Source organism: Rhinopithecus roxellana, chromosome 11 (genome assembly GCF_007565055.1).
Source record: "Rhinopithecus roxellana isolate Shanxi Qingling chromosome 11, ASM756505v1, whole genome shotgun sequence".
NCBI lineage: Eukaryota > Metazoa > Chordata > Mammalia > Primates > Cercopithecidae > Rhinopithecus > Rhinopithecus roxellana.
In genome coordinates this window covers 136,210,858-136,494,747 of record NC_044559.1, presented here as the reverse complement: position 1 = coordinate 136,494,747, position 283,890 = coordinate 136,210,858, and the positions used below count along the sequence as shown (strand labels likewise).

The 283,890-nt window shown below is 48.4% G+C and overlaps 4 protein-coding genes, 1 long non-coding RNA gene and 2 pseudogenes across 9 annotated transcripts in view; 4 read left to right on the top strand and 3 right to left on the bottom strand.

Annotated features, from left to right (window-relative positions):
• HKDC1 (hexokinase domain containing 1) overlaps positions 1 to 26,990 on the top strand; it is a 48,770-nt gene extending 21,780 nt beyond the window's left edge. For both annotated transcript variants that reach the window (XM_010362818.2, XM_030940769.1), the window contains 12 exons: positions 1,107 to 1,290; positions 3,967 to 4,122; positions 5,563 to 5,796; positions 7,003 to 7,307; positions 9,183 to 9,328; positions 9,426 to 9,545; positions 15,260 to 15,355; positions 15,559 to 15,658; positions 16,999 to 17,182; positions 19,363 to 19,518; positions 24,682 to 24,915; positions 26,051 to 26,990. In XM_010362818.2, the coding sequence (XP_010361120.1) occupies positions 1,107 to 1,290; positions 3,967 to 4,122; positions 5,563 to 5,796; positions 7,003 to 7,307; positions 9,183 to 9,328; positions 9,426 to 9,545; positions 15,260 to 15,355; positions 15,559 to 15,658; positions 16,999 to 17,182; positions 19,363 to 19,518; positions 24,682 to 24,915; positions 26,051 to 26,198 (2,063 nt within the window). In that variant the 3' untranslated portion in view covers positions 26,199 to 26,990. The remainder of the gene's footprint in view (positions 1 to 1,106; positions 1,291 to 3,966; positions 4,123 to 5,562; positions 5,797 to 7,002; positions 7,308 to 9,182; positions 9,329 to 9,425; positions 9,546 to 15,259; positions 15,356 to 15,558; positions 15,659 to 16,998; positions 17,183 to 19,362; positions 19,519 to 24,681; positions 24,916 to 26,050) is intronic.
• A 2,466-nt stretch (positions 26,991 to 29,456) lies between these two features.
• LOC104661962 lies at positions 29,457 to 58,113 on the top strand. Its single transcript, XR_747912.1, has 4 exons — positions 29,457 to 29,581; positions 45,163 to 45,338; positions 51,430 to 51,529; positions 58,066 to 58,113. It is a non-coding gene; the product is annotated as an uncharacterized LOC104661962 (long non-coding RNA).
• Positions 58,114 to 63,467: 5,354 nt separating this feature from the next.
• Positions 63,468 to 71,683, bottom strand: LOC104661992 (annotated as a pseudogene).
• A 5,552-nt stretch (positions 71,684 to 77,235) lies between these two features.
• HK1 (hexokinase 1) lies at positions 77,236 to 167,690 on the top strand. Of its 3 annotated transcripts, none has more exons than XM_030940407.1 (18): positions 77,236 to 77,465; positions 107,180 to 107,342; positions 123,042 to 123,190; positions 127,840 to 127,959; positions 132,260 to 132,355; positions 132,961 to 133,060; positions 133,168 to 133,351; positions 141,061 to 141,216; positions 143,752 to 143,985; positions 147,291 to 147,595; positions 149,139 to 149,287; positions 149,598 to 149,717; positions 151,161 to 151,256; positions 154,610 to 154,709; positions 157,268 to 157,451; positions 159,777 to 159,932; positions 164,406 to 164,639; positions 166,800 to 167,690. In XM_030940407.1, exons 1-18 carry the CDS (start codon positions 77,394 to 77,396, stop codon positions 166,942 to 166,944), a joined length of 2,763 nt encoding a protein of 920 aa, XP_030796267.1. In that variant the 5' UTR covers positions 77,236 to 77,393; the 3' UTR covers positions 166,945 to 167,690. The 3 variants fall into 3 exon arrangements, with proteins under 3 accessions (XP_030796267.1, XP_010361121.2, XP_030796268.1); XM_010362819.2 differs by lacking the exon at positions 77,236 to 77,465 and adding an exon at positions 80,623 to 80,792; XM_030940408.1 differs by lacking the exons at positions 77,236 to 77,465; positions 123,042 to 123,190 and adding an exon at positions 80,628 to 80,792.
• Positions 167,691 to 170,308: 2,618 nt separating this feature from the next.
• TACR2 (tachykinin receptor 2) lies at positions 170,309 to 182,420 on the bottom strand. Of its 2 annotated transcripts, none has more exons than XM_010362820.2 (5): positions 181,435 to 182,420; positions 180,465 to 180,659; positions 174,502 to 174,655; positions 172,923 to 173,119; positions 170,309 to 170,910 (listed from the first exon to the last, which is right to left on the bottom strand). In XM_010362820.2, the coding sequence occupies exons 1-5, from the start codon at positions 181,824 to 181,826 to the stop codon at positions 170,652 to 170,654; spliced, it is 1,197 nt and encodes a 398-aa protein (XP_010361122.1). In that variant the 5' UTR covers positions 181,827 to 182,420; the 3' UTR covers positions 170,309 to 170,651. The 2 variants fall into 2 exon arrangements, with proteins under 2 accessions (XP_010361122.1, XP_010361123.1); XM_010362821.2 differs by having other exon boundaries at positions 170,497 to 170,910; positions 181,531 to 182,314.
• A 15,598-nt stretch (positions 182,421 to 198,018) lies between these two features.
• Positions 198,019 to 198,620, bottom strand: LOC104661993 (annotated as a pseudogene).
• A 17,877-nt stretch (positions 198,621 to 216,497) lies between these two features.
• On the top strand, positions 216,498 to 271,805 carry TSPAN15 (tetraspanin 15). Its single transcript, XM_010362822.2, has 8 exons — positions 216,498 to 216,723; positions 249,246 to 249,431; positions 250,696 to 250,770; positions 259,846 to 259,941; positions 262,495 to 262,611; positions 268,541 to 268,588; positions 270,241 to 270,357; positions 270,960 to 271,805. Exons 1-8 carry the CDS (start codon positions 216,628 to 216,630, stop codon positions 271,107 to 271,109), a joined length of 885 nt encoding a protein of 294 aa, XP_010361124.1. The 5' UTR covers positions 216,498 to 216,627; the 3' UTR covers positions 271,110 to 271,805.
• The last annotated feature ends 12,085 nt before the right edge of the window (positions 271,806 to 283,890 follow it).

The window sequence follows — 283,890 nt, the reverse complement described above, 5'->3', positions numbered from 1 at the left end:
CCATTCCTTTATCCCTCCTGGGGAAAGTTCTTCTGAATTGCTTTTTCTTAATGTCCCTCAAGACCCTCTTCAGCCTGGCTTTCCCAAAGGGCAGATCTTTAAAGCTGAGGGGCTCCATCTGCCCTTCTGTTTCCAGGAGCCTTGGGATGATGGATCAGGCCTTTGCCAGTCATGGCACCCGTCTGTCATTGTGGCTGCGTCTGGTAACCACAGATTGGGGGGCCACGCCTAAACAGTGTCTGTGCATTTCTGAGAAAAGCTTTTTCCAAACATTACATTCTGTTTTTCTACATTTCTCATTTTCCATGTTGGCATTTAAAATACTCACACCAGAGTATCAGCCAAGGAAAGATACTAAAAAAAAGAGAAAAAACCCAAAAATTCAAATAGCTTTATTGAGGCATAAAAGTCCTCCGATTTTAGGTGTACGATTCAATGATTTGTAGTAAACATACAGTTTTGTAACCATCACCACAATCTGATTTTAGAACATTTCCATCCTCCCAAAAGAGTCCAAAAAGATGGTGCCCACTTGCAGTCATTCCCCAGTGCTCAAGTGTTTGAAGCATTTCCTTGGAGCGATTTTGTGTTTTGCATAACGGAGTGTTGCTTTCTTAGGTGGTAGCTAATCACTGTCTAAGATAAGCATGCAGCTTCTGCTAGAAACAATTTGTGGCAGGCCATAAGTAAAGAATATTTTTAGTACCAAATAGAGAGGAAGCTAAGTAGCTCAGGGAAAGAATTTTCAAAATTACCCTGGGTTGGTGATTTTCTGAAAAAAATATTTACAAGATTAGCTTCATATATCATCCTCTTGTAAGAGCACTTCGTCAGCTCTCATCCATATTCATCCGGGGACCTCTTCACAATTGACTCCATTCAGAACCACAAACCCTGAGCACCCTGAGAAGTGCAGACTTGACATGTCAGCTGTTTTCCCCATGTGCTTGGGGCTTGCCCAAGCTGCTTCCCTCAGCGAGAGCCGGCCCCCAGGGAATGAAAAGCACTTTGTGGTACATTGAGGAGGACTCCCCAGCCGTCAAGAGTTCTCTGTCTGTGCCCAGCTGGGAGCCCTCTCTCTGCATATTCTCTGATCCCTGGTTCAGGAACTGGCACAAATGCGTGTTATATGGAGGACATGAGCAACATTGACCTGGTGGAGGGCGACGAGGGCAGGATGTGCATCAACACAGAGTGGGGGGCCTTTGGGGACGACGGGGCCCTGGAGGACATTCGCACCGAGTTCGACAGGGAGCTGGACCTCGGCTCTCTCAACCCGGGAAAGCAAATGTGAGTTCCATTCTGCTGTTTTCCGGGCATCGGCACCAGGCAGGGCCCAATCACTCAGGTCCCCTGGCTGCCTGGGAGTCTCTCCAGTTGTGACTAGCTATCCATCACAACTTTCTTTCTTTTTTTTTTTTTGAGACAGGGTCTCACTCTCTAGCCCAGGCTAGAGTGCGGTGGCCCGATCTTGGCTCACTGCAACCTCCACCTTCCAGGCTCAAGCAATCCTCCCACCTCAGTGTCCAGAGGAGTTGGGACTACAGGCATGCGCCACCATGCCTGGCTAATTTTTGTATTTTTTGTGGAGTCAGGGTTTTGCCATGTTGGCTAGGCTGGTTTTGCACTCCTGCGCTCAGGCAATCCTCCTGCCTCAGACTCCCAAAGTGCTAGGATTACAGGCGTGAGCCACCATGCCCGGCCCCATTATAAAAAATTTCTAAGGCGTTGCTTGTATTTCAGTTTCATTTGACAAATGAGGAAAGAGAAGCCAAAGACATTGAAAGATTTCCCTAAGTCATAACCCTAATAACCCTAATTCTAATTCAGTCAGTACTTCTGGGTTACGTATGTGCATGAAAGGCACTGAAGATAAGAGCACTCGGACGTGTGGCTGCAGAACACACCTGGGCAGCGAGGAGAAGGCAGGCGCAGCCAAACTCCTCGCGTTCGCATGTCTGCCGGCCGCCTTGCTTTCTCGGAGGCCTCATCCCTCAGCAGGTGGGGGCTCTGGCAGGACCTTCCCTCCATGTTTATTGTGATGCTCAAATTGTTTCAGATTTGGGCAAAGGAAGGCCCTGAAGCTGCTCCTGTGTCCTTTCGACATGCTCCATCACTCTTTAAGTACTTCCTTATTTCCTGGCACTGTAAGATGTTCCCAGCTCATGTCACACTTTCCTGGCCCCAGCCCTGGAATCAGTCATTTTGTCAAGACATGCGGGTGATTTCAAGCCCCTTCTAGGAGTGCTTCAAACGCTAGAACTGCACACGCAGGAAGCACATTCCTCTTCGGTGGCACCTACTCCAGGCACATACCCATGCTCTAGTGACCCAGAGCAGTCATGTGCCAAGGACTGTGGTGTCCATTTTTTGAATGTTATCATCTTCACCCATTTCCATTTTACCTAAAGTAAATTCTGTTCTCTCCAGGCCTGGTGGCTCATGCCTGTAATCCCAGCACTTCGGGAGGCTGAGGTGGGAGGACTGCTTTAGTCCTGGAGTTTGAGACCAGCTTGGGCAACATAGTGAGACCAGTCTCTACAAAAATAAAAATTAAAAAAAAAATTAATCAGGTGCGATGTCAGATGTCTGTAGCTCCAACCACTCAGGAGACTGAGTGGGAGGATCACTTGAGTCTGGGAGGTCCAGGGTGCAGTGAGCCGCGATTGTACCATTGCACTTCAGCCTGGGCAACAGAGCAAGACCCTGTCTCAAAAAATATGTATATATATTATATTCTTTAACATCCACCCTAAATTTCTTTTGATTGTCTTCTGTTTTTTTAATGTTCAAATACTTTTTTTTTTTTTTTTTTTTTGAGATGGAGTCTCACTCTGTTGCCCAGGCTAGAGTACTATCGTGCAATCTTGGCTTATGCTACCTCTGCCTTCTGGGTTCAAGCAATTCTCCTGCCTCAACCTCCTGAGTAGCTGGGATTACAGGCATGCGCCACCACGCCTGGCTAATTTTTTTGTATTTTTAGTAGAGACGGGGTTTCACCATATTGGCCAGGCTCGTCTTGAACTCTTGACCTTGTGATCCATCCGCCTCAGCCTCCCAAAGGGCTGGGGTTACAGGCATGAGCCACTGCACCTGGCCTGTTCTAAGACTTTCTATAGTGAACTATATAAAGTAGATTATGACATAGATTGTTCTTGATTTTGGGTCTTATTGTGTTTGGAAAATAAGCATTATATTTAGGCCTGGTGCGGTGGCTCTCATCTGTAATTCCAGGGATTCGGGAGGCCACAGCAGGAGAAACACTTGAGGCCAGGAGTTTAGGATGAGCCTGGGCAACATAATGAGACCCTGCCTCTACAAAAATAAAAAAATTAGCCAGGTGTGGTGGTGCACACCTGTGGGAGGCTGAGGCAGGAGGATCACTTGAGGCCAGGAGTTGGAGGCTGTCATGAGCTATCATTGCACCACTGCACTTTAGCCTGGGTGACAGAACGAGACCCTGTCTCTGATGATGATAATAATAATAATATAATAATAATATTTAATAGTCTGCCTGGGAAATTAGAAATTGTTGCTGTGCAGACTTGGAGTAAAGCTGTAGGTAGCCATGGAGATCTTAAATCCACATTGTTGTAGAGCCTCTCTGGGGCTGTCCAAGCCCGTCTCACAGGCACAGAATCTTTCTCTCTTGGACAGAAGCTTGATGTAGGAGTGGGAAGCATCTGAGTGTGAAATTTGACTTGTCGCATCATGTTTGAGTGATTTTGGGAAAATACCCAAAGTCTATGAAATTGAGAGTCCCTATGCTCGATGTGAGAATGGTACCCATGGCCAGGGTGATTTGAGACAAAAATTCTTGCCATCCAGCACTTTGTGAGAGGGAGGGAATCTTAGATCAGCCCTCTCCCATCTGCTCCTGCCTGCGGGCAGTGGCTCCTGGTGTTCGGGAAATGATGCAGCTTAATCAAACGGGCTGCGTCCACTGATCTATTCACCAACATGCAGGTTTGAGAAGATGATCAGTGGCCTGTACCTGGGGGAGCTTGTCAGGCTTATCTTGCTGAAGATGGCCAAGGCTGGCCTCCTGTTCGGCGGTGAGAAATCTTCTGCTCTCCACACTAAGGGCAAGATTGAAACATGGCACGTGGCTGCCATGGAGAAGTAAGCAAGTCCCTCTGCCCCTCTGCCTTGGCTCTGTGGAGAGCTGGGATGGGAGGCCCAGGTGTGGGGTGCTCCGTGTGGTAGGACAGCAGGAAGGACTAGATCCTCCTCCTTCACCAGGAGGATTTCAGATCTGGTCATGGCTTCAGATGGGTTAGCAATTTCTGCCGTGACCCAGGTGAGAGGTTCTTATTGATTTCATCAGTAAGGGACTCTGCTGTCAGAGGGCCACCCTCTTCCCATGTTCTGTTGCCTTCTTCTTAAAGTGGTAACTTGTAACCTTTTTAGGATCACAGATCCTTTTGAGAACTAGACCCTTAGCCCCGAAAATGTACGTTCACAAAGTTTGCTTACAATATCAGGGCATCCTTGGACACTAAGCCCATGTGTGGAATCCAAGTCCAGAACTGCTGTGATAGCAGAGCCTTCTTGACCTGCTCCCATCAGGAACGGGCTTTGAATGTGGTGATTTGAGGCCTTACACACAGGTCTCTCACATGGGGAGCTGGCTGGTGAAGGCTGCAGGTGAAGGCGACTGGCCCCTGCGTGACTGCATTGCCGTCCAGCACATCTGAGGGTCCTGCTTCTCAGGCTTAGTAAACCTGGTATTGCCTTGACTTTGTGATCAGTTTAGATTCTGAGCTCAGCCGTGTGGCGCTGACCCGCAGCATCTATGTCTATGCAGAACTTGGCAGGGACAGAATTTCTGTGAAAGTGATTCATAAATCACTTTCAGGGTGATTAAAAGTGTGGGTGCGGCCAGGCGCGGTGGCTCAAGCCTGTAATCCCAGCACTTTGGGAGGCCGAGACGGGCGGATCATGAGGTCAGGAGATCGAGACCATCCTGGCTAATACGGTGAAACCCCGTCTCTACTAAAAAATACAAAAAACTAGCCGGGCGACGAGGCGGGCGCCTGTAGTCCCAGCTACTCGGGAGGCTGAGACAGGAGAATGGCCTGAACCCGGGAGGCGGAGCTTGCAGTGAGCTGAGAGCCGGCCACTGCACTCCAGCCTGGACGGCAGAGCAAGACTCCGTCTCAAAAAAAAAAAAAAAAAAAAGTGTGGGTGCTAGAATTTAACTGCTGGGTTCAAATCTTGGCTGTAGCCCTTACTAGCTGTGCAGCTATGGGCAAGTTACTCACCCTTTCTGCACTCACATCTCTCATCTGAACGATAGGGTAATGATGGTGCCTCCCGCAGGATTTTTGTGAGCATTGAAGGAGTTAATACGTGTAAAATCCTTAGAAAAGTACCTGGCTCATGGTGACTGCTCAGTTAGTGGCAGCTGCTACTATCAATGTTGATATTGTTACTTTTATGTTATTACTATGGGCCTGCCTATTAATTTTCACAATCCTGAGAGGCAGGGAAGCTTGTTCGCCCGGGAGGATACCAATGGGATGGAGAAGTGTGGTCTGCTCATTCCTGTTGCCTGGCCAGGTATAAAGAAGGCCTTGCCAATACAAGAGAGATCCTGGTGGACCTGGGCCTGGAGCCATCTGAGGCTGACTGCATTGCCGTCCAGCATGTCTGTACCATCGTCTCCTTCCGCTCGGCCAACCTCTGCGCAGCAGCCCTGGCGGCCATCCTGACACGCCTCCGGGAGAACAAGAAGGTGGAACGGCTCCGGACCACGGTGGGCGTGGACGGCACCCTCTACAAGATACACCCTCAGTGAGTGCCGCCTGCCAGCCACGCCCCCACAAACGAGTCTCCCTGGGGCAGGGCCCCAGTGTCTTCTGGACTATACTGCTTATCTGGGGTCTGGAACCATCAACCCCTCTTGCTGGTTCTGAGATTACAAGGGAAAGGGTGAATCCAGGGCCCACATTCATCCAGCTGGCTGGGTTGCTTTTGGGGATTACTCTTAAAGAAATATTCTAGGCCGGGCGCGGTGGCTCAAGCCTGTAATCCCAGCACTTTGGGAGGCCGAGACGGGCGGATCACAAGGTCAGGAGATCGAGACCATCCTGGCGTACACAGTGAAACCCCGTCTCTACTAAAAATACAAAAAACTAGCCGGGCGAGGTGGCGGGCGCCTGTAGTCCCAGCTACTCGGGAGGCTGAGGCAGGAGAATGGCGGGAACCCGGGAGGTGGAGCTTGCAGTGAGCTGAGATCCGGCCACCGCACTCCAGCCTGGGCGACAGAGCAAGACTCCGCCTCAAAACAAAACAAAACCAAACAAAACAAAAAAGAAATATTCTACTAAAGCCAGTTGCCTAATTAGGAATGTTGTCCATCCATGTATCTATGTCCTTCCATCCATCACCTGCCCATTCATCTCTCCATTCATTCTTCCATCTAGCCATTATTTACTGAACACCTACTATGTGGTTAAGCCTGGGAAGTAAGATACACCTAGTCATAGACAGGGAAAAATAGAGATGGCACAGGTTGCCAAGTTTATAGGAAGGGTCCTGGTAGGAAAAAACAGGGAAATGGGAATTTTCCAAAAGGAAGGAGAATGAAAGCCCCTTTGGCTACCAAGGGTGGACTTGGAAGTCAGGTGGTTACACCCTGGAAAGAGCCAAGAAAGAAAATCCTTCCCTTTGGACAGAAATGACTCTGTCCAAAGAATCATTTCTTTGAATGAATCATTTCTTCTGAATCAGAAATGATCCAGCCAATACATTCTGCACAGACTGGTTGAAATGTTCATTGACAGAATAGGCACTTCCCTGAGCCTCCCAAGTGCCTTTCACTGCCCCAGCTTCTTAGTCCCTCCCTCCTGTCACCCCCTCCCCTCCCTACCATCAGCAAATAAAGGGCTGAGCCCCCACCCCGCAGGGCCCTCTGGGACCAGTTCACTGCTGCCCCTGGGTCTTGCCTGAGCCTGGCCTTTATGATTGCTTAATGTTTTGCCATCATCCCTGCTTCAGGTACCCAAAACGCCTGCACAAGGTGGTGAGGAAACTGGTCCCGAGCTGTGATGTCCGCTTCCTCCTGTCAGAGAGTGGCAGCACCAAGGGGGCTGCCATGGTGACTGCAGTGGCCTCCCGCGTGCAGGCCCAGCGGAAGCAGATCGACAAGGTGCTGGCTTTGTTCCGGCTGACCCAAGAGCAGCTCGTGGACGTGCAGGCCAAGATGCGGGCTGAGCTGGAGTACGGGCTGAAGAAGAAGAGCCACGGGCTGGCCACGGTCAGAATGCTGCCCACCTACGTCTGCGGGCTGCCGGACGGCACAGGTGGGCCAGCACAGCCTCCCTCTCTGAACAACCATCCAGGGCTCCTGTCAAAACTCCTCAAAGCCAGTGAGGTTCTTGGTTTTTAGAGACTTAGGTTCACGTCTCTAATGGAGGGCAGGAGTAGGTAGAAGGCTAGTATTCTTTCTACATCTCTTGGCCTTGGTTAACCCAAGGCATTTGCAGTAAAAAACAAAACAAACAAACAAACAGAAAACACAAAAAACCTACATTAGGTTATGTGTGCGCACTTATGTGGGTGTAGATGAGAACATGAGTGCACCCCGATCCCCAGATCCTGACCCCAGGGACTTTGTTTTTGATGCCTGGGATTGCCTGGGCTTATCTTCCTGCTGCTTCTCTGGCTCTGTTCTCTTCTGTGGCTTGGCTGGCTTCCCTTTCCCTCTCATCACTTCTGCCCCCAACTTCTCCAACCCTTGATCCTTCTGGTCCTCGGTGCTCAGCCAAAAGAAGCCACTAAGTAGTGAAGTCAGTTCTTCAGACAAATTATTTTACCTCTTTGAATCTCACGAGACTCTTCCAGAAATAATGACCTTAGTAAAATGCTTTACATCTTATAATTTGCTTTTGAACTTTTTATTTCATTTCATCCCTACAACCACTTGGAATGTTGCCAAAGAGGGAATGGTTCCCATTTTATGGATGCCATAACTGACACTTGCAGAGGCTAGATGAGCTACTTAAGGTCCAACAGCTGTACTTGGGATCTCTTAACTGAGAGCAGTAAAAGACACTATATTTTTATTTTTATTTATTTATTTTTATTTTTATTTTTTTTTGAGACGGAGTCTTGCTCTGTCGCCCGGGCTGGAGTGCAGTGGCCGGATCTCAGCTCACTGCAAGCTCCGCCTCCCGGGTTTATGCCATTCTCCTGCCTCAGCCTCCTGAGTAGCTGGGACTACAGGTGTCCACCACCTCGCCTGGCTAGTTTTTTGTATTTTTTAGTAGAGACGGGGTTTCACCATGTTAGCCAGGATGGTCTTGATCTCCTGACCTCGTGATCCGCCCGTCTCGGCCTCCCAAAGTGCTGGGATTACAGGCTTGAGCCACTGCGCCCGGCCTTTATTTTTATTTTTATTTTTATTTTTGAGAAGGAGTCTCACTCTGTCGCCCAGGCTGGAGTGCAGTGGCGCAATCTTGGCTCACTGCAAGCTTCGCCTTCTGGGTTCACACCATTCTCCTGCCTCAGCCTCCCGAGTAGCTGAGACTACAGGTGCCTGCCACCACGCCCGGCTAATTTTTTGTATTTTTAGTAGAGATGGGGTTTCACTGTGTTAGCCAGGATGGTCTTGGTCTCCTGACCTCATGATCCACCTGCCTCGGACTTCCAAAATGCTGGGATTATAGGCGTGAGCCACTGCGCCCGGCCAGAGGCTCCTTGGGTATATGAATCATGCACGTCCTTGACTGGATGCCCTGCACCGTTCCTTGTGGCTCCAGAGAAGGATGTCAGTCAGTGAAGCTGAAAGAGCCTTCAGAGGTTCAGTCTCATTTTGCAGATGTGGAAGGAAAGGACCTTGACTCTCTTGCTCAAGAAAAAAAGCCATTTCTCAGAAGCCCCAGGTCCCTTGACTCCAGGCCAGGCCTCTTTTCATGGCACTGCACTGGTGATACTGTAGGTGGTGCCTGAGCATTTACCACAGAAGTGGAGGCCAAGGAAAGCAGCCTGGCCTCACTCAGGCTCAAGATGTCTGCCCAGGGCCCGGGCACTGTGCACGGTGGCCTGCACGACCCTCTGGTCTGTGAGGCCCAGAAGTGCAGGCCCTAGGTCTGCTCTGCTCCAGCATCTCCTCTTCCTCCCAATGCCCCGACACAAGTCCCGGTCATGGAATGCAGCTGCTGCTTTCTCCATCACAGAGAAAGGAAAGTTTCTCGCCCTGGATCTTGGGGGAACCAACTTCCGGGTCCTCCTGGTGAAGATCAGAAGTGGACGGAGGTCAGTGCGAATGTACAACAAGATCTTCGCCATCCCCCTGGAGATCATGCAGGGCACTGGTGAGGAGGTAAGTGCCAGGCAAGCCCTTTGGGCTCTGAGGTGCCAGCCTGCCACCCTGCATCGATGTCCACCCGGTGTGAATGCCGCTGTCTCTCTCTCTGCAGCTCTTTGACCACATTGTGCAGTGCATCGCCGACTTCCTGGACTACATGGGCCTCAAGGGAGTCTCCCTACCTTTGGGCTTCACGTTCTCATTTCCCTGCAGGCAGACAAGCATTGACAAGGTAAGACAGCCCCACCAGATTCACGGCCAGCCCAGTGGGCTTCCTTCCTCTACTGGGGCTATCTCCAGGTAACTCCCAGTCAGCCTTCATTTTTACAGGGATCTTGGGTTCGGGGCAGCCGGGAACACATGATAGAGAATTTCAACAATTTAATTTTTAATCAATTTATCACGATTTTTTAGATTGACCATTCACAAGAGAATTTAGAGTAGTATACAGTAAAGGGACACATACATAATATTCCTACTAAAGGAGAGGTCGAATCATACTATGGAGAGAGAGAGGAAGAGGTAATGACCAATGAAGGCTGTTTATAACAATTGGGCAATAATACGATCCATGTCTTTCTGGACAGTCATGTAAACACAGAATTACAATGGGTTTTTATCATCCGATGAAAGAAAGCTTGCCAGCACATCACAAGAATGCATTTCTTTCTTTCTTTTTTTCTTTTTTTTGAGACAGAGTTGCGCTCTTGTCACCCAGGCTGGAGTGCAATGGCGTGATCTCGGCTCACTGCAACCTCTGCCTCCTGGGTTCAAGCGATTCTCCTGCCTCAACCTTCCAAGGTAGCTGGGATTACAGGCACCTGCCACTACCACCAGCTAACTTTTGTATTTTTAGTAGAGACAGGGTTTCGCCATATTGGCCAGGCTGGTCTTGAACTCCTGACCTCAAGTAATTCACCCACCTCAGTCTCTCAAAGTGCTGGGATTACAGGTTTGAGTCACCGTGTCTGGCAATAAATGCATTTATTTTCTAATATTAGTATCTCAGAAGCAATTGATCACATGGCCACTTTAGCCGACACTGAAGAACATCATAGTTTATCATTTTAATAGATAATTCATAAATATGGAGACATTTATCACAAAGTCTTTCTTGTAATTCTAGGGTAAAAACACCCAGGGTTGTCCAGGTGTGGTGGCTCATCTCTGTAATCCTAGCACTTTGGGAGGTCGACATGGAAGGATTGCTTAAGGCCGGGAGTTCAAGACCAGTCCGGGCAACGTAGTGAGACCCCATGTCTCAAAAAACAAACAAACAGACCAGGAGCGGTGTCTCACGCCTATAATCCCAGCACTTTGGGAGGCCGAGGCAGGTGGATCACGAGGTCAGGAGATGGAGACCATATTGGCTAACACGGTGAAACCCCGTCTCTACTAAAAATACAAAAAAATTAGCAGGGTGTGGTAGTGGGTGCCTGTAGTCCCAGCTACCTGGGAGGCTGAGGCAGGAGAATGGCGTGAACCAGGGAGGCGGAGCTTGCAGTGAGCCAAGATCGCGCCATTGCACTCCATCCAGCCTGGGTGACAGAGCGAGACTCCGTCTCAAAAACAAAACAAAACAAAACAAAACAAAACAAAACAAAACAAACCGTAGCCAGGCATGGTGGCACGTGCCTGTGGTCCCAGCTACTCGAGAGGATGAGGTGGGAGGATCACTTGAGCCTAGGAGATTGAGGTTCCAGTGAGCTATGATCACACCACTGCACTCCAGTTTGGGCAGCAGAGACTCCATCTCTATCAAAAACAAAAACAAAAACATACACAACAAGCAGGCCAAGTACAGTGGCTCATGTCTGTAATCCTAGCACCGTGGGACGCCAAGGTGGGAGGATCACTTGAGTCCAGGAGTTTGAGACCAGCCTAGGCGATATAGTAAGACCCCACCTCTAAATGTGTGTGTGTGTGTGTGTGTGTGTGTGTGTGGTGTGTGTCTGTGTGTAAAAACAAAAAATCACCCAGGCTTAACTTTATGTGTAATGAATAAGGATTTTTTAACTGGGAAGCTAAGACTCAGGTAGGTCAGCAATATGTGTTTTTTGCATGGTTTTTCTGGTAAACTAGCTTGACCAAGAGGTAGAGCTTAGAAGTGGGGACTAGACACTGGGCTGAGCTCTTAGACTCCGCAGAGCTCCAGTGGGTCATGGGGCCTCGGCCTGGTGCTGACGGTGGGCGAGTAAGGCTGGGCCTTTGCGTGAGGCTGGGGCATAGCTGTCTGTTCTGCAGATGGAGAGAGACAGTTTGCAGCCTCTGCCAGTGCCCACACAGAAAACCTCCAGGCAAGGACATGTCCTTCTCCAGGGGCTTGGGAGCAGGCCCAGATGTGGCTACACAGAGAGGCCCAGTGTCCTTCCTAAGGTCAGGAAACACAGTGGTCAACAGCACAGACTCTGGGGTCGTGGGCTCCTGTTTTGCAACCCTGTCTCTACTGTTTCCCATCTGAATAACCTTGAGCAGATTATTTAACTTCTCTGAGGCATGGTTTCCCCGTTGGTGAAAATGGAGGAATACAGTGAGGACTAAATGAGCTGGTGTGTGTAAAATGCATAGCATGGTGTCCGGCACCTAGCAGGCACTCAAATCCTAGTATCATCCTTCACTCTCGAGGCAGCAAAGGATTGAGATTCAGCCTGGAAAAGGTCGAGAGGAATCCGATGCTGGTAATGGTGGTGAGGAAGGGTGCGCTGTCGCCAGGGCCTGACATCATGGCGGTGAATTCTCTGCAAACCCTGGCCTCCGCTTCACAGACAGACTCACCAGCTTGTGGAGAGAAGCTCTGTCTTTCTGACAGACTGTCATCAGCCCAGCTTCCAAGACTGGCATAAAGCAGCATACAGCTTCCTAAATGTATGGGAGAACCCTGATCAGCTCAGTAGGTCAACCAGAGAGCTCAGGACAATAATAAGGGTAGCATCAAAGACGTACTAAGATTTTGTCCAGGGCCAGGAGCAGTGGCTCACTCCTGTAATCCCAGCACTTTGGGAGGCTGAGGCAGGCAGATCACTTGAGGTCAGGAGTTCGAGACTAGCCTGGCCAACATGGTGAAACCCCATCTCTACTAAAAATACAAAAATTAGCTGGGTGTGGTGGCGGGAGCCTGTAATCTCAGCTATTTGGGTGGCCGAGGCAGGAGAATCGCTAGCACTCAGGAGGTGGAGGTTGCAGTGAGCCAAGATTACACCACTACACTCCAGCCTGGGTGACAGAGAAGACTCAGTCTCAAAAAAAGAAAAAAAAGTTTTTTATTTTTGTACCATTTTCTTATTGTGATAAAATATACATAACATAAATCTCCCACTGTAACTATTTTTTTAAATACACACTTCTATGGCATGAAGTACATTCACATTTTTGTGCAGCCATCACCACTATCCATCTCTTAAACTTCTTCTTTTCCATCTGAATTTCTGTACCCGTTAAGCACTGATTCCCTCGTCCCCCTTCCCCTACCCTTGACTTCTCTGCTTATTGGCTGTGTGACCTTGGGCAAGTTATTTAATCTCCCTGTTCCTTGGTTTCCTCATCGGAAAATGATCACAAAAGTAGATCTCGTTTTATCGGTGTGTTTTGTGGTTTTATTTTCGTGCAATTATATTCAAGGAATATTTTGCTCAGTGAAGGAATGTGGCAGATCCATATAAATGGCCTAGAAGGGTCTGGAAGATACGTTCTTGAAGTAGAAAAAAAAATTGCAGTAGTTCACACACAGTGTGAATTTATTTACTTAAAAATATGTGTAATTTCACCCCTGAAAGAAGAAATGGAGGGAAAAAGAAAAAAAATACTAATAAGTGGAAAGGAAAAGCTATGGAAAGATTAATATCCAACTAATGGCAGAGGTTACCTCTCAGATTGGGAGGATGGGAGTTGAAGGGAACTCTATGCTTGTCAGTAACATTTTAATTTTTTACACTACTAATGCATTCCTGCATTGCTGCTGCCATTAAAAATTAATACACCATCTGGGAGGGTGCCGTGTGCAGCTGTCTGCGGTCCTGACTGGGCGCCAGGACACAGCTACTGCTCCTGACTCAGGACACTGGGCCTTTGGGCCTGTCTCCCAGCAGCTCTGAAGGTGTCGTGAAGACATAGTGAAGAGGGAGGGGAGACCCGTGGGCAGCTAGAAGCAAAGACACCCATGGCTGGGGAGAAAAAAAGAGAGACATCAAAAAATAGATTAGTTTTGTGTAACTGCAGTTAATAAGAGAGGTTTCCCAGTTGGGAGTGTCTCTCTAATGTTGTACACATACCAACCGGAAAGGAGCCAGCCAGGGGCCCAGTTTCCCAAGAACTATGGAGGGAAGGAGGGAGACTGGGGCTTGTGGGCTAACGGCCTCAGGGTGAGGTGGCATCCAGTCATGGGGCTGACCGTGCTGCCATCGGATTTTCTGACTGCCTTTCCTGTCCCAGGGCTTCTCCCGGTCTAGACACCCCAGCTCTGCCTGCCTTCACCCCACCCTGGCTTTCTAGGTGATGGAGTCCGGGGCTAGACTAACTCCTACCTCAGGCTAACAGTGTAACTTTGGGCTTCCTTTTGAGAATTAAAATTACTACTTTCAGGCCAGGCGCATTGGCTCACCCCTGTAATCCTAGCACTTTGGGAGGCTGAAGCGGGCGGATCACTTGAGGTCAGGAGTTCGAGACCAACCTGGCCAACATGGTGAAACCTCATCTTTACTAAGAATACAAAAATTAGCCGGGCGTGGTGGCACATGCCTATAATCCCAGCTACTACGGAGGCTGAGGCAGGAGAATTGGCTTGAACCTGGGAGGCAGAGGTTGCGGTGAGCCGAGATCGTGCCATTGCACTCCAGCCTGGGCAACAAGAGTGAAACTCCGTCTCAAAAAAAAAAAAAAATCATATATGTTACTTTAAGAAAAATTAGAAAATATAGTCAAACAAAAAGGAGAGAGGAAAAGTGAGGCATAATTTTGCAAACAGAGAGAACCACTGTTAACCCTTTTGGTGTATATATTATTCCAGTCCTTTCTTCAGGTGTGAGTGTATGTGTGTATGAGTGTAATTTTACAAATAAAAATAGAATAATTCACTATCTGTATTTGTTTGATATGCTTTCACTTAACAGTGTGTGGACAACATCTTTCTCTCACATCCAATGTTCTCTTACAGTGTGATTCTTTATGGGTGTATACCATGTCCCATATTGACGTACAGGACGATAGATCCATACTGTTGGAGTTGTAGGATGCCTCTAGTTTTTCACTGTGAAACATACTTTGATAAACATTTGGTAGCTTTGCCTTTGATCACATCGTAATCTATTCTTTACTAAGTTAGAAGTAGGATCACAGCCAGACATGGTGGCTCATGCCTGTAATTTCAGCACTTTGGGAGGCCAAGGCGGGTGGACTGCTTGAGGTCAGGAGTTCGAGACCAGCCTGGCCAACATGGTGAAACCCCATCTCTACTAAAAAATACAAAAATCAGCTGGGCGTGGTGGTGCATGCCTGTAATCCCAGCTACTCGGGAGGCTGAGGCAGGAGAATCGCTTGAACCCGGGAGGTGGATGTTGTAGTGAGCCGAGATCACGCCATTGCACTCCAGCCTGGGCAACAAGAGTGAAACTCCGTCTCCAGAAAAAAAAAAAAAAAAGGAAAACAAAAAAAGAAGTAGGATCACTGTGATCCTGGGCTTTTATTCTGTGTAATCATGGCCAGGGAACATGATTTGACCCTTGATGAGTATGAATTGCTGCAGTGATTCCACTCAGTGGTAGGCCTTGCCTGAGTGTGGTGCTCTGTGATGCTGCTGTGTCCAGGGTTAGGGCTGTGGAGGTGGAGGCAGAGGCAAAAGCACATGTACTTGACAAGCAGCCAACTATAGTGCCTTGCATCTGTTGGATGTTGAGGTTGTGCAGTGGTCCTAGCAAACTATTGCTCAAATGAATTTCCCCTCCTTTCTTTCAGGGAACACTCATAGGGTGGACCAAAGGTTTCAAGGCCACTGACTGTGAAGGGGAGGACGTGGTGGACATGCTCAGGGAAGCCATCAAGAGAAGAAACGTAGGATGTGGTGTTGAGGCTTATGCCTGCTCTTGCCGCCTTCCCCAGGCCCCTCTGCTCTGCCATCCTCTGCCCAGTTCCTGTGACTCTGGTCTCTGCCTGCCTTGGGATGACACGCCCCTCCTAAGCATGTTTGGTTTGCACATTCAACTCAGAGTAGAGCTGGGTTTTTGTTTGTTTGTTTGTTTGTTTTGTTTTTTTAGGAGTTTGACCTGGACATCGTTGCAGTTGTGAATGATACAGTGGGGACCATGATGACCTGTGGCTATGAAGATCCTAATTGTGAGATTGGCTTGATTGCAGGTAAGTGGTCAGGCATGGCCCATTGGCCTAATCCCACTGGATCCGTTGATGGTTCCCTTTTAACAATGTGAGAGGGTGGGCACTGTCCCGTTGTACAGAGGCTCTGCCCAAGGCAGAGATGAAGTTACAATTGCGATTCCAGGTCACCAAGTTCTTTATCCATTAAGAGTCCTAAGCCAAGGTCATCCTTTCTATTGAGGAAGGATAATGACACAGGAAGAAGAGATTTTTAAATTAGGGCCTTGGGGCCGATTGTGATGGGGGGAAGGAGACTACAGTTGGATACTCTTGACCTGGGGCTGAGGGAGCTATTGTAGATTTTCACTCTGGCTCCAATGTGCACCTCTTCTGTTCTCTGAATTCTTCTGCTTCTCAGGATGCACAGGAAGGAGAGGAGCTGGAAAGAAACTTAGAAGAGGGGAAAGGAGTGGCCTGACACAGGGATTTTAGGGGTCTTTGGGAGAAGTCTGGCAGTGAGTAAGGCCGAGGGTAGATTCTAGGGGGATGCTGTCTCTAACAGGGGTAGAATGGGTAGGATTGGAACAGGTGGAGATGGGGATGAAAGGCATTCCAGGTGACAGGCACAGGCTAAGTAATGATAGAACCTAGAAAAGTTATTCCATTTGATCATCTGGGCTTTCTGGATATAAGCAGCAGGTGGGACAAGGAGGTGGGGATGTACTGAGCTATCTCCCATGCCAGGTGAGAGGTTTCCTCTCACTCTAACTCTTACCAGCTTTGTGAGCTTGGGCAAGTGGCTTATTCTGTCTGACTTGAGTTTCTTCATCTGTGGGAGGGATTGGGCTAGATATAGGAGGGCAAAGAGGTGAGGCCTATTGATTGACTAAAATACTTGCCTGGACTGCTGTGCTGAGAATAGTTCTGAGGCCAAGTCATGGGCAAGGAAGAAGAGGGTGGCTAACAGATGCCAAGCATTTGTTTATCCAAGACTAGATGATTCCTCATGGTCCCTTCCAGCTCTGACTGCTAATTTTATGACTGCTTGGAAGCTTTGTGTGCCTATGGCTTAACAGTAATGATGATGATGATGATGAAGTTGGCAGCTACCATTTATTGAATGCTTACCATGGAAGGAAACTTAAAAGTATCACTTCATAACAAACCCATAAGGCGGGTATTATTTCCTTCTCAGAAATGAAGAAACTGAGCCTGTGAAAGATGAGATGCTTGCCCAAGGTTAGCCAGCTATGACTGTAAAGCTGGAATCACATCCAGTCATATCTGACTCCAAGCCTAAATTCTTATTTGCTGCACTCTGCTGCCTTTCTAAAATCTGGTGGTGTCTTTGAAGACTAATGTTCCTTCACAATTCCTTCTAGGAACAGGCAGCAACATGTGCTACATGGAGGACATGAGGAACATCGAGATGGTGGAGGGGGATGAAGGGAAGATGTGCATCAACACAGAGTGGGGAGGATTTGGAGACAATGGCTGCATAGATGACATCCGGACCCGATACGACACGGAGGTGGACGAGGGGTCCTTGAATCCTGGCAAGCAGAGGTGAAGAGGGTGGATGTGTGCATTTATGTGGGTTGTGTAGTCAGCAACACTGTGAGACCTAAGGGGGTACCATAGACACCATAGCTTTGTGTGCTTATTACAGCTGTCGAATGTCAGTGAAATACCTATTGGAACAAAAGAAAAATATTATGACAAGTTTGCAACAGGTAAAAGGGAAAAGTCCCTTTTTCTAATTACCATAAGGCCCTATAAGGTCTAGTGGTGGTTCTGGAAGTGAGGCAGAGGCTGCCAGCATGTTCATTCGCCAAGGGCATGGTGACTCAGTGACCCCTCTTGAGATGGGCTTTTAGTAAGTCTCTTTCAGAGGCCAACATCTTCAGGCCTTCAAGAGCTGGCTACTAGGTTGGTGACCTTCTCTGGGAGTGGGGAAGTGGCCACCTGTGATGGATGAGAGTGCTGGTTCTTGACCATGATGTCATGTCCTACCATGGGTCACAATCACTGGTGAGGTGTATTCCAATGACTAACCACACGAAAAATACTGAAAATAATGAATGGCTTAAAAAATAAATTAAAGTAGATTTCACTTGCATTCTGTTATTATGAGAGAAAGGGATAGCAGAGATAGAGCTGGCATGTGATATTAGTCCATTCTCCCGTTGCTATAAAGAACTACCTAAGACTGGGTAATTTATGAAGAAAAGAGGTTTAATTGGCTCACAATTCCACAGGCTGTACAGGAAGCATGGCTGGGGAGGCCTCAGGAAACTTACTATAATGGCAGAACGTGAAGGGGAAGCAGGCACATCTTACATGGCTGGAGAAGGAGGAAGAAAGAGTGAAGGGGGAGGTGTTACACACTATTAAAACAACCAGATCTTGTGAGAACCCACTCACTATCACCAGAACAATAGAGGGGCAATCCGCCCCCATGATCCAGTCACCTCCCAGCAGGCCCCTCCTCCAATACTGGGGATTGCAATTCAACATGAGATTTTGGTGGGGACATAAATCCAAACCATATCACATGCTAAAACTTGATTATTAACCCAGGCCCATCCCCTAGAAGAGGAGTTGGCACACTTACTCTGTAAAAGAACAAATAGTAAATGTTTTAGGTTTTGCAGGCCATATGATCTTTATCAAAACTAAGCTCAGTGTCTTAATATAGAAAATAATGGGAAACATAGATTTATTGTTAGGGGTGCTATCAAAGTTGAGAGCTTGAGCCTATGGGAAATGTGAGGGGATGCCTAGGCCATGGACACCTTGGAAACTGTTGAACTGAGAACGTTGTCTAGGAAGAGGCTCAGAAAAGACCGAGACTGGCCCTGGTGGTTTCTCTCCCCTTCGGCACCAATCTTGTAACTGGAAGGCAGGTGAGTTGTGGTAAGCCCAGCTGAAGCAGGGATTGCTCCGAAAAGAAGGGACCTTCCCTCTGAATCCTGAGTTGGGGCATCCGAGTATCATGGCTCTTCCCAAGGGGCAGTTCATTCTAATTAGTGGTGTGTCTGCAGCCACTGAAGGCTCACATTTTTGGACTGAGGTTTTAAGGGGGCAGCACCTTTGAACTTGTCTTGAAACCACCATTGTTTGTTTGTTCTGGTGTTAATCCCTTAGACTGATGAGGTCTTGAGCAGTGAAGAGAACCCAAGCCCAGCACATAAATGCTTTCCATTTGACTCTGCAAGCAGTGGCAGTCTGGCTCTGTGTCACTGTTGTTAATGATGATGTGTGTCACCGTTACACATCCTGTGCAGAGTGCCTGGTCAGTACGAGGCCCCTTTTCTCTCTTGCTCTCTTGGCCCTCATGGAGCTCACAGCCCAGTAGAAAGTAGGAAGGGAATTAATGCTTTTGAGCACCCCTGGTGCATGCAGACAGTTTCAATGTGTTAACTCACAGAGCAGAATCTCCAGTGGAACAGATTTGTAACACAAAGCCAATGAGCATTGGCTTTGGGGCCAAGACCAGGGACTAACTTTTGCTTAGTGCCCACTGTGCCCAGATGCTTGCCTCCTAACAGTCTTGTGGGGGCACTTCTCATCTCCCTGTTTTGTAGATGATAGCTTGCAGTGCTTGCTCACATCAAGCAGCTAGTATGTGGCAGAGCTGGGATCTGGATCTTGCTCCATGCATGGTTCCAAAGCCTGGCCTTCTCACATCATGTGGTCTTCTGCATTGCATGTCTGCCCCAACCTTATCCCTCTTCACCAAACAGATATGAGAAAATGACCAGTGGGATGTACTTGGGGGAGATTGTGCGGCAGATCCTGATCGACCTGACCAAGCAGGGTCTTCTCTTCCGAGGGCAGATTTCAGAGCGTCTCCGGACCAGGGGCATCTTCGAAACCAAGTTCCTGTCCCAGATTGAAAGGTGACCTGTGATCAAGTTCATCATGAGGCTCTGACTGGTGTATACTGCCACTGTGCTGGGGTTGGGCCAATTTGAGGTTTAAAAATAAAAACAGAAAGGCCCTGGCTGGACAAGGGATTGCCTCCTGGGGCTGCTCTTCTTTTTCCAACTGGTTCAGGATCACAGCCTCGAGGAGCATGTGTATAGCACTCTGGGGCCTGCAGCCCGCCTGGGCCTCAGAGTGTTTAGAAGAAATGACTAAGTCCTCCACCAAGCTTCCTAAATAGTTACACAGGAGTTAGGTTAAGGCTAAAAAATAATCCTCTTTCGTTCCTGAAAAAATCAACCACATACTCAACTACAGCTATTTTGATTTTTGCATATTATATTTCCTTTTTAAGTTTTTTTTTCTTTTTTTCTTTTTTTTGGTGACAGGGCTCACTCTGTCACTCAGGCTGGAGTGCGGTGGTGCGATTGCAGCTCATTACAGCCTCTATCTCCAGGGCTCAGGTGATCCTCCCACCTCAGCCTCCTGAGTAGCTGGGACCACAGGTGCACAACACAATGCCCAGCTAATATTTGTATTTTTTGTAGAGATGGGGTTTCCCCATGTTGCCCAGGCTGGTCTCGAACTCCTGACCTCAAGCAATCTGCTCACCTCAGCCTCCCAAAGTGCTAGGATTACAGGTGTGAGCCACTGCGCCCAGCTCCTTTTAAGTTCTTGAATGCATGCAAACATTTTTCATAATCATAATAATTACATTTGTCACTTTGTGTATTATGTTTTCAGTGTTTGTTCATGAAAATTTTCATTTAAAATTCTGGTTTTTGTTTTTAATTAATTAATTAATTTTATTTATTTATTTTAAGACGAAGTTTCACTCTTGTTACCCAGGCTGGAGTGCAATGGCGTGATCTCGGCTCACTGCAACCTCTGCCTCCTGGGTTCAAGCGATTCTCCTGCCTCAGCCTCAGCTGGGATGACAGGCATGTGCCACCCGGCCCAGATAATTTTTTGTATTATTTTAGTAGAGATTGAGTTTCACCATGTTGGTCAGGCTGGTCTTGAACTCCTGACCTCAGATGATCCACCTGCCTCGGCCTCCCAAAGTGTTGGGATTACAGGTGTGAGCCACCGTGCCCAGCTATTTTGTTTTTTATTATACAAAGTCTTAAGCATATACAAAAGTGGAAACAGAGGTAAAGTGAACTCAATATTTCCATCACCACTTTCAACAATAATAAACTCATGGTCAAACTGGGCTCATCTATACAGTCCTGCTGTCCCCATCCCCAGGCTGGGTTAATTTGAAACAAACCCCACATCTTACATCAGTTCATCTGTAAATATTTCATAATGTATTCTGAAATATAAGGGTTCTTAATAAAACATAACTATAGTACCATTATCACACTTAAAAATCTAATGATAAACCTCAGTCTCACAAAATGTCCTGTTAGTGTTCTTATTTCCTGAATTGCCAAAAATTAATGGTTTTTACAGTTCTTTTGTTTGCATCAGTATCCAGACAGAGTTTATACACTGCATTTGGTTGATATGTTTAAATAATCTCTTTTAATCTATGGGTTTCCTCTCCCTGTCTTGCTTTCCCTTGCCATGTATTTGCTGAAAAAACTGTTGTCTTATCCTATGAGTTTCCTGTATTCTAGATTTTGTGGATTGCAGCATTTAGCATTTTCCTCTGTCTTCTTGTATTTCCCAAAAACTTTTAGTTAGACCCAGGTGCTTAGTTAGATTCAGTAGTGAATTCTGGACAAGAATATTTCTTAGGTGGCATTGAGTTGTCTGTCTGTCTCTCTTTCTTTTAGGATGTTATCAGTCATTGATGCATATTGCCTGGATCTATTATTTCACTAGACATCGTAAATGGTGATGATTCCTGCAGTTATTAGCTGGAATACTTCTAGAAAGAGGAACTTTCCCCTATCAACTCTTTGGTGTAATTATCATTTTGAATGGCTGCATATTATACTATGTTACTGTACTATAATTTACTAAACTTTCCCTTTAGTATAGGATGTCTAGTTAATAATTTATAAATTCCTGTTATTCTGAGTAACCATAGTTGTTCCTTTAGTACACATAGTCATTGGAATATTGTAAATCATTTCGTTAGCAATAGAAACATTTGGTTAAAAGAGTATTTTGCTGCAGGCACAGTATTTTTTTTTTAAAAAGTAGTTTCAATTTCCATCACCACCAGTTATATACAAATATGTCAGTTTCACTGCTTTTTGTGCTAGCACTGGATGTTGTCTGATGCTGTGTTTTTGGATTTTATCTCCATTTGGGTTCATTCATTTAATTCTCCTGGTCTTTATGGTCAGATGCCCACAAGTGAAAAATCACTTTCCAGCGGGGAAAAAAAGAAAACACATTATACATGAAAGTGGTGTACGTAATGAGGTAAATCAGATGGGCTGTTTAAGGGGAGTTCTTATTGTTTAAGGAGAGGATGGTGGAATCGATAACAGCAGCAGCTATTATGTATTTTTGGGGTGTTAATTAGCAAGTGTTCAGCATCCTTCTCCTGTCTAGTCTTCACCCCATCCAATCTGAACAGATGGGTTAAAAATCATCATGTCTGGTGACCAAAGGGATCCTATTTTGCTGTGTAAAACAGCTTCTCCCTCATGAGCAATAGATAAGCAAGTTTACTTGTCTTTGCCTTGCTTTTTTTTTCCGTAATAAAAGGAAAGTTGTTCCTAGACAAGCGCAAGGGGGTAACACTCTTATACCCCCAGAATTATTTGTTTCTGCTGCACAAGAAGTGTCTGTTTTGAATGTTTTGATTTCTACAGGTTGTTGTTTTGTTTCTTTGTTTTCTGAGACAGGGCCTCACTCTGTTGCCTGGGCTGGAGGGCAGTGGTGCAATCACAGCTCAGTGCATCCTCAACCTCCTGAGTTCAAGTGATCGCCACTGCTTCTCTCCCCTGCTCCCACCCACTGTCAAGTAGCTGGGACTACAGGCACACACCGCCACACCTAGCTAATTTTTGTATTTTTTGTAGAGATGGGGTTTCACCATGTTGCCCAGGTTGGTCTTGAATTCCTGGGCTCAAGCCATCCACCTGCCTAGACCTCCCAAAGTGGTAGGATTACACGCATGAGCCACCACGCCCGGCCAGGTTTTGTTTTTTAAAACCTTCCTGGAATAAAAAGAAAATTATCTACCTAGTGCCAATGGGAATTGGTAGGTGCCGTGCTAACTGCAGCCCATTTCAAAGCAGTTTGTCAAATGGATGGGACAGCGTTCTCAGGGGGAAGGTCCCTGAATTTACAGTCTTAGAGCTTGAGTTTTAAGATTTATCTCCACTACTTAACCTGTTTATGCTGCATGAGCTGAGGCAGGTTGTTTCACCTCTTTGAATTCCAGTTTCCTGCTTCGTAACAGAAATAATTGCCCTGTTGCTTAACTCCCAGGATTGCTCTGAGGATCAGGAAGGGAATGTACTTGAACTAAGCTGTGAAAGGCTGGGCCCAGGAAGGAATTGCAGGCTTTCTCTTTAGACACACTAGTTGAAAAAACTTTTTTTCTTACTATACAAATGTTATTCATTCATTTTAAAGAATCTAAAAATTACAGATAAGCAAAAGAAGAAAAATAAGGATTAAGCTAGGTGTGGTGGCTCACACCTGTAATCCCAGCACTTTGGGAGGCCAAGGCAGGCAGATCACCTGAGGTCAGGAGTTCAAGACCAGGCTGGCCAACATGGTGAAACTCTGTCTATACTAAAAATACAAATATTAGCTGGGCATGGTGGTGGGGCTATAATCCCAGCTACTTGGGAAGCTGAGGCAGGAGAATCACTTGAACCCAGGAGGTGTAGGTTGCAGTGAGCCGAGATCATTGCACTCCAGGCTGGGCAACAAGAGTGAAATTCAGTCTCCAAAAAAAAAGGAATTACCTCTAATCCTCCCAATGTCTGAATAGATTTTCTTATGTGTGTGTGTGTGTGTGTGTGTATGTGTGTGTGTGTGTGTCTTTTTTTATCTTGGCAAGGGCAAACATTAAAATAAAATCCAACATTATACCGTGCATAGTATTTTATAATCCATTTTTTCACTATGTCATTATGTCATGAAGATTTTCCATGGCATCATCTTTTTTTTGTTTGTTTTAGAGATGGGGTCTTGGGGTCTTATTATGTAGCCCAGACTGGTCTCAAATTCCTGGCTTAAAGTGATTCTCCTGCCTCAGCCTCCCAAAGTGCTGGGATTTCAGGTGTAAGCCACTGTGTTGGCTACAAACTCATCTTTAAGATCTACGAAGAATTCTATTGTTTGGCTACACCACCGTTTACCTGCTGAATCCCCTGTATGGTCATACAGGTTGTTTCTCAGTTGTCTTTCTTGATAACACTCTTCTTCTCTAAATATTACCTGAGACAGTCAAGGATACAATTTCACATTGCTTGGCGTGGGAGTCAGGGCTCCGTTTAAGTACCATTAGTTCACTGTGAGATGACCAGGGTCTAGACTTGAAGCCAGCCTGCCCCATGATGGGTGTTTCACTGCATGTGTTTACAGTCCTACCTGGCTCCGATTCTCTAAAGTTCTGATTGTATTTTGTATATTCATGTATTCACTTGCTCATTGAATGTACCCTGCTGGCTACTACTGAAAATACAGTCTTACTGTCAAAGAGCAGAGAAATCAGAAAAAGGGAAGAAAATGCAGAGAATCAGAAAAAGTTAAATAGAAGGAAAGTTGGCCTCCAATTGAAGGGGGCCAGCATATGAGAGTTGGCACAATTTGTGGCAAAGCACGTGGTGGTGTGAAAAGGGTTGAATTTGAGCCCCTGCTCTCTAACGAGAGGGCACAGCTCTAGCAGGCTGAGCCACAGCCTCCCCTTCTGAAAAACGGGTACCTGGTGTGTTGGTTGCTGCAGCTCATGTGGCTTCTAGTGAGATCATAGATATGAACATGCTGAACACCAGAGGCATTCACACTTTATTTTTTAAAGTTAATGGAACTTCCAGGGGTGGTGGACCTTCTTGAGTCTCGACTCCTAAGCCTTTCTGCTCCAGCCTAGCCATTGCCTGGGTCAATTTCTCCCCACTCCTGCAAGGGCATCTAAGAATGGGGAGGCTGTGGGTTGCATTGAGCACATCCCAGGGTGCTGGGAAGCAGGTCCTGACTCCCTGCTCTATTGCCTGCAGCGATCGGCTGGCCCTCCTCCAGGTCAGGACGATTCTGCAGCAGCTGGGCCTGGACAGCACATGTGAGGACAGCATCGTGGTGAAGGAGGTGTGCGGAGCTGTGTCCCGGAGGGCGGCCCAGCTCTGTGGTGCTGGCCTGGCCGCTATAGTGGAAAAAAGGAGAGAAGACCAGGGGCTGGAGCACCTGAGGATCACTGTGGGTGTGGACGGCACCCTGTACAAGCTTCACCCTCAGTGAGTGCTCACGAGAGGTGTGGCGGGTGGGGCAGCAGAGGTGCTGGTGGCCAAGTGTGGACGTGGCATAGCCTCCTCAGCCATGGCATGGGAAGATGCATCCCCGTCCTTTTATGGGAAAGGAATGCTGTGTGGTCAAGCCACCTATTCAATCTGACAGACAAGGTGTGAGCCCTGGTGCCTCTGCTACCTGATAATACGGTGTGGGAATGTTAGCTGGTCTCTTTAAACCCCAGGTTCCTGATCCACAAAAGGCTGGCACTAATAATCCCTACCACATAGGGCTAAATGTGTGAGGTTGGAATGAGTTAGCACATGTAAAGTGCTTCACACAGAGCTCAAGAAATGTAAGTTGGCTGAGTGCAGTGGCTCATGCCTGTAATGGCAGAGACAGGAGAATCCCTTGAGCCCAGGAGTTTGAGACCAGCCTGGGCAACACAGGGAGACTCCATCTCCACAAACATAAATAAATAAAATACAGGCCGGGTGCGGTGGCTCAAGCCTGTAATCCCAGCACTTTGGGAGGCCGAGACGGGCGGATCACGAGGTCAGGAGATCAAGACCATCCTGGCTAACATGGTGAAACCCCGTCTCTAATAAAAAATACAAAAAAAAAAAAAACTAGCTGGGTGAGGTGGCGGGCGCCTGTAGTCCCAGCTACTCGGGAGGCTGAGGCAGGAGAATGGCGTAAACCCAGGAGGCGGAGCTTGCAGTGAGCTGAGATCCGGCCACTGCACTCCAGCCTGGGCGACAGAGCGAGACTCCGTCTCAAAAAAAATAAATAAATAAAAATAAATAAATAAAAAAATAAAATAAAATACAAAATGAACAAAAATTACAAATATTAGCTGGGCATGATGGTGCATACCTGTAGTCCCAGCTACATGGGAGGCTGAACTGGGGGGCTTGAGCCTGGGAACTCGAGACTACAGTGGGCTGTGATGGCACAACTGCACTCTACACCCTGGACAACAGAGTGAGACCATGTCTTAAAAAAAAAATTAGAAGAAGAAGCTGTTTAGAGCCTTGAAAAGCAAACCAAAGTGAAGAAGCTAAAGAAATTAGATTGTGATCATTTATAAATGTGCTGATTCTACACAGAAGGGCTGATGATGTTTCTTTCTCTTTTTCATAGCTTTTCTAGAATATTGCAGGAAACTGTGAAGGAACTAGCCCCTCGATGTGATGTGACATTCATGCTGTCAGAAGATGGCAGTGGAAAAGGGGCAGCACTGATCACTGCTGTGGCCAAGAGGTTACAGCAGGCACAGAAGGATAACTAGGAACCCCTGGGATTGGATCTGATGCATCTTGGATACCGACCAGCTTTTCCTCTGGCAGATCAGTTGGTCAGAGACCAATGGGCACCCTCCTGGCTGACCTCACCTTCTGGATGGCCGAAAGAGAACCCCAGGTTCTCGGGTACTCTTAGTATCTTGTTACTGGATTTGCAGTGATGTTACATGACATTTCTATTTGGTATATTTGGGCCAAAATGGGCCAACTTGTGAAACCAAAATGTCTATCCTGAGAGATCCCCTTTCAACTCATTTTTCAGTTGAGGATTGAGCTGTCAGTTCTCTGTGGTTTTCAGTCCTGTGGCTGCTGGACTTGGAAATATATAGAATCTGCCCATGTGACTGGCAGGCTGTTTCCCCATTGCGATGCTTAAGTCATCTCTTATAGGGGATGGGGCCGTATACTTGTGGATGAACACTGGAGAGCAAGAGGAACTCATGTTATGAACTAGGGGGATCTCATCTAACTTGTCCTTAACTTGCCATGTTGACTTCAAACCTGATGACAGAACAAAGACTTTGAAGTATCCAGCCCCGGGGTGCAGAGAGGTTGATTGCCAGGGAGCCCTGCAGGAATCTTTGCATGCTTAAAGCAAGTTATGTCAGCATCCTGATTTTGTTCCTTATTAAGTGTGTGCCATGAGGTGGGGAGCTGTCTGGGGCATCTGTTTTTCATTTTGCATGTGGTTTGTGTTGCAGCTGTTGATAATTGTTTCAAGGATTGTTAGGTATATGAAATCCAGTAAATTAATAAAAAATTTTTGATTTTCCAATAAACTTTGCATGAGGTGCTGATATTTCTTCTGGGAGGCTTACTTGGTAACACCATGCTTTGTTGATGGAATAAGGGATGCAGAGTCAGAAGCAGCTCAAGCATTTTTCTCGAGTCCAAACTTCCTACCAATAAGGGGAAATATATGGAATATCTTCTAAAATATCCTTAACAGATTATCCAGATTTCTTTGGAATACTTCCAGTAACTGAGCATTTCCCACACGATCTACAGCTCTTGCTTTTGAACAGCTGGAGTTGACTGGAAGTCCTTCTGACTTCTGAGCTTGGTTCCTCCCATACACCCCACCGATCTCCATTCTACCCTGCAGAACTATGTGGAATTGGCCTATCCCTGACCATTTCTCCAGTGGACTTCCTCTCTCTCTCCTCTCTTCCCCACTTTACCTGAACTGCCTGTGCCTTTCTGTTTTGCACATAGTTATCTGTATGAGTTTTACATCTGGCCAGATAGATTGTAAACTCTTTGTCAAACACATGCTTGTATTGCTCTAGTGAACCTAGCACTGTGCCATTCCTATCAAATACTTACTTGTGGGAGGCATGATTGAAAAAATAGAACTTTTCAAGAAATTTTCTTCAGAAAAAGTGTAGACTGGGTATGGTGGCTCACACCTGTAATCTCAGCTCTTTGGGAGGCCAAGTCAGGAAGATTGCTTGAGGCCAGGAGTTCAAGATCAGCTTGGGCAACATATCAAGACCCCCATCTGTTCAAAAATATTTTTGTTTTAATTAGTTGAATGTGGTGGTGCACACCTGCAGTCTCAGTCACTCAGGAGGCTGAGGTGGGGGGTATCTCTCGAGTCTAGGTTCCAGGTTACAATGAGCTATGACTGCACCACTGCACTCCAGCCTGGGCAACAGAATGAGACCCTGCTTCTTTAAGAAAAAAAAAAAAGAGAGAGAGAGAAAGAAAGGAAAGAAAGAAAGAGAAAGAAAGAGAGAAAGAAAAGAAAGGAAGGAAGGATAGAAATTGTCAACTATTGTTATTGTCATGGGAAACAAGCTGAAAAGAATAATCCAGAGTGATTTTATTTTTATTTATTTGCTTAGTTACATACTTAATTATGACAACTCCACAGAGTGTTCTTGCTGTCTCTTCAAAAGATTATGGCTTTGGCCAGGCGTGGTGGCTCATGCCTGTAATTCCAGCATTTTGGGTGGCCAAGGCAGGCAGATCACCTGAGTTCAGGAGTTCGAGACCAGCCTGGCCAGCATGGTGAAATGCCGTCTCTACTAAAAATACAAAATATTGTAAAAATACAAAAAAAGAGAAAAAAAAAATAGCCGAGGATAGTGGTGCATGCTTGTGATCCCAGCTACTTGGGAGGCTGAGTCAGGAGAATCACTTGAACCTGGGAGGTGGAGGCTGCAGTAAACTGAGATAGAGCTACTGCACTCCAATCTGGGTGACAGAATGAGACTCCATCTCAAAAAAAAAAAAGGTTTTGGATTCCAGCTGTAAGTGTCACCATTTGCTGAAGCAGGATGTCCAGATGGAGTGAAGGGGAATGAGTTTAAAGACCGAGAGAGAGAGGCCAGCTAGGGCTGGGGGTAATGAGGGAGTTGAGGGTTCCTTGGCATATATTTTTTATACTTTCTTTTTTGTTGTTTTTTGAGACAAGGTCTCACTCTGTCACCCAGGTTGGAGCATGGTGGTGCAATCACAAATCACTGCAACCTTGACCTCCTGGGCTCAAGGCATTCTCACATCTCAGCTTCCCAAGCAGCTGGGACTGCAGGCACATGCCACCATGCCAGCTAATTTTTAAATTTTTTGTAGAGACAGGAGTCTCACTATGTTGCCCTGACTTGTCTCAAACTCCTGGCCTCAAGTGATCCTCCCGCTTTGGCCTTCCAAAATGCTGAGCTATATAGTCATGAGTCACCAGTGTCTGGTCCATACTTTCAATACAAATGTGTGGTGGTACTGCTGTGAACAGGTCCTAGATTTATCAAAATTATCTCTTTTTTATTTTAAGGTTATATCTCTTTAGATAAATGTCATATGAATTTTTTAAATGTATCTTTTTATATTTTGAAGTTATGCCTCTTTAGAGAAATGTTTCACCTTATCAGGTTTCATCTTAATCAATTGAAAACCTTGCTGTCCTTATTCTCTTTCCCCAGTTCTCCCATTTTATGGTAAGACATTCTCAGCTTCCAGTCCCTCTTTCCCCTGGTTCTGCTAGGGATCTTTCTCTTTGCTGTCTTTCCTGGACAGGTGATCTGACTGGTAGATTCAGGTTGTTGTGCCACTAAGTTCTCCCATGACCTCGTTTCTCAGCACATGTTTGGCAGGTTAGGGGAGGTCACCCAGTCCCTTCTCACCCAGCCCTGGTCTCTTACAAGAAAAAGGAGCCCCAAGGTATCTAGGCAACCTTGCACATTCTGACTAATTGATCGCATCATAGAATCCTTGAACAAGCACCAGAACTCCAGAGAGGGCAGACATCTATCTTGCTGTGTTTGGACAGGCCAAACTGAACAAACATGTTCAGTCCCTGAAACATCTTGGGCAATCGAGGGTTAACTTCTCAAAGTTAAATAGGCAAGACCAGCAACCATGCAGCAAGGTAAACTGTCCTCATGAGAACTCCAAAGACTTTATTTTTCTCTCTCTTTTTTCAAGGCAGGGTCTCGCTGTGTTATTCAGGCTGCTCTCAAACTCTTGGGCTCAAGCAATCCCCCCATCTTAACCTCCCCAGCAGCTGGGACTACAGGCACACTCCACAGCACCCAGCTGACTTTTCCTTCTAAGCATCTTTGGCTGGGCATGGTGGCTCATGCCTGTAAACCCTGCACTTTGGGAGGCCGAGGTGGGTAGATCACTGGAGGTCAGGAATTCAAGACCAGCCTGGCCAACATGCTGAAACCTCATCTCTACTAAAAATACAAAAACTTAGCCAGGCATGGTGGCAGGTGCCTGTAATCCCAGCTACTTGGGAGGCTGAAGCAGGAGAATCACTTGAACCCAGGAGGTGGAGGTTGCAGTGAGCCAACATTGTGACACTGCACTCCAGCCTGGGTGCGGAGCAAGTCTGTCTAAAAAAAAAAAGGAAGAGAGAGCATCTTTATCTTCATTTTCTAGCCTCAAGTGTTACTTTCTCCCAGTAACATTTTGCCCAGAAAGAGTTGATGAATGTAGATTTAAGAATAAGATTTTCCCGCCGGGCGCGGTGGCTCAAGCCTGTAATCCCAGCATTTTGGGAGGCCGAGACGGGCGGATCACGAGGTCAGGAGATCGAGACCATCCTGGCTAACACGGTGAAACCCCGTCTCTACTAAAAACTACAAAAAAGGCCAGGTGCGGTGGCTCAAGCCTGTAATCCCAGCACTTTGGGAGGCCGAGACGGGCGGATCACGAGGTCAGGAGATCGAGACCATCCTGGCTAACACGGTGAAACCCCGTCTCTACTAAAAACTACAAAAAAGGCCAGGCGCGGTGGCTCAAGCCTGTAATCCCAGCACTTTGGGAGGCCGAGACGGGCGGATCACAAGGTCAGGAGATCGAGACCATCCTGGCTAATACGGTGAAACCCCGTCTCTACTAAAGAATACAAAAAACTAGCCGGGCGACGAGGCGGGCGCCTGTAGTCCCAGCTACTTGGGAGGCGGAGGCAGGAGAATGGCGTAAACCTGGAAGGCGGAGCTTGCAGTGAGCCGAGATCCAGCCACCTCACTCCAGCCTGGGCGACAGAGCCAGACTCCGTCTCAAAAAAAAAAAAAAAAAAACCAACTACAAAAAACTAGCCGGGCGAGGTGGCGGCGCCTGTAGTCCCAGCTACCCGGGAGGCTGAGGCAGGAGAATGGCGTGAACCCGGGAGGCGGAGCTTGCAGTGAGCTGAGATCTGGCCACAGCACTCCAGCCTGGGTGACAGAGCGAGACTCCATCTCAAAAAAAAAAAAAAAAGAATAAGATTTTCCCCATGATGCTGCCTTTCCCGAACAAGTGAGTTCATTCTCATTTGTCTTTCTTCAGAAATCTTTTATCTATCTTTCTCCCATTAGCTGGAATGGGTGCTCCATGAGAATAAAGACTTAGGTTTCATTTTTCCTATTGTCCCCAGAGCCTACCATACTGGCTGGCATTGAGAAACAATTGAACAGTTTTCTGAATGAATGACTGAATGCTCAAATAAGCACATGAATTAATTATCACTTTCCTTTGAATCTCTCCATTCTCCTTCCTCACCCAATGGGGCTCAATTCTTATATACCGAAGATATTCTATAAATGATGATTCAATGAACACTAAGCCTTGTTCTATGCACTGAAGACCAAAAGAAATAAAAGACGTCATTCTTGCTCTGTAAGAATTCAAAGGCTAGTAAGGAAAGAAAGATACATAAATATCTGTAACACAACATGGTAAACAGGAACAAGGTGATGACAGTTCCTGACCATTTCCTACATCTTTTAGATCAGGAACGCTCAACCTTTGTGCACGAGTATGTGTGTGTGTGCACGTACCATGTACCCCTTGGACAATCATGTGAAACCTTGTATTCTTGCTCAGAATAACATTTTTAAATGCATAAAATACATAGCATTACAAGGGAAATTAATAGTGTGAATTACATAAAATGTAGGCCGGGCGCGGTGGCTCAAGCCTGTAATCCCAGCACTTTGGGAGGCCGAGATGTGCGGATCACGAGGTCAGGAGATCGAGACCATCCTGGCTAACATGGTGAAACCCCGTCTCTACTAAAAAATACAAAAAACTAGCCGGGCGAGGTGGCAGGCGCTTGTAGTCCCAGCTACTTGGGAGGCTGAGGCAGGAGAATGGCGTGAACCCGGGAGGCGGAGCTTGCAGTGAGCTGAGATCCGGCCACTGCACTCCAGCCCAGGCGATAGAGTGAGACTCCGTCTCAAAAAAAAAAAAAAAAAAAAGTTAAAGTGGCACTATGGTAATACATGTGTGTATTTATTAATGCATTATGTAACAAGATCCAGCAGGAACCTAATAACAACGACAATTTTGAAGTTTTTGTTTTTGTTTTTTGTTTTTTTTTTTGAGATGGAGTCTCTCTCTGTTGCCTAGGCAGGAGTGCAGTGGCAGGATCTTGGCTCACTGCAAGCTCCGCCTCCTGGGTTCACACCATTCTCCTGCCTCAAACCTCCCAAGTAGCTGGGAGTACAGGCGCCTGCCACCACGCCTGGCTAATTTTTTGTATTTTTAGTAGAGACGGGGTTTCACCATGTTAGCCAGGATGGTCTTGATCTCCTGACCTCATGAGCCACCTGCCTCGGCCTCCCAAAGTGCTGGGATTATAGGCATGAGCCATCACACCCAGCCTGACAATTCTCAAGTCCTGATAAGTATAAACACTACTTTGAGACATTTGCAACAACAGCATAGATATGAATATATCTGTGATTTCTGTTTTTTTTTTTTCTTTTTTTTTTTTTTTTGAGATGGAGTCTTGCTCTGTTGCCCAGGCTAGAGTGCAGTGGCGTAATCTCAGCTCACTGAAACCTCCACCCCCTGGGTTCAAGTGATTCTCCTGCCTTAGCCTCCCAAGTAGCTGGGATTACAGGCACCTGCCACCACGCCCAGCTAACTTTTGTATTTTTGGTAGAGACAGGGTTTTACCATGTTGGCCAAGCTGGTCTGAAACTCCTGGCTTCACGTGATCCGCCTGCCTTGGCCTCCAAAAGTGCTGGGATTACAGGCGTAAACCACTGCGCCTGACCCAATATATTTGTGATTTCCACTGGAGACGAAGTCACAGGTGCTGCTAGCACTAGTGGGTTTGTTGCCTACATTCATAATTAAAGGAAATGTTAAATTTCAGTTAGAGACTATCAGATATTAATTTGTATTTTTTTCCCACAGAAGCTTATGGATATCACCTTCTACCTTAAGGGTCTCTGGTGCCCAGGTTATTAATTTCTGATCAAAATGTTCTAATGGAGCTGGCACTTATTTAGAGACAGATCTTAGGTGGCAGATCTAAGCAGTTCTAGCGTTTCTTGTAGTACAGCACTGATGGTAGTAAATTCACTCAACTTTTGTTTGTATGAAAATGTCTTTTTACTCCTCCTTTTTATTTTTATTTTATTTATTTATTTATTTATTTATTTATTTACTTATTTATTTTTTGGAGACGGAGTCTTGCTCTGTCGCCCGGGCTGGAGTGCAGTGGCCGGATCTCAGCTCACTGCAAGTTCCGCCTCCCGGGTTTACGCCATTCTCCTGCCTCAGCCTCCCGGGTAGCTGGGACTACAGGTGCCCGCCACCTCGCCCGGCTAGTTTTTTGTATTTTTTTAGTAGAGACGGGGTTTCACCGTGTTCGCCAGGATGGTCTCGATCTCCTGACCTCGTGATCCGCCCGTCTCGGCCTCCCAAAGTGCTGGGATTACAGGCTTGAGCCACCGCGCCCGGCTACTCCTCCTTTTTAAAGAATACACAATACGCAGTCGTAAGTTTGGTAGTTTTTCCCTCCAGTATTTTAAGAATGTCATTTCATTTTCTTCTGGCTTCCATAATTTATTTTGGGAAGTCAGTTGTAATTCTCATTACTGTTTTTCCGAAAGTCTTTTTTTTTTTCTTTCCCTTTCTGGCTGTTTGCAAGGGTTTCTCTTTCTCTTTAGTTTTCAACAGTTGTTTAACTATAATGTGCTTGGATGTGTTTTTGTTTTAGTGTGTGTGTGTCTTTTTTTTTTTTTTTTTTTTTAATTTATCCTGCTTGGGCTTTGCTAAGATCTTCTTGAATCTGTGGGTTAATATCTTTCACTGTTTTTTTTGAAAATTCTTATTTTACGACTCATTATTTCTCCTCTTTCCTTCTGAAATTCCAATGTGCAAACATTAGAGCATTTTATCCTGTCTTACATCTCTCTCAAGTTCTGTTCCAGTTTTTTTGCTATATTTTTTTCTCTGTGCTTCAGTTTGCATAATTTGTTTTCTTTCTTTTTTACTTTTTTTTTTTTTTTGAGATGGAGTCTCACTCTGTCAGCCAGGCTGGAGTGCATTGGTGCAATCTCAACTCACTGAAATCTCTGCCTCTTGGGTTCAAGCAATTCTCCTGCCTCAGCCTCCCAAGTAGCTGGGTTATAGGTGCCCGCCACCATGCTCAGCTAACTTCTGTATTTTTATTTTTATTTATTTATTTATTTGTTTTGAGATGGAGTCTCACTCTGCAACACAGGCTGGAGTGCAGTGGTGTGATCTTGGCTCACTGCAAGCTCCACATCTGGGGTTCACACCATTCTCCTGCCTCAGACTCCTGAGTAGCTGGGACTACAGGCACCCGCCAGCAGGCCTGGCTAATATTTTTGTATTTTTAGTAGAGACAGGGTTTCACCATGTCAGCCAGGATGGTCTCGATTTCCTGACCTCATGATCCACCCACCTGGGCCTCCCAAAGTGCTTGGATTACAGGTGTGAGACACCGCGTCCAGCCTAACTTTTGTATTTTTAGTAGAGATAGGGTTTCACCATGTTGGCCAGGCTGGTCTCGAACTCCTGACCTCAGGTGATCCCCCTGCCTTGGCCTCCCAAAGTGCTGGGATTACAAAAATGAGCCACTGTGCCCAGACTGTTTGCATAATCTCTAATAACTAGTCTTCAAGTTCAGTGATAGATATTTTTTCTGCCGTGGCCAACCTGCTCTTAAGCCTAGCCAATGAATTCTTAATTTAACACATCATATTTTTCAATTGTAGAATAACCATGTTCTTTTTTTTTTTTTTTTTTTTGAGACGGAGTCTCACTCTGTTGCCCAGGCTGGAGTGCAGTGCAGTGTCGCAATCTCGGCTCACTGCAAGCTCCGCCTCCTGGGTTCACGCCATTCTCCTGCCTCAGCCTCCTGAGTAGCTGGGACTACAGGCGCCAGCCACCAAGCCCGGCTAATTTTTTTGTATTTTTAGTAGAGATGGGGTTTCACCGTGTCAGCCAGGATGGTCTCGATCTCCTGACCTCATGATCCACCCACCTCAGCCTCCCAAAGTGCCGGGATTACAGGTGTGAGCCACCGTGCCTGGCCCCATGTTCTTTTTTAGAGATTTAATTTCTCTATTGATATTCTTTATCTTTTCATCCATTTTGTCTAACTTTTATTTTTCTTTAACATAATTACAAAAAAGCATCTTAAAGTCCTTGTATGCTAATTCCAACATCTGGGTTACCTGTAGGACTGTTTCTGTTGTCTATTTTTTCTCTTGCTTACAGGTCACATTTTTCTACTTGTTTGGATATATTATATATATATGTGTGTGTGTATATATATATATATTTTTTTGAGACGGAGTCCAGTCTGATATTGAGCTGGATCAGTTCACTTTTTGTTTCAAATATCAGCTGAGCATGGTGGCTCATACCTGTCATCCTAGTACTTTGGTAGGCTGAGGCAGGATTATCACTTGAGCTCAGGAGTTCAAGACCAGCCTGGGCAACATAGTGAGACCTCATCTGTATTTTTTTTTTTTTTTTTTTTTTTTTGAGACGGAGTCTCGCTCTGTCGCCCAGGCTGGAGTGCAGTGGCCGGATCTCAGCTCACTGCAAGCTCCGCCTCCCGGGTTTACGCCATTCTCCTGCCTCAGCCTCTAGAGTAGCTGGGACTACAGGCGCCCGCCACCTTGCCCGGCTAGTTTTTTAGTATTTTTTAGTAGAGACGGGGTTTCACCGTGTTAGCCAGGATGGTCTCGATCTCCTGACCTCGTGATCCACCCGTCTCGGCCTCCCAAAGTGCTGGGATTACAGGCTTGAGACACCACGCCCGGCCTGTATTTTTTTAGTTTTTCAAATTTTAATGTAAAAAATGGTTTTGGCCAGGTGCAGTGGCTCACGTTTGTAATCCCAGCACTTTGGGAGGTCAAAGCAGGCAGATCACCTGAGGTCAGGAGTTTGAGACCAGCCTGGCCAACATGGTGAAACCCCATCTCTACTAAAAATACAAAAAGTACCTGGGCATGGTGGCACACACCTGTAATCCCAGCTACTTGGGAGGCTTAGGCAGGAGAATTGCTTGAACTCAGGAGGCAGAGGTTGCTGTGAGCTGAGATGGCACCACTGCACTCCAGCCTGGGCGACAGCAAAACTCTGTCTCAAAAAAAAAAAATAGTTTCAAATATCTTAGAGTCATGCCTGTCTTGTGTTTATTACAGGCCTTTTTTTCAAGCAGCCTTCTCTTTCTCAAATACAACAATATTATAGGATATCTTTCTCTGAATTTTAATCTAGCCTTCTCTACTGCCCAGAACTTAGCAAAAATCCTGTAGGGAGAACTGGCAGGTGAGGAAAACCAGCTATGTATTTGAAGCTTCTCCAGATTCTACTCTGTCTAGCCAGCTCACATGACCAGAAAAGCTGGCTGCTTTCTCATTCTCTCTGAGTAAGCTTGCCTCTATTCTGGCAAGTCTAATCTCCCCAAGCCCATGCCAAGACTCAACAAATGCCCTCATAGAGGAAAGCAGTCACGAATCTCCACTCACTTTGCAAGGGTCCCTTCTGCTCTGGAATTTAGTTCCATTAGATTTCCAGCCTTCCAGTGTCTCTAAAAAGAAATATATATGTTTTTTAGTTTATCCATATATATTTTTTCTAATTGCCATAGTGGACACAATGGTCTACTGTTCCCCTCTTACATCCTACATCCTAACCACCAATTCTAAATATTTTAAATTCCCATTAAAATGTCTTATTTTACTCATGAGTTGTTTAAAAAAAAAAACAAAAACTTTTAAGGCCGGACGCAGTGGCTCACGCCTGTAATCCCAGCATGTTGGGAGGCCGAGGCAGGAGGATAGCTTGAGGCCAGGAATTTGAGACCAGCCAGGGCAACACGGCAAGACCCCGTCTCTACTAGATTTAAAATAAATAAATAAATAAAAATTTTAAAAGGAAAAAAAAAAGCTTAAGTTTATACATTTATAATTTCCAAGTATATTGTTTTAACTTTGATCACTTTGTTAATTTTAACTTAATTGTGTGTTGATCTATGGCCTATATCAGGGATTGACTAATTATTTCTGTAAAGGGCCAGGCAGTCACTATTGTAGGCTCTGTGGGCCATATGATCTGTGCTGTTATAACAAAAAATGAGCCATAGACAACATGTAGGCCGGGCGCGGTGGCTCAAGCCTGTAATCCCAGCACTTTGGGAGGCCGAGACGGGCGGATCACGAGGTCAGGAGATCGAGACCATCCTGGCTAACACGGTGAAACCCCGTCTCTACTAAAAAATACAAAAAAAAACTAGCCGGGCGAGATGGCGGGCGCCTGTAGACCCAGCTACTCGGGAGGCTGAGGCAGGAGAATGGCGTAAAACCCGGGAGGCGGAGCTTGCAGTGAGCTGAGATCCGGCCACTGCACTCCAGCCTGGGCGACAGAGCGAGACTCCGTCTCAAAAAAAAAAAAAAAAAAAAAAAAGACAACATGTAAATGAACGGGTATGGCTTGGTTCTAACAAAACTTTATTTTCGGCCGGGCGCGGTGGCTCAAGCCTGTAATCCCAGCACTTTGGGAGGCCGAGACGGGCGGATCACGAGGTCAGGAGATCAAGACCATCCTGGCTAACATGGTGAAACCCCGTCTCTACTAAAAATACAAAAATCTAGCCGGGCGACCTGGCGGGCGCCTGTAGTCCCAGCTACTCAGGAGGCTGAGGCAGGAGAATGGCGTGAACCCAGGAGGCGGAGCTTGCAGTGAGCTGAGATCCGGCCACTGCACTCCAGCCTGGGCGACAGAGCGAGACTCCGTCTCAAAAAAAAAAAAAAAAAAAAAAAAAAAAAACTTTATTTTCAAAAGTAAATGGCAGGCTGGATTTGTCCTGCAATTCAGTTTGTCAATCCCTGGTCTAAATTATCTTAATTATTTACAAATTTATTACGACTTGCTTTAGAAATATATTTACTTTGAAATTTGAGTGCTTTTCATTCTGTATTAGCTGGGCACAGTGGCTCATGCCTGTAATCCCAGCACTTTGGGAGGCTGAGGCAGGTGGATCGCCTGAGGTCAGGAGTTGAGACCAGCCTGGCCAACATAGTGAAATCCTGTCTCTACTAAAAATATTAAAAAATTAGCTGGGCGTGGTGCTGGGCACCTGTAACCCCAGCTACTCAGGAAGCTGAGGCAGGAGAATTGCTTGAACCCAGGAGGCAGAGGTTGCAGTGAGCCAAGATTGCATCATTGCACTCCAGCCTGGGCAACAAGAGTGAAACTCCTCAAAAAGAAAAAGAAAAAGAAAAAGAAAAAAATATATGTATATATATACTGTATTAAATAAATAATTCTATATATTTATTAGATTAAACTTGTTTTGTTCAAATCTTTTATAACTTTGTTGATTTCATTTGTTTACTTGCTTGACCTAATGGCAGAGAAAAAGACATTTAAATTTATTCTTATAATGTGGATTTGTCAGAATATTTCCGTAGGTCTAACAATTCTTGCTTTAATATTTAGTGGTTAATTTATTAGAATTTTAACATCCGGCCAGGCACAGTGGTTCATGCCTGTAATCCCAGCACTTTGGGAGGCCAAGGTGGTTGGATCACCTGAGGTTGTGAGTTTGAGACCAGCCTGGTTAACACGATGAAATCCTGTCTCTACTAAAAATACAAAAATTAGCCAGGTGTGGGAGTGCACGCCTGTAATCCCAGCTACTCAGGAGGCTGAGCCATGAGAATTGCTCCAACCCAGGAGGTGGAGGTTGCAGTGAACTGAGATCATGCCACTGCCTTCCAACCTGGGCGACATGGTAAGACTCTGTCTTTAAAAAAAATTAATATCGGCCGGGCGTGGTGGCTCACCCCTGTAATCCAAGCACTTTGGGAGGCCAAGACGGGTGGACCACGAGGTCAGGAGATCAAGACCATTGTGGCTAACATGGTGAAACCCTGTCTCTACTAAAAAATACAAAAAACTAGCCAGGCGTGGCGGCGGGCGCCCGTAGTCCCAGCTGAGGGAGGGAGGCTGAGGCAGGAGAATAGCGTGAACCCGGGAGGCAGAGCTTGCAGTGAGCCGAGATCCGGCCACTGCACTTCAGCCTGGGTGACAGAGCGACACTCCACCTCAAAAAAAAAAAAAAAATTAATATCTTAATTTTAAGATATTGATTTTAAATGATTAAAATTATTTATTAATTAGCATAATTAAACATCAAATCATTCAATCATTTAATTAATAATAATTATTTGTAATTATAGCTATTATGTTTATCTATAATTACATATAATGGGATATTGTATATATCTACATATATCCTACATATATATAGGATGGAAGCGAAGGATTGTTAGATATATCTTCTCCCAAAGAAGACACGTATTTCAGCATGCTTTTATGTATTTTTGTTTCTCCTACCCCTATAGCCCATCATACTGAAATGGTCTAGAATTTTAGTTCTGTTATTATTCAGAAACCTTCACTTATTTGGCTTCCTCTAAGTGTTTTGACGGAGAGATATTATGCGGCAAGCTGAGGGTTTAAATGACTGAAAATATTTTTATTATGCCATCATATTTGAATGCTAATTTGGCTGGATATAAAATTCTAGATTCAAAGATCCCTTTCTTCTGTTCTTTAAATCTATTACCTTATTCTTTTCTTGCATCATTGTTGCAAGTCTAATGGCAATTTGGTTCTTGTTCCTTTTTGAGTAATCTGTTTTGTGTCTCTGAAAGCATTTAAAATTTTCTTTTTGGCTGGGTGCAGTGTCTCATGCCTATAATCTTGGCACTTTGGGAGGCTGAGGCAGGAGGATTGCTTGAGGCCAGGAGCTGAAGACCAGCCTGGGTAACATGTTGAAACCTTGCCTCTACTAAAAATACAAAAATTAGCCAGGCATGGTGGTGCTTACCTGTTGTCCCAGCTACTCAGGAGGCTGAGGCAGGAGGATCACCTGAGCCTTGGGAGATCGAGGCTGCAGTGAGTCATGATCATGCTGCTGTACTCCAGCCTGGGTGACAGAGTAAGACCCTGTGTCTAAATAAATAAATAGGATTATACTTTAGAAAGTTTATCTAGTTTTTATTTCATTTATTATTATATATTGCAAAAAGGCTTTCCCACTCCCCATCTTTTGTATTTTTATAGCTCCTTATAAGCCTGAATAAAATACTATTTACCACACAACTGAGTGCTGATAAAAGTGTTTGTTTTAGGCCAGGCACAGGGCTCACACTTGTAATCCCAGCACTTTGGGAAGCTGACACGGGCGGATTACCTGAGGTCAGGAGTTCGAGACCAGCCTGGCCAACATGACGAAACCCTGTCTCTACTAAAAATACAAAAATCAGCTGGGCATGGTGGTGGGCAACACCATCCTAGCTACTTAGTAATCCCAGCTACTTAGGAGGCTGAGGCAGGAGAATTGCTTGAACCCGGGAGGCACAGGTTGCAGTGCCACTGCACTCCAGCCTGGGCAACAACAGGGAGACTCCATCTCAAAAAAAAAAAAAAGGCCGGGCGCGGTGGCTCAAGCCTGTAATCCCAGCACTTTGGGAGGCCGAGACGGGCGGATCACGAGGTCAGGAGATCGAGACCACCTGGCTAATACGGTGAAACCCCGTCTCTACTAAAAAATACAAAAAACTAGCCGGGCGACAAGGCGGGCGCCTGTAGTCCCAGCTACTCGGGAGGCTGAGACAGGAGAATGGCGTGAACCCGGGAGGCGGAGCTTGCAGTGAGCTGAGAGCCGGCCACTGCACTCCAGCCTGGGCGGCAGAGCAAGACTCCGTCTCAAAAAAAAAAAAAAAAGATTTGTTGTATAGTGAACTGTGGAGGGATAAGGGGCAAAGTGGGCACAAAAATAAATCTGATGGTAGGGTTAGGACTGAGAGGGCAGAGGAAATGAGACTGACATTTCCTAGGAAAACTGACAGGTTAGCCAATGTTCCTATTCCAATCCATCTTCTTGGAACCTCCCTGCTATTTCCTCTGACATCTGAAGCACTTGCTGTAAAGCACTCACTGCTCATACTATGGCTGCCTGGCTGGCTTTCCTTGAGAATATGTATGTTTAATCTGTATTTTGTCTATGAACCTTTTCGAGGGCTTTGTAGTTCTACTCCACACACTGCACACTCACCCATCCTCTTTTCCTCCGGTGGCTGGCACATGGAAAGTACTATGGATCAAATTGGAAATCCATCTCTCCTCTCAAAGGCAGCTAAAGCTACGTGGTCAGGCTCTGGGCCCCAGATTCTAGTCCTGATTTCTGAGTCTGCTTTCCAGGTCAGGAAATGCACTGGGGCTGACGACAAGGCTGGAACGTCCCGGGATTGAAGCTTGGATCCAAACTGTTGGACAGCGTCTGGAGTTTTGCACAAAAGAGAATTGAATTGTAGATCAGCTGGGAAGTTACTGCGATAGTCCTGGTGCCCTGCGGCCTCCAGCAACTGGAACCCTGTGGGAGCACATAGCTGGCATTTTTTGCTAGAGATTAGGAAGTCTTTTGCTTCCTCTATGAAAAGGCTTGAATTCAATGGACTGTTGTGGTAAGATGAAGTTTTTTTTCCCCTTATTGGTAAAAATAAAACAGAGATTTGGCTTGAGTTATTGCGCAGTGGTGGGCCCATGAGCTCGCTCTCCGGTGTTTGGCGGGAAGCCAGTTGAAGAGCATGTGGTCACATTTTTGTCCGGCGTCATCAAGAGTGTAGAGAAGCTGTGATCCTAGCCTCAGAGGAGGGAGTTTTCATTGCAGTGTGACCCTTCAAAGACCATCTTTATGCAAGAAATGTCAGAGGCCCATTTCATAGTAAGTTCTTTTGAAGTTTTGTTTTGGTTGAAGTTATATTATCACTCATGGGCTGATGTCATCTCCTTATGATGGTGTCCCTAAGAGCCTTCACAGGCCTAGGAGGCACTGATTGGTGGTGGGAGGCCCAGGCTGAGAGGCAGGTCTCTTTGTTGTATTTCTTCCTGGGCTTTAGTCTGGCTCTTTCTAAAATGGGCTAGTCCTCTCTCTACCCTCTTTCTCATGTGGTGAAGGGTGTTGGGACAACATGCAAATATGGTTCAAAAGAGAATTGAAGCTGCTCTTTTCTACTCTGTCACATTTGCTTGCTCTGAATTCAGTCTTTTGTTAGCATATTCTTTGAAGTAGAACTTGTCCATGGTTAACTTTGGTGTCTTGATTTGGAGAAGAAATTGAGTAGTGCCCAATTGCAGGTAGACCAAGGAGGCTGAACTGGGTTTTCATGGGGTTTGTAGGATGTGCAGAATGGTTAAATGAATGTATGAATGAACATATGTAAGTCGAATGTGTGATGGAGAACCTCAGAATGACCCAAGAAACATATTTCTCCAGAAACTAAGTAGATCTTGGGCTGTCAAGTATTTAGTACCCATAACACACAATGATAGTTTAAATATGTGGTCCAAAAATTTATTCCTCATCAACCAAGTCATAAATGCAGGACTTAAGGAAATCACATGTGAGAGGTGTCTGTGACCTAGGACATTGGAGGCCTAGGTCAGAGTTAGGAATCAGGACCTTGCAAAATTTACTTAACATTCTCCAGAATGTGGCCCAATCTACAAAGCCATTCTCATGTCAGCAGCTCAGCTGGAGAGCATATGTGCTTGAAGTTTCTTTCACCTTCACTCTTGCTTTAATAAAAGCATTTGTAAGTCCAGGAGCTTATTTTATACTTTGATTGATCAGCAATTGTGTCTTCACTAAGAACCACCCATATTGTCATCCTTGGGCAGACACAAGGAAGGATGAAAGGATTTACCTGCAAGAATCTAGAGAACTAAGGCCAAGGGAAGCAGGTCAGACGGAGGTAGATTGCATCTCAGATTTAACCAGCCAATGATGGAAAAGATTTTTTTTGAGACAGCATCTCGCACTGTCACCCAGGCTGGAGAGATCTCGGCTCACTGCAAGCTCTGCCTCCCAGTTCACACCATTCTCCTGCCTTAGCCTCCCTAGTAGCTGGGACTACAGGATGCCCAGCTAATTAATTTTTTTGTATTTGTAGTAGAGACGGGGTTTCACCGTGTTAGCCAGGGTGGTCTCCATCTCCTGACCTTGTGATCTGCCCACCTCAGCCTCCCAAAGTGCTGGGATTACAGGTGTGAGCCACCGCGCCCAGCCTGGAAAAGATTTTTTAAAGAGTGAGGTAGCACCTGTCTGGATCTTGTCTTGGGTGTGTGCTATGGTCTGGATGTTTATGGCCCTCCAAATTCATAAATTGAAACCTAATCTCCGATGTGATAATATTAGAAGGTGGGGTCTTTGGAGGTTATTAGGTCATGAGGGTGGAGCCCTCATGAATGTGATTCATCCCCTTATAAAGGAGACCCTAGAGAGCTTGTCAGTCCCTTCTACCAGTGAGGACTGAGTAAGAAGCCTGTCTTTGAGAAATGAGCCCTCACCAGGTAGGCACCAAATCTGCTGGTGACTTAATCTTGGATTTCCCAGCCTCCAGAACTGTGAAATATACATTTCCATTATTTGTAAGTTACCTAGCCTATGGTAATTTGCTGTAGCAGCCTGAACGGACTAAGACAGTGAGGATGGGAGTGGAATATGATGTGCTAGGTTCTTTCCAGTTTTCAAATAATATGCTTTTACCTCCTGAAGTTTCATCCCCTGTGCCACTAATCTCTGAATTGCTAAAATATTTGCATTTTTGTCTCCTACTCTCTACTTTATCAAACAACCTGTCCTATTTCTCTCTATAACTGCAGACCCCTATCAGACCTCTCAAAATATCATTTATGACTTCCTCTTCCATGTGGAGAACATGAGAGAGTGAGAGAGAACTGGGATCTTCTATACTTTTAATGAGTGAATCCACATGACTGTAGGCATCTAGAACAGGGCTCTCAAACGTCAGCAGGTCACAGAATCACCGGAGGGCTTGTTAAAACACAGATTCTTGGTTCCACCCCAAAGTTTTCCATTCAGTAGGTCTGGGGAAGAGCCCAAGAATGTGCATTTCTAACAGGTTCCCACCTAATGCTATTGTTACTGGTGCAGGGACCACACTTTGAGAACCACCACCCTAGAGGACGGGGATCAAGTCAGCCCACTCTCAGTAAAATCCCAAATGCAGAGGGGACAAATTAATAAGTACCAGGGTGTGCTGTCCTCTTCCTCCTCTTTCTCTTCCTCATCTTCCACTTTTTTCATGGCTTACCTGATCCCTGCCTCAGGGGCCTCCAAAGAAAACTCTGACTTAGACCAATGTGTTCCAGATTCAATATCACTTTCTATAGGAAGCAGTCCATGAACTCCAGGATTAGATGTTGTGGCTTCCTATACTTCTCCTTCTTGATGGCTATCATGATTCACAATTTGCAACTGAGATTTGTGTGATTTCTTAATCTCTGTTTCCTCCAGAGACTGTAAGCTCCATGAAGACAGGATACTAGAATAGTAGGAAAAAGGAAGGGTTTGGGTGGAGAATGGTGGTGAGTCACCCTTAGGATTGTGCACAATAAAAGAGAGTGAAACAACAGAAGATTTTGTCCCCAAAGAATAAAGGAAGGGAAGGGAGGAGGAAGGAAAAAGGTGACCTGGAACATCCATTAGAACTTTGGCTGCCAAGTCTAGCCCAGCTCTCTCTAGTGCGAACCAGAGGTTTGCCCGCTCTATTTTGGCCACAGAGTGGGCATTTCATCTCTCCACACATTTTAAAACCTGAGTTGTTTTTTTTAGTTCTGAGCTACTTACCCGCTCTAAGCCTCAGCTAGAGCACCCATAAAACAAAGAATTAAGGCTCCAGGGCTGAAGAGACCTAAGTACAACCCCCAGCTGTGCCACTGTTGCATTTTCATGAGTGCCTGAATTAACTCCTCTAAGCTTCCGCTTCCCTCCTGCAAAGAGTTTCTACTCCTAACGTTGGGACGCTTCCAGGAATCAGCACGTGAAGTCCTTAGCACAATCCCTGGCTCAATGCACACAAGTGGCCATTGTCATCACCATCTTCAATGTCATCGTCCTCCTCACCATTGTCACCATTCCTGTCCCCACACCCAAGGTTTCTGAGGTCTCAATGGGATAAAGAACTTCATAACCATGGAGCACTGTCTGAATGTCAGGGGCATCCAAGTGCCCCATCCCCTGCCTACAAGTCCTGCAGTAACATCCAAGGATGTCTTCCTTCCCCAGGGCTCTCACGCAGGCTCTACCCCTTGCAAGCCTTTGGTGACTCTTGATTTTACGACAAATGCATCTTTTGTCTCTTCTGTTTTCAGGACTTCAACTAACCAACTAAAGAACTGTTCCCCAAAGCATTGTTCCTGAGGAGGAAAAGAGCCCAAACACCCATCCACACCTGCTTTGTGCCAAGAATCCACAGTTGGGTTGCAAGGACAGTATATGTTGTCCTTTTGGAAAAATGAGAGTGAGCCCAAATGAAGAGCAAACAAAGGTGTCTCAAATCATCCCAAGGCAAGTGGGGAGTAGCCTGGGCTGTAACAGCCTCACTCCTGCATGAGACTCTGTCTCTGGCTTTTCGCATTAAGTAGTTTCCTGTCCTGCGTAAAACAAAATGAATGGGCTGGGTGCGGTGGCTCACGCCTGTAATCCCAGCACTTTGGGACGTCAAGGCGGGTGGATCACCTGAGGTCAGGAGTTTGAGACTAGCCTGGCCAACATGATGAAATCCCGTCTCTACTAAAAATACATTAGCCAGGTGTAGTTGTGGGCACCTGTCGTCCCAGCTACTCATGATGAGAATCGCTTGAACACAGGAGGCAGAGGTTGCAACAAGAGGTTGCAATGAGCCAAGTTTGCACCCCTGCACTGCACTACAGCCTGGGTGACAGAGTGAGACTCTGTTAAAAGAAAGAAAGAAAGAAAGAAAGAAAGAAAGAAAGAAAGAAAGAAAGAAAGAAAGAAAGAAAGAAAGAAAGAAAGAAAGAAAGAAAGAAAGGCAGGAAGGAAGGAAGGAAAGAAAGGAAGAAAGAAAGAAAGGAGAGGGAAGGAAGGAAGGAAGGAAGGAAAGAAGGAAAAGAAAAGAAAAAGAAAGGCCGGGCGCGGTGGCTCAAGCCTGTAATCCCAGCACTTTGGGAGGCTGAGGCGGGCGGATCACAAGGTCAGGAGATCGAGACCATCCTGGCTAACTACGGTGAAACCCCGTCTCCACTAAAAAATACAAAAAACTAGCCGGGCGAGGTGGTGGGCGCCTGTAGTCCCAGCTACTTGGGAGGCTGAGGCAGGAGAATGGCGTGAACCCGGGAGGCGGAGCTTGCAGTGAGCTGAGATCTGGCCACTGCACTCCAGCTTGGGCGACAGAGTGAGACTCCGTCTCAAAAGAAAAAAAAAAAAAGAAAAGAAAAGAAAAAGAAAATAAAAACTTATCCAAGTCTTAGGATCTTAAAAGGTAGATCCTGGGTTTTAAGCCCACTTATTTTACAGATGAGGCCCAGAGAGAGGCAAACACTTTCCCAGGAATACACAGTAATTTGTAACTGGGCCAGAGCTCACTATAGTTAAGTCTTTTTGTTTGAGGTGACTGAGATAACGCCATCTATTTTTTTTTTTTTTTTAAGGGAAATGCTGTGCTGATATTTCTCACAGTTTGAAACTTGTAAAATGCCATCTATGTTTTTTTTTTTTTTAAGGGAAATGCTGTGCTGATATTTCTCACAGTTTGAAACTTGTAAAATGCCTCTCTTCCCTGAGTACCCATCTGTCCTCTACTATCCTCAGGGTTTGGGACTGATGCTCTGTGGTTGAGGGAGAGTGGTTAAGAATGGAGGAGCCTGATTTCAAATCTCAGTTTGGTTAACTTACAGCCATATGACCTTGGGAAACTACTTTACTGCTGTGAGCCTCAGTTTCCTCATGTGTAAAACTGGGAAAATAGAACTCATGAGGAGTTCTTGTGACCTAATGTCTGTGAGGTATTATATTTATAGCAGTGCCTCACAAACAGGAAGTATTCAATAAATTTGCATTTATTGAATTTAATGACCTCCAAGAGAGTTGCTTAAGGGCAAAGTGGAAGTCAATTGAACAGTGGGTACATTCTCTCTGAAAGCAAGGCTAAAGCTATGTTAAAAAAAAAAAAAAAGCATTACTGGAAAGGAACAAGGAATTCAGCTGCTAAGCCAAGTGGAGTGGCTCACTCTGTAATCCCAGCACTTCGGGAAGCTGAGGGAGGGAGATCACTGGAGCCCAGCAGTTCGAGCCTGGGCAACATAGTGAGATCCTATTTCCCCTTTTCTGAGAGGGAATCTTGCTCTGTCGCCCAGGCTAGAGTGCAGTGGCACAATCTCCGCTTACTGCAACCTCTGTCCCCAGGGTTCAAGTGATTCTCCTCTCTCAGCCTCCAGAGTAGCTGGGATTACAGGCACTCACTGCCACGCTCAGTAATTTTTTTAGTTTTTCTTTTTTTTTTTTTTTGTAACAGAGTCTCGCTCTGTCGCCCAGGCTGGAGTGCAGTGGCACGATCTTGGCTCACTGCAAGCTCCGCCTCCCGGGCTCAGGCCATTCTCCTGCCTCAGCCTCCAGAGTAGCTGGGACTACAGGCGCCGGCTACCACGCCCAGTTAATTTTTTTGTATTTTTAGTAGAGACAGGGTTTCACCATGTTGGCCATGCTGATCTCAAACTCTTGACCTCAGGTGATCCGCCCACCTCGGCCTACCCAAATGCTGGGATTACAGGGATGTGCCACCACACCCAGCCGTGAGATCCTAGTCCTTAAAAATCAAACAAACAAGCAGGGCGCGGTGGCTCACGCCTGTAATCCCAGCACTTTGGGAGGCCGAGGCGGGTGGGTCACAAGGTCAGGAGATTGAGACCATCCTGGCTAACACGGTGAAACCCCGCCTCTACTAAAAATACAAAAAATTAGCCGGGCGAGGTAGCGGACACCTGTAGTCCCAGCTACTCCGGAGGTTGAGGCAGAAGAATGGTGTGAACCAGAGAGGTGGAGCTTGCAGTGAGCTGAGATTGCGCCACTGCACTCCAGCCTGGGTGACAGCGAGACTCGTCTCAAAACAACAGCAGCAACAAAACAAACAAAAAACAGGAAGGAATCCAGCTATTAGCAAAATTCAAATGAATTGTGGATTTTTCTGTTATTAAAATGTAAAGATATCAGGATCCTTAAACTCAAGTAAACGACACAACAAACGAAGCATATCGAATTTGAAGCTGTGTTATGATGATGCCTGTGCCAGTTTGGGGGAAGGGCAATACTTGGCTTACACAGATGCTCTAGATCTTGACGAGGGAGAGGGGGGCACAGTTCTACAGAGACCTGTGCCAGTACAAGAGAGAGGGCCAGTTGCTTCCGGGGTGGAGAGTACATGGAGAATGGAACCACTAGCTATAAACCAGACTGCATGGTGGGCTGGTGGAAACACCAGTTTCTACATGACCTCTGGACCAAACACTCTCTGGACAAAAAGCAACTCTGCTTTGAATGACCTTCAAAGTGAATGCCCTGGGCCAGTCCCAAGGGTTCCTTCCCCTCCTCCTACTCCGTCTCCTGGGTAACAACATTGTAAGCCTGGGAAGAAAGGGGGTGATAGCATAATATTCTCTGTCATGTTACAGACCCAGGGAGCTTTTAAGAAATAAATACCAATGGGAAAGAGGTAACATGCATTCTCTGTAAGTGCTTTGGTAATTCAAAGCAGTGTTTTAACTAGACTCGGGAAGTTGCCTGGGGATCAGAAAGCAAGGCAAAAATGTGTATGGAATTTGTCAAAATTCGTTAAGCCCATCTAGCATAATAAGGAGAACATCTTTTTATAAAAACAAAGTTAAATCATAAATTATGGCCGAGTGCGGCGGCTGACTCCTGTAATCCCAGCACTTCGGGAGGCTGAGGTACGAGAATCGCTTGAGTCCAGGGGTTCAAGACCAGCCTGGGTAACATAGTGAAACCCCGTCTCGACAAAAAATTAAAAAGTTAGCCAGCTGTGGTAGTTGGAGCCTGTAGTCCCAGCTGCAGAGCTTGAGGTAGGAGGATCACTTGAGCTCTGAAGGTGGAGGCTGCAGTTAGTGTGACGGCACTACTGCACTCCAGCCCGGGTGGCAGAGTCGGGCTCTCTCTAAAACAAGCAAACAAATAATTGCAAGGCATATATTTTATTTTTAGATCATGCTTTACTTTTTTTTTTTTTTGAGATGGAGTTTCGCCCTTGTCCTGGCTGGAGCCCAAGGGCGCAATCTCAGCTCACTGCAACCTCCGCCTCCCAGGTTCAAGGGATTCGCCTGGCTCAGCCTCCCAAGTAGCTGGGATTACAGGCATGTGCTAACATACTCGGCTAATTTTTTGTATTTGGTAGAGAAGGGGTTTCACCTTGTTGGTCAGGCTGGTCTCGAACTCCTGAACTCAGGTGATCCACCCGCCTTGGCCTCCCAACGTGCTGGAATTACAGGCATGGGCCACCTCCTGAGGCGCCTAGCCTCATGCTTTGCTTTGAACTAGGGGGACCATCAGTGCCTCTGTAGAGGAAGCTCATGGAGAAGCCAGGGACAAATCCTAGAAGGCTTTACACTTTCAGCCAGGGCTCTCCAGACCATTTTGGTTATGCACTCCATCAGTAAAATGTTTTTGTAGACACATTGTATTAGTCTGTTTTCACACTGCTATAAAGAAATGCCCCTCAATTATGTCATAATAATATCATACAAGTATTTGAGGTGAAAAAAAGAAAAAGAAATGCCCGAGACTGGGTAATTTAAAAAGGAAAGAGGTTTAATTGACTTACAGTTCAGCATGGCTAGAGAGGCCTCAGGAAACTTATAATCATGGCAGGAAGGCAAAGGGGAAGCAAGGGACCTTCTTCATGAGGCTGCAGGAAGGAGAAGTGCAGGGTGAAGGCGGGGGGAGCCACTTATAAAACCATCAGATCTCGTGAGAACCTGCTCACTATCACAAGAACAGCATGGGGGAAACCGCCCCCATGATCCAATTACTTCCACCTGGTCTCTCCCTTGACATGTGGGGATTAGGGGGATTATGGGGATTATAATTCAAAATGAGATTTGGGTGGGGACACAAAGCCTAACCATATCACACATTCCTCAGTACATGTATTTTTAATTATTTTGAGATTATATATCTTTATGAGTCCACTTATGTGAAATGGCTAGAAGGCAAATTTACAGACACAGAAAGTAGATTAGTGGTTGCCAGGGGCTGGGGGAAGGATCGAATGAGAATGGCTGGTGATGGGTATGGGTTTCCTTTTTTTTTTTTGAGACGGAGTCTCGCTCTGTCACCCAGGCTGGAGTGCAGTGGCCGGATCTCAGCTCACTGCAAGCTCTGCCTCCCGGGTTTACGCCATTCTCCTGCCTCAGTCTCCCGAGTAGCTGGGACTACAGGCGCCCGCTACCTCGCCTGGCTAATTTTTGTTATTTTTTAGTGGAGACGGGGTTTCACCGTGTTAGCCGGGATGGTCTCGATCTCCTGACCTCGTGATCCGCCCGTCTCGGCCTCCCAAAGTGCTGGGATTACAGGCTTGAGCCACTGCGCCCGGCCGGGTATGGGTTTCCTTATAGGGTGATGAAAATTTTCTGGAATTAGTGACAATGGTTGCACAACCTTGTGAATATACAGAAAACCACTGAATTATACATTTAAAGGGTGAACCTTTTGGTATGTGAGTTATAGCTCATTTAAAAAAAATCACATGTAAATAATGTGTACGTTATAAAGAATAGCCTTAAAAAGTTTTAAAAGTCAAGTAGACTGAATGCAGTGGCTTACACCTGTAATCCCAGCACTTTGGGAGGCTGAGGCAGGGGAATCACTTGAAACCAGGGGTTCAAGACCAGCTTGGGCAACATAGCAAGACCCTGTCGCTACAAAAAAAAATTAAAACTTAGGCTGGCATGGAGGCGCATGCCTGTGATTGCAGCTACTCAGCAGGCTGAGACAGGAGGATTGCTTGTGTCCAGGAGTTCGAGTTTGAGGCTGCAGTGTGCTATGATGGTACCACCGCACTCCAACCTGGTCAACAGAGTGAGACTCTGACTTGGCCTTTTGGAGATATCTTTGCTAATTTCCACTTCTGTTGGATTTCCTCTCCAAAACATGACTCTTTTCTTTGGAAGTAGTCATAAGCAGAGAAGGTTGTAGTCAGTGATGAGGTACCACTTCCAGACCAGGCTCCAGGGAATTTCTTCTAGAATGACAGGCTGCCAGAAACCTTGACTGGGTGCAGTAGCTCAGGCCTGTAACCCAGCACTTTAGGAGGCTGAAGTGGGAGGTTCGCTTGAGCCCAGGAATTCGAAACCAGCCTGAGCAACAGAGGCTGCAGTGAGCTATGATGGCGCCACTGCACTCTAGTCTGGGCAACAGAGCAATACTCTGCCTCAAACAAACAAAAGGAGAAACTTTATGACATTTTACCTGGGTTTACAAATCATCTAGAAACGTGTCTGCACTATGTTTTGGTTCTCAGTATTAGGGTGTTTAGCTTCCTGATTGGTGAGGACAAAAATGAGACCAACAATCCCCTGACCCTGCCTTCTTTGAACTTGGCCTTTCTCCAGGCGTTCGAGACCCAGCTGTTGAGAGTAGAAAAGCAGAAGAAAGGACCTGAGGCCAGCAAGTGCCCTCCCCACTATGGGGCAGATCTGCCAGCGAGAATCGGTAAGCTCTGGTCTTCCTTTCTTTCTTTCTTTTTTTTTTTTGAGACATTTTTGTTCTGTCGCCCAGGCTGGAGTGCAGTGGTGTGATCTCGGCTCACCGCAACCTCTGCCTCCCGGGTTCAAGCGATTCTCCTGCCTCAGCCTCCCAAGTAGCTGGGATTACAGGCATGGGCCACCACACCCGGCTAATTTTGTATGTTTAGCAGAGATGGGGTTTCTCCATGTTGGTCAGGCTGGTCTCGAACTCATGATCTCAGGTGATCCGCCTGCCTTGGCCTCCCAAAGTGCTGGGATTACAGGCTGCTCTGGTGTTTCTTTAGCTTCTCAGAGGGGTCACATGTACCATAGCCTGCTCAACCTACTCTCCCTGGCAGAGGGGTGTGTTGGGGTCCATCTTAGAGGAGGGAAAACTCTGACCAGGAGCACAGCAGGAAAGCATCATGAGGCAAGGCAGGAGCCCCCCAAACCCAGCATCTAAGTCTTGCTGCAGGTTCATGTGCTGCAGGTTCATGTGTTCTGACCAAGGGAAGCCCAGAGGATCGTTCTGTATCCCCCTGGTTAATTGCTTTTTAGACAGTTATGCTGTGAAGTCATCAATGTGTGCTGGAAATAGGGGTTCGGCTTTTTCGCCCTCTCTGGTTGAATTTTATGCTTCCATGTAAAAATGAGCTTCTGTCCATCAATTTTTTTTTCTTTTTTTTGAGACAGATTCTCACTCTGTTGCCCAGGCTGGAGTGCAATGGTATGATCTCGGCTCACTGTAACCTCTGCCTCCTGGATTCTTGTGCCTCAGCCTCCCTAGTAGCTGAAATTACAGGCATGCGCCACCATGCCCAGCTAATTTTGTAATTTTTTATAGAGATGGGGTTTTGTCATGTTGCCCAGGCTGGTCTCGAACCCCTGGCTTCATATGATCCGCCCATCTCAGTCTCCCAAAGTGCTGGGATTATAGGCGTGAGCTACTGCACCCGGCCAATTTTTTTTTTTTTTTTTTTTTTTTTTTCATTTTAACAGAGACAAGGTCTTACTATGCTTTCCAGGCTGGTGTTGAACTGGCTTCAAGTGATCCTCCCACGTCATCCTCCCAAAGTGCTGGGATTACAGTGTGAGCCACCGTGCCCAGCCCAGAAGCCCGTTCTTACATCTTAAAGAGCTTTGATTCTTCCCCTGGATATTGAAATAAACCCTGGAAAATGTTTATAGGACAAATTATGTTCTTCTGAGTAGCTGGCTCATTTTAAATTAATCTGTGCTGCAGATGGGTCCCTCTGGAGCAAGGACTACAGCTGTTCCACCCCACCCCCCACCAACAGAACAATTTGGGAAATGGAGACACAGTGGCGTTGATCGCAATGACAAACACAGTGCTCAGACTAACTGAGTGCCCTGAGCCCAGAACACTCTCAGAGCCCCATTTAAATCACTGCAGTGGCCTGGCCTGTTTGCTTTATGAAGACTTCCCCTGGCCAGCCCTTGGGTGGCAAATTAATTCCTGATTAGTATCTGAAAGTGGACAATACAAGCTCAAGGAGTTGCTTCCACCTCAAGGCAAGAGGTGAGGGGCTTGGGCATGCCTGGGGTGGTCATCTTTCCCTCAGTCCTACAAGAGTAGCTTACAATGCCCTCTTCAGCATCTTTGAGAAGGGGTTTGCAAAGTCCAGCTCAGGTGCATCCTTCCTGCCTCCCAGGGTTGTTTGTTTGTTTGTTGTTGTTGTATGTTGTTGTTGTTGAAACAGAGTTTCACTCTTGTTGCCCAGTCTGGACTGCAGTGGCGCAATCTTGGCTCACTGCAACCTCCGCCTCCCAGGTTCAAGCGATTTTCCTGCCTCAGCCTCACCAGTAGCTGGGATTACAAGCTCCCGCCACGGCGCTCGGTTAATTTTTTGTATTTTTAGTAGAGATGGGGTTTCACCAAGTTGGCCAGGCTGTTCTCGAACTCCTGACCTCAGGTGATCCACCCGCCTCAGCCTCCCAAAGTGCTGTGATTACAGGCGTGAACCTCCGTGCCCACCCAGTCCCTCTCAGGCTTTTGAGAGGATTGAATTCTGTCCTGTTCCTAATGCCCAACTGGAAGCTCCCGGCCTCATTCTCCTTTGTGGAATCCAAGGCTCCTGCATGGTTGTCAGTGGGGAGTGGAGGCCACTAAATACAGAAATCCAAAATTCCTCTTAGCCATTGGGCCTCTTAGGCCTCTTTGTTTTCTCTTCCTTCACCCCCAACCAGAGTGAGAAAAGTTTTGCCTGCTTTGGGAATGAAGGAGCCCTTCTAAACCTGGAAGTGTGTTTGGGATGTCATTGCCACCTCTCATGGCCCCCTTCCTGTGCCCTTGCCTGGCTTTGCCAGTCCTAGGCAGAATGCCACCAGGAATTTAAAGCAGGCCAGGCCAGCCTTGGAGAGGTGGCACAATGCAGCCAGTGTCACAGGCGCCATGTGGCAGTCAGCAGGTTTGGACTCCAGCACCCAGAGTTCAGTGTCAATCTGACGACAGACCCTCAGGTCCTCTGTGGTGTGTGGAGGTTCAGGGAGAGGAGCACAGGCTCCGGGATCTCAGACACAGAAGGAAATCCAACAGCTGGACATTGATTTGGTCCCATCAATTAGCCCAGCAAGTTGTAGTTCTCATTGCCTGGAGCCTCTGTCAATCCATGATCTTTATTGTAGCTGCTTTATTTACCAAGCAAGTCCTCTGTGCCCACCACTCCCAAAGGCCCAGTGAAGAAGGTGTCATTCCCATTTCACAGATGGGGAAACAGGCTTAGAGAGGTTAAATTCCTTTCCCAAGCTTGTACAGTTTGTCCTGGCAGATCCAGGACATAAACTCAGGTCTCTCTCACTCCAGGACTGTGCTCTTTCTACCATCAAGCTCAAGGCTGAAGGTGAGGTGTGTGACTCCAACCCTAATTTCCTAAGGATAGATATATTTTGAGTTGTTCCAAGCTTAGAAACTTGTGCTTGGGATATTGAAATTTCCAGTTAGTCTAAGGAAGGGCCAAACATTGCATGGTCCATTTGGTTTCTTTCTCATAGGTTTCCTGACAATTCCAAGCCCCAGACAGTGTTTTTCACTGTTGCCTTACTACTAATTCTCATGTAGACTTGGAAGTATCTGCAAGGCTTCATCAGAGCCATTTCAGCAGGGAGTTGGCTATCCTGGGGGTGTCAGTGTAAGGCTTAGACAGTTTTGGCTTTGGGCATGTGGAAAACTTGCCTGGATTGTTCTGGAAGCTCAGACTGCCTATGGGATGCTATTTTTTGCTTCCCTAGTTTTCCTAGGACCATAATTTTTTTAAAGTTTATTTTGTATAGATGGAATCTTGCCCTGTCACCCAGGTTGGAGTTCAGTGCACAATGATGGCTCACTGCAGCCTTGAACTCTTGAGCTCAACTGATCCTCTTGCCTCAGCCTCCCAAGTAGCTGGGACTAGAGGTGAGTGCCCCCACACCCAGCTAATTTTTAATTTTTTTTATAGAGACATGGTCTTGCTATGTTGCCCAGGCTGTTCTTAAACCCCTGGCCTCAAGTGATCCTCCTGCCTCAGCCTCCCAAAGGGCTGGGATTACAGGTATGAGCCACGCACCCAGCCTAGGACCTTGATTATGTGAGGTAGGACAAGAAGTGCTGAAAAGATCATCCGTGCCCTGCAGGGAAGATACATACATGGGTTACACCTGATTCTTACAGGGACTACCTGCATGTCCATGGGCTGCTATGCAAGCTTCCAGGAACTTCAGTCTCCTTCCTTAGAGAGTGGGGTTGCCCCTTGTGCTCTGTCACTCTGGGTTCCATCCCTTCTCACCCACTAATAGTGGGGAGGAAGAAGAAGAACTAATATTTATGCTGTGCTTTCTGGTTCTGGGCACTAAGATAGGAGGCACTTTACAGGTTATTATTACAGATAAAGGGCTGAGGAGGGCCTCAGTTTTGGTATTCATATTTTTCCCCCAGTTTTCCCCCAACCCCCGATGCTGCAGAGATACCTGCAGGGGTGAGTGGAGATTGACAATCAGAATCCTCTGAGATCTCCAAGTTAAGAGCAGAGTCCTTTGAAGTCCCTAGTCATCACCAATACACTTGAGTTTGGGCTACATCTGTTCTGACTTGAGGCTCCCCAGAAAGTTTGTCTCTAGCAGCCCCGGGATTGACTGGGACCAGGACCCACCCTATCCCCTGCTAGTGGTAGGTGGAAAGGTGGGCCAGGCTCAAATCCATCTAATTCATCTCCCCTTTCACTGGACAAGACTGATTTGGCCTCCACTGGCTCCAGAGCAGGCATGCTGGCTACACTCCAAATACTCATTTCTGGAGGTATGACTTGAGCCCATTACCAAGCATTTTTATTCATCCCTCTGCTGCCTATCTGGCATCTTCTGTATGTGGGGACGTTTATCAACTCTGTGCTCCTTGGGTAGCCTTCTTCTGTGCCCAGTGACATGGGACAGCTCAGTCCCCAGCCTCAGTCAGCTGCCCTAGGCATGTTAGGCAGGTGGGCTGGTACTCACCTGTGCCTGAGGTTCCAGCCTCAGTTCACCTCCAGTAGGTCTAGGTTTCCTTTTCCATGAAGTATTCCAGCAACCAGAAAGTCAAGCATCTAAACAGGGCAGCTTGCACATGATTTTTGGAGGTACTGGAGGAGGAAGGAAGATATCTCCAAGATATGTATACATTGTCATTTCTGCCTCCAACCTTGAAATCTTTTTCTGTATCAGTTGGCTTTTGCTGTGTGTGTGGTGTAATAAATCACCTTAATACTTAGTGGCTTAAAACAATAATCTCTTATTCACCTGCAATCCTGTAAGTTGGTAATTTGGACTGAGCTCAGCTGGAACGGCTCTTCTCTGTCCCATTTACTGTCAGCCTGGCTCCCTCAGAGGTCCGCAGGCAGCTTGAGATCTGCGGCTTCTCTTCCACATCTGAAAGTTGACTGGCTATAGGCAAGAGTGGTAACTGGGCCATGTGCCAACATGTTCAGCAGACTAACTGGGGCTCATTCACATAGTGGTGGTTGCAAGGGTTCCAAGAGCAGCATGAGAGGTCAAACCCCAAAGCACAAGCATATTTCGAGTGTCTGTTTGCATGGCATTGCTATTGTCCTATGAGCCCAAGCAAGTCACATGGCCAATCCTGGAGTCACTGTGGGTGGAGACTATGTAAAAGCATGGGTACAGGGAGGAGAATTAGTGTGGCTGTTTTTTTGCAAACAATTTACTACACCCTCCCTATCCATTCAGCTATCATCATGAAAAATTCATATGAGCTTTTCTCTTGAATGGCAGCAGCTTCCAAAATTTGTGAGGCAAGGGAAGTTATAAAAAACCAGAATCTGCCAGGTGCAGTGGCTCACGCCTGTGATCCCAGCACTTTGGGAAGCTGAGGCGGTGGATCACTTGAGCTCAGGAGTTTGAGACCAGCCTGGTCAATATAGAGAGACTCTATCTGTACAAAAAATAAAAAATTTGGCCAGGCGTGGTGCCTCACGCTTGTAATCTCAGCACTTGGGAAGCTGAGGCAGGCAGATCTCTCGAGGTCAGGAGTTCAAGACCATCTGGGCCAACATAGAGAAATCCCGTCTCTACTAAAAATAAATTAAAAAAAAACATTAGCTGGGTGTGGTTGCAGGTGCCTGTAATCCCAACTACTTGGAAGGCTGAGGCAGGAGAATTGCTTGAACCCGGGAGGCGGAGGTTGCAGTGAGCAGAGATCGCATCACTGCACTCCAACCTGGGCGACAGAGCCAGACTCCATCTCAATAAATAAATAAACAAATAGATAAGCCAGGTGTGGTGTTGCACACCTGTAGTCCCAGCTACTTGGGAGGGTGAGGAGGGAGGATCGCTTGAGCCCAGGAGGTCGAGGCTACAGTGAGCCATAATCACGCCACTGCATTCCAAGCCTGGGCAACAGAGAGAGAGAGGGAGAGGGACAAAGAGAGAGAGAGAGAGATCCTGTCTCAAAAAAAAAAAAAAAAAAAAAAATAGCGAGGGGAGGGCAGAATGCTAACTCATCTCTCGCAGACCCTGCCAAGAGCTGGTCACTGCTTGATGACCATGTCACCTCCTTGCTCATCAGGGAAGCATTGCATCCTGCAGTGTAGGAGACACAGTGGGGCCAGTGGTTCAACAGGGATTAGATGCCAGTGCTCCCACAGCTCCTCTCCAGACCTCTGTGGCAGCTCTGGTGCTGCTGCGCTTCCATTACTGATTGGCACATCTGTCTTTCTTAGTGGATTGTGGGCTCCTTGAGGGCTGAACCATGGTTGTTTTTCATCTTGGAATCTCCAGCTCCCAACACAGTGCCAGGTACATTTGTAAGAACCTAGAGTTTGTGTGAATAAATTCATGAATTGCCCATGACTGAGCTCTGCTGCATTTCATCCAGAGACTTGGTAATCATGATAGAATTTGCTTAGACATTCCAAGGTTACTTGTAATTACTTTTGCTTTCTGAGTGTGATTGATTAGTTATAAGCATCAATATGTTGTGAATGCAAGTTGCTAAAATGCATTTGTAACACTTTACTTGTCCTGTCTTTCTCTAAGGCTACAGCAGCTAAAACACCAAAATCTCCTCCACTTGCTGAAAGTGAGGTAAGAAAGCTATTTTTTTTTTCATTTCCTTCTGTAACATTTTCTGTAAAAAATAGTGCATGACAATCCCCTTTGGGAATTCTGATAATGATTTTAAGCCAGCCATGCAGCAGTGCAGTGGCTTCTCCAGGGTGTGGAGCAGTACTGACCTCCAACTTGCTCCCGGCTGGACTCAGCCCACCTGAACAGGGAAGGTGCTTTCCAAGGGAGCCTAACAGAGGCCCCCTTCTTAGCCCTTTCTTGGAAGCAGAATGCTAATTGTCAGAGCCAAACACAAGGCCCTCCTGCCTTGGGGATGCGAGGCGTCCTGACTGTGAGAGACCCTGGGAAGGGAAATGGAATGGTCTCTCCCCTCCTGTCTTTTCCATTTTACAGTCAGGCATGCCAGAAACTTGGCACGCATCTGCTCTGCACTTCAATATGGACAAGTTTCAGATCTTTCCTATCAACATATCCCATTTAGCCCCAAATCAGAGAGTTTCCTGTGCTGTTTGTGATGACCTACCTCTTCCCTCCCATTCCCCAAGCGCACACCTTACTGTCTCTTTAAAGTGGCAACAGAGTGGATCTGAGATGGGTTGCTTCATGCGAAGGTGGTGAGGTGTAGAATTTATGAATCAGCTTGGGAGCAAAGCACAGAAACTCTCGATTTCCCCTGTGTCTGGGGCCATTACCTAGTCTCAGGTGAGGCCCAAAGCTGGGTATGGATTCACCTGGAGCCCCGGAGCTCTGCCCTGCTTCTCATTCCACTGATTGAATGTAGCTATATTCTTGTTCTTTTGAAAATAAATAAGACTCGGTCTGCAGCCTCAAAAGACTTAATGACTGAGAAGTGAAGCTCAATATGTTTTAAAAAGAGAAAGTTACAACATAGGTGACACGTGCTTTAAGAACCAAGTGAGGGAGTGGTCAACCACGTCTTCAGTTCAGATAACAATGGCTGGATAGAGTGATGAGATTTGCAGAGAGTCTTGAAGAAGAGGAAAGCACATGCCAGGCGAGGAAGGGCATTTCAAGCAGAGAGAGCAGCATGTGCCAAAACAGAGCCTGCAAAGAACGGGAAAAAGCTGGGGAGACTGAGAAGGTTGCATGGGGCTGGGATTGGTTGTCCAGTTGAGAAACTCTGACAATGCGGTCTGAAGGATCCTCTAGGCTGAGGAGTCATGTGATTACATTGTTTTCTGTCTGGCAGTACCAAGGAGCTTGAGCTGGAGGAAGCCTTGGGCACCCAGGAAACCAGAGAGAGGGTAGGGGGCATAAGTGTAGTGAGACCTCCAGGGTGTGTGCTGTGCAAGATAATCTGCTTCCCAGTGGGAAGAAAGTACAGTTGACCCTGAAGCAATGAGGGGGTTATGAACACTGACCGCCCCCACACCATGCAACACCATGCAATAGAAAATCCGTATACAACTTTTGACTCCCCCAAAACTAAACTACTAAAACTACTGTTGACCAAAAGCCTTATCGATAACATAAAGTCAATGAACAAATATCGTATACTTTTTTTTTTTTTTTTTTTTTTTGAGATGGAGTCTTGCTCTGCCACCCAGGCTGGAGTGCAGTGGCTGGCTCACAGCTCACTGCAAGCTCCGCCTCCCGGGTTCATGCCATTCTCCTGTCTCAGCCTCCCGAGTAGCTGGGACTACAGGCGCCCGCCTCGTCGCCCGGCTAGTTTTTTGTATTTGTTAGTAGAGACGGGGTTTCACCGTATTAGCCAGGATGGTCTCGATCTCCTGACCTCATGATCCACCCGTCTCGGCCTCCCAAAGTGCTGGGATTACAGGCTTGAGCCACCGCGCCCGGCTATAGTATACATTTTATATACTATATTCTGTATTCTTACAATAAAGAAAGCTAGAGAAAAGAAAATGTTATTAAGAAAATCATAAGGAAGAGAAATAGATTTACTATTCATTAAGTGGGAGTGGATCACCATGAAGGTCTTCATCCTTGTAGTCTTCACTTTGAGCAGGCTGAGGAGGAGGTAGAGGAGGGGTTGGTCTTGCTGTCGCAGGGGTGGCAGAGGTGGAAGAAGATGCAGGTGGAAGCAAACTCATGCAGTGCAAACCCTTGGTGTTCGAGGGTCAACTGGATTACAATTCCATTGTTACCAACTTTTTAAAGACAAATCAATGTTGGTGGCCTTACAGGTACCCAGGCCTCTCATAATGAGGAGGGGTTGATAGTGGCCCCCTCCTTTATTTCCTGGACCATCTTTGGCATATTCTCAAGCATGGCAGCTTTAGAATTGGTCGGTTGAGGCCGGGTGCAGAGGCTCATTCCTGTAATTCCAGCACTTTGGGAGGCCAGGGTGGGCGTGTCACCTGAGGTCGGGTGTTTGAGACCAGCCTGGACAACACGGTAAAGCCCCATCTCTACTAAACATACAAAAAATTAGCCAGACGTGGTGGTGTGCACCTGTAATCCCAACTACTTGTGAGGCTGAGGCACGAGAATCGCTTGAACCTGGGAGGTGGAGGTTGCAGTGAGCTGAGATCGTGCCACCGCACTCTAGCTTGGGTCACAGAGTGAGACTCTGTCTCAAAAAAAAAAAAAAAAAAAAAGAATTTCTTGGTTGGGTCAGGCATGGTGGCTCACACCTGTAATCCCAGCACTTTGGGAGGCCGAGGTGGGTGGATCACCTGTGGTCAGGAGTTCCAGACCAGCCTGGCCAACACGGTGAAACTCCGTCTCTACTAAAAATACAAAAATTACCCTGGTGTGGTGGCGGGCACCTGTAATCCCAGTTACTCAGGAGGCTGAGGCAGGAGAAATGCTTGAACCCAGGAGGTGGAGGTTACAGTGAGCTGAGATCACACCATTGCACTCCAGCCTGGGCAAGAAGAGAGAAACTCCATCTCAAGGAAAAAAAAAAAAAAAGAATTGCTTGGTTGAAGTAGTCTTAATGTATCATGTTATTTGGCTTTAATTAGACTGATCCTCACAAAATAGGCAAGTGGTTTTAAAAGACTTCTGCATAAAAAATGTGGGTTGAGACAGGTGTGGTGACTCACACCTGTAATACCAGTGCTTTAGAAGACCGAGTAGAGAGGATGACTTGAGGCTAGGGGCTTGAGAACATCCTCGGCAACACAGCAAGACCTCACCTCCAAACAAATTTTAGGCCAGGTGCGGTGGCTCATGTCTGTAATCCCAGCACTTTAGGAGGCCGAGACGGGCGGATCACGAGGTCAGGAGATCGAGACCATCCTGGCTAATACGGTGAAACCCCATCTCTACTAAAAAATACAAAAAAATTAGCCGGGTGTGGTACGGGTGCCTGTAGTCCCAGTTACTCAGGAGGCTGAGGCAGGAGAATGGCATGAACCCGGGAGGCGGAGCTTGCAGTGAGCTGAGATTGCGCCACTGCGCTCCAGCCTGGGCGACAGAGTGAGACTCTGTCTCATTAAAAAAAAACAAAAAAACAAAAATTTAAAAATTTAGGTGAGCATGCTGATGTATGCCTGCAATCCCAGCTACCTGAGAGGCTGAGGCAGGAGAATTGCTTGAGCCCAAGAGTTTGAGGCTGCAATGAGCTATGATTGCGCCCCTGCACTCCAGCCTGGGTGACAGAGTAAGACCCTGTCTCTTAAAAAGAAAAAAAAAAGTAAAAGAAACTGAGTTGAAGCTAACACAAATGAACAATGAGAAAATAAGACCGCTGATAATTTTCCTGCCCCTGGTACAGACTATTCAGCTACATCACGGGGTTGAAAGAAGACAAAGGTCTTCTTAGATATAATGACAAATCAGTCAAAACATTAAACATTAGCAAGGCTATGTAAATTCTGGTTTCACATATGATTTTGTTAATGATGAGCTAATCACTATGTGTACAGAGTGCCTTGAGAGAGCTGGCTAATGACACTACTAGGCCACCACATTTAAAAATAGTTCATCTTTCTCTCTTTATTTATTTGTGTATTATCATATTTTGGAAACAGAGTCTCACCCTGTTGCCCAGGCTGGAGTGCAGTGACGTGATCTCGGCTCACTGCAACCTCCGCCTCCTGGGTTCAAGTGATTCTCCTGTCTCAGACTCCCGAGTACCTGGGATTACAGGCGTGTGCCACCACGCCCGACCTATGTTTTTATTTATTTTTTTAATGAAAGTATAATTTACTATCAGTCAAACACACAAATTCTGTCAGCTTAATAAGTGTGTTGTTTTTGAGACAGGATCTTGCTCTGTCACCCAGACTGGAGTGCAGTGGTGCGATCTTGGCTCACTGCAGCCTCCACCCTGTGGGCTCAAGTGACCCTCCCACCTCAGTCTCCCAAGTAGCTGGGACTACAACCATGTGCCAGCCTGACCATTTTGTTTGTTTGTGGGTTTTTTTGTTTTTTTGTTTTTTTTGAGACAGAGTCTCACTCTGTTGTCCAGGCCGGAGTGCAATGGCATGATCTCGGCTCCTGCAACCTCCGCCTCCCGGGTTCAAGCGATTCTCCTGACTCAGCCTCCAGAACAGCTGGGATTACAGGCGCACGCCACCAGGCCTGGCTAATTTTTGTATTTTTAGTAGAGACGGGGTTTCACCATGTTGGTCAGGCTGGTCTCGAACTCCTGACCTCGTGATCCCCTGGTCTCAGCCTCCCAAACTGCTGGGATTACAGGTGTGAGCCACCACGCCCAGCTTTGTTTGTGTGTTTTTGAGATGGAGTCTCACTCTGTTGCCTGGGCTGGAGTGCAGTGGCAGCTGACTGCAACCTCCAGCTCCCACATTCAAGCAATTCTCCTGCCTCACCCTCCCGAGTAGCTGGGATTACAGGCGCCTACCACTATGCCCAGTAATTTTTTGTATTTTTGGTAGCGATGGGGTTTTACCATGTTGGCCAGGCTGGTCTCAAACTCCTGACCTCGTGATTCGCCTGCCTTGACCTCCCAAAGTGCTGGGATTACAGGCCTCAGCCACTGCACCCGGCCTATTTTTAAATTTTTTTTGGTAGAGACAGGGTCTTGCCATGTTGTCCAGGCTGGTCTTGGACTCCTGAGCTCAAGCAATCCACCTGCCTCAGCCTCCCAAAGTGCTTGGATTACAGATGTGAGCCACCATGCCTGGTTGTTTAAGAAGTTTTAACACATGTATACACCTATGTAACCATTGCCCAGTTCAAGATATAGAGCATTTCCATCACCCCCCAAAATCCCTTCACGCTCTTTTCCAGTCAATACTTCCCATTTCCTGTCCCGAGAGTATCACTATTCTGACTTCTATCGCCAGAGCTTTTCTGTTCTTGAACCTCATGTAAATATAATCATACATATGTACTCTCTTGTGCTTGGTTTTAATATTTTTATGTTGCTGCATATATCAAAAGGTTATTCCTATGTAATTTTTTTTTCATGAGGCATTTTATTTGTAAATATGTATAACATCTCTAGAAAAAAGTCCCAGGATTTTCCTTCCTGTGTATTTTCATCTTGCTTCTTCACGGTTTATGATGCCAGCTGAAATTGTCAGTACAATGAAACCAAACTGGCCGATGGAAGCAGATTATTCTGCCATTCCTCTAGATCTTTGAGTTGCACATCAAATCTGGGGCTGATCATGCCACACTTGTTTAGACTGCCTGTGAGGTTCACAACAATTTTCCCAGCTCTGTGATCATCAATGATTTCAAATTTGCCCATATAATCATGCTTCATCATCACAGTGAGAAACCAGACGATGACTTTGGAGCATGGCCTAAGAACCTGGTGTTTGTCTCTTTTCGGCATTGTTGATGCTCTTGAGAGCATCAGCCAGGACATTCTTGTGCACCACTGTGGTGGCATGGAAAGATGGCAAAAACAGCCCTATGTGATTTTTTAAGTAGGAAATCCTAGAATACCCACAAAAACCTATTAGAACTAATGAATAAGTTCAGCAAGGTTATAGGATACAAGATTAATATACAAAAATCAATTGTAGGCAGGCAATTGAATAAGAGGAAAGAGAACTCACATTTCCTGATTTCAAAACTTATAAAGCAGGCTGGGCGTGGTGGCTCACACTTGTAATCCTAGCACTTTGGGAGGCCGAGGCAGGTGATCACCTGAGGTCAGGAGTTCGTGACCAGCCTTGTCAACATGGTGAAATCCCATCTCTACTAAAAATACAAAAAATTAGCCAGGCGTGGTGGTGGGTGCCTGTAATCCCAGCTACTTGGGGGGCTGAGGCAGGAGAATCACTTGAACCTGGGAGGCAGAGGTTGCGGTGAGCTGAGATCACGCCATTGCACTCCAGCCTGGGCAACGAGAGCAAAACTCCATCTCAAAACAAAACAAAACAAAACAAAACAACAACAACAAAAACTTATAAAGCTACAGTAATCAAGACAGTGTGATACTAGCATTAGGATAATTATATAGCTGCATGGACTGAAATTGAGAGTTCAGAAATAAACCCTTACATTTATGGTATAATAATTTTTGACAAAGATGTGAAAACAATTCAATGGGGAAAGAAAAGCTTTTTCAACAGATGGTGCTAAGACTCTGTCTCTACAAAAAAGTAATTTTAAAATTTGCTGAGAGTGGTGGCATGCATCTGTGGTCCCAGATACTTGGGAGGCTGAGGTGGGAGGATCACTTGGGCCCTGGAAGATCAAGGCTGCAGTGAGCTGTGATTGATCTACTCCAGCCTGGGCAAAAGGATGGGACCCTGTCTCCAAAAAAAAAAAAAAAAAAAAAAGGTTTGTAGGTTTGATTTGTTTGCTTTGTTTGTTTGTTCTGAGATACTTTTATAGGTAGAATTCTTAGGGTTTGGTAACAGGTTAGATGTGGAGCCCATGGGAGTGGAAGGAGGTCAAGGATGATGACAGATTTTCAGCAGAGGTGATGAGGGGATAGTTCTACCTGGAACATTCTTTTCCTAGACACTGGCATAGTGTCCCTCATGTTATTCTGGTTTCTGCTCAAATGCCACATCTTCAGAGGGCCTTCCCTGTCCATCCTGTCTAAAATGAAATCCCTACCCTTTATTTGTTCAACCTCTGTATCAGTTAGGATTAGATTTGGCTGGCAGTAACAGAAAATTCCAAAACAGCATTTGGATAAATACATTGGAATTTTGTTTTTCTCTCAAATTTTAGAAATATGGAGGTAATTGGGGGGGGGGATGTGCTGATATGGGGCAGCTTGGTGACAAGGATGCAGGTTCTATTCCATTTTGTTGCTTTGTTTTGTATGGGCATCATTCCCAAAGTTATCTCTTTTTTTTCCGAAAGTTATCTCTCTTTTTTTTTTAATTAGAATAACACACATGTATTATCTACAATTTCTATGACCACCCAGCCAGTGCACTTTGCCCACTGCCTAGACAGAGCTGATTTATCAAGATAGAGAATTGCAATAGAGAAAGAGTAACTCATGCAGAGCTGGCTGTGTGGGAGACCAGAGTTTTATTATTATTCAAATCAGTTTCCCCAGGACTACTTCTCTATTGCAATTAAATCCATGCACCATGGGTCAGCAGTGCCCGGCCTGTAGAGACAGTAGCAGAGTCAACCTCCAGTCCAAGAGAAGTAGGCCACCGCTTGGACTGGCCTCTGGATCCGTCACCAGAGGGAGGTTACCGAACCAGGATTATTACCCTTATGGCAGGTAGTCATAAGGACAAGCTCCCAAACTTGTAACCGCCCAACAGGTTCACCTTGCCCACTGCCTAGACAGAGCAGATTTATCAACAGGGGAATTACAATAAAGAAGGAGTAATTCACTCAGCGTCACCTTTGTGGGAGACTGGGGTTTTACTATTACTCAAATCAGTTTCCTCCAGCATTTGGGGATTGAAGTTTTTTTTTTTTTTTTGAGGCGGAGTCTCGCTCTGTCGCCCGGACTGGAGTGCAGTGGCCAGATCTCAGCTCACTGCAAGCTCCGCCTCCCGGGTTTACGCCATTCTCCTGCCTCAGCCTCCGGAGTAGCTGGGACTACAGGCGCCCGCCACCTCGCCCAGCTAGTTTTTTTTGTATTTTTAGTAGAGACGGGGTTTCACCGTGTTAGCCAGGATGGTCTCGATCTCCTGACCTCGTGATCCGCCCGTCTCGGCCTCCCAAAGTGCTGGGATTACAGGCTTGAGCCACCGCGCCCGGCCCAGGGATTGAAGTTTTAAGGATAATTTGGTGGGTCGGAAGCAGCTAGTGAGTCAGGAGTGCTGATTGGTTGGGTCAGAGATGAAATCATAGGGAGTTGAAGCTGTCTTGCACTGAGTCAGTTTCTGGCTGGGGGCCACAAGATCAGATAATCCAGTTTATCAATCTGGGGGGTGCCAGCTGATCCATCAAGTGCAGGGTCTGCAAAATATCTCAAGCACTATCTTAGGCTTTACAGTAGTGATGTAATCCCCAAGAGCAATTTGGGAGGGTCAGAATCTTGTAGCCTCCAGCTGTATGACTCCTAAACCATAATTTCTAATCTTTTGGCTAATTTGTTAGTCCTTCAAAGGCAGTCTGGTCTCCAGACAAGAAGAGGGTTTGTTTTGGAAAAGGGCTATCATCTTTGTTTTATTTTTATTATTTATTTATTTATCTTCGGGACAGAGTCTTGCTGTAGTGCCCAGAATGGAGAGCAGTGGCCCTATCTCGGCTCACTGCAACCTCTGCCTCCGGGATTTAAGCGATTCTCCTGCCTCAGCCTCCCAAGTAGCTGGGATTACAGGTGCCCACCACCATGCCCAGCTAATTTTTGTATTTTTAGTAGAAACGGGGTTTCACCATGTTGGCCAAGCTGGTCTTGAACTCCTGACCTCAAGTGATCCACCCGCCTTGGCCTCCCAAAGTGCTAGGATTACAGGTGTGAGCCACGGCACTCAGCCTCATCTTTGTTTTAAACTATAAACTAAGTTCCTCCCAAAGTTAGTTCAGCCTATGCCCAGGAATGAACAAGGACAGCTTGGAGGGTAAAAGCAAGATGGAGTTGGTTGGGTTAGATCTTTCACTGTCTCAGTAATATTTTGCAATGGGGGTTTCATGTTTGTGGGTCAGGAGCTGGGACAAGCTGAGCTAGGTGTCCTGCCTTGAGTCATGCTTCCCTGCTTATGTGGTTGTTTGCGGCGTTGGGTTCCTTGTAGCTGTAGGATTCACATCTTGCTTCTTCTAAGAGGCCCGGAGGCTAGAAGTCCAAAGTCAAGGTGTTGGCAGGCTCATGCTCCCTCTGAATCTTAGAGAAGAAGACTCTCTCTTGCTGGACGTGGTGGCTCACGCCTGTAATCCTAGCACTTTGGGAGGCCGAGGCGGGCGGATCATGAGGTCAGGAGATCGAGACCATCCTGCTAACATGGTGAAACTTTGTCTCTACTAAAAAATAGAAAACATTAGCCGGGCGTGTGGCAGGCGCCTGTAGTCCCAGCTACTCAGGAGGCTGAGGCAGGAGAATGGCGTGAACCTGGGAGGCAGAGCTTGCAGTGAGCCAAGATCATGCCACTGCACTCCAGCCTGGGCAACAGAGACTCCATCTAAAAAAAAAAAGGAAACAAAAAAAAAAAAAAAAAAAAAAAAAAAACACCCTCCCTTGCCTCTTCCAGCTTCCAGTGGCTCCAAGCGTTCCTTGGCTTGTGGCAGCATCACTCCCATCCCTGCCTGCATCTTCGTGTGGTCATCTTCTCTCTCTGTGTGTCCCTTCACATGACGTTCTCCCTGTGTGTCCCAAGGTTATCTCATAATCCAAGATGATTGCGGGATCTCCAGCGATCCAGCCACTCTGCCTGTCCTCCAGTCAGCAGGAAGGAGGAATGGCAAAGAAGCAGGAAAGCCACAGAATAGCCCTGTCTCTTAAGGGAGGCTCCCAGAAGCTACTGAGACACTCTCACTTTCATCTCGACCAGAGCTTGGTCACATGCCTGCATCTGACTGTAGGGGAGGCTGGAAATGGAATCTTTATTCTGGGGGGCCTGAATTCACCTAAAAATTGGAGCATGGGTTAGTTTATTAGGACAAAGGGGAAATGGATATTGTGGGATATAGCTGTGTCAGCTGCGCCTGCTTTTTCTCCTAGTGCCTGGCCTAATGTATATTTAATTAGCCATGTTTACCATCTGTCTCTCCCAATCAGAATGTGGGCTGTGTAAAACCAAAGAAGCAAACTGAGGGACAAGTTAAAAAAAAAAAGAAAAAGAAGCCTGGGTGCGGTGGCTCATGCCTCTAATCCCCACACTTTGGAAGGCTGAGGTGGGCGAATCACCTGAAGTCAGGAGTTCGAGACCAGCCTGGCCAACGTGGTGAAACCTTGTCTCTATTAAAAATACAAAAAACTAGCCAGGTGTGGTGGCACGCACTGTAATCCCAGCTCCTCGGGAGGTTGAGGGAGGAGAATCGTTTGAACCTGGGAGGCAGAGGTTGCAGTGAGCCGAGATGATGCCACTGCACTCCAGCCTGGATGACAGAGTGAGACTCTGTCTCAAAAAAAAAAAAAAAAAGAAAAGAAAGAAAAAAGAAAAAGAAAATGACTGAGGCGAGTCTCCATCAATTTAGAGTTAGTTTTGCCAAGGATGAGAATGTGCCCAGAAAAAAAAGACATAAGCCACAGTAGGATCTATGACCCACACTTTTTCTGAAGAGGGTTTGATGACTTCAATATTTAAAGAGGAAAGGGTGAACAGTGCGGGCAAGAGGAAAGAGAAAAAAGGGAAGGGTAGATAAAAGAGGCAAGGGGTTGCATTCCTTTGAGACTTTGATTAGCTTAGTGTTCCCTGAACCCACAGTTTACATGTGAAATGAGGAGGGTGGAGGAACAGTCAGCTATGCATTCATACTCAGTGAATGTGCATTTTTACATAAGTAAAGTAAGCATAGAATAAAGGAAGCAGTCAAATATGCATTTGTCTCAGGTGAGGGAAGGGATGACTTCTAGTCCAGTCCTTGTCCTGTACCTGTAATGATAAGCTGTCAATGTACATTGTTTGGGTGAAATTCAACAGAATTCTTTTTTAGGGTAAAGGAATTTCCTTGTGAGCAAATTGTGAGGGAAGCTCCCTGGGAAGGTATGTGGCCTACCTTTGCAGCTGCCTATGTAGGGCCAAAATAGGAGGTGTTTTGGGTGACTCAGTTCCCAAGCTAAACACTTCCCTTTGGCATAGGGAGTTTGTTGGATTTTTGTCTTATTCACCACATTTCCAGTGACTAGGAAAGTGCAGAGCAGATTAGGTGTTTCACAAATATGTGTTGAGCGAATAAATGACAAGGAGGGGAATTAAGAAGAGTAAGTTTAAGGAGAACATGATTGCATTGGAAGATACTGAGTTTTGGGTGCCCGTGCGACATATAAGACTTGATTCTCATAGGCAGCTGGAAATATAATCACGAGCTTGGGAGGGAGATGTGGCTGAAGCCCTCGACAAGAGTGATTCTTTGGGAAGGGCACCGCGAGACAGACCTACAGAAAACAGCGAGAGAGGAGACATACTCAGCCCGCTCAGTGGAATCAACCCAAGCCAGAAGTCTCCACCTCCACCTCCCGGAGGAGGGCAACTTCTTCCATAACCCACTGATAGCCCCTCTGGCCTTGCAGATCTGCCTCTCTGATTGGTTTGAGAATTCCCCTTATAAAGGGACTCTGCAGAGCCCAGGTCCACTTGCCATGCTTTAGAAATCTAACCACTTGCCATGCTTTAGTAATCTAACCAAACCACGACTCAGTTCCTTGGTGCAGGTTCTTGGACCCCTTCACTGGACCTGAGTGAAATAAGAGAAATAGGGACAATATGGTAAAATAAATATTGCATTTTGTCGGAATGACAAGGTGGGCTGGAGACACACTGCCTTGGCTTGGATTCCAGCTTTTCCATTCAGTTGCTGTATGACCTTGGGAAAGTCACTTAATCACTCCGTGATTGAGTTTCCTCATCTATAAAATGGGGATATTACTAGTATCCACCTTATTGGGTTGTTTTAAGGGTCAATCAGTCAATAAATAAGTAAATAATTTAGAACAATGGCATATAGTAAGTTCTACCTAAGTGCTTGCTAATACTATAAAGCCAAATGTATTTAGCTTATAAAGCAACCATTATTTTTACTTCTCTGTTTTAAGATATCTTTTCTTTCAGGAAAGCAGTCCCCTATCTTTGTGGCACTAGGCACTGGTTTCATGGAAGACAATTTTTCCACAGACCCATGTGTGTCGGGGGATAATTTCGGGGTGAAACTGTTCCACCTCAGATCATTAGGCACTAGATTTTCATAAAAAGTGCACAATCTAGATCCTTTGCATGCGCATTTCACAATAGGGTTTGTACTCCTACAAGAATCTAATGGCGCTGCTGATCTGACAGGAGACAGCTGAGGTGGTAATGTTTGCTCACCTGCTGCTCACCTCCTGCTGTGTAGCCCAGCTCCTAACAGGCCACAGACCAGTTGGGGACCCTACTTTAGGAAATTATGATTACGGGAGATGAAAATCATACACCTAAAAAAGATACTGATCTGGCATGGTGGCTCATGACTGCTAATTTTAGCACTTTGGAAGGCCAAGTCAGGAGGATTGCTTGAGCCCGGGAGTTCGAGATTGCAGTGAGCTATGATCATACCACTGCACTCTAGCCTAGGTGACAGCAAGACTCTGCCTCGTTTTTTTTTTTTTTTTTTTTTTTTTTAGATGGAGTGTCACTCTGTCGCCCAGGCTGGAACACAGTGGTGCGATCTCGGCTCACTGCAAGCTCTGCCTCCCAGGTTCACGTCATTCTTCTGCCTCAGCCTCCCAAGTAGCTGGGACTATAGGCGCCTGCCACCACGCCCAGCTAATTTTTTGTAATTTTAGTAGAGACTGGGTCTCACTGTGTTAGCCAGGGTGGTCTCGATCTCCTGACGTCGTGATCTGCCTGCCTCGGCCTCCCAAAGTGCAGGGATTACATGAATGAGTTACCGCGCCCAGCCAACTCTGTCTCTTTAAAAAAAAAAAAAAAAAAGGCTGGGCATGGTGGCTCACGCCTGTAATCCCAACACTTTGGGAGGCCAAGGTGGGTGGATCATGAGGTCGGGAGATCAAGACCATCCTGGCTAACATGGTGAGACCCTGTCTCTAATAAAAATACAAAAAATTAGCCAGGTGTGGTGGGGCACACCTGTAGTCCCACCTACTTGGGAGGCTGAGGCAGGAGAATTGATTGAACCTGGGAGGTGGAGGTTGCAGTGAGCTGAGATTGTATCATTGAACTCCAGCCTGGGTGACAGAGCGAGACTCCATCTCAAGAAAAAACAACAACAACAACAAAAAACTGGCCGGGCCCGGTGGCTCACGCCTGTAATCCCAGCACTTTGGGAGGCGAAGGCAGGCAGATCACTCGAGGTCAGGAGTTCAAGAACAGCCTGGCCAACATGGCGAAACTCCCTCTCTACTAAAAACATGAAAATTAGCTGGGTGTGGTGATGGATGCCTCTAATCCCAGCTGTTTGGGAGGCTGAGGCATGAGAATCACTTCATCCCATCAGGCGGAGGTTGCAGTGAGCCGAGATTGTGCCACTGAACTCCAACCTGGGTGACAAAGCCAGACTTTGTCTCAAAAAAAAAAAAAAAAAAAAAAAAAAAAAATCCTTTCTAAGCAACGTAAAAACTCAGAACCTAATTTTTGTTTATATGTTTAATTTGCTGACCCATGTCACCTCAGAGCCTAGGAACCCTGGCTCGATGTTGACATGGACTCTGTGTGAGCATTTTCCAGTATATCTTGGTGCTGTTGATTAAGAGTCAGTCTGGGCCGGGCGCGGTGGCTCAAGCCTGTAATCCCAGCACTTTGGGAGGCCGAGACGGGCGAATCACGAGGTCAGGAGATCGAGACCATCCTGGCTAACACGGTGAAACCCCGTCTCTACTAAAAATACAAAAACTAGCTGGGCGAGGTGGCGGGCGCCTGTAGTCCCAGCTACTCGGGAGGCTGAGGCAGGAGAATGGCGTAAACCCGGGAGGCGGAGCTTGCAGTGAGCTGAGATCTGGCCACCGCACTCCAGTCCGGGCGACAGAGCGAGACTCTGCCTCAAAAAAAAAAAAAAAAAAAAAGAGTCAGTCTGTAAAATATTTGAAGAGATTATTCTGAGCCAAATATGAGCAGCCAGTGGCCCATGACACAACCCTCAGGAGATCCTGAGAACATGTGCCCCAAGCGGTCAAGCTACAACTTTATACATTTTAGAGAGACAATAAAACATCAATCAATACATGTAAGAGGTACGTTGGTTGGCTGGGCATGGTGGGTCACGCCTGTAATGCCAGCACTTTGGGAGGCCACAGCGGGCAGATCACCTGAGATCAGGAGTTCAAGACCAGTCTGGTCAACATGGAGAAACCCTGTCTCTACTAAAAATACAAAAATTAGCTGGGCATGGTGGCAGACGCCTGTAATCCCAGCTACTCGGGGGGCTGAGGCAGGAGAATCACTTGAACCTGGGAGGCAGAGGTTGCAGTGAGCTGAGATCATGCCACTGCCCTCCAGCCTGGGCGAAAGAGTAAGACTCCGTCTCAAAAAAAAAGTGATAAGGGGTTGTGGAGACCAAGGTTTTATACAGATGAAGCCTCCAGATAGCAAGCTTCAGAGAAAAGATTGTAAATGTTTCTTATTAGACTTAGAGAGTCTGTTCTAGTCTATCAGTCTGAATATCTGTGTTGATGTTAATGTTGATCAGATGGGACTGAATTCCAAAAGGGAGGAAGGTATATAATGAAGTACGTCTGACTCCCCCATTCCATCATGGCCTGAGCTAGTTTTTCAGGTTAACTTGGGAATGCCCTGGCTGAGAGGAGAGGTTGATTCAGATGATAAGGAGGAGGGTGGGTTAGAATTTTATTTGTGGTTTACAATGCTAACTCTAAGGAAAGGATCGAGGACTTTTTCCTGGCCGTGTGAAGGTGGTTGTGTGTGAGTGCTGGGAGAACTATCCCGGGAAACTCAGGGTAACTGGTAAGTTGATTTGAGATTGCTCTGGTCCAAAAGATAACGGTTGCCTTCGGGGAAACTATTTGGAGAGCTGGCTGAGATAAGGAGCTAGTCTGAAGCCTGGGAAGGCCTCAACGTTCTGGTTAACCATTCCTCCTCCAGGTTACAATTCTTTTTTTTTTTTTTTTTTGAGACGAAGTCTTGCTCTGTTGCCCAGGCTGGAGTGCAGTGGCACAATCTCAGCTTACTGCAACCTCCACCTCCCGGGTTCAAGCAATTCTCCTGTCTCAGCCTCCTGAGTAGCTGGGACTACAGGTGCATGCCACCACGCCCAGCTAATTTTTGTTAGTAGAGATGAGGTTTCACCATATTGGCCAGGCTGGTCTTTAACTCCTGACCTCGTGATCCACCTGCCTCGGCCTCCCAAAGTGCTGGGATTACAGGCATGAGCCACCACGCTCAGCCCAGGCTACAGTTCTTTATGCCTATGACTCTTGTCAGGGTCAGAGGCAATTTAATGAGAATGGTGTGTCTAGAAAGGGACAGGGTGGGACTCAGATTTCCTTGGCACTTCTGAGGAACTTTTATCTTCAAAGGGGAGTAGAAGCCTCTGTAGGATGAAAGGAAAACTTCCCCTTTCCCCTCTGTGAATCTGCTGAAAAGTCAACAGACAAAAGACAGATTAAGAGAAAAGGCATACACATTTTCTAATATGCATAGAAGAAAACACGGTGATTACCCTAACCCTTCAATGGGGTACAGTAGTTTATATAGCCTTTTATTTTTGAGACAGAGGCTCACTCTGTTGCCCAGGCTGGAGGGCAGTGGCATGAGCTTGGCTCACTGAAACCTCTGCAGCCCAGGTTTGAGTGATTCTCCTGTCTCAGCCTCCTGAGTAGCCGGGATTACAGGCTTGCATCACCACGCCCAGCTCATGTTTGTATTTTTAGTAGAGAGATGGAGTTTCACCATGCTGGCCAGCCTGGTCTGGAACTCCTGACTTCAAGTGATCCACCCACCTCGGCCTCCCAAAGTGCTGGGATTACAGGCGTGAGCCACCACGCCTGGCCATATGGCCTTTTTTTTTTCTTTTTGAAGCTGGTAAGGAGATGGGGAATATGGTAATTCTGTAATTCTGCAAGATTTTTCTGGAGAAAGAAGGGATCAGAGAATTGAGATTAACTTGTACATGGCTCTTTTTGGAAACTGAATCAGCCAGACAGGCATCTAACAGGTATCTTATCCCTCTAGGGGTGGTGACCTTCTTCAGTCTTCTTTTCTGCAACAGAGAATCAGATAACGGGAAGGGGAAGGGAAAAAATTGTTCCCCAGGGGCATCCTTCTGGTCTTTTGGTCTTTCCCCTTTGGAGGTGGGGCAGTCTCTTCCAGTGTCGGTTGATCTTTAAGGGCCTTTCATTCAAAATACTCATTACAGAAGGAAGCCATATTTTGGGGTGAATTATGTTGGTTTCCTTCACCTCCTTGGGACAGAAGGTGGGAAATGTGTCCCTGAAGGGTCAGGGCCTCTCTGAGTGGAGATGAAAAGGTCAGGGTTGAGTAAGGAGGAACCTGGCAGGGGCCTTTATGATACCTGAGAGGACTGGGGCTTGGATGGAGCAAGAGAGGCACCGTTGGAGCAATATTCAGGTACAAGATTTAAGTCTTGCATCCTAGGCACGGCTCTTGTCTCATCCTAATCCCGGCCCTAATAAGGGGAGGCTTTTTGCTAGTAAATTCCAATTATTAGGAGCCAAAAATGTCAATGCCTTACAGGGGCCAGTCAGCAGTGTCAAGCAGTGGGCTGGGTGGGGCCTGGGCTGGCTGGAGCTCCCCTACCCTGTCTAAAGGGGGCAGTGGCTGCTCAGCTCCAGTGTATGCTGGGAAGGAGCTGGCTGAGATAAGGAGCTAGTGCCATGATGATCATGTTGCCACAGGATCAAGTGGGTCCTGTGTGACATCACCTTTAGGTGACTGAAATCTAGATTTTATTTTATTTATTTATTTTGTAACTTTTTTTTTTTTTTGAGACAGAATTTCGCTCTTGTTGCCCAGGCTGGAGGCCAATGGCACACTCTCAGCTCACTGCAACCTCCCAGGTTCAAGCAATTCTCCTGCCTCAGCCTCCCAAGTAGCTGGGATTACAGGCGCATGCCACCATGCTAAGTAGCTGGGATTACAGGCATGCGCCACCATGCCCGGCTAATTTTATATTTTTAGTAGAGATGGGGTTTCTCCATGTTGGTCAGGCTGGTCTCGAACTCCTGACCTCAGGTGATCCGTCCACCTCAGTCTCCCAAAGTGCTGGGATTACAGGTGTGAGGCACCGGCCTGAAATCTAGATTTTAAAGTGAGATTTCTTAATTTTTTGTAAAGGGCAGGCACAAATTTATAAAACATCAAGTGGGCCAAATAAGACGTTATTATAGGCCACAGTTTTAGCTTGGTGGTTGCTGATTTATTGACCCTGTTATAATGTTGGAGGTCAGGACTTTGGGCAAATGAAAGAGAAAAGGAGATAGACTGAGAATGTGATTTTACAACTCCAGCCTCTCCAGGGGCTGGGTGGCCAGTGTCTCCGCAGCAGCCTTCTCTCGCAGGAAGTAGAACTGTCTGCAATGCTGATGGAGTCACAGTAACCTTCATCCCATGAACTCAGGATCTGCAGAGCCACTAAAACCCGGAGCAACCGCCTTCAGCATCCAAGAGAAGCTGCTAAAAGGATTATGGGTCAATTCATTTTAGACATTTCTTCCAGATGTCCCCGTGGAAAGTTAGGGTCTAAATCAGTAGTCCTCATTCCTGGCAGCACCTGAGTTTCACCTAGGAAGCTTTTACAAAGTGAAACTTGGACTGCAGTTCACATCAGTTCAGTCTCTGGGTGGGGCTTGGACATCAGCATTTGTAGAAGCTCCCTAGGTGGCTTTGGTGCAGTCAGACTGGAAACCACTGATCCAACTAATAGAAATACTAGGTTGGGATCTCTTCCGGGGCCTCTCTTTAGGACAGGCTGTGTATGACAGTCCCATAGTGTCAGGGTTCCAAGACCGTCTAACGGTTTAGGCACTGGTCTTAATTTTTGTTTTTTGCTCTCTTTGAGACCTTAACAAACTCTACAGGGCTGAGCGCAATGGCTCACACCTATAATCCCAGCACTTTCTTTCTTTCTTTTCCTTTTTTTCTGAGACAGAGTCTCGCTCTGTTGCCCAGGTTGGAGTGCAGTGGCACAATCTTGGCTTACCACAAGCTCCACCTCCCGGGTTCAAGTGATTATCTTGCCTAAGCCTCCCGAGCAGCTGGGACTACAGGCTCTCACCACTATGCCCAGCTAATTTTTGTATTTTTAGTAGAAACGGGGTTTCACTATGTTGGCCAGGGTGGTCTCGAACTCCTGACCTCGTGATCCGCCCGCCTCGGCCTCCCAAAGTGCTAGGATTACAGGCGTGAGCCACTGCGCCTGGCCAATTTCAGCACTTTCAGAGGTCAAGGCAAGAGAATCGCTTGAGTCCCGGAGTTCGAGACCAGCCTGGGCAACATGGCGAGACCTCATTTCAATTTAAGAAAAAAACCAAAACACCCAAGCTCTACAACCTTCATATCCTCATTGACTGATTAAGTGCAGATAATGATATTTGCCCTTCTAACCTCACCAGGCTGTTATCAGGAGAAACGAAGCAATAAATGAGAAATTGCTCTGCAAACTGTCGATGTTATGCAAACACTGCTATTCAGCGTGTGCTCCCAGGTGCGGGAGGTACAGCTGTTATCTGTTGGAAATCATTTCTGAAGTAACATTCCTAGTGCCATGGGTCAGATGGGAATTGCTACAGGCATTCCAACTTAGAAAGCAGCCTTTATTGTCTTATAGGCAGGTGCGTTTCCTGGGGTGGCAGCCTGGCACTGGTCCCTCCAACCCCAACTTGTGTAGGAGGTACCACAGTAAATGAGTAGAGAGAGTTCAGGGGACTTGAAGGGAAGTGGAGGGCCATCTGGAGAGGGAGGGAACTAAGGACTCCCTGTGGGTTGGGGTCTTCCTGAGGATCCAGGGCGTAACTGTCAAGGAGCCTTAGCAGGGATCTAAGAGCTATGGAACAGCAAAAAGAGGCAAATTACTAAGGAAATTAGTGAAGTCATCGCTGGAACAACAGAGAGGGGACACAGCAGTGCAGCATGGGCCCTGGCCTCAGGAAGCTGTCTGATTGGGGCAGATAGGACCAGCCCCCTAGAAGACAGTCACCCATATCAGTTAGGCAGTCATGACTCAGTGTTACTTATCTGAGGCCCAAGTTGCATGAGGGGTTGGGGGTGGGATGGACAGAGCATTGGCTGGGCATCAGGACTGGGTTGGAGTCCTGGCTCCAAACTCTACCGCAACCTGACACTGGGCAAGATGGCCCACCTGTGGCGTCCCAGGTTCCTGCTCTGTAAAGAAGAGTCTGGATGTATATCCAGATGGACTGTGAGCACAGCCTGAGTTTGCCCTGTCGAGGTGCTGAGGCCTGGGAGATTGGGGTGAGTAGCTGTGGTCCAGGGAAGGTGGGCAAGCTGGGCCTTAGATGAGAGGGGATGCTTGGTCAGGCAGAGGTGAGTGGATAAGGCAGGGCAAGGAAGGGAATATGAGCAGGGAACAAATGGAGTGGACTTGGTAAGGGCAGAAGACGGTGGGTAAGTTGCCTTGTTGTGGCCAGAGTGGAGGAAGAGATAAGTGGGAAAGAGTGGAGTTGATTACAGAAGGCCTCGGAAATCGCTGGGCGCGGTGGCTCAAGCCTGTAATCCCAGCACTTTGGGAGGCCGAGGCGGGCGGATCACGAGGTCAGGAGATCAAGACCATCCTGGCTAACCCGGTGAAACTCCGTCTCTACTAAAAAAAATACAAAAAACTAGCCGGGCGGGCGCCTGTAGTCCCAGCTACTCGGGAGGCTGAGGCAGGTGAATGGCGTAAACCCGGGAGGCGGAGCTTGCAGCGAGCTGAGATCCGGCCACTGCACTCCAGCCTGGGCGACAGAGTGAGGCTCCATCTCAAAAAAAAAAAAAAAAAAAAAAAAAGAATGCCTCGGAAACCAGCAGAGATGTTTAAGTTGGCTCTCTCAGGAAGGAGGGGGCCATGAAGGGATTTAGAGAAGGGTCATGACATGATTATGCTGCATTTTAGCAGGATTAATGTGACCTGGTGCCCAGAATGACTTGGATGGCGTGAGGTCAGGAGCCGAGGAGGACAGCTAGAAGACTCTTGTAATATTTCTGGCACAGGGAGATGGACTGGGAGTTGGGAGGTGGCAGTAGGTCAGGCCTAGAGACATTTCTCAGGAAATATTGACAGGCCTTGGGGCCTGGTTGCATTCACAGAGTGGGGAGGAATGAGTCACCTTGAGAAGCAGTTTCCCTCTCAAAGGCCAGGAAAGAGAAAGCAGAGGCAGCTTTTCTGCCTGCAAACAGGACATTTCAGGGTAACTTGGCTCTTCCAAGCGCCAGCTTCTCCCTGGCTCCAGCTCAGATAGGAGTTGTAACAAGGGGTTGGGCATGGGTGATGGCACCGGCTAGTGACTGGGTTAAGGGCCATGTTTTTGATTTTGCATTAGGCTTTAGGCTTATTCAGCCTGCCAAGTGCCAGGCCCTGGGCTTGCGTAGAAGACAAAGCAATTAACAAAACCCAGGGCTCCATCCTCAAGGAGTTTCCAGCCCTGTGAGCTTGGCAGATCTGTGGAACTCAAATGAAATGGCAGTTGAGAACAACCATCTTGTTCTCATTCACTCCATTTTGCTTAATGGCCATGTAGGTAGTTCCAAATGTTTGATGTGTGCCAGAAAATCTCTCTCTTCCTGGTTTGTAATTATGATCCAGGGCAAATCCAGGTTTTGTCGGGCTTGAAGATTAAATAAATTGGTGCTCTCTATGGAAAACAATTCAAATATAAATATACAAATATCACATTACTAGGCCCTCCCAGGGCCTAGAAGGGTAGGAATCAAGTGAGAGTCCCTGAAGCTTTAACCGCATTAACTTCTCAGTCAGTTCTATAATACCTACCATTCCTTAAGTGTGTATTATGTGCAGGTATTTTGCATACAGTATTACACAACAATCAAGGGGAAGGGGAGGTGGGCATTAGAGTCTTCATCTTATGGATGAAGACACAGTTTCAGAGGTGGTTCGAGATGCCCCTCTGCATAGGCCCTAAGGCAGGGAGTGAGGACTGTGACCTGGACAGGAAGCTCTGGCCTCAAGACTACATCTAAGCTCCCCCTTTTCTGTGGGTGATGGTGGCTGTCAGGCCCCTGGGATTCCTGAACCTAAGTCATCCCTCCCTTTGATTTGACTGTACCTTTGCTAGGCCTGGTCAAGGGCTAGGTACTCCTAAAGTCAAGAGCTAGGGTAGAGGTTGGGGGTTGGATCTCAGGGCACCATATGGTGCAGACTTGGTTGCAGGAAAGTGACCTATTTAGGCAGAGGGGGCTCTATACAGCTGGGACCACAGCAAACCCTAAAGGTGAGCACCTGCTTCAAAGACTCACAGATCCAAGCTGTAATCCTAGATCTACAACTTCCTGGCTGTATAAAGCCCAGCAAGACTGAGGCCTCACTGAGCTTCAATTTCCTTACCTGTCCAATCACAATAGCAACAACTTGTTTGTATATCTGAGCTCATTACATGTCATTTTGTAAGGCAGTAAAGCTCCTGGAGGCTTCCGGAACACAGAAATAATTAAGAATCCTAAAGTTGTTGTCCTGGTAGCACCTCTAGGGATTCCTCCCATCCTACCTAACTTCCTTTGGGAAAGTAGAAGACACGGCACCTGGGAGAGGTGGCTGAACCGTGCCCCAAGTTCCAGTGGGCCTGGATGCCCAAGAGCAAGAGGAGGCCCGGAGGATGGGGTCAGGCCGCGACCTGTGACTCAAGTCCCGCCCAGAGGGAGTGTGCCCTGAGGGAGAGCCACTGGAGCCGGTGACTCGGGGGCGGATGTTCTGGGGTGTCGCTTTGGGTTCAGCAATACAAATCTGCCAGTTGGAGATTAGGCCAGGCAGGCCGGGGAGGGGTGATGGACTGTCGCTGAAGACCCAGGCGGGCCGGCGCGCTCGGCCAGGGCGAGGCAGGCGCGGGACCCGGGTGCTAGGACTGCGTAGCGTCCCGGACTCCCGCTTCCGCCTGCTTTCCACGCCCACTTCTGCAAGTCCCCTTCGGCACCTCCGCGTCCACCGGACGCCTAGGGGCAAGCTCTCATTTCCGAGGAATGGGACCGCCTTCCTGCCCCCGGGGCTGCCAGTCCCTAGACTAGCCTTAGGGGCTTCTGGTCCCGGCCGAGCCGGGCGGTGCCTCCTGCCTGCGCCTCGCACCTCCCCGCCTGGCCCGGCCTACTCGGGCACGGCGCCGCCACGCGTGAAGGCCCGCATCGGCTCCCTACGTGGGCGACGTGAAGGGTGATGCGGGGCATGGGGGGATTTCGCTGCGTCGCCCGCCCCCTTTCCGGCGCGGGAGGGAGCGGCCGCCGCGTCCCAGCTCCCCGGCCCGGACGCCACCGCCCGGCGCTGCAGAGGCGTGCGGCAGCCAATGGGCGTGGAGGAGGTGGGCCGGCTGGCGGCTGTCACCCTCCAGGGGACGGGAGCGCGGAGACCGGGAGCGCGCGAGCTGTCGCCGCGCCCCAGGCCGAGGGGGAGGAGCCGGGGGAGGAGGAGGAGGAGGAGGAGCCGCCGAGCAGCCGCCGGAGGACCACAGCTCGCCAAGGCTGCGGAGGACCGAACGGCCCCACGCCTGCCGCCCCGTGCCCCCCACCGCCAGCATGATCGCCGCGCAGCTCCTGGCCTATTACTTCACGGAGCTGAAGGATGACCAAGTCAAAAAGGTGAGCCCCCGACCGCGCCGCCGCCGGTCCTGGCCGCAGCCTTGTGTTCCGGCATCCGCTCGCCGCCTCCGCCGCCTCCATCCTCCCTCGCCCGGCCTCCTCTCGGCCAGCATCGAGTTGGACTGCAGGGCGCGAGAAAAGGCTTCGCCTTCGATTCTCCCAGCATTGTCAGTGTCTCTGTGTGTGTGCGTTTTTGGGAGGGGAGCAGACGGGCGGAAGACCCCCGAGACTGGGCTGCCTGCTGCAGTGTCCTTGAAACGGGCCCTGGATGTCAGATAGGCCCCCGGGCTGTGCGGAGAGGTGGCCGGTGGGCCCTTCCGCAGGGCCTGGTTGGGAGGGTCCGAGCGCCGTGGGAGGAGGTGTAATCACGGAGATGCTGGGGAGGTGATCGAGCAGCAGGCGGGGGTGCTGGCCAGAGGCCAGGCCTCCCATATTTGGGGTTCTTGGCGGAGGGTGTCGGGTGCCCCGGAGAAGCTGTCACCAGACTCTCCCAGTTGTTTGAGCTGCTCGTTAATCTGAGGACGAGGTGACCCGCCCGGCTTCCTGGAACGGGGAGGGGCGGCTAGGGCCACCGGAAACTTTGCTCATAGGCCTCGTGTCTGGAGCGGCACGTCTGAATGGAATTTTTTATTCTTCTTAAGCTGTAATTTCTAGCCAGCACAGGAGCTCAAATAAGAGACTGGTCATTGAGTTGGGTGGACGCCTGACGCATATGCTTGTGGCATGCTTGTTCTAGCACTTGGACGCATGCATCCTCCTGTCTTGAGGTGTTGTTGCCTTTGACATCTTAGTGTAAAATACTGTCCGCTGGCAGGTCTTAAAGGTGTATCTGTCCCTTCTGTCAGCTTTGCTACCATATTTTTAAGAAACAGCCTAAGCTGTAGGGAAAGACGCCCATTTTATCAGTGCCAGGTCTGGTCCAGGCTCCAGATCCACTCACCCTGAACGTGGTGATGTTAGTGCTGGGGTTAGCTGGGATGGACTCGCAAAGTCATCTTGAGTTTGGAGTTCAGACAGGTGGAGATCTACAGGTGAAAGGCAGGAGCGACAGGCCTGGATTTTCTACCGGGCAAGCCATAGGGTGTTCCATCCTCTTCCTGTGCATCTAAGGCAACTCCCTCATCTGGCACCATAGGAAACAGGCCTACTAAGCACAGTGACCATATCAAGGTCACCCTGTGAGTTAGAAGCAGAGCCAGTCGGGGGGATCCAGGTCTCCCAGTTCCTCCACCCAGGAACTTCACCTGGGTCCTCCTGGAGGTCAGCTTCCAGGAGGGAGTGGGTACTGAGAGACGAAGCCCCTGGGGACCCTGCTGTGATCGTGGATCCCATGGTGGGTGGGGACCGGGAGTGAGGTAGGTAGGAGATAGGCTTGGGAATGTCATCTGCCATTGCTCTTTATGGCTTTAAGCAATGACTCGGGTTGTCAAACCATGGCACTCAGAACACTTGCTCCTATGGAGCACCCTGGAGCTTCCTTCTGGCCACTGACCAGGGAGCCATGCTTACCGGTGTGTGCATTTCATGAATTTTCTCCAGTGGTGTCGTGCATCACTGATGTTCTTCCCATTAGAGCAGGGAGACCGTTCTCCCGGCATGGCAATAAGTGCCCAGAACAGGCCTCCTGAAGCCAACAGGAGTTCACTATCCTCCTGCCTGTGGTGTCCTTTATAGCTCAAGACAGTGGGCTGCTGGGCCGATGGGGTGCCTGGGTGACCTTGTAAACCTCCAACATCCACACCCACCACCACCCACAACAGACTGCTGGCTGTTGGCTGCCGGTGGCCTCCAGCAGTTGAGCTGGGCTGAGGTTTGGACTCCATTCAGTGGGACATGTTTTCTCAGACATACAGTGTCTAGGGTGGGCCCAGAGCTCTCCACTCCCGCGGGTGGCTCAATTCACATCTATGGATGCACAGTCTATCTCCTAGGCCCCTTTAGGATTCTCGTATTCTTTCCTTCTTTACCCCTAGAACCTTGCTGGAGGAGGGTCTTAAGTCCAAGGTTTCCACCAGATATTATTTGTCAAGGAGATTCTTAAAAACAAGATGTTTGCCTGTATCTCACACGGGCTTCCTATACTGCTTTCTATAGGGGAGTATGTGGATTTCTGCCAGGGGTCCCCTCGTTTTGCATAGTGGACTGTGTAGCACAGCCATCTGTGGGTGTGGTTGCGGGTATGATTGCGCCACCACACTCCAGCCTGGGGCTTCTAAGGACAATGACATAGTGGGTACTTGCTCCAGTGACCTACTCAGCTTTGCCCAAGTGTGCAGATGCTGGGGGACCACATCTGCTCTTCTGGGGCCCAGGACTTCTTAGAGACCAGCTCTTTCCACCTACCACTCACCACAGGAAAGGCTAGGTGAAGGTGTAGGACCCCCTGTTCTTCCTGTGGTGCTGGACTCTGCCTGCCTCCCAGCGGGGACCTGCTGAGGATAGTTTCCCCCAGCGTGGGCAGCCATGATGATTCAGCCCTCCAGCTGTAGGCAGCCTCCGGCACTCTGGAGACAGACCTGGCATCCCTCAGTAACCCTCATCTATCTTCTTGCCCTCAGAGCCAGAGGTAGGAGAAGGGAAGGTGGGGACCATGCTAGGGAAGTTTTTGGAATTGCTTAGAATCCAAACATGATCATGAAAAGGGTGTCATTTCTCTCCTCATTGCCTATGAGGCACATCAGTAATTCAGCTCCATAAAATTACGTCCTGGGTTGAAACAGTTCAGGTATCTGACTTCCCAGCTTAGAACCCCCTTATCCAGACAGCATCTGCATAAATTGGTTAATGGGTGCTGTTGAAGAGGGTGTCCTGGAATTAGGCTGAGCTAAGCACAAAACACATATATTCCTTTCACTCCTAGTGCTTTTAGGAGGAAAGGGAGGCATATGTGTGCTTGCGAAGGATTCTATTCATCAGAATCCCAGACATCTGCCTGTTCTGCAGCTAGAGGCTGGGTTATTTGACCTCTAAGTAACTTTATTTTTATTTATTTATTTTTTTAATTTCTTTTTTTTGAGATGGAGTCTTGCTCTGTTGCCCAGGCTGAGTGTAGTGGCGCGATCTCGGCTTGCTGCAAGCTCTGCCTCCCGGGTTCATGCCATTCTCCTGCCTCAGCCTCCCGAGTAGCTGGGACTACAGGTGCCCGCCACCACGCCCGGCTAATTTTTTGTATTTTTAGTAGAGACAGGGTTTCACCGTGTTAGCCAGGATGGTCTCAATCTTCTGACCTCGTGATCTGCCCGTCTCGGCCTCCCAAAGTGCTGGGATTACAGGCGTGAGCCACCGCGCCCGGCCCTAAGTAACTTTAAACACGCGTCTCGTCTCGCCAGCTTCTTCCATTCGGTTTAGCCATTAGGAGCTTGGAGCAGGGTGAAGGATTGCATAGTGCTCTGTTTGTTTAGAAAGGGAAGATGGGTCCAGGAATGTCAGAACTTGGCTTCTAAAGAAAGATTAGACTTCCTTTACTCCACGCTTGTCAGAATGGTGAGCATATGCCAGTGGATTTACTCTGGGTGAGATCCCCATAACGCTAAGTGATTTCCACTAGTAGGTGAGCAAACAGGTATGTTTTGTCCAATGGCTGAACTCATAGGAGTCCTTGAGTACTTGGCCCAGGAAGACAGGGGAGAGTAGGCTGAGCAATTAAAAGACTGCCCAAGGTACATTCCTTAGAGCCCATGTGTTCCGGCCGCAAAAGCAAGCATTAAAAAAAAAAAAAAAAAAAGGGCTGATGCGGTGGCTCACATCCTGTAATCTCAGCACTTTCGGAGGCCAAGACGGGTGGATCACCTGAGATTGGGAGTTCGAGACCAGCCTAACCAACATGGAGAAACTCCGTCTCTACTAAAAATACAAAATTAGCTGGGTGTGGTGGTGCATGCCTGTAATCCCAGCTACTTGGGAGGCCGAGGCAGGAGAATCACTTGAACCTGGGAGGCAGAGGTTGCAGTGAGCTGAGATCAAGATCACGCCATTGCACTCCAGCCTGGGCAACAAGAGCGAAACTCCATCTCAAAAAAAAAAAAAAAAGTTCCCATTCATTATTGCTCAGGGGTGAGAGAGGTGAGAGAAAATTATGAAAAACCTGGCTGGGCGCGGTGACTCATGCCTGTAATCCCAGCACTTTGGGAGGCCGAGGCAGGCGAATCACGAGGTCAGGAGTTCGAGACCAGCCTAATATGGTGAAACCCTGTCTCTACTAAAAATACAAAAATTAGCCGGGCGTAGTAGCGTGCGCCTGAAGTCCCAGCTACTCGGGAGGCTGAGGCAGGAGAATCGCTTCAACCTGGGAGGGGTTGCAGTGAGCCAGGATCATGCCACTGCTCTCCAGCCTGGGCAACAGAGCGAGACTCTTTCTCAAAAAAAGAAAAAGAAAAAAGAAAATTATGAAAAATCTGTGGGTTCTTGCAGTGGCAAAGAAAAAAAAAGAGAAAATTATGAAAAGTCAGCCTGGGCAACAAAATGAAACCTCATCTTAAAAAAAAATTTTTTTTAGTCTGCTTTGGTGGCATGCACATACCTGTAGTCACAGCTACTCAGGAGGCTGATTGAGCCCAAAAGACTGATCCCAAAACAGTGAGCTGTGATGCTATGATTGTGTCACCGCACTCCAGGCTGGATGATAGAGTGAGACTCCGTCTCAAAAAAAAGAAGAAAGAAAATTATGAGACGTGTCTCATAACCTCTCAATTCTGATGTTGTACAAATATTCAGTGAGAGCTTCTTGGTGCATCTTGACTTTATAATCCCTGCCTCTACTACCTTAGATACTCCTAGAGTTTCTCCTAAGAGAAGCCCCATCACTTTATCTGGTTAGATAGTTTGGGAATGTTGTGAAGGAATAAACTGGCAGGCAGGGTGGCTGTGAGGTGCTTTCACATCTGGCCAAGCTGTTCCGTGCTCCCATGCTCCTACTGTTCTCCGGAGAAGACATAGGCAGCTTTCCCCTTACAAGACTGATTTGGCATGACTGGGACTGTCTCTGTGTGTGTCTGCAGTCAGGGATTCCTGGCAGACAGATTTAGCCACTGGAATCAGCTCTGAGCGTGCCTGAGAAGGTTCAGGGAAGACATGGATAAAGACAGGGAGCTGTATACCTCCACATCCAGGAATCAATTGTGGCCAGACTGATGGCACCTGCTTATTGATTTATTTTTATTTTTTTAAAGAGACAGGGTCTTACCACGTTGCCCAGGCTGGTCTTGAACTCCTGGGCTCAGACGGTCCTCCCGCCTCGGCCTCCCTAAGTGTGTTTACTGATTTGAAAACCCTGAAGATCAAATCTGATCACAGGAGCTCAATCATTTCTTTAAAAAATGTTTGATTTTTAAATTATGTGCAGAGGACTGTGCAAGGCTGGGGTGACAACTATAAATAAGGCAGAAATGGTCTCTGTTCTCATGGAGCATAAAATATTTGCTGGCTGGGCGTGGTGGCTCATGCCTATAATCCCAGCACTTTGGGAGGCCAAGGCAGGCTGATCATTTGAGGTCAGGAGTTTGAGACCAGCCTGACCAACATGGTGAAACCCCGTCTCTACTAAAAATACAAAAAAGGTAGCCAGATGTGGTGGCTCATGCCTGTAGTCCCAGCTCCTCGGGAGGCTGAGGCAGAAGAATCGCTTGAACGTGGGAGGCGGAGGTTGTAGTGAGATGACACTCCAGCCTGGGTGACAAAACGAGACTCCATCTAAAATAATAATAATAATAATAAAACATATTTGCTGTGTTATATGTGCAAAGCATATGGGCTATGAGGGCCCACAGCGTGGCGTGGTCATACCTTGGGTGGGAAATCCCTAGCCTAGGAACTGCTTAGAGCTAGGCTGCGGATGTTAGCTCCTTAAGTGCTTCAGGAAGCTGCTCCCATCCCCAGTTCTGGGGACTGTGTTAGTCTGTTTGGAGTATCAGGACAGGTGCCCACTGCCTTCTGGCCTAATAAACCTTAACAACGGGATCTTATGAAACCACTTAATACACATCCCGTTGTGTTCATTTTATTTGCTCTTAAAGAAAAATAGGTAAAAATTTTACGGTTTGATAGGTCTTGATTTCTGGAAATAACACTGACTTCTGGTAAACAGTACACATCAGGGATATTATACTTAGAAACTTTGTAAGGTGGAGTCAAATTAATTGTCACAAAAATGTGTATTTTCTTTCCTTCCTTCCTTCCTTCCTTCCTTCCTTCCTTCCTTCCTTCCTTCCTTCCTTCCTTCCTTCCTTCCTTCCTTCTTCTTCTTTCTTTCTTTCTTTCTTTTCTTTTCTTCCCCTCCCCTCCCTTCCCCTCCCCTCCCCTCCCCTCCCGTCTCCTTTCTTTTCTTTTCTTTGATAGAATCTCGCCCTGTTGCCCAGGCTGGAGTGCAGTGGCTCGATCTCAGCTCACTGCAAGCTCTGCCTCCTGGGTTCACGCCATTCTCCTGCCTCAGCCTCCTGAGTAGCTGGGACTACAGGTGCCCGCCACCACGCCCGGCTAATTTTTTGTATTTCTAGTAGAGACGGGGGTCTCACCGTGTTTAGCCGGGATGGTCTTGATCTCCTGACCTCGTGATCCGCCCGCCTCAGCCTCCCAAAGTACTGAGATTACAGGCGTGAGCCACCACGCCCGGCCATGTATTTTCTTATTTATTTATTTTTTTTGAGATGGAGCTCTGCTCTGTTGCCCAGGCTGGAGTGCAGTGGCACGATCTCGGCTCACCGCAACCTCTGTCTCCTGGGTTTGAGTGATTCTCCTGCCGGAGTAGCTGGGATTACAGGCGCCAGCCACTGCCCCGGCCTGCATTTTTTTTTTTTTTTTTTTTTGAGATGGAGTCTCATTCTCTAGCCCATGCTGGAGTGCAATGGCATGATCTGAGCACACTGCAACCTCCGACTCCCGGGTTCAAGTGATTCTCCTGCCTCAGCGCCCTCCACCCTCAAGTAACTGGGATTACAGATGCCTGCCACCATGCCCAGCTAAGTGTTGTATTTTTAGTAGAGACTGGGTTTCACCGTGTTGGCCAGGCTGGTTTCGAACTCCTGACCTCAAGTGATCTGCCTGCCTCAGCCTCCCAAAGTGCTGGAATTACAGGCACCAGCCACTACCCCTGGCCTGCATTTTTTTTTCTTTTTTTTTTTTGAGACGGAGTCTCATTCTGTCGCCCAGGTTGTAGTGCAGTGGCCTGATCTCAGCTCACTGCAACCTCTGCCTGCTGAGTTCAAGCAATTCTCCTGCCTCAGCCTCCCTAGTAGCTGGGATTACAGGTGTCACCACTACACCCAGCTAATTTTTTTGTATTTTTAGTGGAGATGGGGTTTCACCATGTTGGCCAGGCTGCTCTTGAATTCCTGACCTCATGATTCTCCCGCCTCGGCCTCCTGAAGTGTTGGGATTACAGGCGTGAACCACCGTGTCTGGCCACTTTTTTTTTTAATGGCTTGTCATCTCTGGGCATCCTGGAACACTTAGTGAGTGTCATGTCCGGTATGAATTATATGTATATATAATTGATATTACACTATAAATGTTTCTGCACACAACTATACTAACATGTGTAGGTGTGTGTATGCTTTCATATGCTCTTTCAAAAGCCTCAGCGAGGTTGACGGTACAGGAAGTATTATTCCTGGGCTTCCCAGCAGGGCTCCTTCCCCAGGGCATCCTCCCCAGGGCATCCTCCCCCCTGCCTTGTGTGTTGCAGACAGAAGGCAAGCAATTTATTCCCCGTTTAGAAACAGAGACTGAAGACCCATCCAGAGGAGATAAAACATTTTTCTAAGGTGGAAAGAAAATCAGGAATAGGATTCAGAGGGCTCTTCTTGCTTCCTCTGTTTCCTTCTTTTAGAAGAAAAACCTGTCCTAGTTGGTTTTAATGCTTTACGTTGGAACCTGTATTCTAATACTGTCCCGTCACAAATCAATACATTTGAGTTAATTTTTTATTATGAAATATTTGAGGCACATAAAAGAAGATTGAGGTTCACATAAATACTTCTGTGTCTGCTACTCAACTTGAGAAGGTACAGACACAATTACAATTACATTACAGACACAGTTGAAGCCCTGTCTATGCCATCTCTGAGACAGTTAGCTGCTTCTCCCTTTGGAGGTGACCTCTGTCCTGAATTTGGTGTTTATCTTTTCATGTATGTTTTTATGCTTTTATTACATATGCATGTGTCTATAAGCAGTATATAGTATTGCTTTATAGATACATGGTTTTGACCTTTTGTAAATGGTGCTATACTGACTATGTGTTTAAGCAATATATGGTATTGCTTTGTGTGGTTTTAAACTCTTTTTTTTTTTTTTTTGAGATGGATTCTCGTTCTGTTGCTCAGGCTGGAATGCAGTGGCGCGGTCTCAGCTCACTGCAGCCTCTGCCTCCTGGGTTCAAGCGATCCTCCTGCCTCAGCCTCCTGAGTAGCTGAGATCATACCCGGCTAATTTTTTTGTATTTTTAGTAGAGATGGGGTTTCACTATGTTGGTCAGGCTGGTCTCAAACTTCTGATCTCAAGTGATCTGTCCCCCTAGGCCTCTTTCCAAAGTGCTGGGATTATAGGCATGAGCCACCACACCCAGCCAATTTTAAACTCTTATAAATGGTGCTATACTGTATGTATCCTTCCGCCATTTATTTTCTTTTAGCTCAACATTATATTTTTGAGATTTTACAAATGTTGATCTACATAACTGTTTCATTAAACTGCTCTGGTTTCTTACAGAATATAAAAGCTCCATAGTGAATTCATCTATTCTGCTTTTGATGGGCATTTGTGTTTCTAATGTTTCAAGTGACAAGCAATGCCTTGGTGAACTTTCTCTAGAACAACTCATTCAGCGCGTGCACAAGTTTCTCTAGGCTCTAAGCTGTGTACCTAGGGCTGGGATTACCAGGTGGAGAGATGTGTGCCTCTTCCCATATACGAGATTCTGGCAAGTTGCTATCCGTGGTCATGCCACTTCACACTCCCATGAGAAGTATGTGCAGGTTGCCTTTGTTCCACACCAACCCTTGTTATGGTCAAACCTTTGTAAATTTGTAATAGATGAGTTTTAGTCTATTTCCTTCCTCAGTCATTTCCATTCACATCTCAGTATTCGAGCTCTGTTTAAAATTAGCCCATTTCCTGAGTTACCTTATCAGAGTCCTTGCTTCAGAGTCCCACGGAGTGAAGTTGACAACTCCACGGACTGCTGCTGCTGAGATATCTGCACTGGGGAGGGGTAGTTGATGCAGGGAAAGGCTTAGGATGGCTCTTCGTCGCCCCTGGTGCTGTGGGGCGACTCCGTTAAACTTTTCTGGGAATTGAAACACACATTTGTGAGCTTTCACTTGCACACACTTCCTGTCTTCTGGGTGGATCCGACCTGGGTAGGGCAGGCTTATCTGTCGCCTAAACATGCCCAGCTCTGCTCAGGGAAAACTCAAGCCGGCGGCCTCTCAGACCGTCTTCCGTAAAAGGAGAGGGTGGCTGTACCCACGTGGCAGGGAAAACTGAACCGTGAAGTCCGCGGCTCAGCCGTTTGCACACAGAAGCTGAGCTGTCCCTGTGCGAGGCAGAAAATGTCGGCTCATGTTCATCTTGAGTTTGTGCCTGATTACAGGCCGCAGACTCAGAGACCTCAAGCGTGCCTTACAGGGAAGGGGACATTCGGTGCCTACTAGGCACCTGGCTTTTCTTTTTCTTAACAGGGGTCTTATTGAATCATTTCTAGAACTCATATGAACCAAAGCCAACGTTCATTGTTGTATTCATTGCCATGTACTGTGCTAAAGGCATCGTGAGCCTTTGCTCGGTTCATCCCTACAACGCCCTTGTAAGGTGGATGTGATTTCAGACCGTGAGGCCCTGATAGTGAACGATAGAGCCAGCATTCAGCCTCATCAAGGCTGATAGCAAAGCTCCTGCTTTAATTATTTTCTCAATTGACTTATAATTCACCTACCATGAAACACACCATTGTACAGTGTACAATTCAGTGGTTTCTAATACATTTACAAGGTTGTCCAAGCATCACCACCGTCTAATTCTGGAATATTTTATCACCCTCCGAAAAAACTACCTGTTAGCAGTCACTTCCCATTTCTCCCTCCACCTAGCTTCTGGCAACCACTAATCTACCTTTTTTTTTTTTTTTTTTATGCATCTGTCTCTTATGGACATTTCATGTAAATGGAATAATATAAAATGTGGCCTTTTGTGTCTAGCCCCTTTTACTTGGCATAATGTCTTCAAGGTTCATCCATGTAGTAGCATGTGTCAGCACTTCATTCCTTTTTATTGCTGAATACTATTCCATTGTATTTTTCTACTACATTTTGTTTGTCCATTGTCAGTTGACAGGCATTTGCACTGCTTCCACTCTTTTTGGCTATTATGAATAATGCTGCTCTGAACGTTTGTGTGTGAATATTTTGTATAGACATGCTTGCTTGCTTTCTTCTTCTTCTTTTTTTTTTCAGACAGAGTTTTGCTCTCTCGCCAGGCTGGAGTACAGTGGCGCCATCTTGGCTCACTGCCACCTCCGCCTCCTGGGTTCAAGTGATTCTCCTGCCTCAGCCTCCCAAGTAACTGGGACTATAGGCACATGCCACCATGCCCAGCTAATGTTTGTATTTTTAGTAGAGATGGAGTTTCACCATGTTGGCCAGGATGGTCTTGATCTCTTGACCTTATGATCCACCTGTCTCAGCCTCCCAAAATGCTGGGATTACAGGCGTGAGCCACCACGCCTGGCCAGACATGCTTTCGTGTCTCTTGGGTGTATATGTAGGAATGGAATTCCTTGGAGAGCCCCTGCTTTTAATCGATTTGAGGAGGAAGGCATCATCTCCATTCAGAAATGAGCAAACGAAGGCCCCCCAGGTGGTGAATTGACTTGCTGATGACCACACAACTCATGAATGACAGGGACAGGAACCCACTACTGCTGGTCCCCTGAGTCTGAAACCCATGTTCTTTCCACCGTTTTACCCAACTCTCATTGTGCAGTTTAGGGAAACAGATCCAAGGAGGGAAAGACTGGACTGGGAGAGGGGTGGAATTGGCTTGGGATCCAGGTTCCCTGTCCCCCATCTCCTGCCCCTCCCCAGCACCAGCACGGTGTCTCCTGCCTGTGCCTGCTGCCCCACCCCCAGCCCCATTTGCTTAGTGTTGATGAGCCTCTTCCACTTGGGAAGGAAATGGATCCAGTAAGGTCATTAACAGTGAAATGTTAGGGATTTGCCCTGTTTTTCAAATCTGCCTTTTCATTTGTCTCCTTCCTTCCATTCTTGCCTGCATTTAAAAGAGGACCCCCAGGAGGGCAATGCTTAACCTGCATGAAAACCCCCTCAATGCTTCTTGTGATGCCCACTCCTAGCCTCTGCCTGGAGGTACTGTAAGCAGCTGTCGATTCCATCAGTTGATTGACACACAGGGCTTGTCTTCAGCATGTTATTCACCCAGACCTCATGTCCCTGATGTCTCCTGGTGCCTTTTAGGACCCTGTCTGGGTGGGTGTGGTGAGTGAAGTAGGAGACCCAGGCTACTGCTGTGATAAAGACACTATCTCACCTTTACAAAGTTCTGTCTCATTTATAAAATACTTGAATTAATCAGATGCTTGCTTTAGCTGAATCCTTCCATCAAGCTTGGATGTAGGAATTTCTTCCTGCATCTTACATATGGGGCAGGTGAGGCCCAGGAAGTGGAATTCATGTGATCTTGGTGGCCAGAAAGCAGTAGAGCTAGGATGGGGACACAGACTTCCCCAATGCCAGTGGGCAGTTGTTGCTGTGCCTGCAGAACCAGTACTGTGGTCCAGGGCTCCAGACTCCAAAGCCATTGATGGGGTTCAGGGCATACAATCCCCAAATAGTAATATGGCATTTGAGAAAACAGCAGAAGCAGGAAGGTCTTTCACCTTTCCCCTCCCTTCTTCCCTGATGCAGACTCATTCAAGAAGGTGTCTACCCTATACCCAGAAGACAGGGACATCCTTATCTCTGGAGATACAGGGACACAGAGAAGAATCTGAACAAACAGGGCCTGCTAAGTTCTCTTCAGTTTATCACTATTAGATCATATCCCCTTTCTCCAGTCACACTTCTTCATGACCATCCACTTCTTCATCAAACCTGACATAGAGAAATATGCAGACTTACCTGTTTTCTTTCTTTCTTTCTTTCTTCCTTCCTTCCTTCCTTCCTTCCTTCCTTCCTTCCTTCCTTCCTTCCTTCCTTCCTTCCTTCCTTCCTTCCTTCTTTCTTTCTTTCTTTCTTTCTTTCGACAGTTCTTGCTGTGTCGCCCAGGCCGGAGTGCCGTGGTGCAATCTCGGCTCACTGCAGCCTCCACCTTCCTGGTTCAAGCATTTCTCCCACCTCGGTCTCCCGAGTAGCTGGGATTACAGGCATGTGCCACCACACCTGGCTAATTTTTGTATTTTTGGTAGAGATGGGGGGTTTCACCATGTTGACTAGACTGGTCTCAAACTCCTGGCCTCAAGTGATCTGCCCGCCTTGGCCTCCCAAAGTGCTGGGATCACAGGCATGAGCCACCACGCCTGGCGAGAGTTACCTGTTTCTTTGTACCTTCATTTCCTTTTGAAGGCTTCTGTGTCACCTAAAAACTTAGATTAATTTGTGTGCCTTGTTCTTGTTACTCTGTCTTTTGTTATAGGGGCCTCAGCCATAAACCTAAAATGGGAAGGAAGGATATTTCTTTTCGGCTACCACGTGTTCTACATTGCAGTGGCCTTCCTCACAGAAACCGTCACCCAAGGCTCTGATAATGGAGATATGTCAGAAATGCTAGGGCTGTGTGTCCAGAATAGTAGGCACCAGCCATAGGTGGCTGTTGAGCTCTTAAAATGTGGCAAGTCAGATTTGAGATGTGCTATGGCATATAAACTCCATACAGGTTTTCAAAAAATTCATGTGACACAAAGAATATGAAATAGCCTGGTAATCGTTTTCATTTTTTTTTTTTTTTGAGACGGAGTCTTGCTCTGTCACCAGGCTGGGGTGCAGTGGCACGATCTTGGCTCACTGCAACCTCCACCTCCCAGGTTCAAGTGATTCTCCTGCCTCAGCCTCCCGAGTAGCTGGGATTACAGGCGTGCACCACCACGCTCAGCTAATTTTTTTTTTTGAGATGGAGTCTCGCTCTGTCGCCCAGGCTGGAGTGCAGTGGCCAGATCTCGGCTCACTGCAAGCTCCGCCTCCCGGATTTACGCTATTCTGCTTCAGCCTCCTGAGTAGCTGGGACTACAGGCGCCTGCCACCTCGCCCGGCTAGTTTTTCTGTATTTTTTAGTAGAGACGGGGTTTCACTGTGTTAGCCAGGATGGTCTCGATCTCCTGACCTTGTGATCCGCCCATCTCGGCCTCCCAAAGTGCTGGGATTACAGGCTTGAGCCACCATGCCCGGCGCTAATTTTTTGCATTTTTAGTAGAGTCTGGGTTTCACCATGTTGGCCAGGCTGGTCTCGAACTCCTGACCTCAAGTGATCCACCTTCCTCGGTCTCCCAAAGTGCTGGGATTACAGGCGTGAGCCACCACGCCCGGCCAATAGTTTTCTAGTATTTGCTGGGCATGGTGGCTCACACCTGTAATCTTGGCACTTTAGGAGGCTGAGGCCAGAGGATCACTTGAGCCCAGGAGCTTGAGATCAGCCTGGGCAATATAGCAAGTCCTCATCTCTACAAATAATTAAAAAACATTAGCTGGGCATGGTGGCACACATCTGTGGTCCCAGCCACTTGGGAGTCTGAGGTGAGAGGATTGCTTGAGCCCAGGAGGTCACGGCTGCAGTGAGCCCTGATTGACCCACTGTACTCCAGCCTAGGTGATGGAGCAAGACCCTGTCTCAAAAAAAAAAAAAAATTTTTTTTTTCTGATATTGATTAGATGTAGAAACAACATTTTGGATATACTGGGTTAAATAAAATACAGTATTTCACTTGGGAGGCTGAGGCAGAAGGACTGCTTTGATTGTTTGAGGCTGCAGTGAGCCCTGATTGCTCCACTGTACTCCATTCTGGGTGACAGAATGAGATTATTTAAAAAAAAAATTAATTTCACCTGTTGTTTTTAAATGTGGCTACTAGAAAAGTTAACGTTGTATATTTGGCTCATATTATCTTCCTGTTGGACAGTGCTCTGCTAGATGGTGAATTCCATGACTCAGGAGTTTGCACTCTGCATTTAAAGCAGTGGGTTCCTGTGGATCCTTGGACCTTGGTTTCCTCCTCTGTAAGCTGCAGTTTCCTTATCTGGAATCCATGATCTTGAAACTACCCATCCAGCTTGAGTAGTATTGTGAGGTGACCATCAAGCTCTCTAGACCTCATTTTCTTTCTTTCTTTTTTTGAGACAGAGTCTTGCTCTGTCACACAGGCTGAAGTGCACTGGCACAATCTTGACTCACCGTAACCTCTGCTTCCCTGGTTCAGGCGATTCTCATGCCTCAGCCTCTCTAGTAGCTAGGATTACAGGAGCGCCGCACCACGCCCAGCTAACTTTTTTTATAGTTTTAGTAGAGATACGGTTTTGCCATGTTGACCAGCCTGATCTTGAACTGGCCAAGTGATCCACCCACCTCAGCCTCTGAAAGTGCTGGGATTACAGGTGTGAGCCACTGTACCCGGCCTGGCCTCTGTTTCATCTGTCAGATGAGGTAAATGATACCTGCCTTGTTCTCTGCCCCCACTTTTCAAATTAGAGAATGGACGAGGAAATACTTGGAAAGTGTACAGAACTGTACAAATGTCAGGTGTTATCATGGTTACTCACCCAGCTTCCACCTGTAGACACCTTGAGTAGCCAGGTGGAGGATGGCAGCTTCCTGGCTAACAGGGTAGGCAGACAACAGGGCCCTGAGCCTGGGCAGGGGTCACGAGTGCCATTCTGCCTTTGCCTTGGATTGTGTGGGAGATCCTGGACCATCTGCATGTCTGTGTGCCCTGGCCAAATGGACAGATTAAAATGACACCATGAGTTGCTGAAACGCCATGTTCTGAGGACTCTAAAGTGTCATGGAGCTCCTGTGTATAGTATGTGAGGCCAGAAGGCAGTTTTCATGATTGCTGTTTTACTGATGGAAATACACAAGAGATCAAAGTGACTTGCTCAAGGTCATAGAGGGAGGCAGTGCCCTTGGCTGAGGCCTGAGGTCTTTCGATTTCTAGCTCAGTCCAGCCCCACCACTGCAGTATCTCCAAGCCACGGTGTTGGGGTTTGGTTGTCTGGCAGTGAAAGTAAACCTGTCTGCACTCAGATCCTTTTCTTCCTGTTGTCGGGAGGTGCTGGGACAGTGGGAATTGTGAGACTGGAGGTCCAGAGGCTGGCTGTTCGCTAAGCCATCCACCAGGAGGCTGAGAAGTAAGCCTGTTGTGCCTGCCCTGCCACATTCCAGGGCTGTTCTGTTTCCCCCCCCCCCCGGAGGGAATGGGGGCCTGCTTTATTTTTAGCTAGTTTAGTGTGACAGCCTTGTTGTCTTTCTGGGCAAGGACTTGGCCACTTTTACCAGTCAGGAAGCTCCTTTTAGAACCTCCAGGCCCCACTCAGGTTCTCAGGAAGAGGAGGCCAAGGGAAGGGGGACTGAAGTTGGAGTGCTGCTCTGCTTGCTGAGTGGCCTGGGGCATTTGGTTTAACTGCACAGCCCTAGGTTCCACCTACCTCATGTGGTGTTCATAACAGCTACCTTACACATTGTGCAGATTTGGATGGAGGAGGTTAAAGCACCCAGCATAGACCCTGTCCACATTTCATGTTGCTAGAACCTCAGTTTCTTCATCAAGAATGGGGATCCTGGCCGGTGCAGTGGCTAACACCTGTTATCCCAGCACTTAGGGAGGCCGAGCCGGGCGGATCACAAGGTCAAGAGATCAAGATCATCCTGGCCAACATGGTGACACCCTGTCTCTACTTAAAATACAAAAATTAGCTGGGGCCGGGCGCGGTGGCTCAAGCCTGTAATCCCAGCACTTTGGGAGGCCGAGACGGGCGGATCACGAGGTCAGGAGATCGAGACCATCCTGGCTAACATGGTGAAACCCTGTCTCTACTTAAAAAAAAAAAAATACAAAAACTAGCCGGGCGAGGTGGCAGGCGCCTGTAGTCCCAGCTACTCGGGAGGCTGAGGCAGGAGAATGGCGTGAACCCGGGAGGCGGAGCTTGCAGTGAGCCAAGATCGCGCCACTGCACTCTAGCCTGGGCAACAGAGTGAGACTCTGTCTGAAAAAAAAAAAAAAAAAAAAATTAGCCGGGTGTGGTGGCGCGTGCCTGTAGTCCCAGCTACTCAGGAGGTTGAGGCAGGAGAATCGCTTGAACCCAGGAGGCGGAGCTTGCAGTGAGCTGAGATTGGGCCACTGCACTCCAGCCTGGTGACAGAGCGAGACTCCGTCTCAAAAAAGAAAAAATGGGGATCCCATTTTCCTCATGATTTGTTGTACGTAAACAGAGTTCATTGAAACAGAACCAACAGTTTACACATGCTGAGAGACACTATGAACCTGAGAGAAGAGACCGGGCAAGGCTGTGTCCCTAGGATGAGGTTTTTGAGTGCCTGAGGGATGGTTTTGGCTTTGGTGATGATCTCACACAGACCTGTCGCTGAGGAGCTTTGTGGTGGAATTGATTATCCCAGACACAGTTCCTCTGGTAGCTTGCAGGTGACTCAGCTTGAATAAGGGAGTGGGAATTCTGATTATCTTTAGGCCCCTCTGTTCCTCTGGGCCTCAGCCATGCAGTGGTGAAGTGGTGAGGGGAAGGCAGGGGTTAGAAGTGCTTGGAACTCTACCTTAGAGGAAAGCCTGAAGTGAGAGGCCACTGCTGGGGAAGAAGGGCAGGGCCATTCGGGGAAGTCTCGGGGCCTTATCTGAGCCAGCAAACCCTCTGAGACCTCCCTAGGCTAGTGTCACTGGAGGCCTCCCGCCCAGCACAGGAGCCACCCAGCCTGACCCAGGAGCCACCACGCAGTGCCTCCTAGAGCTCCAGGGCACACAAAGAGCCCAGAGGGCATGGCTCCTGTACCCCTGGCACTCACAGTCTAGCTGGCGGCGTGGACCATGCATGTGTCCCTGCAACGCCCAGGAAAGACACACACCACGAAGTGTCTCCTGGGCAGGTTGACTCCTACATAGCGAACACCTAAGGCCGAGGGGATGCTGAGGAGAGGAGTGGACGGTGTGGGATGGGGTGGATCATGGCATGTGCTCCTGACAAGGTGAGTTGGGAGGTGAGCTTTGGGAGGAAGAAGGAACTGGGGACGGAGAGGCCCAGGAGGCAGACTGGACAGGGCTCTGCAAGGAAGGACCTTTGAGGTGATGAGCCACTGTCAGGGTGCTGGGTGTTAGTGGTTGCTTTAGGGACCCCACTAGATCAGGGCTGCCTCCCCTCGTGGCCAACTCCCTGCTCAGAGACCGGCTGCCAAGCACAGAACAGAAACTAGGTTCCCGGCCGCCACCCGCAGTACTGAGGTGGGGCTGGGCCGCCGCAGAAGCCATGTGCAGGCAGGAAGAGGAGTCTGGGGCTGCTGGGTGGGCACAGACCATGGTGCGGGCCCAGGGTCTCAGCTTGCTATGGCTGTTGAACTTCCTTCCCAGACTGTGTGAAAGGGGAAGGAGCAGATCAGACAGCTTGTTGTGGCTCTGATTCCAGCTGGAGGGGAGAAGAGGCCTCCTGGAGGTCACGCTGGAGTGGCGTACTTTCTGTAAGGCCGGACAGCCATGCTGTTCTGGAGTGGCTGGAGCTGTGGTGGTGATATACCCCCTGTAGTATCGCATCTCCCTCTCCAGGAAGCCTCTGACCCTGGCTCTCCCTGGACTGAGAGGTTAGAGCACAGGACCAGGAATCAGGGAGTTTGCGGTCCACCCGAGTCTCTGCAAGCATGTCACTCTGGCCAGTTGAGGAACCTCCTGCCCCTCATTCTTGCCCAGGGCATTGGAAGTGATGGTACCTGTTCAGCAGACAGGATGCTGTAAGGACCAACAGGTAAAAGCACTGTGCAAAGTAGAGAGGCCTTTACAGGTCAAAGTCATAGGAACACACCCACGTGACAGATGGGAAGACTGAGGTGCCAATAGGATGGCAGAGCCAGAAGTCAAATGCGGGTGTCTACATGGCCCCCACTGTGCCCTGTCATTGGACCGCGAGGAGTCCTGAGGAAGTCTTTAGTACCGCTCTGCTAATTTGAGTCTTAGAGAGTGTCTGTAGGCAATAGGAAACGGGAAGTAGGTTTTTAAAGAAAAAAATGTTTATAATATAATTCCATTTTTGTAAAACAAAAAGAACCATCCGTCTCTGTATGTATGAGTGTTTGTTTAGGGAGGAAGACAGTCCTAGTACATAAAACTCCATTAGCAGGGATATCTCTGGGGAGACTGGGGAAAGAATTAATAATTTTTACTTTTATGCATTTATATGATGTTGGAATATATTTTACAATAAGTATATATTACTGTTATTGCTTTTTTTTTTTTTTTGAAATGGAGTTTTGCTCTTGTTGCCTAGGTTGAAGTGCAGTGGCGCGATCTCGGTTCACTGCAATCTCCGCCTCCTGGGTTCAAGCGATTCTCTTGCCTCAGCCTCCCAAGTAGCTGGGATTACAAGCGCCCGCCACTACGCCCCGCTAATTTTGTTTTTTTAGTAGAGATGGGGTTTCTCCATGTTGATCAGGCTGGTCTTGAACTTCCGATCTCAGGTGATCCACCCGCCTAGGCCTCCCAAAGTGCGGGGATTACAGGCGTGAGCCACCGCGCCTGGTCTATTATTGCTTCTTTAAAAAAAAATGAAACAGTGCAAATGTTTCAGAGCAGTTTTGTCAGAGTCTTTCATTAGCCATTTTTTCAGGCATATTGCTTCCCAGCTTTAGTTTTCTACTAATGGGTCAATAGCATTTGTGGTAGATGCATTTTTTTTTTTTTTTTGAGATGAAGTCTCACCTTGTTGCCCAGGCTGGAGTGCAGTGGCGCAATCTCAGCTCACTACAACCTCTGCCTCTAGAGTTCAAGTGATTCTCCTGCCTCAGCTTCCCGAGTAGCTGGGATTACAGGCATCTGCCACCACGCCCGGCTAATTTTTTTGTATTTTTAGTAGAGTTGGGTTTCACCATGTTGGCCAGGCTGGTCTTGAACTCCTGACCTCTCAGGTGATCCACCCGCCTCAGCCTCCCAAAGTGCTGGGATTACGAGCGTGAGCCACCGTGCCCGGCCGGTAGATGCATTTTTCAGGCATTGAGATGAAAGGAGTTAGGGGTACAGGAAATGACACTTGATGCTTACTTTGTTTCTGGCACATTAAAATCCTCCCCATAACCCTCTAAAGTGGAGGATTTATTATCTCCATCTTAAAAGTGAGATTCAGAATGCTGGGCGCGGTGGCTCACACCTGTAATCCCAGCACTTTGGGAGGCCGAGGCGAGCGGATCATGAGGTCAGGGATCGAGACCATCTTGGCTAACATGGTGAAACCCCATCTCTATTAAAAATACAAAAAAGATTAGCCAGGCGAGGTGGCAGGTGCCTGTAGTCCCAGCTACTTGGGAGGCTGAGGCAGGAGAATGGCGTGAACCCGGGAGGTGGAGCTTGCAGTGAGCCGAGATCGCACCACTGCACTCCAGCCTGGGCGACAGAGCCAGACTCCGTCACAAAAAAAAAAAAGAAAAGAAAAGAAAAATGAGACTAAGTGGGACTCAGAGAGATTAAGTAACTTGCCCAAAGTCACACAGCTAATAAACAGGATTTGAACCCAGCTCTCTGTCCACAGCCCTGTGTTCTTTCTGCCAGGTGAGGAAAATGGAAATGCTTAAGGTGAAGCCCCAAGTGGGAGGTTATGAGCCCTGGAATCTAGACCCAGCTGCCATTTATAAACTCCTCAACTTAGCTTGAATCATGGGTCTGTTTCCTCTCCTAGATAATGGAGATAATGATGTCTTTCCTGCCTACTTCACTGGGCTGCAGTGACAGGAGAAAGGGGACTAGCATTAAAGCACCTGCTTCCTGCCTGGCACTTAGCATCCACAAGCTCATTTCACTTCTTTCTACACAGTTTAAATGGGATAATGTATGTGAAGGTTCTGTGTCTGAAGGGCCAGTGCACATGTGAGCCTTTGCTAATCATGATGTTAATAAGCACCCAGGACCCATTCTCTCCGAGTCAGTGTCCTTAGCAAAGGGAAGTGAATTCTGATGTTGAAATCTCTGTCCTCCCCTAAGCTAACATCTTTCTTAACCCTTCAGGGTGCATGCCATGATTTCTTTTTGTAAGTGGAGCGCCTCTCTTGGAAAGTTCATTTTAAAGGCCCGCGTCAGCAGCTTCAGTCACGCCTGCTGTTCTGCATCATTCTCGATCCTCACAGGAGGGTGGATGAGAGAGGGAGTGAAATTTTCCATGGCTGTGCCCCCTTCCACGGGGTGGGGTGAAAATGGCTGGGATGGTTACCAGTGGTTACTGGTGCCTCCTGCCATGACCGGCCTGTTCACTTGGGCATGCCCAGTCTTGAGTTTGTTTTTTGTGCATGTTCTGTTTGGAGCAGGAGGTGGGGCTGGGGTCGGGCACAGAAATGTGTGTGAGTTGAGTGCAGTGCCAGGCCATTGAGTTCTTTCCTTGGCTGGAGGGCTTTGAGCCAGGGAAGCTTGACGAGGCTGTGTGCTCTCTGCTGATGACATGTCCTCCTGCTCTGCGGGGGTCCAACTTCGGGAGCTGCTGAGAGCTTCAAGGCCCCCTTGGTCCACAAGAAGGAGAATCCAGGACCAGTGTCTGGACAGTGTTTGAGCAGGAGGGCCCGCCCTGTGCAGCCAGCCTGGCTACCCTCATAGGAAGGGCTCTTCCCTCTGGGCAGTGGTGGAGAGGCCCTGGAGGCTGGATGCGGGTTCTCGGCAGCCTCAGGCAAGAGTCTGAGGGACGCCACTGGGTGTCTGATGTCTGGTCTCTGGGACCAGGTGCCTTCCCATTTCCATCCCAGCCTGACCAGAGTCTCACGCACTCGTGTCAGGCACCATGTTTGGGAGTGAGCATTTGAGGGCCTGGATTCCTGTCATGACTCTTGGGAACCTCTGTCTTCTGATAGACGTCCACAGACCCAGGCTTGTAGTGGAAGCAGCCGGAAGAGGTGCTGTGCGGTGTCCTCCCTATCCCCCAAATGGAGGGTGGGGGTTCTTCTGGCACTGACATTTGACCGAAGCAGTAAAGCAGTGGTGATTTGGAGGCAGCACCTAAGAGAAGGGGACAGGATTATGGAGATGTGAGTGTGTGTGTGTGTGAGTATGCGTATGAGTACATGTGTGTGTATGTGTGTGAGTGTGTGAGAGAGTGTGTGTGTGAGAGTGTGTGTGTAGAGAGAGGGAAGAGGGGAAAAGGAAGGAGGAGAGAAAAGATCTGGTGATGCTGTGGAGCGGAGGACAGAAATAGAAAAGTTGAAAGGCCACAGACTTTGGCCAAATCCCCAAAGACCAAGAGTCAGCCTTTCTTCCTGGGTTTCTGGCAGAGATCTGGAGCAAATGGGCAGGAGTGATTTCTCCAATGCCCTTTCTTCCTCTCTCTCTCCTTCTACCCACTGTCCATTCCCAGACTCTTTCCGAGGGAGACAGGAGTGGTCCAGTGGAGTGCCAGGAGGGGCTAGTCTGAACGAGGAAGATAGGTTTTGCTCAGTGAGGTGCTGGGTTCTCTGGGCCCCTGGAAGTTTTCTGCAGGTGTCTCTTGACATGTGCTTTTCTCCAGTGCCTCCGGGCCACTTAAAGGCCCACAGTCCAGAGGGGCATGTCTGCTGAGTCCTGCACTAGGTGCCTGCCTGACTGGGCAGTGTGCCTGGTACCAGGGAGCTGAATTCTCCCTTGGCAGCCCAGCCCCAGGCCTAGGGTCTTTGCTGGTTCAGTGGCCCCTTCTGATCTCCTGAGGAGCAGTGGAAAGAAAGGGCTTCCCTTCACCGTCCTCATTCATGTAAGATCCAGGAGGCCCCGGTTTCAGTTCCAGCCTTGCCTGAACTGTACCCCCCTTTTGGCCCCAGTATTCATGTCTTTTCTGAGAGGGGTTGCACCCCATGATGACTCATGAACCTGAACGAAAGGAGGAAAACCCTCCCTCCATAGCAGCTTGAGGACGAGGCCATCCTCTGTGTCTGCAGCCTGCTTTTTGATTTGAGCTTCTAAGCTTTATTTGGGTTCAGCTTGATTGTCCTGAAATGTTGGGGTTTTTGGAACAGTGTCTGTGTGCTGAGCTGCACCTGGAGTTAGAAGGCAGGATAGCTGTGGAGTTATAGAGAGCTGCCTTTTCAAGAAACTTCTCCTTGTCCAGCTGGAAAATCCCAACAGCTCTACTAGGATCTGCCTTCTGCAGAGCAGGGGACCAGCCTTCCTTAAGGGGCAGGGATGATTGTATGGAGGAGCCTTAGACTTGCGGGTATAAAACCTCACTCCCCCAGCTGTGTGCTTTGAACTAATCACTTAGCTTCTTGGACCCTCAGTTTCTGTGTCTGTAAAATGGGGATTAAGAACATCTCCCTGACAGTTTTGAAGGTTAAATGACATACTGGATCTTGATACACTAATTTACTGTAAACCACAAGAGAATTATATAGTATTATTCCAGGACCCAGCATTTTTTGAATTCCTTCTTTGTGTCGAGCAACTGGGTGAGTTCCAAAGGTCTATTCAATATGTTTTCTTTCCCTGGGGAACTCACACAGTATCATAGGAGATGGACAGCTCAGTAAAAGGATAATCATGATGTGTGGGGAGTGTGGTCGTTGGGGCATGTCCAAAATACTGGAGTAGCAATGTGCCTTTTTAAAAATTAAAATTAAAAAAATTTTTTTGAGACGGAGTCTTGCTGCACTGCCCAGGCTGGAGTGCAATGGCGTGATCTTGTCTCACTGCAATCTCCTCCACCTCCTGTGTTCAAGCGATTCTTCTATCTCAGTCTCCTGAGTAGCTGGGATTACAGGCATGCACCACCATGCCCAGCTAATTTTTGTATTTTTGGTGAAGACCAGGTTTTACCACGTTGGCCAGGCTGGTCTCGAACTCCTGACCTCAAGTAATCCACTCGCCTCGGCCTCTCAGAGTTCTGGGGTTACAGGCGTTAGCCACTGCTCCCGGCCTAAAATTAAAATTAAAAATTATTTTAGAGGTACGATCTCACTATGTTGCTCAGGCTGGTCTTGATCTTTTGGATCTAAGCAATCCTCCTGCCTCGGCCTCCCAAAGTGCCAGGATTACAGGCGTGAGCCACTGTGCCGTCTAGAAATGTGGCTTTTATTGTATGATCTTGCACTTGCTCCCCCATTCTCCACGCAGCAGACACACAACTCTCATCATAGTTGTAACCAATAAAGCTGTCCCAAGGCTGACTGTGCTGTGGGATCCTGCTTGTATTTGTTTATGTGGCTCATCAGGCCCTGTATGGTTGAGCTCTGGACAGTCTTTCCAGGCACACTGTCTGCTTGTTCATCACAAAAACCACTCTCCCTCCCCTTTGGCCTTCACACATGCCCTTGCTTGTGCCTGGGAATGCTCTCCAACTTCGCCTCTCCAGGAAGCTGTCTCTTCCATGCTTGCACCGTGGCTGTCTCTCCCCGCAGACCCAGGGCACTATGATGGCAAGGACTGCTGATGAGTGCCGCCAACCAGAGTAGGGCATGGCTTGTCTCTCCTCCCAGGGCCATGTTTCTGGCCATTTTCTTTTTCCTTTAAAACATATATATATGTTTTATATATATGCATAAAGAGCCTTCTGTGTGCAAGGCTCCATATATATATATATATATATATATATATATTTTTTTTTTTTTTTGATACTGGATCTCACTCTGTCACCCAAGCTGGGGTGGAGTGGCATGATCATAGCGCCCTGCAACCTCTGCTTCCCCAGCTCAAGCAATCCTCCTGCTTCAGTCTCCTGAGTAGCTGGGACTACAGGGGCATATCACCACACCTGGCTAATTTTTGTATTTTTTTAGTGATGAGATTTTGCCATGTTGCCCAGGCTAGTCTCGAACTCCTGGCCTCAAGCAATCTGCCTGCCTTAGCCTCCCAAAGTATTGGGATTACAGGCATGAGCCACTGCTCCCGGCCAATTGTTAATTTTTTTTTTTTTTTTTTTTTTTTTTAGAGACAGTCTTACTCTGTCACTTAGGCTGGAGTGCAGTGGTGCAATCATGGCTCAGTGCAGCCTCAACCTCTTGGGCCCAAGTGATCCTCTTGCCTCAGCTTCCTGAGTAGCTGAGACTACAGGTGTGCATCACCATGCTGGGCTAATTTTTATTTTTTGTGGAGACGGGGTTGTTGCCCAGGCTAGTCTCAAACTCCTGAGCTCAAATGATCCTCCTGCCTTGGCCCTGCAAAGTTCTGGGATTACAGGTGTCAGCCTCTATGTCCGGCCTCTTCTGGCAATTTCTATTCTGGCTCTTGGTGGTTTCTGATTGCCCTTCTTTGAGCTGCTTTATTGTAAAGGGGAAAAGGTGGTAGGGCTAGTGGTTAGGAGTTGGGGCAAGGATCATCCTTGGGCGCAGAGAGTGTTGGCAGACACTTTGGGAGGCCTAGATGGGTGGATCACTTCAGGTCAGGAGTTCGAGACCAGCCTGGCCAACATGGTGAAACCCTGTCTCTACTAAAAATACAAAAATTAGCACGCCTGTAATCCCAGCCACTCAGGAGGCTGAGGCAGGAGAATCACTTGAACCCGGGAGGTGGAGGCTGCAGTAAGCCAAGATTGCACCACTGTATTCCAGCCTGGGTGACAGAGAGAGACTATGTCAAAACAAAACAACAACAACAACAACAAAAAACCCAAAAAACAAACAAACAAAAAAACACCAGTGTTAAGGTATTTTCAGCCTTGTGGGGCTGTATGTCTGTCTCTCTATCCACTGGGAGCCTTCTGTGTGCAAGGCTCCATGTGAGGCACTGGGGAGGTCAAGGTGACACGCATGGAAAGTGGGGATCCAGGCCAGACCCTGCCTCCGGGTCAGTGCTGAAGGAGGGGTGATATCCAGCGTGAGGGACTTGGACATCTTCAGGAGGAAGTGACAGTTGATTTGAACTTTGAAGGTTAGGTGAGCTGGGAAGAAAAGGAAGGGCATTTCAGGTAGAGGTGACAGCAGAAGGAGGAGAGCCTGGAGCACCTACCAGGAATGGTAGAGGTGGTTTGGCCGGAGTTCAGAGAGTACAGAGCCACACCTGCAGAGAGTAGGTGCCTTGGCATTGGGGAGGCATTGCCAGGCTTTGGGCAGAGGCATGACTTGATTAGACTGCACTTTAAGAGGCTAATGCTGCAGTGTGTGGAAGATGGGTTGGAAGGGAGAGACTGAAGATAAACTGTTACAGTGGATGATCATCAGCAATCCAGGCACATAGAGCAGCAGAAAGAGTGGATGGTGAAACAAAAGGACCTTCCTCGGTGAACTCCACAGGGACAGTGCCATCAGGACAGGTGTCTAGCCCAATGCTAGGCACCTAGCTGGTGCCCAGTGAATACTTTTTGGGAGAATAAATGCGAAGGTACCATGAAGGATGAACAACTAGTGATAGCCAGTGACAACCCAGGGTGCCTGAGGTTAGGAGCCTGGGCAGCTTGAGAAGAACGGGGAACCCAGGAAGAGGAACAGGTTGGGTCAGGCCTGGTGAAGGATGGGAGTAGCCTGACTCGGAGGTACAGGGCCCATGGCCTGGCTCACAGGCCCAGCACATGTATATGGGAGCCCAGGGGCTGTCTCCATACATTGAGGCTGGGTTTAAGGTTTCTGCGCTCTGGGCCTGCCACCATGTGTTCTCAGAAGAGTCCTAGCCCTTTGGCCGCCATTTCTACCTTTCTAGAAGTCTTGCCCATGGATACCTACCAGTGCTACTGTCTCATATTAATAATAATAACTGATGTTTATTGAGCACTTACTGTGTTCCAAGTGCTTCTTACTCATTTGAACTTATCCTATATGTTAGGTCCTATCCATCATCTCAGTTTTTCAGTTGAGGAAACTGAAATTCACACAGCTATTAAGCTGTGAGGCTAGCATTGAACCTAGTTGGCTGGCTCCAGAGCCCTTGTTCGTAGCCTCTCTGTCATTCCCATCCCAGTGAGAGTGAGCCAGCCAGTTCTCATTGAGGGAAGGAAGCTTGAAGTGTTCCTGATACTGGAGGAAACCTGCCTCCATCAAGTACTTGGGGGTTGAAGAGCAGCTTCATATTTGAGGTTTGGAAAGGATCTTAGAGATATTGGGTTCATTTTACAGGCCAGGAACAAGGGCTCAGAGCATTTGCAAGCCTGCTCTAGGTGACGTGGTTGATGGCAATTGAATGACCTTCCACCATGCAATGGGCCAGCATGTGTGTTCCTGTGCCTATGGGAGCTGACTGTCTCAGTGGGTGGGTGCCTCACTCTGCCCTGTCCTCCCCGTCAACTTCACTCTCCTTCCTTCTCATTCTCCTCCAGATTGACAAGTATCTCTATGCCATGCGGCTGTCCGATGAAACTCTCATAGATATCATGACTCGCTTCAAGAAGGAGATGAAGAATGGCCTCTCCCGGGATTTTAATCCAACAGCCACAGTCAAGATGTTGCCAACATTCGTAAGATCCATTCCCGATGGCTCTGGTAAGTCTCTCACCCAGTGATTGAACCCTGAGGGCTAAATGTTCTGTGAAATCTTCCTTCGAACTTCATTTGTTCATACATTTGCTCATTCATTCATTCACCATTCCATCAGTCTGCTCTCCCATCCATCCATCCATCCATCCATCCATGAACCCATCCATCCAATATGTGTCTACTGAGTATCTACCATATGCCAGGCACTGGGGATATCATGGTTGGACAAGGCTGACCTGCTCTCATTGACTTTACTGTCTAGTGGCTTGTGGTACTTTAGAAAGTGTAGTGTTTATGGGTCTCGCAGATGCTGTGTGGGTTGCTCTTATGTCTTCAGAACATGAAGAACTCCAGAACAAATGAAGGGTTCATTTTAGGGAAATCTCTCCATCAGGGAATCAAAGCTTCCCTCTCTTCTTACCCCAGATAATAGCAATCCTAATGGACAGGTGGGTCTCAGACTTAGAGGCAGAGATTCCAGTCCCCCTTTGGACAGATTTCACAGATACAGAATTGAGGCAGCCCCCAAAACAAAGAAATACAGAGGGGAGGTAGAATTGAAAGAAAAATTTTATCCTTTCATTCTGCATCCTGTGGCTCATAGCCTGCAGTGGGGCGCTGGGGGAGGGCTCCCTGAGGATTGTCTGTTTCTCCTCCCCAGAGGAGTGGCATCGGCCACTGCACCTGGCTGAGTGGAGACTGGGAGGCCACAGTCTGGCCTGTTCAGTGGAAGCTGTTCTCCCTGGTGGACCCGCAGTTACTAGTTTGTGGAGGTGAATGCTGTGCTCGCTCCAGCGTGGCGCCCTCACAGGAATCCCCTGTTAGCTGTGTTCTGTGCTCTAGGGTGGGGCTCACCTGCTCTAGGCAGCAGAGGGAGGGAGAGCAGGAGGAAGTCAGGTTGTGAGTACACGCCCAATGAGTACAGCCTTCACACACCCCAGAGATTTCTTCCCCGCTCTGGAGGCTCTTATTTAAAGGGGTGATTTGGGGCATCTTGTATGCAGCCTGCAAAATGGACGCCAGGAAGCTGCAGCTGTTGCAGCTGACGTTCTTGAAAGATGGGCAAGTGGGAGTAGACTGATTGCAGCAGGAAAAGATCTCTGCTGTCTGCCTGCAGTCATCCTGAATGAGATTTGGGCACTATAAAGAGGCCGTGTGCTGTTCACTGTGGCCATGGGTGGGGTCTACTTCATGCTCACATATTAGCATGTGTATCTCTGATGTAAGCCTACTCCACCTCCACCCTTTTGTTTAGGTGTTGATTACTAGCACCTACTTTTAGCTTTTTAAGAACTACTGAAGAGATTCTGGCCATCAGAGTAAATAGACTGTGGTCTACCCTGGGTGTATTCTCTTGTCTCTGGCTGGAGAAGAAAGAACTTTATATATAGTTCACTCTTGCTTTTTCCCAGACATGGATGTCACCTATAGCCAGGAACATTGGAACCTTTCCAGGATGAGGAGAGCTCTGTGGCAGAGGCATGGCTCTGACTGCTTCCAGCTGAGAGAAGAGGAAAACTGGGGGTGGGGGGGAGCCGGGAGAAGGGGGTAAGAGCAGCGCCCAGGAGAGCACCTGCTTTGGCTTTGCTTGGGAGAGCTCAGAAGGATATCTGATCCCTGGGAGGCACCTGGCCCTGTGTGACTGGCTCAGAGCAGACACGGGAGGAGACGCTTTGCCTCCTTCCAAGCCAGCTCGAGTCCCAGGGACCTATGTCAGCAGGGGTGCTCTCCCTCTCTCCTTCACAAACTGTTTCCAGGATTGAGGGTCTCAAAGTGTGATCCAAGTGCAATAGAAATCCAGCCGTTTGCCATATTGGCTACTCCTCCAAACAAGGCTCAGAACTCATACTCATTTGTGAAATTTATTTTTCACCCCCTTTTAGAGATTCATATAAATGGCAGCCCCCATTCCAAATATTTCTGGGTGGGTTCAGTTAATGTGCCCCAGAGTCCACACTTCCCTTGGAATGGTCCCTACAGCCCTGCAAAGACACAGCGTTGATGCTAAGGACTTGGATCCTCGACCCCCAGTCTACTCCCTGCCCCTTCGTGTCATGCTGGGCTTCCGGGCTTCCGTCTTCACCTCCCCCTCCCTCTGGGCTCCTTTATCATCCAAGAATCAGGAGATCCCTGGAGTAATCAGAATTTGGGTCCTCCTAATAGTAAATCCATAGTGCTGTTCCCTTTTCGAAATGTTAATCACTGCTTCAACTGTAGTAATTAGTGACAGAATTAGTGGCAATCCCAAACCACGGAGGGATAAATTGGCACTCACGGTGGTGGAGAAATGCCTAAGTGCTGATGTGATTTCCAAGGCAGAGGGAGGAAACAAGTCTTTCCTTTCTCACTGACCTCGACCCTGGTCGACTAGACACAGAGTTTCGGAACTCAGCTGACTTTCCAGAAGCATATCTGAAAACATATCTGATACATACATTCTGATACCTATCAGCCCATTTTTAATTAGTTTTTTCCTCTTTTGGACATTTTTTTATGGGCAGTGAGTTTTTTTGTTTTTGATATTTTGTAGAGATAGGATTTTGCCATGTTGCCCAGACTGGCCTCGAACTCCTAAGCTCAGGCAATCCTCCCACCTCCCAAAGTGCTGGGATTACAGGCGTGAACCACCACACCTGGCTTGTTTTTATTTTTATTTTTTAGTTGCTCTTCAGTAATCTGTACATCATTAAAAAACCCCAGAAACCTAAAGTGGCTTTTCGCTGCTGCATATCATTTCTGAGGTAGTGGATGAATGAATAATAAAGAAGGAGAATATTGAAGCCTTTTAACATTGGTGATTTGGCTAAATAGAATTCCCTCTTCAGAGCTACCATAGGGAGCAAGGGAAAACATCCCCTTTGCCCTCTGAATGTTGGCTGAAAAATCAGCTCACAAAAGGCAGATTAATAGGAGAAAGGGCATGCACATTTGTTAACATGCATGTGGGAGAATCACAGACTGATTACCCAAGTATCCTGGTGGGGCCCAGATACTTACATTTCCTCTTTTTTTTTTTTTTTTTTTGAGACAGAGTCTTGCTCTATTGCCCAGGCTGGAGTGCAGTGGCACGATCTCAGCTCACTGCAAGCTCTGCCTCCCAGGTTCAAGTGATCCTCCTGCCTCAGTCCCCCTAAGTAGCTGGGATTATAGGCACCTGCCACCATGCCTGGCTAATTTTTGTATCTTTAGTAGAGATGGGGTTTTGCCATGTTGGCCAGGCTGGTCTCAAACTCCTGACCTCAGGTGATTCACCTGCCTCAGCCTCCCAAAATACTGGGATTACAAGTGTGAGCCACCGTGACCAGTCACATTTTCTCTTTTCAGAGGGGAGGCAGGAGATAGGGAACAGTAAATGATTACTAGGGAGAATGAAGGCATCAGGGAACAGAGATTAACCAGTACTGGTTCTCTTTGGAAATTGAATAAGAGACAGAATTTTTTTTTTTCTTTTTTTGAGATGGAGTCTCGCTCTGTTGCCCAGGCTGCAGTGCAGTGGCATGATCTCGGCTCACTGCACCCTCCGCCTCCTGGGTTCAAGCAATTCTCCTGCTTCAACTTCCTGAGTAGCTGGGATTACAGGCACGCACCACCATGCCAGGCTAATTTTTGTATTTTTAGTAGAGACGAGGTTTCACCATATTAGTCAGGCTGGTCTCAAACTCCTGACCTTGTGATCTGCCCGTCTTGGCCCCTCAAAGTGCTGGGATTATAGGCGTAAGCCACCACGCCTGGTTTAGGAACAGACATCTTTAAAAACGTCCTTTCAGGTGTGGTCAGATGCTTCAGTCTTCTTTTCTGCAATAGATAATGAGATAACAGGGAGGATAAGGATAAAGTTCTCCTTGGAGGGTCTGTGTGGTCTTTATGTAGATAGGAGGCAAGCATTTTCCAGCATCTTTTGATCTTTAAGGGCCTTTAGTTCAAAATACTTATTATACCAGGGAGCCATATTTTGGGGTGAAATATTGGTTTCCCTCACTACCCAGTCTCTTGGGAATTGCTTTCCCTCTGTGCCCAGCCTCCCGCATTCGCGAAGTGTCCTGTTTTTCTCCTTTTCTCATTTATACCTAAGGATATTGTAAGCACTAATTAGAAAGCTTTTGGAGGCTAAATAGGAATCAATATTTCTTGGTTTTGGCTTCATTGTTCCTAGCACAGTCTTTACCCAAAAGAGAAGTTTTTATCCAAAGGAGAAGTAAAAAAAAATATTTTCTGGAAGCTTGGATGTGCCATTATATTTTTTCATGCAAAACAGAGCCATTTGTAGTGTAGTCACGGTTATTTTGGGACCCTAAATATTCATACTACTGTTTTCCAGTCAACGGAAGGAAAATATTTACCTTTTCTTCTTGCAGCATTTGGGTGGTCTCAGTTTTCTTATATGGAAAGATTGCTGGGTTATCTCAAATATTCTCTCCATCTGTGAAACCTCCTGAGTGTCTCGTGTTCTCATCAGGTTTTTGATGAAGATGTGGAGTTCCCATCATGCAGCTGGATTGTAGATGGGCAGGAATGCCTGTGTATCTCACGTACAGAATTAATTCATTGAGGCTGGGCATGGTAGCTCATGCCCGTAATCCCAGCACTTTGGGAGGCTGAGGTAGGCGGATCACCTGAGGTCAGGAGTTGGAGACCGGCCTGGCCAATATGTCGAAGCCCCGTCTCTATTAAAAATACAAAAATTAGCTGGGCGTGGTGACCGGTGCCTGTAATCCCAGCTACCTGGGAGGCTGAGGCACGAGAATCACTTGAACCTGGGAGGCGGAGTTGCAGTGAGCCAAGATCACGCCACTGCACTCCGGCCTGGGCAACAGAGACTCCGTCTCAAAAAAAAAAGAAAAAAAAAAAAAAAAAAAAAAGAATCAATTCATTGAGCTGGACTCAGGCAGGCATTTCCTGCAGGCAGAGTTTTTGCTTGCCCTGTATTCCAGCACAGGCTGGTACTTGAGACACATCTGTCCTGTGTTTGTTTTCCATTATTTGCTGGTAATAATGGCTGTCATTAGAAAGTGGAGAATTGCCAGTAGCCCTTCAGATGTTTTGTTTAATGACCCTTCTCTAGAGCGGTTCTCCTGGCTTCAGTGGAAATGGGAAATGTGAGGAAAGGTCACAAGTAGGAGGTCCCAGTAGCAGGAAGGAAGGTTTGAGACCAAAGATTGAAAGAGGAAGTTGGGAGAACACCTATTACTGCAGAAAGAGGCTGAGCTTATAGCCAAAGAGAAAGGGAAATAAAAATCTAGAACACTGAATCAGTCTCTGGGTGTGCCACTCCCAAACTGTGTGACCTTGGAGAAGCCATTTAACTGCCGAGCCTCCATTTCCTCATGTGTAAAATGGCCACGGTAATCCCTGCCCCGCCTGCCTCACCAGGCTATCATCAGGATCAAATGAGAGTCTTTGGAAACTGCAAACCACTATGAGTTACGGTGGGTCATCGTCATCCTCATCCGTCTTATGATATAATCACTGGCTTTGTAAGAATTCCTTGGAAAAGTCTTTCCCAACCAATGGAGCTAGTCCAAGGACCCCCACCCAGCAGGCCTGAATGTGTAAGCCGAGCCCCCGCAGGAAGGATGCAGAGTTTTTCAGGATTCGCTGGCATCTCTGTGATGTTACAGGGGAAGGAGGCAGAGAAAAGGGGCAAGCCAAGGCAGGCTGTCGCACCCCCACCCCTGAGCTAGCCACACAAAATGTGGGGGAGACGGCAGGCTGCAGCTCCAGTCCCTCTGCAAGGCGGTGACTGGACACGACAGCTCTGAATCAGGGAGCCAACCCGAGGTAAAAGGGACTGATAGGGCGCTTTTGTTATGGAGGGCACGTGGGTATTTGGGGGATTCATTTCCTGACAAAGAATATTGAACTTGGAAACCTTCTGGTTGTAGCTGAAAGAAATCTAACTCAAATTTGTTTAAGAAAAAAAGAGAATTCTAGTTTCCTCTAACTGGGAAGTCTCACTGTGAGTTGACTTCTGTATCTAGGGATTCATCTGTCTCTTACTAGTTCAGTCAGCTCCTTTCTCGTGTGTTGGCTTCCTTCATAGCCCATCTCTCCTCTTACAGGGGTGGGGCCGGCCCCTGCAGCCCTAGGCTGACCCCTCCCCTTATAGCCAGCGATCTCTGTGCAAAGAGCAGGCCTTGCTCCCCGTGGGACCTGGGATGATCTTGGAGAGGGCTGTGACTGGCTGACTTGGGTCATGTGCCCATCCTGAACCAATCACGATGGACAAGATGGGTGACTTGGGACACCCCGGAGCCCATGCCTGGATCACACATTGGTACCCCTGGAGCTAGAGTGGGGATTCAGCCCTACTTCCAACGTCACAGGTGAAAAATGGCAGAGTAGTTATCTAAAGAGATGCTAGACATCCAGAGAAGTTTATCAGTTATCTTGTTGTCCTTAACAGACATCATTCCTCAGTGTCTTTTGCCCAACAGAGTATAGGACCAGCACTTTGGGAGGCCGAGGTTGGCGGATCATGAGGTCAAGAGATCGAGACCATCCTGGCCAAAACGGTGAAACCCCGTCTCTACTAAAAATTACAGAAATTAGCTGGGCGTGGTGGCACACGCCTGTAGACCCAGCTATTCGGGAGGCTGAGGCAGGAGAATCGCTTGAACCCGGGAGGTGGAGGTCGCAGTGAACCAAGATTGCACCACTGCATTCCAGCCCGGGCAACAGTGTGAGACTCCATCTCAAAAAAGCAAACAAATAAAAACATGGAATAAATAAATGTTTAGGTGAACATTAAAACAGCACATTAAGTAAAATATTAAAATAAAAAGTACCGATCATTTCATCTCAGTGTAGTATTTGCTTTTGTGCCCCTTTTTCCTCTATGTACAAGTGGTTATAGTTGTTTATCAGACTGAGTTTTCACTGTCTTCATTAAAGAATGAAGCAAAATAAAACCAAAGCGGGCCAGACGCGGTGGCTCACGCCTGTAATCCCAGCACTTTGGGAGGCCAAGATGGGCAGATCACGAGGTCAGGAGATCTAGACTATCATGGCTAACATGGTGAAACCCCATCTCTCCTAAAGACAAAAACAACAACAACAACAACAACAAAAACCCCAAAAAATTAGCCGGGCGAGGTGGCGGGCGCCTGTAGTCCCAGCTACTCGGGAGGCTGAGGCAGGAGAATGGCGTGAACCCAGGAGGCGGAGCTTGCAGTGAGCTGAGATTGCGGCCACTGCACTCCAGCCTGGGCGACAGAGCGAGACTCCGTCTCAAAATAAATAAATAAAAATAAATAAATAAATAAAAGAAACCAAAGCTAGGCCAGGCATGGTGGTTCACACCTGTAATCCCACCACTTTGGGGGGCCAAGGCGGGTGGATCACCTGAGGTCAGGAGTTCGAGACCAGCCTGGCCAATGTGGTGAAACCTCGTCTCTACTAAAAATACAAAAATGAGCCGGGCGTGGTGGTGGGCCCCTGTAATCCCAGCTTCTCGGGAGGCTGAGACAGGAGAATCACTTGAACCCGGGAGGCGGAGGTTGCAGTGAGCTGAGATCGCGCCACTGCACTCCAGCCTGGGCAACAAGAGTGAGACTCCGTCTCAAAAACAAAAAACCCAAAGCTATAAGGAATCATGGAAGTCGAAGAGCCCCGGAAAAGAAGTCTAGCCATTCCTGATGTGCTGAAGTCTCCCTCTCGCCCCCTCTTTCCTTGGGGATCCTTGTCCCTGAGTTCTGTCCAGGAGGCAGTTTTCATGGTTATACATTATGACTTCGGATTCAGATGCTGACTCTGCCACTTACTGGTTGTGTGTTTGGACAAGGTATCTAACCCCTCTTTACCTTTACTTGCTCATCTGTAGAATGGGCGTCATGACAGTACTGACTTCATAGAGTTGCGAGGATTGAAAGTAAAAGGATACGTGTAAGCACTTAGTGATTGGTACAGAAAGACTCAGTGAATGTTAGCTGATGGATGGTCAAATAAAATGTTTCTGATATTCTAGTGACTCACTCACCTGTGAGGAGCCACTTCATATTGAATTCAATTTTTTCAATTTTTTTTTTTTTTTTTTTTGAGACAAAATCTTGCTCTGTTGCTCAGGCTGGAGTGCAGTGGCACGATCTCGGCTTACTACAACCTCCGCTTCCTGGGTTCAAGTGATTCTCCTGCCTCAGCCTCCTGAGTAGCTGGGATTACAGGCGCCTGCCACTACGTGTATTTTTAGTAGAGACAGAGTTTCTCCATGTTGGCCAGGCTGGTCTCAAACTCCTGACCTCAATCAAGCGATCCATCCACCTCAGCCTCCCAAAGTGCTAGGATTACGGGCATGATCCACTGTGCCCGGCCGAATTCAATTTTTTAACCTAGTGGTGGTGTAAAGTACGATTGGAGTTAGGACTCCAATGGGAACCCAAAGAAAATTCTACATTGATTTGAACAATGCCACAAAGTCAGGGTAAGAATTTCCACCAAATCTATGATACTTGCTTCCCAGCATTCTCCTTTGTTCTCTCTCTTTCCTTTGGACCACAAATAATTTAAAACCAGTGGCTTCATGTGATATATACATATAATGGAATATAATCGGTTCATAAAAAGGAGTGAGGTACTGATCCAGGCTACAGCATGGATGAGCCTCGAAAACCTTATGTCGGGTGAAAGAAGCCACACACAAAGGACCTAATATTGTATGATTTCATTTATATGAAATGTCTGGAATAGGAGCATCTGTAGATCAGAAAGTACATTAGTGGTTGCTGGGAGATAGGGAGATTGGGAGGAAATAGTGAATGGTTGTTAATGGGTGTGGAATTTCTTTTGGAGTGATGAAAATTTTCTAAAATTAGATAGTGGTGATGGTTGCACAACTCTGTAAGTATGCTGAAAACCACTGAATTTTTCACTTTAAAATGGGTTAAAATTGTATACTATGTTAATTATATCTCAGTAAAACTGTTATTAAAAAAAACAACCAACCGATATTTGAAATAGTAAGAAGTATACATGTTGCTCTCTGCCCCTAGTCTCTAGCATTTAGCTTCTAAAACCCTTGCAATTTCCTGAGCGATAGAGGTGCTAGGAGAATCTTTGATCCTAGTCCTGACACAGAGCTCCTAAATCCCTTGGAATTTCCTGGGTGATAGGAGAGTGTCTTTTGTCCCTTGGTGGGCCCCTGGATAGCCTCAGGATGGGGGTGGTTGCCAGGGAAACCAACCATGTGATCAGAGGGTTGCTGTCAACCCCAATCCCCATGCCGCCTCCAGGGAGGGAGAGAGCCTGAAAATAGAGCGAATAAACCAATGGTCGATGACTTAATCAATCACAACTCTGTAATGGTGCTTCCACAGAAACCTGAAACAGGCCAGGTATGATGGCTCACGCCTGTAATCCCGGCATTTTGGGAGGCCCAGGCGGGTGGATCGCTTGAGCCTAAGAGTTTGAGACTAGCTTGGGCAACATGGTGAAACCCTGTCACTACACAAAATACAAAAAAGTTAGCCAGGTGTGGTGGCACATGCTGGTAGTTCCAGCTACTCAGGAGGTTGAGGTGGGAGGATCGCTTTAGCTCTGGAGGTTGAGGCTGCAGTAAGCTGTGATCATCCAACTGCACTGCACTCCAGCCTTGGTGAAAGAGTGAGACCCTGTCTCAAAGAACAAACAAACAAAACCAAAAAAAAAAAAAAAAAAAAAAAAAAAGCAAAAAGAGAAAAACCTAAAATGACTGAGTTCTGGTAGCTTCTGGCTAGCTGAACACATGGAGGTTTCTGGGTGCCACATCTGGAGAGGGCATGGAAGCTCCTGCCTTTTCTCCCATGCCCCTCCCTGTGCATCTCTTCCATCCAGTTCTTCATCTGTATTCATTGTAATATCCTTCATAGTAAATATGTAAATGTAAGTGGAGTGTTTTTCTGGGTCTGTGAGCTGCTCTAGCAAACTAATGGAACCCAAGAAGGGTTGTAGGAACCCCGATTTATAGTGGTCAGCCAATGGGAACCCAAAGAAAATTCTATATTGATTTGAACAATGCCACAAAGTCAGGGTAAGAATTTCCACCAAATCTATGATACTTGCTTCCCAGCATTCTCCTTTGTTCTCACAACCTGTGCTTGTGACTGGTGTCTGAAGTTGGGTGGGAGGGCAGCCTCGTGTGAACGAGCCCTCAACCTCTGGGATATGATGCTGTCTCCAGGTAGCTAGTGAAAGAATTGAATTGAATTAGAGAGCATGGAGCTGGTGTTCACTGGAGAATTCACTGTAGAATTACTTGCTTGGTGTGTGGGGAAAAACCCACATGCATCCAGGGTCTCAGGTGTGAGTGAGAAAAGGAAAAACATACTCTGGTTTTTCCTCTGTGTGTATCTCACATGATGGCATAACTGCTTTGTGGTTAATAAACAGCAAGCAGGGGTGCTGTGTTAGTCCGTTTTCATACTGTTACAAAGAACTGCCTAAGGCTGGGTAATTTATAAAGGAAAGAAGTTTAGTTGACTCACAGTTCAGCATGGTTGGGGAGGCCTCAGGAAACTTACAATCATGGTGGAAGGAGAAAAATGCATCTTCCTCACAGGTGACAGGAAGGAGAAGTGCTGAGTGAAGGGGGAAGAGCTCCTTGTAAAACCATAAGATCTCGTGAGAACCCACTCATTATCACGAGAACAGCATGGGGAAACCCCCTCCATGATTCAGTTACCTCCACCTGGTCTCTTTCTTGATATGTGGGCATTATGGGGGTTACAACTCAAGATGAGATTTGGGTGGGGACACAAAGCCTAACCATTCAAGGTGCCTTGAATGAATGAATGCATCACTAGTCCCTGTGGCCAGGCAGCTACCGAGCATTTGCTGAGCTGTCCTGGGTGCCAAGGACAGAGAATCCCAAACTGTGGTCTTTCACTCAAGGAACTTGAGAAAGAAGTTAGGAACAGGCCAGGCCCAGTGGCTCACGCCTGTAATCCCAGCACTTTGGGAGGCCAAGGCAGGTGGATCACCTGAGATCAGGAGTTTGAGACCAGCGTGACTAACATGGCAAAACCCCATCTTGACTACAGAATACAAAAATTAGCTAGGCACAGTGGTGGGCACCTATAATCCTAGATACTCTGGAGGCTGAGGCAGGAGAATTGCAGAACCCGGGAGGCAGAGGTTGCAGTGAGCCAAGATCACGCCATTGCACTCCAGCCTGGGCAACAGAGCAAGACTCCCTCTCAAAAAAAAAAAAAAAAAAAAAAGGATAGGAACAGTGACATTCAATGTGAGAATTCCTTGGTTTGTTATTTATTTCTTTATACCTTCATTAATTCCACAAGTATTTGCTCAGTTTTTACCTACATTCCAAACACCATTGTAAGTTCCAGAAATGTAGCAATGTCAGGGCTTATAGCTGGGTAGAATCAAATACAAAATAAGTTAGCTTTATAAAAGAGAACTCTCTTTGTTAAAAACAGAAAGCAAACCTTATTTTGTGTTAAAAATCAAAAGCTCAAGGGACCCAGAATAGTGAAAGCAATCATGATAGAAGAACAAAGTTAAGGAATTTCACTGCCAATTTCAAATTTTTCAGCAAAGCAACAGTAATCAAGACATGGTGGTACTATCATGAAGGTGGAAATGTAGACTAATGGAATAGAATAGAGAGTTCAGAAATAAATGCATACAGGCTAGGTGTGGTGGCTCACACCTGTAATCCTAGCGCTTTGGGAGGCCGAGACTGGTGGATCAGCTGAGGTCAGGAGTTCGAGACCAGCCTGGCCAACATGGTGAAACCCTGTCTCTACTAAAAATACAAAATAATTAGCCAGATGTAGTGGCACACCCCTGTAATCCTAGCTACTTGGGAGGCTGAGGCACGAGAATCGCTTGAACGTGGGAGGTGGAGATTGCAGTGAGCCGAGATCGTGCCACTACATTCCAGCCTGGGTAACAGAGTGAGACTTCATCTCAAAAAAATAAATAAATAGGCCGGGCGCGGTGGCTCAAGCCCGTAATCCCAGCACTTTGGGAGGCCGAGATGGGCGGATCACGAGGTCAGGAGATCGAGACCATCCTGGCTAACACAGTGAAACCCCGTCTCTACTAAAAATACAAAAAACTAGCCGGGCGAGGTGGCGGGCGCCTGTAGTCCCAGCTACTCGGGAGGCTGAGGCAGGAGAATAGTGTAAACCCGGGAGGCGGAGCTTGCAGTGAGCTGAGATCTGGCCACTGCACTCCAGCCTGGGCGACAGAGAGAGACTCCATCTCAACCACAACAACAACAACAACAACAACAACAACAACAAATAAATAAATACATATATTATGGTCAATTGATTTTTGACAAGAGTGCTAGGACTATTCAGTGAGGGAAAGAATAGTCTTTTCAGCAAATGGTGCTGGGACACTGGATATCCACATGCAAAAGAATAAAGTTTGACCTACACCTCATACCATGTACAAAATTAACTTGAAGTGGATCAAATACCTAAATGTGGGAGCTAAAACTAATAAAACTTAGGACGAAATACAGGTGTGAATCTTTGTGACCTTGGATTTGGCAATAGAGTCTTAGCTACAACTCCAAAAGCGCAAACAATAAAAGAAAAAACACATAAAATTGGACTTCATCAAAATTTAAAACTTGGCCAGGCATGGTGGCTCATGCCTGTAATCCCAGCACTTTGGGAGGCCAAACAAGAGGATCACTTGAGCCAGTTTGAGACCAGCCTGGGCAACATAGTGAGACCTTGTCTCCACAAAAAATAAAAAATTAGCCAGGTGTGGTCATATGCCTGTAGTCCCAGCTACTTGGGAGGCTGAGGTTGGAGGATTTCTTGAGTCCAGGAGGTCAAAGGTGCAGTGAGCCATGATTGCACCATTGTACTCCAGCCTGGGCAACAGAGCAAGACCCTGTTTCAAACACAGCAACAACAAAAATAAAAACATTTGTGCTTCAAAGGATACCATGAAAAAAAGAAAAGACAATCCACAGAATGGGAGAAAATATTTGCTGGTCGTTATGTCTGATAAAGGATTTATATCTAGGACATAAAAAAAAACTTTTACAGCTCAACACATAAAAGACAAATGAGGCCGGGTGTGGTGGCTCACGCCTGTAATCCCAACAGTTTGGGAGGCCAAGGCGGGCGGATCACGAGGTCAGTTCGAATAAATGAATAATAAAATGTATTATATCCATAGAGTGTAACAGTCAGCCATTAAAAGGGATAAAGTCTCATATGCAGTATAACATGATGAACCTTAAAAACATTTTGCTGAGTGAAATGAACCAGTCATACAAGGTCATATACTGTATGATTTCTTTCTTCTTTGTGTTTTTGAGACAGGGTCTCACTCTGTCACCCAGGCTGGCGTGCAGTGGCGTGATCTCAGCCCACTGCAACCTCTGTCTCTTGGGCTCAAGCGATTCTCCTACTTCAGTCTCCGAGTAGCTGGGATTATAGGCGCACACCATCATGCCCATCTAATCTTTCTTTGTATTTTTGGTAGAGACGGGGCCTCGCCATGTTGCCCAGGTTGGTCTCAAACTCCTGAGCTCAAGCAATCCACCCGCCTCAGCCTGCCAAAGTGCTAGGATTACAGGCATGAGCCACCACGCCTGGCCACTGTATGATTTCATTGATATGAAATGTCCAGAAGAGGTAAATCTATAACAACAGAAAATAGATTAGTGGTTGCCTAGGATTGGAGAAGGATGAGGGGCTTAGGAGGTGATAGTTAAAGGGTACAGGGTTTCTTTTTGAAGTAATGAAAATGTTATAAAACGGACTGTGCAGATGGTTGCATAAATCTGAATATGCTGAAAACCATTGAATGGTATACTTTAAATGGATGAATTTTATGGTATGTGAATTAAATTTCAATAATGCTGTTACATAAGATATAATAATAAAGATCTTTCCCTACCTAGGAAAATGAGACACCCCAAAGCAGTCTAGTATTTACTGCCATAGGATTAAGGGCTTGGTGGATCATGTGCTCTGGAAGGCAGGGGTGGCTGTCACCCCTGGCAAGATAGATATTAGGACAGTGGGGATGTCACCTTAGCATCACGAGTGAAACAGATCTGAACTGACTTTTCTGGGAGCATCGTGAGGGTAGCTAATGAGATGAAGGGTCCAGAAAGTTTGGTTGTGGCTTAATGGTTGGAACTTTGCCCATGGCCACCTGCCTTTGCTGTCTGGTGGTCTCGGTGTACAGTCTTGCTCTCTCCCCCTGAGGCCCACCCCTGTGCTGCACATTGTCGCTCCAGAGGGAGGTAACCATAGCAGGCCAGTACTTTGGCCACTGGTACTTTTATGTGACCAAGAGGGAATTCTGTTAAAAGCATCCTCTGGGTGGAAACGACCCAAGAGTCCATCGATAGATGAAAGGATAAACAAAATGTAGTGGATCCATACAATGGAATATTATTCAGTCTTAACAAGGAATGAGGCCAGGTGCAGTGGCTCACGCCTGTAATCCCAGCACTTTGGGAGGCCAAGACGAGTAGATCACCTGAGGTCAGGAGTTAGAGTGGCCAGGCCAACATAGTGAAGCTCTGTCTCTACTAAAAATAAAAAATTTAGCCAGGCATGCTTGCGGATGCCTGTAATCCCAGCTACTTGGGAAGCTGAGGCAGGAGAATCACTTGAACCTGGGAGGCAGAGGTTGCAGTGAGCTGAGATTGCACCTCTGCACTCCCGCCTGGGTAACAAGAGTGAAGCTCTGCCTCAAAAAAAAAAAAAAAAAAAAAAAGAAAAAAGGAATGAAATTCCGTTGGGGGCAGGGTGGCTCCTACCTGCCTGTAGTCCCTGTTACTTGAGAGGCTAAAGTGGGAGGATCTTGGGAGCCCAGGAGCTTGAGACTGCAGTAAGCTTTGATCACACCACTATACCCTAGCCCAGGTGACAGAGCAAGACCCTGTCTCTATTAATTTTTTTAAAAAGGGTAAAATTCTTAAAATATGGATGAACCTTGAAAACATTACGCTAAGAGTAATAAGCCGGTCACAAAAGGACAAATAACTGTGATTCTTCTTGTATGAAATATTCAGTATAGGCAAGTTCATAGAGACAGAGAGTAGAATCGTGGTTGCTGGGGACTGACGGTGAGGGCAAATGGAAGTTATTGCTTAATGGTTATAGAATTTGTGTTGGGGTGATGAAAAAGTTTTGAAAATAGTGGTGATGATTGCACAACATTGTGAATGTACTTAATGCTACTGAATTGTGCACCTGAAAATGGTTGCAGTGGTAAATTTTATGCTATGTGTATTTTACCACAATGATAAAACACAACCCTGTGGAGTAAGTGGAGGCCTGGAGTAATCGATGTCAGAGCTGACATGCAGAGACCCAAGGCACTGGGTGGACCTCAGATGTAGGGCTTTGTCTCAGTTGAAATGCTGTGTGATTTTTTATTTCTGCATAGCGGTGCTGTTTTTGAAATAGGTTAAGAAACTAGAGAAACATGGGGTGGGAAATTGTACTTAATTCAGTACTTCCATTCCCCTATAGTCAGAAGTAAGAGACTGGGATTGCTTGAAGCTATTTCTGTCTAAGGACTCCTTGGTAGGATAGGGTTTCTCTTGCCTACTCTGCGTATATGGCAGTGGTTGGATGAAGTTTGCATGATTGCTGCTTTCTGGCTGATAACAGCATGTGGCAGGGGGAGGCAGGCAGGGCCTATGCCCTGCCAGGAAGCGGGCATGGTATGTGGCTTCCCCTTAACATTTGACTCTGATGTGATAACTGTTGTCGCCCTAAACAGAAAAGGGAGATTTCATTGCCCTGGATCTTGGTGGGTCTTCCTTTCGAATTCTCCGGGTGCAAGTGAATCATGAGAAAAACCAGAATGTTCACATGGAGTCCGAGGTTTATGACACCCCAGAGAACATCGTGCACGGCAGTGGAAGCCAGGTGGGTCCCTGCTCCCTCCGGGTCACCCCATCGGGCTGGCATCCCCTCGGTTACTTCCAGGAACCAGACCTCAAAGCACTGGCATCCCCAGCCCCTGGAAGAGGGTTGCTGGAAAGAGTCTGTCATAGATGCATATGTAAAATGACTCCTGGGCAGAGGATGTGACAGCCTCCGTGGGGGCTCTGCTTAAACAGAGGCCCTCTGTCTGGGTAAACTGGTGTAGTAGAAGTGGGCTGCTTGGACTTGCAGAGTCTGGGTTTGAGGAGGGAGGTCCCACAGCTCTGTTGGGTAAATGTACTCATTCCCTGTGGATCCTGGGGTCAGTTCCCCAGTGCAGTTTTAGCAGAGCCCTGGGTGAAAATGCCCCTTTTTCCTGGTCATTGGCCTCACCCCCTTACTGGTGGCCCAGGCCTTGTAGGGTATAACTATGGCCTCTTTGGGCAGGATTGAGGGCTCACAGCTCTGGGCTATTTGGGGGCTTCTTGTTACCTGATTTAGAATAGCATTGTTCAAGCCCTTGACACAGAAAGCAGAGGAAGCAGGGAAATCTCAGTCTCCTCCTTTCACATTCCTGTTGGCGCTCCCCACACTGGGCTCCCAGGAAGGGCTGCCCTTCCTCGCTGCTCTTCCTCCCTTCCCAAGGGGCTGTGGGCATGCCTACGAAGGGCCTGTTCAATTGCTCCCTCTTGTCTGGGTAGGGGGAGTGGTGGGTCTGTAGCTCACTGAGGACCCTGTGATCAGGGCTCAGGCAGCCCACTGCAGGTTTTCAGTCATTTCTGGGTCCCTAAGCCCATCGTGGGGCAGGGGTGCACTCCTCTCTTGTAGATGTTCTGGCTCCTCAAGTCTGGCTCGTCTCCTGAGTTGTGGCTGCTGTCCAGCATATGTACTCAGAGCTGGCCAAATGTTTGCTTTAAGGAGGGTGTGCTCACCGCAAGGTTCATGACTAAGATCTCCAGGATACTCTTTTGTTCTGGGGTGGACTTTGAGACGAGACCCAGGAGCCTTCTCCTCTTGACTCTGCTTTGCTCTTAAGTTCCTGTGGGTGGAACCTGGAGCAATCCACCAAGCCTTTTCTTTGTCCAAGAGACAAGGGCTAATCCTGGCTAACCTGCTCCCTGGGGTTTTGGTTCAGAGCCCTTCAGATTATGTCACAGTGAGTGTCACAGTTAACACTGTCACTAGAGCAGGTGAGCCACTTTATAGAAGGCCACCAAAGCTGGGTGCATCACTACTGGATGGCCCTGCCCAAGGGCTCCCCTGCTACTCCTCTGTTACTGGGCTGCAGAGACCGGCCCATCCATCTGGCGCCTACACAAAGGCTGCCAGCTGGTAGGTCTCTTGATCATGCCCACTTGGCTGCTATGTTGCTCCTCCTTGCAGGTGGCTGGCAGCCCAGGGTTTGGCATCCTGCACTTTCTGTTTGGAACCCACACTGGCCTATCACTCTCTGTTTCCCATGGTCCTTGGGTTTAGCTACTTAAGCCTGGCGCATTCACCACTGAGACTCACCCTGTGCTGCAAACATTCCCTGTGTGTTTTGCAAACATTCCCTGTGTGTTTTGGCTTGACCTTTAGGAGCAAGGTTTGTTAATTAAGGGAGTACCCTCACCTTCTTACCACTGCCCCTTCATCTCTCCCAGCCTCTGTCCCCATCGTCCCCTTTTCTCAGTCCTAGAATCACTTTCTTTCCTACTGTCTCTGTTTCGTCCTCTGCTCCTTTTAAGCAGCCTGAAAAGAGGATGATGATGATAATGATGACAATGTAGTAACATTATAGCAAATTCTTCTTTTTTTTTTCTTTTTTTTTTAGTTTTTGAGACAGTTCACTCTTGTTGCCCAGGCTGGAGTGCAGTGGCCGGCTCTCAGCTCACTGCAAGCTCTGCCTCCCGGGTTTACGCCATTCTCCTGCCTCAGCCTCCCAAGTAGCTGGGACTACAGGCGCCCGCCTCGTCACCCGGCTAGTTTTTTGTATTCTTTAGTAGAGACGGGGTTTCACCGTATTAGCCAGGGTGGTCTCAATCTCCTGACCTTGTGATCCGCCCGTCTCGGCCTCCCAAAGTGCTGGGATTACAGGCTTGAGCCACTGCGCCCGGCCGTAGAGCACTTTTAAATTTTAATAAATTCAGAAGCACAAATGAAACTTTCTTAAAATATCACCTACTTAGTTTTGGGAATTTTGAATAATAAATGTTTAAGTTTTTTTATTAGCCATCGTTTGCCGTATTTAATAAGAGTGACTAAGTATTTTTATTTTAAATTATTTTAAAAAATTTTTTTTAAAGATGGGGACTTGCCATGCTGCTCAGGCAGATCTCAAACTCCTGGACTCAAGCAATCCTCCCACTTTGGCCTCCCAAAGTGCTGGATTATAGACGTGAGCCACTGCACCTGGCCATAGTCTGTGTATTTTTCAAATAAAGAGTATGTTGTCAGGAAAGAAGAGAAAATAATGTTTTTTTAAGACACTAAAGCTTTGAGTTCAGAGCGGTTAGGTAACTTTTTTTCCTAGTTGATTGCAGACATAGCTTAGCCTAGGGTGGGTCACTTCCTGCCTCTTTGGGCAGGCTTGTCACCCTGGATCACCAGCATTCCAGAAAGAGCCTTTCTTTCTCAATGGGGCACTCTGGGCAGTTGTGTTTGGCATGGATCCAGGAACTGGTGACAGGTCCCATTCAGGGGAATCCATTTCTGCAGGCTGAGTTCTCCCAGGTGCCTCCCTGCTTCTTCCAGAGGCAGCCTTCCCTCCACCCGGCCTTCTCACCTGAGTCTGCAGGAGAGTCTGGAGCCTCCGAATGCAGATGGTTTGGGGTGTGAGGACTAACTTAGTAATGAGTTTATATCAGTCTGCAATGTAGGTCGCAGGAAGCTTAGCCGGCTTCTCTGGGGAGGGTCATGTGTCAACTCAGCCTAAGATGCCAGCTGCTCTGAAGCCTGAGTAGTAGTGACTCAGGGGTAGAAGGTCCTACATTAAAATTGACCAGGTTTTCTTTTACTCTGGCAACAAAGTCCAACTTTAGAGCTGGCTTGTGGGGGAATCTGCCATGTGTAAGGGAGGTCTAGTGTCATGAGAGTCATGCGAAAGAGACAAGGGGTTAGCTAGACTGTGGCATGGCTGCCAAAAGTGTGTGTGTGTGTATATATATAGATATATGTATATATACATATATATATATATGCTCAGGTTGGATTACTAGAGGCAGAGAGATAAAGAAGGGAGGTTCTTAGTTCTACTAACCACTCCTCTGGTTAGAACACACATAGAACATTATCTTCTGTTCTGGTTATATTTTGAGATAGGATCTCACTCTGCTGCCGAGGCTGGAGTGCAGTGGTGTGATCATGGCTCACTGCAGCCTTGACCTCCTGGGCTCAGGGGATCCTCTCACCTCAGCCTCCCAAGTAGTTAGGACTACAGGCAAGTGCCACCATGCCTGGCTAATTTTTAAGTTTTTTGTAGAGAGGAGGTCTCACTCTGTTGCCCAGGCTGGTGTCAAACTCCTGGGCTCAAGTGATCTTCCTGCCTTGGCCTCCTGAAGTGTTGGGATTACAGACCTGAGCCACCATGCCTGGCCCTGGTTATATTTTAGAGATCCAAAAAGATTACCTTAGAGGTGGTGAGCCTCTACTCATGGGCAGTATTCATGTAGAAGCTAAGAAACCAGTGTTCCAGGCTCTTTCTAGCTGATAGTCCTAAGATATGTATGCACCTAATAAGCCATAGATAATGTTATAGTGCAGGCAAGCTTAGGTTACAATGCAGTAGGTAAGTTGTGATATATTCATACCAAGGAATACTGTGTGGTAACGAGAATGAACAGTTGGCAAAGACACTCAACTCCGTGGATGACTGTCATCCACATAGTGTCGAGTGAAAGAACACAGATGTCAAAGAGCACACACAGTCTCATTTCCCTTTAGACACACCAGACAAACAGGCAGATGTAATTGAGGGTGACAGCTGGTAGTTGCCCTTGGACTGGGTGGTAGCAGTAGTGACTGCAGGGGCAGAAGGGGGCGTCTTACAGGTGTTTCTCCATCTTGTGTTTCTCCATCTTGTGTTTCTCCATCTGGGTGCTGGTTACATGGATGGCTACAGTGAACTCCGCACTTAGGATGTGTGTACTTTTTGGGGTATGCATAAGACACTTCGGTAAAAAGTAACATTGTGATAGTCTGGATTGTTAAGTCACTCCAGTGGGCTGGAGGCTGTGGAATTGCCCTCGGAGTTTCTGAAATTTTCAGAGAGCATGGCTGCGGGTGGGGCGGGAAGGCCACTCCACGTGGGTAACTGATGGAGACCCATGACCTGTGCGTTATGAAGGCATAGCTGGTTTTCTGTTATTTTTCCATTTTTCTCAGTGCCCAGATGTTGCATATTAGTGACCACTGAAAGGCCAGTTCTGTTTGAAGGCTTTGAATTGTTTCCTAAGAGCTGTACTTGCCCACAAGGCAGCTTTTGAAAAGTGACTCTTCTCTGCATTCACACACAACATGGCTTTTCAGACAGGGCCACCAGGTCCCATGAGTACAAGCACTTTGGGTAGATGTATTCCTTTCTGTGTGTGTGTGGGAGGGAATGGTTTATATTTTTCTGTGAAATGCTAAGCCTGCTTTGGGGCCCCCTGACTGCTCTCTCATGTCTCCTTCAGCTTTTTGATCATGTTGCTGAGTGCCTGGGAGATTTCATGGAGAAAAGGAAGATCAAGGACAAGAAGTTACCTGTGGGATTCACATTTTCTTTTCCTTGCCAACAATCCAAAATAGATGAGGTAAGGATGTTCTGGGATGATTGGGCTCTGCAGATGCCCTGGGTTGAAAAAGCTAACAAGCCCTTTTCTCCACAACTTTTCTCTGTTGCTGGCGGAATGGTTTGCATGTCTGGTATTTTTAAAGAAACATTTGCAGAAGTTAGTGTGGTATCATGATATAGTGTTTACTTTTTCACTTACTTTAGTTATTTATGTATTTTTGGAGACAAATCATGGTATTTTTGGCCACCAGGTAGACAGAAGCATTTATTAATCTTAAGCAAGCAAAGGAAAATAAAGTAGGTTTAATGGTGGTGGAGAGAGGCAGGAAAGCTCTTTGCCAGAATTGCATGGCGTGATGTTTACCTGGAAACTGCCCTGGTTACTGCAAATATGCTCAGAGCCCTGTCCCTCAGGTGCCAGGGCTGCCTCTCCATAGTGGAACTGGTCAGTGGCTCCAGCCCCAGAGATGACCTTGGTGACCTCCGAGGTGACTTGTTGTACCCACCTTCCTGTTTGTCATCTATTTGTTTTTTCATTCATTCATTCATTCATTCATTCATTCATTCATTCAGCAAGGATGGACCCTGACCTACCATATGATAACACTGAACCTCAGCACTGCAGGAATATAAAATAAATACATGCAACCTTGTTCTTTTTTTACATGGAGAGATAGAAACACACACATACCACAAACACAAACCACCCATGAATAAACCTCTAATAATACGAATTCTGGGGTTGAGTGCAGTGATTCATGCCTGTAATCCCAGCACTTTGGGAGGCTGAAGCAGAAGGATCACTTAAGCCCAGGAGTTCAAGACCAACCTGGGCAATCTGTACAGAAAGTTAGCTGTGTGTGTTGGCATGCGCCTGTAGTCCCAGTGATGTGGGAGAAGCTTGGGAGATTGAGGCTGCTGTGAGCCATGATTGTGCCACTGCATTCCAACCTGGGGGACAGAGTGAGACCTTGTCTTTTTTTTTTTTTTGAGACAGAGTCTCCCTGTCTTGCCCAGGCTGGAGTGCAATGGCACGATCTCGGCTCACTGCAACCTCCACCTCCCATGTTCAAGTGATTCTACTGCCTCAGCCTCCTGAGTAGCTGTGATTACAGGCGTGCACCACCACGCCTGGCTAATTTTGGTATTTTTAATAGAGATGGGGGTTTCACCATGTTGGTCAGGCTGGTCTCGAACTCCTGACCTTGTGATCCTCCCGCCTCAGCCTCCCAAAGTGCTGGGATTACAGACGTGAACCACTGCGCCCGGCCTGAGACCTTGTCTTAAAAACAAGAAAAAAAAAAAAAAAAGAATTCTGATATTTAACTATTTAGGGCCCCTCTTGTTGCCCAGACTGGGGTGCAATGGTGCAATCTCGGTTCACTGCAACCTCCGCCTCCTGGGTTCAAGCGATTCTCCTGCCTTAGCCCCGTAGTAGCTGGGATTACAGGTGACCACCACCATGTCCGGCTAATTTTTGTATTTTTGGTAGATACGGGGTTTTGCCATCTTGGCCAGGCTGGGCTCAAACTCCTGACCTTAGGTGATCCACCCACCTCGGCCCCTCAAAGTGCTGGGATTACAGGCGTGAGCCGCTGCGCCTGGCCAGGCTCTGTTTTAATACTTCACCGGTAGCGCACATAATCTTCAAGCATCTCTATGAGTTAAGTGCTTATGATTCCCGCTTTTTTTTTTTTTTTTTTTTTTTGAGACGGAGTCTCGCTCTGTCGCCCAGGCTGGAGTGCAGTGGCCGGATCTCAGCTCACTGCAAGCTCCGCCTCCCGGGTTTAAGCCATTCTCCTGCCTCAGCCTCCCGAGTAGCTGGGGCTACAGGCGCCCGCCACCTCGCCCGGCTAGTTTTTTGTATTTTTTAGTAGAGACGGGGTTTCACCGTGTTAGCCAGGAGGGTCTCGATCTCCTGACCTCGTGATCCGCCCGTCTCGGCCTCCCAAAGTGCTGGGATTACAGGCTTGAGCCACCGTGCCCGGCCGATTCCCGCTTTACAGATGAGGAAACTGAGTCTCAGAGGGGCTAAGAACCTGTCCAAGGTCACCTAGCCAGGAAGATTCCGTGCTTGTAACTGGTCTACTTTGCTGCAAGATAGTAGCATTTGGGCTCAGGGCACCTTCCACACTTGCAGGGAGCACTCCTGGGTCCCTTTATGCCTTTAGGGTAAGCGCGCTTTCCTGGGCACTGCTTCCTGTGGCTGGAACCCTTACATCTGTATAATTTGTGGAGTCAGCAGGAAGGGGCTTGAGAGCCCAGCAGACCAAGATGAGCACAGAGGTCTCCCCAGGGTCAGAGGGCTTATTAATGGCAGGTCTTGGACCAGGGTCCCAGGCCCCACCTCCTATCCAGTGCTCCGCCCACCTCCAACATGTCTAAATGCCTCCGAGATGTTCTGTCTGACCTGTTATGCTTTCAGGAAGCTGTGGCCATATGTAGACTCTTAACGCTGGTTCTGGTATCTGAGAACACCCCTCCAAGGAGTTCAGATCAGTTTGGCCTCCACCGTGTCCTTCCAAACCCTTTGGCAAGGCCTGTTGTCAGTACAAGCTTCCCTTGGCTTTTGAGAACTGAGACATGAGTCACTCCCCCTCCCCTGTGAGAGGTGGGCCTGGGATGAAGAGACTTTGGTGGACTGTGTTTCACCGTTGTTCACGTGTGCTCTCTGCAGCTATTAACTGAGTGCCATCCCTGTGCTGGGCATGAGCTAGGCCCTGGGAGAGAATGGCCAGAGTATATTTATTTTGTATTCCTGCAGTGCTGAGGTTAAATGTTACCGTACAGTAGGTCTTATAACAGTAGGTGTAGCCTGTTCCCCATGAAGGCACAGCCTTCCAGGGACAGAAGTGTTGCAGGAGGTGGGAGGGAATGACCTCATGGGCACGAGAGCCTGCAGGGTGGAGCAGACATGCCCGGGAGGGGGCGTTGTGAACAGAGAAGGAGCCAAAGGTTGGGGGCATCCCACCTGCCAGCCTTCACCCCCTCCAGAAAATGTTTTTTAGGCTGGGCCAGGGTACTTGCGGTGGTGCCAGTGGAGCACAGACCCTCAATTTCCCATCCAGAGGCCTGTGCATATTACCCCTTAGGGCTGGCTGAGACCTTCAAGATTGTTCACTTCTAGATCAGCTTCCTGATTCTAGAGGAGCAGAGTGAACCTCAGAAGAGTGAAGGAAACTGCGCAGCAGGAAATGGGCAGAGAGTATGAAATAGGACCAGGTCTCCAGATTGCCCGCCCCACTTTTGTCCCATAACTCCTGGTTCTCTGAGGCTTTGGAGGAAGAGGGCTGGTTGAGAGGAGGCAGACAGTGTCCAGGGCTTTTGCAGTTCCTGACTTAGTTGCTACTGAGCAAAGAGCAACTAGTTCTCATCAAGGGCTGCCTTCCCCGGTGCTTGCTTCAGTCTGTGTGGCTCCCACCATGAGCTGAGGCAGGGCCCATGTGCTCAGAATCCTATCCCTGAGCTGCCTCTGCAGGCCTGCAGGGCCTGGACCGCGGATCTTCCAAGCCTGCTGCATTTATAGTCACTTGTCCTATTCAGAGTAAAACAGCAAGTATAACAATTATTTTTCTGTTCTCATATCTTTTTAGTTTTTTTTTTTTTAAGAAAACAAAAGCAATATGTAAAACTATCAAAGTAAGATAAAATTATGGAATGTTTACCATTGGATGTCTGTCCTTGATGTTTCTCCGCTAATATGCAAAGTGAAATAGGATCATACTGTGTAAATAGGGGAGTCACCACTTACAAATGGAGGTTCAGTCCCAAAGCTGGTGAAGAGGCACAAATCATGTATAGTCCACATCATTCCCTAAGTGTATGGGACCTGGCTCTTAAAAGCTCATCAGCCAAGACTCATCTTAGCATTTTGTTTCTCTTTCCAGTTTAGCTCTGGCTTTCTTTTCCCAGGGCTGTGGAAGCCAGGGTCTGGTTGGAAGTGGGGAAGGGGGCCAGGGATTTCTCTTGCTCCCTTTTTAAATAGATCTGGCTGCGCAGTTGGCATCCAGTTAGATTGGCAAGCCATGTGGCATTACTGTCCCCACATCCACTTGCTTTCTTCTGGAGTGAGCTGGATATTGTGAGCAGTTTTCTCCCCACTCTATCTTCGCCCCCAGAGAAGCCCATTGTGTGGATGATCCAGAGATAGAAAGGAGTCTGGGCTCCTCTGGGCCCCTCCCCCAGCCCAGCGTGATCTGGGAGGAGCCACTTGGCCCCTATGGGCCTCTGCTTCATCCCTGACCTGGAGCGATGCCCAGGGCCTTGGGGTGCTGGAGGTCTCCCAGCCCTTATCCAGCCCCATCCGTTGTTCTTTGCAGGCCATCCTGATCACCTGGACAAAGCGATTTAAAGCAAGTGGAGTGGAAGGAGCGGATGTGGTCAAACTGCTTAACAAAGCCATCAAAAAGCGAGGGGTAATTTCTCCTGGGCCCTCTGCCTCAGCCATGCAGGAGTGTGGGGAGCAGGGCTGCATTCTAAAACAGACCAGTGACCTTCCTGGGGGGCAGTAGTGTCAAAGCCTGAAGACCCAGGCAGGGGAGAGTTGAGGATCCCCAGTGTGGAACGGTGGGGATGGGGATGGTGCAAAGCGCAGCTCTTGGAGGTGCTGCCTGAAGGACCCAGGCCTGGAACAGGGAGTTGCCTCCTGACAGGAGTGCTGGGCTATTCAGGGAGTGGGTGTCACAGATGCAGCCTGCTGTACTCAGAACAAGGGCAGAGGAGCCCGCCTTATCCGGGACATGGACCTCCTGCGGAGGTTTGCAGAGGAATGTAGCTCCAAGAGTAAAATCCTCACTACCCAAAGACTCTTAAGCCAGGTAATTAAGGGAACTATAAGGTTTTCATAACTTAATCACCATGCTGTGATCTAGTTAATTTGAGTATCAGCTGTAATGAAACCAGCACCACTCACAAAAGCAGGGGTTCTGAAAACAGGAGCACTCCTGCCAAGCACTGTTAAGGTGTGTGATCTCTGCTTCCATGTGTGAGTGGACAATGATGCCCCATTATCTGTCCCCAGGACTATGATGCCAACATCGTAGCTGTGGTGAATGACACAGTGGGCACCATGATGACCTGTGGCTATGACGACCAGCAGTGTGAAGTCGGCCTGATCATCGGTAACGTATCTATCCCCTTTGCCCATCCATTTGTTCGGCCCATCTTTCCAGGTGGCTCTGCACCCTCCTCGTCGTGTGGTCATAGCTTCTGATCTTGTCCTGCCCAGGTACTGGCACCAATGCTTGCTACATGGAGGAACTGAGGCACATTGATCTGGTGGAAGGAGACGAGGGGAGGATGTGTATCAACACAGAATGGGGAGCCTTTGGAGACGATGGATCATTAGAAGACATCCGGACAGAGTTTGACCGGGAGATAGACCGGGGATCCCTCAACCCTGGAAAACAGCTGTGAGTCCTTGACTTTTGCTTCTAACCACATATGTGACTTAGGGGACATTTAATGAAAGATTTGGGATGGGAGATGAAAAGGGCATAAAGCCAAGTGATCACAAACAGAAAAGCCTGTCACATTTTTTTTTTTTTTTGAGGCGGAGTCTTGCTCTGTCACCCAGGCTGGAGTGCAGTGCTGCGATCTCAGCTCACTGCAACCTCCACCTCCCGGGTTCAAGTGATTCTCCTGCCTTAGCCTATAAGTAGCTGGGATTATAGGCATGCACCACCACGCCTAGGTAATATTTTGTATTTTTAGTAGAGACGAGTTTCACCATGTTGGCCAGGCTGGCCTCAAACTCCTGACATCAAGTGATCCGCCTGCCTCAACCTCCCAAAGTGCTGAGATTACAGACATGAGCCACCGTGCCCGGCCTAAAGCCCATCGAATTTGCATTATTTATTGCTCCTTGTTTGGTGAGATGCACAGCTGTAGAGTCTGTAACTGAAAAGCACTTTTAAAATAATCTTTTCTTTGTTTAATTACACTATGATTGTGTCCTTGTAAAACATCATGACAATGAAAAGCATGGAAGCATTGATGCATCTTGTTGTGGAGCTCACAACGAACCTATTCAATGGGGAATGGGGCCAGAGTTGAGCAGGTACTGGTGGTCAGGGGAGGAGATCAAGAGGTGAATGGCAGCCCAGGAGCTCAGTAGCCCCTGAAAAAAAAAAACGTTCTTAAATTATCCCCTGCTGCACAAAAATTAATAATTATGAATGGTTCAAAAATGCTCCCCCAACAAAGCACAGAAACATTAGTGTAAATGTAAGGCTTAAAAAATTTCTCTATGTAGTCACGAGTGTTGCTGTTCATGGTAAGAGAGGCCACATGGTGTGTGCGGCATTTAAGGGAGATGAGTGTCTGTTCATTCATCACATATTTATTGAGCACTTACTATGTGCTGAGCTCTGTGCTAGGCTCTGAGAATCCAAAACAGCACCTTCCTCCCAAGATTTACAATCTAGATGGGGAGGTAGGCCAGACATGCAAATATCTGTTGTACAGAGGAGTCGGGGTAAGAAGAGTATAAGTCATATAGACATTAGGGAGAACGGAGAAGCAAACTTTTTCACTGTCAAGCATGAGCAGACACATCAGAGTTGATAAAGAACATCAGACTTACAGGCAGGTTGTTTTTGGCTGTGGAAAGCTCCTGGCTACAGAGGTGAGAGTGATATTATTCAGGTTAGAGCGGGTATTGCTTTCTCTGAGCCACTTATTTCCTGAAGTGCCTGCTCACATTTCTCTGTGATGCTGCCATGCTACTAGCTCTCTCTAATCTACCCAGCCTCCTAGCAGCTTTATCCCAGAGTTGGATGCTGTCAGCCTACAGGGAGATGTTCACTGACTCTGTAGACCTAATAGCCCTTATTCTGATACTAGAGGGAAACAAGAGTTTACTAGCCATGTTGAAATGCATCACCCAAAAGATCTCAATACTGCAAGCTGGACAGTTGGCCTTTCCACCTGAATTAATGGATTTTTATCAATGGCAAGCTCCCCACCACTGGAGGTGGCAACGGCGAATAAACTAGGTTTCTCAGTGAGGGAATTCCCAAGTTCTTACACCCAGAGTTGAGCATCTCCGTTGCAGGCTGAGACTGTGGCACAAGCTTGGTGACAAAGGACCCCAGTTCCAAAGCTCTGACAAAGGTTTTTTTTACCACACACCCCACCCCCACCCTGCCCAGTCCATTGACCTGACCCCACTGCCATCAAGTTATTACTGTGCCTATTTGTATGTTTCACTGAAAAGCCTTGAATATGCTTGATGGCAGTGCTGCCTCAGGCACCTCTGGGGGTATTCTGTGACACATGGCATGTATACCCTATTGCATCTCTAAAGTTCTCAAATCTCCACATTCCCAAGCGCATGTGACCCCAAAGGGTTTCAGATAAGAGGTTATGTACTTGTAGTTACTATCAGTCACTTAATGAGAAGTCTCTTTTCTTAGAAGTGCAGGTGGGGCATGTCACTTGTGGTAACTGAACAGGTAATGCCCAGACCCTTATCCTTGGCCTGAGTTTGGGAACCCTGCATGGCTTGGGTGTAAACTTGGATCTCTCTGCTGTTCATTGATGTATTTCTGAATTTTTCAAAAAGGTGAACTGTATCTCGAGGCTAAACTATAAACTGTGTTTACGGTTGGCTTGCAATAAATATTTTTGGGATGGATGGATGGATGGATGGGTGGTTGATGATGGATGAGAGATGAGTGGGTGGCTAAATGGGGGTACAGATGAGAAAGTGAAAGGTTGGGGCAAAGTCTCTTTTCTAGAATATGTTTCTCAGTTGTATTAGTCCGTTTTCACACTGCCTATAAAGACATACCCGTGACTGGGCAATTTACAAAAGAAAGAGGTTCAGTGAACTTACAATTCCACGTAGCTGGGGAAGCCTCACAATTGTGGTGCCAGTCATGTCTTACATGGATGACAACAGGCATAGAGAACTTGTGCAGGGGAACTCCTCTTTATAAAACCATCTGATCTCGTGAGACTTATTCACTATCACGAGAACAGCACGGGAAAGACTTGCATCCATGTTCAGTTATCTGCCACCGGGTCCCTCCCACTACAACGCGGGAATTCAAGGTGCGATTTGGGTGGGGACACAGCCAAACCATGTCACCAATTTACTGCGTACTGTAGGTCAGGTCTCATTGAGAACAATTCCAAGGAAATGACAAATTCCCAAGTTGTGTCACATATTCCTGGAAATAGGCTGTAAGTTAAAGAGTTTTTTGCCTGAGCAGATTTTTGCTGTGCCCCCAGGCTTCTATCTGAATCTTTGGATCCTCCCTATGTCTTTTTTACATAGAATGCCTAGTTCTTGAAAGTCATTTTATCCTCTTTGTGGCAGGGAAAGATGTTTCCTCCATTTGACTGATGGGAAAATTACAGCCCTAGAATAGGACAGAGGTGGCCCAAGACTCGTTGGGGTGTGGTCTGGTATAGGTTTGGGGATTTTTGCCCTGTTTGAAAGTTTGAGGTTTTCAGAGTGAGCTTCCAGAATCTCTTCTCATTGGTAATAAGAGGTTTGTTATAAAGAGGCATTTTTTTTTTTTTTTATCATTTATGGAGAAAAACCATCAGGGAGGATTTAGGGAAGTGATTTTTCATCTCTGAGTACACATTAGAGTTACATAGGGGCCTTTAAAAAAATACTGATGTCCAGGCATCCTCTTACCAGTGACTCAGTCGGCCTGGATTGCCCAGTCCTCAGTATTGTAAAAGCTCCCTGGGCGATTCCAATTTTTAACCAGGGTTTTTTTTTTTTTTTTTTTTTTTTTTTTGGAGACAGATTCTTGCTCTGTCACCCAGACTGGAGTGCTATGATGCAATCTCAGCTCACTGCAATCTTTGCCTCTCGGGTTCTAAGTGATTCTCCTGCCTCAGCCTACCGAGTAGCTGGGATTACAGGCGTGAGCCACCACATCCAGCTAATTTTGTATTTTTAATAGAGATGGGGTTTCACCATGTTAGCCAGACTGGTCTTGAACTCCTGACCTCAGGTGATCCACCCGCCTCGGCCTCCCAAAGTTCTGGGATTACAGACGTGAGCCACCACACCCTGCCATTAACGAGGTTTTAAAACCTCAGTGTGTTAGCTTTATGCGAAGGCTCCCAGTGCCCAAGTGGGCTCTAGACTACCAATAGCTGCTCATTCCATTTGCTTTGATTGAAGTTAGCATTTAACTGAGTACCTACTGTATACAGTGGACAGGGAGGACATTGTCATCATAGCTTTGTGGCTCCCGCCTTCATTGGTGGTTACTGCATTTGGGAGGCAGCAGAGGAACCTGCTTTGAGTATTCAGGCCCCACCTTGCCCCAGAGTCAGAAGGTCTGTTTCTAAAAGGGATCAATCTTTTGGCTTCCTTCATCTCGTCTTTATATTCCAGGCCTTTGATAGTCTTGCCACATGCTTGTCTTATACTGTGGAGTTAGCCCCACCTTTTACTTCATTTTTAATTCTCCTTCCCCTTTTGTTTCCTTGAGCTTTTTTTTTTTTTTTTTTTTTTTTTTTTTTTTTTTTTTTTTTTTTTGAGGGTATCACTCTGTTGCCCAGGCTGGAGTGCAGTGGTGTGATCTTGGCTCACTGTAGCCTTGAACTCCCAAGCTTAGGTGATCCTCCTGCCTCAGCCTCTTGAGTAGCTGGGACCATAGGCAGCAGTACCATGCCTGGCTAATTTGACATTTTTTTTCCTTTTTCTTTTTTTGAGATGGAGTCTCTCTCTGTTGCCCAGGCTGGAGTGCAGTGGCCCGATCTCAGCTCACTATAAGCTCTGCCTCCCGGGTTAACACCATTCTCCTGCCTCAGCCTCCTGAGTAGCTGGGACTACAGGCACCCGCCACCTTGCCCTGCTAGTTTTTTGTATTTTTTAGTAGAGACGGGGTTTCACCGTGTTAGCCAGGATGGTCTCGATCTCCTGACCTTGTGATCTGCCCGTCTCAGCTTCCCAAAGTGCTGGGATTACAGGCTTGAGCCACTGCACCCGGCTTAATTTTAAAATTTTTTGTAGAGACTGAGTCTCCCTATGTTGCCCAGCTGGTCTCGAACTTCTGGGCTCAGGCAATCCTCCTGCCTCAGCCTCCCAAAGTGCTGGCATTACAGGTGTGAGCTACTGCTCCTGGCCTGCTTGGACTTCTTGCTCTTCTGCTCTTGCTCTGTGTTGTGTCTGGAATCTCTGGGATCTTGAATCCTTTTTCCCTGTGATTCCTTATCACATCCTTCAAACTGCAGAGCACCCACCCCACACAGCAACACAGCAACAGCAGTGATTGCAGCAGCAAACACTGGTGGTCGGTGGTTGGGAGAGCTCTTTGACCTGGATGGTGGTTGAGTAACTGTGCGCCTTCAAGTCGGCACCCAGATGCCTTTTCTTTTTGTGGTTCTGCTGCTCCATAGAATCTCTCGGCAGCTCCAGTCCTGGTTTGCTTGGCCATGGGCCTCTGTCTCTTTTCTTTCCTTGGGCTTCTAGTTGAAGCAGACCCAGGGTGCTGGGGGCTCCTCATTGGTGTGCAGGTCCTTGCCCATGACTCCTCGTGGTTGATGATGCTTCCCTCCCCATCTCAGCCCTGCCTGGGCCCGCCGGCAGGCAGAGTGGTTGGAACCCTGCCGCGCTGCCTCTCACTGCCTATCTGTGGTCGTAGGTGTCTGACTGCTGAGACATCTGGGCATTACCTGTTCAGTTATCACAGGTGGCATGCCCTGAGAGGCAGATCATGACTTGCTGGATTTCATTAATTTCACTTGAGCAGATGGGAAGCAGGCTGTTGGAACAGGAGCCGGTCTCCATGAGCCTTGATTTGAACAGAGAGAAGCTCGTGAGAGGTGCTGTTTGCTTGTTCTGCTGCTCTAAGAGGGCCTTTAGGGACTGGGAAAGGACAGACCATGGCCATGGGCCTCTATCTGGAAAAGGGGGTATCACTATCCATGTATGTAATAGGCCATGTAGAAAAGGGAGCAGATTGTTCTGGGCATCTTTAGAAGGCAGAGTGAAAAGCAGCAGGTAGAGGGTGCCCGGAGGCTGATGTTAGCCCATCCTAAGGGGAATGCCCTTTCTCTCGTCACACTGCCAAACAGGGAAGGCTGCCTAGGGAGGAGAACAGGCAGACAGGCTGGGGTAGGGGTGGTCCTAGGTGGCTGCTAGCATGATAGTGACAGCTAACATTGAATGACACTGTCCATGAGACAGGCAGAAATGCACAGTGGTTAGGAGTACAACCTCTGGTGTTAGATCTAACTGGATTCAAAATGTGGATTTGCCACTTGTTAGCCCTGTCCATGGGTAAGTTATATAACCTTTCTGTGCCTCTGTTTCCTCATCTGTGGAAGGGGAATAATTCTTATGTCTCCCTCCTAGGGTTGTAATGAAGATGAAATAAGTTAATACAGGTAAAGTGCTGGGAAAAGTGTCAGACACATAAGAAGGGCCACAGGCACTCATTATTTAGCCAGATACTGTCAGATAGTGACCTATATTAACCCATATCCTCCATATCTTCCATATAACCTTACAGGAAGGCAGTCAGTATCTCCATTGCACAGGTAGGGAGGCCAAGGTGAGTAGCTCAGTAGTGGCTCTGCCAGGGCTCCACCAGCGCTGTTCCACCCCTGTTCAGGGCTACACAGAGGCTGTTCCCACAGGAGCCTGGGGCGGCACCAGACTCAGAAGGGCACTCTCCTGCCAGGGATCCTCTGCCTGGCCGCAGGCAGGTGGTCCTGTCTGGTTCTGTCAGGAGCAGGAACAATGAGGACTGTGTTTTTAAGGAGGCTCTGTGCCCTGTGCTGATGGTTGAGGGCCGGGTGCTCAGGTCTCGGCAGCATCCTTGGCTCCTGGGTGGCTCTGGTTGGAACAGATTGTTTTGCTGTGTCACAGCCAGCTGTGGGTGTGCCAGCTGGGCTCCCGCAGAGGAGCGGCAGGCTGCTCTGATGTGCGCCCACCTCTTCAATCTGCCCTGCTCAGGGGTTCCTTCTGGCCCCTGGCCAGCCAGGATGCGGGGGCTGAATCTGGCTCACGTATGGCATCGAGCCCTGGTTCTTGCCAGCTCTCGGCTGGGCCTTCAGCAATGCGTGTTGGCTTCTGTCTCTATACCTGGCTGCCTCTCCCCTGCAGCATTGGGCTCATTCTGTGATTGGCTGGTGCTTGAACGGGGCTGGAGCAGTGGGGTGAGCCAATTGGCTGTCAGTACTCAGAGACCAGCCCTGGAGTTTAGGGTAACATCAGTGGGGGAGGAGTGAGTTCCTCAAAGCAAATTCTTGATCCTTTTGGCCAGAGAAGGAGAAAATCATGCCAGGGAGGTGCCTAACAAATGTCCTGACAGCGGCCCCAAGGGGAGTGGCTGCCTTTCCCTCAGAGAAGCTGTTTACCCTTTCTGAGCTGGGAAATGGGGACAAAACTTCCTCGTCACCTCCTATCCACAGGGCTTGGGGTCTCCCATAGGAGTGGAGGTGAAAGGTCTTTGAAAAGTATAGCATACAAGCCGGGTGCTGTAGCTTGCGTCTGGGAGGGTCACTTGAGCCTGTGAGTTCGAAACCAGCCTAGGCAGCATAAGGAGACTCCCCCTCTACAAAAAATTTTTAAAATTATCTGGACTTGGTGGTCTAGCTACTCAGGAGGCTGAGGTGGGAGGATGGCTTGAGCCTAGCAGGTTGAGGCTGCAAAGTCGAGATTGCGCCACTGCACTCTAGCCTGGGCACAGAGTGAGACCCTGTCTCAAAAAATAAATAAGTAAGTAAACACATACATACATACATACATATATAAAGATAAAAAATAAAAAGTATAGCATACAGTTTAGGAGGAGATTATCATATTTTGCACATTTCTGTCTGAGGCCTTCTTGACATCTGCAATCTAAATCTGAACGCTCCCCATGCCTTCAGGCAGCCTTCCCTGCCCGCTCCTGCCTATGGTGTTCTCCTAGTCACAGGCATGGGGTCGGGATGACTCCTGCCCTCTCCAGAGTCATCTTGGCTTCCGATCCCTCTCCCTCTGCTGTTCAGTCACGCAAGAGCATGGTCTTGGCTGCCGCAAGGCTGGGGGCTGGTGAGGGGTGAGTCGGGGCTTCCCATTCCTTTTGTGTCTGTCCCAGCCCTCATGTGTGGGGCGCAGAGGAAGGCTGACAAGTGCCGGTTTGCCTTTCTCCCGCAGGTTTGAGAAGATGGTCAGTGGCATGTACTTGGGAGAGCTGGTTCGACTGATCCTGGTCAAGATGGCCAAGGAGGGCCTCTTGTTTGAAGGGCGGATCACCCCAGAGCTGCTCACCAGAGGGAAGTTTAACACCAGTGATGTGTCAGCCATCGAAAAGTAGGTACCGTCCCCTCAAGGCTTTCTTGGGGTGTTGGGGCAGAGAAGAGCAGTTGGTCCCCTGTTACTTCTTGAGTCCAAGTTTGGTGGCTTTTCCTTCAAGAGTGTCATGGCTTTCTGGGTCCGTGTCCCCTCAGTCTTATCTGACCCATCCTGGGCCAGACTCCCTGCAGGCACTTGTCACGGTTCATTAAAGAATGACATAGTTAGCCTCAAGTGCACAGGTGATTTTCCTGTCTAGCTACAAGAGCAGCTTCCTCTCCCATCCCCATCAGCCCGTCACCCCCACCCTCCACGCACACTCAGGGTAAGATTAGCGTCTGGGAAGCAGACGATTCGAGCAAGGAGCAAGGAGCTGGTGAAGCCTGGAGCCTGGGTTTTTGGAATTGCACCTTCCACTTCCAGTCTGGAGACCTTCTCCAGACCTTCTCCAGACTGTGTTGAGGGCACTAAGGGCGCCTTAGTAACCTCAAGATGTTAATTAGCTGCTTCCTGAAAAAAGACTTCCTTGACCAATAGGATTGGGAATATGGCACATTTATCTTCCATTTTACAATGTTATGGTAAAATAAATACAGACTTACAGTAAAACAGTATAAGAAGTACAAGGTATAAAAAGAATACGGATTTATGGTATCATCAACACCTTAAAGAAAACCCAGTTTGCTTTGACTGACTTGTCATTTCCCAGACTTCTTTTGTGCTTGAAACCACCCCTTCCCTGCCACTCACAAATTCTTTCAGGGGAAACCTGTTAACAGCCAGAAATGTGCCCTGGCATGCAAGTTGAGAAACACTGGTTAACAGATGAAACAGGACAGTTAGAAGGAAAGACAGAGCCAGCCAGCAACTAACTGCAGCCCCTTGACATCATACAAGAAACGCGGGATTCTTTATCTTAACTGTAACTCACAGGCCTTCACGCAGAGAGGGAAGCAGATGACCTTGATCCCGGTGCCAGTCTGATGTAGTCTGGTGCCTCCAAGTCTAAAGCACTCTTGTCTTGTTGCTGGCCTCCGTGTGCAGAAGGCTGTACTCCTGGTTAAGGAGACTCCTTGTAGCCATGTGAGGCCACCTGGATAAAGATAAGGCTAGCTTTGCTGCCATCTTTGGTGCAAGGAATGCCATTTTATCTCTGCACAAAGTGGTCATTCCCATTGCTCCCCGTGTGGTCCTAGAAATTTGGATAGAGCCAGTGCTTCACAGCTCTGGTTCCTAGGAGAAGATTTGCATCAGCTCTCTTCGAGGTTAGAGAAGGCAGCTGCTGGAATAGGAAAGGGGTTTATCTGGACCAACTCTTCTGCCATATCCATGTGCTGGAGTTTGTTTGATGATTACTCTCCTTCAGGAACAGTAGGTGCAAAGCCCCGATAATCAGGGAGCCTTGCTCCCGAGTTTCTAGCTGTCCCTTTTCATGAGTCTCCTGGTCAGTGGCTGGGAAGAAAGGGGAGCAGGAGACTCGTGGATTGTCTTGAAAGTCACTAGCCAAGTCAGGAAATGCATGCTTTCCTCTTGGCCTGTTTCTGGTATTGACCCAGCTAGCTCAAGGAAGCATGTATATTATAATAAAGGCTATCTCAAAACAAACAAACAAACAAAAAACTATAAAAAACATCCTGCAAGAGCAGATGTTAGAGGCATTCTCTAAAATCAGGAGCAAGACAGTATCACCAGTTTCTATTTTGGCATTGTACTGGAGTCTTAGCCAGTGGGTTTTTTTTTTTTTTTTTTTTAAAGAAAAGATGAGAGATAAAGGTATGAGAATCAAAAAAGAAGTGAAACTGCCATTATTTGCAAATGGTAAAAGTCTATATGGAATACTCCCAAAATATCTACAGACAAATGAGTAGAATGACGGAAGAGGTTAAAAAGATGTCTGGAGATAAGATACAGAAATCAGTTGTATTTCTATCAGCAATAATAAAAATATGTACGTATTTTAAAATACTTTTTAAAGAATAATTTTAGATTTATAGGAAAGCTGCAAAGATAGAGTGTATATGTGTTTGTGTGTGTGTGTGTGTATATATACATGTATGTATACCTATATATTTTAAAGACACCATTTACAGTAATAACAAAACAATAAAGTGCTTTGGAGTGAATCCAACAAAAGATACATAAAACACATATACAGAAAATTACAATTTGGCTGAGAGACATCAAGGAAGGATGTGTAAGCATCCAGGGCAACTCACAGACCTGGCGAGTGGGAGGTTCTCCCGAGCCTCATGAGCCCTGGGTGGTGGCAGCCATTTCTCCACTTGTTCAGAGGCCACATAGTTTTGCCTCTCCACTTCTCTTCATGGTTCTGGCTTGGCGTAATGCAGGCTGGTACAGTTTTTCCTATTACTACCTGGCATTTCTTACGGAGGAGATCCCTTCCTGGGCTTTTCTCAGGCATTTGACTGTCTTCATCCCGTACCACGCACACATGGTAAGTGGGGCTTTCCCTTTCTAGCCGCTTTGAGCCTCAGTGCTTTGCACTGCCTCATGTGGTCCTCAGTGCATCAGTATTGGCCTCTAACTTCACAGGAATAAGGAAGGCCTCCACAATGCCAAAGAAATCCTGACCCGCCTGGGAGTGGAGCCGTCCGATGATGACTGTGTCTCAGTCCAGCACGTTTGCACCATTGTCTCGTTTCGCTCAGCCAACCTGGTGGCTGCCACACTGGGCGCCATCTTGAACCGCCTGCGTGATAACAAGGGCACACCCAGGCTGCGGACCACAGTTGGTGTCGACGGATCTCTTTACAAGACGCACCCACAGTGAGTCTGCCCTTTGCTATCATTGGCACTCTGTACCCATTGTGGGTAGGGACCTTCTCCAGAAATCAGGCTTTTGTACCCGGTGAACTTTTTTTGGCAGACAAGACAATGGTGGTCAGGGGCTGTGGCTCATGCCTGTAATCTCAGCAGTTTAAGAGGCCGAGGCAGGAGGAAGGAGTTTGAGAACAGCCTGGGCTACATAGTAAGACCTCATCTCTACAAAAAATAAAAAATAAATAAATAAATAGCATGCCTAGTTCTGGGCAGTAAGGTCAGTGTTGCCCACTTGGGAAGTATCACCCTTAGCCGATCCTTGCTGGTATTGTTTCTGCACTCCATTGTTACCTTGTCCTGTCAAAAGTCAAGATGGAGATTTCTGTAGCTGTCGGTCCCGCTGGGTGGAATGTGTCTGTCTCTCGTCCGCATTTCGTCAGGAGGACCTTGGGTCAGAGGTGTGGTACCCACATTCTTGTTTCAGAAGCTCCTGTTAAAACCCCCCAAACCCTCAGACTTTACTTTTTCAAATGGGCAGCTTGTCTGTGGTTGGCCTCTGGGAGCTGGAGCTGTAGGAGCTGTAAGTTGACCCCACTGGCGAGGAGGTGCTTTGTTCCCCACGTAGCCTTCTGGTCTGTCAGTGGCCCCAGCCAGTCCTCATGCCGTCTCACCTTAGTTTCAGAAGCCACGTTGTCCTGTGAGAATGTAGCTTGTACTTTTTTAAAAGGCTAAAGGTAAATTCTAAGTCATTATCTAATAAGTTTTAATGATAGCCTGTGACATGATTGTTTTGCACAGGACCTCAGAATTGTTTCCCACTGTACATATAAATATAATGTGCATGTGAAGTACTCACGTCAGTACTGCACCTTCACACCCAGCTCTGGTGATGGCTCAAAAAATGTCGACTTAAATTGAAATAGTCCTGGCCTGGCATGGCAACTCACACCTATAATCCCAGCACTTTGGGAGGCTGAGGCAGGTGGATTGCTTGAGCCCAGGAGTTCGAGACCAGCCTGAGCAATGTGGTGAAACCCTGTCTCTACAAAAAAAAATAACAAATTATTAGCTAGGGTGTCGTGGTGTGCCTATAATCCCAGTTACTTGGAAGGCTGAAGTGGTAGGATCCCTTGAGTATGGGGGTGTGGAAGTTGCAGTGACCTGAGATTGTGCCTCTGCACTCCAGCCTGGGGGACAGAGCGAGATCATGTCTCAAAAGAAAAAAATCAAAAAAGAGAGAGAGAAATAGTTTTGTGTTGCTGAGGGGATAGGGTTTGAGCCAAGTTAAAGGATGTTATTTGCCAAGGATGTAATTGTATTTTAAAAATATTTTTACAGTATTTGCAAAATTCTTGATAATGAAACTTTTATTAGCCATTTCTTTCTTTTTTCTTTGTAATTTCTTGGCTAGTTTTTTGGACAAGAAAGCCTAGGGATTTGCAGCATCACATTAGAATTTTTTTAGATTGTAGTAAAATACACATAACATGAAATATATCATCTTAACTTTTCTTTTTGGAGGCAGGGTCTTGCCCTGTTGCCCAGGCTGGAGTGGAGTGGAGTGGAGTGGAAAACTGTGCTCTCAGCTCGCTGCAACCTTAGCCTCCCAGGTTCAAGCAATTCTCCTGCCTCAGCCATGCCACTGCACCGGACTAATTTTTTGTATGTGTTTTTTTAGTAGTGATGAAGTTTCGTCATGCTGGCCAGGCTGGTCTTGAACTCCTGAACTCAAGTGATCCTCGGCCTCCCAGAGTGCTGGCTTAGACATAAGTCACTGTGCCCGGCCCACCTTAACTATGAAGGGTACAGTTCAGTGGTATTAAGTACATTCATACTCTTGTGCAGTAATCCCTATGAGCCAGAACTCTTCTCATGACAGTTTAAAAAATAGCCTTGATTAAATGTTTCTCATTTCAGAAGTAATATTTACTCAGTATAGAAACTTTAACTAGTTCAAAAAGTTATGAAGAAAATAGAAATCATCCTTAATCCCACCCCTTGGAGTTGACTGCTGTTAATATTTTGGGGGAACTGTTTTGCCAGCCTTCCCTATTGACTGCAGACCGCAGACAGAGATAGAACTGAGGAAGTTCTATCTCACTGCTGTCCCAAAGCTCTCTTCTAGACACTAAGACACCTCTGGACTTTTATGTGGTGAAGGAAAGAGCCAAGTGAAAAAAATGAGTGATTATTTATTGAACCCTTCCTCAGCAGCAGTTACTAATCTGAGCATTTTAACGAGCTCAATTAGTTCCCTGCACATCACTGACACCCAGATGCTGAGATCCTCCTTTACTTCAGGGTCAGCTGCTCAAGGTCACCTGAGGTGGAGTGGGTGGAGTTCGCCCTTGTTTTCCCATCTGACTTTTTTTCTTTTTTTTTTTTTTGAGACAGAGTCTCGCTCTGTTGCCCAGGCTGAAGTGTAGTGGTGTGCTCTCATCTCACTGCAACCTCCGCCTCCCAGGGTCAAGCGATTCTCTTGCCTGAGACTCCTGAGTAGCTGGAATTACAGGCATCTGTCACCATGCCCAGCTAATTTTTGTATTTTTAATAAGAGACAGGGTTTCACCATGTTGGCCAGGCTGGTCTTGAACTCCTGACCTCTGGTGATCCACCTGCCTTGGCCTCCCAAAGTACTGGGATTGCGGGCGTGAGCCATTGCACTTGGCCCCATCTGACTTTTGAACACCGTGCTTTTGACCACTGTGCTGTATTATCTTCTTCATGGTGGAGGACAAAATGTTTTTAGACCTGGAATTTTTGTGTGTGATACTCATGTAATAATGAGAATCTTCTCTTTTTATGTGTGATTATGAACGATTTCATTTTTCCTTTTTACCTCTCTGCATTTGCTAACTTTTCTACAGTGTATATATATGATTTGTGTAATGAAAAAACCAGGTGCAGAAAATGGAATTAGGCTGGGCACATGGCCCATGCCTGTAATCCCAGCACTTGGGAAGCTGAGGCAGGTGGATAGTTTGAACCCAGAAGTTTGAGACCAGCCTGGGCAACATGGCGAAATCCTGTTTCTACTAAAAATACAAATAAGTTAGCCAGGAGTGGCTCCAGCTACTAGGGAGGCTGAGGTGGGGGGATCACCTGAACCTGGGAAGTTGAGGCAGCAGTGAGCTGTGATTGTGCCACTGCATTCCAACCTGGGCAATAGAGCAAGACCCTGTCTCAAAAAAAAAAAAAAAAAAAAAAAAGGGAAGAAAAAGAGTTAAAGAGTGGAGAAAGAAAGGGTGGCCAGAGGTCCCCAGTAGATGCTCAGTCCAGCTGTTGTGGCATGTCCCCCCCGCCCCCACAAGGTATTCCCGGCGTTTCCACAAGACTCTGAGGCGCTTGGTGCCGGACTCCGATGTGCGCTTCCTCCTCTCGGAGAGTGGCAGCGGCAAGGGGGCTGCCATGGTGACGGCGGTGGCCTACCGCTTGGCCGAGCAGCACCGGCAAATAGAGGAGACCCTGGCTCATTTCCACCTCACCAAGGACATGCTGCTGGAGGTGAAGAAGAGGATGCGGGCCGAGATGGAGCTGGGGCTGAGGAAGCAGACGCACAACAATGCCGCGGTTAAGATGCTGCCCTCCTTCGTCCGGAGTACCCCTGACGGGACCGGTGAGGGCCTGCTGGGGGCTGACATGCCTGTCCTGCTCCTGCCAGGGACTGAGCCACAGTGGGGGAGGTTGGATTCACCAGCGGATGCCTTTGCACTGGTGATGCATGATTTTGCCAGAGCTAGAAACTTCCTCACACCTGTTTTCCATTTTTATTAACTGATTTGTCGTGTGTGTGAGTCGGGGCAGTTAAATTTTCCTGGTCAGACCTCCCAGGCAAGTGCTATCTACCTCTAAAACTACAGCCCTGCTCAGAGTAGTGCTCTGAGCTGGGCAAGGTGGCACACGCCTGTCATCCAGCTACTCAAGAGGCTGAGGTGGGAGGACTGCTTGAGCCCAGGAGTTCAAGACCAGTCTGGGCAACAAAGCAAGACCCTGTCTCCAAAAGTATTAAATGAATAAAAAAGAAGTGTTCTTAAAAGCTGGGCAAATCCCACAGCACTGATTAGGTTTTCCCAAAGCCAAGGTAAGCCAGCAGAAGGATAAACACTCAGTGTACCCTTCTTAAATCTCTATAGAGTATGCATGAGACATTCAGGGCCTGGGGAGTTTTGCATTCAGGCAAATGGTAGCATGGAATCCAACCCTTTATGCTAACCTTGGTAGTTTTCACTGAAGCCGATCATTATGGGGAATCTGAAGAGCTTTTCAGGTGGGTCCTTGGAGTAATGAATGTTTGTGACAGGAATGTGTCCTATGTATAAGTTACCTCATACCACATTATAAGCCACCCTCATACTTAGTGGCTTAAAACAACCACCCCTTATTATTGTTCATGCATCTGTGAGTCAGTTGGACAGTTCTGCTCATCAGGGCCAGGCTCGGCTGACCTCTGCTGGCCTCAGTCCTGCATCTACAGTCAGCTGTTGGGTCAGCTGGGAGACAGATCTCAGATGCCCTTCCACACATGTCCAGCAGTTGGCTGCTGGCTGGGGTGCAGGGGTCCCTAGCCCTGTGTCTCATCCTTCAGTGGGCCACCTGTCTGTTCAAGTGGTGGCAGTAAGGGCTGCAAGGGAGAGGGGAAGACTTCAAAGCCTCCTGGAAGCCCAGACTGGGGATAGGCTCAGCTTTGCCTCTGCCACACTCTGTTGGCCTGGACAATCCTAGGGCTGGGCTAGATCCCAGGGGAGGAGAAATTGACTCCGTCTTTCAGTGGGAAGAACTGCAGTCACATTGCAAAGAAGGATTTTGCACATGCAGGGAAGGGAATGATGTGGCTGTTTTTGCAAATACCCCACACCCTGACATAAATTATTAATTTTTGTAGGAGATTTTCATTGTTGCAGGCCTGGTGAAGTCTGTGTATTGTGACAGGTGGTTTACTCACATGCTCCCCTCCCAGTGTGGCTCCAAGTCTGTGGTGGTCAGGGATGTAGTGCCCACTCTTCCTCTGAGTCTGTGCTGTGTCCTAAAGGGAGGAGTTGCAGCTTCTCTTCTATGTTTGCGATGGGGTTCTTCCCTTGAAAGTCTGGAGTCTTGAGTTTACTGGCTGCCAAGAGGCACTTAGCTGTTTTTGACATTCTTTACGTTTTTGACTGCAACAGAGAATGGTGACTTCTTGGCCCTGGATCTTGGAGGAACCAATTTCCGTGTGCTGCTGGTGAAAATCCGTAGTGGGAAAAAGAGAACGGTGGAAATGCACAACAAGATCTACGCCATTCCTATTGAAATCATGCAGGGCACTGGGGAAGAGGTGAGATTACAAAACCATAGTGCATATGCACTGCACACACAGCCAGTGGCACCAGCAGTCACGTGATGACCAAAATCCTCCATGGGATGCCCACATGGATTTGTGTCCTTGTGGCCCAGAAGCACCAGATGCTTTTTGCCATGCCTGGCTTGTGACACTCTGGTGGCTGACAAGGCCCTGGAAAAGGATGCTCACTCTGCATGTGTGTGGGGGGGGTGTTTGCATACGTGTGTGTGTGTATAGACACTTTGGTCCATGTGCACTGATAAAACCACAGAGAGCATAGGAGATCCTTTCTTTTCTCCTGCAGCTGTTTGATCACATTGTCTCCTGCATCTCTGACTTCCTGGACTACATGGGGATCAAAGGCCCTCGGATGCCTCTGGGCTTCACGTTCTCATTTCCCTGCCAGCAGACGAGTCTGGACGCGGTGAGTCTCTGTCCTTAGGCCTCAGTGATCAGGCAGCACTGAGTCCCCTGTGGCCCGGGTGGGCTGGCCCTTGAGGCCTTCTCCAGCCTCAGTGTCATTCCTAGGTGACAGTCACAGTCACAGTGGGTTGAGCCAGGCTTTATTTCACAGCCTGCAGGACATACTGGGACTCTTCTCTCTTCTTTTCTCTTTGAAAGCAGTCACCTTTTCTGGGAAACCTTCTGGTCCTCCAGGCAAAAAAAGAACCTTGTCCTCTTCTGTGCCCCCTGTTCGTTTGTTTGTTGCCTTGCTTATAGCACTTCTTACACAGTTAGTTCTTAGTGACAGTGTCTTTTGTTTCTGCTAGTGGTATACTCCGTGAGCAAGGACCTGTATCCCCACACGCCCTAGCACAGTGTCCAATCAGAGGAGATAATAAATGTTTGTTCAATACACGGGATGAATCAGGGTCCAGGATCAGAGCTTGAGCACCTGCTGACTACTGAGTACTGGGCTCAGAGCTGAAGGTTACAGCTCCTGTCCTCTGGAAGGCCACAGTCTAGTGGGGGAGCTGAGTCCCTAACACCAGCGGCTCCAGCTCCATGCAGTCAGGGTTGGGGAGTGGATTCTGGGCAGAAAGAACCAATGGTGCAGAGTCACGGAGGCAAGACCCAGCCTGTCACGTTGGAAGAGCTGTAGGTAGCTCTGGGTGTCATGTATGTAGGTAGAGACATAACCAGGCAGGAGTTCTGGAGGTGGGTCTTAGGCCAGGGTTTAAGGCTTAATGAGCAGCCCTAGGAGAGCTAGGTATGGTCACCTGCCTCTGTAAACCAGTTAATCCAGTCACGTCGCTGACTTGGGACTTTCTTCTTCTGAAACTCTTTTAGAGCTCAGGAGTTAGATCTATGAAAACTTGAGGGTTTTTTTTTTGTTTGTTTGTTTTTAAAGCACTTCACTTATACCTTCACCTTGGATTCATCTCAGTCAACACACACCCAGGGTACTTTTTTCCCCAGGAAGTGTTTTAACTTCAATCCATTGAAACCCAAAATGTATTTTAGGTAGTCACAGCATTACTAAACTCTTAGGATCCTTTAGTTATAGTGTTAGTAGACTCTTCTGTACAGCTGGTTATGCCAGTGGCAGCACCAGGCTAAGAATCGGGTGATCTGGGCTCTCCATTATTGAGTGCCGTCTTTGCTGTCTGCTGAGTGAACTTAGACATCACTATTTACCTAATGTGCCTCATTTTCTCCATCTGTGAAGTGGGATTATTTCAGACCCCTATGAGGATGGCGAGGAGGGTCTATTCATATTTTATTGGTTTGTCCTCAGATGTTTGAACTCTGTCTCCAATGTTGTAAGCCCTCAGCAGTTGTTGACTCAGGAGGGAGGGTTGGAATTTTGTATTCTCCCCTTCCGGGTTAATTACACAGGACTCTCCTGGTGCTTTTTATGTTTTAGGGAATCTTGATCACGTGGACAAAGGGTTTTAAGGCAACAGACTGCGTGGGCCATGATGTAGCCACCTTACTAAGGGATGCGATAAAAAGGAGAGAGGTAACTATTAAAATAATGTTTTTAAAAATCTTTACTGTTTTAGGAGTTTCTAAAACGTGTGTTTGCCTGTTGTAAAGAATTCAGGCTGGGCGTGGTGGCTCACACCTGTAATCCCAGCACTTTGGGAGGCTGAGCCGGGTGGATCATGAGGTCAGGAGTTTGAGACCAACCTGGCCAATATGGTGAAACCCCATCTCTATTAAAATTACAAAAATTTGCCGGGTGTGGTGGTGCCACCCGTAGTCCCAGCTACTCGGGAGGCTGAGGCAGAAGAATCGCTTGAACCCAGGAGGAGGTTGCAGTGAGCCGAGATCGTGCCACTGCACTCCAGCCTGGGTGACAGAGCAAGACTCCATCTCAAAAGAAAAAAAAAAAAAGAATTCAAAGAATACAGAAGCATGTGACCTGGCCAAGAAAAGCTCCCTATTTCCTGACTCCACTGCCTGCAATGAAACAAGGGCTCATAGGTTTGTGTTGTTAAAGGATTATTATTATTATTTTTTTTTAGAAAGGTAAATCATGACTCTCATGCAAATTGAAAAAGAGAGAAGCAGCCCCTGACAGGTGGGCACAGCCTGACACTCTCAATTATGCCTTGGTGTTCTCCTGCGGAACACAGACAATTTCAGAGAGTCCACAAACAGTTGCAGAGCGGAAACATCAGACACAGCCGCTCCGTCCGGGACCATGATGGATTTAGACAAGAATAAGACCAGTCTGTAACCCTAGAATTGCCCCTGGTTCCTGACAATATCCAATCCAGAGCAAAGCCCCAGTTCTTTAAACCTTCCCCCAAACCACAACACAGACACAGATCCAAATTACTTTTTTTTTTTTTTTAAGAATTTTAAAGTTTCCTTTTTTTTTTTTTTTTTTTTTTTTTTTTTTTTTTTTTTTTTTGAGACGGAGTCTTGCTCTGTCGCCCAGGCTGGAGTGCAGTGGCCGGATCTCAGCTCACTGCAAGCTCCGCCTCCCCCCAGGTTTACGCCATTCTCCTGCCTCAGCCTCCCAAGTAGCTGGGACTACAGGCGCCCGCCACCTCACCCGGCTAGTTTTTTGTGTTTTTTAGTAGAGACAGGGTTTCACGGTGTTAGCCAGGATGGTCTCCATCTCCTGACCTCGTGATCCACCCGTCTCGGCCTCCCAAAGTGCTGGGATTACAGGCTTGAGCCACCGTGCCCGGCCTAAAATTTCCTTTTTTGAGACAGGGTCTTACTCTGTCACCCAGGCTGGAGTGCAGTGGTGCAATCTTGGCTCACTGCAACCTCTGCCTCCCAGGCTCAAGAGATCTTCCCGCTTCAGCCTCCCTAGTAGCTGGGACTACAGGTGGGCATCTACATCCAGCTAATTTTTGGTAGAGATGGTGTTTTATCATATTGCCCAGGCTGGTCTCCAACTCCTGGGCTCAGGCGATCTGCTCACCTTGGCCTCCCAAAGTGTTGAAGTTTTAAAATAGAGGTGGGGTCTTGCTATGTTACCCAGGCTGGTCTTGAACTCCTGGGCTCAAGTGATCCTCCTGTCTTACCCTCTCAAAGTGTTGGGATTCCAAGCATGGGCCACCACACCAAGCCACTTTCCGAGATGCCCCCTGGGGTGTGTTCTCCAGTGTTGCAAAGAGTCAGTAAAGCCCGACTTTGTTAGATTACAGGTGTGTTTCTGGTGGTCTTTGGTTGGAGGACATTGAAAAAATATAAAATGAAAAATTTCCAATATTTAACTCATTAATTAATTAGGGAGTCAGTAAGAGACTGTTTCACATTTTTTTCTTTTGCCTTTTTTCAAACCCCATTACACTGAGCAAAGTAAGAAATTAAAAAAAAAAAAAAAAAAAAAAAAAACACTTCAAATGACAGTCTAAAGAGCAGACAGATACCTAGGCACTAGGCAGTCAGGGAAGCTGAAATGAGTGTCTGAAAGAGGGCTGATTTGTCTGCTGTCTTTTGCAGTTAAATAGGAAAAAAAGAAAGAGGGCTGAGTTGCATCTGGAAGGGTATGCTACACAACTTACAATATTTCATTGAAAATATAGCTGCAGGTTGGGTGCAGTGGTTCACACCCGTAGCCAAGGCAGGAGGAACGCTTGAGCCCAGGAGTTGGAGACCAGCCTGGGTAACATAGTAAGACCCAGTCTCTGCAAGAAATTAAAACATAAAAAATTAGCCAGTCCATAGTGGTGCACACCTGTGGTCCCACCTACTTGGGAGGCTGAGATGGGAGGATTACTTGAGCTTAGGAGGTTGAGTCTGCAGTGAACCATGGTTGGGGTAGTGCACTCCAGCCTGGGTGACAGAGCAAGACTCTGTCTCTTAAATTAGAAAGGATACCTGGTGATCTATTTTTGCCTGTTTCACAACTGTTAGTGTTAATTCTTCTAACTTGCTTTTCATGCATATGCCAATACACACACACACACTCTTAAAAAATAGGAATTATCGGCCGGGCGCGGTGGCTCAAGCCTGTAATCCCAGCACTTTGGGAGGCCGAGACGGGCGGATCACGAGGTCAGGAGATCAAGACCATCCTGGCTAATACGGTGAAACCCCGTCTCTACTAAAAAATATAAAAAACTAGCCGGGCGAGGTGGCGGGCACCTGTAGTCCCAGCTACTCGGGAGGCTGAGGCAGGAGAATGGTGTAAACCCGGGAGGCAGAGCTTGCAGTGAGCTGAGATCCGGCCACTGCACTCCAGCCTGGGTGACAGAGCAAGACTCCGTCTCAAAAAAAAAAAAAAGGAATTATACCATATATACAACATGACAACTTGTTTTTTTGATTTAATATGAAACAGGTATCCTTCATCATTGCATTTAGACCAACCTCATTCTTTTTCCTGGCTGTGTAGGATTCCAGCATATGTCTGAATTGCGATTTACATAGTCCATTTGATCTACACTTGGATTGTTTCCTTTTTCTGACTATTGCATGTCATGCAGTAAATATCCTTGTATGTGTGCCTTTGTGCACCTGCATGACTATTTCTCAAGGACAGATTCTGAGCAATGAGTTTGATATTTTCCATTTTGCCCTCTGAAAGGCCATACTGCTTTAAACTCCAAAGGGAAGAAGCTATTTGACCATGGCTGCTTGTCTCTCCTATTCTATGATTCGCTCTAATAGTATCTGTAAAATGGGTAGAATACTTTCCCTTCCTTAGATCTCATGTTTCAGATATATCCTTAATAGCAGAGGTTTAGTCTGTAAAGGAACATTCATTACGTTTTTGTAGGCTGGTAAGAAAACCATCTTATATGATAACCAGGGGCTCTCTGACTGCAGTGCAGCAGACGGAACCAGCAGCATTCAAGCCAGGCATAATGATCCTATTCCTAAAGCTGTGTCCCTTTCTTTGCAAAGGAATTTGACCTGGACGTGGTGGCTGTGGTCAACGACACAGTGGGCACCATGATGACCTGTGCTTATGAGGAGCCCACCTGTGAGGTCGGACTCATTGTTGGTGAGTTTCCTGGGAGGTCTCTCCCTGGGGAAGGGAAGGCTGGGCTTTCCCTGTTTTGTGGAGCCTTGGCCCAGCAGCTTGGTCCTCTGTATGGGGTAGTCTTATCTGTCAGTGTCATTTCCTGACCATCTGCAGAGTTCAGGGCTGGATGAAGGCTGCAGAGTCTCCAACGGGGGCCGGGGGTCAGGGTCTCTTTCCTAAGACACCCATAATGCTACACATTGCCTATGATCAGGCTGTCATGAACTGAACTCTCCAGGAATGAGGCCCCAAAAGGCTCACGTGGCTTGAGTGGAGACAGGTACCTGGAGCGGGCCTGGCAAACATGGCAGCTCTGTGGACCTTGTATGGAGGGGCTCTGGGCAGGTATTGCAGAGGGATGGGGTAGAGAGGGAGTCTGAGGCTGGAAAGGAAGTAGAGAGCACTTCCCATGCTGACCATGCTTAGAGCATGGAAAGGGGCAGGATGGTCTTGGGCACCATTTTGCCTTTAGCAGCCACTGTTTGTGCTTGGTCCCAGCCACTGAAGGGGGTTGCAGAGAGGTGGTCTCTGCAGCTTTTTGCCTTGTAATCCAAACACATTAGGGGTCTGGGCCTCGAGCACATCGTTCCTGAAGCATATTGATTTGGACTATGAGGAAACCATTTGTCCTGCTGGTCCTGCTCCTCATGTCAGGGGATGCTGGGAAAGACCCCAGAGAGTTTCTTAGCCAATATCTGCAGACTCTGCCTGGCCAGTGAGCAGTGGCACCCCTGCTACTGGATCAGTTGCTGAGCATCTAGAGCTTGGGAAGAGGCCCCAGCAGGCTGCCTTCCAGGTGCCAGGAAGAACTTTTCATTCATTGTTAAGCCACTTTTCGCTTCTGTTGAAATTTAAAAAACTAGGGAGCAGCTCTTGGTGAAAGGTTGTTTGGGGCCTGTCTTTCTCCACCCAGCCCCTCCCTTTCTTTCTATGAATGGGCTTAAGTATGAAATGCAAAGCTAGGGGCCCCACCTTCCCTCCTGGGAGGTCAGACCCGCCTGTTTCCTGGCACCAGGCTCCAGCTACATTTAATAGCTACTTCTTCTTCCCTTCATCAATTGATCTCTTTGCTCAGGACTCACATAGGCAAGATGTATGGTTTCCATGTTTTGGCTTTCTTTGCATCTCCCACTCCTATCATCTTCTATTTTTGGAGCTCCTTTTCTCTCAGTTTTAACCTTGGGTGAAAAGGGGGCTGAGAAAACACAGAACAAACATCGTCCAGCTGTACAGTCTTTGAACTCTACTTCAGTTTCTTCAAAGGGGATGAAAACTACCAAAGCCCTTTTGGTCTGGCCAGGGGGTGTGTCTTGTGTCCTCCTGATGAAGGTTCACCTACATCCCACCCTGGATGGGTGGATGGTGCTCCTGGGTGCATCATTAGCATCATCCTGGGAACTTGTTAGAGATGCAGGCTCTCAGGTCCCGGCCCAAGCCTCTTGAATCTGGGTCTGCTTCTTAGGGTCCCCAGGTGATCCAAGGGCATATTAAAGTATGTGTGTGAAGCACTCTTCCTGGGTTAGTTGATTGGTTTTTAAATGTCCAGTCTATTCAGTGAGACAAGTTCAGTGACCACAAGTTTGGATATCATGGCAATTAAAATTGCTGTGAAAGTTGCAGGATGCTTGCCTTCAGTTTCTTAGCTCTCTTGGGCTGGAACAGCAAACAGTCTGTGGTCCTTCTATTTTAAGTGACTCTTCTCTAGGGAGTTCAGGAATGGAAGTCAGAGATTCCTGAGCCCCTGGCAAGCATATGCCAGGTTGCATGTGTGCGGTGTGTGGGTCCACCCAGAGAAAGGTGCCTTTTTCATAGAAGAATCATCTGATCTTCAGAGGTCTGATACAAAAAGGATGAAAAACCATTGCTTTTGAAAGCCGCCCCCTTGAAATGCTGAAGACACTGTCCTGCCCTGAACTGTGGGCTTCATCCCAAGATATGTAGGAAAGCTTATTGAGCAGGCATAGTCCATGACCAACCATCCTTGTCAAGAAAAGATAAGTGGGGCTGGGCATGGTGCCTCATGCCTGTAATCACTTTGTGAGGCTGAGGTGAGAGGGTAGCTTGAGCCCTGGAATTTGAGATGAACCTAGGCAACATGGCAAAACCCTATCTCTACTAAAAATTTTAAAAAGCCAGGCATGGTGGTGGTGCCTGTAGTTCCAGCCACTTGGAAGACTGAGGTGGGAAAATCACTTGAGCCCTGGAGGCGGAGGTTGCAGCGAGCCGAGATTGCGCCACTGCACTCCAGCCTGGGTGACAGAGCCAGACACTGTCTTGGAGAAAAGAAAAAGGAAATAAGTGAATATCCATGGTAAAATAGAAGATAATCCCCTAATATTTTATACACATACATACAGGCATGTATGTATTGTATAGGCATGTATGCATATTGTTGTGTGTCTATGTATATATTTTTTCTTCTGGTCTGAATGTTGCCTAAATCTCTACCATTAACGCTCCATCTCTTTGCTATAAAGCAGTTGCAAGACCCCCAAATGCAAGGCCACCGCTCCTCACTGCCCCTTTGTGTGTTCCAGGGACTGGCAGTAATGCCTGCTACATGGAGGAGATGAAGAACGTGGAGATGGTGGAGGGAGACCGGGGGCTGATGTGCATCAACATGGAGTGGGGGGCCTTTGGGGACAATGGGTGTCTGGATGATATCAGGACACAGTACGACAGACTGGTGGATGAATATTCCCTAAATGCTGGGAAACAAAGGTAACCCCCCCTGGCGGAGAGGGCACCCACAGTCGGGATGGGGGCAGCACTTGGCTGCATTCTGCCACTTGCAGTGGAAGAAGTTTCTAGGAGGAGAGGTCTGAACAGAGGCTTCAATACTGGACCCCCTGGCTCACTCCTGACCTTGGCCTTTTGGACAGCAGAGAACCAGGGAGGACAGACCCCCAACATGGTACAAGATGGCCCAGGGTTGATGCCTGTCTAGGGGCTGCCTGTGACTGTTTTTTAGCCTGGAGGATTCTGGCCTTCCGATCCTCTTGCTGTGTTCCTTCCCCATCAGAATAACAAGGGGGTGGGGTGAGGGTGGCTGGGTGGCAGGTTGGGGTGAAGCAGAGGCCCTGTGGCAATCGTCCTTCCCTCTGCGAGCTGCCTGCACCACCTAGTGGCCGTGTGGAGCTCTGCAGCTCAGGTCTCAGGGACCATGTCCAAAATGGCAGTGTCTGCCATACTCTGAAATGAGACAAGTGACCCTTTGTCCCAAGCCCCCAGGAATCAGGCCATCCTCTGCCACGGCCAGGATGAGTTGGTCCAAGTTGTCTCCCAGGAGCAGAAAGAAGGGCTGGAGTAGCACCCGACACGAGTCATTCCCTAGCCGCCTCAAGGTTTTTGCTGTTTCTGAATACCACCTATGCTGTTAGTTACTTAGTGTTTTTCTTTAAATCAGTTCATAATCCTTTTTTTTTGAGATGGAGTTTCACTCTTATTGCCCAGGCTGGAGTGCAGTGGTGTGATCTCGGCTCACCGCAACCTCCATCTCCCGGGTTCAAGTGATTCTCCTGCCTCAGCTTCCCCCAGTAGCTGGGATTACAGGCATGCACCATCACGCCCAACTAATTTTATATGTTTAGTAGAGATGGGGTTTCTCCATGTTGGTCAGGCTGGTCTCGAACTCCTGACCTCAGGTGATCTGCCTGTCAGGCTTCCCAGAGTGCTGGGATTACAGGCATGAGCCACTGCGCTCGGCACTTATAGTCTTTACTGACATTTAATGAAGGAGGAAAAAGAGGGAGAACCAGTATTACCATAAAGAGATGGAAACTATAAAATGAGTATAGTGAAGAACTGTGTTATTCAAGTCCAGCTAGATGCTGTCGCTTACCAAAGGCCCTGAGCTAAAACCCCCTTTGGGCCGGGTGCAGTGGATCATCAAAGTAATCCTAGCACTTTGGGAGGCCAAGGCGGGCGGATTGCTTGAGCTCAGGAGGTTGAGACCACCCTGGGCAACATAGAGAGACCCCATCTCTACTAAAAATTAATAACAATAATAACAACAATAATAGTAAGACCCTCTTGGTTAAAAGGGGGGGATCAGCAAGTGTTGGAAGGGCTTAAAGACATGTCAGCACCAAACCGGGGTAGCCTTTGCGGTGTAGTGGGAAGGACTGGATGGGACTTGGTAGGGGTGTCCACTCCTCTGTGGTTCCATTGTGTTTCGTGTTCTTCCGTGTACCACATGAAATAGGAGGAATCCTGGAGTATCCGAATTCCAGGGGACTCTTCTCAGCTTTGGGACACTGGGCTTGGGCATATGCCGTGGAAATGAATCAATCTTTTGTTATTTCTTGAGATCCCTGAGCATGGAGAGGGCAGGAAATTCAAAGTTCCAAGAACAGGTTGACCTCCAGTGTGTTGTGGCCACTAAATTCTCCCTTCCGTGTGGCTTTGTCGCTCTGCTATGGGCTTGACCAGTACTCTGGGTATTTGCAAAACCTTTAGAAAAATCTAGGAACTTTCCTTTTTTTTTTTGTCTTCTTGTTCCTTTAAGACTTAGCCCAGTCATTTGCTTATTCTGCAGATATTTTTTGGGCACTTTACTGAGGGCCCAGTGCTATGCTATGCTGTGCTGTGCCCTGGGGATTCAGAGCTGAAAAAGGCACACATGCCCTGTCCTCTTGGGGCTGTCACTGCAGCAGTGGTGGTGGGAGGCAGTGAGCTCATGTGTGTTATGAAGGAGGAAAATGGTGAGGTGTGCAGGAACCTGAAACAGGCAGGTAGGACTCAGGATGGCGGAGGAGGACTGGCTCTCAGGGAAGTGCCCTTGGGGCCGAGAGCTAGAAGGTAGCTGAGGAGGGAGACCAGTCTAGCGGGTAGACATGAATGCTGGTGGTTTTGTTTCTGATGTGAGAGGGTGGAGGACTCCCTGGTCCTCCCACTCTGCCTCTGCAGCAGGGCACAGGGCTGGGCGCTGGCTGTTGATGATGCGTTTGAGGGGCAGTAAGAGACGCGGAGTGACCTTGAGACCAAGGGCTGACAGTCCTCCTGGCCACTTCCCATAGACACCCCAGGCCCCTCCTCCTGTCTCAGGTATGAGAAGATGATCAGTGGTATGTACCTGGGTGAAATTGTCCGCAACATCTTAATCGACTTCACCAAGAAGGGATTCCTCTTCCGAGGGCAGATCTCAGAGCCGCTGAAGACCCGGGGCATCTTTGAGACCAAGTTTCTCTCTCAGATCGAGAGGTGAGTGGGCAGTGCCTTCCCTGCCAGCACCCACCCTTCAGAAGTCTCCTGGCCAGTGGATTGTGAAGGGGGTGGTAGGGACCCTAGGGGACATTTTGGCCATTTTTGAGGATGTTTTTTCTCCTCTGGAATAGCAGACCCTGGGCATTTGCATAGTGAAATCTTACAATTTTATTATAAATTAATATCCTTGGCCTGGCGCAGTGGCTCACGCCTGTAATCCCAGCACTTTGGGAGGCTGAGGCGGGTGGCTGAGGCGGGTGGATCATGAGGTCAGGAGATTGAGACCATCCTGGCTAACATAACCATCCTGGCTAACAGACAGATGAAACCCTGTCTCCACTAAAAATACAAAAAATTAGCCGGGTGTGGTGGCATATGCCTGTAATCCCAGCTACTTGGGAGGCTGAGACAGGAGACTCGCTTGAACCCAGGAGGTGGAGGTTGCAGTGAACTGAGATTGCGCCACTGCACTCCAGCCTGGCCTGACAACAGAGGGAGACTCCATCTCAATAAATAAATAAATTACTTACTTTCCTTTTATCTATCCTTTATGTTAGGGCATTATATTGATTTATTTGAAATTATGTATGTAAGAAGATTATATGGATTCAATTTCAGATGGTAAAGGTGCACTATACATACTTGTATTGGGGGTGCATAGGGCCCACCCTGGATTTATCTGAAAGGCAGCCTGGGGTTCAGTGCCAGGCCACCTAGGAGCTGATGCCCCTCGGCAAGTTGTTCCACTTTCTTTCTACTTTTCTCCTGTCCAGGGAACATTTCTTCCTTGCCTTTGCTGTCTTCCAAGGCACACTGTGTGAGAAGGAGGAAAAATGGTCAGAAAAAACAAAAGCAATTGTGCAAATATTGTGTTCTTTTTAGAATGGTCATAATAACCTAACGTAGGCTCTGTGTAGGCTGGGCATGGTGGCTCATGCCTGTAATCCCAGCCCTTTAGGAGGCTGAGGCGGGTGAATCACTTGAGCTCAGGTGTTCAAGACCAGCCTGGGTAACATGGCAAGACCCTGTTTCTACAAAAAGCACAAAAACTAGCTGGGTGTGGTGGCACATTCCTGTCCCAGCTATTTGGGAGGCTGAGGTGGGAGGACGGCTTGAGCCCAGGAGGCGGAGGTTGCAGTTAGCTGAGGTTGCACCACTGCACTCCAGCCTGGGCAACAGAGACAGACCCTGTCTCAACAACAACAACAAAAAAAAAAAAAAAAAAAAAAAGAAAGATATTAAACCTTAAACAAAAAAAACCTAACAAGCCTATACATTGCTCTTACCCACGCAAAATGGTTTTTATTTTATTTTATTTTATTTATTTATTTTTTTTGAGACGGAGTCTCGCTCTGCCCCCAGGCTGGAGTGCAGTGGTGCCGTCTCGGCTCACTGCAAGCTCCGCCTCCCGGGTTCACGCCATTCTCCTGCCTCAGCCTCCCGAGTAGCTGGGACTACAGGCGCCCGCCACTACGCCCGGCTAATTTTTTTGTATTTTTAGTAGAGATGGGGTTTCACTGTGTTAGCCAGGATGGTCTCGATCTCCTGACCTCGTGATCCGCCCACCTCGGCCTCCCAAAGTGCTGGGATTACAGGCTTGAGCCACCGCGCCCGGCCAACAAAATGGTTTTTAAGTATACAGTTTGGTGGCATTAAGTACATTCACATAGTTGCACAGCTATCACCACCATCCATTTCCGGAACACTTTTCATCTCCTCAGTTGAAGCTCTGTACGCAGCAAACACTAACGCCCCATTCCTCCCTTCCCCCACCCCAGCAACCACCATTCTACTCTCTGTCTTTTTGGATTTGACAACTCTGGATACTTCATATAAATAGAATCATATAGCATTTGTCCTTTGTGACTGGCTTAATTCACTTAGCATAATGTCTTAAGGTTCATCTGTATTGTGGCATGTATTAGAATTTCCTTATTTTTTTATTTTTTTGAGATGGAGTTTCGCTCTTGTTGCCCAGGCTGGGGTGCAGTGGCGCAACCTTGGCTCACCACAACCTCCGCCTCCCAGGTTCAAGTGATTCTCCTGCCTCAGCCTCCTGAGTAGCTGGGATTACAGGCATGCATCACCATGCACACCCGGCACGTCCCACTAGAAATAATTTTGTATTTTTAGTAGAGATGGGGTTTCCCCATGTTGGTCAGGCTGGTCTTGAACTCCGGACCTCAGGTGATCCGTCCACCTTGGCCTCCCAAAGTACTGGGATTACAGGCGTGAACCACAGTGCCCGGCCATCATTTCCTTATTTTTAAGGCTGAGTGATATACCGTCACACACACACTGCATTTTGTTTATTTATTCATCCATCCATGGACACTTGGCTTGCTTCCACCTTTTGGATATTGTGACAAATGCTACTATGAACACAGGTGACCAGTATCTCGAGTCCCTGCTTTCAGTTTTTGTGTGTGTGTATGTACCCCAAGTGGAATTGCGGGATCATATGGTAATTCCCCATTGAATTGTTTGAGGAACCACCATGTTGTTTTCCACAGTGGCCGTAACATTTTACATTCCCACCAGCAGCCCGTGAAAGTTCTAGTTTCGGCCGGGCGCGGTGGCTCAAGCCTGTAATCCCAGCACTTTGGGAGGCCGAGATGGGCGGATCACGAGGTCAGGAGATCGAGACCATCCTGGCTAACACGGTGAAACCCCGTCTCTACTAAAAAAAAAATACAAAAAACTAGCCGGGCGATGTGGCGGGCGCCTGTAGTCCCAGCTACTCCGGAGGCTGAGGCAGGAGAATGGCGTAAGCCCGGGAAGCGGAGCTTGCAGTGAGCTGAGATCCGGCCACTGCACTCCAGCCTGGGCGACAGAGCCAGACTCCAACTCAAAAAAAAAAAAAAAAAAAGAAAGTTCTAGTTTCTCCACATCCTCGCCAACACTTGTAATTTTCTGGGTTTTTTGAGAATAACCATCCTAAGGGGTGTGAAGTGGTATGGAAAGCCTTTTCAAGCATAATAGCAAAGAAAGAAATCATAAAGAAAAATGGCCAAATATAGCTACATAGCATCTATAAGTAAAAAAAAAAAAATTAGTAATCAAACTTAAAAGACAACAGTAAAATGAGGAAGACATTTGTACTGCGTATGACAAGATGCCTAGCAGGGCATGGTGGGCTTTGGCAGGTCTGGTCTACACCTGCTCTTCTCCACCGGCTGTGTGCTTTGCGATACTCAATTTCTCCCAGCCTCAGTTGCTTTATCTTTAAAATGGGGATAATCATACATGCATTGGTTGGTTGAGGAGTAAGGTAATGTATGTAAAATATATGTTACATGGTAAGTCCTCCAGGAAGCCTGGCTGGTCTTCAGTGTACCATCCCAGTCATCATCATCTCTTTCAATTTAATATAAACAAGACAAATATACCAGGAGAAAAGTCTTGAGACATAAGAAGTAGTTTATATGGCCAAAAAACAAATGGAAAAAAAAAAGTCATCCTCACTAATAGAGAGGAATATAAATTAAACTATAGTCTTGTGATTGTGATGCCATCTTATAAAACTGTCTAAAGTTGTAAAAAATGGTCTTTTCCAGTGAGGATAAGTGTGGCCAAATACTCTGCTGAAGAGAGAGTAAATGGATAAATTTTTCTGTAAGGCATCTGGCAATGTGTAGCAAAAGAAATTTAAGATTTATAAACAAACTTTATCAAATTTGTGAGATAAAGCTGAGCTTTATCTCACAAATTTGTGAGACTGAGCTGCCCAGGCTGGAGTGCAGTGGCACAATCTCAGCTCGCTGCAACCTCCGCCTCCCGGGTTCAAGCAATTCTTCTGCCTCAGCCTCCTGAGTAGCTGGGACTACAGGCACACGCCACCATGCCTGGCTAATTTTTTATATTTTAGTAGAGACAGGGTTTCACTGTATTGCCCAGGCTGGTCTCGAACTCCTGAGTTTAGGCAATCTGCCTGCCTCGGCCTCCCAAAGTACTGGGATTACAGGCGTGAGCCACCGCTCCCAGCCTAAAATGTTTCTTTATAATAGCAGAAAATTGCAATTAACTTGAATTTCTCCGAATGGGCTAAAGAAATCATGGTGCATCCCTAGAAGGAATATTGTGGCAGCTGTTTCCAATCCTGTTCTCAGATAAGGCTGTGGGAAATTGCTGAAGGCATGAAACAGGAAAGAGAAGGAAAATCACATAGCAAGGATAATCCCATTTTGCATATCATGAGAAAGCATACCAGCTAGGAAAAATAAACTGGAAGGAAATATATTAGAATGTTAATAGCATTTTCCTAGATGTTGAGACAGTGAATGGTTTAAATTTTCCAATTCTTATTTTGCTAGATTTGCCAAATTCTCCACAATTTAACATGTAACACTTGCCCTTGACTGTTTGTGGATGAGTACAGTGACTGGGGGGGGGGCCATCCTTTGGAGGCGGTCCCCAGGCTGCTCTTGTGGGTCCCACTTCATCCAGCCCTCTGGCTTTTGTCCCCCACAGTGACCGATTAGCACTGCTCCAGGTCCGGGCCATCCTCCAGCAGCTGGGTCTGAATAGCACCTGCGATGACAGTATCCTCGTCAAGACCGTGTGCGGGGTGGTGTCCAGGAGGGCTGCGCAGCTGTGTGGCGCAGGCATGGCTGCGGTGGTGGATAAGATCCGAGAGAACAGAGGACTGGACCGTCTGAACGTGACTGTGGGAGTGGACGGGACGCTCTACAAGCTTCATCCGCAGTGAGTGGGCCTTCCAGTTGGGACGTGCAGAGCTTGCTGGGATCCCTTTGGATTAGGGGGTATCAGGGTGTGGTCATGCTGGGGAAATTCCCTGCCGGAGCCCAACCAGCCTAAGGGCTGTGCGTTCAGGAACTGGATGATTATCTGGGACAAGGTAATGAACAGTTTGTAGAGTTTGACTGGGATCCTTAGGGAGATATAGAGAAGTGGCTTCACTTGGCCAGCTCACACCAGTGGCATGACGTGACCCTCACCCCACTCCTCCTAGGCCCTGTTAGGTGGGGGCTGGGCAGTGGGAGAGGAGGTGAGGGTGGGTGTGGGCTCACTCATAAGCCTGGTGAGCTGTAGCCAGGCCAGAGGCTGTGTTGGGTAAGTGGGGAGAGGATATTAAGACAGGGGAGGAGCCGGGTGCAGTGGTTCACACCTGTAATCCAGCACTTTGGGAGGCCTAGGTGGGAGGACTGCTTGAGTTCAGGAGTCTGAGACCAGCCTAGGCCACATAGTGAGACCTTCTCTGTACAAAAAAATTTTGAAAATTAACCGAGGGTGGTGGTGAATGCCTGTAGTCCCAGCTACTCGGGAGGCAGAGGTGGGAGGATTGCTTGAGCCCGGGAGGTGGAGATTGCAGTGAGCCCAGATCACGCCACTGTACTCCAGCCTGGGCAACAGAGTAAGACCCTATGTCAAAAAATAAAATGGGAAAGGAGGAGAGCCACTCTCTTGTTCATCTGCTGAATCAGTTTGCTAAGACTTGGAAGGGTGGGAGCGGTTTGGGCCCTGGGCTTCATGACAGGGAGGGGTAGGGAGTGGCCTCTAGAGAGAGGCATCTGATCCCCCTTGCCAGAGAAGGACATGTGATTGCACTTGCTGTGTGATTGTGATCCACCGCATGTCTCAAAGCTTGGCTTTTATGAATAGGGTGACCATATTTATTGTCTACACTAAGGTACTCTTGCCAGTCAGGAGTGCTAATAATTATTACTCTGGGACTGTAGGCAAACTAGGACCATCCCAGATAAATGAGACCACAGTGTCACCCTACTTATAAACAACCTCACCCGACTCAGTGTAGACGTTACCTGCTTACCTCATGGCTGTGGCTTGGGGTGGAACCATCTATCTTGCTCCATCCTCACCTCTGTCTCTCCCGCATAGTAGCTCTCCTTGCCATCAGCTGAGGCAGCACACAGGAGTGGTTTAGAGCTCGGCTTTGGAGCCACATACTCTTGGATTTAACCCTGGCACCGTCACTTAGAATCTATGTGCAATTGCTTAATCCCTGCAAAATCTCATCTTCCTCATGGGGTGGCAGCCACTGGCAGGACTAGAAATTAGATCTACAAAGTATGGGACACCTGGTAGGTCCTCAAACTCCTTGGCTCAAGCGATCCTCCCACCTTGGCCTCCCAAAGTGCTGGCATGAGCCACCACACTTGGCCCACCTAATAGGTCCCCAACCAAGGGCAGTGACTACTTTTGAGAGCCCCAAGCATCTTCAGCCTGAACCTGCCTTTTATTTTCAGCCCAAATTGCAAGTATGTAGATTCAGCCTTTGTTCAGATACTATCTTCACTGGAGGGCATTCCTGTCTTTGGGAGCCAGGCTGTTGATGGTTGGGGGCTGGGGGTCTCAGGGCTGCAGCTGGAGGTGGGTGATACTCATTCCTGCATAGCCTCTTGAACCGATCCAGTGCTTGGTCTGCTTGGGCCTGCCTTAATGATCCATATCGGCCCCTAACATCCTCCTTGGTTTTGAGGTCCCCTTGGAGCCTCAAGCTCCGATGTGGCTGTGTGTGTTATTCATGTCCTAGCCCTCATAAGCCATACAGGGCAGTTGTGTTTGGATTCCCATTTGGGCCTCTCTGCTGAAACCTGTGACAATGGGATCGACCGTAGGCCCACTTTCCTCCCAGCCATTCTCAACTGGCCACAGCTGCTTCTAAGCAGCCTCCCTCCCAACCGTGTTCACGCTCCTTATTGTCGGGTTCAGAGTCTCTTTGATTTCCGATGCTTATGCCCCAGTAAACCCATCACGAAGTCGAAGAATCCTAAGTCGAATCATCACCAGTCAGGGGGCTGTCTGTGCTTTGGTGTTTTCAGGTAGGCCAAGCTTCTCTCATCTTCCTCCAACTACCTTCTCCTGTTTTCTCGTCCTTTTTAGCTTCTCCAGAATCATGCACCAGACGGTGAAGGAACTATCACCAAAATGTAACGTGTCCTTCCTCCTGTCTGAGGATGGCAGCGGCAAGGGAGCCGCCCTCATCACGGCCGTGGGCGTGCGGTTACGCACAGAGGCAAGCAGCTAAGAGCCCGGGATCCCCAGCCTGCTGCCTCTCCAGCACTTCTCTCTTCGAGCGGTGACCCCCTACCCTTCCAGCGAGTTGTGCTGGGAGACGCCGACGCCGGGGCCCGCCGGCGCAGGAAGGAAAGCAAAATCCAACTAATGGTGTATATTGTAGGGTACAGAATAGAGCGTGTGCTGTTGATAATATCTCTCACCTGGATCCCTCCTCACCTGCCCTGCCACTCTGCATGGTTTGATTTCGACCTGGTCCCCCACGTGTGAAGTGTAGTGGCATCCATTTCTAACGTATGCATTCATCCAACAGAGTTATTTATTGACTGGAGATGGAAAGTCACACCACCTGATGGGCCTTCTGGGCCTCCAAAGCCCATCCTTGGGGTTCCCCCTCCCCGTGTGAAATGTATTATCACCAGCAGACACTGCCAGGCCTCCCTCCTGGGGGCACTGCCTGAAGGCGAGTGTGGGCATAGCATTAGCTGCTTCCTCCCCTCCTGGCACCTATATGGCCTGGCATCGCATCGTGGTGTGTCAATGCCACAAAGTCGTGTGTCCGTGGAACCAGTCCTAGCCACGTGTGACAGTCTTGCATTCTGTTTGTCTCGTGGGGGGAGGTGGACAGTCCTGCGGAAATGTGTCTTGTCTCCATTTGGGTAAAAGGAACCAACCAACAAACAATGCCATCACTGGAATTTCCCACCGCTTTGTGAGCCATGTTGTATGACCTAGTAAACTTTGTACCGATTCAAAGACCCGAGTGATGCTTAATGGCTGGGGGCGGGGTGACAGGCGTAGGGGGGCGCGGTTTCTTGGGATGTGGCAAAGACCAAATGTTGGGGGAGTTTTGTGGCCTTCTGGGTGGAGGAGGTTTTTTTTTTTTTGAGATGGAGTCTTGCTGTCACCCAGACTGGAGTGCAATGGCACAATCTCAGCTCACTGCAACCTCTGCCTCCCAAGTTCAAGCGATTCTCCTGCCTCAGCCTCCTGAGTAGTTGGGACTACAGGCGCTCATCCCTACATCTGGCTAATTTTTGTATTTTTGGTAGAGATGGGGTTTCACCATGTTGGTCAGACTGGTCTCGAACTCCACACGTAAGTGATCTGCCTGCCTCGACCTCCTAAAGTGCTGGGATTACAGAACAAGGCCACTTGGCTTCCAGGCTGCTTGGGTCCAGTGGGAGGACCGCAACACTGGTCCCCTCTCTGCCATCCCCCCACGGATCCTGCCCTTCATCTTCCTCTCTGCCAACCCCAAGACAAAGGATGAAATGTGCCCTGCCCCACCCCTCTCCACCCCCTCCACCCAAACACAGATGAAATCTTAAAGCAGCCCAGGGTGGCTGCACTCTCCCACTCCTGGATCTTTTTTCTTTATTTTTATTTTCTGTAGACAGGGTCTCACTGTGTTGCCAAGGCTGGTCTCCAACTCCTGAGCTCAAGCAATCTGCCCGCCTCAGCCTCCCACAGTGCTAGGATTATAGGCATGAGCCATCACTCCCGGCCCATCCCTCCTGGATCTTAGATTGACCCCATCCCTAGGAAATTAACCCTCGTCTGACCCTTTTACTCGCCCTCTGCACCCCCACCTCAAGAGATTCCCGGTCCATCCCCAGGCTACCATTTTGGATTCTCCCCCAGCCTTTGGTGGGTTCCATGTCACTCTGCACCCAAGTACCCTGTGATGTCCCAAGCCACAGTTGCGGCTCTAAGTGGCTTTCCACAGGACTGATTGCCAAACCATCTGGTTTGGTGAGATCAGATTCCCTTTATTAGGGGCATGGTGCTGGTGTCTATGGAGCAGTGATTTTTTGGAGAACACAGGTAGCATTACACCTTCCAGTGTGTATTGACAATGTTACATGGTTCTTCTGCAGGGGAACCAGGGCGTGGAGGCTGAGTTGGCAAGCAGGAGGAGGTGTGCCCTTGGGATGGGCTGGGCCAGACCTGGAGCTTTCTGGGAGTTGAGACAGTTGCTGCTTTCTGCCCTCCAGCTTCTTGCTGCAGACGTGGGAGTGGGTGGGAGCTGTGCTGCTGCTTTGTAGGTGGCTTTTGTATAAAATAGTTAAGAGTCATGGCTAACAGCCAGGTATGGTGGTTCACATCTGTAATCCCACCACTTCAGGAGACAGGCAGGAGGAATGATTGAGCCCGGGAGTTCAAGACCAGCCTGGGCAACATAGCAAGACCCCATATCTACAAAAAAACTTAAAAATTAGCTGGGTGTGGTGGTGTGTACCTGTGGTCCCAGCTACATGGGAGACTGAGGCGGGAGGATCCCCTGAGCCCAGGAGGTTGAGGGTGCAGTGAGCTGTGATGGTGCCACTGCACTCCTGCCTGGGTCTCACAGACAGAGACCCTGTCTCCAAAAAAAAAAAAAAAGTCCTGGCTACCATGTATTGGGCACTTAATCTGATCTGGCCTGCTAGCTTATAGGCATTACTCCCATTGTTCCTCACAGCATCCCTGTGAAGTAGTTACGATACTGGGCAGAGGTCAGAGTGACTTGCCTGAGGAAACACAGCTGGCTTTTTTGACTCTTAATCAGTATCTACCTGGGCTGTATCTTACATCTTAAATACTGAGACAGAGAAGCCCTGGGCTGACTCACAGTCACTGGGCTTCGTGAAATAAGAAGTTTCCTCCTTTGTATCCGCATCCTGATGGTGAGTCAGTGTCATGGTTGCATTGCCCACCGATATATTTTGTTTAACTTATGCAAAGTTTACAAAAATGTGGGTCAAATTCAACAAATCTGGAAGACTCACATACAAATGTTGATTTATAGCTTCTCTTGAAAGATTTAGGAATATCTAGCAACAGTGGGCTCCCATTACCATGTGGCAACGCTTGTCCAGAGCTGAGTAGTTCCTGTCCCCTTTGAATGCCTATCCTCTCCAGGTTGCTGTGGCCCCCACCACTCCCTAATAGCTCAAACTGAGGGTGGAAGTCAGTTGCCTTTTATCATCACATTTGCAGCTTTTCTTTTATACATATTCTTGTGTGCCCCAGGAAGGCATTTGAGCTTGCATCTCCTAGATTAGATAAATAATCAGCTCACACTGCCTTTTCTGACCCTTACTGGTTTCCCTGAAGTGCTCTCTGAGATGGGTGGCTGAGTCCTCTTAGAATCAGCGTCCTTTCTGGAGTTCTGGCCCCAGAGTTTAGAGCAAGCACACACAGTGAGTTGTCTTTGCATTGGTGTACTGAAAGATGGGCATGAGCTGAACTTTCAGATCGGTCTTCTAGATTGGCTACTTCTCAAAGGGTGCTACACCTTGTTCCGCAGCCAGGCACAAGGCTTCAGGATTCAGCAGGCACCTGTTTTAGTCCATTTGTGTTGCTTTCATGGAATACCCGAGACTAGGTAATTTATAAAGAAAAGAGGTTTATTTGGTTCATGATTCTGGTGGCTGGAATATCCAAGATTGGGCAGCTGCATCTGGTGAAGGCCTGAGGCTGCTTCTAGTCATGGTGGAAAGTAGAAGGGAATTGGTTTTGTGCAAAGAGATCACATGGTGAGAGAGGAAGCAAGACAGGGAAACTAAGGACACCAGACTCTTTCTAACAACTTGTTATCTTGGGAACTAGTCCATTCCCGCAAGAGTGAGGATTCACTCCAGCTGGAGGGCATTAATCTATTCATAAGAGATCCATCCCCAAGACCCAAACACCTCCCACTAGCCCCTACCTCCCAACACTGCCACATTGGGATCAAATTTCAACATAAGTTTTGGTGGGGACAAGCAAACCATACCCAAACCATAGCCCTGATCCATCCTGGGGACGCCCCGCCTCCCCACAGGTAGCCTCGGCGGGGGCTGCATCCCCAGCCATGAACAAAGTCTCCTTAGTGTGACACCTGTTGACTCTCATGGAGAGGGAGGGCGTGGGAGTCAGCTCGAGCTTATCTTCCTTGGTGGGTGTGAGCCACGGGCAGCAGCGGAAGGCAAGCCGGAATCCAGAGCGAAACCTGGGGGAGTGAGGGGCACCTTGAGCCAGGGAGTTAGGGGCACAGGAGCTGTGATGTGACTGCCCCACCCCTAGGAAACTGAGTTCCTTCCAGGGGAAAGTCACTGTCTCTCTCCAAGAGCCTCCCATGGCTCAGGGGCTCTTGAGAGATGCCTTCGTGGGTGAGTTTGATTTTTGGAAACTGCCAGAGTGTTCTGGAGCGGGGTCTAGTGAATGAAGTGGGTGACTAAGCTGATTTAGGTCATCTGTTATTGCAAACAAACAAAAAAACACCCCAGCATAATTACTAAAAAAAAAAAAAAAAAAAAAAAAAAAACAACCCACACAAAACCAGCAGATATTCTTGTTTGACTTGTTAACTGGCTTCTAAGGGAGGAGTCAAAGAAGAACCCGCTAAAACACAATGGAAGCTTTGGCAACTTGGGAGAACAAGGATGCTTTTCCCAAGAGAACTGCATTGAAAAACCCACACTTGGAGCCACCAAGTTCTGGTGCATTTGCCTGAAAACAAATAGCTCTCCCCATGGCAGCACTGAATGGGAGTTTAGAGCAAGCACACACAGTGAGTGGAAGAAATCAGACAGCAGAAATGGAACCCCAGCCGCTCAGAGAGGGGAATGATCCAGAAGTGATGTCAGGATCTTGTAGAGCCTGGGGTGTTGTTCAGACTCCCAGGGACTGTATCTCCCTTGGATAGCAGGAGAGTGATGAACCTACAGAGACAGTGGGCTGGTGGCCCCTCCCTGATGTCAAGTCCCTGTCTCCAGGTTTTCAATCCCACAAGTCTTTAAAAGAGAAATGCGTGGTGTGGGGATGAGATGACAGGTCTTGGAGACATATGGAGTCCTGGTTTTACTGTTTGTTGTAAGAGTTTGGGAGCATCTTCCTTTCTGATGCTCATTTCCTCATCTGTAGAGTGGGGATGACACCTGCTTCTCTCCTATTATCTACTTCCCTCTCAGAAGATAGAGGAGAACCCTTCAGTAAGTATGCAAAAAATCATAGCTCCTTACTTCCTTTTGGTCTGTCCCAGGCGGGTGAAATGTCTGAGCAACAAAGATCCCAATGGCATTATGAGTAGCCTGGCTACCTGGCCAGGGAGGTGACAAAAAACACGAACAAAGAGGTCCGAGGCCAACTTCGCCCACATCATTATCTCACTGAGGTGAGACTGTGTCCATCTCTCACTGCCCCTTACTTGCCCCACCTTCAGGGTTTTCTGCAGCTGAAAGGCCTGCTCTGCAGGACTCCTGGGGCTGAGTTCCTGCCTGACTCCTCACCCCCCACCTCTCCAGGTGCCCCAGAGCAAGTGCAGGCCCCTCTTTGGGACTCATTTCCTCAGAATCACAAGGGCTAGGGAAACTGGATGATGCCAGGAGAGTGAGATTCTGGCGCTCTCCTTCCTGGCTGTCTCTGCCAAGGTCACTTCTCAGCTGCCCTGAAAGCCCCTGGAGGACAAGGCATGCACTGTGACCTTTCCAGGGAGCAGCCTGCCCCACCCCTGTGCTGGCCCCAGCCCCCATCCACTGCTTCCACTGCCAGATGGGTGCTGCTCACTAGGCTCCAGGAAAGCCCTCAGTAGGAAGCTCGTGAAAATACTAGAACAGAAGTCAGTCCCTCCCTCCCGCTACTTGGCTCTTCTTTCTGCCGTCTGTCTGTCCCGCCCCCTCTCTCTGACACTCCCCTTCCCTCCATCTCTCTGGTCCTCCCTTCTCTCTTCTCCTTACCCCAGACACAGAACCCAGAAGAGCCAGCAGTAACAGACAGTTAGAGCTACAGCCTGGGAGACAGGGTGAGGCTTTGGGGAGGATGGGGGCTCAAGCTAGGCCCAGGCCAGAGGGAAGATTATGCTGGGGGCTGAGTGTGAGGACGGCTTTCTCGTGTAGGCTGGGGGAACAGGGCCACAGGCCCCAGCAGGAAGGAGGGTGGATGCCTGAGCTGTGCAGGGTAGCCCAGCTGGGGCCGGGCAGTGGAGCTCTGAGGGCAGAGGGTGGCGTTGGAGTGGGGGCTCACCTGTGGTTGAGGCAGCAATAGATGATGGGATTGTACATGGTAGAGCTCATGGCCAACCAGAAGAGTGCCAGGTAGACCTGCTGGATGAACTTGTGGCAGTAGATGTCCTCTTGGAAGCTGCCCAGGATGAAGTAGAGGTGGTAGGGCAGCCAGCAGATGGCAAATGTCACCACCACCAGCACCATGGTCTTCACGAACTGGTCCAGGAGAGGCTCAAGTTACTTCTCAGTGCCCAAGTCCCAGCCCCAGCCCTCCAAGAGCAGATGTAGAGCACCTCTTGAGCCCGCCTGGGAATCGCTCCACACTCAGACCCCATTAGCTCTATTACTCAGGCCCCTGAGCATGTGTCGCCCAGACCTTCCTGAGCCCCCAACCTCGGGGAGCTTTGCTCAGGCCGGTCCCTCTGCTCACACTGCTATCCTTCCTTTGAAGTCCTCACTCTTTGAAGCCCAGCTCAATGGCCACTTCCTACAAGAGGTGTCTGGAACCCCTTCATTCGCTGCAGCTCCCCCTCCCTGGAGAGTGGCTGAGCTCTCTCTCCTAACCCCATCCCTAGGGGAGCCCCCGTGTTAGCTATGCGTTCCCAGGCCGCCCCCCCTCTGGGATCTGTATCGGCACAGTCCTTCTCTCTGTGGGCTGTGAGGTTCCAACTAGGGACCCCTGCCTCTGCCCATGGGTCAGCTCCCTGACCTCCCCCTCCTCAGAGCCTGGCCCCTGCTGGCACACTCCTGCACGGCTCGGCAGCTCGTATGCCAATTACAAAAGGTCTGGGGGTTCCTGGGCACCCTGATCCTCCCGTAGGATCTGGGTTGAGACCCTGAGGGTGGAGCAGATGGAGTCCAGTGCTCCATGAGGGGCACCAGATGGCGCCCATGTGCAGCTACCTCCCCAAACCACCTGTGAAAGATGCCTACTATTGGGTGAGAAGCCGTGGCTTTGACCTGGCTACAAGATGTGGTTAACCCATTACCTCCCCTGTTGCCTGGCAGGAAGGGGGCAAGGACAAGCTTGGACTAGAGGAGGGTGAAGGGGGTCTGGGACACAGAGGGCTACATCAGGACCTTCGGGGGGGCCCTGGATGGCAGAGAGTAGGGGGACACTGGAACTTCCGGAAGAAACTGGAGACAGATTTGATGAAGCTGGACAACAATCCGGTCTCCACGACTTCTGAGGTCCGCAGTTCCAGCCTTTGAGGGCTCTCCTGTGACAGTCTAGGCACCTTCTATAGATCTGTGGGGCTTCTCAAATTCAACATTCTGATTATTCAAAGTCTAAGATTTTAATATTTTATCATTCTAAGATTCTTGGGGTATCTGAATTCTATGGGGCTTTAGGAGTCCCTAATTCCCCTAATATTCTGGGAAGTTTCTTTAATTTTGTGCGTGGCCAAAGACCAAAGGGAAATCTGCCCGCCTGGGAGGGACGCGGTCAGGCTCTGGCCCCAGGCTTCGCGCAAAGGCAGCTTCCGCAAGCTTCTCCTGGGCGCCCTCTTGCGGACCGGCCTTGAGACTGCAAGGGCGGCTCCTCAGGGCGGGGCCAGGACTAGCCCCGCCCCGCCAGGCCCCGCCCCCGCGCCCACCTTCTTCTTGGCCTGCAGGTGGCGCAAGTTGGCACCGTGGGTCTGCTGTCCGGGCACTGCGCGCCTCCAGAGCGTGAGGCCGATGACGCTGTAGGCGACGAACATCACCGCGAGCGGCAGGAAGTAGATGAGGGCGATCACCACGAGGTGGTACCTGCAGGGAGAGCCGGGGGCCTCGGCAGCGGGCGGCCAGGGGACGACTCCGAAGTTGGCCAGTGCCTGGTCCTGGGACCCCGCGGGCACTGTGGAGCCGCCCCTCCGGGCCCACCCTGGGCGCCTTCCAGGGACTTGGTTTGATTTAAACAAAAATAAAGGGGACACTGGGTAGCCTGTGTGCCAGGAGACGGCTTCCCCTGCAAAAGGGACGCCAGCAGTAGCCCTGCATCCTTCCACGTGATAGACACGTGTCAAAAAAAGGAAAAATGAGTGAAACAAATTAAAAAGTAATTTGTTTACAATTTAAAATACCATTAAGCACAAAGGAGGCAGTAAAATTATCCCACTCCCACCACTATTAACATTAACCACTAATATCTGGCATATTTTTTCAAGAATCATATGTATGAATAGTAGTCACCCCTGATGGGAGTTTCACTTTCCCGGGTTTCAGTTACCCCTCTCAACCGCGGATCCGAAATAGGGATGGACAGTACAACAAGATATTCTGAGAGGGAGAGACCTCATTCACAGAAGTTTAATTACAGTATATTGTTATACTTGTTCTGTTTTATTAATAGTTATTGTTAATCTCTTACTGTGCCTAATTTATAAATTAAACTTTATCACAGATACGTTGAGAAAAAAAATCATAGTATTCGTATATATAGAGAGAATTCAGTACTATCCGAAGTTTCAAGCATCCACTGGGGGTCTTGGAGTGTATCCTACAGTATAGCCACATATGTATATGTATGTGTATGTGTATATGTATATTTATATGTATATGTGTGTGTATATATATATGTGTATGTATATATATATAATCTGAATCTGTCTGGATGGATAGAATGACTGGTGTTAATAAGACTCTATCTGTACCAACATCGCTGGGGGGGAATGGGGCAGTGGAAAAGCGCCGTATATCACATGCTGCTGTGTCATCTGCTTACGGTCATCAGCATTTGGCTGGGAACCTGTTTGTGTCAGCAAATGCCCTTTCATACCACCTTTGAGGAAGTGGTGCAGAGTACCATTGCGTGGCTTCCTACCCTGTCCCCAGGGAGGACACTGGGTTGTGATGAGGCTTTTCATTTCCTTTTGGAAACAGTGTAGGCCAGGCATGGTGGCTCATGCCTGTAATCCCCAAACTTTGGGAGACCAGGATGGGAGGATTGCTTGAGACCAGGAATTTGAGACCAGCTTTGGCAAGATAGTAAGACCCTATCTCTATAAAAAATTTTTAAAAATTAGCCAGGCGTAGTGGGGCACACCTGTAATTCCAGCTAATCAGGGGGCTGAGGCAACAGGTTCACTTGAGCCCAGGAGATCAAGGCTGCAGTGAGCTATGATTGGACCACTGTACCCTAGCCTGGGCAATAGAGTGAGACCCTGTCAGAAAAAAAAAAAAAAAAGACAATGTCCCCAGTCCTCAGATCTCTGGTTTATGACGCTGCAACCTCTTTCTGATGAGCTGCAGGCTGGGGACTGACTCCCAGGCAGGTCTGCAGTGGGAGCCTATGGAGACAAAAGTGACTCCATTTTGGGTGCCCTCCCCCGTGTTGACTTCTGATGCTCTCCAGTCTTGTGAATGCCTTCTGATTTCTACTTTATTTAGTGTCCCTAGTGTAAGAACTTGTCAACCTTGATGTTACTCCACAAATCGTGGGCTGTGATGCACATAGTGTTCTTGCCTGTTCTGGAGGGCTGCCTTTCATTGTCTTGCTGGAGCACGAATACCCTTTCCCTATGGTATCTAAGCGTTGCGTCTGGGGAGTGAGAATGCAGAGCTCCACCTGTCTTGTGGCCACCCAAGATCCTGCTTCTGTCTGTAAATTCCCTCAATAAATCACCCAGTACGGACAAACTGGATTTGTTCTGCCTCCTTCTTTGGGTCTCAGCTCCTTGGGCGTTTGGGGATCCCTTTCATGGAACAGCGTCCTTGGAACATTCCACCAAAGGGGCCTGAGACCCCTGGTCCTGTCATATGACTTTTTCTTTCTTACTGGGAGGACTGAGGTGTTCCCAAACCTCCTGCCACGTGCTGGCCTTGCTGGGCCCCTTTCTAGAGGTGCTGCCATCCCAAGGGAAGGGGACCCATGGTGAAACCACCTTGTAAAATTATAACGGAGGAAATTATGACAGTGAAAGAAATCAGACCTAACCGACTCTGTCTTGCTTCTAACCCTTAAGCTGTCCTTGTTCATGCCTGGGCGTAGGCTGAACTATCTTTGGGAAGGAGTTCAGTTCATAATTTTACTCTGAAACAAAATTGATAACAGCCCTTTCCCGAAAAGACCCCCTACTTGCCTGGGGTCCAATCTGCCTTTCCAACACTAACAAATTAGCTACAAGAATATAAATTAATTTAGGGGTCATACAGCCTCGGGCTCCAAGAGTTTGAACCTCCTCAAATTCCTGGGAGTAACATCACTATAGTAAAACCTAAGATGAGTGCTTGAGATATTTTCCAGACCCTGCACTCATGGATCAGCTGACACTACCCAGGCCAGCAATCTGACTCAGCCAATTCTGCCATCACACCCAGGAACAGAAGACAGCAAGAAAACCTCACTTCAACACCATACGATTCCATCTCCAACCCGACCAATCAGCATTCTCCATTTGCCAATTCCCTACCTGCCAAATTATCTTTAAAAACTCTGATTCCTGAATGCTAAGGGAGACTGATTTGATTTTGTTTTTGTTTTTGTTTGAGATGGAGTTTTGTTCTTGTTGCCCAGGCTGGAGTGCAGTGGCGGGGTCTGGGCTCACCACAACCTCCACCTCCCAGGTTCAAGTGATCCTCCTGCCTCAGCCTCCCAAGTAGCTGAGATTACAGGTGCCTGCCACCACGCCCTGCTAATTTTTGTATTTTTAGTAGAGACAGGGTTTCTCCATGTTGGCCAGGCTAGTCTGGAACTCCTGACCACTGCCTTGGTCTCCCAAAGTTCTGGGATTACAGGCGTGAGCCACCGCGCCTGGCCTAATTTGAGTAAATTAAACTCTGGTCTCCTGCACAGCCGGCTCTGCATGAATTACTCTTTCTCCACTGCAGTTCCCCTGTCTTGATAAATCAGTTCTGTCTAGGCAGCAGGCAAGGTGAACCCATTGGGTGATTATAATGGCTCTAGTCAATCTCTCTCCTAAAGTCTTGTGCTTAGAATTCTGCTTGGGTTCTTGTGCAAACATGCCAATTGCAAGAGGTTCAGGCACTCCTAGACTCCCTGATCCTCAAGTAGGCTTTGGGTTGAGAACCCCAGTGTGGAGCAGATAAGAGGGGAGGAAAGGCAATGAAGGCCAGGGCCCGTCACCTTACAGAGTGAGGATCAACAGGGCCCCCTGTCTCAGTGTCCAGATAGGGAAACTGAGGCCCAGAGAGGCACAGGAAGTCTGTGTCATATTAGTCTACAGATTTAATCATGACCCAATTTCCCCTTTTCTGAGGGTCAGCACTGTGGGAGTCAGAACAGGGCTCTTGTCCAGCCTCTTGTTTAAAGTATGATCTTAGGCAAGTCAGGGCTTTCCCTCAGCCTCAGTTTCCCCATCTGTAAAAGGAGGAGGCCATCTCTAAGTCCTTCCTTAGCAGGAGCCACACTCCTCTGTTGCTTGCTCCCAGGATGTTGTGCAGGACAGGAATTCACCCTGGGCTAGGTCTCCATGCAGAAGGCAAAGGGAGAGAGTCCCGGGGGCCACCTTTTTTTGTTTGTTTTGTTTTGTTTTGTTTTGAGATGGAGTTTTGCTCTTGTTGCCCAGGCTGGAGTGCAATGGTGTGATCTTGGCTCACTGCAACCTCCGCCTCCCGGGTTCAAGCAATTCTCCTGCCTCAGCCTCCCAAGTAGCTGAGGATGGATCACCCGCCATCATGCCCGGCTAATTTTTATATTTTTAATAGAGACGGGGTTTCATCACATTGGCCAGGCTGGTCTTGAACTCCTGACCTCAGGTGATCTGCCCGCCTCGACCTCCCAAAGGGAGTCTTTTTCTATTTTGATTTTGGGGGTGTGTGCATGTGTTCCTGGAGAGGGCATCTTTAATTTCATCAGATTCCTAATTACACACAGTTACACGAGCTTGTGGGGATGGAGCCCTCATACTAAATCTCTAAATTAGGCTCTCCCTCAAGAAAAACAATAACACATTCTCACACTTAAAACCAGGCTTTCCCCAAATCCTTTCAGAATTTTAAGTAACACCAAAGTATGGCTTTCCTAGCCCGCCCCTGCCCGCCTGTTCTTCCTGGTTGCCAGAATCCGGGTTGGAACTCGCTGTTCCCAGAGAGTTGGCACGCGCAGTGGTCCTGTGTTAAGGTGGAGAAATACCGCCTCCAAGTGGCCGATGTCAATATGTTCTGCTCTCCACCCTTTCCTGAGCCAGAAATATATGGAAACTGCTCTCCATGAGAGGGTGGGGGTGCAGGGAGAGATCAGAGACCCTGGGCAGTTCCCAGGAACGGCTTCTCAGAGGAACGAGTTCTCAGAGGAACGGCGCTTTCCCTAGCCCTGAAACCCACAAAAGCAGCCTTCTCCTGGCAGGTGCTCAGGACAGATGGAGACCAGGCAGGGAGGGTGTTGGAGGAGAGGTGTGTTGCCATGGCTACCTGGCAGCCCTCACCTCAGACCATGCACACCCTCATGCTTGGGGCAGCTGGGACTTTGTGGGAAGGATCTGTCACCTCCAGGTGTGTTTTCATGTGTCCCCTATTTAAACTACCACATGCTGGGTACCAGTTCTGTGCCAGGCATGGTGCTAAGGGCTTCACGTACACTATCTCATTGACACTCACAAAGCAAGGTACTACTATGAATCCTCATTTTAGAGAGAGAAAGCCAGAGGTTCAGAGGTTATGTGAGTGTGAGGCACCCCCGGACCAGGCGGGAGCAGGCCACGTCTTGGGCCTGACTGACCCCAGAACCCCAGTCAGTTCTTTAGCCTCTACCAAGCAATGGCTCTGTGCCTGGGGACCCCAGAGACACAACGTGAGATCCTCAGAAACTGAGGCCAGAATGGAGAAAGGACTCACCCAGGGTCACACAGCAGCTGGGCCATACCTGAGTCCCTCTAACCCCGCCCTCCCTGCCTCCAGCCTGTGATGCCCACCTCAGCAGCCTGAAAATGTCCCAGGCTTCATCATGGACGCTTTCTGCCTCAGTCTCCTGCCCCTTTGTGGCCTGAGCATATACAGAGTCCCCCCCAAACACATGCCTACACATGTCCCTAATGTGTGCCTGTGTGCACGCACATCTACAAACATGCCCACACACTTGCACGTGCATACACAGGCAGAAATGGGTGCCACGTGTGCATGTGACATCTACAGTCACATACACGTGTGCATGTGTGCATATCCTTATCTAAGGATGCATAGGTGCATATCTGAGTAGCAGAGTGGTGAGGAGATTGGGCCCCGGGCAGGATTGCTTGGATTTGAATCCCTAGCTGGATTCAAATGACTAGCTGGATTTGAATTACTAGCTGTGTGGTTTTGGGCATATTACTTAGTTTTTCAGTGCCTCAGTTTCTTCATCTAAAAAATTGTAATGATAATAATATAATATATACTCCATATTGTTAGGAGAATTAAATGGGTCAATATCTATAAAGTGCTAAGAACAGATCGGCTACATCGTGTGTGTTGCTTACTAAGCATACAGGTATATTCGCATAATCCCATGTACACTCACACATGTGTACACCCATGCACACACACCACACATGCATGGACATGGATGCATGCACGTGCGTGTGCACACACACACGTGCACATGCACACACAATTGCCCTCCACAATCCCCCAGAGACCTTACAGGAGGAGCGTCTTGCCCCCGCTGTCTTCGGGCCAGGCCACCACGCACTTGGTGGCACCCTGATCCATGATGACGGTGGAGTAGAAGCACTGGGGGGATGCCAGGGCGAGAGCCACCAGCCAGATGCCAGCAATAACCGCCTTGGTGCCGGGAGCTGAAAGACGAGGCTGGAAGGGGTGGACGATGGCCATGTACCTGTGAGCAGAGGCAGCATGAGTGGCAGGGGCCCTCTTGTTAGCCCAGCTCTCTTTCCCCTGTCTCCCTCTCTCCCAACCCAGGCCCATGCCCTCTAGCCCTTCCCCGCACTGCTGCCATCTGTCGATGTCATAGTCTCAGCCGACCTGCAGAGAGTCCGCTGGGCTGGTGACTTTCCCGCAGCCACACAGCATACCGATGCCTTGGAACCCCAGCCCAGGTACCCCGGCCCACCATTTCCCTCTGGGCACAGACATGCCCTTGGACGGCCACAAGAAAGCCACACTGGAAGCCCATCTCAGGGCAAGACCGAGCATCCAACATTAGCCTGAAGCTCAGCCCTGAGTAGCGTTGGGAAAATAATTGGCCCTATTAGATTGTAATTGCAAGCATTCTTAACATTCGCCCCTTGTGTAATCCATCTGAAATAATAAAAAAACAGTATAAGACATTTCTTTGGAGTGAAAGAAAGACAACAAAACAAAGAACACTTTAGAAGATCGCTAAAACATCACCCATTCCCCTATAGACTTGAACAACCAGTCTAGTGCATCTAGTACAAAGTCCTTCTTTGTGTCTAACCCTCAGTCTACCTTCTTCAGCTCCACAGTCCCCCCGCCTTCCAGATTCATAGTTTTAGACCATGACCAGATTTGGAAGGCCATTCCCTTGGTTCTACCCAAACGTGCTGTGTGACCACAGGCATGTCAACACCCTTGTCTGAGCCCCAGCTCAGTGAGGAGGCTCCCCCCAGCTTCCCCAAGGCCCCTCTTGCCTGTCAGCAGCAATGGCAGTCATGGAATAGATGCTGACAAACATGGCTGTGATGGGGAAGAGGTTCTGGAAGTAGCAGAAGGCACGGCCAAAGTACCAGATGTTGTGGCTGGCATAGACAAAGTTGAAGGTTGCATTGAAGGCAGCCATGCAGAGGTCGGCCAGCGCCAGATTGACAATGAAGTAGTTGGTGACTGTGCGCATCCTCTGGTGGGCCAGGATGATCCAGATGACGATGGCATTGCCCGTCACGGCCACCAGCACCAGGGCCAGGTAGGCTGTGGCCCACAGTGCCAGCTGCCAGCCGGGCATGGAGAAGGCTGTGGTGCCCGTGGTGTTGCTGTCAGGGCCAGATGAGATATTGGCTTCAGTCACAATGTCACAGGTCCCCATGGCTGCTTCTGGGTCTGGAACAAAGGGCCTGGCTCCTCGGCTCCTCCTGGATTTGCTATGGAAGAGAACTCCCCTTCAGAGCATGGGTATATGGGGGCAGGAGGAGGAGCAGATGCCAAGCATGGTGGCACATCAGGAGAGCCTGGGACCACTCCTAGGTCTCAGGCAAAGATGAGTTGCGCTGAGCGCAAAGCCCACTCCAGAACCATTGTTATTTCAGATTCCATCCTGCTGGCCAGACTTCTCGAATATCTCATAGAAATACAGAATTCAAATCACAGCGTCAGAGCAGAAAACATCCTTACAAGTCAACCCCTTCGCTGAAGAGATAGAAGACGGAGATTCCAAGAGGGTACGGGACCAGCCAGGTCACTCAGGACGTTGGTGACAAGTTAGGGTTCGAACCCAGGTTTCTCATCACATAATCCAGGAAACCTCCTAGATCGGAGGAATGCACAGCGGGAGTCTCTGGATTCCACAGGTCAATGGCGCAGCAGCCTCTCTCCAGGCTTTGGGGTGTGAGCCGGGCTGGGGGCTGGGTGCTCAGGACTCTTCCAGCTGCCAGCCCTCACTGCAGCTTCCCTGCCTTTCTCTGGGGCAGGGCCGGCAGGGGGCCTTGGCAGAGGTACTGCCTGCTCACGAGGTGGGGCTTTGGCTCCCACCCCTGGCCCCACCCCCTGCTTGGCCTTGTCTCTTGAAAGATTTAGGACTAGCTGCCAAGGCAGGGAGAGACCTGGGGGAGATGGGGCTGGCACGGAGGGCCCAGCTCTCGGCGGGTGTTGACTTTCACCCCAGGACAGGAGCTACGTTTAAAGAGTGATTCTAAACAGAGAAGGAGTTTGAGCCTGGTTTGATGACTCCAGGCAAGTCTCTTAACCTTTCTGAGCTCTGTCTACCCCATCTGAAAAATATAGCAAAAAATGGTGTGCATCTCACAGTACATTTGTGAATTTTTAATGAGATAATGTGCACAAAGTCTATTTAGCACAGGGGTTGGTATATAAAAACTATGATTGGAGTTTCTGGTCTCAAGGGAGGACCCCACAGCTCTGGGCGCTCTAGGAGGAGAAGCCAGAACCCGGAGCAGTTCCAGTGAGTTCCCAGGTGATACTGATGCTGCTGGAGCCAGCACCTCACTTTGAGAATCACTGTCTTAGGACAAAGTCAGGGCTCTTCCAGGAACCACAGCAAAGCTGGAGTTTTAATCCCTGAGAAGCTGCTCTAGGTTTGCCCCAAGATACCTGTTCCTGGTCACTGACTGTGTGCACGTGTGTGAAGCTGTGAAGATGTTTCTGAGTGACTGTATGTGCGGCTGACGTGTTAAGCTCACACACACACATGAACCTGTGCACACCTGTGGCGTGTGGACCATGAAGGCAGGGCAGGCTTAGCGGGAGTGGAGGGAGGCATGCTCTTCATTAAAGCAGAGGAGGCCTCTCATTCACCAGCAAACCCTCGCACAGCAGCCTCTGTGCTCCCAAGGCTCTGCCTCGCACGGCCTGGGTTTCTCGTGGCTGGGCCTTGGCCCCCACACTCCCAGTCAATTTTCTGCTTCTCCCTATGTGTCACTTCCCTGACACCCAGCCCCTTGTCTCCTAGGGTGAGCTGGGAAAGTCCTTTAAAGGCCTCTAGTGCTGAAGAGATGATGCCACCCATGGAATCCAATATAAAAACAACGCTAAACCGTAAGTCATGCAACTTAAACATGCTGACATTGAAAGAGCTTCTTTATGGATTTTTCTGATTGTGAACTTCTGGGTAAGTTCATCACAATCAACACTGAAATTGTATCTATTGTTTGGTGTCCCTGCTGGGCAGATGTGAGGAGCATGTGCTGGGTCGAATGGGAACCCCATCCTTGCCCTTGGGGAGGGGGTGCTTCCTGGGCCCCTACCCCTCCCGTGGGTATGTGCCTGTTTCCTCTCTGGAGCGGCCTGTTTGGACTTTGGACCCTAGCAGAAGGGTCTCCGCCTTTGATCTCTGTTGGTGGCGGCCACAGTAGCAGTACTTTAGGGCTTGCTTCTGTTTCATGCCCATCTGGCCAGGGTCCTAAAGGGCAGAACGTGTAGAAATAAGAATGGAAGCCCAAGATAGCCTGCTGTCTTTGCTGTCCTCCTGCTCCCAGGCAGCGGGGATTTGTGAAGCTTCAGGTGCAAACCGAGCGCAGGGCTGGGATGCCTGAGCGCCTGTCACCAGTCACAGAAGCCCAGCAAAGTTCAAGTTCCTTCCTCCCCACAACATTCCGCCACTTCCACTGTGTATAAAAAGAGGATTATGTTTTGGAATTTGTACATCTGAGTTTTAATTTCCCCCTTAAATTATCTGCTCTTGCAGCTTTCCAACTATGTGCTATGGTTTCAAGTCTCGTGAAAGGGGAAGATGCGGGCCTCCCAGGATGAAGGGGTTCCTGATAAGCTTTGCGGCTTGGTGCTAGCCTTCTGAGTCCATAGCTAGACAGCGATCCCAAAGGTCAGTCCTTATTTTATTTTATTTTTTTTTTAGATGGAGTCTCGCACTGTCGCCCAGGTTGGAGTGCAATGGCACAATCCTGGCTCACTGCAACCTCTGCCTCCTGGGTTCAAGTGATTCTCCTGCCTCAGCCTCCTAAGTAGCTGGGATTACAAGTGCATGCCACTACATCCGGCTAAGTTTTGTATTTTTTTAGTAGACATGGGGTTTCACCATGTTGGTCAGGCTGGTTTCAAACTCCTGACCTCAGGTGATCCATCTGCCTCGGCCTCCCAAAGTGCTGGGATTACAGGCATGAGCCACTGCGCCTGGAAGGCCAGTCCTTTTAAAAGAGAGAGAGAAAAAAAAGCCAGGCATGCTGGCTCACGCCTGTAATCCCACACCTGAGCCGATGGTGCCGATTGTGTGTGTCCGGGAAGCAGACCCTGCTGTGTAAGAAACACACCAGCTGTTTCTCAGGGAGCTACCATTTGGGTCAACACTTGGGGCAGATGGGGCAGGAAGCAAGTGTGGCTGAAGTACAGCATCGTGCTGTGGTCCAGGCCCACAACAGCCTTGGTAGCCCCATGGGTAATTGGAACTGGAGCACCTTCAGAGTTGCCCTGTGTGGGGCAAAGTTAACCAGGCCTTTATATTTCCACATTGGTCACTGGACATGGGCCACCCCAAGAAAGCATGCGATTGTTGTCAAGGCAGTTGAGGCGAGGCCTGCAGTGGGGGAAGCTAAACATGGTCCTGGGACTACATGCCTGCCCGGCAGCTTGAAAGGGGCCTGGGAAGCTCAGGGCAACATCCACCACAGCTAGACAGCAGCCGCTCCTTCAGACGGGCGTGTGCCGGCAACTGTGCCTTGCTGGTTGGTGTAATTGTGACCTCTGGGCTAGAGGTTTAAAGACCAGAATCGGGAGAGGAATGATCTTCCAGGGAGTTTGAGGAAGAAAAGGATGGAGAGCTGTGGTGTGTGAGAGAAGTGGGCAGGAGAGGAAAGGGGGCTCCAGGAAGCATTGTGGAGGAGGTGTTACCATCAGCGCCTGGGAATGCTCTTGGCAGTGGCCTTTCTTTATCTGGGAGGCTGCTCTGGGCCCTGGCTTCAGTGGTCATAGGTAGCATTGCGGGACACTAGCGCTGAGGGTCACCCTGTCACCAGGGCAATGCCGGGGGTGCCAGGAGGCGGCCGAAGTGAGGGGAGGACAATTGGGTTTGCAAAGGGTCAGCCCCTTAGCTGAAAGGCTCCAGTCCTGTGCCCTGTGGTGGCTCTGACCCTGAGCAGTTGCTCCGATGATCATCCCAGAGACAGGAGGAAGGGCCACATCTGTATTTGCAGGAGCTCCTGGTGGGGCCACATGAGGACAAGAAGAAGAACACTTTTCATTCTGCTAGATGAATCTGGTTCCATGGACCATCCTTCATTCTGAGACCATGTCCTCCTGCTTTTTGAGTTCTTTCATGAAATGATGGTGATGGCAGATGGTAGTTGTTGACCTGGTTTTGCTTTTTCTTTAAAATTCCTTACTTGGTGGAATAAAAAGTCAGTGACGTGTATGTTTCCCTCAGTAGGTTTTTGTTTGTTTGTTTGTTTGTTGTTGTTTGTTTGTTTTTGAGACAGAGTCTCACGGTGTTGCCCAGGCTGGAGGGCAGTGGTGCAATCTTGGCTCACTGTACCCTCCACCTCCCAGGTTCAAGCGATTCTTCTGCCTCAGCCTCCCGAGTAGCTGGGATTACAGGTGCCCGCCACCATGCCTGGCTAATTTTTATATTTTCAGTGGAGACGAGGTTTCACTATGTTGGCCAGGCTAGTCTTGAATTCCTGACTTCAGGTGATCTGCCCACCTCAGTCTCCTAAAATGCTGGGATTACAGGCGTGAGCCAACATGCCAGGCCCCCTCAAAGGGTTTTTAATATTATATTGGCCCATGAAATTCAGAGACCCAGGAGCCCCTATCTATTTCCTCATTTAGAGAAGAGAAGTGAGGCTGGGCATGGTGGCTCACACCTGCAATCTCAGCACTTTGGGAGGCTGAGGTGGGTGGATCACCTGAAGTCAGGAGTTGGAGACCAGCCTGGCCAACATGGCGAAACCCCATATCTACTAAAAATACAAAAATTCGCCAGGTACAGCAGCAGCAGCCTGTAATCCCAGCTACTCGGGAAGCTGAGGCAGGAGAATCACTTGAACGTGGGAGGTGGAGGTTGCAGGGAGCCAAGGTGGAGCCACTGCACTCCAGCCTGGGCTACAGATTGAGATTCCATCTAAAAAAAAAAAAAACAAAAAAAAAAAACCACCAAAAAGAGGTGTGGGAGCTCCCAAGAGGGGCAGGGCGAGACCTGGTTTCATCCCTAGTGAGGTGGGGCTCACGTCCCCTTGTCCTGCCTTCACTGTTCTGTCGGCCTCCACATCCCGGAGGCCCATCGAAACCACTTCCCTGGTCACCTTGTTGTCACACTGATGGGGGGCAGGGCTTCTCAGATCTTGGATTGCATCTTGTTTGTGTCCAGCGTCTAGGAGTGGCCAGAACATTGTCAGTGTCCTATAAAGGTTGGTTGAATAAAAATGATGAATAAAATGTAAAATACTACACCAGTGAGGGACGGGGAATCTTATGTATATATTATTTATTTTTTATATCTATGTCTATGTGATATAGATATGAAAGTTCTAAGTTAATGGTGGGATTTCGAGTGGGCAGCGCAGTATAATGCCTGGCACACTGGCACATAGTAGATGCTCAATAAACATCAAATGAATAAATGAGTAACAAATGATGAGTAAAGTCAAAATTATCACCTTGTTAGGGGTAAATGGGTAGCATTTTTATTTTTATAGGCCCTAAGCTTAAAGTAAGAGAATATTTCTCCATAAGTTCTGCAGGGATTTTGTAGCAGGACCTCAGAGTCTATAGCACTCTTGGATTTATTTCTCAGATAGTCTCCTCTTAGTCTATAAATCAGAGGGCCCCAGGCTGGCCCCTTTAGGAATTGAGCTCTGTGCCCCCTGCCCTTTGGCCTGGGCATCAGTGGCCCAGAATTTGGCACTTCAGCTGGGAGAGGGAGAGTTGGTCTCTGCCAAGAGCACGGGCTGCCGCTGACATCTTCTTTAAACACTGAGAGGGTGCTGGGGGCAGCGCCTCGCCCTGAAAGCCTGAAGTTTATCTAGCTGGAGAAGAGAGGCTGGAGTGTTTACATCTGCTGTGGTCCTGGTGTACACAGAGATCTTAACACAAAACGTGTTCATTTCTCAACATCGGGCTCCAGCAGAATCTGTCCATCTATGGCAGGTGGAGGAGGAAGTGGGTGAGGCTCGTCTTAGGAGAGGACACCCTGACACCCACTGGCTGGTTGGGTCACGGGGGAGTCATCCCAGAGCCAGCCTGGATATTGCAGACAGAAGGAACCTGGTGTCTGCTCTGGGTGTTGGCGGATGTGGCAACATGCGCTGTGGCATGGCTGAGGTGAGGACAGGAGTTGGCAAAGGGCCTGCCTGCTGAAAGGCTCCAGTCCTGTGTGTTGTGGTGGATCTGTTACTGAGCAGCTGCTCCAAGGCTCAGCCCAGAATTAGGAGAAAGGGTCTCATCTCCTCCTTCAGGAGGCTCCTGGACAAGCTGGGTAGCCAAGACCCAGCCTTGCAGAGAGAACTCACCATACCCTTCTGTCAAATGGGTGGTTCGTGAGCTTCAAGCTTCAGAGGAGGGAGGAAGAGGCCTTTAGGGGTGGCGGAGAGTGAGCTTGAGTGGCTCTGGGGGGTCATGAGGGAGCGGACATGGGAATGAGCCCCAATCCTGAGAGAAAGTTCGGAGTAGCCTGGGGGAGCCAAGGGTTCCTTCAGGAGAGTAATGAGAGATGCAGAGAGTATAAATCTCAGTCACAACCCCAGGAGGGCAAGAAAGATTCTCTTTCTTTATTCTCTGAAAAGCAACTTGATCTTGACTCTGAGTCCTCATCTCGTCCAGCTGGCAGGGAAATCTAACTTACTACTCCTGGGCTCCCACTTTCCCCCTCCCGGTGCCGTCCATAGTGCCAGGGCATCTGGGGTGCGCCTTTAATGGTCATTAATCTACACAGGTCACTTTGGAGATGCCTGCTGTCCATTTCTGCAGGATTCTTGAGGAAGGGGGTGGGGACTGTTGTTTCTGAGACAATCCTGGGCCCTGGGAGTTTGGGGCTTAGCTGAGCATTGGGTCCTGAAGGCCCAACTTCCCAGAGCTCCTCTCCTTCCCTCATCCTGACCATTCCTCTCAGGGTCTTGCTAGGGGGAGGAACTGAACACCCACTTCTCCTGGCCCCACAGTCCTCTCTTCTCCCTGCCCTCTCAGGAAGTCCTGCTTCTGTAAGTAATTCAGCCTCTTCCCCCAAATCCCACCATCCTTCATGCTCTTTCATGATGCCTTTGATAAGACCCAGAACACTGGCAACCAAAAACACCGTTCTGCTTTCCTCCAGGACACGCAGACTTTTCATCTTCAGACCTTACTAAGAAGCGAGAAAAATATTTGCATTCCATCCCTGGAACATGGCAAAGGAAAGCAGGAAAAACTAAAGCTAGGTTTCCACATTAAAGCTTTGGAATAGCCATTTCCTGCCCAGAGATGAGGCTGGAGAGGGAAAGTGAAGGCTGATGGAGAGAACATTGAATGCCGTTTCTGGGGCCCCTTGTCTGAGGCCATCTTACCAGTTCTTCAAGGACCCCTCAGATGCTACCTCCTCGAGGATGCATGTGACCTTTGGGCCAAATGACTTTCTTATTTTTTTTTTAATTATAAAATTAGAGACAGGGTCTCCCGGTGTTGCCCAGGCTGATCTTGAACTCCTGGGCTCAAAGTCCTCCTGCCTCAGCCTCCCAAAGTGCTAGGATTACAGGTGTGAGCGCCAGTCCCCAGGTGGCCTTCTTGACCACTGATGTTGCCCCTGGGGTGGTACACTCGGGATAATTTGCAAAACATTTTTTCCCTGCCCATGTCATAGTAGGGGAGCTGACATGAGCCCATCCCAGGCTTGGCTGTGTTTGAAATTACAGTTGACTAGTTCTCATGATATCAATTTAGGTTGCTCCAGTTCAATTCCAGTAAAATGATGTTATAAAGCCGGGGGATTTGGAAGATTCCCTGACCAATGGAATACAGCGACAAAGTAAGGTGTTACATGCCTTCAATTCATGTTGGAATACCATCTAGTCTTTGCCATACTTTCTATAAAATTTTTTCGCTTAGCCAAAAATATATCTGGACCCATAGGCTTTTCCTTCTATCCCCACTGGTCCAGGTCACCATTATAACCAGATTTGCTGCGATAGCCTCCTCACTACCTTCTGCATTCGCTTGCTCTCCTCCACTCCATTCTCCATGTCTGCTCACAGTGATCTCTCCAAAAACACAACCTGGCCAGGTACTTCCTGCTTTGAGCTCTTCAAAGACTCATTGTTCTCATGGTTAAGAGGAAATAACCCCACTCCTTCACCAGCTGTGACAGCTCACTCTCCCTCAGGAACCACTTCCCCTTCTTTCCTTTAGAAACAGAACCCCCCTGCCTGTTAGCTGTCACCTGACTGCCCGGCTAAAGTCGGTATTTCCAAGACTCCCTTCCAAGCTACAAGTGGTCACATGATTAAGATCTGACCAATTAGATGTGGGCAGAAGTGACACACACACACACAACTTCACGGGCTCATCTTTAAAGAGGGAGCTGATGACTCCTCAATTCCTACTGGCAGGCAATGGCAACAACGGGGCTTCCATCTTGAATCCACAGAGGGAGGCCATATTGAAGATGGCAGAGCCTGGGCAGGTCCCAGGGCTCTTACGTGAAAAAGAAAAAGGAAACAGGTTGGGCACGGTGGCTCACATCTGTAATCCTAGCATTTTGAGAGGCCGAGGCGGGTGGATCACCTGAGGTCGGGAGTTCAAGACCAGCCTGACCAACATGGAGAAACCCTGTCTCTACTAACAATACAAAAAATTAGCCAGGCGTGGTAGTGGGCGCCTGTAATCCCAGCTACTTGGGAGGCTGAGGCAGGAGAATCGCTTGAACCCGGGAGGTGGTGGTTGCAGTGAGCTGAGATTGCGCCATTGCACTCCAGCCTGGGCAACACAGGGAGACCATGTCTTGCCCGTTTTTTGAAACTCAGTCTCAAAAAAAAAAAAAAAAAAAACCACAAAAAGAAAAAAAGAAAACAAAACAAAATAAACTTCTCTCTTGTTTGAGGCACTGCATTTTGCATATTGGGGTCCCTTTATGATGGCATGTAACTCTAAGTAATCACTAGCCTTCAAAAACTTCTTTGATGTTTCCACAGGTTAACTATTTTTGTTCTACATTCTAAGAGCATTCCTGTGCTTTTTTTCTTGTTAACATCCTGATCCATCACATGTATTCAAAGTGTGTTTTCCCTACCATACTAGGAAATCCACGAAGCCAGGAATGATGTCTCCCTTGATGGCAGCCATATCCTCCCCGTCCTCCACTGTGATTGGCTTAACGATAACTTCTAATTAAATAAATGAATGGTGCACCGATGAATGAACACACTGGAACAACTTGGATGTGATACCATGCATACTTTTTGCTGTAAGTAACAGTAACTTAAACGAATATCTTTCTCACATAACCAGAAGTCTGGAAGTAGGTGATCCCATGAGAAATAGCTCAGTGATTTCAAAAGCTCTTTGGGAACTTTGATTTTTCTTGCCTTCCCCTCATAGCTGCAAGATGGCTGCAACAGCTGCAACGATCTTGTCCTTATCTAACTGCACTCTCATCCCAGGAAAGGAGCAGGAAGGAAAAGAAGTCTCCTTCTAGGCTTCTCTCTTTTGGTCAGGGGGAAAGCCTTCGCCAGGATTCCCCCCAGCAGATGCCCCTCACATCTCATTGGCCAGAACTAGGTCACATGACCACCCCAGGCCACATGGGAAGCTGAGAAAGGGAACTTCTTCCTTCTTCAGGACCCAGCGGGAATAAACCAGTTCTAAGAGCCCTTGCCCCTCCTTGCCCAGGTGGTCCCATTCGGGAAGCCCCAGGGACACTGGGGTATCACGATGTGGTCACGAATAAAAAGCCATGCTTTGTGCTTGATGCTTGCTGGAGGATGTCACATTCTGTCTCTTGAAATTCTCTCCTTGACTCTGCCGATAAGCTCACCTGTTTCAGTGCAATCAGTGATTGTTATCTCTGTGGTTACAGCGTAGCTACTATTTACTGAGCACCAGCCACATGCCTGGGGACTGAACAAGTTGCATAACCTCTTTGTGCTTCCTTTTCCTCACCTGTAAAATTTGTACTACCTCGTGGGATTGTTATGAGGGTTAAATTAGTTAATACAGACAAAGTGCTTACAACAGTACCTGACACAAAGGGCTAAATAAGCATTTGCTGTTGTGAACTGTTTATATCCTCATTTCACAGATGGAATAAATAACGTGTCCAAGGTCACACAGTCAGGGGAACCAACAGCGAAAGCCTGGTTTCCCTGACTCTAGAGCCCACAGCCTTTCTTCTCTTACCGCCAGACCTTGCTGCGTCTGCAAGTTTCTCCTCAGTGTTTGAAATGTGGGATGTCTTGCCACAGACACTATTTACTAATTCATTAATCCACCTCCTCCTGGAAACTGTCCAGGGCACTTGCTCTCTGCCCCTCACGGGTACTGGGAAGGCCCTTCTGGAGAACATGAGGAGCTTCCTCTTGTCTCTTCTGGAGGGCTGGGAGTGTCGGTCCTGCCCACTGTTCTGGTCAGCTGCAAAGACACAACGTCATCCTCCAGAGATGCCCAGTCCTGATGAGGACACTGAAAGCCAGGACAGGCACTCCCTCCAGGTCAGACAGCCAAGTACTAGGGCAGCCGCGGCTGGAACTCAGGCCTCCAGGCTCACTGCCCAGCACCCATTCCCTGCTCTGGGCTTCCTGCGTGTGAGCATTTCACAGAGACAGCGGCTCATCCAAAGGAGACCCTTACTCACAGTAGGGCCAAGAATGGGGCTTGTCTGGGAGATCCTGGCCTAAGCATTAAAGAGGAGACCATGCCTTACTCACCCCTGACCCTCCACTGCCACCCTGGCTCTTAGGTGGCCCAGCCACATCCCCTGCAGAGAGATGCAGACTGTAGCCTGAGCGCGGGAATGCCTGTAATACACAGATTACGACACTAGAGGGCAGCCTCACTGCTTTAATCCTAGTGACCACAAAGGCTTTTAAGAAGCCTCCACCAGATTGAGGATGATGATGATGGTGGTGGTGGTGGTGGTGGTGACTGAGACTACTATGTATTGAGTCAAGATGATTTATCATCTCTAACCAGCAGGTCTTCTGTGCATACCACGTTCTGCTGTGTCCTGAATCACAGAAAATGGACCAGATCCACCGTTACCCAAGTCTGAAACCTGGGCATCGCCATCAGCTTCCTCCTCCCTCCCTCTCTCCACTCTGCCACCTACTCCTGTCCATTCTATGTGCTAAATCTTGTCCCATCCCCATCTTTCCAGGCCCACAGTTTGTCCTTCTCCTCCAACTTTCCATTCGATTTACAGAGAGCCACCGGCTCCTGCCTCAGGCCCTCATGCAGGCCAGTGGTTCCTGAACTTTGCTGCACATTGGAATTTCCTGGAGCTTCCAAAACTCCAGCTGCCACACATCAGACCAATTAAGTCAGGATGTCTGGGGGTGGGAACCCGGCATTGGTACTTTTTTTTTTTTTGAGACAGAGTTTTGCTCTTGTTGCCCAGGCTGGAGTGCAATGGTGTGATCTTGGCTCACCGCAACCTCTGCCTCCCAGGTTCAATCAATTCTACTGTCTCAGCCTCCCGAGTAGCTGGGATTACAGGCACACACCACCATGCCTAGCTAATTTTGTATTTTTAGTAGAGACGGCGTTTCTCCATGTTGGTCTGGCTGGTCTCGAACTCCTGACCTCAGGTGATCCACCCGCCTTGGCCTCCCAAAGTGCTAGGATTACAGGCATGAGCCACTGTGCCCGGCCATGCGTCAGTACTTTTTAAAGCTCCCCAGGTTGTTCCAGTTTGCAGCCAAGTTTAGGCACCACTGTGCCCTCTGTCTGAGACGCTCTTCCACATCCTTTTACCTGGGCAACTCGATAATCAGGCAGGTCTCTAACATTGCTGCCGAACCTGGACAGCACAGAGCCATCGACTGCTCCTCCCCACAGCCACACTTAGCATGCTGCACTGTGACTGCTTCTTCAAACACCCGCCTCCCTACCCGTCACTACCAACTGCCCTCCCTCCACTGAGAGAAAGGATTGGGCTGCCTGCTGCATGTGTGTGCAAACACGGGAATGGAACAAATCTTTATAAAAACACAAGAAGTGAGTTTTATTATTCTTAGCAATTTTGAATTTTGCCCCAGGTTTTTATTTTTGCAGTGATCTGTTTACAGTGTTTAAAGCTTAAAGAGATACATTTTCTTTTCAAATACAGATGTAGATATAAAAGCACCTGTACTTAATACTCTCAAAGCCATTTTGTTCTATTTTCTACTTAAAATTTCCAAGCTGTGGCTAATCCTTACCCACGGACCCTGACTCTATGGAAAATACCCCCAATTCTTACGGTATATGGAAAACCAAAACCAAAACAACAATTTTAACCAAGAGGTGCAAGCATGGGGCGGATAGGCTGAGTTAACCCGCAAGTGTCTGTGGCTGGTGGTCCTGCCTGTGCTGGGGTAGGGGTGGGCAGTGGATACAGGGTTTATCTCGAGGGGCTGCAGCCCAGTATTGTCTCCCCTCTGGGGGCTCTATAGGTCAGTGTCCTATTTTACAAAGGAAGAAACCCAGACAAAAGGCTAAATGAATTGTCCAAGATCCTGTTACTAATAAGTAATAGAGGGAAAATTCAAACTTAGCTTTAACTGACTATCCATATTCTTTCTATTATATCAGGATGGGTCAAAGTTCCAGAGCTGGCTGGGTGTGGTGGCTCACGCCTATAATCCTAGCACTTTGGGATGCCGAGGTGCCTGGATCACTTGAGGTCAGGAGTTCAAGACAAGCCTGGCCAACATGGTGAAACCCTGTCTCTACTACAAATACAAACATTAGACTGTCGTGGCAGCCTGCACCTGTAATCCCAGCTACTCGGGAGGCTGAGGCAGGAGAATCCCTTGAACCTGGGAGGTGGAGGGTGCAGTGAGTCGAGACGGTGCCACTGTACTCCAGCCTGGGTGGCAGAGCAAAACCTTCGTCTAAAAAAGAAAAAGAAAAAGAAAAAAAAGTCTGGGCACAGTGGCTTGCGCCTGTAATCCCAGCACTCTGGGAGGCCGAGACGTGTGGATCACTTGAGGTCAGGAGTTTGAGACCAGCCTGACCAACATGGTGAAACCCCCTCTCTACTAAAAATAAAAATTAGCTGGGCATGGTGGCACACACCTGTAATCCCAGCTACTCGGGAGGCTGAGGCAGGAGAATTGCTTGAACCCAGGAGGCAGAGGTTGCAGTAAGCTGAGATCGTGCCACTGCACTCCAGCCTGGGCAACAAGAGCAAAACTCTGTCTCAAAAAAAAAAAAAAAAAAAAAAAAGTAAAAATGTTCCAGAGCGCTTTCACTTCACTTTTTAATTTTGCTTAATTTAATCTTTATCAAAGTGATATATAGTTTAAGAAGTCAAATAATACCATAAGATTAATAGCAACAGAACGTGGTCTCCTCTAATACTTCCTTAATCTTGATTCCTGTCCCCAGAGGTAATTGATTTCAATTCTTTTAGTCATTTTTTCTGGAATTTATATCCATATGTCTTAACATAATAACATTATTATTTATTTTTTCTTTAATAGTTAAAAACTTTTTTTTTTTTTTGAAACAGCCTCCTTCCGTCACCCAGGCTGGAATACAGTGACATGATTATGGCTCACTGCAGCCTTGAACTCCTAGGCTCAAGCAATCCTTCTGCCTCAGCCACCTGAGTACCTGAGACTACAGGCATCCGCCACTGCACCCGGCTAATTTTAAAAAATGTTTAGAAGAGATGAGGTCTCAGTATGTTGCCCAGCTGGTCTCCAATTCATGGGCTCAAGTGGTCCTCCCACCTCAGCCTCCCAAAGTACTAGGATTATAGGTGTCAGCCACCATGCCTAGCCTTACCTTTTTCTAGTTTTAATGGCTTTCATCACCATATCTTTCATTTGAAGTCTCTACTTTTCAGAATTTATTAAAATTTCCACTCTAGACAAGTACGTGATTAATTTTGGTAAACTTTCCATGGGCATATGAAAAGGATGTATATTTTGTATTTGTGGCATTAAAAATTATTATTATTATTATTTTATGAGATGGAGTCTTGCTCTGTTGCCAAGGCAGGAGTGTGGTGGTACAATCTTGGCTCACTGCAACCTCTGCCTTCCAGGTTCAAGTGATTCTCCTGCCTCAGCCTCCTGAATAGCTGGGATACAGGCATGCGCCACCACACCTGGCTAATTTTTGTATTTTTTTAGTAGTGATGGGGTTTCACCATATTGTCCAGGCTAGTCTCAAACTCCTGACTTCTCAAACTCAGTCACCTCAAGTGATCCACTCACCTTGGCCTCCCAAAGTGCTGGGATTACAGGTGTGAGCCACTGCACCCGGCCAAAAATTCTAAATGTACCTATTAAACTGAGTTTATTGATTTTATTGCCCAATCCTCTATATATGATTATTGTTTGCTTACTTGATTTATCAAGTTTTGAACATATATATTAAAATGCCCAACTATATTGTTTTATTAATTTTGTCTGTAGTTCTAGGGATGTTTACCTTATATATTTTGCTGCTGTTGTTTTGTACATAAAGATTTCTGGCTCTTCCAAAAGTTTTTCTTTTTTTCTTTTCTTTTTTCTTTTCCTTTTCTTTTCTTTTATCTTTTCTTTTCTTTCTCTTTTTTTTTTTCTTTTTTTCTAGACAGGGCCTGGCTCTGTCACCCAGGCTGGAGTGCAGTGGCACCATCTTGGCTCACTGCAACTTCTGCCTCCTGGACTACAGACGCACACTGCCACTCCCGGCTGATTTTTGTAATTTTTTTGTAGAGAGAGGGTTTTGCTATGTTGCCCAGGCTGGTCTCAAACTCCTGAGCTCAATCAATCCACCCATCTCGGCCTCCCAAAGTGCTGGGATTACAGGCTTCAGTCATGGCTGCTTTTCCAGAGGTTTTTAAGTTACATAATATACTTCATCCAGTTTCATGCTTTTGTTTTTCTCCCTCTTCTTCTTCTTCTTCTTCCTCCTCCTCCTCCTCCTCTTCTTCCTCCTCCTCCTCCTCCCCTCCTCCTCCTCCTCCTCCTCCTCCTCCTCCTCCTCCTCCTCCTCCTCCTCCTCCTCCTCCTCCTCCTCCTCCTCCTCCTCCTCCTCCTCCTTCTTCTTCTTCTTCTTCTTCTTCTTCTTCTTCTTCTCCTTCTTCTTCTTCTTCTTCTTCTCCTTCTCCTCCTCCTCCTCCTCCTCCTCCTTCTTCTTTTTTGTCTTTTTTTTGAGACAGGGTCTTACTCTTCACCTAGGCTGGAGTGCAGTGGTGCAGTCACAACTGACTGCAACCTCCACCTCCTGGGCTCAAGCGATTCTCCTGCTTCAGCTTCCTGAGTAGCTAGGACTACAGGCTCCAACATGCCTGGCTACCTTTCGTATTTTTGGTAGAGACAGGGTTTCACCATGTTGCCCAGATGGTCTCAAACTCCTGGGCTCAAGCAATCCTTCTGCTTTGACCTCGAAATGTGCTAGGATTATGGACCTGAGCCACCATGCATGGCCGTTTCATGCATTTTATCTTGTCACATTGATATTAATGTTGTGATGCTGATTTTTTTTCGTAGGCTGCCTTTGCTTGCTATCTCTTTGCCTATTCCTTTATTTTCAACTTTGCTTTTTCACTTTGTTTTTGGTACATCTTACATTAACCACATATAGCTAGATTCTTTTTCAATGCAACTGATAATCTCTTGAATAGGTGCATAAACCCATTCATATTTGTTGTAGTAACTGAAATACTTTTATTCCTTTCATCATGTTTTACATTTATGCTTTATTTTGGGCAACATGGTTCTTTTCTCTGTATCTCGTTCTTTCCTTTTTTCATCTTGGTCAAATTCTAGAATACCTGCTTTGGAGTTTCTAATCACCTTAATTAAAGTTTCAGTTCTCTAATAATACATAAAATTAAATAGCTACATTTTCCCCAATAAGATATCTTACCTACTTTTTAGTTTTCAAGGTAAGTAAAATTTTTAGAAAGTTTTCTGCCCCCCATTCTCTCCTCTTCTCCACTCAAGGTCCTGGGTTTCACCGATATCATTTAACTTCTTTGGTCCTTGGCGTATTTTTTCGTTTTGTTTGTTTTTCTTTTTGTTTTTTGAGATGGTGTCTCATTCTGTTGCCCAGGCTGGAGTGCAGTGGCATGATCTCGTCTCACTGCAGCGTCTGCCTCCTGGGTTCAAGTGATTCTCCTGCCTCAGCCTCCTTAGTAGCTGAGATTACAGGTATGCGCCACCATGCTTGGCTAATTTTGTTTTTTGTTTTTTTTTTTAAGTAGAGTTAGGGTTTCACCTTGTTGGTCAGATTGGTCTCAAACTCTTGCCTCGAATGATCCACCTGCCTCAGCCTCCCAAAGTGGTGGGATTACAGGTGTGAGCCACCTTGCCCAGCCTGTTAGTTTGTTTTTAGAGAAACATTGTGTTGAATGGTAAAGCTTAGCACACCCCAGCACCAGGAATGGCATGGAGTTGCAGCAGCAGGGACAGGCAGGTGATCCCCACAGAGCCTCACATGGCGAAGAGGATGAGGAAGGCGACCGTCAAACAGAAGAGCCCCATGGCCTCAGACAAGGGAAGCCCAGAATGGCATAGGAGAAGAGCTGCTGCTTGAGAGATGGGTTCTTGGCATAGCCAATGATCAAGCTGCCAAACACAGTTCCAATGCCAGCCCCTGAACCTGCCACACCAACTGTGGCTGCCCCAGCACCAATCAACTTGGCTGCTGTGTCAATGTCTCCAGAGACAACACTGGTCTGGAACTCCTGTTTGGCCCTTGGAGTTGGGGGCTGCTGTAGGAAGGCTGTTTAGATGAATTCTCTGAGCTGTTCAAGAAGGAGGCAGACACAGGCCCTATCAGACGCCTGGTACAACAGCAGATCAGAGCTGGAGAAATGAGTACTGCCCCGGTGGTCCATATTTTTTTAGTCTCCCAGCTTTAGCCCTTGGTCTCAGCTGTCTTGGAGTATTTTTAAATCTGGATTATTTATTCCAAGAGTTCTTACTTAAAAATGTATCTATATCTACACACACACACACACACATTTCATACACACACACCCACACACACAGACACACACACACACACCCACATACATTTCATACCCAGTCATGTTATCATAATCCATTTAGGTTTTTTCTTTTTTTGTAGAGATGAGGTCTGTGTTGCTCAGGCTGGTCTTGAACTCCTGGGCTCAAGAGATCCTCCCGCTTTGGTCTCCCAAAGTGCTGGGATTATAGGCATGAGCCACCATGCCCAGCCCTAGATTTTTTTAAAATAAATTTTATTGTGTTTATTTAAGATATACATCGTGATATTATGGGATACATATAGATAATAAAAAGGTTACTATTGTGGAGCAAGTTAATATCCATCATCTCACAGTTACCTTTTTTTTGTTTTTATGGCAAGAACAGCTACATCTACTCATTTAGCATGAATCTCATTGACAGTATAATTTTATTACCTAGAGCCCTAAGTAATAAAATTAGATCTACATCTTATTAGATCTACCTACATTAGATCTCTAGACTTCTTCATCCCTCATGTCTGGTACTTTGTATTCTCTACTTATGTCTTTCCATTTCTTTCTCCCTCACTCCCAGCTCCTGGTAACCACTGTCTGGTTCTCTATCTTTGTATATTTCAATTTTTAAAAAAGATTCCATATATAAGTGAAATCATGTAATATTTTTCTTTCCGTTTGGCTTATTTCACTTAGTGTAATGTTCTCCAGGTTCATCCATGTTGTGGCTAATGGCAAGATCTCGTTCCTTTTTAGGGCTGAATATATGTGTATATATATATGTTGTATACATGTACCAGTTTCTTTATTCGTTCATCTGTGGACAGACACTTGGATTGTTTCCATATCTTCACTATGGTGAATAATGACACAATGAACATGGGAGTGCAGATATCTTTATGAGGTGGTGATTTCACTTCCTTTGTGTATATGCCCAGAAGAGGGATTGCTGAGTCCTATGGTAGCTGTATTAGTCTATTTTCACATTGCTATAAAGAACTACCTGAGACTTGGTAATTTATAAAGAAAAGAGGTTTAGCTTACCCACAGTTCCACAGGCTGTACAGGAAGCATGGCTGGGGAGGCCTCAGGAAACTTACAATCATGGCAGAAGGCAGAGGAAAAGCAAGCACATCCTACATATCTGGAGAAGGAGGAAGAGAATTAAGGGGAGGTATTACACACTTTTAAACAACCAGATCTCATGAGAGCTCACTCACTATCACGTGAACAGCAAGGGGAAAACCTGCCCCCATCATCCAATCACCTCCCACCAGGCCCCTCTTCCAATGCTGGGGATTATAATTTGACATGAGATTTGGGAAGGGACAGAAATCCAAACCATATCAGTAGCATTCATTTGGATTTAACTATATCTGTTGCTCACTACTGTTTTCTCTTTGTCTTCCCCCATCAGTGGCTCATGTTACGGGATCCTTGAAGGTGCCCCTTTGCCAACCGGAAACTTCTGTGGCCGGTGGTGCCTTTGCCTGAGTTTTACTTGGGCCCACTGGGCTCCTTCTATCTACTTGACCTGGCAGGCTGCACTTGAGTCACGCTACTGGCCTGGATCCCATGCCTACCAAGGGCGAGCCAGGCACAGAGCGGTAAAGGGTGCATGAGTGAGTGAGCATGGGGTCTGGCCACTGCACACACCCAGGCATGCCAGCTACGGTGGGGTGGGCAGCTCCAGGCACCAGCATGGGTGCTGGCTCCCTGCAAGGCTGCAACTGGACCAGGCATACCACAAGTGGCCTCCAATGTGGGCACCTGGGAATGCAGTGGTGCCCAGAAGATTGGGGAATGCCAAGAACCACAGAGCCCCAAACAGGGTGTCACAGCCCTGTGTTGGGAAGCTCCTAGGTCTGGAATCCCCAAAGGGCTGCAGCTCTTCTCACCTCGTGGTCCACAATGTGGCAATCCAGTGGGTGGGTGTGTTTCAGCCCGGTTTGTGTTACAGCTCTTTCAGTCCTGCCATTTAGCTGGGTCCTGAGTTCTTGTCCTGTGTCCAGGAAGAATGAGGCACATGGACAATTGGAGGGTGAGCAAGGTGAAGAGGTGCTTTATTGAGCAATAGTGCAGCTCTCAGGAGACCTAAAGCAGGTAACTCCTTTCTGCAGGCAGGTTGTCCTGACAAGTGCAGCTCTCAGCAGAGAGGAGACCTGGAGTGGGTAGTTCCTATCCACAGGCAGGCTGTCCCGATGTCTCTGTGAGTCTGATTGAGTCCAGGGTTTTTACAGGCTTCAGAAGGGAGGAAGTGTGTGCTGATTGGTTCATGGGCGGCCATGGGTGGGCCTGGAAAAAACACCCTTAAGTTCTCACTCTGGGCTGTGGACTCTACACAGAACTGACAGCCTGGCTCTATGCTTTAGGACGTCTCTGGCTTGAATGTGTGGCTTCACCAAGGACCTGCCCTTTCCACCCAAGAGTCTATATGCCTCCTGCCACCATCTACATGCCATCCATGGCACCCAAGCAGTTCCTGCCGAGGCCTGGAAGGCTGGCAGGCCCATGCTGAGCCACCCTCAGCCCCACCTCAGCCTCCCTCCCACGCTTGTTTGTGCCCAGTCAGGAGGGGGCTGAGGCGGCAGGGGGCTGGCATATCAGCACCGTCCCAAGCATGCACACACCCGGTTGGGTCACAAGAGTACCTGGTCTTGGTCACAACTTTGCTCCGTAATTGGAGCAGGCGCTGCGAGCAGGGAGAGGCCAGGCAGTGGGAGCAGGCACTTCGAAGCCTGCAGGGCAGGGAGCTTTCTGGGCCCCTGAGAGTACAGGGATGCTTGGGTCTGTAGCTGCGGGTGGGCAGCTGCAGCTGTGCCCATGATGGCAGGGCTCCCACCCCGCCAACTTGGAAGGAGGTGGGGCTCCCATCTGTTCCTGGCTCCCACCAGCTCCGTGGAGCACGTAGCCCTGGCTGAGCTACAGAGACAGTCTCTCTCTCTCTCTGTAGGCCAGGCTGGAGTGCAGTGGTATAATCTCGGTTCACTGCAACTTCCGCCTCTCAGGTTCAAGCGATTCTCCTGCCTCAGCCTCGCGAGTAGCTGGGATTACAGGCACCCACCACACCTGGCTAATTTTTGTATTTTGAGTAGACAGGGTTTCACCATGTTGGTCATGCTGGTCTTGAACTCCTGACCTCATGATCAACCTGCCTTGGCCTCCCAAAGTGCTGGGGGTTACAGGCATAAGCCATTGTGCCTGGCTGCATTTTATAGTTTTTAAAAACCCAGAAAATCTTATTGGAAGCTTATGTCCTATTGGCCAGAACTGTGTCATCCAGCAAGGGGAACTGATAATGAGTACATTTTACTCTTCCAGTCTCCATAGTGGAGTCAGAGAAGGGAACGGATGGAAATGGGGTTGACTAGCCAGCCAACAGCAGCTGCTACATTTCTTCATCTTGGATTTCGCCTCCACATCTCTTCTCTTTCCTTTCAGATTCCCACTTCTTTATGTTTTTGCTTTATACTGCAAGATGCCTCTCTCACAATGTCTTCCGGGCCACTGATTCAATTCTCAGCATTTACTGTCTTTTAATGAATTGCTATATTTGAAAGTCATGCATTTTAGTTTGCAAGAATCTTTTTGAGTGTGCTCTGATCACATCTTGAGAGTTCCCATACCCGTTCCCTCCTTTTTCTTTGGGGTTCTTTTCTGCCTTTCCTACTAGTTCACCTAGGGCTTCCTCCTTCGTGTTACTGAGTCCTCTTAAACAGGTGCAATTTTTCTTTACTTGCTCATGTTTTTTTCCTCTTGGTTCCCCACAGGGACAAGGCTGTTGATATTTCTAGAGTAGGGCAAAACCAGTTAAATGCTGGAAGATCACGTACTTTGTGTTCTCCTGGGCCCATGGTGAGGGAAGGGTCTGGCAAACTGTCACTTCTTCACTCTCTCCTTCCCAGGTGTCCTCAGAGTCTCGTGGCCATCTGGGATCCATCAGTCAGCTCATGCAGTTTCCCCTGCTCCACAGAGGTCAGGTGGGTAGGGCAGGCCCCCAAGGACCACACACAGCCTGCAGCAGAAGCAGCCCCTCCCTGAGAAGAGTTCTGCTGGTGGGGTCATCTCCAGACACCAGAAATTCCCTGCCATCTGATGCTGGAAGGAGGACATGCCTTCTCTCTGGCCACTGGCCTCTCAGCTCTTGCTCAGGAGACAGAAGCCCCAAACCCGTTCTTGTCCTTGGAGATGTAGGGGCTCTCTGGGCTTCAGGTGCACCTCAGGGCTTCCTGATTATGTTACCCAAAGAGTGAGTGAACTGACAGGGTAAGGGAGGTGAGGAACACTGGCATTTAACGCTTCATCATGGAACTTTCAGGATCACTGGAGCCGTATTTATATAGGTTTGACTGTTGCTTAATACCTCGATATTTGCTGTAGAAACACATGTTGTAAATCCAAGTGCATCTTTCCTGTTTGCCAAAATGGGCCTAGCAAGGCTTCTCTGGAAGCATTCTGTCAGCAGTTTGATTCAATTAGATGAGTGGTTTCAAACAGTGGGTTGTGAATAGAGTTCAAACAAAAGGATGGTATAGGAAATGAAAGAATGCATCACATGGTAAGGGCGAGTTTGTTTCAGGCTCAGTTGCGTGATTTGTATGCACATTGTGCTACAGTATATCATACATTTCCGGATAATGTTAAAAACATATGAGCAATGCTAAGCTAGAGGACGTTCTGGGGGCAGTTGACGTGGCTTCCTGAGAGAATGAAATTGGAGGGAGTTTAGATCCGTTACCAAAAGAAGTCTATGATCCCCTCTAGCTCCAGCTGACTTTAATTACAAGCTAGCCTCATAGCAGTTACACTGCACTATAACTAAGCACTAAATAGTAGGTGAAACTGTGCACCCACAGTGAATGTTTCAGCAGCCCCCAGCAATGGTCTTTCCCCAGACCCCCTACTTCTATCCCCCAGGAATTCCGGGCTGACTCGGTTTCTCAGCAGTTGTGAAATGCTCAGGGCTCTATGCTCTGGCAGAGTGAGAAACTTGGGGCAAAAAATCTGAGACTATCTCCTTCTGGGTAAACCTGGGAGAATCCTTCCTGTCTTTTTCTCCACACAGAGTGATTATGATGACCCATGAGAAAGAAAAACAACAGTTTAGTCGACACCTGTTGTAATGAAGATTATATTTTGTTAATGAAGCGCCTTCTGTTTTTTCTGAACAAGGCTGAGAGGGATTTGGGTGTGTAAGATAGAAAGTAGGTGCTGCCGCTGAGCTGAGCTCAGTAAACAGGAATGAGGAAGTTAAAATGCCCTGAGGGAAAATAGGAAGTAGGAGAAAGCCAGAAAGTCTGGGAGCAGATAACTGACACCTCCCGGAGACCCAACAAGATTGTCATCAAATGGTGACTGAATTTCAGGGGAAGCCTGGGGAAGGACAGAATTCTGCTGAATTCAGCAGAAGTCTTCAGCTGCCAGACGTCTAAGGTGGGGCTGCCGGAGAGTCAGTCCTCATGGCTGAGGGGACAGCTGGCTTCCATGTTTAATGAGCAGCTACCTGTGTCCGGCACCCCCCCAGGCACCCAGACACCGGGGTGGCATCTGGAAATAAGATGGTTCTTCCCACCCACAGTACTGACAATCCAGCAAGGAAGGGGGCACTCTCCAAGTAAATCTGCATGTGGAAAGTGCGCTAACATATGAGGTGGAGGTGCTTTGTCAACTGCAAACTGTAAAATCCACCTTTAAGGGCTGCTGGTGTTCCATAGCAACCAGCACATGGCCAGACACTGTGGTTCGTTGATTGCTGCTCATGAACCAGCAGATCCATGTGTGTTTTTGAATGTAAAAGCCTTCCAGCCTTTCTTCTGCCCACCTTCCTCTATAACCACAGATTCAAGTCCAGACCCCATTTCAGTGTCCCCCCACTATTCTATCCTTGGTACCCTCAGGCTGCCCTGGGAGCACAGCTGACTCCCCTGAGGTTCCCCTTCCCCAGCAGCACCCAACCTTTCCCAGAGCAGCTGCCCTGCCCTCCTGAGTGACAGGTGGAGCGCTCGGGGCATGATGCCCAGGCACTGGGACATCTAACCTCTTGAAGTATGAGTCAGGCAGGCCTGGTCCAACATCCCATCAGCCAATGCTCCCCAGCTGCTTCCCCGGAATGCCTGGCTGAACCCCAACAAGGCCAGACCCTGCGGGCAGATGGCTCTGAGACTCTTCCTCTGTCAAAGCTCTGCAAGATGTCTGGGTGCGGTGGCTCACGCCTGCAATCTCAGCACTTTGGGAGTCCAAGGCAGGTGGATCACCTGAGGTCAGGAGTTCGAGACCAGCCTGGCCAACATGGCAAAACCCCGTCTCTACTAAAAATACAAAAGTTAGCCTGGTGTAGTAGTGGGCACCTGTAATCCCAGCTACTCAGAAGGCTGAAGCAGGAGAATCACTTTAGCCCGGGAGGCGGAGGTTATGGTGAGCTGAGATCATGCCACTACTACACTCCAGACTGGGTGACAGACAGAGACTCTGTCTACATCCCCCCCCCAACAACAACAACAACAAATCCAAAATAAAACAAAACAAAAAGCTCTGCAAGACCAGCCTGGAGTCTCCTCATCTAGAAGGGCCCCTCTCCTGTGGAGATAAGAGGTGTGAACGGCATTTTCTCAGCCTGTCAGCCACCTGGCATTGGCCACTTACAAGAATCTCTTAATTGGAAAATGTGCAAAGGATAAAAACAGGAAATTTTCAGAAATGTATGTCCTCAACCTCACTAATCATCATAGACATGAAAATTAAACAGGATATTTCTCATTTAGAAAACATTTTATTGTGCAATACAGCACATAAATAGAAGAGGACACAAACTTAAATATATAGCCGTGAGCAACACGCCACCCTTTTAGCTTGAGTTTCTCTATCCACTCATGTGGATGTTGGACACAATTATGTCTAAGATCCTCCCAGCTCTGGAACCTCTTGAATCACCACTACTGTCAGTCTTGGTTTACTGCTAATTCTCTCAATGACCTGGGGAAATAGTCTAACCTGTTTTCTCATTTGTAATTGGGCATACAAACAGCTACCCACCCTGCCTCACAGCACTGATTTAGGTGACTCCAAAAAGATTTAAAATTTTTTTGGGAGGTATAATAAGCTATCAAGCAATCCAAAAAATTTTGGCGGAGAAAGCCAGCCAGAAGACAGATACCTTACAAGGGTGGATGCCAAGTGCAGGGCCAGCTCCGGGCTGTGAGGAAGGGAAGTGGCCCTGGGGTTCTCTGAGGCTTTGCCTCTGAAGGTGAGGGAAGATTTTCCCTCTACTTTCTGAGGGTTTCATATATGTATATGTACACACACACACACACACACACACACACACACACTGCCGAAAAATGAACAAGTCCCAAAAGATGCGCAGTTGCACCTGGGGTCCAGGCTGGGAAACTAGTCATACAGGAGAAGAATGGACATCTGCATATTTTTTTTTTTAGACGGAGTCTTTCACTGTTGCCCAGGCTGGAGTGCAGTGGTGCGATCTTGGCCCACTGCAACCTCTGCCTCCCAGGTACAAGCGATTCTTGTGCCTCAGCCTCCAGAGTGAGATTACAGGCACCCACCACCATGCCTGGCTAATTTTTGTATTTTTAGCAGAAGCAGGGTTTCCTCAGGTTGGCTAGGCTGATCTGGAGCTCCTGACCTTAAATGATCCGCCTGTCTTGGCCTCCCAAAGTGCTGGGATTACAGGCGTGAGCCACCGTACCTGGCCTGACATCTGCATGTTTGTATTTGAGGAGAACTCCCTTCCACTTTTTTCTTTTATAAAGGTGTGACCTCATCCTTATGAATGGAGGTACAGTATGTTTTGGGAAATAGTTATTATTATATTGAACTTACTGTTGTGTGTCCTGCCCCACATACGCTCCCCACTACATCATGAAATGGTCCAGCACCCCTATGCTTAGTGACCCACCAGCCTTCCCCAACTCATGCACTGCCATCACCTAGGGGCAGTGCACAATCAGAGCCTGTTGCCTCAGAAAGGCTCACCAGACACAGTAGAACTCTAGTAGGCTCTGCCAGCTCCTGACTGCATTCCCAGCCCTGGGACTCCAACCTGGAGTGACCATCTCCCATAGCATATACCCACTTGCCAGATTCAGGACCCTCTAGTTTGGTTCTGTCATCTGGCCTAGGCCACTGTCTGCAGAACTCCCCAGATGTCCCCTTCTAAAGGCTGAATATAGTTCCTCTATGGGTTCCAAAGTCTTCATACACCTGCTGGTATCACCTCTCTGCTCCCCCTACCATTGCTGGGGATAAAGGCCCAGAAAGCCTGCTGAAGTCTCAGAACTTAAAGAACCTGACTTATGTTCCATTTCCACTCCCAAACACACAGACAGAACCTCAGGGTATGAAGAGCAGTTCCCAACACCCTCAATACCTTTCTACATCACCTCCAATGGCTGCACAGGGCTCACAGCATGGCTGTGTCAATCATCCACTAATAGACACAGTGGTTGGTCAGTTAGGTCATCGTGAGGCCATCCACTCTCCCCAGCTGGTGGTCAGGAGCAGTCTTTCATCAGGGGATAGCAGGGGACAGGAGGAAGGATGGGAGTCCTGGGGTGGGGGTTGCAAGGACGGCTGTTCAGTAGCCAAGGGTAGGAATGGCCTAGGGATGCATGGAGGAGGATCTGGGCAGTTGGCCTTCTGTGGGGGCAGTGGTGGGGGCTGTGGAGAGGAAGGCAGAAGGAGCAGAGCTTTTAGAGGCAGCTCTCCAGGGGAGTTCCAAAACAGGAAGTCGCTGGGGTGACCCAGGCCCTTCTGAGTAATGAGCATTTTGCACATTCTTGGAGGCTGTTGTCCTGAATCCCCTTGGGCCCAAAGTCACTAAAATGTGCCCATCACCCATGCAGGACCCTAACAGGTGTGATCGTAGCCTAGTCTGGTTGTTTGACAATCATTGCAGAATAAGTTGTGTAATTTGCAAAGCCAAGCATAAAACATAAATAATCACTGCTGTCTTTAACTTTCCTCTTAAGTATAGAGCATAAAACTTTGAGGAGGTTGCTTTCAACTTCAAAAGAATTAGGAACTAGTGCCATGGGACAGCATTTCCCGAAGTATATTTCAAGATATGCTAGTTCCTTGAGATGTTAACAGCCGGTGTCTAGGGAAAATGTTGTGTTCTCAAATACAGTTGAGAGAGGTTACATATCCTTCTTTCCTCTTAGAGATACACAATACTGTATCCATTCTCACTAAAGGCTATGAAGAAGTCCTGCAGTATTTCCTAGACTCATTTAATGGATCCTTAAAAAAAAACACACACACACTTAAAATCTCTTGGAACTACTATTTTGCAGTAACCTGCTTCTCCATGTAAAGCTTCAACTCCAACCAGTATTGAACTGCCAATATTTGAGCTGAGTGTATTGTTCCAATTTGCTTTTTAGCCACTTAGTTAAATCATTTTATTCTAATGTAGCTGGGGCTACAACTGCACTGGAGTAAAAAGCACATTGCTTGCTGGATCAGGGGGCACTCTAACTTTTCTTTTTTTGAGACGGAGTCTCACTCTGTCATCCAGGCTGGAGTGCAGTGGTGCGATCTTAGCTCACCGCAACCTCTGCCTCCCGGGTTCAAGCGATTCTCCTGCCTCAGTCTCCCAAGTAGTTGGGACTACAGGCACCCGCCACCATGCCCAGCTAATTTTTTGTATTTTTAGTAGCGACAGGGTTTCACTGTGTTAGCCAAGATGGTCTCGATCTCCTGACCTCGTGATCTGCCCGCTTTGTCCTCCCAAAGTGCTGGGATTACAGACGTAAGCCACCGTGCGCGGCTCACTTTAATGGAGAAAGATCAGTTTACTTATTTGAACTTCAGTTTCCTTATTTGCCAAATTCCATGGGTTGTGAGATTTAAGAGGTAATTATGTGAGAGCCCCCAGCTCAGTGCCTGATGCTAAAGAAATAACTAGTAGAGAATGAATATAGAGCCTTGGGAGTTGAAAGACAGGAGTCATGGAAAACCTGGACAACGGTAGTCCTTTTTCTTTTTCTCCTTTCCCTTTTCCTTTCCTTTTCTTTTTCCTTTCTCTCCTCTCTCCTTTCCTTTCTTTTCCTTTCCTCCTTTCTTTCTCTTTCTTTTTTGAGATGAGGTCTCACTATGATACCCAGGCTGGTGTCAAACTTCTGGCCTCAAGCAATCCTCCCGCCTCAGCCTCTCAAAGTGTTGGGTTTACAGGCTTGAGCCACTGTGCCCAGTGAAGTCCTTTTTCTTTCTTTCTTTCTTTTTTTTGTTGTGTGTGTTTTGTTTGTTTTTTGTTTTTTTACTCATCACTCTACTAATAAGGATGAAGTCCCATTTCAAGAATAAATATATAGATTCAAAACTGCAGTATTTCGGGGGAACAACTAGAGGAATAGGAAAGAAAGGGATGGGTATTTGAGTTCCTTTTTTTTTTTTAAAGTATCTATGAGGCTGGGCGTGACTCATGCCTATAATCCCAGCACTTTGGGAGGCCGAGGTGGGTGGATCACGAGGTCAGGAGCTCAAGACCAGCCTGGCCAAGGTGGTAAAGTGCCATCTGTACTAAAAAATACAAAAATTAGCCAGGCACAGTGGCAGGTGCCTATAATCCCAGCTACTCAGGAGACTGAGGCAGGAGAATCACTTGAACCCAGATAGCAGAGGTTGCAGTGAGCTGAGATCGTGCCACTGCACTCCAGCCTCAGCGACAGAGCAATACTCCATCTCAAAAAAGAAAGAAAAAAAAAAAAGGATCTATGAATGTAACAGTTAGCTTTTGCTGTAAAACAAATTACCCCAGAATTTAGTGCCTTAATATAACAATCATGCATTAGTTCATAATTCTGTGTGTTGACAAACTTGGGCTGGACTCAGCTGGGTGGTTCTGCTGGTCTTGCCTGGATCCACTCACATGGATATAGTTAGCGGTTGGGTTGATGGGCTGGATGGGCTAAGATGGTTTCACTCACATGTCAGGCAGTTGGTGGCTGTCAGCAAGGAGCCATGGCTCTACTTCGTGTGGTCTCTCCAGCAGGCTAGCTCAGGATTGTTCTCATGACAAGTCAAGGCATTTGATTCCTAGGCTTAGAACTCAAACCTCACTTCCATCACATCCTATTGATGAAAACAAGTCAGAAGTGCAGCATAGACTTACAAGGTGGAAAAACAGATTCTACCTCTTGATAGAAGCTGTAAGGAGTTCATGGTCATTTAAAATCTCCCAAATAGAGGTTACTCTTGTGTATTTGGTGGAATGGGAAGAAGTCCATGTGCAAACTCCCTTGTGAACGGTTTCACAACTGCTTGAAGGAATGTCTTCTTCCCTGTGTTTCCTGTACTTGCTTCCTCTACTTCTCGCCCTTCCTCTCTTTCATCCATTCTAAGAAGGCTTTCACCCCGATGCTCTGTGGAAAGAGCTCTCATCAGGTCATTATGACTCACATCTTGCAAAGCAAATGGATGATTTTCTGTGCTGCCCCTACTCGACCTCTCAGGACATAGTGGAAGCCTTGGCGCAGGTTGGAAGGGGAGTTTCCAGGACACTTAATCCTTTCCCACATCTTTTTCTCCTTCTCCAAGCATCCCTGTCCCCTCACTGGCCTTATTTTCCTTCTTCCTTACTGACTGTACCTTCTCTGTTTTCTTTGCTGCCTCTCTCATTCTCAAAGTAGGAGGGCCCAGGGTCGGCCTTTGTCTCTCTTTTTTCTTCTTGCTATACTTTCTCCCTAGATGACCTCATATAGGCCATAAATGGATCAAATGACTCTCAAATCTATATCATCCAACCCAAACCTCACCTCTGAGCCCCCCAGACAGCTGCACCTGGATTTTGAAAAGACATCTCAAAAAATAAAATAGCCAAATAAAGAAATTGCATTTTTTTTAAAAGCATATGTGCTGCTGAAACAAGCACAAAAGTAATTCCAGTTTTGGCCTAACCTCCCTTGCCACTCTTCTTTATCTCTCTTGCCTTTGTAAATGACAGCAGCATCTACCTAGTTGCCTGAGGCAAAAGAATTTGGGATCATCCTTGGTTTCTCTTTTTCTCACACTCCACACCCAATGCATCAGTAGGCCCTGCTGGCTCTACCCGTAATGTATATCCCCAATGAAACTGCTTGTCACTATTTCCAGTGCTGTCCACTTAGTCCAAGTCAAAACCTTCTTGCACTGGGACTGCTGCAACGGCCTCCTAACCAGTCTTCCTCCTCCCTCCCCTTCTGTAGGTTCCCCCAACTCCTGTCCATCCTCCATACAGGAGCCTGCCAAAGCACAAATCAGATTCTGTATCACCTTCCTGCTTAAAACCTACCAATGGCCCTCGGTGAAACTAGAAATAAATCTAAACCATTTTCTAAAGCCACAGGCTCTTTTGTATGTCTCTGACCTTGCCTCCTTCCACTCTCCCAGGAGCCCATTGCATGAGCCACACAGATCTCTCCAAGGCCTTTCCTGTCTCCTGCCTTTGCACTTGCTGTTTCTTCCACTTAAAAGCTCTACTCTCAGATCTTTAGCAGGGATCCATATCTGAAATTATACTTTTCTGTTTTCCTTTATTGATTTATTTATTTATTTTTATTATTTTTTTTTCAGGCAGGGCCTTGCTGTTGCCCAGGCTGGAATGTAGTGTTGCAATCATAGCTCAATGAAGCCTCAAATTCCTGGGCTCAAGCAATCTTCCTGCCAGTGACTCCTGAGCAGATGGAACTGCAGGCAGGCACCACTGTGCCTGGACGGTTTAAAACATTTGTTTTTGTAGAGACAGGGTCTCACTCTGTTGCCCAGGCTGGTCTCCAACTCCTGGCCTTAAGCCATCCTCCCACCTCAGCCTCTCAAAGTGTTGGGATTACCAGTGAGCCACTTTGCGGGCTGAAATGATACTTTTCATGTGTCTGTTTTCATGTGTTGCATGTTCCTTCAATCCGCCACTCTCCAAGAGAATAGAACAGAAGCTCTTGTGTATCTTGTTTGCAGTTGTATCCTCAGAGCCGGGGCAGGACTTGACTCATAGGAGAAGCTCGTTGTGCATTTGCTGACTCATCTATTGACTGTGAGAACTATAGCTAAGATTGTTAGAGCTGGAAGAGAAACGGGCCAACCTCATTGTTTCACAGGTGGGGAAACAGAGGCACAGACAGAGTCCTTTGCCCAGTGGCATGAATACAGACATACTCAAGTCAAGTTGGTCATGCATAATTGTTAGCTTCTTTTTCACAAACTGTAATAGCCACTAAAGGCAAGGGTTAGTCATTTCCCCCTAAATCTCACTGCCAAGTTAACACGAAAACAGATCTCAGGACAGATTCTGCTGCCCATACAAATGTCTATAAAACAAACATTTATTAGCAAGTAGCCATAAAATTGGTTCATACAACCTCTTCTGCGAAACTCAAGAAGGCCCAGCTTTCTGTCCTTTTAGGAACTTTTTCACCTTGCAGGAAGGGTCTGCTGGAGGAAAATACAATGTTCTAAAGGCAAGATTCAGTTTGACCGATGGCTGCATTGGAATACTTCGGGACAGAAGCACTCTCAAGCCTTTAGCTCAGTGTATTATCCATAAGTGAGAATTAGCAGCTTCCCAACATTCTTTGACACTGTTTGAACAAGGAATGGGTGGTGCCAAAACCATTTTAACTACTCTAAGTATCTTGATACCACTATGCTAATTAGAAATTAGAAATGAATGCTAATTAGAAATTTCTCCAAAGGAGACTCATTTCTAATACCTGTTATGCTAATTAATAAGCCCGGAATTTTACCAATGCATTCATTATGCTAACTAGAAAGGCCTTGGGGTAGATTGAGATATGGATGATTGCATGGGATACTGAGCGATTGTACCAGACTCTGCATGCTTCTGAACTCCCAAGTTCATTGACTTGAAGTTGGTAACTTAAAATCAGACATGGTGGAAGTATTTACTTTATGGAAATTGGAATCCCCCACATCAGTCAGTTTTTAAATATTTACCAGTATATCAGTGGATAGCTGAGTAAGTGGCCTCTGGAATGTGGCTTTCTGGTAAGATGTTGGCTGACAACCTTACCCTCATGACTACCTCTGTACCAGTGATGCTTAATTCTGGCTGCACTTTAGAAATTACTTGGGGGAGGCCAGACACAATGGCTCATGTCTGTAATCCTAGCACTTCGGGAGGCTGAGGTGGGCTGATGATTTGAGGTCAGGAGTTCAAGATCAGCCTGACCAACATGGTGAAACCCCGTCTCTACTAAAATACAAAAATTAGCTGGGCGCGGTGGTGGGGGGCTGCAATGTCAGCTACTTGGGAGGCTGAGGCAGAAGAATCACTTGAACTTGGATAGCAGAGGTTGCAGTGAGTCAAGATCATGCCACTGCACTCCAGCCTGGGTGACAGAGAGACACTGCCTCTCAAAAAAATAAAAATAAAAATAAGAAATTACCTGGGGAGTTTAAAAATAATACTGATTACCAGGTTCCTGCTGGTGGGGATTTTGACTTGACTGCAGTGGGGCTTGAATATCAGGATACATTTAAAGCTCACCAGGTGCTTTTAATCTGCAGCTAGGGTTACATTCACACCTGTATGTCACACTATGCCACACATTCTAACAGTTCTACAAAAAAGTAATGGCAAAACCAGGATTTGCACCAGGCGGACTGGCCTCTAGGCCAGAGTTCCTGGCTAAAGAAGGAAAAGTGGGAAACAGATGGCCATTTCTTCTGAGGTCTCAGTGTTTGCAAATGTGGTTCAGGAGGAGCGCTAGTGCTTGGGGCCAGGGTCAGGGTTGCAGGTGGGGAGGCACAATGGAGGAGCCCAGCAGCCGGGGAAAGGTTGTGCCAGCCCCAAAGAGCTCCAAGGCTCTTTGTAGGGATGGCTCACCTCAAGGGCTTAGGAAGAGCTGAGAGGGCTTGCTAAGAAGCTTGTGTGTCACCAGGGAATATTTGAAAGATGAGAGAAAATGCAGCTGGTTGGAGAGGCCAGAAGGGAAGAATAGAAGTCCAGGGGCAACTAGGAAGGAAACCCGATGGAGGGGGTGTGTGGCAGTTGGAACTGTAGTTTAAATATGGAGAGTGAAAGGGAACTAGGAGGCTAAACTAGCCTTCCAGGGTATGAAAAGGATTCCAAGCTTCTATGGGTGGGGAAGAGACTAGCACTTCAAATAATGGGTGTGAACTTAGCTTTGCAGGGCTAGCTGGAGGCTCTAGCCCTCAAAGAGGAATAAAAAGTTAGTCTTCCTCCTCAAAGGACAGAAAGGACAACTTTTTTTTGTTTTCTTTTTTTGGGACAGAGTCTCGCTCTCTCACCCAGGCTGGAGTGCAGTGGCGCAATCTTGACTCATTACAACCTCTGCTATCCAGGTTCAAGTGATTCTCCTGCCTCAGCCTCCCGAGTAGTTGGGATTACAGGCACCCATCACCATGCCCGGCTAATTTTTGTATTTTTAGTAGAGCTGGGGTTTCACCACATTGGCCAGGCTGGTCTTGAGTTCCTGACCTCAAGTGACCCCCCTGCCTTGGCCTCTCAAAGTGTTGGGATGACAGGCATGAGCCACTGTGCCCGGCCAAAATGGACAACTTTTAACCCTATGGTAAGATGCCTTCTTGGCCCTCAGGTAATCATTTGAGGGCAGCTTGCATTCGTCTCTGGTTCTCTTTCCACCTTTTTTTTTCTGTTGTTGTTTTGAAACCAGGGTCTGTCTTTGTTGTCCGGGTTGGAGTGCTATAGCACAGTCACAGCTCACTGCAGCCCTGATCTTTCGGGCTCCAGAAGCGCCACCCCCACCTCACCCTCCCAAGTAGCTGGGACTACAGGTACGAGTCACCAGGCTTGGCTAATTTTTTTGATCTTCAGTGGAGACGAGGTTTGCTACGTTGCTCAGACTGGTCTGAAACTCCTGCACTCAAGCAAACCTCCCACCTTGGCCTACCAAAGTGCTGGGATTACAGGCATGAGCCACTGTGCCTGGCCCTGGTTCTATTTCTCTACTCCATACAAACATCCTCCCAAGGTTTGCTCGTTTTGTACCAGGAAACTGGTTTCCTTTTACCCTTCCAGGCATGGCACTGCCTCTCTCCCACCCTCCAACCTTGCTTTCTTCCTCCTAGGGCAGAGCCCTGGGGGCTAGAGCCAGCCTGGACTCAAGTCTCTGAGACTGTCCTTCTCTGTTGAGTTTGTGTATGCAGGAGCCCTGGGAACCCAGGACTGGGGACTTGTATAAGAGCGTCATTCCTGAAATCACCACCAGGGACCCCACCCAGCACTGCTTGAGTTTATGACCTCTGTGCCATGAATTTAATTACTGAAGGCCACAGCAGGGATTATCTGGCTCCCAAGTCCCAGGCTGAGCTAGGCTTGGGGAGACAGGAAAGCAACAGTGAGAAAAATGGGACCATCTAGCATGAGAGACAGGCTCACAGCCACCTCTGGTCCTAGGCTGAGAAAAGGCCAAGTGGGAGCAGGCTGGGTTAGTGGTTGGCTATGTGCAAGAGAGGGAGCTGCCTCCCTCATCTGTAGTTACTGTTTGTTTGTTTTTTGTTCTTTTGAGACATAGTCTCCCTTTGTCGCCCAGGCCGGAGTGCAGTGGCGGGATGTCGGTTCACTGTAACCTCCGCCTCCTGGGTTCAAGCTATTCTCCTGCTTCAGCCTCCCGAGTAACTGGGACTACAGGCACGTGCCACTCTGCCCGGAGTGCAGTGGCGCCACCTCGGCTCACTGCAAGCTCCGCCCCCAGGGTTCACGCCATTCTCCCGCCTCAGCCTCCAGAGGAGCTGGGATTACAGGCGCCCGCCACTACGCCCGGCAAATTTTTTGTATTTTTGGTAGAGACGGGGTTTCACCGTGTTAGCCAGGATGGTCTCGATCTCCTGACCTCATAATCCACCCGCCTCGGCCTTTCAAAGTGCTGGGATTACAGGCGTGAGCCACCGCGCCCGGCCTCTGCCCGGCTAATTTTTTTGTATTTCTTAGTAGTGACGGGGTTTCACCATTTAGCCAAGCTAGTCTCGAACTCCTGACCTCAAGTGATCCGCACGCCTTGGCCTCCCAAAGTGTTGGTATTACAGGCCTGAGCCACCGTACCCGGCCTTGTTTTTGTTTTTGTTTTGGAGAGAGGGTCTCACTCTGTCTCCCAGGCTGGAGTGCAGTGGCACAATCACGGCTCACTGCAGCCTTGACTTCCCCGACTCAAGCCATCCTTCTGCCTCAGTCTCCCAAGTAGCTGGGACAACAGGCGCGCCACCGTGCCTGGCTTTTTAAAAATTTTTTTAGTTATAGAGTCGGAGTTTTGCCATGTTGCCCAGGCTGGTCTTGAACTCCTGGGGCTCAAGCCATTCGCCCGCCTCAGCCTCCCCAAATGCTGGGATTACAGGCGTGAGCCACTGCGCCAGGCCTTCAACCTAATTTGAAGATGGGGTTTCCCGGGAGGAATCCTTCCCAAGGCTGGGTTATCACCTGGCAAAAGAAGGGGACTTCCGAGGTCGTTTGGTGAAGGCCTTCACCAGATCTGTTTCACGAGCAAACCCCAGACTCCAACTCCATGGGGGCCTATTGGCCTCACCCTGGTCTACCACACATTCCAAGATGCCGTACTCCGCCTCCCTGAGGCCAAGCAACTCCACTTCCTTATTCCATTCACGTTTGGCACACTCATTTGCACTTTCAACACCTGGGCGATTAATTCCTGCCCTTTTCCCATAGTTTTCCCTCTTGACAACAAAGGAAAGTTTGCATTTCTACGTACCCCGATTGGGCACGCTCGCTCTCTCCCTAGAGTCTGGGTCACACTCTCCCACGCCCCCCTGCATTAGCACAGGCGTTGCCAGAGTTGCACTCGAGCTATTTGCAAGACCGTCTCCCCGTCCCATCCCTTCTTGGTCCCCTCTAGGGCCCAGGGCAGCAGCCCCGCCCTGGCCCGCCCCTTCCCAGAGGCTGGGCCGCCGCGGCCTCCCATTGGCCGCCAGGGCTGGCAGGCTTCCCGGCTGGGGCTGTGATTGCCGCGCGCCAGTGTCAGTCCGGGAGGGAACGCCGGTGGCGGGGCTCGTAGCCCGGCAGCCGCAGGTGGGGCCTCGAGCGCTGGCTGAGAGACCGAGCCGGAGAGCCCCGGAGCCCCCGTAACCCGCACGGGGAGCGCCCAGAATGCCGCGCGGGGACTCGGAGCAGGTGCGCTACTGCGCGCGCTTCTCTTACCTCTGGCTCAAGTTTTCACTTACCATCTACTCCACCGTGTTCTGGGTGAGTGACCCCAGTAGGGCCCCGGGATGGGGGGTGGGGACCACACTCCGACCGCCGCCTCACTAGCCCTGGGTTGGGTCCAGGCTTAACCGCTCCAGGGAGTGCGCAGGGGAGCGCGCGCGGACTCCTTGTCTTTCTACTCAGGAACCGGAAAATTCTGGCGGCCAGAACTCAGCCTGAATTTTCAGCCGCCCTTTCGGGAGTGTTATAGCTGGTTGCCGACCATGCTATATCCCACCAAACACACACACTCTCCCCTGTTGTCCTCCTTAGCCCCTTGCTGGGTCTCTTCTGCTAGCAGGAGCTGCTAGACATGCCGACCTGGCTCACCTGTGTGCACCCGATGGGCGGTATGCCCGCTGTGCGTCCGCTGGCCGACTGGCTAGGCCGAGGTGACCGCGCTGGCCGCACCCACCACGCCTACCCGGTAGGACTGACTTTGCCTCTGCATCGGCCTGTGGAGCTTAAGTAGTTAGGCTTTGCAGTCGGGGTTGGGAGACCTGGATTCCGGGGCTGGTCCCTGCTAGTTACTTGCAGATGCCCCTGAGCAAGACGCTTCCCCGCTGCGTCTTGGTTTCCTCTTTGGTGGATGCGCGTGCCTCCTGCGTGGCGAGGAGATTCCATCAGACGACGTCTCCTGCACTCCTAGGTGCTCAGTTTCCGCTGTCGCTGGGCTTCACCTCCTCCTCTGCCTTGTTAGGGGACAGGATGGTAGGGGTTAGACATGAACCAAGCTTTGAATTCCGTCGCTCCCAGTGGTCTTTTATTTTATATTTTAATTTTTATTTAAAACATTGCTAATCTCTGTATTGTTCCAATTTTAGTTTGTGCGTTTCTGAAATGAGCACTTGCTGAGTGATCTTAGGGAGGTTACTTAATCCTTCTCGGCCATGGTTTCCTCATCTGTAAATGGACACAGTAATTATTTTCAACTTGTAGGATGCTCGCGGAGATTAAATGAAATAGGCCGGGTACGGTGCCTAGCGAAGAGCTCAAGAAGTGTGAGACATGATTACTATCATGCGCAGGGAATCTGGACACCTGTGGTGTAAGCTGCCCCAAAATACTGGGTTTCTGTAAGGGCGTCTGAGATTAGGCTGGGCCCTGGTCTAGAGATGAGGATATCTTCCTATAGGCCAGCTCTGCCCCTGTCACTCCAGGATCACTCCCTGCCTCCAGTATGCCCCGAGAGCAGACTTGCCCAGGGACCCCAGGGTAGTTACTGACACCCCATTCCCACCAAACACACACACTCTCCCCTGTTGTCCTCCTTAGCCCCTTGCTGGGTCTCTTCTGCTAGCAGGAGCTGCTGAATTTGCCATCAGGACTGGCTTTGCCTGTGACCCCTTTGTGGGTGGGGCCTTGCCTAGTAATCGGAAATCCAGATTCAGCTCTGTTACTGACTTATGGATATCTTAGACAAGTCACTTCCCTGTTTTGGGGCTCAGAACTGTTCGTTGACTTTTCCATCTAGAAAACTAGTCTGAGGCCAGTTTCCAATCCAATTCTCTGACTCTAGGTAATGTGGAAGAGAGATGAGCAGTATGTTTGGGGCCGGAGGGTGGAGCAAGGACCTGTTGGTGGAAGGAAGCTCCAGGGAGACAGAAGGTCATATGTGGGATGGGAGTGCGGGTGATTTGAGCTAGAAATCAGTGGTTGCATCAAAATCTACAGACTCTTGTGCCCTGGCATAGGTATTTATTTAAATTTACTTAAGCTTAATTCTAGTAAATTACTTACCAGAATTAAGGTAATTCTAGTGTGCAGTCAGTATTGAAAACTGCTGCCCTAGATGGTCTCATAAGTCCTTTACATCCCTAGGATTTCTGTGCCTGCCCCTTGTCTGGCCTGTGAGCCCTTCTCTCTGTAGATCAGAATTGAAAGAGGAGAGCCCAAGGTTGATGGGTAGGGAGGTAGGAAGATGGGAGTTGTATTTCGGGCTTCACCCCTTCCCCAGATGTATAATTACTAACCAGTCTCTCTACCTCCTCACACTTCCATTTTCTCATCTGTAAAATGAATAAGTGAATCTCTGCCCTGCACCTCACCGAATTATTTTAGGATTAGCAATATGGGGAAAGAGTGACATATGAGCAAAACAAGTGCAGTACAAACATACATCATGCAGTTAAATAAAACCGAACTCTAATTGTTTTTTTTTTTTTGAGACGGAGTCTCGCTGTCTCGCCCAGGCTGGAGTGCAGTGGTGCAGTCTTGCCTCACTGCAAGCTCCGCCGCCTCCCGGGTTGACGCCCTTCTCCTGCCTCAGCTTCCCGGGTAACTGGGACCACAGGCGCTCGCCACCATGCCCAGCTGATTTTTTTTGTTTTTTTTTAGTTGAGATGGGCTTTCACCGTGTTAGCCAGGATGGTCTCGATCTCCTGACCTCGTGATCCGCCCACCTCAGCCTCCCAAAGTGCTGGGATTACAGGTGTGAGCCACCGCGCCCGGCCCCAGAACTCTAATTTTTTTTTTTTTTTTTTTTTTTGAGGCGGAGTCTCGCTCTGTCGCCCGGACTGGAGTGCAGTGGCCAGATCTCAGCTCACTGCAAGCTCCGCCTCCCGGGTTTACGCCATTCTCCTGCCTCAGCCTCCCGAGTAGCTGGGACTACAGGCGCCCGCCACCTCGCCCGGCTAGTAGAGACGGGGTTTCACCGTGTTAGCCAGGATGGTCTCGATCTCCTGACCTCGTGATCCGCCCGTCTCGGCCTCCCAAAGTGCTGGGATTACAGGCTTGAGCCACCGCGCCCGGCCAGAACTCTAATTTTTAAGGCTTTACTCTGTCGCTGTCCTTTGCAGCTCCCAGAGAAGCCCACTCAATGACCCTTGCCTTGCTTCTCTTGGGCAGGGCGGTTCTCAGAACTTGGACTCCCTCCTCTGCGGACTGAGGTTGCCTTACTAATCCTTAACTCCCATCCGGAGAAGTATTTCTGTTTAAAATCTCCACACCCATGCCAAGAACTCAGCCACCTGTCAGCTCTGCCAGGGCAGCTCCAGGTGCCAGAGTTTGACTGTAGGGCAGGGCCCAGTGTGAGTTAAGTAATTTGTCCTGGACCAGGTTTACTGTTATTTGGAAACCATTTACAGGAAAGCCCATTATCTCTGGGTTCATCTCTGGGGTTGAGGGAAGGGTTACTTGCTTTATAAGTACAAAGTGCTAACAATTTGCATCTGTTTTTAGGTCTAGAGGGTTCATAAGTTTTATGACAGGCTTGTACCTTCTGTAAGACTTTTTGCTTACTTTAAAAATTACTACTGGGGCTGGGCCCAGTGGCTCACACTTGTAATCTCAGCATTTTGGGAGACTGAGGCGGGAGGATCACTTGAGGTCTGGAGTTTGAGACCAGCCTGGCCAACATGGTGAAACCCCATCTGTACTAAAAATACAAAAATTAGCCAGACGTGGTGGCGTGTGCCTGTAATCCCAGTTACTCGGGAGGCTGAAGCATGAGAATTGCTTGAACCCAGGAGGTGGAGGTTGCAGTGAGCTGACATCATGCCACGGCACTGCAGTTGGGAGACAGCGCAAGACTCGGTCTAAAAAAAAAAAAAAATTACTATTGGCCAAGCGTTGTGGCTGATGCCTGTAATCCTAGCACTTTGGAAGGCCAAGATGGGCAGATTGCTTGAGCCTGGGAGTTCGAGACCAGCCTGGGTAACATGGTGAAACCCTGTCTCTACTAAAAATAAAAAAATTAGCTGGGCGTGGTGGCATGCACCTGTAGTCACAGCTACTTGGGAGGCTGAGGTGGGAGGATCACCTGAGCTCAGGAGATGGAGGTTGAAATGACTTGAGATTGTGCCACTGCACTTCAGCCTGCATGAGACTCTTGCAAAAAAATAAAAAATAAAAAATAAATTACTATTGATGGAAATGCATGCATGGGCTTGGTACAAAATTCAGGAGTAGAAAAGGGTAAGACTGGGCGAGGTGTAATCCCAGCACTTTGGGAGGCCGAGGCAGGTGAATCATGAGGTTGAGAGATCGAGACCATCCTGGCCAACATGGCGGAACCCCATCTTTACTAAAAATACAAAAATTAGCTGGTGTGATGACGTGTGCCTGTAGTTTCAGTTACAGCTTGAGGCTGAGGCGGAGAATCGCTTGAACCCGGGAGGTGGCAGTTTTACAGTGAGCCTAGATAGCGCCACTGCACTCCAGCCTGGCAACAGAGCGAGACTCCGTCTCAAAAAAAAAAAAAAAAGAAAAGAAAAGGGTAGTGGTTAGTGAAAAGCCTCCCCTCCTACTCCTCTCTCCTGGCCTGCCCAGTCCAGAGGGGGCCTTTGTTACCAGCTTCCTGTCACTCTTTTCTGAGCTATCCTAGTCAAAGGATGTCCTAGGCCAAACATATGTATATTTAAAATAAGGTAGCACACTATACACAAAACTATGTACCACTAGAGTGGAATCTATGCCACATTTATTTAATAGTCCCCAGCTGGGGGACTCTTAGGTTGTTTCCAATGTTCGTTCATTCTTTCTCCTTCCTTCCTTCCTTCCTTCCTTCCTTCCTTCCTTCCTTCCTTCCTTCCTTCCTTCCTTCCTTCCTTCCTTCCTTCCTTCCTTTTCTCCCTCCCTCCCTCCCTCCTTCCTTCCTTCCTTCCTTCCTTCCTCCCTTCCTTTCTTCTTTCTTTCTTTCTTTCTTTCTCTCTCTCTCTCTTTTTTTTTTTACTGAGAACAGTGACACAGTGAGTATCTCTGAATGTGTCATTTTGCATGGGTGTATATGTCTGCGGAGTAATTTCTAGGCGTGGGGTTGTTGAGTTAAGGGATATGTGAATATATGTTATACATGCAGACACACGCCTGTCATCAGTGTATATAGCTTGATAAGTTTTCACAAAGTGAACACACCTGTACAGTGAGCCCCCAGGTCAACCAGCAGAATGGACAGCAGAAGCCAGATACCCCTCAAGCCCTCTTCTAGGCACTATCTCTTACCTTTAAGGGTGATCACCACTGGATTATCTAGCAGTATAGAATAGCTTTGCCTATTTTTGTATGTGCATTTAACATTTTGATGTTATTAAATTGTCCTATATAGAGGTGATACCAATTGTAATATTATTTACTTAATATGTTTATTTAAATTTACTTTTTTTTTTTTTTGAGACAGAGCCTCACTCTTTCACCTAGACTGGAGTATAGTGGTGTGATCTTGGCTCACTGCAGCCTCTGCCTTCCAGGCTCAAGCGATTCTGCTGCTTCAGCCTCCCGAGTAGCTGGGACTACAGGCACCTACTAACACGCTGGGCTAATTTTTGTATTTTTGATAGAGATGAGGTCCCACCATGTTGACCAGACTGTCTCAAACTCCTGACCTCAAATGATCCACCGGCCTGGGCCTCCCAAAGTGCTGGGATTATAGGCGTGAGCCACTGCGTCCAGCCTAAACTTACTTTTTAAACTTAAATTTCTTTTTCTTTTTTTCCCTTTTTTTAATTATATATTTTTTATTTTCCAGGCACATAGATTCAAGTTGCCCTGAATATACACGCCTTTAAATTTATATTTAAAAAGAGGTTTTATATTAGTATTATGAATGAGAAACCAAGACACCCTCATCATAAACAGCAGGTAAAGTTTTAAAGTAAATATAGTACAGGGAAACCAAAACAATGATACTAAATCCTAGCTAGATGTCGTGGGTGCTGAAGGCTGTGACCCTGATGCCCACCCTCTCTGTTCAAAAGGTAGGTTGGCAAGTGCTTGAGGGGCTTAAAGACAGACTAGCACCCAAACTGAGACCCACTCCTTGATGCAATCGGAGGGGTTGAAAGGGCATCGAACGAGGAAAGCTCAGTCTGTAAGTCCCTATGAATATGCCCCTAAACCACTTATGGTTATCTGTCCCACACTCAGGGCCTTCTTGTTTTCAGCAGGGAACTGTGGGGCTGCAAAAAGGTGTGTTTGAGGCTCACTTGGCAGAGCTGGCATATACCCCAGGTCTCTGCATCCTCAGGCCAGTGCTCCTTCGCCCTTCCAGTAAGTCATGGAGATGTCTGCAGGAAAAATGAGCTCACACAGAGGCACTTAGAGCCTTCTCTTCCCACCATACAGGGTGAATCATTCTGACACATGCACCCTCAGCCTGTTGGGGACACACCTCTAATTTTAGCACTGCCCACGGGGTATCTTAGAGATCCGCTTACAGGACTGCTTTTCCTTGCTGGACTGTGGGCTCCCGGAGGTCAGGATTGTAGCTCATCCATATCCTCCTCTGAATGCTGGCCCTGGGGCCTGCACACACAGTAGGTGCTCAGGGGAGGCTTGTTGCATGATGGTGACTGAGTCCCACTTACACCTACAAGGCGAGGATCCAGCGTGGGGCAGAGGCCTGGCTGGGGGTGTAACCCGCAGTGGTCAGGTCTGCTGAGGCCTTGACTTTGCAAAGTGGGCAGGGCTAATCATGGTGCTATGGGCTCCCCATAGAGCACCAAGCCTATTTCCTTGATAACAGGGTAGGACTTTCAAGTGGGTATAGGTGTCATGGCTGGGGAGTGTTGACTAATCAGGAAGAAAAGGACTTGGTGGGAGTTGGGGGCAAGTAGGGAGGAGCTGAGGGTGGATAGGTCATGGAGGCAGTGAACGCCAGAGGCAATAGAAACTCTTTCTGGGCCTTCTCCAAGGATGAACCTGCTTATCAGAGCTTGGCCTGTGATTTCTTACATTTCTTATAGTTTAATGGTTAAGAGTGTGGATTCTGTACCATGTTGCCTGGGTTCAAATCCCAGCTCTGAGACTTAAAGTTTAAGTGGCCTAAGCATAACTTCCATGCACCTCTCTAAATGGATATTATGTACCTACCTGAGAGTTGCTGAGAAGATTAAGTGGGTTAATACATCTGAAGAGCTTAGAGCGGTGCCTGGCACATGACGAACACTCCATCAACTACTCACGGATTAGCTGTTCTTTTCCTGCCTTCGTCTCTGGCTTTGCTGCTCAAGAGCCATAGGCTAAGAATGAGAAGGGCTGTTAAAGACACCTCTAGTGCAGCCTTTTAAATTTACCGAGGAGAAATCAGAGGCCTGAGGAGAAGTGAGTTGCTTGAAAGCCCATGGCAAGTTAGTGACAGGCCAAGACCAGACCCAGGTTGCCTGACTCCAGTTTCTTCCTTGGGCCCTCATGACCTTTCCAGGCGCCGTGTATGTTCCTCCCTGTTGTCAGGGTGAGGGTGGAAGATAACCTTTCTGAAAGAGGCCACGTCCCTGGCCTCCCAGTGAAGCGCTAGGTGAAGCCAGGCCGAAAAGAAAGCACTTCTCTGGAGACAGTTTCCAGGAGGAGATTTTTTTTTTTTTTTTTTTTTTTTAAGATGGAGTCTCGCTCTGTCGCCCAGGCTGGAGTGCAGCAGGACAAGATTTTTACTTTCGAGAAGAGCTTTATTGTTTTTGTGGAAATAATACATGTTCATAGCTTAAAAAACTAAGCCATTCAGGAAAGTACAATGAAAACAACAAAAGTCCCCTCTGATTCTACCACTGGGATTCAACCACTGTTACGTGTCGGTAAACCTCCATCTGGACATCTTGTACATATATGTAGACATTTTATTTCTTTAATAATTTTTCTTGTTGTGTTTGATTTGTCGAGCAAAGTTCATTTTCTGGCTCTAGATAAGCAATCCAAATAGTGAAACTCAAATAGTGAAGCTGAAAGTGGAGCAGCCTTCATATTGGAGAAGTGGCCAGCCGTGCCTAATGGGCCATCAGAGATGATCTCACAGCATCAGACTGGGCTCAGGCCTCGGGCACAGAGAGGTCCTCCCCTCCCCCAGTCTGGCCACAGAGCCTTTAATATCCAGAGAATCAGGCCTGCAACCCTGCCAGGGGTTTGGAGAACCTTCCAACACCTTCATTTTATAGATGAGCAAACTAAGGCCCTGAGAAATGTCCTTCGCTCTTAGCCTCGACTTTGTACATGGTCTCCTTCCCCACTTTAATAGGGGAATTGCTTTGTGTCATAGGACTGAACCTTGCTGCCTTTGGGTTGGTTCCTGGAGAAGCAGGAATAACCACCTGCCCTCCTGCCCGGAGCCCTTTCTTCCCAGGTGATTCACAATGCCACCCTGGGGTGGGGCTCACGGTCAACCTGATAAGGGGCTGATAATGAAACTTCTGAACCAACTGGCTCCCCACAGGGGAAAGATGTTTTCTGGGTAAGTCTGGTCAGAAAACTTTGTGGGGGTAAAAAACAAAACAGACAAACAAACAAACAAAACAAACAAAAAAACAAGCTTTCCCAGAGAGAACTTTTAGATGCGAATGGGTTTGACTCGACTTCTTGTTGGAAGGCAGGAGCATTCAGTCTTAACTAGCCGTGCTCTCTGGTTGGTTTGTTTGTTCATTAAGTCAACAAATAGTTATTTGATGCCTACTGCGTGCCAGGCGCTGTGATACTGTGATAGGTGTGGGAAACAACTATGAACAAGGCAGGCTTAGTCCAGGCCTTGGAAGACAGACAGAGCAGTAAATAAATATCACTTGGGATAGGTGCTAAGGAGAAAATTAGGAAGCAAGTGGGGAGGGATGGGCGTTTCTATTTTCGATGATGTGGTCAGGGAAAGCCTTTATGAGGAGCTGACATTTCAGCTGAAGCTCAAATAGAGAATAAAGACTTGTCCAGAGAATAAAGACTCTGGACAGCCATAAAGACTTGTCCAGAGCATCCCAGGCAGAGGGAGCCATGAGTGCAGAGTCCCTGAGGCAGGTCGCAAGCATAGCTGCAGCAGATGAGGAAGCCCAGGAAGGGCCGCGCTGTGGGTGGAGAGGGTGGCAGGGGCCTGGTTGTGTGAAGAGTTTGGGGTTCAAGTGACTGAGAAGCAGGGTTTCATTGTCAGGCCCTGTGGTCTTGCCATCCAGAGACCTAGATCAGGTGTTGGCTATTCTGTGTGACACTGGGTAAAGGACCAGCTCTCTGAGCCTCTGAGATGCCCCCTCTGTGAGTACCCCAGAGGGCGATGGGGAGGATCCTGTGAGATGAGAGGTCCGAAAGCACAGGGTCTATTCTAGGGCCTGGCGCCCACGGAGGGAGGGAGACTCTAGGGCGCCCCGCCCATGGAGGGAGGGAGACTCTAGGGCCCCCCGCCCACGGAGGGAAGGAAACTCTAAGGCCCCCTGCCCACGGAGGGAGGGAGAGTCACCTGGGAACCTTGCATTGCCCAGGGGTAGCTGGGGAGATGGGATGAGATGAGATGAGATGAGATGAGAACCTCTGGAATCTGTCTTGCCAGAGGAGGCTCCTTTGCCCCTAGGGGTACTCAGCCTGCCTAGAACAGATAGCTATGGAAGCAGCTCCTCCAGTCAGATGGTGTGACCCCTTGGGTGTGCATGTGGTCTTTTCTAGAGGCTGGGCCCCTCCCACCCTTTAGTTTCTTGGCTACCATGGCACACTGTCAGAGGCACTGGGCCACCACGGCACGCAGGGCCAGGCAGGCTGTCTGAGGAGTGTCCTGCGAGGCTCTGAGAGGTCCTAGCTCTCAGTCAGCATGAGCTGTTTAGCTCCAAGTTAGGCCCCTGAGCCGCTGGAGGTGAGGAAGAGACACCATAGACTTACGGTATCACCTTCCCCAGCTAGAGGGTCGGCCTGTGAAGGAGATGGCAGTCATCTCTGCCTCTGGTGGTGTGCCATGGTAACCCAGGAACTAAGGGGTGGGAAGGGCCCAGTCCCTGGAAAAGACCACATACATGCCCAAAGGGTCAGACCAACTAGCTGGAGAAGCTGGTTCCATCAAGGGCCAGTCTGAGCTGTGCTGCCTGACTGTGGTGGCCTGACTGCCACATTTTGCTTCATCTCTTTGGATTCTCAGAGTGACCCTTGAGCTGGGCAGGACAGGGGCTCTTGTCCTGTTTTACAGAGGAGTCCTTGGGAGGACTCTGAGGGCTTCACTGGGCAGGGAGGCCTCGCAGAGAGGAGTGGAGATGAGTCTTGGGAGAGGGAGGGCAGGCTACAGAATGTTTCTTGGGCCTGAGTGTTGAGGTCAGAAATGCCCTCTGGGAAGACCAGGCCTGGAGGCCAAGCAGAGCTGAGGAGGATGAGCACTTCTTGGTTGGCGGGTGAGGAGAATGTCCATGTGACAAGTCATGGAACACTCTCTGTGCCTTGGTTTTCTTGTCTGCTGGGAGGGGATAGCTGTTGTGCTGCCCACAGGGGTGAGGCTTGGATGAGGCAGTGCCCACAGAGCTCTGAGTGGGCATCTGGCTGGGTAACCGTTCATGCAGATGCTGGGAGGAGACGCCATCTGCAGCGTGTCTCGCCACACTCTGCGTCATCTCTCTGCATTCTCAGAATGACCCCGTGTGCCCTGTCCCATTTTACAGAGGAGGAGACTGAGGCCTGAGCGTGGAAGTAACTTGTGTGAGAACCATCATTTGCATCTGTTCCTGAGACAAGAACTGTTTCACTGTGGGAAAGGTGCCTGTTGGGTTTTAATTTTTTCCAAAAGGGACTTTCTCGACAAGACATTTTGCATCTGGGCCTGCAGGGAAGCAAATGTTTCCCTGGAGGGTGGAAGGAAAACAGCCTTGGCCCAGACGGGCTTGTTTTTCCCTCCTCAGAGCCCTCCCCCTTCCTTCCTGGGAGAGCAAGAACCCCCGACTCCTGGGGCTGCTGGAAGTCCCTCTTAGGATGTTGCCTGTGACCTTATGTGAGTGACCCAGCACCCCCCACCCCCCCAGGCTGTTTCCCATCTCCTACCAGAGGGTTGGCCATGCCAGCCTCTCCAGCTGTGCTGGGTGCAGTGTGGGGAGACTGTGGGGGTGCTTGGGGTCAGGGTGTTCATTTCTGGGTACTCACCATGTGCCAGATGCTGGTGGTGGGCTGAGGCCAGCCTCTGGCCCACCCTGTGGCAGATTGGGACCATCTCCTGGGTGCAGTAGGGTGGGGTGTCGGCTGCCGAGACTGCACAGGATTCTGAGACTAGGTCACTTCCCAGAGTCAAAAGACAGTACCTTCTTGGCCAGTGGACCGCGACTTCATGGCTCAAGGCCTCCTACCCTGGGAGGATTTCACAAGGACACATGTCCACCCCCACCCCGCCCCCCATCACCAGAGCTTCTGATTCAGTGGGTCTGGGCTAGGCCCAGGCACCTGTAATTAAAAAAAAAAATTATAATTGTAATGACAGGGTCTTGGGTCTTGCTCTGTCACCCAGAGCAAGTGGTGCAATCATGACTCACAGCAGCCTTGACCTCCTGGGCTCAAGTGATCCTCTCACCTCAGCCTCCTGAGTAGCTACAACCACAGGCATGTGCCACCATACCTGGCTAATTTTAAAGTTTTGTGTTTTTTTTTGTAGAAACAGGGTCTCACCATGTTGCTCAGACTAGTCTTGAACTCCTGGTCTCAAGTGATCCACCTGCTTCCGCCTCCCATAGTGCTGGAATTATGGGCATGAGCCAACACACCCAGCTTTATCTGTAATATTTTTATTTATTTTTATTTTTTAATTTAATTTTATTTTTGAGATGGAGTCTCGCTGTGTCGCCCAGGCTGGAGTTCAGCGGCGTGATCTTATCTCACTGCAAACTCTGCCTCCCACGTTTACGCCATTCTCCTGCCTCAGCCTCCCGAGTAGCTTGGGACTACAGTCACCCGCCACCACAACCAGCTAATTTTTTGTATTTTTAGTATGGACGGGGTTTCACCATGTTAGCCAGGATGATCTTGATCTTCTGACCTCGTGATCCACCTGCCTCGGCCTCCCAAAGTGCTGGAATTACAGGCATGAGCCACCGCGCCCGGCCCTACCTATAATTTTTAAACTTCCCTGGGTGATTCTAATCTGCAGCTGGAGGCGAAACCACAGCTCAGGGTGGTATCTGTAAGGGAATTCCGATGGTACTGGCGATTTCCAGGACGCCTTTCTCTGTAGGTGAATCCTGAGTGATTTGAGACCTTCTTCTGACCTCTCTTGCAATCTGGACAGGTTCTCTGAGCTGGGGAAAGTTAGCAAACACAGTTGGGAGAGGCCCAGAAAGAAAGAGAACACTCTAGCCAGGGGTTTGGGAGAAGAGTAGGGGGAGTCAGTAGGGCCCCATGTGGGTGAGGAAGGGTTGGTGGAGGTATGTGGAGACCACCAGCCTGGGAATGTGGGAGACTATGAGAGCTGGCTTCTCCTGCAGGGAACCAGGATGTATGTTGTGGGAGGAAGAGGAATCTGTGAGTTGTAGAATTTTGCTTTCCTTTTGGTTACCTTCAAAACATTCTTTTATGTGCTCTAAAGGCAAGGTTTCTGTGTGGTTACCTTTGTAACTCGAATAAGTTTCCATAGAATCAGGCTTGAGTTTTATGAGTCAGGGATTCAGAAACTTGTGGGGTGGCCAGTGATAATTTTTCCTCCTTAAATGATATCGAGTTTGAGAAGTCCCGATGCAGGATTATCGTGTTGGAAAGCTGGCTGTGATCTCCAGGTCAGTGACCCCATAGGAGAGGTGTGGCAGGCGGTGATCTATCCCCACTTCACAGATGGTGAAAGAGGGCCAGACAGGGGAGAGGACATTGCTTGGGGTCATGGTGGTAAGCTAGGGGTCAGTTAGCAGAAGGATGAGGCCTTGATTTCTCACTCTGATGGGTGAGCTCTGTTGTGGGTTGAGTCGTGGCCTCATCAAAAAGGTATGTTCTTGGCTGGGTGCAGTGGCTCACACCTGTAATCCCAGCACTTTGGGAGGCTGAGGCGGGTGGATCACTAGAGGTCAGGAGTTAGAGCCCAGCCTGGCCAACATGGTGAAGCCCCGTCTCTACTAAAAATGCAAAAATTGGCCAGGCATAGTGGCACATACCTGTAATCCCTGTTACTTGGGAGGATGAGACAGTATAATTGCTTGAACCTGGGAGGTGGAGGTTGCAGTGAGCCGAGATGGCGCTACTGCACTCCAGCTGGGCATCAGAGCAAGACTCCATCTCAAAAAAAAAAAAAAAAAAAAAAAAAAAAAAAAAAAAAAAAAAAAAAACATATGAAGGTATGTATGTTTAGGTCCTAGAACCTGTGAATGTAACCTTATTTGGAAAAAAGGTTTTTGCAGATATAATTCAGTTCAAAATCTTGAAATGAAATCATCTTAGATGACCTGGGTGTGCCCTAAATCCAGTGTCAAGTGCCTTTATAAGAGAAGGGCAGAGGGAGATTTGAGATGGACAGAAGAGGAGGCCATGAGCACACAGAGGGAACTGAGTACATGGCCTTCTGTGTGCAGACGGAGGCAGACAAGCCGAGCAACTCTGGGAGCCACTAAAAGCTGGCGAAGGCAAGAGGGCTCCTCCCCTAGAGCCTCTGGAGGGAGTATGGCTCAGTAGACACCTTGGCCTCTGGCCTCCAGAACGGTGAGAGATTAAACTTCTGTTTTAAGCCACCCCATTTGTGGTCATTTGTTCGGGCAGCCATAGGAAAATGCAAGCCCTTCTGCCTCAGCAGGTGGCCTTACTAGGGAGGGGCCCAATTGAGCAGGGCCCCGAGAACCACCTTCCTTCTGTGGGTTGTGCTGAAAACCAAGGGGGAAGGAGTGGGGCGAGAACAGAGGGGCTGGGGGAGGAGTGAGACTATGGGGAGTGAGGCTTCTGGCCCCTCCTCAGGCCAGGGGGCCACGCCCTACAGCTGGTTTCTTAGGGCTTCCCCTCTGCAAGGAACACCTGATGGAAAGAGGTTAAAACTGAGGAAGGCAGATGCGAGCTAGCTCTCGGGAAGGACTTGCCAGCTGTGAAAACAGTTAAATCAAAACTGCTTGCCAAGCTGAGCTGTAAAACATGGGATTCCCTGACAGCTTCAGAACAGGAGCGTCACCCATTGTGTGGGGCAGTTAGAATGTGGCCTGGACTTCCAGTGGGTTGAACTTTGAGGGGCCATAGAGGGCATCTAGTGCTACCCCTTCCTTTCAGAGAGAAGGAAACCAAGCCCCATGCTACCCAGCATGTGCCCCTGGTTCTAAAACTCTGCCAATGGGACAATCTCTAGTGTGCAGGGGGGACAATGGACACTACTCAGTGGTTTCAAACCAGGAGCTTCCTCTCCAGCCAGGGTGTGGGGACAGAGTGCTGACTTGTGACTTCTCACAGAGAAGAGAATAATGTTCCCTGCAGGGTCGGAACCCAGGCTGAGGGAACCCTGTTCATGTCTCTGGCTTGGTTCTGACTCAGCCTCTGACCCGGGAGGGACCAGCTCACAGGGACAGATGAGCCAGCCCTGTCCCTGTCCCCTTGAGAAGCTGGTGCTCACTGAGCCCTAGCAGCATGCTCTGACAGCTGCAGACATTCTGTGATCTGGGTGGAGCAAGCAGGCCTGGCCAGAGGCTCCCAGGAGGCTGTGGCAGAGACACTTAGCTTCAGGATGTTGGGCTGTGGGCTTCCCCTGGGGGTGCAGTGGCCGCTTGGCTTTCCAACCACTAGGCAGGTAGACTCATGTTGAGAGCAGAGACAAGAGGAGGGCAGGAGTTGTTCAGGTACCCACAGACCCTGAGATGGGGTGGGGCCTACTTCCAGCCTGTTTGTTTCTACAGTATCTTCCTTCTCCACTGTGGTCTCCTGGTGCTGGCCTCACATGGAATGAAACTTGACTTTTTTTCAGCCAGGAATTCCCCCACACTCTGTCTAGCTGGGTTGTGCCTTCTGCATCCTCCTAGGTTGTCCTATATTGTCTTTAAAACTAACAGTTAAAACGAGCTTTTCCTGTGTGCCAGGCTCTGGGCTGAGCTGTTTTCTAGCCATTCTCTCATTTCATTCTCCAGCAGCCTAAGAGACAGTGCTGCTCTTGCCTCATTTGCACTTGGGAAGGAGATGCTCAGAGAGTTAGGTAACTCACTCGTGAGAACTGGAGGTGGGGTGTGAAGCCTCTCTCTCTCGGCGGACTTACCCGCTTCCTTCCTGGCCTAGATGTTTGTTCTTCTTTCTTGGGAGAACTTTTCTTAGAGAGATGGACTTTTTGGGGATGTGTTGTTTGTCCATTGGTTTGGTCATTTAGTCACTCATCAAACATGTTCTAAGCATGAGGGTGTCTCTGATCCTCCCCGAGGCTCTGCGCTTCCAGAAGGCCATCCCGGTTAGATTTGTAACTTTATGTAGAAGTTACAAGACATTGCTAACACAGGGACTGGTATCTCTGCTGGAGTAGCACCAGCTCCCCAGGGCAGGGGCCACAGGCTCTCCCAGGGAGGTGGGCCGGTTGCCACCTTGGGATGGAGGGAGCAAGCTGACCCGAAGTGGCACCAGACGCCAGGGCCCAGGTCCCATTGGCTCTCTGGATCCGCAGGAAGGCAGAAGTGAGGCCAGCATCACTGTCCTTCAGAAATGCATCCTTAAATTTTTCTTTTTTTGGAGAGGATATGCCAGGGCGTGAGAAGTCTTGTTCCTGATGAGGGAGGGCAGCCTGTGGCGGACAGAGCACTGGCCTGGGAGATGGGAGACCCGGGTCGCAGCTGCTGAGTGAGGGCTAATTTGCGGTGTGACCTGGTGGGAGTGCCAGCCTCTCTCAGCCTCAGATTCCCATCTGCAAAATCATGGGGTTGGGCCAGATCAGCGTCCCCGCGCTGATTCCTGGTGGTGCACGAGATGATTGTAGATGGGCCATGGGGGAACATTTAAACATTTTAATATGCATGTGGGAAGTGTGATGTGTATTAAAAAAATAATTAGTACTTCAAACTTGTGATTGTGTAGATCTTGATTAGTTTAGGTCAGGACCATATTTACTTGAGTAAGAAAAGCCAGTGAGGTTTTATTAAAACATGGAGTTAATAATAATGCAAGTAGCTGGCCAACCTGACCATGTGGAGACGTGATAAGAGAATGGCTGGAGTTTGGGAGATACTGGGAGTTCTCAGTGGTTCCTTCCAGCTCTTTTCTGAGAACGTAGGCAGTGTGGCACCTCCTGGTTAGGTGCAGACACTTAACACAGTCTGTGTCCTGCTGACTGTTAAGGAAGTGACTTCTCATTATGGTCCGGCATCTTACGTTTACAAAGGAGTTTCGCCACCTCAGAGTCTCTTTCACGTGACCATTATATTCCCATGTCACAGTGGAGAGGCAGTTGGCGCTCTGAGGGAGATGGTCTGTTCAGCATCACGCAGCTCGTAAGTGGTCCAGCACCTCCAGCTGGCCTGGGTTCTTTGCTGGGTCGCATCAGCACCAGCCCTCTGGGAGCCTGTTCCTGACATTTACCTCCTTTCCCGGCTGCCGCTTTCTGCACAGGGTTTCACAGTCATGTTGGCTTGTTGCATGCATCTTCTCTTGTTCTGATTTTCTTAAAGCAGAGGAGAAAAGGATTTAAGGTGACAAGCGACCCTCCCTCTCCCTTCCTCCAGGCCTCTTCCCCATGCAGTGAGGAGCATGTTCTAAAGCCCTCAGCACCCTGTTTCCTAATAGGTACACTTGGATGTGTAATAGGTGGGTTGCCATTACAGCCTGTATTTAGCTCCAGGGTAGCAGTTAGTGAAACATCTGGTTTAGGCATTAATTCCAGGCCAGAACAGGCCACCAGATCCAGGCCTCTGGTGAGCTGACCCTTGCCTGTGGCCACTGAGAGTTTCCTGATGACATTGAATCTGGTCTGGAGTTTTAGGCAAAGGAAGACTGAAACCTGTAGTAAATAAACTTCTTCCTTTAGCCTGGTGTGGTGGCATGCGCCTGCAGTCCCAGCTACTTGGGAGGCTGAGGCAGGAGGATCGCTTGAGCCCAAGAGGTTGAGGCTGCAGTGAGCTATGATCATACCACTGTACCCCAGCCTGGGCAACAGGGTGAGACCTTGTCTCCTCTAAACAAAACAAAATAAAACCACACACACACACACACACACACACACACACACAAAACAAAACAAAACAAAACAAAAACCTCTTCTTGGAAAACATAGAACTTGCTTGCTATAGACAAAGTAAAAGAATATTCTTGGATATAGTTATAGCCACAACCATTATCATGCCTAAGAAAATACTAAGTTTATGCCAAAGCATACCTAATTGTCCCTAAAACATCTCTCATAGCGCATTAAAAAAAATCAGGACGCAGCATCACAGTTTATACATTGCTTTTGGTTTCTTTTTGATAAAAAATGGCCCAGTGCATCTGAAACTTGAGGGGTGACCTCTGAGACCCTGAATGTTATAGGTTCTGGGGTCCTGGTGGGGACTGTCGTTTGTTAATTGCCTACATTGTCCCTGATCCAAGACCTACGGGGGCCAGCTGGTTCCTTTCGTTGCTTAGGGGAAATTCAGAAAGCCGATTAGGAAAGGCTTGCCTGGAAAACTGTCCCCACCCACGAGACTCCAGGCCCCGCCCCCTCCCCCACAGTCTCATTGGTAGAGCTGATCGGTGTCTGGAAGCCAGACCCAAGGCTCCCTGAATCTCCACCCTTAATCACCAGGTGCACACACTGGGCCGCGTGCCAGGCACTGGGGAAAGATGCTCTAAAGGACTGAAAGACCCCCAGCTGGCTGTCCACAGCCTGCCTGGGGAGACCCAGTGTGCCCTGGTGTGGCCGGGTCATGGCTCTTGGAAAGTTAGTGCTCTGATGTGTGGGACAGCGGCTCTTTGTTCCTTGGTTCTGATGCTTGGGGTAGGCTGGGGTAGGGTGGAGAGAGCCCCCTTCTCTCATACCAGACGGGGAGCATTATCAGGTGGCTGGAGTATCCCCTAATCAATACGTCCTGTATCAAGCTGCGATAGGGGAAATGGACTTTTTTTTTTTTTAAGTTAAACCCACAGAAAAATGGAAGGAAGAATTCAAAGAACATCTGCCCACCTCTGAGTTATCGGTTGTGAACATCTTGTCTTAACAGCTCTCTCTAAATACACCATTTCTTTTTTTTGCCAGCCTAGCTACAAGGAGACTGCAATGGTTTGTGACCCCACTCCTCTAAATACCCCAGCATTCGGCTTCCCAGAAAGGGCATTCTTCCTCACACCACTGCTGTCCATCTGATTAAAAAAAAAAAATCACCGTGAAATCAAACTTTTCAGTCCTACATACATTTCTTATGACATTCCTGTGTTGTAAGAAATATGTTTGTTCTTCGTCCCCAGTTCCTGGCACACAGCTTTTAAAACCCTTGGAATTTCCTGATAAGAATGCCTTTTGTTATTAATAGTGAGCCCATTTCCTCACACCTGAGTTTACGCTGATGAAATGACTTAGGGGAAGGTCCTAGATGGCCTTAGGATGGGGCAAATCACCAGAAACACCAAATAATTAGAGGGTTGGACAGTTCAGCCTCTCCTGCAGGCTGGACAGAAAGGGTGGGGGTGGTGGGGGATAGGGGCTGGAGATTGAGCTCTATGTAAAACTTTTTTTTTTCCAACTCTCAACCAGTAGAAGAGAAAAAACTCTTGAACAATGAGATTAGATGAGCTTCTGGATTTGGGAACTCTCTGAGGTGTTGAGGGGTGGGTGTGGGCCCAGAGTGGGCCTGGGAGCTCCCTGCCCACCTTGCCCAGTGCATCTCCTCCTGGCTGTTCCTGAGTTGTATTCTTTGTAATAAACTGTTTAATACAAGTAACCCTGAGTTCTGTGAGCCATTCGCGCAAATTATCAGACTTGGAGAAGGGGTTGTGGGAACCCCTGACTTACAGCCAGACTTTGAGTCCTGGACTTGTGATTGGCATCTGAAGGTCAGGCAATCTTGTAGGCTTTTTTTTTTGCGTCAGAGTCTCACTCTGTCGCCCAGGCTGGCCGGAGTGCAGTGGCTTGCTCTTGTCTCACTGCAACCTCTGCCTCCTAGGTTCAAGCAATCCTCCCACCTTAGCCTCCCAAGTATTAGGTTGGTGCAAAAGTAATTGCAGTTTTTGCCATTACTTTTAATAATACTTTATTTTTTTAAATAGCTGGGACTACAGGTGCACGCCACCACGTCCAGCTAATTTTTGTATTTTTTTGTAGAGATGAGGTTTCGCCATGTTGCCTAGGCTGGTCTCAAACTCCTGAGCTCAAGCAATCTGTCCACCTTGGCCTCCCAGAGTGCTAGGATTGCAGGCATGAGCCATCATGCCCAGCCTAATCTCGTGGGCTTGAGCATATTAACCTGTGGGATCTGATGCTAACTCCAGGTAGATGGTGTCAGGGTTGAATTACATTGTACGACACCCAGCTGGTCTCTCAAGAGAATCAGAGAACTGGCTGATGGTGTTGGAAAGCACCTCATTCCCCAAATGTCGTTTGTGGCTGATATTTTACCCGATCCAGGGTCCACCCAAGGTTCGTACATTACTTCTGGCTCTATGTCTCTTTAATTTCCCCCAGCCTACACTATCCTTACTTATTTTGAAGTGTCCTTACTTCTTTGAAGCCTCCAGGCCACTTGATCTGTGGAATGTCTGGATTTGCTTCAGAGCTTCACAGCTTCCTCATGATTAGGTTCATGCCACACATTTCCTGCAGGAGCATTTCACAGGGGGTGCAGTGGGAGGTACAGAATATCCCATTAGGGGGTGTGTGCTATCTGGCCACACCATGGTTGGCCATCCTGAACTTGACCAGCCCTTTCCATTGCAATGGCACCTTTCCCCATCATGATGAACACATAGGCTGATGTGAAACACTCTGGTGAAAGAACTTTTAAAAGTTAATCTGAATATGAGACTCTCCTGCTTAAATTATTTCAATTATTTCCCTATTCCAGCCTCAAAACACACTGCCTGCTTCTGGACACCCTTCACATGCCCACTGTGGTCCAGGCCACTGTCACCTCACATTGGTCACCATAGTAGCTCCCTGACCGGCCCATCCCACCTCCATCTCCCAGTCTCTTGGCATAGCAGTCCAAGCAACTCATTTAAAGATCACAGCTAGGCGTGGTGGCAAGCACTACTTGGGAGGCTAAGGCAGGAGGATTGCTTGAACCCAGGAGTTCGAGACCAGCCTGGGCAACACAGCAAGACCCTGTCTCAATTATTTAAAATAAAATAAGATCACAGTTGCAACAGAGCACTTCTCTGCAAACTTTCAGTGCCTACCACCCACTCAGAGCAAAAGTCAGTCTTCTCAGTGGCCTCAGAGTTCCTTCCTGATCAGCCCACTGCCTCATCTCCTAGATGCTCCCTCTCCAGCAGCTCCATTCCCCTTGCTGTTTCTTGAAAACACAGGCACATCCCAAGGCCATGGTGCCTGCTTGGATGCTCATTCACGTATCCATATGGCTTGGTGCCTCCTCTGCTCCAAGTCTTTTCTCAAATGTCACCTTCCCTGGCCACACTGATGGCCGCTTTCCCCAGCTTCCCTAGCCTTCTTCCCCATTTTATTTTTCTTGGTAGCACTTATAACCATAGCACGGTATATATTATTCTTACATATTTGCCTCTCCCCAAGTAGAATGTGAGCTCCACTAAATCTGGGATTTTTGTGGTTTTCTTTCATTGCTCTTGTTGCACATCCAGTTCTTAAAATAGTAGCTCCCAAAGTGGGTCTAGGGACCTCTGGGTTCCCCTTTCAGGTGTTCTTGCATCTAGAACCACTTTCATAGTAATACTAAGACTCTTATTGTCACTCTCTCGGGAGCATGTGATGGAGTATTCCAGAGGCACCTGAACACTCGATGTGGCAATGGAGCCAATGAGGAGCAGATCTGAGAATCCAGCTGCCTTCTCAGCAGCCAGACGTTAACATTTACAAACATGCAGAGCCCACGCCACTCTGCTCACTCAGTTTTTGTGTGTTTTTTGGGGGGAATTTTTTAAATAAAAAAATACGCTATTTAACATATAAATCAATATTTCTTTCTTTTTTTTTTCTCTCTCTCTCTCTCTCTCCCTTCTCTCCCTCCCCTCCCCTCCCCTCTTTCGACTCTAGTACCCAGGCTGGAGTGCAGTGTTGCAATCACCGCTCACTGCAGTCTTGACCTGAGCTCAGGCCATCCTCCCACCTCAGCCTCCCAAGTAGCTGGGATCACAGAGCCATGCCACCACACCTGGCTAATTCTTCTTACTTTTTGTAGGGATGAGGTCTCCCTGTGTTGCCCAGGTTGGTCTTGAACTTCTGGACTCAAGTGAACCTTCCACCTCTGCCTCCCAAAATACTGGGATTACAGGCATGAGCCACTGCTCCGAGCTGACTCTTGTTATTTCTAAATGAGCTAATAAATATTTAAAATAAGTCTTAGTTTTAATTTATGGTAAATAATTGATGGATATCATCATAAACAAAAGCTTCAGATCTTCAAACATTTTTAAGAATGAAAAGGAGTTCTCAGGCCAAAAACTTTGAGACCCATTGGCTTTAAATAATGCCTGGTGTGCAACAACCACTCAGTCCGTAGATGTCATATGAATAAATGGACTTCTTGGCTTAACCCATGAGACCTGGCCTTGGTGCTGTGGCTTCTGTGAACCTCCCTGTCTGCCTCCCCTTCCCTTGTCCTCTGCCTGTCCTTGATTCCAGCTCTGCTGACCTGACCTGCTGTTCCTGTGGTACCTTCATGGGCATCTGGAACTCCTTATCCCTCTTGTCCACCTTAGGAATTCCTGCTTGTCCATTAAATGGACTCAGTTCAAACATGACCTCCTCCAGGAAGCCTTCCCTGATCTTGCCTTTCTCATTTAGTGTCTCCTTCTCTCCAGCACCTTTGCACACTTGATCCCATCTACCCCAGGGTTTTGATGACTCCCACATGTGTTGATGTGCTGGTAGGTCTCTCACCAGACAGAGCTTCTTGAGGACAGGAACTCATCTGCTTATTCCCAATGTCTGCTACATAAGAGGTGCTTAATGTATGTGGAATCAGTGAGTGCTGCCTTGGAATTCAGAATAGGGACTCCCCCTGGAATTAACCCTGAAGCAAAGTGGGTCTGAAGGGGAAATGGTTTCTGGCTTCTGACTTGGGTTTTGAAATGTCAGCATTACAACAGCACTACATGGTTATTGGGGAAGAAGTAACATTTACTAAGTGCCTGCTGGGTGCCAGGAGCTTTTGCGTGGCATCTGGCTTCAGGATATTGTGGTTTATTTGGCCATTGTGAACGGGCTTGGGCCCTAACCACTTTCTGTCTGGCTTCCATGAGGAGAGTGTGGTCTGGTAACTAAGCCACCAAACTTCTTTGAACTTCTGGGACATCCTAATGCATTTGCATAGTATGTGCAGACTGTGAAGTTGCTGAGGGCAAAGTTGTATGTGTGTTACTGGATCTTGCCACCATGTCCTGCATGCTGTCCATAAGAAATACCTGGAATTCTCTGTCCAAAGAGCATAGTTAATGCTGTCAATATCACTACCAGCAAGGGCTTCCCATTGTTGGTTTTATAGATATTCAGAAGTGGAGAGATATCCCTGTAGCTGGGGTGATCCAAGAAGGCTTCCCATGGGAGGAGGGCATTTTCTTGTTTTTAGACAGAATCTTGCTCTGTCACCCAGGCTGGAGTGCAGTGGCACGATCATGGTTTGCTACAGCCGTGATCTCCTGGGCTCAAGCGATGGGAGGAGGGCTTTGAGCTGAGCTTGGAGGATGGGTATGAGCCCCTTTTGGCTTTATTATTTCCAGGAAACCATGTCCTTTCCGAGGCTGCTATGGGAGGCAGTGCTGGAGGTGTGTGCCTTCATCAAGGCTGGGGAGGGAAGGCATTACTGTCTGCTTTAGGGTTTTACCCTTACAGACATGTGACATCCTTGGGCCGAGTGGGAGAGCAGAGGGCAGCCCGTGGGGGCGGAGTCAGAGCAGTGTGTGGGGAGAGAGGAGGAGACGCGCCGCCCGCAGTCTGCTTATGTGCCAGGATTCGAGGGGAGTTTCCATGGACTCCCAGAGCAGTGGAGCAACCCTTGGGGTTGTCATGCCAACTGGGAAACTGAAGCTCAGAAAAGGTAAGGGACTTCCCCAAGGTCACAAAGAGTTGGTAGCAGAGCTGGGATTGGAGCCTAGGGTGCCCATGTGACCGGCTGCCCAGTGCTCCTTTCCTTTCCCCTTTGTCCTCCTTGGAGACATGAGCCCTTGAACTGGGGCCCTATATCTTCATTAAGGCCCTGCGCATTCCAGACACTTGAGATCTGATTGCCTCCTCTGCCTTCTATCCATAGTTCAGGGGCAAAGGGTACAGTTCAGATGTGGGATTCCATGCAAAGGGGGAAAGAATAAACCAAGGGCCACATATGTAAAAAGCAATTTGATGCATATCTTTTTTATATAGAGAACTACATCTGACATTAAAAACAAGATCCATGAAATAATCATAAGTCTTAGCACTGCCCAAGTTGTGTAGAGATAGTTTATATATGCCCGACTCAGCCAGGTGTCTCCCGGGAGCCGGCAGTTCTGACTGAGCCTCACATCCTCGGCTCCTGCTGTTGGAGTTCCCTTCATCTCCGCCCACCTCCTCCCCGCGCCTGCTCTCCCCACCGCCTGCTCCTTTTCAGATGGCTCTCCCTCATGGTGGCTTCTGGTCTCGGCAGCCCAGAGGGGTCAGGAGAGTGAGACCACAGGGCACTCCCAGACCCCTTCCCTGGAACTCCTGTTGCCCTCACTTCGGGCCCCATGAGGATAACTCTCAGGCAGTCTCTAGGGAAGACCCTAGGCCAGTGGAGGAACAGGGGATGCATGGAGCGGTTCCCAGACAGGGTGGGCTCCGAAAGGCTGCCAGGACCTTGGACTGGAGGCTGTTGTATAGGACAAAGGTCTCCTGTCATCATCTCTGTGAGCCCGTGTCTCCTTTCAAAGGGTCTGAGAGAAGGAAGACCTGGGCCATCTTACTCCTGCTGGTGGCGGCCTACAGTTATGAGTGGTGGAGGCTTAGCTGATTGGGTGCTGTGGGCTGCAGAGGGACACAGTCCTGGCCAGAGGAAGGAGGAGGAGGGGTGACCAGCAGTGCTTTGACACAGGAATATACCCGTGAGAGGTTACCCTGGGAGGAAGCAAGCCCCACCCCACCCAGCTCTTCATTCCTGGGCTCCCTAAGCCCATTCCCAGACTTTCAGCCTCCATTCCCCATTCCTACCCCTCAGCTGGAGCTCCAACCCCAGACAGAGGATGCTGCCGGCAGTGGCCTGAGCTGGGGCTTCCTGTCTCACCACCAGGGCCAGACGTCCAGGGTGCATCCGGGAGCACTGTCTTCTGCTCTGATTGACCTCTGGCTACTCAGTCAGCTGGGTCTGTGGGAGCCTGGCCGGAGGTCCACCCGGGGCTGAGATCTGTGAACAAAATCACCAGACACCATTACCCATGTACGCTGGGGACACAGCCCTGGGAGGCAGGCTCTGACTCTCTTGGTTCAGACACATGGAAGGTGGGGAGAGAGAGACAGAGAGGTCTGGAGAGTGAGGGGAAAGAAAAGCAAGGCGAGGAGGATATTGGGTGGAGATGAAGTCGCTCTTGACTCTCCTTCCCATGGCTGTTTCTGTGGTTCTCCGATTAACCATGAGTCATTCTTATCCTTAAGCCTTGGAAGGCGCTGTTCCAAACTGGGATCATTGCAGAGTTCCTTCTTTGGGCTTACAGGCGTCTGAAGCCATAAACCATTTCTCAGATTTATTCTTCCAGCAGATATATTGGGCCAGTCCCTGTGCTCAGGGAGGGTCCAGTTGCATGAAGTCAAACTCCGTGCATCCTTCAGAATCCTTCTCTGGTTTCCCCAGGAGGAAGTAATTGCTCTGCATCTTGTCTCAGAATGCCTTGGTCACTTACTTGTTCTACCGCTTCTACCTGCCTGTCCCCAAACTCTTCCCCAAAACAGCCCAAGGCATGCCACCCCCACTCCCACCCTGTACTTCATTCATTTGTGGTTGTCCTGGATGAGAAATTCCACTCTCTGCCCTGGCTGGATTGAATAACTGGGGTTTGCAAAACTCCCAGCCTAGCTCCTTCACAGCCTGGAATGTGCTGTGTGCCTGTGGGAGTCTTAAATCAAGTTTCTGCAACTATTGCCAACAGAGGAGGGGTAGCAAAACAGACTGGTGTGCCCACTTTGCTTCCTAGAGAGGTTTGTTTTCCAAAGGCCATGTTTGTCACCTTTGAACTGATGAACCCAAGACTTCAGATGTCTTTCTCCAGCTCTGCTCAGACACCATGGAAAGCTTGAGGGAGGCAATGAGAACTGTTGTTAAAGAAGCCGTAATTCTTTAAAGAAGACATAAATTAAGGAGGGATTATTTATTTAATAATATTAATAAAGGGATAATTTACAAATAATAAATATTTATTTACTATTTATTCCATTTAGGAGCAGGAAGACCTGCTAGAGTAGAAATGCCATTTCTCCCCAAACGGATCTATAGATTCGTTGTGGTTCCAATCAAAGTTCAGTTCAGTTGATTTTTTTCCTGAGACTTGAGAAGATGATTCTAAAATGTGTATGGAAGATTCGAGATCTAAGAATATCTAGGACACTTCTGAAGAAGACGGGAAGAAGAGACTTGGCCTACCAGATGGCATGATGTGTTGTAAAACTGAAGTCATTACAATAAGGAGGTTTGTTTAGGCACAGACAGTGCCTAAAGGATCTCAAAAAAAAAAAAAAAAAAAAAAAAGTAACAAAAGAGGCCGTCTCAGAGAATGTCAGGGACCAAGGATTACAATTAACTAGGTTCTCTGTACTTGATGTCCAGTTTTTATAAAGTGAGAAGTCCTGTCCAGAATCAAGGCAGGATTGACAGCAAAGTACTAGTGACAAAGATAAGTGAATGCGTCTTTGCTGGCAGCCGGAGGCAGCCTCTGCTGCTTTCTCAAGAGCTGGCTTTGATTTGGGGTTGTGGGGGAGCCCCGTTCCTCAAGCATAAGTAGGGCCAGGTCAGTGGGATGGAGGTTCAGTGTCCCCAGAGCTTAGAGTACAGCCTGGTGGTTCTGGAGGTGGGGCTGGTGCTCCCTAGGGGACACAGAATGGGCCCTATAGCAGTTTGGATTGGGGGCACGGCCAGGGCCTCCTATCCTTGGTCTGTTTTGCTTTCCTTACAGGAAAGGGGAGTGGGAAGGCAGGAACCCAGCTGCCCTGGCGATGTAGGAGAGAAGACTGTTTTCTCCTGAGTAAGTTGGTGAACACTTGCTGAGCCTTCCCTAGCTTGTGGCAGGAGGGTTGAAGCATGTGCCTTTTTCTTTTTCTTTGAGACAGAGTCTCACTCTGTAGCTAGGCTGGAGTGCAGTGGCACGATCTTGGCTCACTGCAACCAACGCCTCCCGGGTTCAAGTGATTCTCCTGCCTCAGCCTCCCAAGTAGCTGGGACTACAGGTGTGCGCCACCACGCCCAGCTAATTTTTGTATTTTTAGTAGAGATGGGGTTTCACCATCTTGGGCAGGCTAGTCTCGAACTCCTGACCTTGTGATCCACCCACCTCGGCCTCCCAAAGTGCTGGGATAACAGACGTGAGCCACCGCACCCAGCCACCTTTTTATAAGGATGGAATCTACCTTCAGAAAGGAACCTTGAAGGAGTGGTGAGGGGCAGCACCAGTGAGAGACACTCTAGACTTGTGCTGTCCAAAATGTGGCCACCAGCTACCTATGGCCGAATTTAACTTAAAGCAAAATAACATGGAAAGTTCAGTTCCTCAGGTACCAGGGCCCCGTTTCAAGAGCTTGCTAGCCACATGTGGCTCGTGGATACCACACTAGGTGTTGGCATCATCTAGGAAGTTCTTTCAGCACTGCTGCTCTGCTATTGTCGGCTTTGTATTTTGCAAAGGTGTTTCACACCTCTTTCCCCCCAGTTCTGCTGGCCAGGCAGACGAGTTTTGGTTGTGAATCCTGACTCTCTCATGGGTTCTGTGCTGCTTAGTCTCTTTGAGCCTAGTCTGTGAAACGAGATGAGTCGTTTCTTGGGTGTTTGAGGGGGTATGTTGATGAAAGGAAATGAGATGATGCAGGTATGACCCCTGACAGGATAGTGGCACAGAATAATCACTATAAGAGCCTACAGGCTTTACTGTTTTACAGGTGAAAAATGAGGCCCACAAGCGGGAGGTGACACGGCCAAGGGTACTGAGCTCACCCGTGGAGGCCCAGAACTCCTGCCTCCTCTGTTGCCTCTGCTGCTCCCGCCAGCACCCTGCTCTGGGACAGGAGAAGCTGGGGCAGCAGTGTGCAGAGCAGGTGACTGTCTGCAGGGTGGGCTTGGCCCGCGCGGCCAGGTAGGATGGGCCTCGGGGCAGAGGGCCTCAGGAAGGGAGGTGCAGGGTTTCTTTGGGCAGGAGGAGGGGCCCCTGCTAGTCTCACTTTATTCAAAACCTCTCTCAAGCCTTGGAGTTTAGCTCTTCCCCACCCCCTTTCAAGCTAGAAAGTATGAAAAGCGCTTTGTTTTGGCCCAACATGGAGCCCTGGACCTCGATTGCTCCATGAGACGGTTGCAGAATGAAGTGGTTCTCAGGGCCTTCCAGGAACTGCGGGCTCTGACAGGGGGCTCATCCTGAAGTCCTGCACTCTCCCTCTTCCCTGTCACTTTCATTCAAATTCCTAGAGCCCTCTTCACCTCTCCATGGCAGGAATGATATTTGCTTCCTATAAACCAGGGGTTCTTACTTTTTGTGTGCCAGGGACCCTTTGGTTCTCTGGGGAAGCCTGTGGATCGATCCTTTTTCAGAACAGGATACTTAAATGCATAAAATGAAATACACACGGTTACAAAAGAAACCAACTATAGTAGGATACAATTATTAACATTTTATACAACCAAATTTTTGATGTAATAATGTGCAACTTTATCAGTTCATTCAATCACAAGATTTAGCAGTGACTCGCAGTGAGTCGAATACTATCGTAAGTTTGAAGTAATGAGGAATGTAAATGACATTTTAAGATATGAGATTTCTACTGCTGACAAAATGGCAGGTGCTGTTAATATTACTTCAGTTTGTTGCCACATCCCACATGGAAGGGATAGTTCAGTTAGAGGTAAACAAAAGTAAAGATGTGAATTTTTCTCCATCTCCAGTTTGAAAGCTCCCTAAATTCCATCCATGGGACCATCAGTTCCAGCATCTCTTACCCTCCCTTCTCAATAGTCTTCTGGCCCCTTGTGAGCCTACAGAGAGTAATACAGGGCCTGGAACACAACAGAGCCTAGCATTTGCCTTTTGGGGCTGAAAATGGGCCTTGCAGGTCCTCATTAAGCACAGATTTGCCCCAGCTGTGGTGAGCCAGCCAGGACGGGTGACCAGATGCTTCCTTCAGGAGGCACAGGTGCTGGAATGCCTCACAGAGTCTCCTGCTTCCCAGCAGCTGCCTGGAGCTGGGCCTCTCCCTGCACAGGAGGAAGCAGGGTTCCAGGATGCAGGGCTCAGAGGGGACTTTCAGGCCTGGTTCATGCGGGGCCACAGGGCTCCTCTGCAGCCTGTTGAAGATGCCATGTGCTTCACAAAGCCTGGGCTTTTGGGCTTGGCTGTGGGCTGCCAGCAGCTTGCACTTTACTTCTTTGGCCCTAAATGGGCATGGCCGTGTGCCCCCCACCCCCAGCCCTGTTTAGCTGAGGCCATCCTGCTTGACAGATGGGCCATTTGCTTCCTGTGCTAGAGCTGAGTGGCCAGCTGCCTAGTGGAAGGCTATAATTAGCAGAGTGGAGCGGATGGGATTGCATGCTGGCATTGACAGAAAATTTTATCCTCAGATGGATAAACTGATGTCATCAGAGATGTAAATATCATTTGGAAATTTCAAAGTTCCTGGGAAGGTTTATGCCGGCCTCTCCCCATGCCTGCTGCTCTTGGGGGCACTTGAATGTGGAGGCCAGAGAGGCCTGTGCTGTATGAGGAGCTGCCTGGGAGTTGCCTGCCAGGCTGCTGGGAGGGTTGGGGTGGCAGCTTCTTCTGCTAGACCAGGAGAAATAGGGCCTAGGATGGCTTGAGGGAGTCCTTGGTTTACATTTGCTTTGGGAGCTTTTCCCATGGGGTTTATGGTCTGGAAATGTCTCAAGGCTAACTAGCAAGGAAATGGCAATGCTTTATAACAGCAGAGAGTGAGATCAGAGCAAGGGAAGTTTTGTTTTCTGCTGGCAAGGGTGTTCTGGAGTGGGTCCCAGGGCTCTGGGGAGCTTGTAAAAATAGAAGAAGCCACTGACTGCCTTTATGGAGCGGGTTGGGGTCAGTTGTGCTCAGCATTGGGGCCAGTGGCAGCTCCGGTATTTGGGGGATGGTTTCCAAAGCAGAGTACCTTCACTCAGAAGCACAGCCTCAGGCAGGAAGGAGGGATGGGAACAGGCTGGGGGCAGGGGAACGGGGAAGGATGTCAGCTGTCCCAATCCTGCCAGGGAAGAAAAGGATTTTTTTTTACAACAGGGAACACAGAACTTCCAAAAGTATATTGGGCCAGTTCTGAAAATGTTAAGATTTAATAGTTGTGTTGGTTCCACGACAGGGTGAGGATTATGCTTTTCATCAAAATGGAAGATAAAACCCTATCTCTGCCACCTTCAAGTACCCGAGTCCCTGAATATTTTATTCACTCCATGCCTGGGCTCTGAAAACTTCCATGCTCTATGGGGTTCTTATTTAACCATGATTCTCTGCTTTGAGGTGGATGAGCCTCAGGGCTCTTTTATTTGTCCAGGTTGAGTTTAGTGAGTGACTCCTCATGGGTGGAGTCACTGAGGAGGGGGATTGGCCTTTTTTTTTTTTCTTTTCTTCTTCTTTCTCGAGACGGAGTCTTGCTCTGTCACCCAGGCTAGAGTGCAGTGGCGCAATCTTGGCTCACTGCAACCTCCACCTCGCTGGTTCAGGCGATTCTCCTGCCTTAGCCTCCCGAGTAGTTGGGATTACAGGAACGTGCCACCATGCTTGGCTAATTTTTGTATTTTTTTAGTAGAGATGAGGTTTTGCCATGGTGGCCAGGCTGCTCTCGAACTCTTGACCTCAGGTGATCTGCCCACCTCAGCCTCCCAAAGTGCTGGGATTACAGGCTTGAGCCACCGTGCCCAACCTGGACTTGGCTTTTTAAAGGCTGCTCACCATTGCTTTCCGAGGACCTGGGGCACTTAGGCTGCCCTCGAGCAGTGATTTCTCCATGTTCTGAGTTTTGGAGTATGACTGACCGGATAGTCTCTGGTTTACCTTTCTTTACCGAAAGTAGATATTTTCATGGTCTCCATTTTCCTGTAGAGGGTGAGTATGTGTGTATGTGTGTATGTGTGTGTGTGTGTGTGTGTGTGTGTCCTGCCTTCTAAGGCCAACTTGTTAGTAAGTGACTGGTGGCCGAGCTTGTCAGTGTCTTGAGTCCCTCCTGGCCCGTGTGTTGGAAAGGCATCCTTCTAGACTGGGGGAAGGGTCTCACTAATCCTGGATTAATTTTCAAGCCAAGGAGAATGGCACTTAGCCTTGAAACATAGCAACGTACTGGATCCAAGTGAGATGGTTTCCTGGTAATCCTCTGTTATCCTGTGTTTCTGCATAAGCTCTGTCTGCTTGTTTGACTTCTAGCTTCCCTGTCAGGCATCAAAGCTTATGAGGAAGCAGTCACTTCCTTTTACTCAGGATTTAGCTCTCTTTAGAAGGAGGTCATGGACATCTACTTGAGGACATTGATGATCAGTAAGGAGACCCATGAAGTCAGTTTAAGGCTCAGGCAGCCCTGTGAGTGGCTGGAGGGGCAGCCTCCTCGGTGTTCTGCATGGTGACACTGGGATGGCTATGCTCATGTCACTTCCCACCAACATCTGTCTGTATCATCCCTTCCTTTCCTTGGACTCTAGCTGACAGCACCGTGTCTTCCACTTACTCTCCCATGCTGCCTTCAGCTTAGTGGAGAAGTCCAGTTATCTGATGACTTGTCCCTGCCCTTTGGAATATGTGGCCCAGAAAGTCAGAATCCTTGGACAGTCAGGGAACTGGGTAGACAGTGCCTGACTTGAACTCAGAGGGTCTGTTGGAAAGCCCAGATCTTGTTCATTTAGCAGATGTTGATCATAAATGCTGATTCTACTTCCTCAGTGTCAGAATGTCTAGGTGCTGGGGATGCCCGAAGCAATTGAAAAACCCCTCCTGGAGCTTATGTTCTAGTGAGGAAGACAAATTTGAAAAAAAAAAAAAAAAAAAAAAAAAAAAAAAACCAACCAGAAATAGTGTAGTATGTTAAATATGGGTAAGTTCTAAGGAGAAAATAAAAAAGAGAAATGAGATCAGGAGTTTTACGGGGAGGAACTTCCCATCTGTAAATAAAGTGGCCCTGAAGGGCCCCCTTTTGCAGGTGGAAACTGAGCAAAGAAGAGAAGGACGTGGGGGAGTGAGCCATGCGGGTGTCAGGGGAAGAGCATTCCAGGCAGTCAGAACTGCCTGTGCAAAGGCCCTGGGGTGAGCACACATGGCAGTTGACAAGCAACAAGAAGCCTGGGTTTTCCTGGTGGAAAGTTATAGGGTGTTCTGTAACAGCATGTCCACTGTTAGAAAAGTTGAGAGTGAGGGATTCTACTTGCGAATTCCCTCAAAATTCTTCCTGCTTCAACCTTTGGCCTTCTCTGTGGTCATCCTGAAAGTAAATTCTGTGTTATGGTACTATGTGAAATATCTGTCACCCTGAGCACTTCTGGAATGTTTTTTGGGTGACCTGCCTGTTTAATACATGTCACGGCAGCCTCACACTTCCAGGTCTGTAGTGTTTCCACGTTCATTCTCTCACGAAAGCCGTGGTATAAGTGGTGCAGAAATGAATGTCTTCATGCCTGTCTTTCAGATGAGAACACAGAATCACATGGAAATGCCTGTCCAAGGCCAGGGTTAGCAAGTAGCAGAGCTGGGGCTCGAACCCATGTTCTCTGACCCTCCAGCCAGTGGCATTTCCCCTAACCCATCTGTACTCTCCTCTAAAGTGGCATCTCCAGATTGGGTCTGTATTAGTCTGCTAAGGCTGCCATAACATCAAGTACCGGACTGAATGACTTCAAGAGCAGACATTTATTTTCTCACAGTTCTGGAGGTTAGAAGTCAAAGATCAAGGTGGCAAGGTTTTTTTGTTTTGTTTTGTTTTGTTTTGTTTTGAGATGGACTCTGACTCTGTCACCCAGGCTGGAGTGCAGTGGCATAATCTCGGCTCACTGCAAGCTCCACCTCCGGGGTTTACGCCATTCTCCTGCCTCAGCCTCCCGAATAGCTGGGACTACAGGAACCTGCCACTACGCCCGGCTAATATTTGTATTTTTAGTAGAGATGGGGTTTCACTGTGTTAGCCAGGATGGTCTCGATCTACTGACCTCGTGATCTGCCCGCCTTGGCCTTCCAAAGTGCTGGGATTACAGGTGTGATCCACCGTGCCCAGCCTGCAGGGTTGATTTCTTCCGAGGCTTGTCTCTGACTTGTAGACGCTGCCTTCTCCCTGCGTGTTCATACGGTCTTCCCTCTGTGCATGTCTGTATCATAATCTCTTACCCTTATAAGGACACCAGTCATATTGGATTAGGGCCACCTTAGTGATCTCATTTTAACTTTAATTAGTTCTTTAAGGACCCTGTCTCCACATATAGTCACATTTCGAGGTACCGGGGGTTAGGATTTCAATAGAGGAATTTTGGGGAAACAGTTCAGCCACTAACAGGACCCTTTATGTGCTGTAACCTGGGGGAAGCCTCCCACACAGCAGGTACCACAGCCCCAGATGACTGTTTGCTTTGGAAAATCAAGTGACCTTAGTCTCTCTCTCACCCTCTGTTTCCTTGCTGCAGCTGATCGGGGCCCTGGTCCTGTCTGTGGGCATCTATGCAGAGGTCGAGCGGCAGAAATATAAAACCCTTGAAAGTGCCTTCCTGGCTCCAGCCATCATCCTCATCCTCCTGGGCGTCGTCATGTTCATGGTCTCCTTCATTGGTGTGCTGGCATCCCTCCGTGACAACCTGTACCTTCTTCAGACAGTGAGTGGACCACACCACCCCTCAGCTGGGACTCCCCAGGAGAGCTGGGGCGCTTGCCCCTGTGCCCTTGGGCAGCTCAGTTTCTTTGGTCCCTGCCTCAAACCACCTCCTTTAGAGAGCTCCTTAGATCAGCCCATCTGATCACACTGGCCCAAGAGTGCCCGGGCCACCTCCCCTTCTGCATGTTAAAGCTGATTGGAATACTGCCCTTACTTAAACTCTGTGTTCATCTGGATGCTCAGTTGTGAGTAGGAAAAACCACACTCAAATGAGAGCAAGGAAAGACAAAAAAAGGAGGTGGTGGTGAGTCATTAGCTCATGCAACCAGCAAACCCACACTGGGTCCAGGGGTTTAGATGGCGCCACTGGGAAGGGTTGCGCAATCTCCCCAGCCCCTCCCAGCCGGGGCTGCCCCCTTTGCGGTGGTCACTGCTGGCCTCAGGCCAGCAGAGTCCTTATGGTTCTAGATTTCAGGGAATCTTCCCTACCAGCTCTGGCCAAAGTCCCAGGACTCTGGTGGGCCTGGCTTGGGCCATGTGCCCATTCTGGGATGGGGCATGGGGAGTCAATCCTATCTGCATCCCATTATTGTGGGGTGAGGGATGACTCCCCAAAGTTGGGGGTAGTGAGTAGGCAGATCCATTCACTCTGCACTTGTGTGTCTCTTGACCTCATTGTCTCCCCCCATATGGGAAGCCCCTGCAATCCTCTATAAACCGGGTTTGGGTGCTACTTGAGGCTGGGAGTTGCCGAAATCAGTTTGGATAATGCCTGCTCTCTAGTAAAGGGCAGAGGTGGGGGTGCATATCCTCTAAGCTTCAGCCATCCCCCTCACCCACTCTGGGGGATCTGGGAAATCACATCTGAGGGCTCTCTGTGGGGAGCTGGAAATACTGCCCCAGCCTGCCCATTACGCCAGGCCCAGCCCCTCTGGCTCAGTGGCAGTGAGGTCCAGCTCTCCTTATGGTGGTGGGGGAAGGGTGTGCTCTTCCACATAGACCCCCAAGACAAATGGAGGTGACGATCTGGCTGGGACAGCTGAGTCACTCTTCCCGCCCTCCGGCTCCAGAGACAGATTTTCCTGGGGCCTGCCTGTCCACGTCCACATTCTCACGGGAGGAAGGCGCAGAGGCCTGGGAGCTGATAGGAGCTCCCCCAGGGACGCTTCTCCTTGTGCTTGCTGTTGGAGCAGATGGTACATCCCCTGTACCCCACACATGCCCTCCGCCCCTCTCCAGGTGAGTCTCTGAATTCTGTTTTCCAGTTCATGTACATCCTTGGGATCTGCCTCATCATGGAGCTCATTGGTGGTGTGGTGGCCTTGACCTTCCGGAACCAGGTAGGCCTGTGGATTTGTGTGTCGGCCATGTGTGTACCGAGCACCCACTGTGGGTGCCTTAGGCTGTTAACTGGGGGTGCAGCAGTGAGCAGGGCAGATAACCCCCATGGAGCTTTCATTCTGCTAAAAGAGAATGACAGACACTGAACAAGTAAAGCAGTGACTAAGAAAATGAACCAGGCTGACATGAGAGTGCCTGGGGAGGAGATGGGAGGACTGTGCTGAAATGGTGAAAGGAGCCAGCCGAGTGAGGTCCCAGCAGAGGGAAGCTGAGCAGAAATGAGCTTAGCATGTGAGCAAAACAGCATGGAGGCCATGTGGCTGAGGATGGGTGGGGTGGAGAGGGGCGGAAGGTGACGTCGAAAGGGCTGGTCAGGCAGGTCACAGAGGTCCTTGTAGGCCATGAGTTAGGAGCTTGGAGTTTTTTCTAGAGGTGGCAGGAAACTTTGGAGAGTCTTATGTGGGAAGCGATGTGACCCAGTTTATATTTTACCATGGCTGCTGAGTTGGGGAATGGACAGTGAAGAGTTGAGGGTGTATACAGGGGCCCAGCTGGGAGGTTGTGGGGGTCATCCTGGGAATGGGATAAGATAACTTGGACTGAGGTGGAGGCAGTGGGCCTGGGCCGAAAAGGTGATTTGGTGTATGTTTTGGAGGCAGTACCATCAGAGGCTGTTGTGCTGTCTAGAGGAGTGAGGAGAGGGGCAGGTTGACAGGGTGATGCCTGGCATCCTGACCCTGGCAGGGTTTGCAGAATCAGGTCCCCTTAGAGCTAGAAAGGTTCTCATGGCTCCCGGCTCCAGCTCCTTCAGGCAGGATGTATGCACTTCATACTAGCTGTGCCACCTTGGGTGAGTTACTTGGCCTCTTGGATTATTAGGGGACACCTAGCTCACAGATCTGATGAGAGAATGCATGTGAAGGACTGGGCATGGTTCTGGCACATAGTGGTCAAGTCTCCATAAGAAGCTGGTGGTGGAGCAGGGCTAACTCCAATCCAGGACTCCGTCTTTCCTCCCATAATCTTCTTCCTTTGTCCTCATCCTGCATTGCTGCCATAGGTGGGGCTTGAGGAGCAGGGCATGTTTGCAGAAACCCCATTCTCTGGGTCCACTGCCTGGCCTGCACCCCTCCCTGCCCCAGATAGCTTGGTCCTGGTGCATCTGGACAGTCGCTGCTGGGACATGCATTAGGGCTGTGAGCCAAGTTATCTTTTTTTAAAAAAAAATTGTTTATTTATTTTTTTGAGGCAGGGTGTCACTCTGTCACCCAGGCTGGAGCAGTGATACGATCATAGCTCACTGCAGCCTCGAACCCCTGGGCTCAAGTGATCCTCCGGCCTTAGCCTCCCAAGTAGCTGTGACTACAGTCATGCACCCCTGTGCCCAGCTAGATTATCTTTGTTGTCAGCAGTTGCTTTTAAGGCAGCAGGTGCTGTCCCACAGCCCACGTTGTGCAGACCTCTCAGATGGCCCAGGGTCTGGCCCTGTGAAAATGTTCATGGGAGTGTGATTCCAGCGCGGGTGAGAGCAGGGACCGCACTAGTTCTGCTGGGACCTTCTGCAGTGGGACCTAACCACAGACAAGTCTACACACCTGGAATCCAGGGGCCTTACTGTCTTATGAACCCCAGGAAAGGGGCTTTATTCCATTTGCCCATGAGACTGCTTCTCCCTTTTCCTCTTTTCTACCTGCCCCTCCCTTTGCCTCTTTTCTGCTTATCAGAGCCTCTCTTCTGAGCTGGCAGATCCAGCATACTGGTTCACTTTCCAGCAGACTTGAGGGGAGAGATCTTTATTCCATTTGCCCATGGGGCTGCCTCTCTGTGCAGACAACAGAGCTCCTGGCCAGCCTGCGGCTTTCCAGGGGCTACGGGTTAGTGCTTTCCTGGCTGGAGCCCAGGTCCAGTTTGTGGCCAACTAAACAGACTCCTGGATATAAGGAGGAATCTCCACCAGACCCTGACCCCAGACAAGGTTTCTGCTGCTAGGCATGGCTTGACAGTCAGACTGGAGTGGCTTCTCCACTCATACAGGTGCAAGTGGCCATCCTATCAATGGAGTCATGGAGGCACACAGAAGTTAAGAATTCCCCCAAGAGCACACAGCAAAGCAGAGGCGCCTCAGGAATGCTTCCCAGGCCTGTCTTGCTACGTGCCCCTCCCCGTCCCTCTTTTCTACTTGTCAGAGTCTTTCCTCTGAGCTGGCAGATCCAGGATGCTGGTTCACTTTTCAGCAGCTGTGAGGGGAGAGATCTTTATTCCATTTGACCATGGGGCTGCCTCTCTGTACAGCCAGCAGAGCTCCCGGCCGGCCTGCGGCTTTCCAGGGACTATGGGTTAGCGCTTTCCTGGCTGGAGCCCACGTCCAGTTTGTGGTCAGCAGCATGCATGGCCTTCATAAACCATCCTTCCATGATGGGCAGCAGTTCTAGTTTCTAGCGCACTGCTGCAAAGGCCATTTGATTTGTCATTTTCCGGTGCCCTGTAGGTCAACAGAACATCACCTCCTTCTTTCAAGTGATGGAGCTGGGCTGAGATGAAGGCCTTGGCCGGCGGAACGTCCAGGGGCCCTTCAGTGCTCACAGCGTAGGTTTCCGTGGGCCTGAGGTCAGGCCTGACGGCTTCCCGTCATCCCCAGACCTTGCAGGTGCCGTAGCCTGTGAAGGGTGCTCCTTCCCCTTGGGTGGTGTTGCCTCGTGGGGAGGACCTTGGTATGCAGCCCAGGAAGGGTCCTCACTGACGCCTCTCCGCTGTTTGGAGGCTCAGGCCATGATTCATCATCTTGAAAACTTAAAAAATGAGATACAAAATTATAAATGCAGTAAGATCTCTACAATGAAAAAAATAGGTCTAGAAAAAGACTTAAAGGAATGGAAATATCAGCATGTGAACTCATATTTCCTCTGAGGGATGAGACTAGGGTGATTTTTCTCCTCCCCTTTATATTTTTCCCTAGCTCTCAATTTTTTTTTTTTTTAATAATCAAGGGGAAAATATCACAAAAAGAAAAATAATATCCCTTCCAACTCTCATGTGATATGATTTTGTAAAACAGAAGTCGGGCCAGTGGTGGAGATGGGGAAGGAGTGGCCTGGCTGTTGATGATGGTAGGAAGCGCAGTGTAAGATGGAGAAAAAGGTGAGGGGCAATCAAGGTCAACCTCCAGGAGGAGGTGATTTCCTAATTCCATTTTTCCTTGATCAAGAGGATTTCTCTGAGCCACAATGTAACAAGTTCAGTCTCCAGTGCCACGGGCCCTGTTAACTCTGAGTTATGACAAATCAGAACAAGTCATTAGGCTAAGGATTACATGTTGGGTTCTCAGCGAGGTGCACAGACCACGGCCTCAGCCAGGCATTGAAAGCTAAACAGACTCCTGGATATAAGGAGAAAACTCCCCCAGCCTTTGACCCCAGGCAAGATTTCTGCTGCTAGGCATGGCCTGACAGTCGGAGTGGAGCCGCTTCTCCACTCATACAGGGGCAAGTGGCCATGCGCTGGGGAGCTGGGCACAGAGCAGGCCTTAGGAGCAGAAGTATGACACCCTGACCCCAGCCAGGGGCCAGAGGAGGACCTGAGTGACTTCCCCAGCTGTCTGGGTCTCAGCCCTTTTGATACTTGCTCTTGTCCCAGCTTGTTCTGGGACTTCTCGTGAGGGTGTCAGGTGTCAGAGGTGGGCAGCTCCTCATGTTCCCAGCCAGGTGTGGCTGAGCATGGACACCTGGAGGGTCCGGGCAGTAGCGGGTATGTCTGTATCCCCATCCCAGGCCTCCTCTCTCTACCACCAGGGTAGGATCAGTGGACACTGTGGTCCTACCTGACACTGTGGTCAGGGAACAGTGGGGAGCACCAGCCTGCCTATTTTATCATGGCACTGGCACAAGCTGGCTCTGGGCACAACCTTGAGGTCAGAGGCTGTCTTGGCCAACACCTGAATATATACAGTTGTCCCTTGGTGTCCGAGGGGGATTGGTTCCAGGATATGCCCCCCTACCAAAGGATACCCAAATCCATGGATGCTCAAGTCCTTTACATAAAATGGTATGGTACTTGAATATAACCTACACGCATCCTCCCGTAAATCACTCCTAGATTACTTGCAAATACCTAATACAGGGCCGGGCACGGTGGCTCATGCCTGTAATCGCAGCACCTTGGGAGACCAAGGCAGGCGGACCATTTGAGGTTAGGAGTTTGAGACCAGCCTGGCCAATATAGTGAAACCCTGTCTCTAGAAAAAATACCAAAAGTAGCCGGGTGTGGTGGTGGGCACCTGTAATGCCAGCTACTAGGGAGGCTGAGGCAGGAGGATCGCTTCAACCCAGGAGGCGGAGGCTGTGGTGAGCCGTGATCACGCTACTGCACTCCATCCAGCCTGGGTGACAGAGCGAGATTCCGTCTCAAACAAAAAACAAAACAAAACAAAACAACCAAATACCTAATACAGTGTAAATGCTGTGTAGATAGTTGCTTATGCTGTATTGTTCTTTAATTTGTATTATTTTTTACTGCTGTGTTGTTATTTTTTATTTTTCCTTTTCCCAAATATTTTCCATCCACTGTTACTTGAATCTGCGGGTACAGAACCCGTGGATGTGGAGGGCCGGCTGTGTATCCTTCCCACCTACAGCAGAGCTGTCGGCTGTCCAGAAGTAGAGAGTGCTCCTCGCTGGTCTGGCCAGACTCCCCGACAGGTGTGCCCCACTGTGGACAGCCGTCGGGGAGTGAGGCTGGAGCCCCCAGTCCCAAGGACACTGAAACGTAACCCTCCCCCACCATGGAGATGAGCCTGTGACCCCGGCCAGGCTCTGAGGAAGGGTCTGGCAGATGCTCACTCCACACACCCCTTCCTGCATTCTCTTTTCTTCTGGCTCCCTGGGTTCTCTTCCATTCCTGGTTGTCACATTAGGCTTCTATCGGGACTGGAGCAGAGGCTAGGGTCCAGGGGCCATGAGGATGCGTCCCCATTCTAGAGGGACTGGGGAAAGGCTGAGATGATGGCTTGGCTCCAGGCGCAAATGAAGGAAGAAAATCCTGGGCCAAGCACCTCTCCTCCAAGTTTTTGTTTTGTTTTTGAGACAGAGTCTTGCTGTATCACCCAGACTGGAGTACAGTGGTGCAATCACAGCTCATTGCAGCCTCAGCTCCTAGGCTCAAGCGATCCTCCCACCTTAGCCTCCTGAGTAGCTGGGACTACAGGTATATGCCACCATGCCTGGATAATTAATTGTGTGTGTGTGTGTGTGTGTGTGTAGATGAGGTCTCGCCTTGTTGCCCAGGTTGGTCTTGAACTCCTGGACTCAAGTGATCCTCCTGCCTTGGCATCCCAAAGTACTTGGATTATAGGCAGGGACCACCATGACCACCTCTTCCTCCAAGTTTGAGAGCTAGGCCCGCACTAGACCAGCAGCAGGGCCTTCCCAGCCTCAGGTCTCAGGTTGACAAGGAAGCGGTGTTAGCCAGAGGCAGCCTAGGGGAGCCCTAGGCTGCTCCTTCCCCAGAGGGGGTCTTGGTCCTATGCGGGCCGCTGGCCTGGTAGGAGACTCCAGCAGCCGCCCCTTCCACTCCTTTTCCTACCCCTCTGTCCTCTGTGCTGGAGGAGCTGCCACCACATGCCTCACCCGCTTCAGTTCCTCATTCATTTAAAAACCCTGAGAGAGGGGTGATGTGGAGGCTTCAGATAAAAACTAGGTTTAAAAGACAAAGCTAGAAAGGACAGTTCTTCATAGCTTTCTTTGGTGCTTTAAACAACATGCTTTCAAACTTTGTGGCCTTTGATGTTTGCTTACTCTTTGCTTAATTTAGCCTGGTTTTCTAGTCCTCACTGAACTGCTCCTGCTGGCATGGCCTGGTTTGGAGGGGGATGGGGTGGGGGCGGTGGCACTGGGTATGTTGGGCGTCTGAGAATGGCAGAGGAAGCTAGAATTCTCTCTTCCCTGTCCTCTGAGTGGCTCCCCTCATCTCTCAGAACATTACCAGCACTGTCAACGTCGGCATAAGCACTTTACAGTTAACAAACTGTACAGCCAGCTTGCCTCATGGGATCTTTTCACACACACCTCCCACCCCGCCATCGCCACTCACAGCACAGGAACCATCTCAGTGTCCTCCTCGTCTCCCTGGTACACATACACACGTGCACACATATACAAGTAGTGCACACTTGCAAGAGCCAGCACGCCCCAAATTGCTCCCTGATGGGTGTTGGGGGCAGCTGCTGTCCATGAAGCCCAGGGACATCTGTTGCTCCTGCACTGCCCCCCTTCCCCCCAAAACTGGACTCAGCTTACCAGATGGAAGGCCTGATTTTTCGAGGCCCTTCTCGAAGTCTGAACCTTGGAAAGTGCCCAGGAGCTGGGATGGTTTGGGGATGGTTTGGGGAGGTAGGCTGTGGCTGCTCACCAGAGACGCAGAGCCTTTCCCCACAGCCACAGAGCAGCCTCTACTCTGCCACTTCCCTTCCTTCTTGCCCTGGGCTTCCCACCTTCATCACAACCTTGTTGGCAGCCCTGGGAGAGTCCAAACAGCACAGTGGCCAGTGGGGGTGCTGTAAGTGGGCCAGTGGGCCCAGGTAGGTGCAGAAGACATGGTGGGCCAGGACTGTGTCTGTGGTGCCTCAAGAGTAAGGGCAAGCTGCCTGGGAGGAACCTCCCCACGTGTGGCCTTAGGCAAGGCCCTGACCCTGGTGGCACCCCATGAGTACGTAGCTCAGCCAAGCGTGTTGTTCAATGCTGTAAGCTCATTCCCCTGCCCCACCCTGGGTGGCAGATTGGCCCCACCCTGGTGTCCTGTTTTTTAGGCACCCACAACCACACCCTAGCCAGCTGGCCTGTCCCTTCATCACCCAGAGGAGCAGGCACCCAAGGATGAAAAAGCTTCGTGACCTGGGGGCCTTCGGGAGGGTGGGCCCGGGGCCGGGAGAATCCTTGTTCTGCCCAGGCTGCTGGGCTGGAAGGCAATGCTCCCACCCAACTTCTGCCCTGGGGGTCAGTGCCAGCCCCGTGAAGGGCCATGGGTTGGTGAGTTGATAGCCGTTCACAGGAGCCTGCATCTCCTCTTTTCTCTTGGGGCTGACTCCAGTCTTCTGCAGTCCCAGGCCTGCTCCAGAGCTGCTATTTATCATCAGCAGAGGACTTTCCTTCTGGCTACGAAGGCCAGTTTCCCCGAGCCCATCTCCTTTTTTTTTGAGATGGAGTCTCACTGTGTTACCCAGGCTGGAGTGCAGTGGTGCCATCGCGGCTCACTGCAACCTCCGCCTCCCAGGTTCAAGCCATTCTCCTGCCTTAGCCTCCCGAGTAGCTGGGACTACAGGCGCATGCCACCATGCCCCGCTAATTTTTGTATTTTTAGTGGAGACGGGTTTTCTTCATATTGGTCAGGCTGGTCTCAAACTCCTGACCTCAGGTGATCTGCCCACCTCAGCCTTCCAAAGTGCTGGGATTACAGGTGTGAGCCACCCCGCCAGGCCTCGATCTCCTTCTTTACCTTGACTTTGAGCAGAGTGAGGCTCAGGGAGGAGGTGGGTGCTGCAGTCTTTGTTCCTTTTTTCCTGATCCTGGAGATAATTTTGGAGATGGCCCCAAACCTGAAACTTGGTTTCTTAGCACCTTAAAGTGTGTCAGACTGGGAGTTTGACACCCTGGTCCCAGCGTCTCTCTGCCAGTGGCGAGCTGGACGACCTTGGACTAGCCACATCGCTCTATGGGCTGCAGGGTGTTTGTGAGAGTGGGACTGGCCAGGACTCGTGCCTCAGAGGCTGCCTCCATTGCAGTCAGTTTTTTGAACAAGAGTTGGGGCCTCGGTTTCCCATGGGATTTGTTTTCCTCCAGTGACATGTGGGTGTGAAGTAGTACCATACAGTATTTGTCTCCTTGAAAAACAGACAAAAATCTTGAATAATAACACCAGGACCTACGATGTGCCTGGTGTCTTGCTAAACACCTTCACAGCTTTTGTTTATTTAAATCTCACAACATTCCTGTGAGGCAGAGAGTGTTTTCCTCCTGATATTTCAGGTGAGCAAACAGAGGCTCAGAAGTTACAAGAAGTAGCGGAGGCCTGGGTGGCTGTGGGGACCCCGTGTCCTTGATTATGAGGCTTGACAGCCCCTCTGGGACTTGGTTTTTGATCCTCAGAGCTGGAAGTTACCTTAAAGCTAGGCCTGTGGGTTTGGCTCACAGTTGAGAAGCTGAGGCCCAGAGAGGAGAAGTAAGCCGTGATGGGGCCTGGAACCAGGATCCTGTTGTCCCAGCGTATGCTGTGGTGCCACCCCCGGGAATTGTCTGGCTCTTCAGTCCGGCAGCGGAGCCGAGAATGCCCCCTTTGTCCCCAGTCTCTGCTGATACTCGACCTCCGTGCTCTGAAAGCTACAATTGTTACAGTGAGCTGGACTGCCCACGCTCCTGCCCCCGCCGCTTCCCACTGTGGGGCCCTTTGTGCTCCTGGGTCTCAGCACAACAGCCAGGCTGTTGATCCAGAAAGTGCAGCGTGACTGGGAGAGGGCGGCCTGCCATGTTCCTCCTGGCAGGGATTGTCCCTGTCCCAGCCCCAGCCGAGGGGGACTGAACGCTGCAGTGATGAAGAGAGTGGTCCGTGAGGGAGGTCAGGAGACCTGAATTTCAGTCCTGGCAATACCCCACCCAGCCTGCTCTGTGACCTCCCTCCCTCTCCAAGTCTCGGTCTCCTCATCTGTAAAACAAGAGGCTGGATAGTGGAGGAGTGTGGAGAGGGGCTCTGGAGGGCAAAGGGAAGATTCCAGTGTGGGCCCATCCCCGGGCGGTAGAAAGAACACTGGGCCTGGGTCCAGGACAGCCAGGTCTCAGCTCAGGCATGGTGGCATCAGAGCTGTGTGTCCCCAAGCACAGCCCCAGCCTCTCAGGGCCTGGGCTGTCTGGTCTGTAAAGGGAGTGGAGTGAATTACTCCTGCTGGGACATAGCACAGGGACTCAGGCATCAGGTGAACACTGGAGGCACCAGCCCATGGCATTCTCTACCCATCCAGGCTTCCGGGAAACCTTGAGTTGGACTCCAGGAGTGTGTGGTTCTTTTTCTTTGTAATTTCTCCTTTTGAATAGACCATTGCCTTCCTTAACGACAACATCCGAAGAGGAATTGAGAACTACTATGACGATCTGGACTTCAAAAACATCATGGACTTTGTTCAGAAAAAGGTGAGCCAGGTGCTTTGGGGTAGAGATGCACCTCCCATGCTCTTAGTTCCCCATTCAGGCCCCTGCTCAAGAAGATGGGGTGAGGGGCCAGGTGACTTATCCATTCCCAAAGCAGGTGACTGGCCAGGTTGGGAGGCAAGGGTGAGCATGGATGGTCCACCAAGGATGGGGAAGCCAGGACCCAACCTTCTCAGCCAGTCCTCTGCCCACATTCCTGGCCCAAAACCTTGTCACCCTTCTGTCCCTCTCCAGTTACACTGGCTTCCGACCCCCCACCCCCAAATACAAAGTTAGGCATCGCTACAAGCAACCTTGCGGGGTCCTAGGGTACCACCCTCCAATGGGCAAGGATCCTCCTTCCTAGAGGGTGAGCAACCTCGAGGGGAGAAACCTCCCCCAGTCCAAAGCCCCCTCTGCCAAGTCTCTTCAGTGACAACTCACTCCTTGTCAAGTGAAAGACAGCCCTGATCGGGAGAAAGCTCTTCACTGATTTCAGTTTCCCCCAAATATGGGACACTGACCCAGACTCCTCTCTTACTTCCATGACACTTCTTGAATGTGATGATGATCCTTTTCCTTTTGGGACACCATCTCTCCCCTCTAGGTCCACCCAAATCTGTTGGTGCAATACTACTACTAATAATAGCAGTGGGAGGGCCAGCCGCTGTCCTGGGTGGCTTTTGTATATCAACTTCACTTGGTCCTGAGCCTCAGCTTCCTCACCTGCATAAGGGGAATAATGACAGGAAGCTCTTGGGGCGTCATCATGAGGATTACCTTGACTTAATTTAGGAGATGTGCTTAGAACAGTGCCAGGCACAGGGTGAGACCACAGCGCCAGCCGCGGGGATCATTGGTGTGTTCTCCTGGTTGAGGACAAGCAGAGTGAGGGCCGCAGGACCACTCAGCCGGGGCAGCACTTCCTGGGACATAATCTTGGGGGCCTCAGCTGGCCTGGGCCCCCGTACCAGCCCTCAGTGGGAACCAGCCTCTCCCCACACGCAGGGCCACTTGCTGTGGCCACACCCTTGGCCCAGACCTTCTCTTCAGTCACAACAGGTGCAGCCTCTGGAAGGCCTTTTTCTGCCAGGGATGTGCCTGCCAGCTTGGACCGGGAGAGCTGACTTCTGCTCCGGGTGGAGTGAAATGTTTTTATTGGAACCAGCCTTTAGCTGGCTTGGGGATTTCATTTCTCCTGGGGTGGAGGTAGGAGGTGATTAATGCTGAATGAGCACTTGCTTGGTGCCAGGCCCAGTGCTGAGTGCTTCATGCATGGCACTATATGTAATCACAGCTCAGCTGTGCAGAGCTGCCATCCTTATTCTTGCTTTACAGACAACTATATGAGGCTCAGAGAGGCTGACCAACTTGCCTGAGGTTGCACAGTAGGGAGTGATGGTCTGAGGATTTGACCTTGGGTCTGTTCCATTGCAAAGCAAATGCCCTTTGAACTGCATTGCAGAAAGACACTTCCAGGTCCCGAAACCTGATGGCTTAAGGGGCACTGTGGGGACTCTGAAGGGTGTCTGGCTACCAGGACATGTACCACAGCCCTGGTTGAGCCCTCCAGTCCCAGCTCCCTGCTTCAGCTGGCTGGCAAAGCTTTGCATGGTCCAGCCTGTGCTGCCCTCTCAGCCTCATGCTCTGCACTCTCTCTGTTCCAGGCTTGCTGGCCTCCACACCTGCTGCTGAAATACAAGCTTGTTTCTGTGTGGGGCCTTTGCATGAGTCGGCTGGCTTCTTCCTGTTTCCGTGTTTCAGAGGAAATGTCCTCTCTATAGAGAGCCCTTTTGTGACCTTCCAACCTAGAGCCGCCCCTCCCCAATCTTCCCCTGTTTCTCCATTTCCGGGGTGCACAGCACCTTTCCATCCAGTGCTCACTCTGTCTCTCCCCTGGAATGTGTTCCACCTAAGCAGGGGCTGCGTTGCTTTTGCTCACCCTGTCTCTCCAGTGCCCAGGACAATGCCAGGCACATACCAGCCATCAGGAGGATTACCAACTACTTCCTACAGGAGCAGGGAGGGGAGGCAGGGAGGGTTTGGCTAAGGGGAGAGCCCCAGGCAGGTTGTGAGGTTCAGGTGCTCTCCTTGCTAAGGGCAGGGCCAGCTGAGCTGGACAGGGTGGCTCCTAGGGCAGGTGCGAAGGTCAGTTGAGGTGCAGGGACTTTCACAGAGTCGTGCTTGGTCTCTGGGACTTTAAGGGCCATCTTTTCCAGCCCAGCACCTGCACTTGGGGACACGAAGATGAAGAAGGTAGAGGCCAGTTGTCAAGGAAGCACCTTTCCTCCCAGTGTCTAGTCACTATCCTGATATTCCATCAAGAGGCAGCCCAGCCTTGGCTTCCATACCTCTCCAATGACAGGGGGTTCACTACCCTGTAGGCAGCCATGCCATACTTTGACAACTCCGACTTGAAAATGTACAGCCTCTCCCTGCACCAGGGTGACCCACATAATGAACTGCGTCTGTTTTCTGGCAGGGCCCTTTCCTGTCGTGGGAGCGGGGCCTGAGTGATGACAGCAGCTCCTCTTTCCTGCTTGCTTCCCTCCTTAGTTCAAGTGCTGTGGCGGGGAGGACTACCGAGATTGGAGCAAGAACCAGTACCACGACTGCAGTGCCCCTGGACCCCTGGCCTGTGGGGTGCCCTACACCTGCTGCATCAGGAACACGGTAGACACTGTTCCTGTGGGGGGTGGGAGGCTGTCGGGGACCCCAGATGGTACAACTCTTCTCTTGTTTCTCTCCCCAAGTTGAAGATGGTGTGGGTGGATGGCGGGGAAGTAGGAGTTGGTGGCAGAGAGGAGGCTTTCCTGATTCTCAAGGGCTCCTGAAAGTGGAGCTTCTGGGGGTTGGGGGTGGGGAGGCCATATCTTTCTTAGTGGTGTTGGTTAACATCTATTGAGCACCTACCTTGTGCAGGCCTGCTTTAGGCACTTTGGTGGTATTTACTCATTTAGTATTCACAGCCCTGTGAGGTACGTACTGTTATTTTGCCCACTTTACAGATGAAGAAATTGAGGCACCCAAAGGCTGGGTGTCTTGCCCAAGGTTGGCAGGGCTGGGATGAAGTGCAGGCAGCTGTTGCCTGAGCTACACTCTGGAGAACTGTGCAGGCCAGGTGAGGGCAGCAGGGAGAGGTGCCCAAGCCAGGGGAGCTTAGCTGGGGAGAGCTGGCTCTGTAGCATTAGTGGAGCCTGGTAGGACCTGCACCTTGGACATCTCTATTGGTCTTTGGCCTTGAGGTCCTGGTGATCATGAGCAGCAGAGTGCTTGGAAGGGGGTCTGATGACGTAAATGCCAGCCTCTTCCTCTCCCCAGCACGATCCTCTCGGCTCTGTCACCTTGGTCATTTGGGATGATGTCCTGTGTAGTCAGCGCTTAAGTGAAAGCCTTCATCAGTCCTTGTGTTTGACAAATGTGTCCAGAAACTGTTTCAGGATTGGAACGAGGTGGAGAGCTTTGCAATTACTCATGGGCCAGATAATCATGGAAAGTTTCTCTTCTGACATCGCCACCATTCTGTGCCCACTGCCAGATTCTGTAAACTGAGCAGCTGCGGGTGGGGGCCTCGCCCATGAGTCAGAGAGCCAGTGCCAAGTGCACTAGCTCTAAAAAAGGCTGGGCCAGGAGGGAAGCTTTGTTTGGAAATGTTAGCTGCCATTTTAGGGTAGTTCTCTGGGAAGGGGGTTGCTGAGGAGCAGCAGAGTTTCCAGAGAGGCCTGCATGGGGCGATCCTGAGCCTCATCACCCAGGGCAGCAGCGTCTGAATACCTAAGCTGAGATGTGGAAGCCGAACTTGTATTCATTCATTCATTCAACAAATTTTGTATTCATTCATTCATTCAACAAATTTTGGCTGAGGACCTACTCTATGCCAGACACATTTCCAGGTTCTGGGGGTGTAGCAAACGAAGTCTCTGCCTGCGTGGAGGTGACATCCTACTGGAGAAAACTGACAAACAAAATAAGTAAAGGATAGTTAGAGGGTCATAAATGCTAAGGAGAAAAAGAAAGTAGGGCATGGAGGATTGCAGTTTTGGATACTGAGAAAGGTGAGATCTGGGTGAAGCTCTGAAGAAAGTGAGGAAGGTGTCGGGGGGAGGGCCATTCCTGGCAGCAAGAACAGCTGTGCAAAGGCCCCAGGTGGGAATCACCCCAGGGCGTTTGAGAAATGTATGGAGTGGCTGGAGCACAGGGAGTTACAGGGGAGGATGGTAGGAGGTGGAGTCAGGGAGGAGTGACAGGGACCATACAGGGCGGCATGGAAGAGTGGCACTCTGACTTGGTTTCACAAGAATCAGCCTGGCTGTTGTGAGGTACATGCTAGATGAAGGAATAGAGTTAGGGGCTGATATGCAGTGATCCAGGGGTCACAGGTCATCTTGTCCGGGAAGGTGCTCTTGGATCAGCACCTGTGGCAGTGGGAGCCAGAAGCGGGACTGGGCAATGAAGGGAGCTGAGCAGTGATGCAGCCTCAGCTCAGTTCGGCTGGAGGCCTCAGCCACATCTACAAGGACAGCCCTTCAGAGTTGTCCCCTACTGGGATGAGGGGGCCAGGCCTTCACACTCCCACCCACATTGACCAGGCATTGCATGAGTCCAGTGGTCCACCCAAGAAAGGACTTGCTGGCTCTGTTCAGCCAAGAACAGACTAATACACCAAGAGCAAAGAGAGGGATTGATTGATAATAAGGAATTGGCTTGTGTAATTATGGAGGCGGGCAAGTACCAAGATCTGCAGGGTGAGTCAGCAGGCCAGAGACCCAGGAGAGCTGAGGGTGGAGCTCCCATTCAAAGGCCGATCAGGCTCCAAACCTAGGAAGAGCCAGCGTTTCAGTTCACGCCCGAAGGTAGCCAAGCAGGGAGAAATCTCCTATGGTCAGAGGAGAGGGCAGTCTTTTGTTCTGTTCAGGCCTTCACTGATCAGATGAGACCTCTCCCCCTTGGGCAGGGCCATCTGCTTTACTTAGTCTGCTGATTTAAACATTATCCTCATGCAGAAACATCCCTGCAGAGACACCCAGGATAATGTCTGGCCAAATATCTGAGTATCCCATGGCCTGGTCACATTGACATGTAAAATTAACGATCACATGAAGTAGTTACTGCAGGGGGCTGACAGCTAAGAGCTCCCCACAGCATCCTTGCACCAGGCAGAAGAAGACAGATGCTTGGAGCTGGGTGGTGGTGGTGGTGGTGTTGGAAGCGGTGACATTCTGGCTGTATTTTGCAAGTAAGCCTACAGGATTTGCTGGCATAGCAAATGTGGGCGATGAGTGAAAGAGAGAAATCAAGGAGGATACCCAGGTTTTGGTCTGAGCCACAGGAAAGATGGGGCTGCCGCTGCCTGAGAGGGGAGGACTGCAAGGAGGCAGGTTGGGCGACCAGGAGCTCAGTGTGGACATGGGAGGCTTGAGAGCCTGTTCAGCATCCCAGCAGGGATGTCAACGATGCGGTTGGATATAGAGTCTGGAGTTCTGGGGACGACTAGGTTGGGGATATAAACACGGACACCGTCTGCAGAGAGGGTAGAATCTGAAGACAGCATCTGAATGAGAGCACTGAGGTAGGGAGGAGCCTTCCCCTGGCCGGGGTTATCTGACCATTGATTCTCCCTGTGCCACCACACCTGGATGATTTTCTCTAAATGTGAAATAGGGCATTCCCTTCCTCCATAGAACTAGTTGATTTGTGTCCAAATCTATTTATTTTACACTATACCATTCAACCTACGATTTGAGCAAGTACACAGGACATATGTAGTGTAAAAAACTAAAATAACATTAAAAATCAGGACTGTGGAAATTGTATTCTCGGATAGGAGGCCTAGATGGTAGAGAAAAATATAAAATCCTGCTATCTCAGCCTCAGGGTCCTCATGGACTCACTGAAAAGGAGCTGAGCCTCATTTCTGGTGGCTTGGAGCAGGGCTCCCCCACCTCCAGGCCATGAACCAGTACCAGTCAGTGACTTGTTAGGAACCAGGTCTCACAACAGGAGGTGAGCAGAGGGTGGGGGAGCATTACCGCCTGAGCTCCACCTCCTGTCACATGGGCAGTGGCACTAGCGTCTCACAGGAGCACAAACCCTATTGTAAACTGTGCATGCAAGGGATCTAGGTTGCGTGCTCCTTATGAGAATCAAACTAATGTCTGATGATCATCCTGAAACCATCTTCCCCCACCCCTCCGCACCCCATCCTGTGGAAAAATTGTTTTCCTTGAAACCAGTCTCTGGTGCCAGAAAGGTTGGAGGCCACTAGCTTAGAGTTTCCTGGCAGCCAAAAGGAAAAGGGAGACATGGTCTGTTACATTGTTACTGTTTAGCAGAACATACCAGTTCTTCAGGAAAAGTAACTTTTTCTCTAACACTCAGCTTTAAAAGAAATGTCTGAAATGAGCTTCCAATAGAGGATTTGAGCCATAGAAGTTCACATAGGGCTGTAAAATCTGGTTATACCAGGGTATATCCCTGGGAGCTGTTGGTGCAGAGGGCAGCATGCTTCTACATTAAATGGCTCCAGACTGCTGTGCCTGCTGAGCTCTTGGGACCAATTTTCACAAACCTCCCCTCCCTTGTTGTTGGCTACCCCTTAGGGGCCTGTCGTGAAGGCCCCCCTCCCTGTCCCATTAGCTGCTCAGTCTGCTCAGGGTGAGAGGATGCACACATGAACGTTGCTGTGATCTTCTGGCTGCCCAGGAGTCCCCTTTCTGACTTCCTGTCCTGTGGCCCTGTGCAGGATGGAGGAGGCTACTGGACCCTGGTCTTGGGGCCTGTGAACTTCAGCAGAGCCTCTTGCAGAATATTGATTCTGTGGTCAGGCAGGTAAACCCAGATAGGCTTTACTTTTGGAAAGACTGTGGATGCATCCCCTGGCAGGGCGAGGTGAGTCCCCCCTGGGCCTGGAGAAGGGTTCTGGGCTCTGGCACCAGAGAGGCCTCTGCCAGTTGCCTGTCTGCTAAGAGACTTATCACCCCTGGGTCACCAGAGCTGGTCCAGTGAAGTCACTCCTATCACCTCCTTATGTACCATGCAGCTTACCTATTTGTTATGTTCATTATCTCCCTTTCTGTAGCGTAAGTTCCATGAAGGCAGGGACTTTGTCTTGTTGTTCAAGACTTTTGTATTTCAAGTGACTAGAACTGGGATTGGCATGCAATAGGTGCTCAGTTAATATTTGTTCAATGAACAAATGAATGATGAACCAATGAGATGGAAAGCACTCACTCCCATCATGTGCCCGTGCACCTGCTCTCCAGGCCTGACCCTCTCCATAGGGGTCGTGTTTATGGCCAGAAACACTGGCTGGAACTGAGGCTACCTGGAGAACCAGCTAGACAGAGGGAAGTTATCTTGCCTGCACATCAAGCCTGACATTTAGATTGACCTAGATGACATCTGGAGCCCAACCCTCTTTCTTGGAAGGAGAGAAGACACCCTCCCTTACCTTTCCAGGGGCTGGAATTATGAGCAAATCACACCTGCCAGCGTTCCTGTGCTTCTCCATGTGTCCAGCCCCGTGATAAGCACTTTACACATGTGCATCTCACTTTATGTCCAGAACAGCCCTAGGAGGTGGGGTTCTGTGATCATCACAGCCTATTCATTCATTCATTCATTCATTTGCTCAGTTAACAAATGCGTATTGAGTACCTCTGCGTGCCGGTTCCTTGGCAGCCCATCTAAGGTTGGTCACAGCTCCTAAGTGGCAGAGCAGGATCTGGACCCAGGAAATGTAACACCAGAGGGCACACTGGGGGCTCTGCTGTTGACCCCCTGAGTCATCACTGGCGCCTGCGGCATCCATCCCCCACGGCAGTGTTCACTTAGATGTAGAGCAGCAGGGCTGGCGGGGATCACGGGCTGGACCAGGGAGTCTCACTCTCTTCCCTGGTGGTTGGAGAAGGAGACCCTGCAGGGCACACGTATTGATGGGAAGTGTCCGCGGCAGCCTGTGAGTTAGGGCCTGCCTGGGGAGGGGTTTGATGAGGTCTACGGTATGACCGCAGCTTTCCCTATGCCTAAATTAATCAGTAGTCGGGAATTCTGGAGAGCACCTCTCTTCCCAAGAAGGAAGTTTTGGCAGCCCTCTCTGCTGGTGGAGCAGTGGTGTGTGGAACAGAGAAGCGTGGCCAGGAGCCCTGGCCTGGACTTCAGGTAAACCACAGCTGACCCTGTGCCAGCTGTGGTCTGAAGTTTTCCTCCCCAAGAGCCAGCGGTGCAGGAACAGCCCCACCCCGACCTCTGAGACGGTGCATTACCATGTGAGCAAAGCAGTGCTCTGGGGCGGTCATAGCCCGGGAGCCTGGGCAGCATGCCTTTCTCTGGGGTCCTGATCTGCTGCTTGTGGAGGGGTGGTTCTCCCTTGTAAAAGTCATGGAACCTGCGTTCCTACAGTTTTTTCACAGGGCATTTCTTGGAGGAGGAGGTGGTTATGATGGAGACTCAAACCAGACTGCCTGGGTCGGAATCTCAGCTCCATCCCTGCTGGACAGTGCAACTCTGTGCTTCAGTTTTCATCTGCAAAATGGGTAGGATAATAGTGCCTTTTTGAGTTAGAACCGTTATAAATATTAGCTATTATACATTTTCATTTCAGACAGAAGTTGTCAACACCATGTGTGGCTACAAAACTATCGACAAGGAGGTAATGTCTTTGAAATGCCTTTCCCTGGAAATGTTGCTCTTCCTGTTCCACCCTGGGGTGATTGGAGGGGTTTATTGAGGTCAGGGTCCTGGCCACTGAGATTTTCCAACATTCCTGGCTGTGATCCAGAGCCAGGGCTGCTGGGGTTTTCCACCCCCACTCAGACACAGAAGGGCTCAAGGAACCAAGAATTCCCCCAGGCTGGGAGATGCCACCTGTCAGGGTTTACCAAGCACCTACTGTGGGCTGGTCCACATGAAGCCACCATGGCCCTTCCTGGTACCCGCAGTGTGCTGTGCGCTCAGCCATGCTCAGTACCAGCTTGCCTTTGCCCCTGGGGCAACCTGGGACCCAGGAGTCCTAGAGGATGGTAACCCCCTCTGGGGGCTGCCCCTGGGTCAGCTTCCTGGGCAACACTCCTCGTCTAGGAGAGAAGCAGGGGTGGTGCTGAGAAGGGACCTAAAAGGAATGGTGACCTGACATGCAGAGCAGTGGCTTTTAAAGTGGGGTCCCCAGTCCAGCAACAACAGCATCCCCTGGGAATGTGAGAAATGCACATTCTTGGGATGGGGCTAGTGGCTGATTCTGACACATGTTTGAGAGCCATAGAACAGCAGTTGGTTCTCAACCCCTCAGAACCAGTGGCCATTTTTATAACAAACAGTGGTAATGTCCTATTTATTATCCCCAAGTGAAATTCACAGATAACCTGCCTACATGCCCAATTCCAAAACAATTAACATAAAGATCTGAGATAAAGTAGAAATGAAATACAGCAATTTACAGCTGTTTAACATAGTTCATCATGTAAGTGCTGAGGCAGTAGGGGGTGCAGGAGAAGACACAATGTAGTCAGGTGTCTGCACTGATGTGAGGCATTCCTGAGGCTGCAGCAGCTACAGGGCAGCTGATAATAGGCGTTGTGTTGGTGACTCACATACCATGGGCATCATTTTTGCCATTGGCATGGTTTTTAAAAACGGTGAACAATTCTTGATAAAGTTCTGAATTAAATAATGTATAATCATTCCTTAATTTACCAAGTAGTAGTTCGGGAAAATTCATGGTATATTAAAACCAATGCAGAAATGCAGAAATGCTTTTTTTCCCCCCCTTAAGAGACAGACAGGGTCTCACTGTTGCCTAGGCTGGCCTCAAACTCCTAGGCTCAGGCAGTCCTCCCAACTGAGCCTCCATGGTAGCTGGGACTGCAGGCACATGCCACCATGCCCAGCTCTGCTTTGTTTTTTGTATGTACCTGGAGTGGGGCTATTGGCTTGGATAATTATAGACAGGCTTTCCATGTATGGAAAACATCCGTGAGGCTTTTCATGCAGGGATATCTGAGAAACACGCAGGCAGGGCAGTTGTTTGTGGAGTAGGATTACCCTGAGCTCTGCAGTCCCTTAGCCCCCAACCTCAATTGCTGGGGCAACCAAAAGTGCCACCACGGTGTCCCCAGTCCTCTCTAGAGAACAGTACTGTCCATTAAGAACCAGAATCTAGGGCCACCTTCTCATGCTGCATATGGGAAACTGAGGATTACAGTGGTTGAGGGACTAGCCTGGACCTTGTGTAAATGGCAGAGTCGGGGCTGTGGCTCTTGCCAGCCCAGGTGCTCTTCTGGGCTGACCCAGCTCCTTCCCATGCAGCGCTTCAGCGTGCAGGATGTCATCTACGTGCGGGGCTGCACCAACGCCGTGATCATCTGGTTCATGGACAACTACACCATCATGGCGGGCATCCTCCTGGGCATCCTGCTCCCCCAGGTGGGCCGGCCATGGGTTCAGAGAAAGTGTGGCTTGGTGATTGCAGAAGGGCAGAGAAGGTGCAGAGCGAGAGAGCGAAGGGACTTTTTTCGTGGAAGTCCAGGACTTGCCCAGGGAGGGCTGCATGGCTGGAAGGAGGGGGCGAATGGCAATAGCAGTGGTGGCAAAGCTCTTCCAAGTGCTGCGCAGGCACTGCTGCTTCACTTCTTTTTGTGAGGGAGGCACTATCACGATGCCCATTTCACAGAGGAGGAAACTGAGGAGCCGCAAGCTTCAGTGACTTGCCAAGATCCCCTAGATAGTGTGTAACAGAGCTGGGGTGGAGGCAGGAATCCCAGAAGGGAGGGGCCCTTGCTGATCGGGCACAACGAGGAACTCTGGGATTTCCTGGAAGAGGGAGAGGGGGCCCAGGTGGGGGAGAGGGGGCCCAGCTTCTTGGGCAGTGTGGGTGCTGGGAGAAGTCTCTGCTGCGGGTGTTGCCCAGGTCACACAGGGCCATGAGGGCTTGGGACTGGCTGCTTGGGTTTCTGGGAGCCGGGAGCTGCAGGGAGGGCTGCCCTGATGTCCAGCAGGTCCTCACCAGCCCTGCCCCTTCTTCTCAGTTCCTGGGGGTGCTGCTGACGCTGCTGTACATCACCCGGGTGGAGGACATCATCATGGAGCACTCTGTCACTGATGGGCTCCTGGGGCCCGGTGCCAAGAGCAGTGTGGAGGCGGCGGGCACGGGATGCTGTTTGTGCTACCCCAATTAGGGCCCAGCCTGTGGTGGCAGCTCCAGCAAGGACCATCTGGGATAGCACCTCTCAGTCAACATCATGGGGCTGGACAGGGCTGCGGCCCCTCTGCCCACACTCAGTACTGACCAAAGCCAGGGCTGTGTGTACCTGTGTGTGGGTCCCACGGCCGCTGCCTCCCCAGGGGGCAGAGCCTGGGCCCCCACTAAGAGGCTTCCCCCAGGCAGCTCCAGAATCTGTGCCCGCCTGGGACCTGAGGAACAAGGCCCTCCTTTCTCCAGGCCTGGGCCACCGGGGAGGGAGAGCCTGGGGCTCCACTCAGGGCCCATTTCATCTCTGGCAGTGCCTTGGCCGGTGGTATTCAAGGCAGTTTTGTAGCACTTGTAATCGGGGAGAGGGAGTGTGCCCCTCTGGCAGGAGGGAAGGGCATCTGAGGAAGGGCAGGAGGGAAGGAGGGAAGGGCTGTCCCCACAGCCACGCCCATGACCAGGTTGGCTTCTTCTCAGCCTCCTAGGTGCCTTGAGCCCTCTTTTGCAAGGGCGGCTGCTTCCTTGAGCCTAGTTTTTTACGTGATTTTTGTAACATTCATTTTTTTGTACAGATAACAGGAGTTTCTGACTAATCAAAGCTGGTATTTCCCCGTATGTCTTATTCTTGCCCTCCCCCCAACCAGTTTGTTAATCAAACAATAAAAACATGATTTATTTTTATTTATTTATTTTTTTTTGCTTTTCCTGTGTGCTGTTTTGTTGGGGCGGGGGTAAGGAAGGCTGCAACCTGGATTTGGAAACCTTGTGGATGCGAGGATGAAGAGGGAGCACGGGATGAAGATTTGGCATAGCTTGGGACACAGGTGGGGGTGGTGATGGGGGGAAGCCACAGGGCCAGAGGTGACCATGCCTGTTTTACCGAGAACCGAGGGAAACAGCCTGGGCCAGGTATAGCATGAGACTCCACCTCCAGGAAATGGGGTGAACGGGGTACCAGGGAAGCGGAGTTGCCCACAGGTCCACCTACAGCTCTCCCTGCAGCCCTCAGTGTGCCCAGTGGCTGCCGCGCAACGCATGCAGAGCGTGGTGTCCGTCGACCCCTGCTGGAGATGCCAGGACTTGCGTGAATCAGTCCACCCAAACTTTCTGGCCCCAAGACATGGGATCTAGATTTTTTGTGAGGCTCTTAGTAGCCAGGGCAATAGAAATAAAGTAGCAAGAGGCCGGGCGCGGTGGCTCACGTCTGTAACCCCAGCACTTTGGGAGGCCGAGGTGGGCCGATCACGAGGTTAGGTGTTTGAGACCAGCCTGACCAACATAGTGAAACCCATCTCTACTAAAAATACAAAAATTAGCTGGGCATGGTGGTGCGTGCCTGTAGTCCCAGGTACTCAGGAGGCTGAGGCAGGAGAATCGCTTGAACCCGGGAGGTGGAGGTTGTGGTGAGCCGAGATCCCGCCACCGCACTCCAGCCTGGGCAACAGAGCGAGACTCCGTCTCAAAAAAACAAAGAAAAGAAAAGAAAAGAAAAGAAATAAAGCAGCAAGAGCCCCAAACGTCCAAACGTGAAGAGCTCTAACGGTGGGAACTGTCTATACACCCAGAAGTTAAGTGGTCAGGTGCTTGGTCTGCCATGTGTACTAACCCCATGTGTAAGAAGGGGCAGGAGGAGGGTTTTTAAAAGTATGCAATAACACAGCAATAACAAACACACCATAGAGCATACTTTGCCAGGAACGATATTAACTCTAATCCTCACAACTAGGGTAATTCTTATCTCCATTTTATTAGTGGGAAAATTGAGGCATAGGGCAGTTAAGTAACTTGCCCAGGCAGACAGCTGGTAAGTGACAAAGCCATGACTTGAGCCCAGGTAGGATCTCTTGAGCCAGTCAGCCCCTCTGCTGTACTGCTTCTGTTGCCTCCTCTGCACACACGGTACTAGGCGTGCAAAACCAGTGAAGGCTGCAGCTGCTTCTGAAGCTCTGTCCCAGGGATATTCACTGTAGCCACTGCTGCAGCCTCTGTCTTGTCCCAGTTTGACCTAATGAACACAAGGCCCAGTCAAGCTCTGTGTCTGGCCGGAGGCCTTGTAGTCCTGGGGCTCTGGCTGTTCTGATAACCTCTTTTTTGCCCAGAGGGGAGATGGCAGCTGCCTTTAGGGGCAGCAGGATGGCAGGGGTACCATGGGAGATGGGCTGCTCTGAATCGCTTATCCAAGGTCACCTTACCTGGAACCCGGAACCTGGAACCCCTGTCTTCCCTCTTTCCAGCACCACTCACAGACTGCTTCTGTGGCCAGCTGCTTCTGTGGACCAGCACTGGTGCCACAGATGGCTAAGCTCCAGCAGGCACTCATCTCCTCTTTTCCAAAACTTGGTCACTCACCTCTCAAGAAATGGAAGCATAAATATCTTCTTTTTTTGTGAAGTGTGTGTTCATATCCTTTGCCCACTTTTTGATGGGGTTGTTTGATTTTTTGGTTTTTTTTTTTGGTAAATTTAAGTTCCTTTAAATTCTGGATATTAGCTTTTTGTAAGATGGATAGATTGCAAAAATTTTCTCCCATTCTGTAGGTTGTCTGTTCACTCTGATGATAGTTTCTTTTGCTGTGCAGAAGCTCTTTAGTTTAATTAGGTCCCATTTGTCCGTTTTGGCGTTTGTTGCCATTGCTTTTGGTGTTTTAGTCATGAAGTCTTTGCCCATGCCTATGTCCTGAATGGTATTGCCTAGGTTTTCTTCTAGGGTTTTTATGGTTTTAGGTCTTACGTTTAAATCTTTAATCCATCTTGAGTTAATTTTTGTATTAGGTGTAAGGAAGGGGTCCAGTTTTGGTTTTCTGCATATGGCTAGCCAGTTTTCACTACACCATTTATTAAATATTAAAGAGGGAATCCTTTCCCCATTGCAGGTTTGCCAAAGATCAGATATTGTAGATGTGTGGTGTTATTTCTGAAGCCTCTGTTCTATTTCTTTGGTCTATATATCTGTTTTGGTACCAGTACCATGCTGTTTTGGTTACCGTAGCCTTGTAGTATAGTTTGAAGTCAGGTAGCGTGATGTCTCCAGCTTTGTTTTTTTTTTTTGCTGAGGGTTGTCTTGGCTGTATGGGCTCTTTTTTGGTTCCACATGAAATTTAAAGTAGTTTTTTCTAATTCTGTGAAGAAAGTCAATGGTAGCTTGATGGGGATAGCATTGAATCTATAAATTACTTTGGGCAGTATGGCCATTTTCATGATATTGATTCTTCCTATCCATGAGCATGGAATGTTTTTCCATTTCTTTGTGTCTTCTCTTATTTCCTTGAGCAGTGGTTTGTAGTTCTCCTTGAAGAGGTCTTTGACATCCCTTGTAAGTTGTATTCCTAGGTACCTAGGTATTTTATTCTCTTTGTAGCAATTGTGAATGGGAGTTCACTCATGATTTGGCTCTCTGTCTGTGTATAAGAATGCTTGTGATTTTTGCACATTGATTTTGTATCCTGAGACTTTGCTGAAGTTGCTTATCAGCTTAAGGAGATTTTAGGCTGAGATGATGGAGTTTTCTAAATATACAATCATGTCATCTGCAAACAGAGACAATTTGACTTCCTCTCTTCCTATTTGAATACCCTTTATTTCTTTCTCTTGCCTGATTGCCCTGACCAGAACTTCCAATACTATGTTGAATAGGAATGGTGAAAGAGGGCATCCTTGTCTTGTGCCGGTTTTCAAAAGGAATACTTCCAGCTTTTGCCCATTCAGTATGATATTGGCTGTGGGTTTGTCATAAACAGGTCTTATTATTTTGAGATACGTTCCATTAATACCTAGTTTATTGAGAGTTTTTAGCATGAAGGGCTGTTGAATTTTATTGAAGGCCTTTTCTGCATCTATTGAGATAATCATGTGGTTTTTGTCTTTGGTTCTGTTTATGTGATGGATTATGTTTATTGATTTGCATATATTGAACCAGCCTTGCATCCCAAGGATGAAGCCAACTTGATTGTGGTGGATAAGCTTTTTGATGTGCTGCTGGATTCAGTTTGCCAATATTTTATTGAGAATTTTCGCATTGATGTTCATCAGGGATATTGGCCTGAAATTTTCTTTTTTTGTTGTCTCTCTGCCAGGTTTTGGCATCAGGATGATGCTGGCCTCATAAAATGAGTTAGGGAAGAGTCCCTCTTTTTCTGTTGTTTGGAATAGTTTCAGAAGGAATGGTACCAGCTCCTCTTTGTAACTCTGGTAGACTTGGCTGTGAATCTGTTTGGTCCTGGGCTTTTTTTGTTGGTAGGCTATTAATTACTGCCTCAATTTCAGAACTTGTTATTGGTCTATTCAGGGATTCGACTTCTTCCTGGTTTAGTCTTGGGAGGGTATGTGTCCAGGAATTTATCCATTTCTTCTATATTTTCTAGTTTATTTGCCCAGAGGTGTTTATAGTATTCTCTGAAGGTAGTTTGTCTTTCTGTGGGATCAGTGGTGATATCCCCTTTATCATTTTTTATTGTGTCTATTTGATTCTTTTCTCTTTTTTTCTTTTTTAGTTTTGCTAGCAGTCTATCTATTTTGTTAATCTTTTCAAAACACCAGCTCCTGTATTCACTGATTTTTTGAAGGGTTTTTTGTATCTCTTATCTCCTTCAGAACTGCTCTGATCTTAGTTATTTCTTGTCTTCTGCTAGCTTTTGAATTTGTTTGCTCTTGCTTCTCTAGTTCTTTTAATTGTGATGTTAAAGTGTCGATTTTAGATCTTTCCCACTTTGTCTTGTGGGCATTTAGTGCTATAAATTTCCCTTTAAACACTGCTTTTGCTGTGTGCCAGAGACTCTGGTACATTGTGTCTTTGTTCTCATTGGTTTCAAAGAACCTATTTATTTCTACCTTAATTTCATTATTTACCCAGTAGTCATTCAGGAGCAAAGTTTTTCAGTTTCCATGTAGTTGTGCAGTTTTGAGTGAGTTTCTTAATCCTGAGTTCTAATTTGATTGCACTGTGGTCTGAGAGACTGTTTGTTATGATATGAACAGACACTTCTCAAAAGAAGACATTTATGCAGCCAACAAACATATGAGAAAAAGCTCATCATTCGTCATTAGAGAAATGCAGATCAAAACCATAATGAGATACCATCTCACGCTAGTTAGAATGGCAGTCATAAAAACGTCAGGAAACAACAGATGCTGGAGAGGATGTGGAGAAATAGGAATGGTTTTACACTGTTGGTGGGAGTGTAAATTAGTTCAACCATAGTGGAAGATGGTGTGGCGATTCCTCAAGGATCTAGAACCAGAAATACCATTTGACCCAGCAATCCCATTACTGGGTATATACCCAAAGGATTATAAATCATTCTACTATAAAGACACATGCAGACGCATGTTTATTGCAGCACTGTTCACAATAGCAAAGACTTGGAACCAACCCAAATGCCCATCAATGATAGACTGGATAAAATAAATGTGGCACATATATACCATGGAACACTATGCAGCCATAAAAAGGGATGAGTTCATGTTCTTTGCAGGGACATGGATGAAGCTGGAAACCATCATTCTTGGCAAACTGACACAGGAACAGACAACCAAACACCACTTGTTCTCACTCATAAGTGGGAGTTGAACAGTGAGAACACATGGACACAGGGTGGGAAAGATCACACACTGGGGCCTTTCAGAGGGTGGGGGGCAAGGGGAAGGATAGCATTAGAGGAAATACCTAATGTAGACGATGGGTTGATGGGTGCAGCAAACCACCGTGGCACATGTATATCTATGTAACAAACCTGCACGTTCTGCATGTGTATGCCAGAACTTAAAGTATAATAAGAAAGAAAGAAAGAAAAAAAGAAACGGATGGAAGCAGAGTACCAGGAGAAGGCTTTGTCCGTCCTGTGGTTGGGGACTCCCTGGCCATGACACACTTTTGTGCTTCAAAGCCAATGACATTATCTTGGCTTCTTGTCTCACAAGGATGGAAGAATGATCCATAAACGTGTGCTTTCCCACACCATGACACCCATAGAAAATAATAATATTTGTGCAGCCTACATCATTTGTGAAGTTGGGGAGATTTTGGGCTTTGCTTTTCGATTTATTATATAATTATTTTTTATAAGATGCATTAAAGAAGACTGATTTTGTATAAAAATGTCCAATACAATATTCTTGAAATATATTTTTAACAATTTATGGAGGTATACTGGATATAAAATAAACTGCGTGTATTTAAACTGACAAATGTGTCAGTGAAACCATTACCACAGTCGAGATAATAAACACATCCATCACTCTAAAAAATGTCCTCTTGTCCCTTTGTAATCTGTTGATTATAACCCTTCTCACCACCCACACCCTATGCTCAAGCAACCAGAGCTCTGCCTTCCGTCTCTATAAATTACTTGGTATTTTCTAAAATGTTATATAAGTGGACTCATACAGCATGCACTCTTTCTGTCTGGCTTCTTTCACTCAGTAATCATTTTAAGATTCATTCATTTTGTACCACATATCAGAAGTTCATTTCTTTTTTTTTTTTTTTTTTTTGAGACGGAGTCTGGCTCTGTCGCCCAGGCTGGGGCGCAGTGGCGTGGTCTCCACTCACTGCAAGCTCCGCCTCCCGGGTTCACGCCATTCTCCTGCCTCAGCCTCCTGTGTAGCTGGGACTAGAGGCGCCCACCACCGCGCCCGGCTAATTTTTGTATTTTTAGTAGAGACGGGGTTTCACCGTGTTAGCCAGGATGGTCTCGATCACCTGACCTCGTGATCCACCCGTCTCGGCCTCCCAAAGTGAGCAGTGTACTGTTGTATGGCTATACCATGGTTTATTTATCCATTCGCCTACTGATGGACATTTGTGTTTCTAGTTTTTGGTGGTTGTTACAAATAAAGCTGCTATGAACACTTGTGCATGTGTCTTTATAAAAACACGTACTTTCATTTCTCTTGGGTAAATATCTAGAAGTAGAATGGCTGGATTATATGTAACTATGTGTTTAGCTTTTTAAGAAACTGCCAAACTATTTTCCAAAGTGGTTGCACAATTTTGTATCCCCACCAGCAGTATATGAGAGTTCTGGTTTCCCTACATCCTTGCCAGCAGTTGGTATGGCCAGTTTTTCTTAGTCATGCTAATGGATGTGTGGTGATATTTTATTGTGGTTTTGATTTGCATTTCCTTAATAATTAATCATGTTGAGTGCTTTTCGTAGACATATTTGTCATCCACATAATTTCTTTGCTGAAATGTCTTTCGAAATATTTTCTTAAAATATTAGATTGCTTTTGTATTATTGAATTTTGACAACTCTTTGTATATTCTGGATACAGGTCCTTGATTAGTTGTATGATTGAAAAATTTCAGTCTGTGGCTTGTCTTGTTCTCTCTCTCTCTCTCTCCTTCATGTAGAGATTGGGTCTCACTCTGTTGCCCCAGCTGCCCTTGAACTCCTGGGCTCAGGATCTTCCCACCTCAGCCTTCTGAAGTGCTGGGATTACAAGCCTGAGGCACCGTGCTCTGTGGTGTGTCTTTTCAGTCTCCTAATGGTGTTTTCCAAAAAGCAGGAGTTTTTAACTTGATGAACTCCAATTTATCAATGTTTTCTTTCATGCATGATGCCTTTGGTGTCATAGCTAAGAAATGTTTGCCTAAACCAAGGTCACAAAGGTTTTCTCCCACATTTTCTTTTAGAAGTTTTATAGTTATGTTACAATTATGTAAAGCTCTTACATTTAAGTCAAGAATTCATTTTGAGTTAATTTTCTAATATGCTACAAAGTATGCATCAAAGTTAATCTGTTTTGTACACGCATATCCAATTGTTCCAGCACCACCTGTTGAAAGCAGAGATGAATTTCCACTGAATTGCCTTGGCACCTTTGTTGAAAAACAATTGTCCATATATGTGTAGGTTTACTTCTGGATTTTTCACTGCGTTTTGGTCGGTGTTGCATAGCAAATGTTGGAGCAGACATCCTTGACTTCATCCTGATCTTAGGGGGAAAGTGTTCAGTCTTTCATCATTAAGTATAATGTTAGATGTAGGTTTTTCATGGATATTCTTTATCCAGGTTTACTAAGTTCTCTTGTATTTCTAGTTTACTGAACATTTTTGTTGGGACTAGATGTTGGGTTTTGTCAAATGCCTTTTCTGCATATTTTAAAATTTGCGAATATGGTGAATTTCATTGATTTTCACATGCTAAATTCCTGGAATAAGCCCCATTCAGTAATGATGAAGTACCCTTTTAATACATTGTTGAATTTGGTTTATTAAAATTTTGTTTAGGATTTTTGCACTTTTGTTTAGGAGGATTGTTTTCTTGTAAAATCTTTGTTTCGTTTTGGTATCAAAGTCATGCTGGCTTCATAGCATTAGCTGGGAAATATTCCTTCCTTTTCAATTTTCTGGAAGAGTTTGTAGAATTGGTGGTATTTCTTCTTTAAAAGTTTGATAAAATTCACTGGTGAAGCTACCTGGAAAATCTTCTTTGTAGAAGGATTTTAAACTATAAATCTAATTTCTTTAATTGATATAAGATTACTCATGTCTTGAGAACTTGGGTAGTTTTGTCCTTCAAAGAATTTGATAATTTCATCTAAGCTGTCAAACTTATTGACATAAAGTTGTTCATAACACTCCCTTATTATTCTAGAACCTATAGTGATTTCATCTCTCTTATTCCTGGATATTGGCAATTTGTCTTTTTTTCTCTTTTCCCTGATTAGTCTGACTGGGGTTTATGGATTTTAAAGATTTTCTCAAAGAGCCAGCTGGACCATTCTCATGAGCATATAAATAGGCTCTTAGTATTCCCATCTTAAACAAGCACACAGACAAGCAAAGTCTCCTGATGATTTCTCCTCTCCAGCCCCTGCCCTGTCTCTTTCCCTTCACAGCAACTGCTTTGAAAGCGGGTCTGTCCTCTCTGTTTCAGGTTCCTCTTCTGCCATCATTCTTGGATGTCCCTCATTAGACTCTTGTCCCACTCACCCCAAATTGCTCTCATCAACATCACCAGTGACCCCTGCATTGCCAGGTCCTATGTCCCCGTGGCATTACTCAGCTCCTTGGCTTGTCTGCCACATATGGCCAGTTGATCATTCTCTCCTCCTTGAAATGCCTTCTTGTTTTTCCTCCAAGACACCAACCTAACCTAGTTATTCTCTTACTTCTGAGGCCCCCTCTTATGAGTCCCAGTTGTTGATTTCGCTTTCCCAACCTCAGCATTTGAGGGCCTCCTCTGTGTTTTCTATCCACAATCCCTGATTGACCTCATCTAGCCTGGAATTTGAGATCCTATCCACCACTCTAGCCTCAGATCTAGAGCAGCTGACTCCCTGCTCTAGTCAGCAGATCACCAGGGCTGACTCAGTTCATTCGTAGTTCACACAATTCCATCTGTCCTCTCACAGGAAGATCTAGTTCCCAACACTTTCACATCCTCCCCCACCTTCCCATCTCCTCTGAGGCTCATTTCAATTTTGTGTATGGAGGGGCTTCTTTTATGATGACCCATTTTTCAAGAGAGAAAGATAAAGGCCAGACTAGTTTAGTAAGTTGCAGGCCAAGAGGCCCTGCCAGCAATCCCAGAGCCTGGCTCCTTCCAAGCTCTCGCCTTGCCTACCACCTTCCTGGGGCCTGAGAAGCACCTGGAAATATTATGGGGCCACTGGCTCTGGCACAAGGTCCTGGCTTTCCACAGCTCGTGACACCTTGGAGGGGGCCTGATTTGCAGTCCCGAGAGCCCAGGCAGAAGGCACAAGTGTTCCCAACAAGCAAATGAGCAGAGTTGACTTGGGGGCATGTGGTCGCTAGGTGGCGCAGCTGACCCACTGCTTGGCACCCAGCACTCAGCAACTCCACCCTCTCCACTCCCTAGAGCCTGGGCACCTGCTTGGGTGGCAGCAGGAGTCTGCCTTCCACCTCATACCCCAAAAAGAGCAGACCACAAGGTGAAGGGGCCTAAAATACTATAGGTCCTGATTATAGTAGGTGCTCAATAAATAATTGTTGACTAAAAGAGTGATCATTTTGTGAAGTTCGGATAGATGAGACTTTCCTATTCCTATTTCATAGGCTGGGAAACAGGCCAGATACTAACAATAGGGGTAGCAACCAAGGTTACTGTTACCGGCTCTCATTCGGTCACTATGTACCAGGCATTTGCTTAGCACATTTCATTCTTCATCCCATTTAGTGATCACAGCAAAAAGGCAAGGCCTTTATGATTTGCATTTGGCAGGTAAGGACATAGAGGCTTAGAGATCAGCTGACTTATTCAGGTCACACAGTTAGTGGAATAAATGGAAGAACCAGGATTTGAACTACTGTGCCTGCATCTGAGTAGCTGAGTAGGATCAGGGCCACCTGTTGGCCCAGTGCTGCCTCCTTCCCCCACCAATAGGATCTGAGGTGAAGTCTCCCAGCAGTGCCTCCACCTGGGCATCATGTGGCCACCAGAGGGAGGCCTCCGTCTTTAGACAGCTGCAGAGGGCCCTGGACTGAGGCTGGGGAGGGTGGCCACGGCTTAGATGCCAGAATGAGAAGCGGGAGTACTAGGGCTCTGGAGGGCAGGTTCTTCATCTGCAAAAGCAAGAGGATGATCCCCAGTTGGTCGGGTCTCTGTGAGGAGGACATGGGATCATGCATGGAAATTTCTTAGCCCCTGCGAGGGCTCAGCACCCACCCCTCCCCCAGCACTTGCCCTTGCACTGAACAGGCTATAGTAACAGGTCATGATAATAAACCGCAATCACAGGTATCCATTTCACTGATTTGTGTGTGGTCAGTCTCTCACTCTGGGGCGTGGGATCGTGATCTGCTTTCTGCTCTGCTGTCTCCCGAGAGATGAGGCTGTGGTGCCTGAGACATAAGGGGTGCTCACTAAGCAGGTGCCAACCCAGGGAATGGAAGTGGCCTGGCACTGTGGCTCCTGCGCTGTCTGGGCCCCCAGGACTCAGTGGGCTCACTGGATCCCATGTGTGAGCCCCAGAGGGCCAGGCTCAGTGTGTTGGACTCCTTATAGGCTGTGGCCAAACCTTTGTCCCTCTCTGGCCTCTACCTTTTCCTCTCCAGAAGGGGCATCTAAGGCTTTCCAGGTGTAATGGCTCAGGGAGTGGCTGTGCCAGATGTACGGGTGCCCTTTAATGCCACCTGTCACCTTGCTGGTGGCTGCACTGTCCCTTCCTCTTGCTGCTCCTGTGTCTTCTCCTCCATCTGCCAAAGTCAGCATGCCAGGGCTGCCCCCAGTCCCAATATCCAGTGGAAACACCCAGAGAAATCGCACAAATAGAAAATATCCACATCAAGCTTGAGAAGCTAAGCCTGTGCTTGAGGCAGTTCTTGGAGCAGCTTCTAGCAGAAGCCCACACCGATACCATCCGCAAGGAGCTGCCGGGGGCTCGGCCTCCTGAAGGGGGATTTTATGACTGGCCTTAGCTGCCCTCCTGAGTCTGACAAGGGCTCCACTGGGGACCCTCTAGGCAAGTCGGTGGAGGGCCCCTCAGCATCATCTGGGCCTTACTGGCAGCAAAAGTGGGTCTCAGAAACCAAGTCCCATGAGAGGAGCCACCTAGACAGAGAGTGGGCAGTGAGAGCAGGACACAGGTTCCACCACAGAGCAGCAGAGACACCCAGAGGCTCCTGGCCCATGGTGCCTGGGGGATCAGAAGGACTCATACCCGGAAGGGGAATGGGCCTGTGGAGAATGTTACCTTGGCCAGGACCCGGCTGGCACCACACACCCCAATATCCCTGCCTTGGCTCTGTGAGGAGGGCTCTGCCAGGGTTTGAGGGGCCTGCGTGGGAGCCAGGGCAACCCATGCATCCAAGGGCCTGTGGAAATAACTCTCCATTAGAGGAGCCACCAGGAGGAAAACTGGGCCCATGGGAGAGGGGGCAGTTACAGGGAAAGGAGAACAAGAGGGTGAGGATTGCGTCTTACGATCACTGTAGCTCCTGCACCTCCCAAGACACGTAGTAGGTGCTCAATAAATGACTGGACACACAACTCGGAGTGTAACCTTCCTCAACTGAACATTGTATTGGCAAAGACAGAATATGTGTACTTCAGGCTCTATGTAAGGTACAAGAGAGTACTTCTATTAGATAAGGACAATCCGTGATAGGAGACAGTGATAAAAAATACAGTAACTGACTTCAATTTGCATTGAACGCAACAAATAGCAGACCTGAACATGTAAAAATCAAATGCAAGATATCAAAGGGCCAGATGGAGAAATGTGCAAAGGATGCAAAGGAAAAGGTTATGGACAGAGCATCACTGAGAACACACAAGGACAAGGGTCACGGAAGTCTCACCCGAGTGCCTGCCTTACCCTCCCTCTACCAACACCCCCGCCACCCCAGAATAAAGGAAACAGAGGAATAAATAGAAGTTGTTAAAGAAGTAAACTCTTGATTTTTTTTTTTCCTTTTTTTGAGACAGAATCTCGCTCTGTCACTCAGGCTGGAGTGCAGTGATGTGATCTCGGCTCACTGCAATCTCCACCTTGTGGGTTCAAGCGATTCTCCTGCCTCAGCCTCCCGAGTAGCTAGGACTACAGGCACACGCCACCACGCCCAGCTAATTTTTGTATTTTTAGTAGAGATGAGGTTTCACCATATTGGCCAGGCTGGTCTCGAACTCCTGAACTTGTGATTCGCCTGTCTTGGCCTCCCAAAGCGCTGGGATTACAGGTGTGAGCCACCATGCCCAGCCATAAACTCTTGATTTTAAAAAGTTAAAGAACTCGTAAAATTAACAATGTGCAGCTCCTGTGGGGCAGTCCTTCCCAATGTCTTCAATGCTTATAGAGAAACATAA

Bases quoted from the DNA above. Each gene is read 5' to 3' on its own strand.
- HK1 (XM_030940407.1), top strand. From the start codon at position 77,394: ATGTATATCCAGATGGACTGTGAGCACAGCCTGAGTTTGCCCTGTCGA. The intron at 132,356-132,960 runs GTAATTTCTCCT...ATCTGTCCCCAG, and splicing joins AAGCCATCAAAAAGCGAGGG to GACTATGATGCCAACATCGT. The intron at 133,352-141,060 runs GTGAGTCCTTGA...TTTCTCCCGCAG, and splicing joins CTCAACCCTGGAAAACAGCT to GTTTGAGAAGATGGTCAGTG.
- TACR2 (XM_010362820.2), bottom strand. From the start codon at position 181,826: ATGGGGACCTGTGACATTGTGACTGAAGCCAATATCTCATCTGGCCCT. The intron at 180,660-181,434 runs GCAAGAGGGGCC...CTCTGCTCACAG, and splicing joins ACTGCCATTGCTGCTGACAG to GTACATGGCCATCGTCCACC. The intron at 170,911-172,922 runs GTGAGCCCCCAC...TCACTCCCCCAG, and splicing joins TATTGCTGCCTCAACCACAG to GTTTCGCTCTGGATTCCGGC.
- TSPAN15 (XM_010362822.2), top strand. From the start codon at position 216,628: ATGCCGCGCGGGGACTCGGAGCAGGTGCGCTACTGCGCGCGCTTCTCT. The intron at 249,432-250,695 runs GTGAGTGGACCA...TCTGTTTTCCAG, and splicing joins ACCTGTACCTTCTTCAGACA to TTCATGTACATCCTTGGGAT. The intron at 250,771-259,845 runs GTAGGCCTGTGG...CCTTTTGAATAG, and splicing joins CCTTGACCTTCCGGAACCAG to ACCATTGCCTTCCTTAACGA.